This window comes from Meleagris gallopavo, chromosome 1, assembly GCF_905368555.1.
Source record: "Meleagris gallopavo chromosome 1, MGAL_WU_HG_1.1, whole genome shotgun sequence".
NCBI lineage: Eukaryota > Metazoa > Chordata > Aves > Galliformes > Phasianidae > Meleagris > Meleagris gallopavo.
In genome coordinates, this window is record NC_139404.1 from 83,547,249 (window position 1) to 83,794,885 (window position 247,637).

At 37.1% G+C, this 247,637-nt stretch overlaps 3 protein-coding genes across 34 annotated transcripts; 2 read left to right on the forward strand and 1 right to left on the reverse strand.

Annotated features, from left to right (window-relative positions):
- The first annotated feature begins 419 nt into the window (after positions 1–419).
- On the forward strand, positions 420–24,631 carry ADGRG7 (adhesion G protein-coupled receptor G7). 2 transcript variants are annotated; one of them, XR_014887023.1, is made up of 17 exons: positions 420–537; positions 3,540–3,647; positions 7,344–7,475; positions 8,336–8,445; positions 10,543–10,698; positions 11,381–11,472; positions 12,233–12,351; positions 12,436–12,549; positions 14,263–14,423; positions 16,123–16,272; positions 17,531–17,643; positions 19,316–19,665; positions 20,777–20,858; positions 21,813–21,974; positions 22,779–22,935; positions 23,973–24,099; positions 24,377–24,514. XR_014887023.1 is itself a non-coding variant. In XM_085238537.1 (16 exons), exons 1-16 carry the CDS (start codon positions 429–431, stop codon positions 24,599–24,601), a joined length of 2,340 nt encoding a protein of 779 aa, XP_085094663.1. In that variant the 5' UTR covers positions 420–428; the 3' UTR covers positions 24,602–24,631. The 2 variants fall into 2 exon arrangements, 1 of the variants encoding a protein (XP_085094663.1); XM_085238537.1 differs by lacking the exon at positions 23,973–24,099 and having other exon boundaries at positions 24,377–24,631.
- Positions 24,632–28,084: 3,453 nt separating this feature from the next.
- Positions 28,085–47,367, forward strand: TFG (trafficking from ER to golgi regulator). Of its 4 annotated transcripts, XM_085238715.1 has the most exons (10): positions 28,090–28,244; positions 29,351–29,401; positions 30,714–30,817; positions 34,522–34,730; positions 37,474–37,557; positions 38,682–38,828; positions 40,138–40,305; positions 42,442–42,585; positions 44,498–44,587; positions 46,604–47,367. In XM_085238715.1, the coding sequence occupies exons 4-10, from the start codon at positions 34,547–34,549 to the stop codon at positions 46,975–46,977; spliced, it is 1,191 nt and encodes a 396-aa protein (XP_085094841.1). In that variant the 5' UTR covers positions 28,090–28,244; positions 29,351–29,401; positions 30,714–30,817; positions 34,522–34,546; the 3' UTR covers positions 46,978–47,367. The 4 variants fall into 4 exon arrangements, with proteins under 4 accessions (XP_085094834.1, XP_085094855.1, XP_085094846.1 ...); XM_085238708.1 differs by lacking the exon at positions 29,351–29,401 and having other exon boundaries at positions 28,085–28,244; XM_085238729.1 differs by lacking the exon at positions 29,351–29,401 and having other exon boundaries at positions 28,085–28,244; positions 44,503–44,587.
- A 3,012-nt stretch (positions 47,368–50,379) lies between these two features.
- On the reverse strand, positions 50,380–181,543 carry ABI3BP (ABI family member 3 binding protein). Of its 28 annotated transcripts, none has more exons than XM_010720203.4 (55): positions 181,312–181,538; positions 157,380–157,559; positions 147,407–147,475; positions 145,641–145,773; positions 142,367–142,548; positions 139,126–139,187; positions 135,041–135,092; positions 133,895–133,957; positions 133,182–133,277; positions 130,183–130,260; positions 127,224–127,301; positions 125,868–125,942; positions 123,283–123,348; positions 122,728–122,802; positions 121,425–121,493; positions 120,093–120,167; positions 117,985–118,047; positions 117,314–117,379; positions 116,826–116,891; positions 112,334–112,408; positions 110,034–110,099; positions 109,544–109,606; positions 108,874–108,939; positions 108,386–108,451; positions 106,394–106,468; positions 105,455–105,529; positions 104,855–104,926; positions 103,596–103,661; positions 102,279–102,359; positions 99,685–99,732; positions 99,124–99,198; positions 97,810–97,884; positions 96,256–96,303; positions 95,350–95,424; positions 94,514–94,588; positions 93,352–93,426; positions 92,608–92,682; positions 90,705–90,779; positions 89,940–90,014; positions 89,423–89,494; positions 87,639–87,713; positions 87,098–87,172; positions 85,998–86,060; positions 85,572–85,646; positions 80,000–80,095; positions 78,710–78,820; positions 76,238–76,321; positions 75,506–75,574; positions 74,402–74,614; positions 69,908–70,019; positions 60,428–60,507; positions 58,806–58,835; positions 57,655–57,816; positions 53,763–53,876; positions 50,380–51,749 (listed from the first exon to the last, which is right to left on the reverse strand). In XM_010720203.4, the coding sequence occupies exons 1-55, from the start codon at positions 181,388–181,390 to the stop codon at positions 51,634–51,636; spliced, it is 4,575 nt and encodes a 1,524-aa protein (XP_010718505.2). In that variant the 5' UTR covers positions 181,391–181,538; the 3' UTR covers positions 50,380–51,633. The 28 variants fall into 28 exon arrangements, with proteins under 28 accessions (XP_010718505.2, XP_085094674.1, XP_010718540.2 ...); XM_085238548.1 differs by having other exon boundaries at positions 85,998–86,063; XM_010720238.4 differs by lacking the exon at positions 89,940–90,014 and having other exon boundaries at positions 85,998–86,063; positions 181,312–181,540.
- Between the last annotated feature and the right edge of the window lie 66,094 nt (positions 181,544–247,637).

Genomic DNA, 247,637 nt, shown 5'->3' on the forward strand with positions numbered 1-247,637 from the left:
CATGCCAGGCAGTGTCCTGGGACCTTGGGCAGGTCTGGTTTGGGGCCCAGAAACCCCGTTGATGTGTACTGGGGTGCTGTACTGGGAGGGAGGAGAGGTCCACGTGCCTGTGGCTGTGGGCCTGACACACACAGCAAATGGGCTTTGGCTTTGTTAGTACAAGCATAGCTGGGTACCTGCTCCAAGCAACAAGAATACTTGAGATATAATGCCTTGATGAGTGAGATATTTTGAAAAATGTTTGAAATAATTATGTGCTACTTCTCTACAAATATGTGTGTTTTTGTGTTTGTTTTTCTTTTTTCCTAAATGGAACTGAAAAGGTTAAAGTTCTAGTGGTAGGTATGTAACAGTTAATGGTTTATCCATCACGAGGTTATGGATGTATAATATAATTTTATAGCAGAGCAGACATTTGGCACCGCAACATGCCTTCACTCCACTGGGAGAGAGTGTTGCTTGGGACTGCTTGCTGTGCAGTGACTGTGACCCTCTGTTCCCTGTGCATTTGGCAGCTTGTCGTCAGGTTTCACAAAGGTAAGAAATACAGTTCTGCACCATTTGAGCTGTATCCAAGCTCTTTGTTTTCTTCTGCTTTTTCTGGAGTGCTTAAACACGATTACTATTAGCTTCATCCTTGGCTCCGGGCTTTTTAGGTGGAAATGTCTGTCTTCTTTAATTAATTCTCTAACATAGCTTTGAAGAATTGTCTTGAGTGTTTTTCACTCTTCTGGCAGAAATCTGATTTACTTTTCAAAAATAGAACCACATCTCTTTCTAGGCTGGTAAATCATGCTTCAAAGTGTTACTATCTAGCTTTACAAGATAAGGAACACCATATAAACAAAACGTGTTGTATAGCACCTGTCTATGACATTATTACAATTTGCGTTATAGAAAACTTTGTGGAAGGAATGTAGGAAACACTGATTTGCATATTCTATATCTGAAAATCAGGTCACTGTACTCTCTGAAAACAGTTCCTTGTACGAACTTGAAGCAGAAAATTTGCCAGGGTTTCCTTTCAGCAGAATACTTAATAAATTGATATGATACAAATTCATGCATGGACATATACAGAATTAAAGTTCATAGAAAGAATCACCTATTCCTTGCTGCTTGCTCAGCAAAAAGTCAGATGTAACTGGAAGCTGAGAGGAGGAACAGAGAAAAGTTTACATTGTCATTAGATTATGTTTGCTTCAGGTGATTTATCAGATGTTTGCAAGAAGGGAACACACCTAAACATACAAAATGACACAGATGTAAATATTAATTGCTTAACTTGTAAACTGCAGTTGCTTCAAGGATGGAGGATATCTTCACGTCCACATGATGCAGCACTTGCTGTGCATAGATGGAGTAGTGTTTCTTCTTTCTCCAAACTTTAAGTGCAAGTATCAGTCTTAGCAGTTCCCGGGATGTTTGGTTTAAGAACAAACAAGACAAAATAATAAGTTCTTGATGACATAGTATGATGCAACAATCTTAGTTTTTATTTAAATATATATACAGTCAAAATGAATGTGATTCTGAAATTATTAATTTCTTCAAAACTTAAGAGCGAAAGACAAATAAAAGGAATATGTTTTCTAAAACTTAAAATAAAAACAGAAGAACCCTATATTTTTAAGCCAATGCCACTATTATTTAGGTCTAAGAGTTTTACTGTGTGGAGGGTAGTTATGGAAGCTAGATCCTGACAGCCTTGTCGGCTGTAGAAATACCACCATCAGTGCTTCGGGCCCAAGACTGCCCTGCTTGATCACCTTCCCCTACTCTCCTGTAGGCAGCCCAGAATCTGATGCATTTGAGAGGCAGCACTCCTGCAGCTTTGTTTTTAGGGATTCTGTATACCATGTTTACTTCAGGCACAAGTTCACCAAACAAGACGGAGGCCTGGAGCTGTGCTACAGATTCCCAGGTATTTTGTGAGTTCCCAGGCCTAATGGGATCCCATTGTAAGACCTGCTGTTTCTCTGCTACGTTGCCCCAGAAAAGGGTAATGGAGCATGAACAGTTCAAACTCTACCCAATTTGCCCTCACAGAGCCCTTCTTTGCAAATGCTGAGGTGGGGTCATGAAGCTCTCAACTGCTGCATGAGTTTCCCTTCCTTTTTTGTAAAATTTCCGGTGGAGAAACCATGTATTTTGGACAACTGATGGCTGGTGGAGACATTACCTAGCTGCCACAGATGTTATTCCACTAGCATCATAGACATCTGGCTGAAACATAGCTGAGGCAGACTGAAATACAAATACCAAATAGCAGCAACATGAGCAAGAGTTGAGCAATGCTTGCCAAGAACTGAATTACCCCAGCCACGTGGCAGATCCTCTGTATTTTGCAATAATTTTCCAATTATGTGAATCCCATTAAAATGTAAGAAATTAAGCAGTCTTAGTGAGAACATGAGGAATATACAATAGCACATGTGTTCCTGACAGCACTGTTAACTTTTACATTTTCTGGCTTTATTCCCTTTGCCAGCATCTCAAAACACAGACACTAAAATGTCATATCCATTGGTAGGCCTCAGCTTCATCTTTCTTTATAATTTCGAGGAATAAAGTGCCCTCGGAGCACTATGTTCGCTGTGAATGTTACAGATGGACTCCAAACTCCACCCTCCACTTCTGGACTGAGTGAGGTAAACTGAGAGGAAGTCTTGGATCATGGGGAATTTCCCATGTCGTCAAGCCATCTCTCAAAGCTTGAGGTCCACCAATGACTTCTCTACTGCACTTTCTGTTGCAGAACGCTCCTTAGCCATTCAAGATTTACCAGTGTCTTTTTTTGAGAAACCTAATTTTTTTTCAGAGCTTGTTGAACACTACCAATATCATGGCATATGCAGAAGTTTCTGAGATCAGCAATTTCACTGCTATTGCATATATGCTGCTTTTTTTGTTTCCTGAAGCTGCAGCAGCCTGTGCAATGACTACTTCAGACAAAGCCCTCTATTCCTGCCAAAAGACAGAATGAAAATTGGCACCTGTCCTGGAGTGTGAATAGAAGCTGTGGCTGAGACCAGGGCATGGATTTTCATCTGTGTTATCCCATAGTTCCTGGCTTAAATCAGAATATCTCTCTGTGATTCTTGGATGTCTGATTATCCATCTGCTTGTCACCAGTTTGAGTCAGAGGAATCTGTGGTCCTCTTTTGCCCCCTTGTTCCTGTAAAATCCTGCAGAAGCAATTTGGGCTTTTCACATATTCAACAGCTTGAGCTTCTTGCAGACTGGAGGCCCATACTGCTCCTGCTCCTCTGGCAGCTCCACAGAAAAGTTTCTGCCTATGTCTTTGTGGGAATTCAGATTAATTTCTGAAAGCTTTGACTACACTTTCACAGCATTGTTACTGGGGATATGGACGAACTAGTGGCTGAGCCTGTGGATCACAGAATGAAATATTTTTTAGATGAAGATCCAAATTAATCAGCATCATATTTTTTTCTTCCCCTCATCAAATTATTCATATGCATGTATATTTTACATTTACTTATGTGTATCTACATCTTGATAATTTATTTACACAGAAACTACAGGACCTGTGGTACCTCCTTGCTTCTGCCTCAATGGTGGATTCTGCCAGGATGAAGCCTGTGTGTGCCCCAACGAGTGGGCTGGACAATTTTGTGATATAGGTCAGTACAAACAAGGCAGCACCAGCAAATGGTGCTATGTCTGTAGTTCCCTCTGCTTTGGGAGGCTGCTGACTCTTCTCCTATCTCCTCTGCCCTCCTCATCAGGGTCAGGCATGCAAGCAGTGATGTGGTTCATCTTGCTTGGTGAGGCTGTATATCTCACTCACTTCTGTCATACTTTTGAATGATTAATACATCTGGGGAAGATATTAGGGTTTTCAGCTGTCTGTGGTTTATTTCTAGCCAATTTGGCCTTTGTTTAAATTCCTCTGTTTGAACATCACAGTGACTTGAAAATCCGAGTCAGATCTCAGGGGCCAATATTCCTCTCTCTAGATTTGCTGGTTCCAAGAGGGCACTATTCAGCTCTGCACGACTGGGGGGACTGCAGCATCCTCAGTTCCTTCCACCATTGCCACAAGTTTTGGGTGAATCAGATTTCTGACACCTGGTGTAGCACTGCCTGGCTGCCTCCCATTTCAGGCTTCTCTGCCACAGCATGGCATTTCTGAGCTGGTGTAAATGGAGGAGGTGCTCCCAGATGATCACCAGGGCTGGTAAGACCACCCAGCACGCACTTTTGGAGTTAACAACCTGCACTATGGCCACTCTGACATGCAGATAGGCTGCCACATAGCTAGCTGTGCAGCTGTACCTTTGTCAAATGAACTCACTCTATTTTTCAGATGGATGCAGCAAGGTCTGCAGCTTATCCAGGAAAATATTCTTGGTGAGGATGCTAGGTAGATGGAAACTTCAGGTCTGCCGTACTGCTTCCTTGTGATGAACTGGGTAGAGCAGCCAGCAAACAATGACAGGTTGGATGGGTTCATGATGCATTGGAACATTTGAGCAAAATAGTTCAGAGAAATGGTCTGGAATTTCAGCACTGGAATCAAATTGTGATGTTAATTCTAATTTCCTATGTCCACTCCTATGGGTATTCTGTATTTGATTGTTTTACAATTTGTAAATTGTAAAAGTTTATAGTGCCCATCTGTCTGTTATTCTCCCTTCCTGACAAATTCAACTTGCCAATGAGCTGGTCAGTCCTTCCTAGCCACTCCCAACTATCCGTGACATTTGCCTCCTCTAACAACTGACAAAACAAAGATGTGTATAATATGTATTGGGAATCAAAAGATGAATGTAGGACATAATGGTGAGGGGTGGGGCCCAATGGAGCATCAAGAGTGTGGAAAAACAGCACAAAGGGTGTAAAGGAAGTTAAAAGGAGAAATGGTGGGGCTGGGTAGGTGATCATTTATTGCCAGAAAGAGAAAGCAGAGAACATGGGGCAAAAAAAATTTTGTAAACCAATTACATTTATCCTAATGGAAATATTCCTTTTGGTTCATGTTTCATTTCTTTCGTACATATCTTGGCTCTTTTTGTCACAGGTCATATCAAAGAGCCTGCTTTTCTTCCTACTTTGGTCATTTGTTTGCCCATTTTTGTATTTAGTTCTGGACCAACCTTACTTATAAATTCAGAATATTTGCAGTAATTTGAGATTTGCATCAGTGGGGAAAAAAATCACCAAATAGTTTTATTTCAGATGAACTCTTTCCTGTAATTCAAAGACTAAGTAGTGTAAGTACATATACAAACCAGCCAAAAACACATTCAGATCTGAATAGCTGAAATGACACAAGATAAATCTTAAATAGGTGTTCATCTATGAAAGTATATGCATTTATGCACGAATGTAGCAACCCATGCCTGAGTTTCATTGTCAGAAGGAAGACAGCATCACCACAAAAGTATTCAAATGCATTGGTATAGACAGGATTCATGCAAGAGCGCTGCAAGACCTAGCTAATGTCACTGTGGGGCTGCTGTCACGTGTGAAAAACCATGGCGAACAGGAGAGGCTACAGAAAACTGAAAAAAGACCAACATTACGACAATCCTTAAAGAAAGAGAACTCTGGAAGCCATAAGCTAGTCAGTTTCACCTCAGACCCTAGAAGATTCTGGACTACATTCTCTCGGAGTCTATTTTCATGCACGTGAAAAATGAGAATTATTAGGAATAGTCAGTATGATTTTACAAACGGCAATTCAAGCTTGAGCAACCTGACTGCCTTCTGTAGGAAATAGCTGATTTTGTAAACAACGGAGAGTGAGAGATGTAAGACATCTTGTGTTTAGCGAGGCCTCTGGTATTATCTCCCTCAGCATTCTCATTTGGTAAGTGATAATGTACAAGTTGGGTGAATGGACCATTTGCTGGGTTGAAATTAACTAAATGGCTGAGCTCAAAGTGCAGTATCAATGGCTTGACTGACATACAGGAAAATTAAGGCAACTTGCTGGTTGATTCTAGGGCCAGCTTTGCCCAGTATCTTCATAAACAATCTGAATAATGGCACAGAATGCCCTCTCAGCAAATCCATGATCAATATTTAATTTGCAGTGATGTGGAGGTATTGTTGACACACTTAATGGTAGGACCTCATAGAATCATAGAGTAATTAAGGTTAGAAAAAATCACTGAATCATCTAGTCCAGCCATCAACCTGTCAGCACCATATACCCCCTAACCATGTCCTCAGTGCCACATCTACCATTTTCTTGAAACCCTCCAGGGATGGTGACTCCACTTACCTGGGCAGCCTGTTCTAATAGCTCACCACTCCTTCTGAGAGGAAATTTTTTCTAATACCCAATGTGAGCCTCCCTTGGTGCAAATTAAGGCCGTCACAGTAGCCAGCAAAGGCAAATGCTGATCTCTGCACCTGGGACATGGGTATAGACAAGGAGAATGCTGGTTGAAGAAATGCAGAACCTATAGAAAATAAGATCCACAAAAAGTTATGTGACTTAACAAGGAAATGAGTGCCAGGACATGGAGAGGGGCTCCAAGCCCTCTCAGGACCATAAATATTCTTCTTTGCCTAATGCCTGCTAATGGGACACAATCACCTAAAATGTGGTCTCAATTAACAAAAGTTAGCAAGTACAAGATGCTGCAAATCCTAAGACCATGCTGTGGTATATTTTCAAGCACTTGCAACATTGCAAGGTCAATCTGCATTGTTATAGCAGTGTGGCATGAAATTAGGATACAATAGGCTGCCATACTAGATCAGGCCACATTCTACTATGTTCACCATCCTGCCTGTAGAAGCAGCCAATATGAAGTGTTTGGCAAAGGTGTGGGGTTTGGGGTGACATGAGGGCGCCTTCTTGAGCCACCACCTCCCATTGCAGCAACCATGTCTAAGACATCATGTTTCAGTCGCCAAAGACTGTCCCCATTAATTGTTGGAGTCTCATTCACAGTAAATTTGGATTTTTGTCCCCCCTCTGCCACGTTCTGTGGCATTAAGTTACAGATCTAATCAATGCCTAGATAGCAAGATTCTGAGAGTAAAGCTTTATCAACTTTTTCAAATATAGCAGGGCTGAGGCAGTGAAAATAGTGCAGGTAGTAAAAGTTATGGGCTTTTATGTCTTTGGTGACTTCAAGATCTCTTACAGCAGTTTGGTTTTAGGTAAGATTTATCTAACTGCTTTAACAGTCATTTATTTCCTTTAAGGCAAAAGATTCAATGAGTTTCTATTGTCTATGTATAACATTTTATACATGGACATAATATACATAATAAAATGTATAACATTTTATTTTTGAAAATTGCTCCATCTATTAAAAAGTTCAGAATATGTTGGTTTTTTTTTTCTTTCTGTACAGTTAACGTTTGTGAAGACAGCGTTTATGCAGTGAATGTTTCTGAAAATGTTATAAAAAACCTTACTTTTGAAAGGATTTTAGTGGGTAAATACAGCAGCTCCAAGGAGAAGTGTGAACCTACTACTGTGAATGGTATGTGTTTCCTTCACTTCTTTCACTTTCTTTCACTTCTCAAAGGCAAATGTAAGGTTTGTGAAAGATAGAAGCTCCTTAGAACAGAAGATCAGAGCTCTCTGCTTAAATCAGAGCTCAGGCAGCAGGAGCATAAAACTATCCACACAGTCTTCTGCCTCAAATGTAATTTATATGATACACATACAAATGCCTGTTCAGAACAGGCTGAGAGTCAGTTCATGTCACTGAAGAACAAGTGTTTGATAGAAGAATTATCTGTTTATAACTTACTACTTAACATTAGAATTCAGGACACTTTCCATGAACTGTGGTTGCATTTTGGTATCACTTAAATTAGGAAAAAAAGCAAGATTTGGGCTTCTCAGGGAAGAGATCTGGAAAGTACAGAGTACTCCAGTAGCATATACCAGCTTTCAAGACCTTTCAGAGGAGTACCTATTGCATGGGTCTCCACAAGACTTTTGTTGTTGTTGTTGTTGTTGTTGTTTGTGATATTTGGAGTATGTTTTTCAAGGTATGATAAACAGTTTCTCAGATGGTTTAGTGTTGATTTCTGTCTCTGGTTTAAAAGATGTGTTTCTATAGCTCTAGCATATTAATACCTATCTGAACCTGGCAAAAGTATTTTCGGCAATTCTGACAAATTTTTGTCTGAGTACAAAATGTGTTTGAAAAAGAATAATGATTGATGGACACTTGTAATCCCAAGAGATAAATGTTTTATATGCAAACAGTAAATAACACCAAATAGACAGTCACACCCACAGTACAATTTCAATTCCCAATGAAGTCATGTGAATCTAAGCAAACACTTCTGTACAAAATGCATATCTTAATTTTTTTTCACAAAATTACAGGTAACTCCTCAGTTGCAGTCCGGCTGTGTACCAGAAAGGGAATAATTCCAGTTTTAGAGACTCCCAGGATTCTGAATTGTAATGAAAGTCTGGATTCTCTAGCATTACAGGTAATCTTCAATTATATCTTAGCATGCTCTTTAAAGAGCAGCAGAGATTGCGCAGCATCATATTAAAAAAAATGCAATAGGTACTCGAGGCAGGAATTGTGTTTTTGTGTTACGTTTTTTAAAAGTTTACAGAAAGAAAAATGAACCATGAATGTATTTGCAGAAGAATTCTTGGGATATGTCTGTTTTGCAAATGGCATTTTTCCAATTGTGATTATTTAATTCTGCTTGTTTTTGCCTGAACACAGCATCCCATTTCATATTACCTAACCAGCCTGGAAGTTCCTCCCTCAGGTTCCCATTTCACAGCAAACACCTCAGTGTAGAAGCAATGCTGACCCAGGATATTGAACTAAGGAGAAACTGGAAGGGATTTCAAGAAGACCAGTGGGAGAGAACACAGTGGTGCTAACACTGTTAGGAAGGATTAAAAGCAAAGCCTCTCCATTCAATCCCATGATAAGTTGAGCATGGTCCCTCAATAACTCGATGAATGAGAAGCTGCTCCTGATAAAACCATAAACCCTTATGCTTTGCTTTAGGGCTTAGCTCTACCATACCCCAAAAACATAGGGCACTGAATACGATTATGCATGCTACAGACAGCAGCTGCTCCTCTTCAGCTTCTACTCTTCTATTCCCTATTACAAGTTCCAACTGAAAAAGGAAAAAGGAAAAGGAAAAAGAAAACCAGCTACAGTTCTAGGAGAGCTGATTATTCATTAGACTTTTTTTTTTGTTTGTTTGAATCCTTGAGACTAAGATAATTTCCCAGTGTATAACTTTCATTAAATGGATCACAAGTAAAATCTTTTCCGTAATAATATCACAGAATCATGGAATCATAGAACCATAGAACTGTAGGGGTTGGAAGGGATTTCTGGAGTTCAAGTCCAATGCCCTGCTAAAGCAGGTTCCCTACAGCAGGTCACACAAGAAAGCTTCTTGAATATCTACAGAGAAGGAGACTCCATAACCTCTCTGGGCAGCAACATATATGTATATTAATAGCAGCTGTTTATAGTACTAATAAGATACAGTTATGTATTTGGTTGCAAAAATAAAGTTGTTCTGCTGCTATCAGTGATTTTGAGTTTTGTTATGATGTTTTATGTTGTACTGCCATCTAGTGAATGGCACACTAGGAGTCCAAAGAGATGCGCTCTACAAGCCAGATTTAAAAGGGTTTTATTCCTGTCAGTGCAAATATTTACTATGAATATGAAGTGATTCTACAATTCAGAACAGTGGCATATGTGTTCTCAGTGTACATGGTGCACATCCTGATGTTATCAAATATCAATAGTAAGTCCCTGGTTAATTATAGATAAAGAACTCTTTCCTCTTTATGCAACACATTAACCTTTCTTTCCTACCTCTCTGAGCTGTAGAAACTCTTCAAATTTGCATGATTTAATTAAACTTGATTTTGATAGCTTAGTGGTTTAGAAAAGGGATGACTTGGTGCACTGTCAATCTCAATAACCTATGAAAAATATTCTTCTGATGATTAGCACACACCCTTAAATCTTATTGTCACCTAGCTATGTCTTCATGTAATGTACAGATAATGCCTTATTTTGTGTGTCTATGTTTGCATGCCTAAGATATTACAGATGTTTATGCCCTGCACATTAAAGTGACTAACTGATTCCATTCAGATCCATCCAGAGCTTCTAACAATTCTTGTTATTACCCCCAGCGCTGGAATATCTTTTCCTTTTCTATATTTATTCCAATTTGATGCCCTACAATATGCTGAAGTGAGGACTGTGTCCTCAATGCAGCTTACGAGTGCTGCGCTAAGACGCACTGCTATTCTGAATGACATTTCTTAGTTCTTCAGATGGCTTTTCAAAAAATCCAGTTCTGGTTATTCAAGGGATAGTGAAAGGCAGACAGGAGTTTGCAAACTCAGAAGCTCAAGGAGGCCTTATTACTGCCTGCAGCCATGTGCTAGGAAGAAGTGAAGAAAGACATAGTCAGACTCCTCTTTTTCTACATGTATAATTTGATTTTATGTAAGAATATTATGAAAATCTTGACTATTTTTTCCTTTTCTTATTTTCTTTCTGCTGAATGGCATTTCCCTGGCAGGTGGAAACTGCAGACACCAGCAATGTTTCAGCAATTGCAAGTAATACTCAGATCCTTACCTCTATTCCCAGTCGACTGACAACACAGGACATCTCTGCTGCTGTGAATATTGCAGTGCAGATTCTAAGAAAACCAAATGTTACAGAAGATTCTCAGGTGAGCATCAATAGGACAGAAAAAAGTTTTTTTATGGCTTATTTGGGATATGGATTCTCTCTCTCCTCTGTCAGCACAAAGAATTCTCTCCAGTGTGCTTCCAATTAACCTTATATAACATCACAACCAAATGCATCCATTTTGCCATTTAGTGATTCAGTGGCCCTGAATGCATTTTTGTGGATTCACTGCTGCTTCAGTTCCCAAAGCAGAATGTAAATTTGATTTTATCAGTTATATGGACTTGCCCATATCTGGAATTCCAGTACTAGCATCATTTGATGTTTAAATTCATCATTTAATCTTCCCTGGCTCTAAGCTTATATTCTCTCTAGTTACACCCTTTATTTTGTTTACTCCACAGCATATTATTTTCAAGAGATGTCTACTGCATTCTTACTTTGCTAGTGCACTATGTAGATTACATACATGCCGACCCCCCCAAGTTTCATGTTTTTATTGCTCTTTCTTTAAATGTTTTAATAAAGAATTCAAATGTTGAAAAAGTATTTATATTTATATGCATTAACTTTAGTATATATTTTATATGTGGCCCAAGATAATTCCTCTTCGTTCAGTATGATTCAGGCAAGTAAAAAAGTTGGACACTCACTATAGAGCAAGGGATTCTTTATTTTAACTGCTTTTGAACAGTACTTTTTTTTTTTTCTTCTTGACTCAGGCATCTGTGGCAGTTTTAACTACAGTAAGTCAGCTCTTGGATGCCAACAAAACAGAATTTGATGACAATAATCTTGTCAATGTTACAGCAAGGTAACCTCAGCCTTTGCCCTTTTTTATTAGACCTAGCAAACAGCATTTTCCCTTGTGTTTGAGAATGAAAATCATCATGAATGTACCAAAGCTTCTTCAGTGTTCAATTCCAGTGTAAAATTTGATTGGTTCAGTAAATTTACACCAACAATTTTGGCTGTTTTTTTCTGCTTTGGATAAAGAATGAGGACAGGGAATGAGAAGTGGGGACTTTTGGAATTTTCCAATTTGGTTTTTGGTTGTCATTAGCAGTTTTGGCAAATTGTTCAAGTTTCACAACTTGTAGTAACCTGTGGACAGATAGAGGTTTACATGGTGGACTAACCTACTAGCTGGTATTCTGCCACTTAAAAACATTTCCATTTTATTTCACTGCACTTCACAGAAGTCTGAAGTATTATTGCAATTCGTAGCACGTGGAAAGAGAAAGCTACCAACACTCTCTCCACAAAAGAGCAACTTCCTGCACTTGTTAGAAATTTCTGACTTACCTAACAAGCTGTTTCATACTTGACTGTATGACAGATTTCACATTGCCCCCATTCCCAGGTGCTTGTATGACTAAATCCTGCTTCTCCTGATGTTAGAAAGCAATGTTTCTGTTGGCTTCAAAAGTACAGAATTTCCCCCGTTCTTAGAGAGAACACGCACAGCCTCTCACTCTACCTGATGTGCCAGAGAATCAACTCAGAGAGGGAGCTGAGCCTATGGCTGCTTGTGACTAGAGGTGACTTTTTTCCCACTCATTCTTTTATTGCAGCCTCACAAAAACAATGGAAGAATTTTCTTTGATAAGCAATGTCACTCAGCCCAATGTTGCAGTCCAGTCTGTTCCACTGAAATTGAACTCCTCTACAGTTCTGTTTTTGGCACAGAGAGGTGAGCTTGGGCACGTTGTTGGATTTTCAAGCAGAAGGAGGTTTGTACCATAAATTCTGATGCAGATGTTGTTAATTTTTCTAGATACAACCCTGTCATATTTTCCATCAACAAAACTAGAAATACAGGAAAACGTCCCTGGGCTTACTAGTGAACTCAGTACTGAAGTCCAGATACTGCTCAATATTAAAAGTAACAGTAAGTTCTTTCACCTACTGAAACCTGAACCTGGTATCTTTTGAATGAATATTCCCTAAAAAAATGCTTTGGAAATAACTTTAAAAAAACTGAACCTAAACGTAAGCTTTTTCTAACAATGTTTTAATGTATGTTGGTACCATATATAATGGCACAAAAACACACGTGTCAAACGAGCTAGATGATCTTATTTATAGATTAATGCAGATGTATCTGTAATGGCCAGAAAGCTTTCCATGTTTGTTTTCTTTTTTTTTTCCCCCCATTTTTCTGTTCTTTAAAAATTCAGAACATAATGAATCTTTGACCAAATCTCTGTAGACATAAAGTTCAAAATCTAGTACATATATACCTTGTCTGAAAGTCATCAGCCATTTCAACTAAAATTATTACTACTGTCAGGTGTCAGCCAGTACATATCATTCTCACATCTGTGTGTCAAAGGCACACAGGATTTTTCCAGATGCCCATTATGTACACTCTGCAGTGCTTGTAAAGGTAGAGTTCCTCATTTTCCACTGAAGCTGGTGGCAAGGGTTAATGCTGAGTTAACCTGCAGTGGGAGTCTTTGGCAGATTATAGTCCCATCCTTCTTACCACCTGGCTGCTAGTTATAGGACAATTGTTTTCTGCATGTCCAATTTTGTTCCTTGTGGATGATTTGGCAGAACGCTGATTATGTACAGCTGCAACTATGTCGTGCTAAAACTTCAGGAGTTTCAGAATGGGTATCTGAAATCAGCAGGCTTGCTCTTAATCTCTGTTTAGTGACAGCAACATTAGACATCATAGCACAAGAGTATAATGAAGGTGAAATTTGCGAAACACTTAGACCTCAAATTGCTGAACGTCATTCATATACCAGCCCACAGGGAAATGAGTAATGCAGTCCTCTCATCTGACTTAGAAAAGAGTCAAGGAGATAAAAGTAGCCTCACATACACAGCAACGAGAATAAAACAAACATGGAAAAGCTCATTAACAGATCACCATCCATTCTGCTCACTGATGTAGACAATGATCCTGTGGAAAACCAGTGTGATCATGTAAAGTCTTTATCATAATGCCTGTAACACTTCTCTCAAGAGGGTTCAACTGATTTCACAGCTTATTTAAAAAAAAAAAAAATTATTCAGTATTAAATGCACAGTTGTGACATAGCTATAAAATCATGTTACTCTTTCATGATAAAAAAAATGTAGAAAACTAAGAATGAAATCAATTATATAAAACACAATTTTTACTTTCTTACTTCAGCAGAAATTAAAACTAGCAATTTAAATCAAAAGAAACAGAGTCCAAAAACTGGGTCCGAAGTGAGAAGAGCAGCCAATCTATTTTATTTTATGACTTCCTACCAGTTATAAATGTCCCTGTTGTTACTGTTTATTACGTAGTAATACAAAAAGCCTGGTCATTTTGAGTGTGTATATGTATCTGGATTTAGGATATTATCCTCATTGTCAATGTTTTTCCTCAGAAATGGCATTAGGAGAACTTATTTTCATACTCCACTGCAGCAAAAATTGAAGATGAATCTTTCGAGATTCATGGGAAAAGAAACTCTTCTCTACCTCTGAAATGGATTCTACCTAAATATCTTGACAAAAATCTGCTGTAAATACTGGATATATGAAGCAGCATAGAATAGGCTTCTTCTAAGGCACCAGCTTCTCTGATATCTGTATCTTCTTTGCTGTTTGCCTAGCGAAGGTTCTTCAAATGATGGCAGAGTTGGCTTTGTCCTTTATCAAAATGACAAACTCTTCCAGTCAAGGATTTATAGGAGTAACAATAATTTATCTAAACAAATTATTTCTGGCAATATTGATGGCGGAAGAGCCAGTGGTGTTGAAATAGCCTTCAATCCCAAGGTAAGCTTCTGTTTGAAATACCGTGTTCAGTTTGACCAGAGGCTGTCCTTATCCTACTATCTGTCTTCAATACTCAGAAAGACATATAAGTAGAAGTGTGTTGTTGTGTTTTTTTTTTTCTGTTTGTTTTGTGGGAGAGAGGATGTTGGTGGGTTTTCATTGCTGTTGTTGTTTTTTGTTGTTATGGCATACCACCTTTATTTGTGGCAATAAGTAGTTGAGAGAGTTTGTTGGATTCATATTTGGGGTTCCAGGTGGATGAAAACTTCATACAAGCCAGCAGCGTGCTCTTGCAGCCCAAAAGACCAACTGTATCCTGAGCTGCATCAAAAAAGAACTGGCCAGCAGGGAGAGCGAGGTGATTGTCCCCCTCTACTCCGCCCTTGTGAGTGGAGTCCAGAGTCCTGTTGAGTGGGTCCAGAGGAGGGCCGTGAAGATGATAAAAGGGTTCCTATGAGAAAGGTTAGGGAGTTGGGTTTGTTCTTATTGTAGAAGAGTGGCTCCAGGGGAGACCTCTTATCAGCTGTCCAGTACTTCTGAAGAGCTTATAAACATGAAGAAGACCGATTTTTTACATGAGTAGATAGTGATAAGACAAGGGGGGATGGCTTTAAATTAAAAGAGCAGAGATTCAGGTTAGATATTAGAAGGAAATTTTTTACTCAAAGGATGGTGAAGCATTGGCACAGGCCGCCTAGAGAAGCTGCGATGCCCCATCCCTGGAGGTGTTCAAGGCCATGTTGGATGGGACCCTGGGCAGCCTGATCTGGTGGGTGGCAGGGCTGCCCACAGCAGGTGGATTGGAACTAGATGATTAAGTTCCTTTTGCAGCCTGAGCCATTCTATGATTCTACGATTTCCTCCATAAGGAAATTATTCCAGATGTTACTGCATTTTTCCCAGAAATGCCTTAAATGAGTGCTCATTTCACACAGATGATGTATACTCATTTTTATCATGTTTTCTCCAGAAAACAATAGTTGGCTTCTTCTTAAGATATCTAAGTCATGTGACAAAGGTTTTAAGGCTTCAACACATGAGTACGAAAGATCAGTAATCACCACCATAGATTTATATTGTTAAGTCTTCTAGGAAACAAATGTCTGGTATGTGGAAAAATACTTTTTTCTTTCTCCTACATTTATGTCTCATTTAATTGCAAACAATGTGAATAAAGTTACTTTTAATACTTATTTGCACTTCAAGGTTTTTATTGCTTCTTAAAAACAGTTCAAATTGTAGTAACATGCTGAAGTGTTTTGTCTGAAAAATACAGCATGCAGGTTGATGTATGACTGTGAGCAAGCCATGTGCCGAGGGCAGGGGATGGTTTGCAGAATTTATAATATTTTTATTCCTTTTACAGTGTGGATTCAGCAGTTACCAGTTGGCAGTAATATAAAATTGTTAATATCTGAAAATTGTTGTTTGGCTCATGCAGACTGTCTTGGAATTTTACTTAGTGCTTTGTGGATATTTATCTGAATAATTCATAGAAATTTCATTGGCAATCTTGACTGAGAAAGGACATTCAGAGTTCAAAAAGCCAACTATTACTGATATCCTTTATAATTCTTGCTGGAAAGCCTGGAAATCTTTTAGTGCTGTCAGCTCTCTTTTCAAAAGATTGTCTGTACACTGGTGCATACCTGTTTGTGTTTCTTTGCCCATTTTTTCTTCTTGTAACCCCATTCCATAGTACAACACATCCGAACTTCAGCTGCGTGATCATGCCTGTGTCTTTTGGGACTATGCTATCAACGACTGGAGCACTGCAGGCTGTATGAAAGGAAGAGACCAATTCTTGAGATGCAAGTGCAATCACACTACTAATTTTGCTGTTTTGATGGTAGGGCATTAATTATTCCTGAATGGGCAGAGTCTGCTGTGGTAGTTCTTTTATCATTGTTCTTCAATTGTTCTCTGACTTACAAGGGCTTGGGTGCAGTGCCCTGGCTTGGAGGGTGCTGAGCTAGAAGGAACAGCAGCTGAAGATGAATCTATTTGTCTCTGATCTTTGGCAGAGGTGGCAAACTGGGACATACAGTCCCCAGGATGATGGAAGGCCAAAGGTATGGGTGCATCCTGGATTCCTCTGGCATAAAGCCTGGCTAAGTCCACCTGATTTTGCACCTAAGCTGCAAGGAAGTGGTGGCTCCCCTCATGCTGTGGTAGCCCCCAGCTCTGCACCTGAGCTGCTGCAGCTGACTGTTAAATGTCTGGAACCTAAGGTGGCCTGACACCAAAACAAAGTACCTTGGGATCTGCGTTAGCTGTGGTACTACCTTGTGCTGGGTACAGCTCAAAGCACTTGGCACTTTGCTTATATGTTAACAAGCAACAATTCATCTGTCAATATTAAACCTACTACCATTTATTTTTCTGTAATGCCCTCTTATACTTACAAGACTATTTGGGTATGACTGTCTCCATCATTCATTATTCTGCAAGTATTGGCTTCTGCTTCTCTGAACTCTCTGGGTAGCATCAGGTACTGGTGGTCACTCACTTTCTGAGTGTAAGGATTTCAGTTTCTCTTTACTTTGCCTTCACAGAAAAGCATTTCAATATTTATAATATTTACTTGTTTCCCTTTATATGCATGCCCTTATTTGCATAAAATGACTATATTATAAGAGAAGATTTCCATTCATTTACGCAAAGTTAACAGTATTTTCTATTTTTCTGACTACATTTACATTTTGCTCACTGCTTTATTGACACTATACCAAGGCTGATTTTGATTTAGAATTCCTCACATCTTCTCTTAGACCTTAACCTCAGAAGTCAAAATTCAGAATGCACATCAGTATGAAAAGTTAAAGCTATTCTTTTCAGTTTATGTTGATTTACATCTCTTTATGAATAATTCAATTGCTATTTTGCTGAACATCTGATTGGCTTTCTTAAATCTCCTTTTGCAGTTCTTCACAAGCTTCTCTTGTTCTGATGTCAGAAATAATTTTATGTGATCTGGAAGTTTTGGCAGTAGCTAGCAACAGTCATAGCTTTACTAAAACATTTTCATTTCTGTGTGCAAATAGAAACAAATTTTACAAAGAAAATGATATCTTTTTATCTTACAACTGATGCAAATTGTTTTCTAGGCCTTTCAGATCAAATATAAATACGCTAAGCCTTTGGAGTATATCTCTTACATTGGTGTTGGATTGTCCATTGCTGGTCTCACTACTACCATTTTGTTTCAAATATTCACTAGGTAAGCATGAAGATGCGAAACTGTATTTTATGCTACAGTATTTTGCTCTGTGTATAGTTTGAGGAAAAACAGAGACAGAATCCAGATTGGAACATATTGCAATATTATTGATCAGCAGACAGTATTAAAAAACAATCTAATTGTTTTGCAGAGCCTAGGAAGGTGTCTTACTGGTTGGTGAAGTTATGAGATGTCTATACACAAGAAGCTATGGCATGCCACCTAACTGTGGTGGATGGTTTGTTTTCTGTTTTTTCAATACAAATGTTCAACCTAGGAAGAATGGTAGGAGTGATACTACAGGGCAGCTCACCAGCTATAAGATAATAAAGCAGGACTGTGTGCTACTGAGGACCAACACAAAGGTTTATCCTTTCACTACGGTTTCCCATGATCGTGACTACAAATGTGATCCCTGTGTTATGTATTAGCATGACATTTGCTCAGTTTCCATGGGGATAGTGGTGGTCTGCTATTACTGCTGTGTAATAACAGTATGTTCCCTGCTTCTCTGATGTCTCAGTCACTATCTTGGTCAGTCATTTGTCAATACAGACCCTCACCTGTATTATTGCTACATTGATCCATGCCACACAATGAGGTATAGATCACATTTGTTCTCATTAATTACTTTCAAAATGTGAAATAATCTTTCATCACCAGTATTAGCCGCTTCTTATATTCCTGTATATCCCATGCCTGGCTACTGCACACAATGTCTGATCAGTTATCTTTCTTCTCACTAATATGAATATGCCTGTTGCATGGGTATCTTCATTTAGTGCTAGTCATTTCAGTCCACTCTTTTTTCTCTTTGATTTTTAGTGGTCATGTGGAAAAATATATATCACTCCTAAGGTTCTCTTCTTTCTATCCTATTTAAATATTTCTCTGCTTTCTGTTGCCTATTGTTTGATAGTTTATGTACACTGTTGTCTCATGTTTATAAAATGTCTGTTGGAAACAGATGATTTCAAAGCATCATGAGTATATAGCAATGCAGGTTATGTATGCTTCTTGTGTTACAGTTTATAATGAATTATTTCATTCAAATACAGTTATCACAGATTTTCTAGGTGGACATGTCTGGAACGAATGGTGTTATGTGATACCTCCTTAAGCAAGGAGCAAAGTCATGCCAACAGAGCTGTAGCTATTATAGATTAAGAACTCTCTCATCTTGCTTGAATGAATGTCAATTTGGAGAATTCCATCAATATCATATTTAAGATTTTAGGAATTTCCAGGCTCTGCTTTTTAAATGCATTTATTAGACAGAATGTGGAAGTGGAGTTCTATTACTGTTATTTACAAATACTAGTCTTATGCTATTTCACCTTTGAACACTGAAGAAAATGATCCTAAAAAGAGAAAAGTAAAAAAAATTAAATGTATTCCAAATAATTGTGGAATGGGCCCACTCCTAGAAGGTGCTGGGCCATCTCTGTTCTAGTTAAAATCAGACCAAACTGATGAATTAGATGAGTTGTCCAAGAGTAACTACAGTGTGGGATTCTGCAGACAAGTTACTGTGTTTTTTTTTTCTCTGTTAAGTCTTATGTGTTAAGGCACTCTACCTTGCTTTTAACGTCAACTTGAATGAAGAAGCGTTTTATGATCTTTCTTACTTTGCTTTCCTTTTTTTCCCCAAAAAATATATTCCTATAAATAGGAAAACACGAAAGTCGTCTATAACATGGATGTTAGTGAGTCTCTGTTCCTCCATGCTAATTTTTAACATCATCTTCATCTCTGGAATTGAAAACCAAAATGCCAGGAAAGACAGTAGTGATACCAGTGGAAATAACCAGCAATTCAGTACCAATACCATGCTCACATCTGATGTGGTAGATCCTCCTGCAGATGCCTGGTGCACGGTTGTGGCTGTCCTGCTGCACTACTTTTTGTTGGCAACATTTATGTGGACAGCACTCAATTCTGCACAACTGTACTTACTGCTGCTTAGAACCATGAAACCCTTTCCTGGACACTTCATTGTAACCATGTCAGCAATCGGATGGGGTAAGATTTAAAGTTTTAAATACTTCCAATTCTTAAGTATCAGTAAATAGTACAGTCAGAGAGAGGTGTAAAATAGCAGATCAGTAGTGAGAAACTGTAATCTCTGGTTTAGACAATACAGTTTAATAAATAATCCCCTGTCACAGTTTACTCAACTGCTATAAACTAAGCTCGTTTTCAGTGTCTTGATATAGCACTGAAAACAAGAGCTCATTCATCAGCACAGCAACCTACGTCTATTGTATGTAGGACAAATCTTTACAATAATCAAGGCATTCGACAATCAGTTTCTGTCAACTACAGGATTTTATTTTTTTTTCAGATACAGTGATTGCATATATAGACTTGAATTCTTCATTGAGCTCTCTCTGAGATGCCTCATGACCTCCACCAGAGCCTTGCATACATCCAAAAGCATGGGCTGACTTACATAATTTGTTATATATTATGTATTATTATTATGTAATAATATCATTAATATTATGAGATATATTAAATAATATTAATATTATGTATCAATATTATGTAATAATATTATGCATTAATAAGAGTGCATTCTTAAAAAAGTAATAGCAATTAGCAGCAACACTGCAGGCTGAAAGGAAACTATTTGGAGGACTGAAGAATGCAGTTAGATGCCCACGAGACAGAGTAAAAATAATACAGTGTACAAGACTACCTGCCATTTCCACATTGTGTATTCAGCATGTATGGTATGTTGTTTCTAATGGCATCTAACAAGCAGCTTAGAGCCTGATTTTTTTATTATTATTTTTTGCATTTGGGTGAAGGCAGAAACAATTTCTCTAAAACTTGTAGAATTTGGACTGCACATGCAAGTCAGAAAATGTTCAGTGAAAGCTGCCTGGCCACAAGTAACTGTTCTCCAGCATTAGGTTCTTCATTGTCTTGATACTATTTGCGCTTCTGAAAGAGCACAATTCTAACTCCTGCTTTTCAGACTTTGAGAGCACAGCCAATACTTGGCAGTCTGGAAGATCTATAGTAGGGCTGAAGGAGGGAGTAGGCATGAAGTTATTTATGTACAATGGAGATAAGGCACACCTATGCAACTGAACAGTAACAAGCCAGTGTCTCTCTTATTAATTAGGGGTCCCTGCTGTAGTAGTTGCAATAACACTTGGAGCTACTTATGGAGAAGGGAAAGCTTTAAACTACCGACAGGAAGAATTGTAAGTTTGTGTGTCATTACAATACTTGCTATTGTATACCTTATGTGGTGGCTTATTATTAATACCATTCCAGGTTTATTGTTAGTACATTATTTTGTATATTTAAGTGCCTCTACTAAAAAAAAAAAAAAGCAAAATTCTTCACTCAAACTTAACTTTCATTATAAGGAATTACAGCTTTTCCTCACTAAGAATGTGGGATGCTGGATTTACATCTGCCCTGAATCTCCTGCAAGATCTCCTGTGGCTTTAAATGGGAGTTGTAGACAGTTTTACAGAAACTGACGACCTTCATTTAAGTGCATGACTGCATTTCAGTACTTAAATGTAGTCCTTTGATTTATTTAAAATCTTTTTGGTGGGTATAACTATATGCCTTAATACTGTGTGTTTTTCATATCTGCATTCATCTGGATGCCAGCACCCCAGCTACAGACTTGCAGTGCTCCTTTCTGATAGTGTATGATACAGAGAAAACACTTATTTCAGAAATATAAACACCCTTCCACATGATTATATAAGGGTAGACAAAGCCATTGTATGATTCTATGATTCTGTGGTGGTCAAAGTAAATATGATTGAAGGGTAACCTCACCCTCCTGAATCTGCCCCTGCTTTTGTTTCAACCTTTGTCCATAAAGTTTTTCCTTTTGCTCTTCAGATTTATTATAATATTTACTCTAAACTTGTATATGGCAGACAGATACCTATTTGGTTAGCTACAAGTTGTAATATTTACCTCTGCAGTTTATTTGATAAATCACTGGCATTTCCCAAAGAAACGTGTCTGAAAGCCCTGTTGTCAGGAATGATCACCTTTCAGAGACAGGCTAGGGCTAGAAAGCCCTATGGGGTCCCTCGGGATGAAAAATAGTCAACTGTTTTGTTTTGTTTTGGTGTATTGAACAATGTGCCTAACAAATCTTTTGAAACTGCCTCTCTTTGTATTAAAAGTTGCTGGCTTGCAGCCCTGGATCAAAATCAGAATTTCAGCATGAATAAACCCATGTTCTGGTCCTTCCTTTTGCCAGTAGCATTCATACTCCTCTTTAACATTACCATCTTCATCAAGATCATTGTTTCTGTGATATGGAAGGAGAACAAGAATCTGACAAGGTGAGGTGGCATAGAATTCCTCAAGATCTTTCAGAATATATATTCCTCAATCTCTTATTAAGAGCTCAGACTTTCTTGTTACAAACTCAGATTTTTGAGAAAATGATTTATTTTAAATAAATGCACACTTAAAGCAGTTAGAGAATAATTTCCACTGCTGTAATGGGTCAGGATTTTCTCATTTACATAAATGAGCACATTGCAGGCTTCCCCCCTAACCACCACCACTTTGGTTTTGGTTGCCATGTTACTCAACTTGGCTTCAATGAAGGTTATGCTTTACTGTTTACTAATCTCAAAGAACTAACCTATTCAACAAAGCTTTGCACTTCATTACTTTTACATACAATTTTAATAGTTGGAGTAGACCGAAATACCATCTCTCTGACTCCTCATGGGCTTAAGAAAAAACTGAATATCCAAATTTCAATGGCAGCTAATTCTTATACTGAAAACTGGGAACATTAGGATTGAAGTTATTCTAAAAAGCTTATCATAGTTAACATACCAATTTCCAGTGTTTCATGCTGCCTTGGCAAACCTCACATTTTAATCAAATAAATATACAGCCACACTAGATATTCCAAAAACAGATTATTCATACAAGCTTGGGCAGATTTCTTTTCCTTGATTTTTTCCTGTATGATACCACAAACAAATGTATTAAGATATATGTTCTGAACTCAGCTGAGTAACAGATATTTGCAAATATAGCCCTTAGTAAGTAAAATAGAAAGTTTAAACTCAAAAAGAGATTAAATTATATGGAGAAGAATTTTTGTGTGTGTGTGTGTGTTTTTCTAGAAATAAAAAGGATTCGCTCATGAAAAAGATGACTGCCACTATCTCTATAGTAGTGGTGCTTGGAATCACCTGGACGATTGGCTACCTCATGCTAATAAGTCAAGAGGAAATGAATCTTTTTTTCAGCTATATGTTCTGCATTTTCAATGCTACACAGGTAAAGTACCTAGCAATTCTGAGACTAACAATTTAGACACTGGAAGAAAAAAAAAACAACAAACGTCTCTGATACATTTGTTGAATGAATGGTGGTAAAGTGAAGGACTTGGTGGAATGCAGATTCAGAATATTTTTCAGACAGGGGTGCTATCCTTCTGGTCTCCAAAGCAATTCAGAGTGAATATCAGGAAAAAACTTCCTTGTCAGCTGTGGAAAAGCATCCCAGGAAAGTAACTGGAGATTTACATCTTGAGAACTTTCACAGTGATTCTGAACAAAAGCCCATAGGAAAGCACCTGCTTTGTTTTCCCCCAGGAGTAACACAGACCTTAAAAATTCTTGGCTTTGTACTCATATAAGGCATGTTAAGTATATGAAATAGTGGATACTTCATTAATATATTAGTAAATATTTTCTGCAAAACAGCTAACTGCACACATGTGACAATTCCCACAATTCCTTCATCCCCAAATCTAAAATTGTTTACTGTCATCTTGATTTACTGAAAACTGAGTCCCTGTATACCAGCGGGGATCAGATCTGCAAACTGTCTCTGCAAAAAATTCTTGATATGATTATTACTATACTAATGGATACAGTGATTTTTTACATTTTTTACATGGGTAGATAGCAATAGGACAAGAGGAATGGTTTTAAACTAAAGGAAGGAAAGTTTAGATTAGATATCAAAGGGAAGTTTTTCACAGAGATGGTGGTGAGGTGCTGGAACAGGCTGCCCAAGAGAGGTTGTGAATGCCCCATCCCTGGAGGTGTTCCAGTCCAGGTTGGATGGGGCCGTGGGCAATGTGATCAAATACTTGGTCTAGTATTTGATAGATAGTATTCCCACTCACTGTGGCAGGTGAGTTGGAAATTGATGATCCTTCAGGTCTCTTCCAATCCAAAACATTCTATGACTCTATGATTACATGATTCTGTGATTTAAAACTGAAATCATGAACAGTCAGAATACAAATCTGTTTCAAAGAATTAGGGTTTTTGTTTGTTTCTTTGTTTTCCCTCCTTCCCCTTCAGGATTCTCTTGATCAATGCTTTTAATGAGAACTCAGAACAGAAATTTTGCAGTCCTCCTTTGCCTCCACATATGTCTGCTGAAAATGATGATAGGGTACACCGGACACATTTATTGCTTAAGAGTCAGGCAAGTCTATTCATTCTATTCATTAGAAGACATATTAACTAATTCACTACAACGTGCAAATGAGGTAACTATAGCTGCAATTTTATAGTAACACGAAATAATTGCCCCAGTTAAAGAAATACTTGTATTTCAAAGTATTAATATCATTGTTAATGGTTGCTGAAAACTATTTTGTAGATATTTTTTCAGGTTAAAAAATACTAACTAATCCCTTCTAGTTTTATCAATGAAACATTAATGGTGTGCTTTTGTGTTTGTTTTTTTTCTTTTTCCATAGGGACTTCAGATTTGTATTCTGTACACTTTCAGATCACCAATCGTCAAGAAAAAAGTTTCTGAAGTGTTTTCTGTGTTGAGAGTACCAGAGATACAAATTTATCTGCATTCAGAAATTTACCATGTTTCAAAATCACAGCCTGCAAAGCATTCCCAAGGAATTTTCAGATTATCTGAAATTTCTACAGAAAATATTTCATTGTCCACTCTTCCTAATGGCTGTTAGAAACCTATAAATATATTAAATATAATCCTACATTTTTATTTTTTTTTTCACGGCTTGCTTTATGTAGATCTCACCGGTATCCTGAATGACAAACATACTGTTCCAACTGCAGGTAGCTTGGAATACATTTTAAGACAAGAACAGTAGGAGTAAAAAGCAGAACTGCATGTGCGTGATTGTGCAGAGATAACACAATGGTACGTCTTGATACCACTCGCACTGCAGGCAACAGAGGAAGGTCTTTGAAAGGAAGTTATTATAGATTTGTGTTACAGTACAGACATACAGAAGTTGCTCTGTTTATGTCTTTTTCATTTCTCAGACCAGTTCAACGTGTTTACCTAGCCTATGTAACATAGCTCTTCTCTTCCTTTTGTAAGAACAATTTTAATTTAATAAGAGACCAGAAGGTAAAACAAATGCACAGCTCTTAGTGGTTCTGAATCCAAACTATATGTACTACCTCCATAAAATGTTGAGTTTACAACTGTCTTTACAGAAGAAAATCTGTATCTTAGAATATTTTAAAATTTTGCAACTAAAACTTCTTCAGTTTAAATACTAGTTAGACAAAATATTCTGTTTTCATATGAGAAAATAAAAATAATTAAAAAAAAAAAAAAAAGCCCTTGAAGAAACAAGCTAGGAAAGAAATTCTTTATAAATATATAACCTAGGTCCTATTCACATCACCCCCACCATTGCCTATGTTAGGACACCTATTCCCTTTTGGAAGTATACAAGTATTGCTAGATACCAGCTGGGGTACTTCAGCCAGCATTCAGCCACACTCTGGCTTTTGGCTGCACCTTTCTTTCTGCCTCTCTGTCCTTTGGTGTCAAGGGGAGCTTGGCAGAAGAACAAGCAGCTCTTCTCCCTTTGTGACCTTGAGCAAAGTTCTAAAGCCCACTTGTAGAGGGCTCTTGCCTAACAAACGGAAGTAAATATTCTGACACATCTCATTCTCTTCTGTGTGAAGAAAAAAAAGCCTGAGAAATGTAGGCAGTTAATTTTAAAAATCATTATTGCTTTTTTTAAATACATATGTATGCTTTGCTAGCTCTGTTTTGTTTTTTTTTTAAATGAACATCATGTTGAGTTTTTCATAACCTGCTTGAAGAAGCATGGCCAGCCTCCAAATTAATAAGCCTCCAAAACAGCCAGATATCAGATACAAGGCTGAAGTTCATCACCATTGCTCCAGAAAGTCAAAGGTCAGTAAAACTTATCTAGGAAAGGTAATCGATACTATTTTTTTCTTTCTTTTTTTTTTTTTTTTGGACTGGTTATGTATGTTTCAGGTTGCATATCATATACTTGTAAATTCAATTTGTAATACCTTCCTTTGCTGATTTCTTCAACTTTGTTAAAGAAAAAGTATTTTAGAAATTATAACGTGGTTTAGGAAGGATGATCTTAGATCATGCCGTCAAAAGCAGCTGGATATTGCGAAAGTGGCTCCTTCAAAGATTAATAGCACTTTCTTGTCTACGATTTTTTTTCCCCCACAAAAATTGTTCTCCAAATCCCATTTAATTTTGAACACAGAACTTCTAAAAAGCTTAATAAATACATTATTTTAATATTATTAAAAAAAAGCAAAAAAAAAAAAACCCACAGAAAACAAACATCAAAAAAAAACCAAACATGCACACACAAAAACTACAACTGAAGAATATATAATATTGGATTGACAAAATGTTGACTTTAAACTAACCACATCAAACATACTGTTTTGAATGTTTACAGATACTAGCAAAACACTTTAGAGCAAGTACTGAGGATGTCAGAACTAACAAAAAACATTTTCAGCATTAAAAATACTGAAAATGATAAATGTATTATTATTTTTTTTCTTATCCAGGGGATCTTAATTGCAGAATTGAAGCAAAGCAAAATTTAGACTTTTCAGGTTATATGCTTGATTCTTGTAGGCTCAATAGTTCGACTCTTATCTATTCACGTGGAACATATTAATCTTAATAATGTGGTGAACTTTGGTATTCTTTGTGGTATGTGTGCTTTAAGTTCAGGAAGTTTCTCCTTCTTAAAACAGGAAAAAAGCTCCTGTGTTATCAAAGGAATGTTTTGGAGGAGAATTGAATAGGACAAGGGGGAATGGTCTTAAAGTGAGACAGAGGAGGTTTAGGTTAGATATTAGTAGGAAGTTTTTCACACAGAGGGTGGTGACACGCTAGAACAGGTTGCCCAAGGAGGCTGTGGATGCCCCATCCCTGGAGGCATTCAAGGCCAGGCTGGATGTGGCTCTGGGCAGCCTGGTCTGGTGATTGGTGACCCTGCACATAGCAGGGAGGTTGAAACTAGATGATTTTTGTGGTCCTTTTCAACCCAGGCCATTCTATGATTCTATGAATTGTCTGGTATTGAAAATGACAGCTTGTATTTGTAATGGACAGAAAAGTCCTGTCTTCCAGGCCTCTCCTATGTTTTTAAAACTGAAGAGATCATACATACTTCTCTACACTGAAAATGGCCAAATTATTCCTATTTTCTCATACTTATCTACCAAGTCTCTTGTATCACTGCTTTATCTAGCTCTGTTGTATCTTTCTTTGCCACAAAGTGATCAGCAGTGATGGACCCCATTAACTTCAGATGCATTTTCCCAAGGGATCTTGTCAACTATATCCCTCAGCAGCCTCAAGTCTGTTCTCCCCACATCCATGGTTGAAGTTTCACTGGCAGTTTTCCTCCTGCCACCAAAGATTTGTAACTCAACTACTTCATGCTCACTGTGGCCAAGATGGCTATCAGTCACCCCTTTACGACAACAATTTCAGAGGAGAGGGAATGGCCTTAAGTTGAGCATGGGAAGTTCAGGTTGGATATTAGGAAAAATTTATTCTCAGAAAGAGTGGTGAGGCATTGGCACAGGCTGCCAGGGAGGTAGTAGAGTCACCATCCCTGGAGGTGTTCATGAGCTGTGCAGATGTGGCATTGAGGGACATGTTTAGTGGGCATGGTGGGGATGGTGGGGATGGGCTGATGGTTGGACAAGATGGTCTGAGAGGTCTTCTCCCACCTTACTGATTCTGAGTTATCTGTGGAGACACAGGCTCTCCATGGATGGTGGCTCTGTGCCACAAGCAGGGTGGCATTTCACAACTAATTTTCCATCCCAGCACTGCCATCCTACATGTGTCAAAGCCATTCTGCTCTGGCTGAACCACCATTTCCCATCATTATGGCTACAGTTGGACCTGCTCTTCATCTCAGAGGTCCGCAGCAGCTCTTAGAATCATAGAATGGCCTGGGTTGAAAAGGACCACAATGACCATGTAATTTCAACCCCCCTGCTATGTGCAGGGTCGCCAACCACCAAACCAGGCTGCCCAGAGCCACATGCAGCCTGCCGTTGAATGCCAGAGACCGAGCCACCTCAGCAGCACAGCCTCCTCCCCCTCCCCGCGTGGCGGCGGCCACAGCGACCAGCTCGGCGCATGCGCGCTGTGGCCCCGGGCGGCCCGGTGGCCGTAGTGCGCATGCGGACGCAGCGCGCAGGCCCGGCAGCGGCAGCGCTCCGGCCGCCCCTTCTCTCCCCTGCCACGTACGGGTGGCCGCGGTCGCGTTCGGACTCGGAACGCGTCTGGGCCTCCACCGGCGGGACCACGCGGGAGCCAGAGTAAGAGAGCGGGCTCACCCACTTCCTTTCCCCTCGTCGTCCCGGGGCCAGCCGCTGCGGGGCGGCGGCAGGGGCGTCGGGCCGGGGGGCTCCGGGGCTCCGCGGCCCCTGGCGGAGGGGCTGGGAGACCCCTCGCGTCCCCCCGGCCGCGCCTCTGGGAGGCTCCGACCCGCGCTTAGCCGCGGCGGCTGGCGGGCCTTCCGTCAGCGGGCGCCGCTGCTTTCTCCGGGCCTGCCTCGCTGCGGCTGGGGAGCGGTGATCCATCTAGCTGTGTCACGTTGTGGGGAGGGAAGCCGGAACGTTGTGCGATTCTGTGCAGGTTTCGGGTAGTTCTCTGCGACGGCTGCAAGCAGGTGCAGTGTTGGGAGTCTCCTTTCTCATACCCTGAGCCGAGCGGAGAACACTTGGGCAAAAAAAAAAAAAAAAAGAAAAAAAAGAAAAAAGTGCATTTTAGTGTTTTCCTGTTATCTTTTCTTATTCTTTGCTAGACGTGCAGTGTATTTCTGTGCGTACTGTCGGTGAGTAAGACAATGTAATCATGTAAGTATGTAGCAGCAGCAAGCACAGAGATACAAGTGATGCATTCCAAAGGCCACAGCTGCTCAGGTGTGTTCCCTGAAACGTGGCTGCAGAATGACTGATGAGGTTGTGTTCTTACCGTTGTCAGTTTTAAACTGCGCCTTAATACTAAAGAAGCCAAATCTGTGCCCCGCTGTGGTGTTTAAGCCGTGTGAGGTGCAAGCTAAGTGAACTTTTAGTCCACTTGTAGATGCATTTTCTGTATTTGTTCAGAGCATTAAATTGTACTTGGAGCTGCAGCAAGATCAGGGCAAGAGTAGCCCCATCTCTGCATGTTACTCATTTTACAAAGTGGGTGTGAAGAATCAGAAAAGCGATGTATTCTTGTTCACCTGCCTGGTGTGTCACCACAGCCTTACCATCTCCCTGTTAGCAGTGAGCCTAGCCTTTTGCAAAGGTGGATGTTTCATACTATGGAGGAGGGAGGGGAGCAGTCACCAGACTAAATGACTGGGGAAGGGCTTTGTCCATTCTCCTGGGCTTGTGCTGTGTGTCAGCCCTGTGCTCCTCGTGTCTGTTTGTTCCAGCTTTCCAAGCGAAGCAGGAAGAAGAGAGCTGGGAAGACCACTTTCATAGGGGTGAGAAGATCACACTTTTCCCCACTGTTTACCATCAAATTGTCTAAAACTCAAATCATGAGTGTTAGAGATTAACTATGTGTGTATGAGACAGAGGAAAGCATAGAGTGGAGTACCCTTAACATAGAATCATAGAATCACTCGGGTTGGAAAAGGCCTTAAAGATCATCAAGTCCAACCACAACCTAGCCATACTACCCTAATTCTAACAACTCGCCACTAAATCATGTCCCTGAGCACCACATCTAAATGGTTTTTAAACGCATTCAGAGATGGTGACTCAACCACCTCCCTGGAGAGCCTATTCTAGTGCTTAACAATCCTTTCTGTAAAGAAGTATTTCCTAATATCCAACCTAAACTTACCCTGGCGCAAGTTGAGGCCGTTTCCCCTCATCCTGTCACCTGTCACCAGTGAGAAGAGACCAGCCCCGCTCTCGCTGCAATCACCTTTCAAGTATTGGAAGAGAGCAATAAGGTCTCCCTTCAGCCTCCTCTTCCCCAAACTGAACAGCCCCAATTCCATATTCTCCAAGCCCTTCACAAGCCTTGTTGCCTGTTTTCGAACCTGAAACAGTTGGGAGGGAATTATGTTTTCATTGAGTTAGTTTGTATGCTAAATCACTGTCTTTTGGCTCTGATCGATGAGCATGTGTAATAAGAGATGCGCTGCATGAATGTCAGGGAGCTCACTGCACTCTTTTCAGTGGAAAAAAACAGGCTTTTAAGCTGGATTAGGAGCAGATAGTATTTTTAAGCACTATGTGTTTCTGACTGTAATGTAAAATTGCCCAGTTTGGTGGTTCTGCTTGTGGGAATGTAGCATTACTACCCTGTTATTGCTGGTAGGTAGTCTGTCCAGGTGCTGCCTGAAGGGCGCACCACTTAATGCTACAGAGGCTCCAGAAATGGATTTCTAGGTTTTTATAGTGCTAAATCAGTGTAAGTTTAACTTAGATTTAATTAATTAATAAAACTTCACCTGGGGTTTTAAGTTGGAGGCCATATAAATGAGCGTTTTAAGACCAGTGGGGAAGATCACTATCCTTATAAAAAAGGAACACGTTGCTCCTATGTGCAGTTAAAAATTTAGAAAAATGAACACTGTTCTTTCCTCAATTATGAAATTCAAACTCTTGTTCAATCTGTTGAACCTCAGACTGCACCATACTCAGAAGTGTAAACGTGATTGTTACATATGATAAAGTAGTGGATTTTTGTAACTGGGGACATTTGTTAAAATGTTTTAAAGTGGAAGTGTTTAAGGAAGTTTGACAGTAAGTAAAGCTTTTCTTATTTTTTTTCTGATGCAGCTTCCTGTTTTCTGCCACTGATAGTGCATGGCGGCTTATCCTAACTCTGTCCTGAAGTGAGGTGGGAAATTTGACCAATAACCAGCATCGATAAAACAGACAAGGTAATGTATTGCTAAATGCATGTTTAGTAAAAAACATGAAAGAAGACCTGTGTATGGGTGCTATTTAATTTTTTATGCTAATTTTGTTCTAAAAAGCCTTCTGCAAAGAAACCTTTTAAAACCAACTTCTGCTGAAACAAAGTAGAACTGAAACAGAGTTGTAGTCAAGACCTGTAAAATGTGTATAATGCATTAGCAGATATTAACACCATTACAAACTTTACCATTTCATCAGTGTCTCTGCAGCTACCTCGCTGTGTGAATAACAGGTCCCTTTTCTCTGCACTTAGACTGAATTTCTCTGTTTCCACCTCCTCTCATTCTTTTAAGAGAATGAGTTTTGTTCACTAGGTGCTTGTCTCTTTGCTCAGCACCACACAGCTGCTGTGGTGAGAGTGAGGAGAGAATCAGAACGGAAATTGTGAGGACTCGTGATTTGTGATAAAGATGTTCTGCTAGGTAAAACAAAAGCCACGCACACAGCCAAAGCAAAGCAAGAAATTAATTTGCTACTTCCTGCTTCATTAGCAGGCAAGTGTTCAGCCACTTCAAGGAAAGCAGGGCTCATCGCATGTAACAGTTAATTGGGAAGATGAACGCCATCATTCCAAATGTTCTCCCCTCCACCCCCTTCCCAGCTTTTCTCCTTTCTCTCAGCTTTTATTGCTGAGCACAACATCTGTTTTGGCCAGGTTGGGTCAGCTGTCCAGAGCAAACTACTAAAACATTGGTATGCTTTCAGTGTTATTCTCATCCTAAATCCAAAGCACAGCACTGTAGCAGCTACTAGGAAGAAAATTAACTATTGCAGCTGAAACCAGAACAGTATTTTCCCTTGATTCTATATCAACTATGTTGTGCTCTGGTTACATACTTGGCAATGTGACCCAGTTAATCAATACCACCTTTCCTGTATTTTAATATATATACACACACATCATTCCCTTAGTCTATGGGCCATCCATCTTAAATGTACTTTGTGTTCCTTTTGTCCATGACTTTAGGTTCTATCTGCCATAACAGTCTTTCAGGACAGGAGAGTGTATGCTTATCCAGCTCTATCACTGCTGCACTTTGCTCAGTTCCATCAAAATTTATGAATCTTGGTAACATCATATACAGTATTATGTAGCAAGTAACATCACAAATTTTGAATTATTATCTGTTCTCATTCAACATAAGATTCCCCTTTAGGTACACACCAAACATCTCCATCCTTCTGTATTAACCACTAAGTGCACTTTGGTCCTTGACCAAAAGCAGTCCTATGACTGGACTTCCCTTCGTCTGAGGGAGGGATAACCATGGCTGTCTGGCCCAGGATGGTTTTCATCCTAGTGCACTAGAAGGACTGTATTTCCTTATACAGTATGTGGGAGTTTTAACTGGGAAGGGCCAACTTGATTAGCAGATCCCTTTTGCTAAATGTGCCTCAGTGTTTGAATGTGCCAACACCCATTGCTGTTAATGCAGTTTTTAATAGCTCATTGTATTTCTTGATTTTCCTGGAGGCTGGTGCCAGCTGAGGGTGTGATACACCCACTCAGTGTCATGCTCTTTGGCTCAGGTGTCTATGAGATGGTTTTGGAAAGGAGTCCTGTTGTCTGACTCAGTTCCTTCTGGAGTACCGTGTTGCCACAAGACTTGCTTTTCGAGATCCAGGGTAGTGTTTTGGGCAGTGGCATGTGGCACATGGTATATTTCCAGATATCTAGTTGCTTCCACCATTGTAAGCACATGATGCTTGCTGTGGCTGCTTCAATCCTAGCAACCTGCTGATTGTTTTGGTTTTCTTCAAGTACAGGGGCATCTATGTGATGTGCTTTTACAACTATGTTCTCTACCTGAATAGCACTATCTTTCCACAGTGCAGCAGCCCAGATAGGTTTGCCTCTGTACTGCCAGCTGTTCTGCTTCCACAGCTGTAACCACCTACACAGGGTATTTGCCACCTTCCATGAGTCAGTATAGAAGTAGAGTACCAGCCACTTTTCTCACTTGGTAATATCTAAAGCTGGCTAGATGGTTTTCACTTCTGTAAATTAATTCAACCTCTTCAGCAGTTTCTGTGACCTGTTGCACAGGACTCCATATAGCTGCCTTCCACCTCTGATGCTTTCCCACACTAAGACATCAGTGAACAGGACATACTGCTTCTTGTGAGGCTTGTCGTCTTGTTTGTGTGGTTCCTTCTATAGTACCTCCTTTAACATGCATAATGGGTCTCAACAGTTTGAAGGCATTACAACCTCCATCCCGTGTCCTTTTTCACCAGGCCATAAGATTTAACATCGAAGTCAACTCATACCCTTTTCCTTGCTCCAGCCTGGGCTTGTCCAGTAGATAGAGGTCTACCTATTGTGTCATGGACATATCTATGGCCGAAGGTGTTTCAAGGTTTGCCTCTTCTGATGTGAGCTTTGTAATGGGCCAAAGCCTCTTCTGAGGTATACCTGCTGCAGTATGGACTTATCCATAGCTGTAGTTACTTTGAGATATACCTTCTGTGTCATGGCCTTTTCATTGGTCGTGGTCCCTTCAGACACCACTGTATCATGATCTTATCCACAGCCACAAATGCTTTGAAGTATTCTGGCATGGCTTTGTCTGCAGACACGGGCACTGCGAGGTATACTTAACACAGGCTTCTGCATGCCTTGAGGTGTGCTTGCTCCAGAGTGGACGTCTCCATTGCCATGGACATTTCAGAGCGCACATTCTCCTGTGCAGGCCGATGCAGAGGTCGCAGTTCCTCTGTCTTGAGTTTAGCCTGAAGTCGCAGCTTATCCAGTAGAGCAGCATGGGGACAACAGTGATGTCTTTGCAGTCTTCCAGCCCAGATTCATGACCATGGTTGTTTCCAGAATGTTCCGACACAGTAAAGCAAGATAATAAGGAGTAGACCAGATGTCAGAAGCAAAAGCAGCCATTAAGAAGTGCTGGACTCTGAAATACAGTTAGGCAAGTAATCCCTGTGAAAAAGCACAGGAGCCTGTCACTTCACAGAGTCACAGCACTTAGCAGTTAAACAGCTGTAGTATGTATAAATTTAGTCCAGTACACTCATCTGTTGTGGAACCCTTTGTTCCCCAGGTTGGATCCCAAAAAGATTGTTGTAATTTAACCATGAGAGGCTAAGTAGCACATAGCCACTTGCTTATCCTCCCCAGGTGGGATGGGGAAGAGAATCACAAATGTAAAAGTATGAAACCTCATAGGTTGTGATAAAGACAGATAAAGCCATGTGCAAAGCAAACAAGGAATTCATTTACTACCTCCCATCAGCAGCCAGATGGGTGTTCAGTAACCTAACGGCTAAGCTAACCTAATCGTAGGAGAGCTGAGCTCACCACATGTGAAGGTTTCTTGGGAAGACAAATGCCTTCCCTCCAAACACACCCCTTTCCTGAGTGCAACACCATGCAGTGTGGGACATACATCCCTTTGGCCAAGCTGGATCAGCTATCCTGCCTGTGTCCCCTCCAGCTACCTTTGCTTTGCCCCTGAGCTCAGAAAGCATATGATCTACTTCACTGTTTGAGAAACTGGTGCATTGTAGAATGTGTTTGAGAGAGGTTTTCTAGATGGTTCAAGAGCTTTTCTTTTTTAGAGCATGGAAAGCATCTGAACTGTCATCAGTCACATTGAAGTTGTTAGCAATTTAATTCTCTAAAGTATGTTTTTAATGTTTTTGTTGTTAATAGGTCTGGAGGTGACAAAGAATCCACCATGAATGGGCAGCTGGACTTAAGTGGGAAGCTGATCATAAAAGCTCAGCTTGGTGAAGACATTAGGAGAATTCCTATCCATAATGAGGATATCACCTATGATGAGTTAGTGTTAATGATGCAAAGAGTTTTTAGAGGAAAACTTCTGAGCAACGATGAAGTCACAATAAAATATAAAGATGAAGGTAAGGTTTAATTACTGCTGTTGCAGTGTAATGACTACTGTTGCTCTGATACCATTTATCCAGAAATTACACAGAACTTAAACTGTGCAACTCACCTTTACAAAGGTGTCCAAAATACTGTTGGCAAATTGTGGACGATTTCTCATAAAATGATTTGATTCAATCAATAGAATCTATCTTTTGTGGTTACGCTGTCTTACCATACTATTTCTGCCAGCGTTTTTGGAATATCAGCAATTTGAAAGTTCATTCTTCTGCTGATGCTGTTTCAGATTTCTCTGCTAGCTACCTATTGAACCTTTTTTTTTGTGTGGGAGGGTGGATTTGAAGGGTGAAAGTTGAATTAACACGCATGATTTAACACAGGCTCTCTTTAGACTTAAAAAATGATTTTTATGCAGTACTTTCACAATATGCAAGATGCATTGTTTGAGATTATGATGTGATTGTTGTGGTCTCGAGGGTTTTTTCATCTTAGAATGTCAGTGTGGAAGAGAGGGCGGAGGGGATGGTATTCCTGATGTGTAAATAGAAGTGCTGTGTTACTGCAGGTTCATTCTTTCTTAATAGCTTTAGCACTGTCTGTGGGACCTAAAATGTAAAGTAACTTCTGTTCATACATCTCTACTCTTGAATGACTCAGAGGCAGTTTTTCAGTTTTATAAAGGTTTGAGAGAGACTACTTCTCATAAAAAATGATATGCAATTATGAGCTTTTTTGGGGATCTTGGCCTGTGGTAGGAGAAAGCTGTGTGGATTTGCAGTAGTTTTGTTTCTCATCTTATCGCGTATTATTTTTCCTTTCTGGAATGGGAAAGGTAAAAGAAAGTGGGTGAATTCTTTCTCATGAGATTAGAGCATCTTGTCCCTTTTTTGTGTTCTTGCCTGTTCTTTAAGTATAATTCTCTGTTTTTATGTATGTCTCTGTCTTTTTTTTATATTTTGAAAAAATAACTGTGTGTAGTGGAGCGCTGTAATTGCAGTTTCATTCTTCAGTTGTCTGTAACAGCCTAGACACCTCCTACTGTTAATTTTAGCTTATTGTGTCTCAGAATATACTGCTTCTCCACTGTGATATGGAAATTGTTTGTTGCTGTAGATTGTGAGTGTCCAGCCTTTCAGCTTGCATGGGCCACACTGAGTGAAGAGGAATCATCTAGGGCTGCATATATGTAGGTTACTCTGAAAGTAATGCCTCCTATTGAATTCCATAGAAACCTAAGGGAAGATCTCCTTGAGAGCAGCCCTGCAGAGAAGGACTTGGGGGTCCGGGTGGACAAGAAACTGGACACGAGCCAGCAGTGCGTGCTTGCAGCCCAGAAAGCCAACTGTGTTCTGGATTGCATTAAAAAAGGGGTGGCCAGCAGGGATAGGGAGGTGATTGTCCCCCCCTACTTGGCTCTTCTGAGGCCCCATCTGCAGTACTGCGTCCAGTCCTGGGGCCCCCAATACAGGAAGGACGTGGAGCTCTTGGAGTGGGTCCAGAGGAAGGCCTCTAAGATGATCAGAGGGCTGGAGCACCTCTCCTATGAGGAAAGGTTGAGGGAACTGGGGGTTTGTTTAGCTTGGAGAAGAGAAGGCTCCGGGGAGACCTCATTGTGGCCTTCCAGTACTTGAAGGGAGCATATAAACAGGAGGGGAATGGCTGTTTACGAGGGGGGATAGTGATAGGACAAGGGGGAGTGGTCTTAAACTGAGACAGGGGAGGTTTAGGTTACATACCAGGAGGAAGTTTTTCACACAGAGGGTGGTGACACACTGGAACAGGTTGCCCAAGGAGGTTATGGATGCCCCATCCCTGGAGGCATTCAAGGCCAGGTTGGATGTGGCTCTGGTGGTTGGAGACCCTGCACATAGCAGGGGGGTTGAAACTACATGATCATTGTGCTCCTTTTCAACCCAGGCCATTCTATGATACGATTCTATGAAAAAGCACAATAATATTATTTGATAGAACAAATTCTCAGCTACAAAGCACTATTTTTCAACATAGTCACCACTATAAGCTATACTTTTTGTTTGAGAATGTTTGAGGGAAGAGTTAATAGAATGGGGTTCAGTTTGATTGCTGTATGAGGTCAGTGGTATTCTTCCCTTTGTTTTAGCTAGGCTAAAGTTGTTATTTAAGTTTGCTTCAATCATGAGAAAGATTGAAATATGTCCAGCTGCTTCAGAGTTCCTTACCCTCCAAACCTGGTGGAGCACTTGTCTCCATCTTGTAGGCCATTTTCTGAAGCCACTCATAATTCTGCCTTAACTTCTGTGCATAATTTTCATGCACACTGGTCCTGGCATTAAAATGGTATGTTTTTGTGTTTTGCAGAAGTTTAACTTGCTGCTTTCTTGTGATGATGCCTTTAAGAAATATTTTAGAGGACTCTATTTTTCTTGGAAAGAGTTCCTCATTCTGTAAATATTTCTTTTGACCCAACTTACTGCAATGCCTTTTAAATCAACAGTAAGTGTTTCTAATTGATTGTAGGTCAGGAAGCACAGAGCTAAGTCTTGCTTAGTAACCACAGAGCAAAACCTCTGGTTTTCACTTCTATGTCTTCAGTTTTCTCTTCATATACATATTGGGGTATGGTAAGTGATAATGTTGATTGGTAGCCTCTTTTCTAGTAGCTTTGGAATCAAATAGGGAATGTCATTATATAGAAATAAAGTAACACTTCGGCCCCTACATTAAGTTCAGTAGTGAATAGGCCTTGCTTTAATGTAACTTTTTAAATATTCTTTTCAGATGGAGATCTTATAACAATTTTTGATAGCTCAGATCTTTCCTTTGCAATTCAGTGCAGCAGGATACTCAAGCTGACGTTGTTTGGTAAGTGTCTAACATGGTTCATACCTTTTTTTAAATAACCTTTATTAAAATTCAGGCAGAGTGGTTTTAAACTGAGACAGGGGAGGTTTAGGTTAGATATTAGAAGGAAGGTTTACACACAGGGTGGTGACACACACTGCACAGATTGCTCAAGGAGGCTGTGGATGCCCCATCCCTGGAGGCATTCAAGGCCAGGCTGGATGTGGCTCTGGGCAGCCTGGTCTGGTGGTTGGTGACCCTGCACGTAGTAGGGGGGTTGAAACTAGATGATCATTTCAACCCAGGCCATTCTGTGATTCATTCTATTATTCTACGATTTTTGGTTTTTATCATGTTGGTAGAAATCAGTAAATTACAAACAATGGATTAATATGTGGCATCTGTTTTCTCTCTTGCTCTTTCACATGATATCTGAATTTGGAGAAACTGAATCTCAGTTTTTATAAGGTGGCTTACATTAACTGGCATACAAAAACAAAGGGTCAGTTGTTTTGCTGTAATGTTATTTTTCATGTTATCTTCCACTCCAGCCTTTGTGTAGGGGGGTTTTCTTCACAGGCATGTGAGAAACTTTGATGATAAACTTGCAGTGTTGCTAGGACACTATTAAAAATAACGTCAAATGCTTCTAGTATAATAGATTTTAACTTTTATCATTTTGCCTTTGATAAAATAATTCTCTATTTTCAGGTTGCTGTTGGTAATTTTGCACATACTTGCACAGAATAGCAGGCAGATTTTAATTGGAAAGCTGACCCTGTTCTCAAGGTGCAGGAGTGTTGTGTGTGCTGCCTTAGTTCTAAAGGCACAGTCTAATGATTTCCACAACCAGATATGGTGTTCGTATTGTTCAGGGTAGAGTCATGGAAATTGAGTAAGCAGTGCAGAAACTTGCTGCAAGATTTACTCTGGTTCTCAGTAGTGTCAGGCTAAAATGAGATTATATAAAGAAACAGTAAACTCTAGAGTGTGTTTAGGCTGTGTTTACTCACTGTGTGATACTCCAAACTTCACCAAGTAGGATGATTCTGAAGTTGGGAACGCTGAGTTGGTTTTCTTTCAATTTTAAACTGAATATCAATACGTTATTACAGTCGTAAATGTATGTAATTGCTGTTTTGCAGTTAATGGACAGCCGAGACCCCTAGAATCCAATCAGGTGAAATACCTGCGTCGAGAGCTGATAGAACTTCGCAATAAAGTCAATCGCTTACTGGACTGTTTAGAGCCACCCACTGAACCAGGGGTTTCCACCAACCTGCCTGAAAGTGGTAGGCAGCCTGGCAAAGACTTTTGGGTTTGGTTTGCTGAGATGCGTGCTGTTTAACAGAGTGAAAGATGAGGTCTCGAGTACTGGTTGTGATCATTCTTGATCTTTGCTCAATTTGTAACGTTTCAGCTATTTCAGAGGTAGAATCTATCTCAGTTTATTTGAAGTAAAGCAGTAAGTTAACTTAGAAATAACACCTCCAAGTATGATTTTTGTTGTCATGTGTGTAAACGCTGTAACTAATGCTTGTGAGTCAGGACAGCTTTTTGACAGGGCTTCCAGCTAAATTAATAGTATGTTGTTGCTGAAGAGGGAAGATCTTGCTCCCAGCTGAGCACTCCCACTGCTTACTTTGGGCTAGCTCTGGTGCTTATCTTGTCATGTTGCTAAGCAGGTTTGAGTCACTAGAACAGTGAAAGGCTAATTCAGCAAAAATTATATTCACTTCTTTTGCCAGGTTAGGAAATTGAATCCAGACATTTTGAGCTCAGACCAGCATCAGAGCTGTCTCAGGGTAAGCAGCACAAGGGTGCAGAATAGGGGTGGGAAAGGATTATGGGGGAGGGGGTGAAATGGGGGAGGAACTCATATTCTCCCAGTTTTGAGACAGTGATCTCCTAGCATAGAAGAATGGAATACAGAGTTCCAAGTAAAGTGGTAAACTAGCTGCTTCAGCCTTTCTCTTAAGAAACATTGCTTTTGTTACTTTAACAGGAAAACCTTCAAAAATCCATCCCCTGTTGTACAACATAAACAGTGACTAATTTTGGTGGAATACTGGGAATTTGGGCTATAAACTGTTTGGAAGGAGGTTAATGTGATGATCATAGAGTGCAAACAGCCACTTTAAACTCTACCTGCACTTGTTTGTTTCTCAGTGAAAATGGAGCCCCATGGGAGAAAAGGGGCTTCAGAGGGAATCAGTTCTGCAGGGATAATGAGCTTCATCCATCAACGTGGGGAGTGGAACTGGGGGAGGAGGGGAACAGAACAAGATCTACAGTTCATGAAACAATATAATAAATTGGAAGCTGTTCTATAAGTGTTCTTAATTTAGAATTCTCAGTTTGCAAATCATACCAGAACAATTTGTTGTAGCGGGAACCTTTGAACTTCAGACTGAAGAGATTTGATGCTCCAGTGTCAGTGCATCCTTCACTATGCAATGAGACCTCAGCTTTGTGGTTCATCATGTTTTCAGATACAGCACTGATTAATCACATTGTTCTAACATAAACCTTTCAGCAGGTTGTTTTTTGTTTTTTTTTTTGAGTTTTTGAGAATTCAAACCAGGGCATTTTGTTTTGTAGATGCTGTGGATGGTAGGGAAGAAAAGCCTGCTGCTGCTGACTCTAATGTTAAGCCATCCACTCAAGTTATAGCAGCAAGCATGTCTGCATTCGATCCACTAAAGAATCAGGATGAAATCAGCAAGAATGTCATGTCAGCATTTGGCTTGACAGATGATCAGGTGTCAGGTAAGAATACGTCTTATGAAAAAGAAAGCAAAGCCTGTTAATAAGTGATTACCTAACGGTTGATTTGCAACAGAGCATTTGTTTTTTAGATGTATTAAGTTGCATTCTGTATTGGCTATTTCTTTTCAGAATTCTAAAATGTGTGATGCATCAAGGTATTGTAAACAGGCTTGCTAAGTTCTGTGTACAAAGTGCCAAAATGTTGCTGTTGGTTGTAGCTTGATGTTGTAGCTTGGAGTCAAAAATAGTTCATTATTTTTTTGTTTTAACTAATTAAAGCTGGTACTAAAATAAGTAATGTACAGTAACTTAATCGGTAACTGCCAGTGATGGAAGAATGGGACCCACTGCTTGGCCTTAGGGATCGATCTTGTGGTTCAGCTTAGCTTCTCGGCTTGTGTTCTGCTCCTTGGGTCGGTCAGAATGGTTTGTATAACCCCATATTTTCTCTTTTGCATTTCAAAAGTAAACAGTGACAGCGTTTTTTAATCTTAACGGAAAGGAGTTGCTTACTTGTCAGAATGATGATTGCTCTTGGAGAACTGCATGGTTGTTAGTACCAGTATGACTAATAGGAGAATGCAAAAAGTTTAAATGCAGTTTATACTAAACTGAATACAGTCAGCTTAAGACAAGATAGCTGAAATTGTAAAAGGAATGCAGGATGTAACAGGGAGTGTGATGCAGAATACAGAGAAATGACTTTGCACAGGATTTTCTTGACTCTGACAAAATTTAATATGACATCGTTACCTGAAAAACCTACTATTAACAGGATTTGCCATGTTCACTTTAGACCAGTGTGGTCTTTATATGATTTCATATGGTCTTGAGCAATCTCTTCCTGCATGTAGTGTTTTGGGTATGTCACAGCATAGTTATTTCACACACTTGATAAAGATTTGATGATAATTGAAAATCTACAGTGAACTACTTCTGAGTGATCAACTGTTACATGAAACTGTGAACTACAGCTGGCTGAAAATATGAGCTGATTTTTAAAGGAGTGATTTCTGTTTGGGTACAAAGCTTCACTGTCAGTTAATGCTTTCATTGTAGCATCAGTGGTATTTTAAGATCTGTGTATCTCCATAATTCTTTTGATAGAGTGAACTTGCTATGCTTTGAATGCACAAAGGACTTCATAAAGGACCATTTAAGCAGGATATTGAGATATCACATTCCTACACGTGTAACTGCAGGATTGTTGCTTTAAAGCCAAAATCAGAAGTGGGCAGCTTCAATTCACTTTGCCCCTAGTAAGGGTAATGTGAAAATGCAATTATATGCTTGTTGCATGCATAAATACAATTATCTTACAGTAGTGCATTCGCAGAAAGTCTAATAATCTTGTTTAACTCTATGCATGTATTTGAAAGCAGCTTATCATACATTGTACTCATAAACCTAAGAGCTGGAAAGATTTGGGTTTAAGTCCCTTGCTTCTAACAAAGTATTTTGACTTTAACTGTAGTATGCCATGCTTGTTCACGTGCTTATTTCACACCTTCTCATTAACTTAAATAAAAACTGAATTCTCTGTCTCCACGCTTTTTTTGGGTACTGCTCAGTAGCTGGAATACTTTCACAGTTCTCCAAGCAAACAATTGCTTTCAGACTGACACCGGCCGTATCCTGTGTGGGTCTGCAAATCTAAGACATCCTGTAGAGGTGTTCTGTTCATATGCTGTGTGACTGCTGGTAAAACATTTCATTGCCCGGGCCCGTATGAGCCACAGCAAAACATGACAGCATTTGAATAATTTCCTGCAGCTTTGCACCTTCGTTCTGGGTGCAGAAGAATGAGGTACGTTAGGTGTGTGTTCTGTCCAAATGCAGCAAGCCTGTGGAGCATAAGTGCAGGGTGAGTGCCTGAAGCTGCAGAAACAGTGCTGTTATGGAGGGCCTTATCCACAAAGCGGAAGAGCATGAAATTTGAGTGACTTTGATTTGAGAGAGGTGGGAAATTTCCTCCCCCATATATTTTTAAAATAGACTTGAGATGTGCAAATATATACTTCCAAAGGTAAATCTACGGAAAACTGAAAGAACTATTTAAAACTTTGCAAGGGTGTGGGCTTGTTATTCAAACTCTGTCTTTATTTAGTTTAATGCATTTTGTTCTCTCTCCTCTAGGCCCACCCAGTGCTCCTGCAGAAGAACGATCGGGAACACCAGACAGCATCGCTTCCTCCTCTTCTGCAGCCCACCCCCCTGGCGTGCAGCCCCAGCAGGCGCCGTACCCGGGAGCACAGCCACAGACAGGTCAGCAGGTGGAAGGTGAGGAGTGCCTTCTCTGCTGTTTGACATGAGTGCTGCTGCCTGAATCCATGTGCTCTGTACCTACGGTTTCTAATTAGCAGGACCACAGTCAGTACGCAGCTACAAATTCCCACCAGGCAGAATGCTTTTTTCCTATGTGTCATTCAACATACGATCGGCAGGTGGAGCAGTAGCTCCATTTGAAAGGGTAGCGATGTAACTTGGGGAGTTTCAATATTCTGTTCATGTTTTCTAAGAGCACTGAGCTTTCAGACCTGCTTAGTTCTAGACACAGCTATGGCATGACTTGCTTTGTTGCTTGGACCTCCATACCAAATATGTTGTAAAGATATTTCTGTATTTTGATGCAGAAACAAGGTAAAACACTCAACTACTTTCTTTACTGATCTAATAGACAGGTATAAGAGACATTGGTGACAGTGACCACAGTGTCCACAGTCACTTGAAATCCCTTCCTGGTGGTTAGCAGTAACACTGTGACTGAGCAGAGTATTTGAGCGATCTATAGTTAGGTCTGTGCATGAAAGCTGTTGGTTGAAGTGGAACAGCTTGTTTTTGCTGCTTTCAGCCTGTTTTGCTTATTTCTCTTATACTATTTAAGGGATATAAATGAAAAAGAAGTCATCTTTGTGGCTTAAAGCTATAATAATGATTCAATGTTTGATATATATACAGTCTTTTAAAAGATTTTCTTAAAACCCAGGATTTTTAAAAATGGCATTGGGTATGATATTATTATTAGTTATTAGTTACTTTTCTTTGTGAAGATCATTAAATCTCTGTGCTGATACTACTGAGTGGCTTGCCTCCCCCGATCAAAAGTTTCAAGCATTCACCAGTTTGAATTTATTCAGCACAACAAAGAAGTGTGTTACGTGCTTTGCATTCTCCTCAGACCTTCTGCTCAGCACTCTTCATCTCATAACAGTTGTATACCAAATAAAGTTTTGAAGGGTTAGCGGGAATGTAAAACACTTTTGCTTTGAGCTGCAGTTAACACAGAGTTAAAAGGAAGAGAGGAGTCCTGCTGCAACGGCACGTATGGGGATGTGGGAGGACTTGGAGGAGAGCTCCCTTTACTGTCTTAGTGCAATTCAGACGATAAGGTTTGCAGTTCTATTTATATACAGCCTGCTGGTCTTTGCAGAATGACTGATGGTACAGTAACACTTCATAGTAGTGAAGTCTCTGAGTCTGCTCCAGTTCAGCTAAGCTTTGGTTTGGCAGATAATTAGTTTTGTTCTTTGTGCGTGTTATTCAAACGAGAAACAGCAGAAGCAGAAAACCTAAGCAGGGCCCATAGGTTAAGTCAAAACAAGTATTCTGCCTCTGCTTGCCAAGAAAATGAACAAAGTAAATTTAGGAAAAATCAGCATTGAATTAGAATACCCAACCTTAAGAATGTACAGTTTTATTTCAGTTTTAGGGGCTGTACCCCTGGGACTATTAAGAAAACCTGGCTTACAGCGAGTCAGATGTTAAGAGATGGAGGACTTGTCTAGAAAATGTGGTCAGAATAAATAATGTATCACTGCTACAGTACTTTGTACAGAAATAGTCTTTAAAAACTATTATAAACAGACAATCTGAGGACATGTTTAACTTCTGAAGTACTTTAACTTACAGCATAAGTTCTGGAGAAGTTAGCAAGCCATGTAAAGATTCCTGCTCTGTTACACAGCAGTGTAGTTCTAATTAAGGTATATAGCTCTTGGCATCCCCTGAAATAGCAGCCCCCACATCAAATTAGGACTATTTGTTCTGTCTTCAGAGTGGCACGGCTCAGAAACTAAAATCTGTGATTTGTACATGTTATTTCTGCAACTCAAACTGCTAGGATGTCGTGCATCTGATCTTTGTTACATAGCTCAGGTATCAGCTCCCAACCAACAGAGTTCTCTGTCCCCAGGCCAGATGTACCAGCAGTACCAGCAGCCGGGTTACCCTGCCCAGCAGCCACAGGCGCAGCCCCAGCAGCAGTACGGCGTGCAGTACCCAGGTAAGCAGCTCCTGCAAACTGTGGTGTGGCTGGGGGATGTCCAGCCCTCAGAGCTGTGGATCCTGAATGTGTGGGGCAGCTCAGGGTGCTGAGCATCTCAAACACCTGCGCTTCTGAGGGAAATGGGCACAATTAAAAAATGACCAGTTAGCAAATGCTGTCAGTGTGTGTTTCTACTAGAGTTGCACTTCTGGTATTTCATTTCTACCCACCTGTCAGAAGAATGCACTGGTAGCAAAGTAGGTGAAATAAAGCGTGAGCAGTCTTTAGGGTTGAGGTCTGCATCTTGGCATTCTAGCAAAGATGCCTCAACTTACAGATGCCTCAACTAAAGGAGCTACTGCTTTTGACAGGAGACCATGTTTAGTGCATTAGTGGTGTGTCTGCAAATATAAAACTCTAGGTTTTGTGTGTCTCCAAAATAAACTTGACTTCAGAATTTCTAGTTATTTGCTTCAGCAGAGGCTGGCATCTAATAATGGATAGCGTATGCTACAGTACAAAGATGGATGTACATCTCCAATTGCTTATGGCTTTTAGAAGAAGATAGAAAGCATTTGTCATGTCGGAGTTTAACCAAGATTGTTTAAAACAAGCAAAGACTTCCACACTGTTAAGTAACTCAGAAAACAGCCTGCATCACTGTTTTTTTTCCCCCCCAAATATATACAGGGGAAGTGCATGAGATTTGATGTAGATGAGAACAGTTGTGTGGCTTATGAAAAAATTCCCGTGTTTATCTTGGATAAGAATCCTAGAAAACTTGGAATGGAGGGTTTGTGCCTCATCCCTTGTTCCTGTGCTCTGTGTAGTTAGACATCCATGACAGACTGCCGCCAGTCTCGTTCCTTCTGCTGAAGTTAGGCTTAAAGAAGTTTCCATCTATGTGCTAATCATTTCCCACCATGATCTAAACTGTTATTTTACTGCAGAAGTTCCTGCAGTATCTATAGTGCAAAATGAGTTCTGCGTCCCCAGTTCTTAGAATATCTCCATTAAGAAGCCATTATCGCCAGAAGTTATATGGAGCTCCTCGTGTTTCCCAAAACCCATTTCACGATTAATCAGATTGGTCAGAAGCGGTCTCATTGTGAGGACCTTTTGACAGCTGCCATTGAAAAGTTTTACTTGGAAGTGGTTATTCATCTGCTTGTTGCTGTTGTGCCCATGAGGATTACCTCCCGAACCCCCATCCCACAGTGCAGGATGCGTTCCCACTCTGCCCAGTAGCTCTGCTAGACAAGAAGATTTGCTCATGGTAGTGAACACGCAGCCTTTCAAGGTTTGTTTCATGAGTAAATTTTAATTCCAGTTTCAAGGTGAGTTCAAAATATACTGCAGTACATTCTTCGATCCTTACTCTTTCTGTTCAGGGCTGTGCACTTTTAATAACTTGTGTGTCTGGTATTTAATGCTGACAGGATTCCAGTCAATGGAGAGGTTTCATTGCGAGTAGCTGCAGGTGTGTTTCGTGATGGATAAAAGTAGCTATTTCTTCATAAAGGGAACTAATGCTATTTTAAAGTCTTCAACAAGAGAAGTTCCTTTTGGAAGCTGGTTTTATGCAGAAACACCAAGTTGGGACATGTTTCAATGGGAGTTTTGTACTCAAGTATTTTGCTCTGCACAATTTCTGTTGAACTTAAGTCTGCTTTTAAAGAACTGAAAGCATCTACAATGTAACCAACACACTAACTTAAGTGCACTGAGCACTAACTGTCTTTTCATGACAGTTTGGTTTCGGGTTTTTTGGGGGAAAAAGGCTACATTTTGCCTTGTTTGTCAAGGAAGATTTTTTTACTTTTAACGTGCTGTGATGGTAAAATGCTGTTTGTCTGTCTTCTAAATTTCTTGTTGGCTGTGGGAATACCAGGCTGCGTTTACGTGACAGCAGGAAAACTCGCAGTTCTTTACGTTTGCTTGTCTGTGCTTATCGTGCTACTTCTGTCGTCACCGCGGTCACTGTGCATGTGCCCTCGGTGTCATGCCATGCCTTACCCATCTCTCCTCCCACAGCCGGCTACAGCCCGCAGCAGGCCGCCTCACAGCCGGCGCAGCAGTTCCCAGCCTACAGCCAGCAACCGGCCCCAGCCGCCGCCGCCTTCCCAGGGCAGGGCCAGGCCCAGCAGCTGCCGGCGCAGCAGCCGCAGCAGTACCCGGCGGGCAGCTTCCCCCCGCAGCCCTACACCACGCAGGCCTCGCAGCCGGCCCCGTACAGCGGCCCGCCCGGTGCCCAGGCAGCGCCCGGCACCTTCCAGCCGCGGCCCGGCTTCACCCCGCCGCCCGGCAGCACCATGACGCCACCACCCACTGGGCCCAACCCCTACGCCCGCACCCGGCCACCTTTTGGGCCCCAGGGCTACGCGCAGCCTGGGCCTGGCTACCGGTAAGGGCCGAATGCCTGGTGCTGGCTGCTGCGGCCTGACAGCCGTCCCCACTCAGATCTGGAGCTGTCCCGAGGCAGAAGAGTTGCTGTAAGTGTTCATTAGTTCTGCGGGGGGAGGGAAGGAGCGACCGAGCCGTTCATGCTTTGAATTGTATCCGCTTCCTAGTTTAATTTGGGGCTGGGGTGGTTTGGGAACACTACCTACGTGTCTGTCAAGTGATCGATTGACATCCTAGCTTGCCTCGTTTGAAGGATATTACAATGCTAGCTGGAAGTTTAGCCCACTAATAACATGATTTACTAAATTAGATTAAATTTTGGAGTAAAAACTAGATATGATGTATTATAAATTGTAATGCTCACATGGAAAGCTAATAAAAAAACCCTGAATCTATTATGTGCCTTGTCTTGATTTTAAAGTCTAGGTAGTGCAGAACAAGAAAACTACATAACAAGTGTGCATCGTGTTCAGTGTGCAGACAGAGAGCTGGGTAATGATAAGCGGTGCTCACGTTTGTGGGCACATGGGAATAGTTCTCCATTTACACACCTAATGCCAAGACATAGAATCACAGACTCATTTGAGTTGGAAGAGACCCTTAAAGGTCATCTGGTCTAACTCCCCTGTAATGAACAGGGATACCTACAGCTGGATCAGGTTGCTCGGAGTCCTGTTCAGCTTCATCTTGGAATCTCCAGGGACAGGGTATCCACCACAGCTCTGGGCAACCTGTGCCAGTGCCTCACTACCCTTACTGTAAAAAACTTCTTCCTTATATACACTCCAAATCTCCCTTCTTTCAATTTGAAACCATTAACCCTTGTGCTATTACAGCAAACTATGATAAAGAATCTGTCTCCTTCTTTCTTACAAGGCCGGCTCCCTTTTAGATACTGAAAGGCTGCTCTCAGGACACCTCAGAGCCTTCTCTTTGGGCTGCCCCAGCTTTCTCAGCCTGACCGTGTAGGAGAGGTGCTGGTTATCTCATATCACCTCCTTGTCTTCCATGTACCTTAGCATAGCTACCGGGATATTCCCCTGCACAGAGGTGAGGCTGACAGGTTGGTAGTTCCCTGAGTCATCCTTTCTACCTGTCTTAAAAATGGGTGCAACATTACCATTTTTCCATTTAGCAGGAACTTCACCTGACCACTGTGACTTTTCAGATATCATTGTGAGTGGATTGGTGACTGTGTCAGCCAATTCCCTTAGGACTCTGGGATGCATTTCATTGGTACCCATAAACTTACTGACATTCAGGTTCCTCAGGTGGTCACAAAACCAATCTTCGCTTACAGCGGGAAGGGGATTGCTTCCTGAGATCCCGCCTTCTAAACCATCTGCTTAAGGGCTGTGTGTAGAGCAGTTGCCAGTGAAGGCTGAGGCAAAATGATGAGTACTTCAGCCTTCTCGTTGTCTGTTATCACCAGCCTGCCTGTGTTGCTCGCTAGGATGGTTCACACTCCTGGACTTCCTTTTCCAGTTGATGTACCTACAGAAGCCTTTCTTTGTGCCCCTTGCCAAGTCCAGTTCCTTTTGGGCCTTGTCCTTCCTGACCCCATCCCTATACAGCTCAGCAGCACCTCTACTCTCAACCCAGAGTATCTGTGGATTGCCTGTACATTTCCTTCTTGCTGTCCAGTTTGACCAGCATGTCCTGGTTCAGCCATGCCATTCTCGTCTTCCTTTCATGACTTCTTGCACCTGGTGATGGAGAGCTCTTGTGCGCCAAGGACAACTTCTTTAAGGTTCTGCCAGTTCTGCTCTATGCCCTTGTCCTTGACAGATTCCCAGGGGGTTTGTTGACTAATTACCTGAAAAGCTGGAAGTTGGCTTTCTTAAAATTAAACTTCCTGATTTTACTCTTTGCCTGTCCAATATCCCTTAAGACTGTGAACTCCACCGTTTTATGGTCACTACAGCCCCTGCAGCCTTCAATCCTGATGTCACCAATCAGTTTACTCATGTTGGTGAGCAGCAGGTCCAGCATTGCATCCCCCCTGGTTGGGCTCAGGAGGTTATCCTCGATACATTCCAGGAGCATTGTGGATCACTCACAGCTCACTGTGCTACGTTCCCAGCAGAGGTCAGGGTGGTTGAAGTCTCCCAGCAGGGTGACAGCCTGAGAACAAGACGCCTCCTGTAGCTGGAGGAGGAAGGCTTCACCAACAGGCTGCACTTAATTAGGCATCCTTGTAGTGGACCCCCAAACCACAAGTCTCCCTTTGTTGCTTCTGTTTCTAACTGTCACCCACAGGCTTTCCACTTGCTTCTGGTCATTCTTAAGGGACAGCTCTTCACACTCTATTCCTCCCTTAACGTAGACAGTAGTGCTTTCTCCCCTCCTTCCTCACCAGTCCCTTGAGAGCAGCTTGTAGCCGTCATGGGAATCATCCCAATGGGTTTTGGTGACAGCAACTACGTCATGGTTTTCCAGTAGCACGGTGGCTTCCAACTCCTGTTGTTTATTTCCCAAGCTGTGTGTATTGGTGTAGAGACACTTCAGCTGGGCAGCTGGTCTTGTCATCTTCCTGGAGGATAAATCCTTCATTCCTTTGACGTATTTACCATTAGTCTTCCTACTACCTTCATCATCATAAGGTTTCAAGTGTGCAGCAGGGTTTGGACCCCCACTAGCACCTTGTCCCTCTAACTCAGCTGTGCTGTTCCACTCCTTGTTATCTTCCCTTTCAAACCCATTGTAAAGCTCTTGCAGCCACTAGGCAGCAGAAATGGTTTTGCACTGTCTGCTGTTGTTAATTATCAGGTAACTTTTCCCAAATATATCTATAGCTAATATATAAAATCTTAGAAATAACCCCTTAAATACTTTAACAAAGGGAGGGGGAGAACGGGTTCATTATTTAAAAGATGAAGCCAAATCCATTATTTTAATACAGAACTGTTAAAGGGGAACAACTTAACACAGGTCCTTTGCCACCCTGACAAATCTGAATGTGATCCCAGTGACTCAGTGCTGAGCCAAGAAAAAACAGATTGAAATCTGTAAAAGAATTCAATAAACCATATAAACAGCAAAGGGCAAAACATTCTCTTAGTTAATATTTTCCGTCTTATGGATTCTAGGAATACATAAAACAGAGGAGGGAATAAAGTCATGAAATGGAGCAGCACACTGCTTGAACTCTCATTAAGAAAAATTAGGAAATAAAGCAGGAGCTGAAAAAATTTCTACCTTCCACATCCCTAAGTGTCACTGCTCTCCTAATCAGGCACACATACATCAGGAAGCTGTGGAATGTCATTGCTGCTGCTTGCTCCTCAACCCTAACACATCAGGTGGTCACCCAACTATTCAACAGGGGCCTCTTCCACAGGACCCCCTTCTGCCACAGCTGTTGGCACGGAAACTAGCACTTGCATGTAAAACAATAGGAGAAACACTTGATTAAAAAATATTTTATTAGGAGTACAGTGTACCTGCAATGTACTTTAGAAGGCATTTTCTATAAATGACTATTTCTACTATATATATATCTGGGTGTCCTGTTCATATTTTTCAATACATTAGTAATGTAATGAATAACACCTTTAAAAAAAAAACTACATCTCTTTATTTAGTACATAAATGTTCAAGCAATACATCAAGTAGCTTTGGGAGAGGTTTTAATTGCCGTAAAGCAGTTTTAAAAGATCAGTCATCACTATTTCCCCTTTTTCCCCAATGAGCAATGTTTTAAAGCATTCCTTCTTAATAAACCAAATCTGACCGATGACGCCATCATGACTGCTTATTTTTCCTATTTCACTTATTGTCCCAAACCCTCCTGCAATGTACATACACCTCATTTCTGAACCCCTGTCTCTGAAAACAGCACTTTTATGGTACACCACAGCAACGGAGACCAGTTTCATGTTTCTCCACATACACGTGTACCTGCCTGCTTTCATTAGAGGAACACAAACCACTGCTTCACTACCCACTGCTGCACTTCTAACTTCACAGCCACGGGCTGACCATACTGGAGGTTTTGCTGGAGGTGAAACTTGCATTTGGAAACAAATATGGAAAAAAACACGTACTCTATCATTCAAAGATCCACACACAATAAAACTCAGTGTTTGGGCAAGAGTATGGGCTGTTCGTACGTGTAAGGAGAAAGCACTTCAAGTTTCCTGGTTATTAAAACCTATGGAGACTTTTCTATAATTTATGATGGGGGAAACATGGTAGATTTACCTGGGCAGATAGCTTATGGCACTTACGTTACAAGACCAGTGAATATTTAAAAAATAACACATACTGCATTCCATGACCAACTTTTACCATAACTGTGCCTTAAACATTTATTACAACATTGTGATAAATAATATACACACCGTATCTCTTAAAATACCTTAGAAACCATACCTCTAGAATAGGGAGCCAGCTTCCCTATACATTATCCTACACCGTGTCCCTAGCCTGTGTTTTTTTTTTTTTCAATCTAAAAACAAATTTGTAAAACTGGATAACTACATTAAGCAGCCTACGCTATTACACAATTAATGCAGTATTGGCATTAGACTTGCATAAATCTTACACGCCAGCAAACTTGTGTAAGTGACAGGCATACCATACATTCCCATCTTTGAGCTTGCTTGGGGCATTCGCAAGGGTGCTTGATGCTGGGTCTCTTCACCAGGTCCCCATCACATCTACCATTTCCCAGGAATTGATGTTCCACACTCATACCAGCGCACGTAGTTGATGTGAGTCTCCCCGCCTATTTTTCCAAACTTGACAGGTTCCTGACGAACTGCCCTGAAAAATCCTAGAACAGAGAATGGAGTTTGTTTGCAGTAAGCCATTAGAAAGTACCTTCTTCTGAGTTCTCCATGGAGCTTGCATATGATCCCATTAATGGCTAACAATACGCCACAGCCATCGTTCCTTTCCTGCATTTCATGTGAAACCATACCATTAACTCTGGTTTGAATTGTCTTGCCACAACCAGGGAGGAACAGAGCAGCAACGTATGCCTTCTCTTTCCTCTGTTCCTGTCATGTACTAGAAACACAAGTTGCAAGTTGGTCTTTCACTTCCTTTTTTGTTGGTGACTTGTATTTGTTTAGGTTTTCAAGCTAAAAATGAATGCAGCTTATGAATCCAGCCAGCTAAATCCAGTAGCTGGAAACAGATTGGCTTTACCTACCTCATGAGCTTATTTCACATTTATAAAATCTTCTTTAATAAGTGAATCTGATACAATTGAGAGGGCAGCTGTCCTGGCAATGCTGAACTGGACTCAGACAATTCCTTATTCCGACAAAACTCCTTTACAAGTGTGGAACACTGACTGGGGGAGAAGTAAAGCCTAACCCTAGCCCTAACCTATACCTACCACAATGCATTCATGCACTTCGGCGAGACGTTTTACAAACAAAGCACTAAATGCGTGAAGGTCTGGTCAGTACCATATTGAAAACTATTCTGACTTTTTTTCTCATCAAAATACTCCATTACTCATTCTGCACGCACACCTGTATCAATACAGACGATGTTCTTACAAGAGGGTGGAACGCTTTGCAGTGGTAATGCTGCAAACAAGCAAGGCGGAGGCTCAGCTGACAGAACTTGCTTACACTTGAGCCTGGGGAACATGAAAAAATAGGCAGGGCGGTCACGGCTGCCTGTAGGACATCCACACCCCGTCCCCTTAGACCAGACCAGCATTTTGGGCACCCACCTTGAATTAGTGTATTCAGAATTACTGCAGCATGAATTATATTTTCCAGTAATAACTTTTTAGTTTCTCATTAGCACTAAACAGAGCTGTTTGATGCTCAAGTGATGATTTATGACACTTAACATTAACCTTGCTAGTTTCAGCATAACACTTCATGCCGCTATGCAAACTGAAAATTGCAATTGCGTTTAAATATGCAATACCAAATGTGAATAACCTGTTGGAATGTTTTAAACAGGAGGGAGGCTGTTTACTACCTCACAGAACCTGAGCCATAATGGTCTTTATTAAGTAAGTCATGGCTCATCTTAGAATGATAGAATCACAGAACAACTTGGGTTGGAAGTGACCTTAAAGTCCACACAGTTCCAACCTCCCTGCTGTAGGCAGGGTTGCAACCCACCAGCTCAGGCTGCCCCATCCAGTCTGGCCTTGAATGCCTCCACGGATAGAGCACTCACAGCTTCTCAGGGCAGCCTGTGCCACGGCCTCACCACACTCGCAATGAAAAATTTCCCCATGACATCTAATCCATATCTCTACTCTTTTAGTTTAAAACCATTCCCCTTTGTCCTATCCAGGTAAAAAGTTGATTTCCCTCCTGCTGATAAGCTCCTTTTAAGTACTGGAAGGTCACAATGAGGCCTTCCTAAAGCATTCTCTTCCCCATACTGAACAAGCCCAGCTCCCTCACCTCTTGCAAGAGAGGTGCTCCAGCCCTCTGATCATCTTCTGGTCCTCCTCAGTACACACTCTAACAGCTCCACATCTTTCTTGTGCCTGGGGCCCCAGACCTGGATGCAGTACTCCAGCTGGGGCCTCGTGAGGACAGAGGAGTGAGGGACAATCCCCTCCCTTGCCATGCAGCCCAGAATACAGTTGGCCTGCTAAGCTGCAAGAGCACACTGCTGGCTCATGTAAAGTTTCTTAACCACAATTTTCATCGTCAGCAATTTCTCATCTCTTCTGCCTGCAGAACCGACAGCCCTTGTTCATTGCCCACCCTGGCAGTGGGCCCTCAATTTACTGGCAAGAAAAAGAAACAGACAAACAAGGGAACTGCCAAGGACTGTTGCAGTGACATTCTTAAGGAATTACCATCTTTGACTGGTAGATCGTCTTGCTGTCCTGTCCTTCCATCCAAGAACGAGTCTACAAATTGGCAGTGATCTTCTCCATGGCCCCTCTGGTCTCCTATGTTATAGAATTTTCCTGAAAGAAAATAAGCAGCAAAGTTGAAAATCAATGTCCAGTTTAGTGAAGGCTGAAGCCACCCACCAGAGATTGATACTCTTAGCTCTGTAGGGAAGCCAAGGCGAATGCAACCATTCTTTACCTCTCAGGATCTGCTGCTGTAATTAGAGCGTTAAGTGCGTAGTGCAAGCGTAGCACTCATGGCTGTTGACAGCAGCACCCCACTCTGCCAAAATCCATGCCTGGATGTATATTTCCCCTCCTTAACTTTCATACAGTAAGCAAAATCATGTTATTACCTAGAACCTCATTCTGATTGTATAAAAAAATGAGGTTAAGTTTTGCTAGCAATGTTAATAGAAGGCAGGTTTGGTTCCCTGTTGGGAAGTCCTGAGAATATTTAAAGAAGTCCTTATAGCCCACCTCATGACACATGCAAACCCTGTTCTAAAACTTTATAGCTTGTACGTGCAAGTGATATCCCTTAACTAATATATGACCCCGGTGTAGCAACTACTTATTCAGAACGTGAAATGGGCCCATATAGTTCCTTGCAGGGCTGTTTAACAGGACCCTTGACTGTGACTGAGCAGAAAATAAGATCATAAGTACCAAACAGTGTGTGCTGACATTACAGGCTGTCCTTAACCTGTTGAGGACTCCCAGTGAATGAGTTTTGACAGAGGTTTTTACTTATTGATATGATTTGCAAGAAGATTTGCAAAGTTCTGTTCAAAAGATGGAGGAAAACGTGTTGTCTTCACTTCCAAGGCCTAGACAGTTAACATCTTCAGATAAGATCAGCATTTTATCTGACCTTTCACAGTATTTTGTGACATGTCCAGCCCCAGGCTGTGACTTTGAAAGGAATGGTGACAATTAAGGCTCAGTGCTTGGGTATAAGCTAAACACAATGTCCAGTTGTTTATTAGATGTTGGGCCTCCTGTGGCCCTGAATCTGTGCCCACCTGGCTGTGTGACAGGTGGTGAGGTAGCTCATACTATTCCCTAAAGTTCAATTAATAAACTAGCAGCCTACCAATAAATTCACTCTTTCTTGTGTTTCTGTGGTCTGATCAATACTTTGCCAAAAAATTCTCACCTCCACTTGACGGTCTAGGTTTAGAAAATAATTTATTACTGTCTAGCTTTGGCTGCAAGCATATTTTTTTCCATGCAAGAATTGGTCAGTGGGAGTTCCTCTTGGTAAATTTTTGATCTGAAGTTGAGAACATTCAGGCTGCCCAAAACTGCATGGTTGTTTTTCTTGTTTTGCCTTTTCTTTCCATGGCTGTTGAACATCACACATAGAATTTATCTTTTTCTGCTGCCCAATAAATGCTTTCTTTTAGGTGGCCTGATTTTCTGGAATGCTTACTGTGACTGCTCTAGAGGACTGTTAAATGAGGTCAGCAGTAGATGCTGCTTTATAGAACAGTCCTGGCATGTGTAACGTGGATCAACTTTTCTTCACTAGGGACAGAATAAAGCAGATACCTTTTGGCTAACAAAAGAACAGTAACTTTCAGATACACACAGTCTTCTAGTCGACATCATAACCTATGCACAATTCAAACAACTGCCATACATCTCTCAAGAGCATTCAATCTTGGTGACTATCAAATTTGTACAGTCCAGTTCCTCAATAAATGAATACACTTAAACATTTTGCTAACAAAAGACTACTAGATTTGTCTTTCTCTTTTGGGAATAATAATTCTGGCATAATTGTTTTCTCAGAGCTCCCTTGTGATTCTCTTAAGAAAATTGAATACTATTTTTATTCTACACATTGTGATTTCTGCAACAGTAGAAGTAAAATTCATGCTAAAAACAAGCATGCAGAGGTTCAGTTTTTGGTAGCTTTATGCAATGGTGTGTCCACAATGCACCCAAATTTCAAGATCATTTTGCTGCTTGAACAGCAAAGCTTTGGGAGATACTTTCAGCATAATGTTGAATAAAGACCTTTTGCTCTTGGCATACTGCAGAGCTGCCAGTGCTAGCAGATACATTTCTGCTGGGCTTGGGTACACGACGGGGCAGGGCAGTAAAATGCAGGAGAACAGAGTTTGGCTTCAGACTGGAAATTATCCCTCTGTAATATGGAGGCCCACACCATGACAGCCTCACTTAGGAGATAGGTGGGAAAAAAATCACAGAACAGATTTCCTCCTACATACACATTTCAGATCCTTCAAATATTGTGACAAGAGGTCAGCACTGTTCATAAGAATTCAAGCGCAAGAACCAAGCTTAGCAAGTATAATGAATACAATGCGGCTGTCATGATCTTTCTCCAGCCAAGTTAAATCGCCATCCTTCCAGCAAGAACAAAACCAATCTAACAAAAATAGAAAAATGGGCTCCTGACATATTACACTTTTATTCTAAGAATCAAGTAGCTTTCATTGCAGTGTTAATTCTCTTGATTTAGAGCTACAGCATAGTCCTGCTAAATTAGCACTGCCATTTCTTCTACTGGCTGGTTGTGTGATACACTACGCCTCATTGCCAGCTTCTGTCATTTGATCACTGCTGGTTAGTGCAGTAACAGCTGAATGAAAGATACCTCTGTTCAAAACCATCTTTTTATTCAGATAATTGCCAATGTATTACTTATGCATGAGGTATTGTACTTAGTATTAATGACTGGGCTTTCCTTCTTTGTCTACTCATGGGGAAACAGTGATGGCAGCTTAATGTTACTTTGGCACAGGCTGTCTTATGGTCCCTGTTTCCCTTTTCACTCCCTGTTACCACACACAGAGACCACTGAGCCATGTGTTGCTGAGCTCAGAGAGGAGCAGTGTTGGGTTATGGAAGATAATTCAATCAGTCTATCCTAGTTAACTGAGTTCAACATGATGAACATACTGTCTGCCTAACTTACACTCTGAGACATTACCTATATATGGTTTTTTTACATTCTTTGTGCTCTGGATCCTATACTAAAGCCATAATAATGGAGACGTCAAGAAAAGATTCATACAGAAGGAAATCAGGAACTTTGAAAGGATTATAAGTTAAAATATCTCCAGATACACCTTTTGCAATCTCCATGAGATACAAAGTTCTGCTTAAATATCAATCAACTGAAAACCAACACTACAGACTTCTTCCCCAGCTCAGACACAGGACATGTCACTTGATTCAGGTCTTAACTACCTCATTTGCTAATGATTGTAGAACACTGAATAGAACCTGAGAAACTAAGGACAGGAAGCTGCTGTTAGTAATAAAGCATAACATAAGAAAAAGAAAGATGACAACAAGAGATCAAAAACAAAAATGGGCAATGTGAAAACAAAAATGTCAAAGCAGGTGAGAGAAATTTGAGTTGAAATAATGTACTTGTAAGTCCCATAGTAATAAAATAACAAGAAGTTTATGAAATGGAATGGGAATGAATGCGCTCTAACTCTAATCTAAAATTAAGCCCTGATCTTCTACTAAGAACTGTTCCAGGCTATGATTTAAACACAGATTTGGTGCCATTATAGCATAAGCTATTGACTGTCAGACATCTGTTATTTATCAGTTTTCTGTAAGATCCCTCAGGATACCAACAGGTTTTATAAATCAGATGATGATCGTGGAGAAGTAGCACTTGAGTCTGAAAACTCAGTATCAAACAATGACTACTGAGCACAAGCAGACTATTAATGATTAATCTGCCTAGGGACTACATTAATCATACTTAATTACACTTCAACAGTGCCCATCTTGTTAAGCCTCTTAGTTCTTCGTATTTTTGAAGAGTTTATAATGTGAACAACGCTGACTTATCTCTTACCTGTAAGTGAATCGCTGAGGTATATCTTGTATCTTAAAGAATTACACAGCTGCACACCTACAAACTTCTTATACCAGGTCCTTTTCACATATTGTTTCCCTTTGCATTCTGAGTAAGTGTCAGAATTGAATGGAATTTCAGTCCAGATAGCATCCTTTCCCACTGCACAAGAGGAATAAAGATACTAAGGTATGGCAGTTTATATAAAATCATATATAACAAATATATTCTAATAAATAGAAACCTTGATGGAGCAGAAAGCACTTTGAAATACACTAGCATCACCTGTCGCCTGCATTTTGAGCATGAAAGCTATGTCAGGGAAGCACTGAGTGCTCCACTATGATTGATGCAGTGAACTGCTTCTGCTTTCTGTGTCAGAGAAGCCAGTTGGGAGCTCTCACTTATTAGGGGAACAATGTTCTCCTGTTGCCAAAATGTTCATTTACAATGTATGTGATACAGTCATTGTTTCTATGTGGAATCAAGACAGGAAGGTCACCTTGCAGCAAAACATGTGTGATTAAAAAAATACATAAAAGTGTCATGAATCACGTGAAAATAAATGGTGTCAGTTTTGTCAAAGTGTTGTTCATTACAAATGCAAAAAGAGCTCAATTTGCATGAATGGGCCTCTGTTCTTCAAAAGCTCAGTCCACCTTCTGCTGAAGACAGCAAGTCTTTACAAGTGGTGTAAAGCGGAGGTGGAGCAGCCCTTCAGAAGCAGAAATTTTTTAAAAAACATAATGGCAGATAAATAGTATCCTCCAAGCTGTGTTCTGTTAAGTCACTTAAAAAGTGTGAAATAGCTTATTCATTTTGAAGAGTCTTTCCTTTGATTTAATGACAAAACTGAGAAAATATGAGGCCATCTTTGGCTCATCTGTGTACATTGGTTTGAAGCCATCCCAGCTGCCATGGGAGCATCACATCACACTGATTGCATTCTGCTCAGGTAAACAAGCAGCCTGGCATGCATTCCTGACAAGGAATATGGGTGGAAAGAATTAATTCAAGTGCAAAAGCTATTTGATTCCATAGCTCATTTAACTGGTACAGTACAGACCACCACCACCTCCATCCCCCTTAAAATTACACTATTTCTGAAAAAAATCCTGATCGCAAGACACAATAATTTATACAAGGCTTACTTGAAATAGGCTCACTCACTCTTGGGTCCGCTGTGGAAATAAAACAAACATTCAATCAGACATTGTAAAATTAACATTCCCATTATAACAATGGAAAAGCATTGTCAAGTGATTTTCTACTGTTGACATAGGCTGCATGTTGTGAAATAGAAAGTGTTTTGGAAGCAAAGTTCACTTTCATATTGAATTTAAAAAAGAAACGTCACTGTATGAAACTACAGCATCAATGTGCTTTTAAAAATTTTACTTATGGGACTCTGTGTTCAAAGCAGGTTCTAGTGAAAACAGAAATTTAAACCTGTAAAAGTCAATTCTACTGCACTTCTTTTTCTTTCTTTCCTTCTTTCCTTTCTTCCTTCTTTCTTTCTTTCTTTTTTTCTTTCTTTCTTTCTTTCTTCTTTTCTTTCTTTCTTTCTTTCTTTCTTTCTTTCTTTTTCTTTCTTTCTTTCTTTCTTTCTTTCTTTCTTTCTTTCTTTTAAATTTCAGTCTCTATACTTAAATAAAAGACAGAAACCACTTCTGTTACACTTGCCACTCAAGACTTGGCTATGAACTCCCAAAATGTGAGAAATGGATGTGTGCAATTAAGACAAAATAAAATGTAATGTAATGCTTCATTTGGCCAAGCTAAATAGGAGACAGAACATAAGCCTTGTCATTTGTGAAAACTGCACCTGGCATAAACATTAATTCAGTTTTGACAATCTAGGACTACAAGGAGTGTATTCATGTTTTAAATATGTGTGGCTTAGTCTGAACTCCTCCCTGCCTAATCCCTTGCTCAACTGAAACTCTCATCCATCAATGAGCATTAGACCAGGACCATTATGTTATTACACCTGGCTCAAAATACAGATTAAGCAAGTCCTTTCGAAGAGGTTGAACCCATTTTTTTATTTATATGGTCCTTAAATACTATCAAACAGAAACTACCTCTACACAAAAGAAGACAGCTAGTTTGTACAGAGTCATTTAATGTCTACTGGAGTTAGCCTTACTGGGAGTTGAAATACAGAAAGCAAGGCAATCTCTGATTCTCACCTTTGAGTCAGACAAGAGTTAAGCTTGAGAATGAGCCAGTGTTCAAAACAGATTTGTGTATACCTCTTCAGTGTTTTCACAAGAGAGTAAACAAGATGGAAGAAGACATACTGGGACACCAACTGTTCCAACTACTACTGCTTGATCATTTTTTCAGCCTTAAGATATCACTATTTATTACACAGCAGCATTTTGAACAGGTAGCAAGTTGTGTATAAACACAGTAGTCCAAAGAAAAACTTTATGTTCCCAATTAGAACATACTAATGAGTTTGATAAGTATAAAAATACAAAGAACACTGATCTTAAAAGACTGAACATTCTTTAAAGTTTGTTTCTTCACAGGAAACACCAGAAGATCTCTGTGTTCCTGCCTTTTTCTCTTCAGTACGACCATCATGCCCTCACCTTCTAGCCACTACTGAGTAGTAAAAAGCCAATCTGGAGATCAGAAAGAGCAAGATCAAACTCACAAAATGAAATGAAGTAAGAGAACCTTTCATATATCTCAAACAAATGGATTAAAGTTGGTTCACAAACATGGTTAATAAAATTACAGTCAAACCTTTGGAAGTCCGTACCTGATTCAGTATTGAAAGCCACAACATTGCTACTCGGACCTTCACCAAGGGGGTTTCTAGGTTTCACATGGAATTCGTAACTGGAGAATATAAAAAAAACATCTGAATTAAAATTTTGCAAACCAACCATTTTCTCAGATTCTGGAGCAAGCAAACTGCCAACATACACCTTGGTGCTATTCATTTCTTAGAGAGGAACCCAAGGGCGTTGTTTCTAGCTTAGAAAACACTGAAGTGTTCTTTGTCCTAACTGTTCAAAGCCTCTCTGAACATGTATTTTACCAACCCTTTCCATAATTCTTTGCACAAATATTATTAATGTTTGATTTAATGCACCACTGGCTTAAGTCTCCTCTTGCATGTGCAGTTTCAGTTCTGGCAAAAGGAGCAGTTTAAGTGAGGTCAGAAACAATCTGATAAGGAGAGATTGAGTAAAGCACACTTTGCTCATTTTTAATTCATAAGAACACAAATCCAATGCAATATCTCCCAGTCTCACCACCACCAACAGATGAGGCCATTGTTGAAATGCAAGGTGAGGATCCAGTCACTTAAATACATGTTAACAGCAAATATAGGAAATAATAGGAACATATTGTGCAATGTCATCTTATATTTTCACAGTATCACCTTGAAACACCAGTCTATACTGCAGTTATCTCGTGATTTCTCTTCCACATAGCTCTGCTGGGAACCAACCAAATGCTAATTCAGCAACTCAGCTGACATTCAGTGAGATGCTGTGGGTAAACAGTGATTCAAAGTTAGCCGCAAGACTAAAAATGGTGCACAGAAGACACCAGCCAGATGAGGCTGAAAAGAGGGTTACAAGAGTGGAGACTAGACATGGCTATGATCTTACCTCTCTGGGCTGCAGGCTGGCAGCACAGGGAATTTCTCACTGCTCAGCAGCAGCTCAGTTTTTCACCCAGTGCCTGTGCTTACCTCTAGGAGCTCTGTGCCAAAGAACTGTGATCAGAAGCGTGTCTACACCAGTCAAAAGCACCCTCCTCATGTCTCCCCCTTGACTTAGAAGCAATAATCTACACTGTGCATGTCAGTCAGTTACAAATATTTTTCATATGCTCTGGGTGCTTGTAGAGTGAACCTCTTTTAATATATAACATTTTTTTTATCAGCTAGAGAGATGCACAGGACACAATGTACTTAATAGACCAATGACCCTAATAAACTAAACACAGAGCAAAATGAGAATCCCAGAATTGGGATTGAGCTTATGGTATGATAGAGTTTACAGATCTGACTGTAAATTAAAGTCATGGTGTGTCTCCCTTCATAGAAAACCAAATGAAATCTGCCTTTTTGTGCACGAGATGGAAGATCTGAAAAGTTGGAGAGGGATTCATTATCAGGAATGTACTCATAGGAAAAGGGGTAATGGTTTTGAACTAAAAGAGGGTAGATCCTGATTAGACATTAGGAAGAAATTATTAGCTCAGAGGGTAGCGTGGCACTGGAAATAACAGCCCAGAAAAGTTGTGGATGCCTCATTCCTGGAAGTGCTAAAGGCCAGGTTGCATGGGGCTTTTGTCTGTCCAATCTAGTGGGAGACATCCCTGCCCATGGCAGAGGGATTGGAACTAGACAATTTTTAATGTCCCTTCCAAACTAAGCTATTCTAAGATTCTATGAATATAAAAATGTGTAAAAATGCTTACTTGCTGCAATCTTATGCATTTCAGCACAAGCTACAAGTCTGGGGAGAATTGCTTAGAGGTTCAAGAAAGTATGTAGGACAAAGTTAAGAAAGGCGAATAGGAAAGCTGTATAATGATTATCCCATGCCTACATCATAGTTAGATTTGATATTCATGAGAAACTGCAGCCTTTATTCCATCTTTATATCTGTGCACCCATGATGCCAAATATTCTGCTACCCAATATATGTAGCAATCTAGCTCTCTCACACCTCTAACCTCTTTAAGACTGATGTCTTACACATTTGGGAGAGGACTAGGCCTCCCAAATCCTTCCAAACTGCATAAGACAATAAAAGTCATTGTACAGATTAAATGGACTTGACTCAACAGTAATTACTGTGCAGAGCACATTTTTCCACCATAGGAAATCACTATTCCACATGGAACCTTGGCAGATGTAACTGTTCCTGCATTTTTCAAATCATGCAAAAGGAGAAGATGGAAGACTGCAGAACAGAGAATATCTGAAGAAAGGTTTTCATCATAATGCTGAGGACTGGAGGAGTCAAGTACAGTCCTGGGATATAAGGTCAACAGGTTGTGAGGTGCCTGTGGTTAAATAACAATCATGCAGGACTGTTTCAATGTACTGAGCTTTTCTTTCTCTGGAGAATGTGCCGGAATTGCTGTGTCACCACACATAACAAACAAAACTAGGTTAACAGCAGGAAACATTTCCTTAAGCAAATGATGCTTAGCTTGTTTGAGGAGTCTCTCTCTTAACCAGGCTAGGAGAAGGGCCAAGAGAAAAGCGAAGTGCTTACAAGTGACTGTGGCATCAACAGAAATTTAGTAAAATGTCAGTTTTGTGATAAATAGTACAAAAAAATCAAGGCTTTTTCCATTATTTTTTTTCCCCTGTTACCTTCATATTCCTATCCTAACAGCATTGCAGGTTTCACTGTAGTTCTCATCTTCTGACCCTTGCTGCTAACAAAAACTTATCTATATGCATCAGGAAATTTTTCTCTTCTATGTGGTTAGCACACTTTGGCTAAGTGCAATACCACCTAGATAATGATAATGACAAGAGCAGGTGGTATGGATATACTATAAACTTTCAAAAAGGTTCTGGTTTCCAGTTGGGATTATTTAGCCTAGAGAAGATAAAGCTCTGTGCAGACCTTACAATGGAGATCTTCCAATATTTAAAGGGGGAAAACTTGGGGAGGGATTTGTTATGAGATAGTGTAGTGACAGGACAAAGGGTTATGATTTAAATTCATTATTTAGATTGAGATTAATATTAAGAAGAAATTCTTAAACATGAGGATGGTGTGGCACTGAATCAGGTTGCCCAGAGAAGTGGTCATCCCTGGAAGTGTTCAAGGCCTTGTTGGATGGGGCTTTGGGCAAACCTGGTGAGTGGGAGGCATCTCTGCTCAGAGCAGGGGGGCTGGACCCAGATGATATATAGGATCCCTTCTAACCTAAAACATTCTATGATTCTACTGTTCAGTAGAGATATGAAGACTTACTTGGTATGGCCTTTGAGTAAATTAATTATGATATTCTCTTTTTTTAAACATGAAAAAAAAACCAAAAAAAACCAAAAACAGTATATCCTATATATATCCTACACATTTTATCTTTACTTCATGGTTTTGGTTTTCTCTCTCTCTCTTTTTTTTTTTTTTTTTTTGTGTTCTTATGTGTATTAATTTTTATTATTTTTTTTTGTTTTTTTTTTTCTGCATTTACATTTCCTGCTATTTATATTCCTCAAGAGACCTTATGGTTGGAAACATACTTTACCTAGGGATACAATCTAAATCAAAAGTCCAAAAAGACCCCTCCAAATGTACTTAAAAGGGAGAAAAGTATATTTGAAATTGTCAAACTACTAAACCAGGGAAAAGATCAGAACCTTTTCCCGTGGAATGCAAGCATCACAGTCTTTTTGTTTATTACTAATATTTTTTGGAATAAAATCTATCACCAATAGACTGAGGGGACACCCTCCCCCTTTTAATGACTATCTGAATTTCCCCAGGGTTACTCTGGCACATCTGTGACTAACACAGCAGAACTGCAGTCTTCATATTTTCCTTTATTACCTTCCAATTACTGCCAATACAAACATGCATGAGAACTTGTTTTCAACAATATTCAGACTCTTTTTTGAAAGCTTGTATAGTAATTAGTGCTGCAAAGTTTCCTGGACACTAGTGACATATTCTATGAACCTAGCTGCCCTTAAACAAACCACCAGAATGAAAGAGAAAATATACCCTTAATTTAAAAAAAAATATTTCAAGATAGGGCAAAGATAAACAGAAATGACATATTTTGTCAGGAGAACCAGCAGAAACAGGAAAGTAAAAATGAAACCAGATCAGATGATTTGGAGACTTAAAAAAATTAGATCAATTTTAAGCAGTTAGAAAACTATTTTAAAAAAAATAAAGGCAAAATTCCTTTGGAAATGAGAAAGTAAAACTGGAAGCAAAAAAAACCAAAAAAAAACCAAACCAAACCAAAGCAAAAAAAAACCACAAACCAAACAAACCAAACAAACCAAAACCCCAATGAAAACCCCAAAATCTGTTTTTAATATTTTAGATTAGGAAAGATGCATTAAAAAGTGAAGCTGATCTTAATGATGGAGAGAATGGAGATGAACACATCATTACTATGCATGAGGCAAAATGAAGGAATCAAAAATCATACTAAGCCCATTTCTATGTCAGGTCTCTCTAGGCGGATTACAAGCCAACATCTCAATTAAGGAAACGCTGAAAAAACTGAATAATTAGCTTACTTTGCTAGATGCTCACTTGGCATATCTTGCTTGACTATTATCATAGGAGAAATTGCTGCAGTACTTTCTTTGTTTAAGGGCAGTGTAAAACTAAGAACAGACAAAAAGCAGAAAGAATGGGCTTTTGGGTATGCCAGTGAAAATAAGAGTTCCAGTGAGGGCAGTCCTGTAAACAAACTCAAATATATGTGATCCGTATGACAAGTTAGATGGAGTGTCTCCTCAAAAGTCTGGTTGGAAAATAGACTGAAATTATTTTGACCAACATGATAAATCTTGTGGTTTGGCTTTGGATGTTTTCCAAGTAGAGTAGATGGTGCACTTCTCAAAAACCTGCTCTCAGCATGAAAACTGCGAACTTTCCATTTGGAGGACAAATATTAAGCTAACAACATAGTTCATACTAGAACATTCTTTTCTCTCTTTTTTCTTTGCTAAGAAATAAATGATATTTGCCTTAATATACAAAAATATGTCAGCCTGCATTAAAGAATATGAGCAAAGTTAAGATTAACAAGATCAGAAATCACTCGCATAAGAAGTAATCATACAATAATTCAGGTTGGAATGGAGGTCTGAAGGTCTATCTGATCCAGGCCTCTTTTCATTACAGAGCCAACTTAAAAGCTATATGAGATTGCTCAGAGGTTCACAAACAAGCTCACAGAATCTCACTGCTTGAATGAACTAGAAGAAAGGAGGATGAATGGTGTTGAGCTATTTTGCTTTGTTTAATGAAAAGAACTAATTGAAGAATAAAGATAGCAAAAGCTGCAGAAAATTTGGTGTGGTATGTGTGACAACAAACAGAGGGCTGACTGAAATGTGACCTGAATCTATTCTAAAATTCTTGAAAATAATGTGAAAAATAATAAAAGCTAACTTCAGTATAAAGTTGTATATGTGATTATTAACTCACAGGAGCACTTCTATAACAGAAATTCTTAAGTAGAAGACATTTTTAAAACAAGAGAAAGATTTCCTCTTTGAGCACAATTAGATGAAGTGATGAAGTGGGCCTGCAGGAAAGATGGTGAGAGACTTTTGATAATGGCAGGTAGTAACATGACAAGGATAAATGGTTTTAAACTGGAAGAGGGTAGATTTAGATTAGATATTAGGAAGAAATTCTTTACTGTGAGGGTAGTGAGAGACTGGAGCAGGTTGCCCAGTGAGGCTGTGGATGCCCCCTCCCTGGAAGCATTCAAGCCCAGGCTGGATGGGGCTTTGAGAACCTGGTCTACAGGGAGGTGTCCCTGCCTATAGCAGGGGGTTGGAACTAGATGATCTTAAAGGTCTCTTCTAACCCAAACCATTCTATGACTTTATGATTCCATGGTAACTCTCTGTGTAAGAATTATCCATAGTCGTTTAGCTTGCATAATGTACAACATGCTTTGAGATATTTCAGGTAAAAGCAAAATATTTGATGAAACTAAATAAAAATCTAGATCCAGAGTATTTGGAGCCAGATAACAGCTTAATGCCAGGAGGTGTAGCAGTTTCAAGAACTCTGACCAACCAAATAATGTAAATCACAATTAATACTTTCCAGGTTGCTAAGATGAACAGCATCTTTCTAAGATGTGATAGTGAAATACCTCAAGCATTGTGCTTGGCAAATCTCCAGGTGAAAAAGACATACTTGTCCTATAAGGAAAACTCTTTAAATAAATGCAATTGCCAGGCATGCTTTACTAAAAGAGAATGGAATAGATATAATGTCCCCTTTTTTCTGGAAAAAGGTGCAGGAATCTTAATGCTCCAAGGAAATCAAACTGCACGGGAGTTTGTAGAAGTCTTTTTTTTAACAAGCATTTGTGTGGGAAGCAAATGACTGTGCCTCAAATTTATTTAAAGGGTATATGTCCTCACATTCTGACAGATTTTTAATTTCTACTCTCAAGTCCAGATGTGTTGTGATCAAGTCACCAAGAAGGAATAAGGTTGGCATACATGTTATAAGACGAACAGGAAATATGACAAACTGCCAGAAACTTAATTTATGTAGAGTAGCCCTCCTAAGTTGCTTTTTGTCTATGAAGATTCATTTTCACTTCCATATTAAGATGGTATGAATGTCTAAAAAACAAGTAGCTGATAACTGCACTGCTAATGAGAACTCCATTTCTCTTATGGTAAAACTATTTTTTCTGGATCTAGTCACTTTTCAGGTAAATGGCCATTATAATAATCCTCCTTTTCAGAGAAACTTGTATCCTGTTTAACTTCCACGTTTATAGTTACTGACAGCTGCAACCACACAAGCAATTTTTCAAGAGAGACTGACAGTCTCTCATTGCAACTGTCTTCCTAACACAGTCCAAATTTCTTAAATACTCCAAGTCTGGCCATTATCTCCTCATCTGTAAAAGCTGTCTTCCTCAAGAGGGGTGCCTGGCTTACTGCAGAGCTTTCCAGAGGTGTAGCAGTATGATCTACTTGAAAGAAGAATGCAAAAGAAAAAAAGGAACAGCATGATCTGTCAGGCACAGATACACTCATTTTTTCACAGCTGCCTGCTCTGTCCCCTTTGCACTGATGATTTGTTCATGTTGCTTCGCTCCTCCTGGATATGGGCAATTAATTCTTTAGCTTCTGGCGAGGCATTAGCATATCCTATCTGTTTTACCTCAACAGGACAAGGGGGGCTGCAGACCGTCTTTGTTGTGTAAAGCTCCTCAAGACTAAACATCTGGAGAATTACAGGCTTGAACTGTAATTCTGCTGCCATAGGAAGTTTCTGGTTAAAATTTACTTACAGAGACTGAGATTCAATATTCACAGTCATTCTTATTCCTTTTGGCAATTCTCAATTTAGATCTGCCCAGATTGGATCAATCTTGAACTTTCCTCAGCTCTGGAGGCACTGAATCTTCAGAGCAGCATATGGGATTCACACAGCATCACTGATGGCTTCAGGAAAGTTGGAAAAACTAGAATCTCAAATTCAGCTCGTCAGCTTCTCCAAAGTGTTTCAGGGCCAAGAGGTTCTTTCCTAGCTAATTCACTTTCTGCTACTGAGCATCTCTTTCCATATACTTGCTAGTAGTTTTGTAAATGTTGGTCCTTTGCAAGACGGATTTCTTTTTCTCCTCCAAGTTTCTTTTCCAGCTCCACCTCTTCTACAGCTCTTTCTTTTAAAGCTAGTTATGGAAAAATCCACTTCCTGGATTTAATGTATTACTTGATGAAATTGCAGACATTTCAGGGACTCTGTTAATTACTTTATACAGCTGTGTTTCGCTGTGTGTCTCTCCCTTCTATTTTCAGTCACCTTTACCCACCAGGCCATTTACATAATCAGTGAGCAATCAGCTCCTGACAGATAGGAAACCTTTGTTGTGGACATATGTTTTTCTTCGCAACACTGACACTACATGATGCCAGTCATCTTCAATGACTTTCTTACTTTTTCTGAAATGAATGTGCCAACAAGCCTGGATTCAAACTGCAACAGTAATAACTTCTTGTCCTTTTGAGTCTTCAAAATTAGGGAACACACATTTTGAAATTGGAATTTAATCAAACTGAACTGCACTGAGGACTTCACCTCCTTGAAATCCTGTGGGACTGAAGGGACATGCAGTACTGCAATTCACATAAAATATTTTCAATTTCAGATGATGGCTTCCTGAATCCAGAAATACTTGCTGCCTTTCGCTTTTGAGAGTGGGAGTGGGGATTATAGCTGTCACCTCATCAGAGTGAAGGTACCCCTTTTTATCCTAAGGCATCATCTGCCAGTTGGTGCTGATCTCATATTAAGCTTGTTTTAACAAAATCCACACTACAAAAGACAGCTGGTCTCCATGGTCTCTGCTCTGCTCTTGCTCCCCAAGCCCCAAGTCTTCTCGTAGGTACTGACAGAATTGTTCCAAATTAAAGTTAAACAAACCAGCTTATCTATTTCCCACAGTTCCTGTCCTCCTTATCACCTTTCCAAGAGTTCTAGCCTGCCTCCATCTTGCATCCTTTCTGAAAAAATAAAAAAACAAAACAGTTGTCTAAAGATGGTTTTCAAGAATGCAACTGCCTCATTCCAAAGCAGGGATTAAAATAGAAGTGAAAGCACAAACAGCAGTGCCCACTGTCTTTCTTCAGCTACTAGTCCAGAGATCTTTTGCTTTGCTGTCTCATCTCAGCCTCCTCAGTTGATGAAATGGAGGAAACTGAGGCTTGGTCTTCAGCACCAGTTGTATTGCTAACATAGATGACAGAACAACATACTGGCATTCACCCTTTCACAAGCAGTGTGACTTTAGGAAATGATAGAATACTTTCCCTTAGGAAATAACAGAGATAATCGTGATTATCAGCATTCTAACCATTTTTTGAGTTTGTTTCTCAGCAAAGTTTTGTTATTGTTGTTTTTTAATTAATTAATTTATTGTTTAGTTTTGCTTAGCCTTTCTTTTCCACTTCCTTTCCTCTTCACTTTCTGCAACAGCTCCTTATTCCTCCTGGAAGCTGCCAGTCACAAGTAGGTGAGCTAAAACCAGTGTGCCAGATTAATCCATGTCGCCTAAAAGTTAAACTACGTGATGGGTTCTGCACAGAATTTTGCGCTATATTACAAATTTAATAATAGTAAGAGAAAAGGAGAATTTATTTGTGATGGGAAAATATGATTACCATAGTCACGGTATTACAGGAAAAAACACTTGTCATTCACTAACTTTACAGTGAAATAAATGAACAACAGAAACACAGGACACTGCTTTTTTCCCCCTCTCCCCAGACCATTCATGTTTTATTGGAAATTTCCTAAACGTTCCTCAGATGTGTCTTATCTGTTAAAAGAAAGCAATATACGAGCATACCTTTTCCTCTCAGAGAAGGATTAAAATCTATTTGCTCTAATACATTATATATATATGTATTATTTGAAGCAACTGTTCTTATATTTATACATGCAATACATTTTCATTTGAAGTAGCACTTAGCTGACAGTCTAGATTAGTTGAATTAACTTAGAAAATATTCTTATTTAATTACCTTGTGTCAGGTTTTAGGTTTTCCACAGTAGAATGAGTTTGATTTGTAGTGATAATTGACTTCTCCTTTTCACCATCAGTCGCTCCATTTTCAGTTGACACAACCTCATACTCTGCAAAATTACAGTAAAGAGAAATTTGCTTAAGTAGTAGCTCTAGCTTGAGTGTCTTTATTGCTCTCTCTTTTCTCATCTTTTTCTCATCTTCCACTGTCTAAAAGGCTGCATAGATGTTTCATCTGAACAAGTCTGGGCATCACTATTCTAAAACAGTAGAAAAACTCCTGAAGAGTCCCAATTACACATTGATGAGTGTCTAGTCCCTCATCTTTTCTCATAATTTAGTTGAGGGACAGAGGGTATTCAACATCTCACCTCTGCCCAAAGGCACGCTACTGACAGAATTCTGAACAGAAAGAAGTTTAAATATCCTTTTGTCTGAATAAAGAAGAATCAAAAATGGAATTACAGTTTCTAAATGCTTAAACCTTGATGAAGCTAAGTTTTTAAGATTTCCACACTAATTTTGGTTGTGCACTTAGGGAATATGTCATTTTAGAATTAAATAATTTTGTTTAAATTTATTTCTGTGTTTATATTACTTATAGAGGCTCATTACTTTCTTTTTCTCTCACTGGCATGTACCACCAAGAAGAAGTCATGCTCTGAGTAGGGAAGTAACACCAGGTGTTTGGGAAGAAGATAACCCTTCAGCAAACCATAGCTAAGTCCAAGACACAGTCTCTCTTTATATATATCCCCTGACATGATTCTCAACAGCCTCTTCTAATGAAAACATGGAGCATATTGCTGATTTTCCTCTCTGTTAAGAAATTCACAGCTTCTCAGGATCTTACTTTCTCTTCCTAAAAACTGTCTGTAATCCCAAGTTCAGCTTTGCTAATTGTAAGCTAACACAGCAGAACATTTTCAAAGAACATGTGTAATTTAGATCCATAGCACGGTGGAATAAAGCATGTATTATACTGCGAAAATGAACACTAGAACTACCTATGAACCCTACAAAGCGACTTCTTTCCCTGTTTTTTTTCCTCTCATGACACTATTAGTTTTTAAGTAAATATTAGCAAGCTGTAGGGCTTTTTTTTTTTCTTCTTAATTTCTCCATACAAGTATATCCATTTGTTGTCAACATGGAAAGATAAAACATTACCTGCAATGAAATTCAGTGTTGAAAAGGAATAAAATTCTCGCAAGTGTTGCTGGACTTTCAGACTCTCTGTCTCTCATAGTTGTGTATGAAAATGAACGTATGCCCAAATACAGAAATGAATTGATCTAATTTTGACTGTGAATATGCAGCTCTGTCTTTCTTTGCACTCTTCTTGCAAAAAGCAGGCATTGAAAACACTGCAGTAAGTTATTTAATGGTGATACAATTAAGTTGGAGTGCAAAGCATCCCTAAAAAATTGGTGTACTAAAATTCCAAGCTTCTATGCCAGTCATTCAGTCCTGGTAATTACATATATACATGCACATGTGGATTTTAAATCACTTGCCATAATAGTTTCAAAAGGGTCTTTTTATATCATATCTTAAAACAGTTTCAGTTATTTGGAGCATATGTAGATAAAGTTAAACTTTAAAGTATGTTTAAGAGTATGTAAGAATATCAGCATGAAGCAAAGTATTACTGCTGATATTGAAGATTTCAAACTTTCTATGCTCAAAAGTGCTCCTCTAGAAGACACCCCTGAAGAGCAGAAAACCACTGCCTGTTAAAAACAAAATCAGAGACCTGCAGAAATGGATAGCTCAAATGCAAAAAACCATGTGATTTGAACTTTTAACTCATTCAAGTTGGAAAATACAACATAAAACAATGTGTGCATAGGCATGTGCTTGCATGCACACACACAAAGAATTACTGGAATGCATTCAGCACCTGGTTGTTACTACATATTGACAATGAACCTCAGTGGATTAGAAAATATGCTGCTCTACATCACACAGGCAACACAACCAGACTAGCAGACCACCAGCAAAAATGTCTTGGTCCCTGACATTTGCAGCCTTTATGAAAACAACAAGGTAAGCTTGATCACTGTTTTGGTATTATTTGTCAGACCTTTCCACTACTGAAGTACAGTTTTGTTTTTAGTAATAACCAAAATGATGAAAACCCTCATGCAATACCTTAGCTAAAGGTCAACCAGAGCAATTCTTTCTTAAAAAAGGCTTAAAAAATTACACCACTGTTTCCACAGTTCTATCTGAAAAAAAAAAGTTTGACGCGCAAATCAGAACATTGAGAAAACATGCATAAAAATACAAAAATAAAAAGAGATGACAGAAAATTTGATTTGTTTGTCTAAACAAGTAATATTGTATTTGTGCCAACATGAAATAATCACCTTTTTGAGAAAATGGGATTCATTGCCTTCTCCTGAATTCAGAAAATATCTTTGGATGAGTCAATAATGGAGTTTTTTTTTTGAAGTTAAAATGAAAGAGACAAACTCAGTGGGAGTATTTGTAAACCACAGAGTTCAAACATTATGTGTTACACATAGTGAATTTAAAAAGAATCGAAATTTACGATTCTAACATTACGGGAATGTTGTTACTTCTAGAAATTAAGCTACCTAAAATGAAAACTAAAGTTTATCTCAATGAAACAAAATGAATCCTATTTGTATGTTCTGCAGAAAGTTTTAATCTCCATTCTCAGAAGAGAGAGGATTATGCCTGGTGTCTCAGAGAAGTCTTCCAGAAGAATCTCAAAGAAAGTTAATTTTTACAAACAGTGATTACAGCAAGCACTTCCACCTAAAGACTTACAAAGTATAGTGTGTATTGCTTGCTCTGTTTTCACTGCAAATGTGAAAAAGAAAGGAAATAAGACTGTATTTAAATGACAACCAGGCCTTGCTTTCATCACTACATGATGCATGTTGACATTTTTCCCTGCTATAATGTAAATATTTTTATATTTCTGTAATTGAACTAGTAGTGCTGCAGTGGGTATGACACGTTCAAGAAAAACAGCAGGCCTGCTTCCAAGAAAGCATGCAGACTAAGTGAATATCTGATCTAATCAAACTAAGGTTAGGTATGTAGAAAGGCCTCTAGATATCAACAAAAACAACAGAGCAAAACAAAAAGAGGCACTGCAGTACTGCTTAGAATGGGGACTGTTCACAGAGCCTCTCCTCAGCCTCATACTTAGGCTACGAATAGGTTCACGCTTCTTTTTTTACCAGCACAAAACAGCAAGTTAGGTAACCATTCCTAACTCTTGTTGATACTTTATACTAGCCTATAGACATTTTTTTCCCCTTTTCATTCATCAGGAGAGGCAACTTTTTTCCTGTTTCTCAGAAGAGAAGATGCAGCTTAATTTTTGTTTTGTGTGTCTCATTCAATTTGCATTTATTATTTCCCAAACTGTGGAAAGAGCAAGAAAGAATGGAGGCTGAACCTAGTAATCATTTCTAGAGGAGCAAGAAAGGATTAATTTGGGAAAGAGAATTTATGACAGTCATTATTATACCTCTGCACTCAAATCTGTCATGACAGGCATATAGAGCAACATCTGAAAACATCCCACTTATATTCTAAAGTGAATGGCTAATGATCAAGTCTTGCTCTCCAGACTTCCTACTTTTAACTATTCTATTCTCTTAACTATTCTATTCTATAAGGCAACACAGTCAAATCTGTTTGGCCATAGTAGTGGTGTACCAGTGATACTGCAAATCAAAATTTTCTTTTATGTCAGAGGTGAAAATGAAAGTCATTTTCTGACAGTACAGAGGAACCATAAATTCCTCTCAAGTGTTCAAATCTGGTCAGCTTGTGTTGATATATGGAAGATGATTATATGGAAGAATTACGAGTGGTCTCCTTACATGTTTACCTGTCTAGGTACTCATTAATGCCTGCCTCACAAAGTGTTTACTCTCAATACAATAACTTTCTTTTACAAATGAGAAAAAATAAACAGATGGTTTTAAACAGAGAGAACTTGGTGATCTTATGGTGGATACTGCAGATAATATGTGGCAGAGTTCTGCTGACCTACTAGAATGATGTAAGCATTCTGGCTTACATTTCTGGTTCGCTGATTCACTAATCAAAAACATTCTTAAGGCACAAAAGATGTCTATATTGTGTGTATCTAACTTAATAATAAAGAGTACTGTTACATTGCTAGAACTTCGTGATTTGTTCTTATCAGAAAGGTTGTAGATTTTTTGCTTATCTACAGTAAGCAGAAATGTTAGAAATGAAGGGAATATACAGTCATATTTCTTAAGTATCTTTTTGTGTCATCACAGACTCCAGTGATATAGCTGAGAAAATCTTGTTCTAATCTATTAGCATTTTCTTACACATAATTGACAGACAGTAGCATGACACAAAAGCTCCTCCCTAATCACAGTATTTTCTTAAATTGCATAAAACCACTGTCAAAGTAAAAATAAGCTAGAAATACTGTAATCTGATAAAATAGATGAAAAATCAAACCAACCAGTAACAGTATCATTGTCTGGTTTTTCCCAGTCCAATATGACGAAAGTTGGACAGCCCTCAACAGTCACAACTGTTAGGTTGGTTGGAGGATTCTGTGGAGGACGAGTAGGTTCTTCTTTGATGCCAGCCTCTTCTTGAGGGAAATGTTCAAGAGAGCTTGTGATAGAGCAAGGCACATCATCATCTTTCTTCATATACTTGACATGGGGTGCTAAAAGCAATAAGAAAAGGTTGTTATTCAGTAAAGAGTACAAACAATGATGTTTTAATAAATCAATGCAATTCCACCCAGTATGCAACTTCCAGTTTAGGGACGATAGCAAAAATATGCACAAGTCAAAATCAGCCACAAGAAGTTTAAGAATTAAAAACTATATATTCAATACTCTCTCTAAGCTGCTCTGACTTATTTATTTATTTATTTATTAAATTTTCTTATTTATTTGGTTGCTTTAGATATGGAATCTGCGCTCTCTTCCCATGGTCACTGCTGATGAAAAGTTACTTTGCAGGCACTAGTGAGTAATACACATTGTTAAGCAATTTGAAATAATTAAATTTTGTTGTGAAAATTGTTGTACTCTTTCTACAGTAAAGTGACACCACAATTTCATTTGCAACTTTTGAGTGCTATGATAATATAAAGACGTAATGCCCATTAGTCCATCAGCAAGAGTAATGTTTAGTTGAGAGTAATTCAGTCATTAACTTGCAGCTTCTAGAAAATGCCAGAATCTCAAACAGTTTCAGTAATACAGGATCAAACCTTGGAGAAAACCTGAGGCAAATGTCTTGCATTCTGCATGAAAATTTGGAAAAGAAAATTACTGAAATTTATAATTAAAACCTCATTAGCTCTAAAACTCAAATTTGCTAGTCTGCAAAATATGAGGCTGTAGTATAGAAGAAAACAGAATAGATGTAAAATGTAGCCAAGAACAGGCTGGTGATCCTGACTCTCCATAGAGCCCTTTCTTCTGACTGAGATGGAAAAGAATCAAATGAAGTTCTGGCCCTCAAATAATCAAACAAGATAATTTTGATTAAAGACAGTTTCCATATATTTCCTCAAATTGAAATAACATAGCTTTTAAAATCCTACCTAGGTACCTTGGTTTGCCTGAAGAATCTGTTTCTGATGTAGGGCTTGAACTGAAGACAGTTGCATCAACTGTAAGGAGACACAGTTATGACTCAGTTTGCAATAAATATTAAGTTTCAATGTTAGAACTCTAGAATTTCACAGTTCTTCTGGCATTTTAAATCATTCCTGGAAGTGTTCCTCCACTTGTAGCTTACTCCTACGTGATTTTATAAAAGATTAATTCACAACAGATCATTATGTTTATTCTATTGCATTCTTTTTTTTTTTGATCTAGATAGTAACATATTGATCTTAGGTAGTAGGATACCACAACCACCTTGAGTGCTTGCCAGTGTCAAGTTAACAATTTTAATTTACATCCTATACAAAATGAAATGTTCAGTAAAAGAAGTGTCTTATTTACTTCTCTCACAGACTAAAAGTAGACACTGAATAGTACTGAAGTCCTGCTTAGCATGTATTGATTTCTACCAAGATAGAAGGGTCATCATGTTCTCCTTTACAAAGATGTATATTAGAAGATACCAATACGAATTCAGCCAAGTTACAGAAGTCAAAGTGGCAAAACAGAAATCAGAATCATCCCAGATAGAGTACTTCTCATATTAAATATATAATGGATCAGTGTATTCAAGAAAAAGGAAACAAGAAAAAAAGAGGAAACCTACATGCATTTTAGAAAACAAACAAACAAACAAAAGAGTCCAGAACAATCTGTGTTATACTCACCATAATACTCTGGAGTTGCAAAAGCTGTTGGTGTCTTATATGGCACTCCTGTCTTCACTGGCATTGTTGGTCCAGCTGGTTTAGCTACGGTGACAGAAGGAGGAGCTTATGGCAAAAAGGCATTCACTATTCAGAAAATCAAAAAGCTATTTCATTCTCAACAGAATTCTGATTTCTGATGACTACTTCATAAAATATGTGGGTATATACTTTCATTAAAACTATTCGCCTCAAAACTTACTCAATAGCTTCCAGTTGGATTTAAGAAAAGTCTGAGTTGTCCATATTGTCAATATAACTTATACTTGAAATCTAGTAATAAAATTCTTTGCTATTTGGAGACTGTCTTTAAGAACTTCAGTTAGCTAGAACATGACCTGGCTATAAAGCACTGGTAGAAGTCATAAAATAACCAACATTAACATTCTGTTTCTTGAATAAAAGAACACATTTATTTACAAGACAAAAGAGCTAAGTCAATAACTGATATTCAGAAACCTACCAGACAATTGTGACTATGAAATCTCACCTCCAAAAATCCACAAACTACATAATGTAGTCACCTTCACTGGCAGTATGACACATAACATGGAGAATGAAGGCAGAATTTTGATGAATTAAGTTAAAAAAATGGAACTAGTATAAAAGCGGACAGTGGAAATTTTAGATTCTTACTTCTCACTTCAGTCCAGTTCCACAAATGCTTTGGAACTTTTTTTTTTTTTTTTTTTTTTTTTTTTTTTTTTACATAGCTAAGAGACTTTTAATATCTGCATATAGACTTTCTCATAACATTCATCTAGTGGACGAGTAAGAAAGATACAAGTAAGGAATTAATCACAGCATTAAAAAGAAAGAGAAACAGAACAAAATTATGACAGGGAAAATCCAAGAGGAACATTGAAGCAAAATTTTTCTGTTATGATGTGGAACAACCTCTCTAGAGAACTGAAAGAAACTTATACGATGTTTCAAACTAAGCTGAATAAACACTATGAAACAGAGAAAAAGGAAAATCTACTCCTGGCCTCACAAGGAAGGTCCAGGTCATCTAACCAATTTATTCTTTCTTGAATGTCTAGGAAGACATGACAACAGATGACTACTCCATAACCTGGCCACTAAGTATGGAAAAAAATGGTGGAATTCCAAAATGCTGTTAGATGAATTAGAGATTTAATGGAGAAAATAATAATAGATCCCATTACAAGCAAATGAAAATGCATCAAGGCAAATTTTTTTGCATGCTACATGTTAAGACTGACAAGGTCTCATGTTCTGTTTTAGCTATTAGAAAACACCACCAATCAACAGGAAGTGCAGACATAACATTTCTTAGCTCTGCTGTTATGCAGATACACAGCTTGTTTCAACCATCTTTGAGATCTTTACTTCTAAATTGCTGCACAAAATATTAAAGATTTATTTAGGTCCTGCCACCATGAAGATCTACTACTGGGGTAAGCTTTCTCACAATGATGCCCGCAGAGATGGATCAGCTTAGATTTTGTAGACGAGCAAAGGACATAGAAGTCAAAAGAGTCTTCCTTAACAGACCCAAACAGAAAGGCGGTCTTTGCTTTCAAGAAAATGGAGAAAAAAATTCACAACTTTCTTGCCTTAGTAGCACACAAATCCCCCAAGCAAAATAAAACAAAACAAATAAAATGAAATGATTAATAAAGCAGAATCGAGACCTTCATATTTCCAGTGAAGTAAAAAGAGTAATATGAAGAGGGGAGTATTACTTATGATGCTAAGCAGAGTGAGATGAACTAACATTAACCTTTGGATTCTAATTTCAAATTTCTCTGCATTTCTCTGCAGAGAAAACATACAGAATGATACTGAGTATTAGCTTCAGGATAAAACTAAAATAAAACAGGAAATGTAAAAGATTCTGTGTGCTCTAACAATGATACTGAGAAGCAAGAACACTGTTACACATAAATGAAGCTAAACTCATCGTACATGTAATAACTTCTATTCTTCTACCTCCCAGATAAGTTAGTTTTGGCTGCTTGTTAGCTCAAGTTATATGCAGTGGTTAATGCATGTGCCAGATACACAGGACAGAATTTTTCATAAATTATCAGCTGTGGGTATGTATTGAAGCATAATATCTGATATCTCCCATCTGATACATACATTAAATAACTGCAAATGCTATTAGTAGACATGAAATGTTTTTACAGTTGATCTATTTAAAGGATGACTTGTATTATGCTCATTTGATGCTGGTTAGCTCTCACCTCCCTTACTGTGGACGAGTTACATAAAAGGTTAAATATATCTGTATCTATACAGAAATAATTTGTATATTCAGACAAAAGACACAAGGCTCTTTAAGAAAACTGGTTTTTATAGATATCACATTTAATTTCAGAAAGAATTTATGCTATCAAATTTTCCTGTACACAGATAGTGAGTTAAGTAACACATAAAATGTTCATGCTGAAAAGGTTGAGATACCTGGAATGCCTGGTTTACCCGTCACAGTGTTTGGAGGCAGAGGCTTTCTTCGCATTGGTGTCGGCTTGACAGGAGGTATAGGAGGATGCTGAGGTCTAGGTGATGTAGCTCCTGAATGACATAATAGGACATTGTCATTAATTATTTAACCTCCAAGTCAATAAAATCAGAAAATACAATAGAATACAATAGGAGTCATATTCTGACATCTGAAATACTGTTTCACGTTTGATTTAGTAGCAAAAGCAAAGACACGAAGCATGAAAATAAACACAGTTGTATTTTCAGCCTTGAATTCTTTATAAAGTGTGTGTTACGGTATCTTACAAGCTTACAGTGATAAAATAAAGATCCTCAGGGATTTTGTACAAATACTTTGAAAGTTCATTTTATGTGTAGTTAGTCTCATTTCTGTCAACCATTCTTTTTTTTGGCAGCCAATGGGATACTTCTTCCCACAGTAAACAGTATCTGAGTGTAGTTGGAAACTTCTTCAGTACCCTAACTCACAGAATTCATTACTTCTGTACTTTCTAACTGATAAAACCAGTCCCCCTCAGATTGAAGTGTAAGATGTAGCAAAAGTGAATTATTATTAGAGTTATGTTATCCAATACTACTTTAATGTAAAAAAATGAAAAAATCTCTGTATGGATTGACATGTGTAAAGACTGGTATTCTGCTAGAAATGTCTGAAGCAACCAGGTAGGCTGAAGCAACCAAATTCTGATAACTGACCTATAACATTATTGCATATCTTCAGTTGAAATGTTTTGAATGTTTTGAAAATACGATTGTCTCTCTTTCAAGAGAGTTAAAACGGATAAGACTGGTAGAACACATGTAAAGAAACTTCAGCTAATTCACTCCACCTTGGTATTTTGCAACATCCCTCACATTCTAATTTTCCTAACTATCCTAATATCCAACAAAGCCTTCTTATCAGTGGGAATGTAATTTGATTAGCTGTTCTCCCTTGCTATCTAGAGCATATAGGAATGAAAATAATCAGTGCTTACAGTACTGTGCCTGTTTGACCAAATGGGTATAATAAACAGTGGTGATGGTAATTTATAGTTGCAAACATGTGCCACAGAATAAGAAGAGACCACAAAATATTCTTATTTTTATCTCTTACAACCATCCTGAAGTAAGAAGTATATGCATGAATGATGATGATGAAGAATTACTTTCTCTTCTTAGTGGAGGTGTTTTTATGTAAGAAAGATAATGTCTTGATTTTTCATAGCTATTAGAAATCTCCTTATCATTTTTTTAAATTAATCTTACCAGAGAATGGCTTCTCCCAGGTGTCAATATATTCCAAAGGTTTTTTTACATCCATGCCGATATGTCTGGCAATATCCTCAGGTGTATATATGTCATCTGTGAAGAGAAAGGGAATGAATTATTTTCTACAGGGCAGCACTGACTTGTACAACAGTTCTACATTACTGTATGTTACAGTACTGTATTTGTACTGTATGTTCAAACTCTAGCCAACATGAAGTGCAAAACTGATATTTTTAGTGATACCTTTGTTAAATCTATTTTATTTTTCTATTCAAGTAAGTAGAAAGTAGTCTTGATCTAGAGAGTCTACACTTTAATTTTAAGTATTCATTGATGAAGTTATATTTAGAAATAGAGAATAAGATTAAGGGAAAACTGATGATGTAAACCAAAATTATAAGTGGAAAGATTTCAGATTTTCAGCACACAGAACAAAATGTCTGTTGATTCTTATAAATGATGAAATTCTTCTTTTCCTCAAAAATAATGTCTTTGGTTGTCGTCTATATTGAATAACTAGAGGAATTCAGAAAAAAACATAATCTGTATTTGGAGTACTGGACGCAAAGTGTCTGTAAAATTCATTTTATATACAGAAGAATGTCCTACTTAAAAGGAATATTAACACTTTAAAAATATAAATAAATTAAATGACATTAAAAAGATCAGTGCAACTTCTCCTAGTACAGATCAACTCTTTCACATGCTGACATTCATAGGATAACCTTCCTTATAAGTGTATTTACTTCATGAAAATCTCTTAATATGGTAGACTGAGAAGACACATTGTGATCATCACGTTTGTGAAAAATTCACACTTTCTCATGACATGAGAGAACACCTTGAAATCTAAAAGGAAAATAAATGAGAGCTTAATGATCAAATTGGATAGCCTATTTCCATATGATCTAAACATTTCAACAAAGGTTTTCATATTTTTATAATCCAATATTCAACTTGTTACTGGACTACACTAGTATTTCAACTTATGAAGAACCTATTTTTTAAAATATATTTTACTGTTTCACTATTCATGCTAAGTATGTCTTAGAAATCCACAGTAAAAATAGAATTGGATGGAAAGTGTGCACTCTAAAAATATGACTGAGTCTTAGTATTCCTCACAGAGTAAAGTAGCAGTATGGAAACATGAAGTGATTCACTACAGGTTAAAATAATGAGACTTGAAGTTAGTTGTATCAAGATGTGGGTCTTCTGGTCCCTGTGACTGAAAATCTTAAATGTATCGTATGATATTGATATAATTGCAATTTGTCTTCAGGTAACTAAAGTGGTTAATTAATTAGGTCTTCAGGTACACAAAGCATCAGAGCACTAATGGATGTTTCATCTGAATGGCATTTGAGGAAGATGTATGAGAACATCAGTGTTAGCTTTAAAAAGAAAAAGAAGTCTTATACAACATAGGCATCAGACAAAGTATACCAGCTTCTTGACTTCACCCCACAACAAACGCTTCAACAAAATGTATCATTACATTGCCTAATCTCACAAAATCACCCAAGTACCCAAGTATCTATTACAAGTCCAACTTAGTTCTGCACCTGTGTCTTCAGAAAGCCTGCCTCTATTCTTTACTATACAATTGGGAATCACAATCTGTTCTGAGTTGTATCAGCTAGCAACAAAAAAAATATTGTAAATGTTCCAGATGGTAGAAGAAACATTTTGTTCAGAGCCATGCAGTATCATTAGGTTTGTAAAACAGAAATGAAAAATAAGTGACAACATGCTCCTTTTGACAAAAATCTCAATTTGAGTATTTTAATGCTCTTCAAAATCACTTAAGTTTGTCTTTTCCACACAAAATACCTGCAATGTCATACAGCTTTCTGTATTTATCATAGCACTTGTGTTAAGCAAGCTACGTTAGCTGCCATAGTATAAGCATTTCAACATTCATCCAAACTTGTAATAGAATTGAGATTAATTTTGTTAGATAAATGTGTATCCATGTTTCTTTAGGTTACAATTTTTTTATTATTATTATTCTTTTTAAGTATGCATGGGGTCTGAAACACCTTAAAACTAACCAATGCATCTTGAAAAGCAGGAATGCCATTAGAAGGGAAGAAGTAGAAAAGGTGCTGTTGATAAAAAATTAGATCATATACAATTGTAGAATTATTAAGGTTGGAAAAGTCCTCTAAATCATCTAGTCCAACTGTCTACCTACCACCAATGCTGCCCGCTAAACCATATTCCCCAGTACTGCATCTACACGTTACTCCTTAATATTTGAATTCCTGTAGAACTTTGCTATACACTCGCAGTTTCAAAAATAAAAAATAAGGAGAGCATAAAGTTGCTGTCTGTTCTAATGAGAACCAACTGTCTCTCAGAAGGGAGTCTAAATGTTGGTGAAACTTTGCTGAATTTTGTCCAGAAGCTTTTAAAGATAAAACCAGATAATACTTGGGTAAGGCATATTACATACATGGAAACAAATACAACAATCCATGTCTTTAAAACTAAATTGTAGAGAATTGATTTAAAATGGCTTAAAACATGGCAGAAAAATAAAAAGGAATGCTAGTCAAGAAGGTGCTGCCCCTGCTCCTTTCCCACAGTCATGTTAACTAGCTGGCATAACAGCTACCTATACAGCTAGCCAGGAGAATTAAAAGCCTGCCAGGAAACCAACCACAGTCCCACGCACTTTTGCTGGAAAGAACAAACTCCACAGCATATCATCTGGGCCCTGAAGCTGCCAAGCACACTTTGCATGGAGTGAAACATCTTTGCATTGATACTAATGTGTATGCTCAGGAAGAAGACCTGGAGCACATTCAGCAGTGATGCCTGCTCAGTATGGAAGTAAAATGTGCAAACTGGTCATAAAACAACAGAGTAACAAATGTATTCTTCAGAAAAAGAAAATAATGATATAATGTTTAGATGTAAGCTTGAAAACTTACTGTTTCTTACAGGCTGGTTAAGGATTCTGATCACCTTATACCAGAGGTTAAAGAATTCTTTTCAGCTAACTACAGAAAATAACATACTGTTTTCATAGTGGAAGAAATATACTTCTCTACTCTCAAAAATAATCAAAACATTTGTATTATAATTTCTCTAAGACATCATCTACTGAAAGAAAAATAAAACTCTTTTTTCTTAGTTGGTAAGATTTAGGTCTCAAAGTTAGTCAAATTCTCTTTTTTAAGTCTTTTCAACGGATTGAAAAGATCATTTGCAACACATAATTACATATTTCTTGGGAGGGTTGCAGAAGATTTCTTTGTAATTGATTTCCTGAACACTTTGTTGTACAAAATGCTTTTTCTAAGCATGGATAACCTTACAGGCTCAGATATTGCATTTGCCACAATACTGTGATGTACTTGCACTACAGAAAGTTTGGGGATTTTACTTATTGATCATCAAGGGGAGAATATAGTAGAGAATGAAAAGAATTTGCTAAAAGTTGCAGCCCTCTGTGGTCATGTCATGATTGTGAAAAATTCATTGGTGATCTCTCTGCACTTTTGAGAAGAAAGACGTATGTCATAAGAAGGTATCAGTGAGTTGCTATGCCAATAGGACTAGATGTACAAATAAAAAGTTGAGAATATATGTCCACTCTTAGCACTTTGGACATCCCGTTTAACTTAAAGGGCTCACTTGACAAGATGCAAAATCTAGCTAACAGACCTCCTCATGATGTCTCCACTTAGAGGAAAAGACTTAAATAGCTGAGGAATGGAAACTTGCAAAATCATAATTTTTCAGAACTTTAAAAGAAGGTATCAGTTTCCTTGTGAATACTCAGCCTTCACAACAAGGTAATATAGCCTTGTGAGGATTTCTGACATCATCTATGACAGTGGAAGTAGTTCTTGATGGCAAGTGGCCCTACTGTAAAGACATAGAAATAAAGACTAGTGGGTACTCCAGATGAAGCATTTAAGATAAAAATTGCTTAAAGTAATACTATAGTAATGACCTAAAATAGCAGTAAGCACAATAAGCTACACTTAAAATAGTTTACATATCTGTTATTATGTTAACACTTCCGGTTTACCTAGGATGCTTTTTTTTTTTTTTTAATTATTTTTTCTACTTAATCTAAAAATGTTACTACCAGGGGTACTGCTATATGGAAGAATGAAAATTTTTCACATACTATCTAACATAACTCTGTATTCATACATAATTTCATAATATGATTTCAAAGACACCTATTACTGGAAACCTGCATGCATTCTGCCTGTTTTGGTAATCAGATGTTTGAAAGTTCACTTATAAGCAGACTGTCCAACTCGAATAGCAAAACATTTTGATCCATGTTACTACCATCAATCATAATGTCTCTGATGTTCTGGAATCAGATGGGCTCATTTTATTTCCCAGAAGGAATATGGTAGGTCAAAGAACACATACCTCCAACGAAGACATCTACTCTACATTTAATAGAAAAGAGTATATCATGTTCAAGCTATCTTAAATTTAATTTAAATAGAAGACCGTCTCTTCTGAGTAAGAATATGGTTGACTTCTCAAAACAATCTACAAGAATGGCTAGCCCATGTCACTCTAAGGTCAACAACAAGTAATAAGTTCTCAAAGATACTTTGGAAATTCAAGATAAGAGAAAAATTAGAAAGGCAAAAAAGGTATGGGTAAATTAGATAGTATGCTACTCAGATTATCCTAACTTAGCTAGCACAAGGTAATATTATGGGACAGCAGTACAGGTGATAGCGGATGAAGAGCCAAAACTTTGCATGGAATATGTTTAATATTTATGTATTTTTCTTTTAATTGATATTATTTATTACTTAAACCCTGTGTAATTGATGAAGAATCATGAAAATCTGTATTTAATTAATAAATGTCCATGGTAAAAACAAATATTAATAATGACATATTAAATTAATGCTTGGCAAAACTAAAAAAAAGAACGTAGGTACCATCTTTAGTATGAATGAATACTGACAATGTTTTTTTGATTGAATGGAAAAATCAAGTAAAATTAAAATTTGAAAATATTTTCTCCCCTTACTAAAACAGTATTTTTAATAAGACTTTGTGATTAATGATGGATGGTAACTGTAGGATTGTGTAATGATGTGTAAAGAGATAGTTCTCAGTCTCTTCTAACACTCATCAACTAAGAGCTTCCTTGGTGTTGGAAGTATTCAAAATCCTGAATAATGAGTTGGTCCTATGCAATCACATCACTTGCAAAACAAGCAAGATGCTTGGCTTTAAGGCTTTCTTAACCGCTCTTCTGACTTAAATAATCTGGTAACTATTTGACACAACATTTTCCAGTAATTATTCTGGACCTATCATCTGGAAAACATCAATACAAAGTAGGCATATAATAATCTATCTGTAAGTCTACTCTTATCTTTTACAATATAATCTCACAGTGGCACTCAAGAACAGTACAGAATTATTAAAGTCAGAAATTATATTGTACTGTACTCTAAGGAATTAACTTCAAATCAAATGTAATGAAGTATTTTGCAGGGTTCAAGATTATTTCAGTAATTATTTAAGTAACATTCCTAATACGTTTAAAAAAAATATATAGCTCTACCTGTTGTTGGCACAATCCACTTTGGCAAGCCAGGTGCTTTTGTTCTAGCTGGTGCTACTGTGGTTTTACTCAGAGCTGAGAAGAAGTTAAAACAAACAAACAAATCAAAAACAAACAAAAAAAAAAAACAGTAAGAAAAAGAAGGAAAAAAAAAAAGTTTCATAAGAAGAAAACAAAGTCAAACAGACTTATTTGTGATGGCAACAATTCCATATTAGAGAAGAATAAGTAACAGTTGCTGTGCTGGTATGTATGATTTCTTTTTCTACATTTGAAAGGCTTTGCCTGCAAACTGGTTAATTGGAAGAAAAATCTGCCTTTTTCCCAGCAATATGTAAAATTCCTCTAAGAACAGGTGAACATCATTCATTAAATAATCATTTTTTTTCTCCTTCCCATTAAAAAAAAAGAATAAATAATTATTACCAGGTCTGGCTTGTGATTTATCAGATGGCCTTGGTCTTAAAGAAGTGAGACGTGTTTTATGTCCTGCTAAAAAGAAATAAAGTTCAGTTTAAATACTATGTGTAAAAGCAACATCAATAACACAGAGTAATTTGAAACAAAAAAATGGTCCATGCACCAATGTGATATAGCAAAATGGACAAATGAGAATTCTATGAGTTCCGTTCCAAAATGCACGCTGAAAATGCTAGTTTCTTTAGTGGTCAGATTACTCCATCATGCAGTCTGACCAGTTACATTCATGTTTAGGTTTAGGAAAAGATATAAAATATTTACAGCCAGTTACCCAACTGTATATGGATACAGAGTTAGCTCTGCAAGGTATCCATGGCCTTAAGACATTAATTAGGTTCTGTAAAAAACAAACAAACAAAAAACCTCAAAATAAAACACCAAACTGAATCTCCTCAAATCTAATATCCAGATCAAAACAAGAAATATTGAAATATTCCTGTGAAGACAAATGAAAGCATTCAATGCAGACATTATACAGAGCTGTAGAACATAGCATCATCATCAAGGTTAAAATTACAAGCCTTCAACCTTTTCCTACTGGCACCTTTCACTTGTCTGTTAGTTTCAACATTTTAGTTATTACAGTATGTATGAGAATCTCACTGAAAGCTAAAAACGTAAGCAGTTGTCACTGTCATTTCATGCCAAATAATGGACCTGAGTAACTTTGAGGTAAATGTATTTTACATAAATACAGCTAGCTATTTGATATTTGAGCCTAAAAACCATTCTATCAACATCACTTACTCTAGCTTCTTTGAAGTGTCTGAGAAAACATTTCTTGTGGAAAGAATGTATTACTCATTTTTGACAGTTATAGTTGGGAAATTTTTCAAAAATTTAGATCTAGCATTTTGAAAAAGAAAAATGTGGAGATCAGTTACATTTGTGTTTGCAAAACTCTTGAATGGAGGATTAGACACACAAAATTAATAGACTTAAAAGCATTTAGGGGTAACAAGAATAAGACACTAAATCTTAAATCATATTGATTTTACTTAACAGCTATAGGTACTCAATGCAACACAGAAAATCATAAGAATTACCTGTATACAACCATGGAATTTCAGTTGTGAGAGCAGTTTTGGGTTTGGGTGAAATCTGATACGTTTCATTGGGAACTGAAATAGGAGATTTCATTGCTTATCAAATGCAAATTATTTCTTTTAAACATCAAATCACCACAGGTAAAAGAGAAATTTAAACTGAGTGCAGACCATAAACAAAAAAGTCAGTGGTAGAAACCAGTGATAGAAATCAGAGTTTCATGCAAAGACTAAAAGACTGGGAAGATATACACAATTAATAAATCAAAAGACAGTAGAAAAGATGAACAGCTAATGTCTTTTTATATGACTCCTCATGTATGAGAATTTCTATAAGGAATATCAACCAAATGTCAGGAAAGTTCCTGGAAATTTAAAAACATCAATATTTTGTACATGCACTGGAGTAAGACTAACAAATGAACAAGGCAAAGATATATTTAAGATATTTCTGTTGATTAAAGTGCAAGTTTAGTCATATAGAAAAGCAGAGAAAGGAAAGTTATAAACAAAAAATAATCTGACGTAATATTTTCATTACCCAAAGTCATTTTGGACCCATCAACAACATGAACTGTTATAAGGTTAATTGATCCCAGGTGTGTTGTCTTTGGAGCTATGAGAAATAAAACATTGCTCTGTGAGAAATGAAATCAATGATGTTGGATTTACTTACGAATCTTTCATCTTAAGTGTGTTTCATGAAAATTTATCTACACGTCTGCTTAAGACAATTTTTAATGACAGGAAATAGGCATGTGCTCTGATTAGCCTGGACGTATTTTCATGCTGACAGCCAGACACTGCAAGTGTTCTGTTGGGCCTTCAGCTTCACAGCAGACATCCTAATGATGGACACTAACTTGTGCTTTCCTAACATATTTATCTTTAAGGCATTCTTTTCTGGTGAAAAGATGGTGACACACTGGAACAGGTTGCCCAAGGAGGTTGTGGATGCCCCATCCCTAGAGGCATTCAAGGCCAGGCTGGATGTGGCTCTGGGCAGCCTGGTCTGGTGGTTGGCAACCCTGCACATTGCAGGGGGTTGAAACTACATGATCATTGTGCTCCTTTTCAATCCAGGCCGTTCTATGATTCTATGATATGATTCTATGATCCTGACTCAGATATGACAAAATTTTGTCAGCAATATCTAAATTACTGGATGAAAAGGAGAGACTTGAAGGCAGAAACACCCTATATGAATTTTTGCTTCTTTCAGAAATAACGTTAGAGTACGAAAGCTGGAAAATAACCTACTTATTAGTATAAAGAGTGATGACCAAATAGTGCCACTTGTTTTTATCAACTTTTATCATAATAGTAGCCTTTATTTTGTGTAAAGGTCAGTAAAGTGAACTAAATTTTAGAAGGAAAAAATATAACCACTTAAGCTGTGTTTTCTAAAATTCTTTTATTAAACCAAACTATGCAGTGGTGCCAAAAGATGATAGTTGTTAAATACTATACGATTGGAAATAGGTTCAATTAAGACTTAGAATCTAGCTTGTTTACTTACTGAGAGTCTTTCAAAATAATTGTTTAGAAAATAAGTCTTTTCGCTGGACTGTTATATTTGATTTTCACAACAAAATATATGCACTGTTCTTTTAATTAATGGTGCTTAAATTGTTTCTAGCTACATAAGAACTCTGAGGAAAAAAAGGGGGAATGATAAAACTGTTCATCAACTTACTTACCTAAAAAAAGGTATTACTAGTTGGAGACAGTTGAGAATTACAGATTAAGAAAAATTAAGTTTTATGATCATGCTGTCACTCCTTCCCTTATTTTCTTTCTGTGTTGTAACTGTTCTACCAAGTTATTTTTATAGAAATAGTGCACACAAAGAGTGATGTTGATATACCATATATGTTTCATTATAATTTCGGATCTCTAAACTTATTGTAATTACTGCAATGATCAGAAGACAGTACTTATACTCTTATCACCTATCTTCAACTAAGATTCTGTAGCCTGAGTTTCAAAAGCACTTGCAAAAATAAAGCACATTAATTTTCCTTAAAAAACTTCCCAAAAAACTTAGTGAAGCCAGCTACAGTAGTATACTGTCATTCAAATTTATCAAGTTCCTCATATTTTAAATGTTAAAATAAACCTTTAGAAAATAGTGTCCCAAGTATTTTATGCAATTTGGGGGCATTATTTTTGATGTAATCCATTCATGTACTACTAGCTGAACAATGATGCTAATTTCTCTCTAAATATTGTGCATATCATATCACTGTAGTAAGGAATTGCAGCAAAAATTATAATTAAGATAGTACAGCAGTAACACTTTCAAAGTTAAAAACTTTTAATTACCAGGTTTACTCTGTGGTACTTCTGTCTCAACAGATGATTTAGGTTTGAAAGGAAGGAGCGTTTCTTTTGGAGCTGATAGAAAGGAAAAATATTATTACTGTATTCTTTAGGAGTCACAATTCAACACCATATTTTGCCCACCAAAAATACACGCCTCAAATGCCTGAAAAAAAGACAGTAACAATTCCATGGTTTCCTGGAACCTGAAACAAGATGCCTATTCAAAAGCCAGAAAAAATCTGGATTTGAGCTGTAGGGTGTGTTGAATCAATGGCGAAAATTCTTGCTCTAAAAAAATAAATAAATTAGACCATGGAATTTAATTGAGCAATTGATAAAGGCTTCTGACTAGGATAGAAGTGAGACTCATCTGTATCAAGAAATGTGTATGCATAAGCAGAATGAAGGACAGTGGCATGATGTTACATAAAATAACACACAAGAGCACGTTCTCTAGAAATTTCTCAATTCAAAAATTGTAAATATCTGCAACTTAAGATTAAGGAAATTTATTTACCCATTGTTGCCCTTGACTGCTCAGTGGTGGTGGAAGTTTTTGTGATAATTGGTTGTGGGGTTGTTTGATGTACTGCTGTTAAGGGAGAAAACGTGGAGATGCTTAAAATATTAAAAATATTTAAATATTTTTTGTATCTAAATATTAAAATATTAAACTGTAATGGAAATAAATTAAATTTTCACTATCTTCAAAATTTGAAAAACATTCCAAACTATAACAAATATCTTAAAAATCAACTGTTTGCAGTATCTTTCTATTAAGTTCTCCTGTACATTGATTTTTTAACAAAAACAGGAAGAGACAAGGGCTACCTTACTATTTTGTGAGTACTTCATTTCAGTGTAACACATCCGTTGCTGAATGTATAAGCACATTTCAAAGGAGTAATATAGAATTTTATGGTGGAAAAATGTGTTTACAAAGAGCCTCTCTAATTGTTAGAGAAAACTGTGTATTCAAGCCAGTGAAATTTGTCAGCACTCCAATTACTACATTTCAGTCGTCACTTGCTGAGTGTAATAGAAAGCAGGAAAAATGTTTCCAATGCTAGACTATAGATACTAATATTATTTTCAGTGTAGCTTGGACTTGTAGTTTTGACATTTTGAATTGACTGACTTAAAGGGAATGCATTTGTTTAAGCACAAAAACAGGTATGAATATTTTTGATTAAAAAAAAAAGCACAAAAATTCAGGCTAGGGGAAAAGAATGGTTAAATAAAAACAATATCAACAACAAAATTACAAGAATAACTTCATTACCAGGTCTGGTGTGTGGCACTCTTGGTTTTTCGGATGTTTTTGGTTTGGTATGAATGAATTGTTTTTCAGTTGCAGCTGAAATTAAAAAACAAAAAACAAAAAACACCCCAAACAATAAATCAAATATTTTAAACAAACAAACAGGCAAACAAAAAAAAAAAAAACAAAAAGAAAGAAACAAACAAACAAAAAAACCCCACCATGAAACAAACCAAAAAACTCCACTATTTTCAGAGTGCATAAGGAACATCATAGAACACAATGAAGTGTAAGTGTAAAGCTGAAAATCTATCTGTTGGAATTTCTGCAAAGAAATGAAACGGCCACTCATACAAACAGACTTCCCAATAATTAAATGTGTATTTGTTACTTTGGATATATCAGTGAAGAATACGGTCACATCAGCATTCAGTAAATGAATAGGACAAAAAAACACAGTAGTGTACTTCTTTCCCTGTGTGATGTATCCTCGGGAGTATCTGAGGATAGTACCTATTTTTTATTGGCCCTTTGTGTCAAACTGGATTTGTAAATTAACTTCCTTGTTTTCACCTGATTGCTCTCTACAGCTTCCCAAAGAGGGGAAGTGGAGATGGAGGCATCTTTTGTCCTTAGTATCCAGTGTGGGAATGGCTCAAAGTTGCACGAGAGGAGTTCGGATCAGATTTAAGGAAAATGTCCTTGCTGAGAAGGTAGTCAGACTCTGGAACAAGCTTCTTGGAGGAGGGTGATTGATGCCTCCTGTCTGTCCATGCTTATTAGGCATTTGGATAAAATACCCTTAATAATACATGCTCAAACTTTTTGTTAGCCCTGAAGCAACGGGGAGTTGGAGTCAATAATCTGTATAGATCCCTTCCAACAGGAACTTTTCTATTCCAATAATTCTTGTCATTGAATGATCACTTAATTCAAAAGGTATTTTAGCACTTACAGCCGACATTTGAAAGTCTATGATCCACAGCAATGTGAGAGGTCCTCAGAAAAAAAATCTGTCTTTACATTCTTCACACGTATTCTGCATATAAAGACTGTATCACGTTTCCCCAGATGTGTATAAAAAAGCACATAAACTTTATAAAAATATGTAAAGATATCAAATGAACACTAATCTAAGTATCAATGTATAGGGGGAATATATATTAAAATTTGAACGTGATGAAAAGAATTTTTGAATTCCTTTTCATCAAAGGGGAAAATCTCAAAGATTATTGAATGGCTGTTAGTACTTCAATAATGATGCCACTTCACTCTCAGAAAATCTTGGTCAACATCTTCTCTGAAAGTGGGGATACAGAACTCATTATTAGCAACAATTACTGAAGCAATACTCATACTGCCCAATCCTGCTTTGATGAATTCACCCTTATTTAGTCCACATCTGACAAGTAAGAAAAAATAATCATGAGGGCAATGCATTAATATATTAAATATATATGTATTAAGTATATTTAAGAAAGTTTTCCCAACAGAGATGACTAAAAGGTAAAAGAGAAGATGGTTTTAAGAACTGGTGTTTGACTTGTCACATAGTCACATAGCTGGTACATTTTGGTGCAGGTTGTGCTCTAGTTGACACAAAATTTTCTTGCCGTTTTCTCTGTAAAATTAGATAATGAGGAGTAAAGGAGAGCAGTATTTTAGGATAACAGCATCATACCTCAGATGCAGAAAATTCAGGAATCATTGTCCTTTAAATAAAGCCCCCTTTTACAGAAGAATATGTAACAACTGAAGGAATTATATCCTCCTGATTGGAATAGCTAGAAGATGAGGAAAAGAACCTTCAAAAGCAAATTTTAAATTAGTTTATGTGTTACTGCCGCTATCAATACCAAAGCACAACCATTTATCCAGAAAAAAAATGGAAAACAGAGTAATTATTTATGAAATACACAATTACCCAGTGTTGGTTTTATTCTTTCAGGCATTTGAGGAATCATATCAGAATCAGGTTCACGGAAGGATGGAATGATTCCTGTTGGAAACAATTTGGACAAATGCTCAGAATAATGAAGATACTTTCCCTTCCCCCCTCTACCTCCTTAAAAGCAACTTTCAGTAGTATGCTATATACAGCAGGAAAGGTGATTTTTACAACAGTAAGTGACATATTCTCCCAGAGATTTTTGGTTATGAAGAGTTCCATTTTTGTTTTTGTTTTGCAACCCTCCAGTTAAAGCAGTGATTATCTTACACAAGTTAGCCAGATTTATGATGAAAAATGTCCTAAATGGAGTAAAACAGAAGGGAAGTCTTAGCCTCATCTGGATGAAAATGCTTATATATAAAGGGAAAGCACTGCAACAGCCCCAAAAGGCTTCTGTCATACGAGCTTAAAATACATGATGCAAATAACTGAAATGTTGCTGAGATGCAAGCTGTTAATAACATTGTATCATTCTTTACAATATATGGGTCATTACTATTTCTTCTGGTAATGTCCACATAATACCAATTAAAAAAAAAATCAACCCTGGAACTGTTGTTGTTTCCAACAGTGGTATGAGATAACCACAGTACTGCAGATGTTTCTTAAGCTAGAATAGTACAAAGCAGCAAATGTACTGCTGAGAACACCAGCACCCTTCCCAAAAGCCAGTGTTCAGTTATTGACCATAGCTTGATAAAAGGGAAGATAATTTACCAGGCTTGCGTTGTGCAGCATCTGGAATGGGAGCTGGTTTAGGTTTAAAGGAAGTTCGTTGTGTTTCTTTAGGAGCTGAAAGAAAAGACCAGTTTTAAAGGTGTGTGCTCTTTAGAAATCAATACCTGCAAGGAAAAACAAGATCTTTGCATGAGTGATTGAAAAATTTGGAAATGAGACATGCTGAAACTTAAGGGGAAAAAGACAACCATGAATGAAAATATGCATGGAAAAGTGATCAAGTAAGAAAAATCTCATCTGGAGCCAAGGAAAAAAATCTGTAAAGGACACAGACAGCCATAGCTGAGATGTTTCCATTTGTATTGCAAAGCTGACAACTGCGATAGCCACAGAATGAAACTGCAATGTGTGGAAGAGTGAGAGAATATTTTTGTGAAGACAATACAGCTAGGAATCTTTGAATACCTGGAACAGAATAGTATTATGCAAACAAATAAAAAATAAAAACAAATACTGTAAAAAAACAGAATAATAATTTGTAATCTTTGGTCAATGAACAACAAGAGAAAAAAAAATAATAGTGAACAGTCCAAAGTTGCCTATTTATCATTGGTTGCTCATCTGTAAATGTAATATGTGCCAGTAATTCGTAAAAACAAGAACGTACACGAAGTTAACAGAAACTACAATTAAAAGGGTGAAATACTCCCTTTAATCAATTTATTTTTAAATTGGAACAAATAATAGTGAATATACACTCCCTATAAAGGAAGTTTCAACTGATATCTTCAGAACCATTATATGTTAAAGAGGAGATTTGGTAGTTCACTGACATATAAATCCCTACCGGGTATATTTTTAAGGATCTAATTCCATTACAAGGACACACCTGATCAGAAAAGAAGTTTGGGGAGATTTCTTCCAAGAACACTCTTAACATGGTTGTATGTTGTTTAACCTTCTATACAAATTATTCATCAATGACAACTGTCATGTGATTGAAAGCATATGCAACTCATCAAAACTGAATAATTAAATATGTAAATCAGCTCTTTCTTTCTTTAAACATGTATTTAATGCTCATTAGAAAATCTATATATTTGCAGTATTAAGAGATGTTAATTGACACTTGACACATTGAGAAAAGACAACCCAAAGAAAATCTGAACATTTAAGTACAACAAAACATTTATCTATTTACCAGGTTTTGTGTGTGGTAAATCTGGACTTGGTGATGTTCTGGGCTTGGAAGTGACTCGTCGACTTTCTTTTGGACCTGTGAAGATGAGCTAAGTTTTGAACACAATAATGAAGATATAATTATGAATCATAAGTCTATCTGATATTCCTTACAGGACATTAATTTTCTGCAAAAAAAAAATTTTGAGGAAGTATTTTTTCCATTTGCTAGTAACCATAGAAACCTCTTGACAACGAAGTAAATGTTAGTGCTGAGATTACAGACAAAGTGACTGTTACAGTGCACTGTTGGATTAACCCTCCTCTCATCCCAGTTATCTCAAACAGATCTTTCCACAGAGTAAACTGTTGTAGTTCTAAGTTTTCCTAGCTGCACTTGAAGTGTTTCATATTCCAAAAATCTGTTGCTTGCTTAGATCAATCTTACATCAAGCAGTCAAAGTAGAAACATGGAAAATTGCCACTAACTTTCAAATGGACAGAGATATCCCCAAAGTGAATATTGGGGAACAAGAAAGTACTGTAATTTTGCTCTTGTAAATGAGAAAATACAAGTACTTCTTTCATATCTTAAGGAAACTGAGACCCAAGTTTTCCAACTTCCAGGGGCTTTATATAAGAGTGTCTAACCCTCACACACCAACCCTCATACAAATTACTGATACACACAGATATCTGTCTTGCTTTATGACAGCTTTATAGCAACACTTCATTACAAAAGTAAAACACACCCTATTCAATAAAGATTTATATATTTTCAAATAATTCATATATTTTGTCAATTTTCAAACTGCAAAAACTTTCATATGCTAAAATGCAAAATACTGAGAAGCTTACTTGCTCTGGTTGGAGGAACACGTGGACTGGGAGATGTTTTGGGTTTGGAAGGCCCATAACGTGTCTCTCTAGGAACTGAAAGAAACTGGGTTACACCATGTTAACATTTTCAGAGGCATCATTGTTCACTGCAATCCATAGCAGTTAGTACAAATACAGCAAAGATTTGAACCAATGATACTTGTACGGAAACAATGTAAAAGAGGTGGAGGGGTTTGTTTTGGAAGAAAATCATGCTGTAGAGAAGATACTTCTCTGTGACATTAAGAAAGCATGTGACAGAATTATTGTTTCTATTTAGAAGGTAAACTACTGAATAGAAGTTTCAAATACAAAGACACCACTGTGCTGTAATGAAATTGTACCAGAATAATTCTCAGTACCACATTCAAGCAAATAAAAATGCCTTAGCCAATTGGCTCTGCTTCATATATCCCAAAGATCACTGAAGTGATTTTGTTTTGACAGTGGAATTGATAATTAAGAGAAACAGAATTATTTTTTAGAATTCTGTGAATGACTGAATTTATAAAATCTGGAGGAGATGGAGAGGAAAGAAAGAAAACTGACAGCAGGCAGCTTTGCTCACTCAATTCATGTGACTAACTAGAACAGTGTCACCTTTACAGTATAACTGTGTAAGTTAGGATCCTGTTCTGAACTGTCCTCAGCCTTTTTAAATGCCAAAGGAAATTACCCTATCCTATGTGCTTAAAAACTTGATCGGCATGAGGATCCTTCTAGAATGCTTTGAAGAAAAAATGAAAAGAGGTAGAGAATCTTGACTGTTGAATTATTAAATCTATTATTAAATTAATTTATTAAAATTATTTGCAGGTATACTTACAATGATCTGTGTTGTAAAAGAAAAACAACGTGAGTATACAAATAAGAATGTATCATTACCTGACGTTGACTTTGGTTTTTCAGTTCTAAATGTAATTGGTTCCAGGGCTGCATTAGAAACCGACAAAATAACTCTTAGTAAGAACAGTCAAAACATGGCAGGCAGCACCTCCACAATGATCATATCATCCCTCCTACGGCTAGTGAGAGATGGCCTCTCCTCCTTGAAACTCAACACACAACAATATTATGCAACTCAAAAATTGCCTTCAGAGCGATAGCTCTAATACAGATCTGAGCTCTGAATATAAATCTGTAAATTTTGTAATAAGCCACAAAGAAATTGTGGGTGGTGTTCCGTCTTAAACTTAGCACACTTTTCTTGCTTATTTTTATTTTTTAATTCAAACAATAGGTGCAGACTTAACAGGGCTAAAAGGAATCTTAGTCCTCATCATTCTGTCCATTTTCCCAGCAGCACCACCTAATGCTGTGAATACCTTGGATACTTGCACTAGTTCTGGCTGGGAGGGAGTTTATTTTCTTCATAGCAGTCCCTGAGGTGCACTGTTTTAAATTTGTGACCAAGCCAGTGTTAATAACAAACCAATGCTTTAGCAGATCCTGAAAAAGAACTTGTACAGTGTCAAAGACTTCTCTGTTTTTCACGGTCCCCAGACAAGTTGGCTGAGGTTAGGCAACAGGCTGGGAGGGGACACAGCTTTGCCAGTTGAACCAAATTGACCAAAGGACTGTTTCATGTCATCTAATGTCACAGTCAGCAATAAAATTGGTGGGTAGTTTTTTCAAAGGAGCCACTGCTTGTGGGCTTGCTAGGTGTTGGTCTTCTGGCAGTAGTTTGTGATTGAGTGTGTTTGCATCTCTTGTTTTTCTCTTTTTTCTCTCATTTTTTACATTTTATCTTGAATCACAGTTTTGTTCATTCTGTTTGTTTGTTTTTTTTTTTTTCTGGCTCTCTCCTCAAACCTGCAGGAGGTCAGAGTGGTGAGCTGGTGGATACATAGCTAATGGGCAAGGTCAACTCACTACAGTACTTCCTGCAATTTCTAGCATGAGTTGTTTAACTTTCTTCCTCCACCCTTGATTAGGCCATGGTCATATATTACTTTATATCAAACTGTGTGAGCAACATTTTGAAAAATATTGTACATTTTTAAGTGCACAGACAAACTAAAGCCTCTGCAAAAGTAACTGAAAAGAATAAAAGAATGTGCTTAGGAAAGAAAATACATGAATACAGTTTGAGAAATACAGAAAAAAACCACTTCCTCTTTGCAATGACACTTTCTTTTTCATCTATCTCCAAACCAATCCAAATTCAAACCGAGAAGAGCTATTTTCACCGAAGACTGCAAAGAAAATGCCTGATGTTTCAGCAACTTAAAATGTAAGAAAGAACTAGGATAGAAAATTTAAACTTACAAGGTTGCTTACAGGTTCCACTTCTTATGATGTATGATACTGGATTTTATGCTTCAAGGAATGCACCAACATACACACTCAAGGGATAAATATGGATCTGAAATTCCACTGATCACAGTAGAATTTGTAAGATACACATACCAGGATAAAATAAAGAAAGAATGTACTTACCAGGCTTGGTCTGTGGCACCTCTGAGCTTGGTGATATCCTAGGTCTGGAAGGAATACGATGTGATTCTTTTGGAACTGGAATAAAAAGAAATGCAACTTTTAATATCTTCCTGACAGAAGACTGTCAGAAGGCGTAACATTTCCAACAACAAACAAATAAACAAACAAGAAACCAACAACTCACAAAACCAACAAGGAAACCCTGAACACATGCCTTTGGAATCTGGATACAAAAAAAGCTTATACAAATAATGAAGAAGTATGAATGCCTGGTACACAAAGAAATTCTGCTGGTGGGGAACCTCTGTAATAGAATCAAGAGAAGCAAGGCCAGGATGGATGTCTGGCTTGGAGACTGGCAGAAAAGATGAAGTATGTGACACAAACTAAGTATAATGAAACACAATCAAAGTAAAATTGTGGTGCTGCCATTCACTATACAGAACATATTTGTGAGGAAAACCAAACAAGATGAATATGAATTGTTAGTGTAAAATCACAAACACAAAAAAATCACCTTACATAAGGACGAAATTTAATAGAAAAAATCATGACAGTGGAATACAATGAAGATGTACCTGTGATGCTAGACATCTACTGAGTATTTGTTCTAACCATGCAAAGCAGTGTGGCTTAGTACTGTACCACTCAAGTAGCCACAATATGTATTCTAAATGTGATGATCACTTTAGGTAGAACTGTTACATATTGTTGGTTTTGGTTGATCAGTTCTAAATGTTACAGATTCCAGGACTGTATCAAGAAAAACAAAACATGAAACTGTTCTGAAAATTTAAGAGAATAACCCCACTTACAGTTAGTATTATTTCTATAGTAATGTACTGCCTCATACAAAAACTGTTATATTAAATGAAGTCACTGAGAAAATAAGCAGTGAAAGAGGAAACTCTTCTTTGGTGTGAGCTTAGTTCTCCAACTAGCTGTAGTGAGATATCCAAATATCTATCATTAACTTATTAAGAAAACAGCTTTTTAAGGATAGAAAATTCTCTCCTTTGTGTAGTATTTCAAGTGCTGTTTATATACAAAACTGGAATTGGAGAACACTTGTTTGCTTTCTGGATGCTGTTAAAAAACACTACTGCATATTGTGCTATCACACACTTTAGCTCTATGGCATGAATTTAAAAATAAAATTGTTACTATTTCTGAAAATTGCAAACATACCACTGAATAGACAGCACAACAGAATCTGATTATGATTTAATTTGTTCAAATAAATAAGTAGTTGCACAGAAATACATTTCAATCTAATATATGCTGTGTTAGAAATAATCACACAAAGCAGTTTACCATCTTCAGCCTGTGGAATATGAGGTTTGGGTGAAGGTTTAGGTTTAGAAGGAATACGAGGAATCTCCTTTGGAGCTGGAAGAGAAAAGGTGGGTAACAAGTTGGTTAATACACTGAGCGATCAGCATCTGATATCGAGTTGAACACACAAACACAGAATGCTCACACCTGCAACAGAGAATTCTCTTTATAGGAAACAGCAAAGAAAATCTGATAATAATACGCATGTGTTTATAACAGCCTAAGCAAGAGAAAAGAATTTTGGTCATTACAGAAGCCCAGATTTTTATTTTTTAAATGAAAAGCTGAGACTGACACAGACGAGCATAATTAAGACAAAGGTCATTCAAAGCTGCAAGACTGTTTTTCTCAAAAAGTAGGCATTCCAATTGTGAAGCGAGCAATATGACCAACAGACATGGATACCAAACAAGAAATACCTAGAAGAAAAATGAAGTTTAATGAATCAATCTTAAAGCATAAGATGATTAACTTCGGTGCCACTTTCTGTGACAAAAAAAGACCCCAAAAACTACAGGCTAGCCAAAGAAGTACCATTACCTATCGTTGACCTTGGTGGTTCAACTCTAAGTGTAATAGATTCCACCACTGCAACAGAAATATTGTGACAAGTTAAGTATGGAAAGTATTGCAAAAAATGTAAAATTACTGCACCGATAAGTGTAAAAGCAGCTGCTGATACAACACCACAGTAATGCCTACCTTCAAATCAACTTTTTTTCAACTATGGACAATTAAGCTTTTTAATAATACAGGATCAATTAAAGAAATAGTGCACAAACTCGTTGACAATAGAAAGAATGTAATAGAAACCAGGAAACCCTAGAAAAGCACTGGAACATGGTTTTGAGTACTGGGAAAAAAATGGTTTGTAAAAATCAGTATTTTAGCTGAAAGTAAGTGGTATCCCATAAAAGATACACATTCATCAATGAATAAATGAAATTTAGAAAACAACCTTTAGTCATTTAAATGAATAAGCAGAGAAAATTGGAGCAGTGGGTTTAATATGAGATATTACTGGATATGGGTAAAACAAGCAGAGGGTTTATCCCTTGACAAAAGGGATAAACAAAGAGTTGGATGCTCTTCTACAGTAGTTTTTAAAAATCCATTAATAGATACACAATTCACATTTGATGTAAATTTTTCTAGGTAAAAAGAAAAGGTAGAGTTGGAAGATGATGTTTCTCAGAAGGAGGATGAAAAGGGAGTAAGACTGGAGAAAATTTAATGCTCTTCATTTTCTCTAACCTTTCTGAAAGCATCTAAATAAAACTCCCAGGCAGTGCAATAGGACTATGGCATGTTACCCTCAATATTATTAAACTGTTTACCAGGTTACTGGGTTGTAAGCAGTGAGCAGCCCAGTAACCTGAAACTTAGGACAGAAAATAATATGACAGACATGCACCAAGTTTTTAGAAAAAAATTAATACTCAGAGAAGGCATAGTTCTCTGGTGTGACTATATTTCAGAAGTCACCTAACCAAAAACCATGTAATCTCCATCCATTACATATTTTATGCCTCAAATCATCATTTCTGAATATCATCGTTTGTCTCGTCAGAACAAGCCAAAGTAACAAATACCTTCTCACAGAAGGATAGTGACAGGCTTAATTATGATCATAGAACAATAGAATCATATAGGTTGTAAAAAAAACCCTCCAATATCATGTCCAGCCGTCAATCTGGCCTACCAAATTGCATCACTGATCTATGTCCCTTAGTGCCATGTCCACTTGTCTCTTAAATACCTCCAGGTACGGGGAATTCACCGCAACCCTGAGCTGCCCCTACCAAAGCTTGGCCACCCTTTCCATGAAGACATTCTTTCTGATATCCAATCTAAACCTCTCCTGATGCAATTTCCTCTCACTCATCACCCGAGAAAATGGACTGGCACTTTCCTTGTTGCAATTTCCTTTCAGATAACTGTAGAGAGTAGAGATCTACCCTTAGTCTTCTCCAAAATAAACACTAGTGAATTAAGAGTAGTGTTTCTTAGGATTCTATCTGGATTGATCAATTTGATCACTAACAAAGAAGTGACAGACAAGAAGCATATGTACAAATACAGAACCATGCTGCCTTCTCTGTAGTGATATAGTAGCTCAGAGCAATCAATACTGATGTAGATACATTAATATACCGGGTTTATGTTGGTGGCACAAAGGTGTAAAACAATTTTATTCAACATTTTCCAAAGGAGTTTTTCCTCTGTCATTTCAAGAAAAGATGTCTATGTTCAGATATACATAGACATCTATGGCAGAGATGAAATTAATGATTCTAGTATTACAATACTGAATTTCTACACTAAAAATGTTGTAGCAGGTATAACCACAACGAAAAAATAAGTATGCATATTAATTTGAGAAACCTTCAAGACATAAATATAATTTATTTAACAAGTTTCACAAGGAATTATTAGGTCTGAAGAGAGTAATTCTTTTTATGAGCAAAAATAACAGGGATTAATGGAATCTGGAAAAAAAATAAATACTACCGACTAAGATCTTCTATGATTATGTAACATATTCTCACAACACACTTTTTGAACTTCAGTATAAACCATGCAAAACTATTCACTTATTCTTCAGCCTCTGGGCAGGCCAGGTACCTTCTGGTTTTATTTGCCACCATAAAATATGCCTTCATATTTAAATTCTAGAACAGCATTTCATTCCTATTTCCACAGTTTCAGATAAGTCCATGTATAAGTTAATGAACCAAAAGAAATCCTACAGTTCTAAGTAAAATGCTACATCCATCAGCAATGAAAGAGAATGTGCATCTTCTAGATTTGGTGTCAAACCAAGTCAGAAAACTTTTCATTTTGAAATGAAAAACAGCAAAACAATTTGTTTCCACAAGGCCATGCAGATTGGTGATTTGAAATACAAGACTAAAGTTTAAAGTCTCTTGACTTTGCTTCAATTTTTTTGTTGTTGAATAATAAAAAAAAAAAAAAAAAAAACAAACAACTCCTCAAAGAGCACAGCTTCCCTCACTGCCTATTTTTTTCTGAGTCTAAGGTGCTGAACTTCACACAAAATGAATTTAAACTGAAGTATATAAAACTATTTAAATGATAAGGTACAGTAAACGTTTGGTATGGAAACTAGTTACCAGGTTTAATTTGTGGCTTTCTGGGTCTGTCAGGTGGTCTAGGTTTAGATGCAGAAGGTGTGAGTTTTGCTTCTTTGGGAGCTGAAAAAAATATTCTGGATTATAAGATTATTCTTTCTACTGTGTCACATATGAATCACATTTTCCAAGCCAGAAATGAAGCAATAAATGGCAACTGGAGCAAAAGCAAATAACAAAATCTAATTTGCTAAGAAGGTTTCACAAAATCCTCCCCTAAAATCTGCTTGTTCATCATTGCAAAAGTCAGTAAGTATGCTGAAGAGATGCAATTACAGCTTATAATCACATCAAAATATTTCCCTCATTAAAACATCAAGTTTTTTTTTGTAAGATAGGTAGGAGGAAAAATAATTCATCCACTTGGTCAATTTTAAATAATCAAAACATAAACATAAACAAAATCTGCAAAAATAGTCTCAATTTTCAACACTAATGAAATCACTGGAAGGGAGCAGGAGAAGAAAGAATTCAGTGATACAAAAGAAAGTTGCTGCGCAACTGTATTCATTGCATTCTGTTAACAAAATAGAAACAATTTCATCTAAATGGAAAAAAAATAAAATAAGAAGCAAACAGAAATCTGGAAGTGTTCTTTTCCCTGAAGTTCTGTGAGCTGAAAGAATAGTTAGCTCATGACCGTTAATCTGACATCAAATAAAGCTTAAGGTGGGTATCAGGTACTATAGTAAGTAATTAAATTCAGTTTTATGAAGGAGTGCAATGAGCCTCCTTTCAAAGAAGTTTCCAAATGCTTCAGGGTAGTAGACAAACTAGAAAAGCATATGGTACAGGAAGAACAGACTAGAGTAAGAAATGTGAAGTGACTGAGAAGTGTTTCTGATGCCAAACCAACATTCACAAAGGATTCATAAAAGAGCAGTAGAATAAACAGATCTACATAGTGCCACAGAAATCATTCATTGAGATTTCTAGGATTAACAGTCATAACGCTGACCTTTTACTTAGTCTTTCAGTAATGATTCTAAGGAATTTCTAATGATTTTCTGAGGGTAAAATGTGTTGCTGCTCTAGTAGCAACACTCCCAACAAAATGGAAGATATTCTGCTCTCCAAAAACGTTACTGTACTATAGAACTAGTAAGGTCACAAAAAACCTCAAGTTACTTTTTGTCTTAAGTTCTGAAAAACATACTTCAGGATGATTATTTCCTAACATTTTCTTCTCTAAAGGAAATGGATTATAAACAAATGAATCTATGAGATGAAGTAATTGAGTTCAAGCTGTGACTTGGGCTGCAGAGAAGATTGACCAACAGCTGCGTAAGTATGTATTACCTAAGGTTGCTTTTTGTTGTTCAACAGTCTGAGAAGTTTTAGGCTCTGGAAGTGGGGGTTTTGGAGCTAGAAAACAAAAAAAAAGTCAAGTGAAATTGAACAGATCAAAAATGTTATAATTCCAATAGCTGACTTTTTTAAAAAAATTATTTTAATAGACCTGATAAGCATGCATGAGTCCTGATCTTATGTATAACATCCTACGCTCCTTTTAGTTTGGTTTCCTATGAAACTACACCCTGTATGCTTATGGTTTTGTGTAATAATCTGCTTTTGAGGCTCCTTTCCCATACTTGTGCTGGGGTGGTCAGGGTATTTTTAACCCATTGCTTGCTTGAATAAAAAAACATTACTTTAAAAGCTATGGGAGAAAAGTAAGGAAGAACAGATGAAGGCTGTGACTGAAGAAAAGATCTTGTTCCATAAAATATACCAGAAAATCTATACGGAAGAAGCAACTTCTAAATGCCAAAATCTTGCTGAAAATCTTAAGTCAGAACTAGAAGTTAAGGCATGCAAAGGCAACTCCTGCCTTTTAGTGTTTTGCCTGTTTTTGTACAAGAACAGAGACACTGTAAAGCTCTAGTACTGCACACCATAGTATTTATTGGCCCAGTACCTGAAATACTCAAGAAGGAAAGCTCATATCCCTTAACCCCAAATCAGAAGAAAATGACTACAGGGATATATATTTTTTTCAAATAGCAGAAATGGAAAAAGGATACCACACTATAATAATGCCCCTATGGCCAAAGAATGATCTTCTCACACATATATAAACATTTCCCCTTCTATTTTGAGGTAGCTCTCCTACTTCCCTTGAAGTTACAGTTCCTTTCAGTGAGTTCCTTGAGGAAGATCTTAACAATCACATGAGAAGTACTTTAGTCCAAGTCAACAAACTGTTGTAATTAGCAAAGATGTAATCTTTGCTATATGTCTGCATGGAAGTGGGAGATGGCAATTGGCAAAAGAGATAACAGAATAGTAGAAGTTTTTTCCCCACCATTCATTTAAATTACATTACAAAACCAGAGGCCATATTTATATTTCTGTCACTGGACCCATCAGTAACAAACTGATGAGCTTAACCCTCATTTCTTTTGTTACGCAACATCAAATGATTAATTTCAGAATGATTAATTACACAAGATGTTCGTGTACTGCATAGCTTCTGTCCATTTTAGGAAGTCTGGCTGAAATATTTTTAGCTAACATGCTTCTGTATATCAACTTATAATAATGGTGTGCACAGTTACCAGTTACCACATGCTGTACTTCTGGGATAGCAGACGGTTTCAGTTTAGGAGTAAGTGGTATTTCTTTAGGAGCTGAAAGAAAGAGCTCAGTTTGCAACCACAGTTTAACAAGAGTTTCTCACAACAAACAGCACATGCCACAAATTTACACTGAAAAAAAGATAACTCAGCATTGAATATCAAAGCCATCTGATGAAATTAGAGTTTGAAGTGCAGAATGGAAATGATATTTAAATACTAGAAATGTATGTCTTCAAATCAACTGAAATTTCTCTATGAAAGCTCTGCAGATCAGAGAGAAAGACAGAACATGCGTATGCGTGATGGAAAAAGATAAAACTTACTGAGAAAAGGATGATGGACTTTTTCATGCAAGTTACTGAGAGGCAACTTTTACTGCTCCATGGACAGTAAAACTGCTCTGAACTATGTCCCCATACAGAAATATATCAGAAGGAATCAGTCTAATGGCAATGGCAGAACAAGACTATAACCAGGAAAAACAATAATTTTATGCATGTGAAATGATACGCTGGAAGAAATGCGTTCATATGCGATGAATGGGCTCAAAAATTTTTCACTGGGTGAAAACAACATTACCTAATGTTACCCTTGGCCATTGAAAAGGACGAGAAGTTTTAGGTGTGAAAGATTCCAGAATGGATTCACTTGTTGCTGTTGGAAGAAATGGTGACAGTCATAAGACAGTAAAGAGCTAATGGAAGAAACTGTTGCTTCTTAAGCAAAACCAAATTTGTTTTTATAAGAGTAACATAAACATTTCACTAATGCTTGGACATTTTTTATCAGTTTATCGGTTCAGTACATATTAGAGAGAAATTCAGTCTTTTGAACTTCACAAAGCTTCAGTGACTATAAATCATTGTATTAGTGACATGCAGAAATTCTGGATGTTCTTTTCTTTCTGCCTTTACTGCAGCTGGTATGGGTCTTAATCACTGTCAAGTAAGATTTTGAAGTTGAGCATTTGCACATTTTGAGTTTTGGTCCAATACATAAGGAAGATGTATGATGTAAATTGTAGCAATTTACTGAAGAGGACATGTTGAACAATCAATCAGTCAAGACATTTGAACTATACAGAATTGGACTTGAGAGCTGACAACTGATCCAACTATGATTTCAGTCCAAAAGCACTAAGTGTCCATGACTGTTACCCAATTTCATGTCATTAAAAAGACACTCTCCTTAATATTCTCAGCAAGACGTCAGCAGTAGAAGACAGCCTATAGCATACATCACAGTATTTATATCAGCTGTACTGGACAATAAAAACTGTTTTCTCATAAATTTGGCATATTTTTCAAAATACTGAAGGCACATCAGGAGACTATGAATTGCCATAAGTATCCTAAGTGTGAGAAAGCAACAATGTCAACAACTAAACAGCAATCTAAACTAAAATTTTCAACTGTCAGAGGTCTAATCCAAATGACGACTAGTAGTACAGTCATTTCAGTGAGTTTTAGATCGTGGTCTGAGCTCTGATTAATAAGAATTAGACAGTGTTTCTTGTACCTGGTTCAGTATCAGCTATTTCAGTCATACTAGGTGTCAGAGCGCTTGAAAGAACAGGCTGAATATCACTGAAAGCTATTAAAACAAACAAACAAGGTAATATTACGTATAGTTATTTTTTCTATATGTAGATTTTTCTCTTTTACCTAGTTTGCAATGCAGATGTCCACCCACAGCAAGCATTCCTTACCTTGAAAATGGAGCAGTCTTGATTTAAAGTGGGAACTGAAGTTAGTAGATAAAGTGACAACTGAGGTGGCAGCAAACCAAAGCTATTATTATCTTATGCAGCATGGTCAACATGACTGAATGCAACTCAGAAAATATAGTTATTTTTTTTTCTAACAAATGAGCTGTAAGCACAAAGCACGCACACACACACACACACACACACAAAAAGATAAACATAAAATAATAAAAATTAAATAGGACTTAATTTGAGTGCCTTGTTTTCTATCAAGATTCTCTCAGTGAGCTTTAATTCTCTATAATCTGTGTACATACTCTGTGTACATACACAAGCACTGGGACAAACATACAAAATAAATTTGAAAAAATAACTAAACTATAAGAAAGAGACAATATAATGACATAAAAAATAGTGGAGAAGATATGAATATGCATCTATCAGAGAATATAATAAAGATGCTCTAAGGTACCTAATAAACTTGAAAGAAAAATGTAATATTATTATTAAGCTTTAGGCATTTTTAATTATTTGCTTATTAGTCAAGATTATTTTATCTAAGTCTATCTAAAAGCTCTTCATAGCATTTAACACAGTGAAAAGAAAGACCAGAAACAAGATGAGGTGAGTTTCTCAGTTGCAAGCATGAGCCTCTTGGTAGTAGGCATGAAAAAAAAGATTTCTACACTACCAAAAAAACCCCAACCATTTCAGGATTAACTTCTAACCTTTAAGAGTGAGAAAAAAAAAAAAAAAAAAAAAAAAAAAAAAGAGCCAGAATATCTAGAAACCTACTATTAGTGTGCAATGTACTGGTGCAGAAATTTTAATGTTCCATACTCTATCAACCTGTATACGTCTTCAAATCGGAATCTGCTTATAAAATACTTAATAACCCCATGGGACAGGATACTGCCAGGTCACATGCCCAGATCTCTAACCTTGACAATACGATAGAATCTGCCAGCACAAGCTATTCCCACACTGTCACCAAGTGTCACAGCCAACGCCTTCAACAAACACCAATTTTCACTTACGGCAGTTTCACCTCCACATGGATGTGCCACTCAAAGTAGGCTCAAGAAAAATAAGTTCCCTAAAAGCACAACAACATCTGGGGAAAAAAATTTCATTTTGCACCATTACCAGACTGGCAAGAACCATGAACAGACAAGGCCAGCGTCACCATCAGGTCTCTCAAAAGCCTGAAGGCACACATGCTGTGCTTCACCAAAAGGTGAGAAGAGGCAGCATGTTTCAAGTCCTAGTGAGACACTCAACAGCGGCAGGAAAGCAGAGCATTCCTTTCCAGGAGGTGACAGCATCTCTGCATGCACAGCCGACAGCTGACCACCTGGAAAGTCAATGGTGAAGAACCTGACAGCTGCACCCTTGGAAAAGGAAACACCAAAGGACAGCAGAACTGCACTTCTGGATGCACGCAGAAGGAATTGGTTTCTGAGCAGCGATGTCGCATTTGGGTGCAGCTCAACAGGGAAGGTTGTTCCCAGGATGAAAGGGAACAGTGAAATGGGACCAAAGGCAAGGAACAATAATACACCCTCTGAAGAAGCTGTCATTCGGTCCCCACAGATAGAGCTGGCAAGCAATGGATAAAGCATGAGTTCAAACAGTGCAACTGCTTAACGAGAGTGTGGCGGGTGTTTCTGCAAGCCAAGCCTCACCAACAGATCTTCAGACTCTCCAAGAAAGATGAGAATGATGCTGGGTGTGTTGGGCATGAAGTGTAAATGGGAGCGAGAGAAGCAAGAGAAAAGAGAAAAAGAAGGATGTTTGCTAGTTACCAGTCACAGTTTGTTGGGTCGTCAGGGAGGAAGGAGTGGTGGATTTCAGCCTTGGTCTCCGGGTAGCTAAGATCAAACACAGAAATCACCTTCTCAGAAACCAGCTCCTCACACTGGCTGTAGTCACATGAGTGATATCAAGATGCAGCTATACACAGGCAGATCTAGCCCGGCTCAAAGCAGGCTTCCATTACACACATTACAGCATTACTTCCCCCCACATGACTCGACCCTATCGTCCAAAGGGTACACGTATGCCCAAGAGAACAGAGTAAAGCTAAGAATGCATGAGGCCTGTAGGGTAGGCAACCTCCCAGAAGGGATCAGAAAGATCATAAATGGAGCAATGTCTAGGCAAGAGTCATAAGAGACCCACAGCATCACAGGTCCCCTTTTCGGGACATTAAGCATCTGAACGGGCTCATGTCTGTAGAAAAAAAAGCACTGCACAAATACTCAGAGCAGGAAGGGAACTGCAGGTTATTTACCCTTCATAGTCCTTGTGGCTTTCGGTGAAGCAGTTGAGGTGAAGTCCGGGCCCCTTCTCTGGGTTGCTACAATCAGACGGGGAAATGATCTTGAGATACCTACACAGTCTTCCCCAAACAGGCACATAGAAGGCCTCACCGTTCCCCGTTACACCTGAGAATCCCAGTTCTCCCTTTGCGTTAATCTCTAAGCCAATGAGTAACACGCCTCCTCATCCAACTAGAACTCAAGCGCTCAAGCTACTGAAACAAACAAGGAAAAAGAATAACTGGTGTCCCGAAAGGAAGTTCTGGGACACCTATCCCATGTCGTTAGCAACACCTGTGAAGTAGTAAAGGTATGCTTCTGCCATATTGGAAAACTGCACTCTAGAAAGAAGTTTCAGAACAACAACAACCAAAAAACAAACAAACAAACAAACAAAAAAACCATGGAGAGACACATAGAGAAGGAAGGCATGGCGTGACGGATTCTTTTTGCCAAATGTCCCCGCAGAAAAATGGTTTCCAGGTGATGGGAAAAGTATGGGTTTAAACAACAGAATCATGTAGCTAGCGTTTCTGCAAGACAGGGTACAATAATAAATCTTGGCGTTGCTCAAAGCAGATGAAAATGATGTGAAGTGATGGAAGGGGAAAAGAAAAATCAAAAAGCAAAAATCGTATTTACCCTCCACTCTTCCTTGGATTGCAACATATGGAGAAGTAGGCTTCAGCTTTGGCCTCTCAGTAGCTAAGATCAAACCAGAGAACTGCCTTCAGATTCTAGGGATGAGCAATTTTCTTCAAAGCAGTGCCAGTATGGAGTTTTCAGTATATGAAGGGCATATTACATTCTGCTATTTTACATTAACAGGCGCACTCATTACAGTATTATTTCACTTTTAAATCAGGGTAGCCCTACTGTGTTAATACAGATTGGAAACAGTTAACATTCTAGTGAACTAGGCATATCTAGCAGAAGGTTACTTAGAAGAACTGAGAAGCTTAACAATATATTTGTCTCCTTTTTATTATAAATAAAGGACTGGCCAAATCACTGACACAATTGGCAGTGCCATAAGCATTAAGGATGAGAAGTTTTGCAAAAAATTAAAATTATGTTCTTCATATTTATCTTTTGTGAAAAGGATAGATATTTTAATGGAATCTGTATTTACCCATCACAGTTCTTGTAGTTTCCAGAGAAGGAAAAGAGGTTGAATCCAGGTCTGATCTTGGGAAAGCTAAGGTCAGAGATGGAAATTGTCTTGAAATGCTAAATTATTCCTTTACACATAGGAATACATCATTTTAATCACAGTCAAATAAACCGGCATTTTATTTGTGTGTTTTTTTTCCCCTAATATTGTTTTCTACTGTCAAATAAATAATCAAACTATAAACTAAGATTTCATCAATTAATACGTAGCCAGAATTTCAAATTTCTGCCTGCATCAAATACAGTGTCATGTTTTGGAAATTACCAGTATTTAATATTTACAATAAATTATACTTCTTTATTCCCAATCACTCTTACAAATCTCAACATTGTGTCTAATAAACTGTATGTCTGAGAATAAAAAAGAAAAAAAAATAATTAGGTTACTTAGGTCTTAATGAGATTACTTCAAATACAAACAACTGTATATGCTAACTGTTATAATCTCAAATCATTACTATCATAGTTAATCACATTTTAAACTCTCCTTGAAATTGGAGACTTCACAGAGAAATGTTCATGTTTTATTAAAATGATGAATGTCAGACTAGGCCAGACATGATTTTATCCACTTTCGTAGACATTTTAAGCGCTGGAAACCTACCTACCATCTGGTTTAGAAAAAAACACGGTGCAATTTTCTTTATAGACAAACGTACAAAATAAAAGAGTGGAACTTGGATGTGTTACTCAGTCAATATATAAACAATGACTGCTTAAACTTTCTGCTTAGGAAGTATAGCATAAGTTATTGCTCAGTATGAAAGTCATGGTAAGTGATGAATATTAATATCTTCAAAGAATAAGTGCATAAAACTTAAGTGATCTTCAATTCTTGATTGTAAAAATTCTTGATCAGTTTAAATCTACAACCTTTGCTATTAGCTTGTAATTATAGGCAACTGAACAGCTGCTAAAAGTTTCCTAAAAAATGCACATTTAGTCCACATACAAGAGAGTTCTGGCAACAGTGTGAAATGGACTTTGGAAGGGATTGTCATTACTGAAAGGAAATGAAAATTTTTTCATATAGATACACTAAAACAAGCAGAAACTCAAGCACTGATACAATTGCATTTGTTCCAATTTGTTCTGCAAGATATTCATAAGCTTTAATTTATTTTCTGAAAAAGGTAGAAAAGGAATTCTAAGGAATAAGTCCTGGCAAGGAAGAACAGGAAAAATACCTGTACTTCAGATCAATTATTGTAGATTAATAAGAGTAAGTTACTTAACCAGTTTAATTTTATTGGAATGTGGTATAACAGATTTTAAGAGAGTTTGACAACACCATATCCACCACAGAAGTGACAGCTTGATATCAAGCTGTTACACATACTTTTTTAAATTACAGTGCTATGCAGTTGCTCAAAAAGTTGTACTCAAGCAATGCAACAATTTGATAAGTATGTTTTAATTTCTGTTAGCTTTAGGCCTATGCTATCTCACTTACTAGCAGTAAAGCAAAATGTCTAGCTTAGATCAGTGCTTTGAAGATATTTGAATGAAAGAATTTAAGGATCTGTTCTCCACTCTATGGAACTCTGCACATTTATTCATCTCCATGTGAAATGGATAATTGCACGAACTTATTTAGGGTACCTTTTCTTATATTTTCAGGTCAGTATCATCATCAGTAAAGACTCATTTGCTTCATTTCATGCTGTATTGTACTATCAATGTATTGCAGATTTAGTAACACTTTTATCAAACAAAGAATACTGGATTAAGGGAACAGGTTACATTGGCCAAAACTTACTAAACATGTAAACAGTTTACATTAATCTAGCTGACACAAACAACATGCATGATGCTATGTTGCTCAAATCACTGTCAGCTTGCTATTGATCCTATTATTTCTACAGGACTTAATCAACCCTTTCAACCATTATAACAGTTTTGATAATTGATTTTGACATAATTTATATTAACTTACACTATAACACACTTGCAGTATTGCATATGAAAAAGAGAATGCTACTGTATGTAACAAGACATGCCAAAGCCTATTATCATCAAGCACAACAATGCAGACTTGTAAATATAGTTCAAATGTAGACCAAAGCAATATACTTATTATTTTGCAGCATCATACGAAATTTCCTAAGTTAGGCTGCTATCTAACAGAGAACAAATTAAATATATGGTTCTGCAGTTATTCTAATTCATGTTAACTTATAATATACCAGAAGTACGATAAAGTACCTCTCATAATTTCTATTTAAAAATCTATTTAAAAATCATACGTTCAAGTATTACCAGGTACAGATGACAGCATTTCTTGGATGGTAGATGTTTCATATATTGGAGAAACAGGCTGCTTGCCATCAAACGCTGAAAGAAAATCTAGAATTAAAATGACTTCAGAGGACTTCAGAGCAGTTGTTGAGCAGTTCTAGACAACACTGATGTGATCAAGCAAGGTACCAGCAGCCTTAAAGATAGCTGTGAAATAAAGTGCTACACAAATAATGAAGCTAGCATGAAATAAAGTAGCATCAGTTCAGCATCTCATGCTTGGTGGAATACTTCTGAATGGACTTGAGAAAGTATTCTCTGCAATAAAATTGACTGCACTGAAATGGATGAGTTGGGGGAAAAAAAAATAGCATCACATCAAGTAGCCTTCAAAGCAATGTGTTTGAATCTAGTATTGTTCACGTGATGAAAAGGGATAGAGAAGTTAACAGAATTACATAGTATTTACATATCACATGCTCTCTGGTTTCCATGGAGAGAAGAGATGTGAATCTCAGGACTGGTCCCCTGGGTAGCTAAGATCAAATATGAAAACAATCTTGAAAACTTAAGTGAGGTTAGTCTTCAAATGAAGAAGTCCTTGGCCTCATGTCAGCAAAGCCAAAAGTCCGCATTTCCTTAAGGCTTCTTGTATACACATTATTAAGCAGTATTTGTGCTAGCCTACTCTGTTCTTTGTATTTATTTATTTATTTTTATACAGAGTGTCTAATTTTGATGCACTTACTACAAAGCCAGCTGTTTGCATATGATTTTAAAATTTCACATTAGGAATTAGGCATAAAATGATGAATCACGGCTAAATTCCACCTAAAAACATCATTTCAAGCACACAAGTTGGAAATCCTACACAACTGGCCCAGTGAAAAACCTGTAAACATCCTCTAGGCAAAGAGGTGGAGTAAATACAAGAACTATTTTTGTTTGTACACCAAAGCAGACACAATATGCACATTAAATCCTGTTAGCCTGCATTTTTAAATGCATTCCAGCTTCACTGCCCAATACAAGCATGTAATATCAACCTAAAATAGCATCACAGAATCAAAAACATCCAGCATAACTGGGGGCAGTAGAGACATCCAGTATGTCAGATTTTGTAAAAAAAAAAAAAATCTGACAAATCAAATAGTGATTAAAGAAGAAAAGGGACTATATCACCATTACCAACTGTTGTTTGCAACAAATGTGATATTATGGAATTTGGATGAACAAATATTTCCAATTCAGCACTATTAACAACTACAGAGGAAAAACACAAATAAATCTGAGATATGTCTGCATGTTGATGCCTTTTTCATTCAAGCAAACTAAGCAACCAGAATTCACTCTATCTTCACTTATTTGCTGCATCCTCCAGACTTTTATTCACTTTTGCTGGTATCTTCTGTACCACTCTAATGGGTATACGCCATGATTTTTTGAAGCACAGAAATGTACTTGTCTACTTGTACCTCGTAGTTTGTTGTTCTACTGTGAAAATTTTTCTAGCGTTTCTCTTTTTGGCACAGTCACATTTTTGATTAACAGAAATGAAAAGATCCTTTCCTGAATAATTGTGGTTTGCCATCATGCAATTATACAATTGATTAGTACTGCATATGGCAAATCATTGTCATTGAGGAAACATATCCTCCCCTCCCATGTCTCCCAACTTGGTGTCATTTACCAGCCAAACAATTATTGATTCCATTTTGTCAGCTGTATCATTAAGAAAATAATTGACTAATATTGGGCTTAGGTCTTTCTCCCATGAAATACACTTAAACATATCTTTCTTATTTGACAACCATTTAAAACCACTATCATTCCACATGATTGTTTTCTCTATGTTCATCTACACTATGCAGCCTGGTTTGTGAAAATTTTTCTGTGAAACAACATAATGAAATCTAGTGCTGTTCTATAAAATTAATTTCGTTTCTTGTCTACATCATTAGGTCCACTACAACTTTCCCTAGTAGAAAGCTGTATTGATTTGTCTTTAATATTCTCTTTATAAAGTAATGGAATAGTAAAACATGAATACAGTTTTTTATAAAATGTCTACCTAAGTTTTCAAGACATATAATCAAATAAGGCTGATGGCACTTTGAGGTTACTATTTTTTTCAGATGTTTGAAATCTTGAGAAAGTGGACTACATTTCATCATAAGCTGAAAAGAGGATATAGGCGTGGAGTGAGGTAAGCTCACAAAACTAGACAGTTTTACATTGCCTGACTAGCAGTGAGCAGTTCATGATGATGTAGAAAGCAGGCTAGACAGCAGATAGTCTTCAGAATAGTTAAGGTATGACACATTTTTTTAATAAAAGGACTTGGGTCATACAACTATATAGTTGCCATGTGATTAAAAATTTTATCCTACAATTTCTCTTCTCATTTCTAAAATCTATATAATCAGAGCAGTATCTTAAAAAATTTAAAGAAATTGTTGGCAAATATATGACTGTATACATTTGTAACAATGGTATGGGAAGTTAACAGAAGTTGATATAAAAGATTTAATAAAAAGCTTGCTGCAGAAATTTGGCCAGTAAGCTTAAGTAAGTCTCTGACTGATGCCAAAGTAACGTAAATAATTATTGAATCTATCTTATTTAGCCAGCATTGTCCCTGCATTTGTCATGAAGGGCAAAAGAAAAAATTCTGTAGTTGGTTTCTGGATAGCTAACATCAAATGAGAAAGGACACTGAAGCAAGTTTTTCTAGAAGACAAGATATCAAAGGTAGGATTACCCTTCTTGCTGATGGTTAAATTCATAACCAAGCCAGGTATTGTATTTTCACCCAGCTGCCATAAAGATAATTTAATATAAATACTAAAAAAGATCATTCTTTGGTGGAAAATGGCTTAAGAACATATTTAAATTGTTGTGACTACATTTTAATGAAAAAATAGATGAAAAAAATGAGATTATAATCTCGTTTTCTGTAGGAAATATTACGCAGCCAGCATGAAAGAAGCATGGACAGACTAATTCTATGCATAGCGGTATATGAAAAACTGAAAAGTAGGTGCTCCTGTTGCTAGGAAAACTCATGACCTCTTCAAGTTAAATAACAAGTAACAAGAAACCTAAACTGTCTGATTCTTTACACTGACGGACAATGCTGTGGTAGTTCTGACAAAACACACCACAGAGAGCAATAAAGCCACACCTGATTAGATGTTGAAATTTTTCCATCTAATGAAGATAGCTTTATGTGACTGAAATGACCTTGGATAGAATACAGTTCTCAACTTGAAAAGGAAATAAAAACATTGCATTAATGCAGAGGCAGGATAACTGACAGTGCCACCCATGGAGTATTAACACAGCTGCATCATGTTTGTGTTCAGTATGAGTTCTGTAACACATAAAAACGAAGGCTTTTCTAAATTTACTGATGACAAGAAACTAAAAGAACACTGATATATAAAAAGGAGAAAATAATGTAAAAAAAAGATCTAGGCAGTATCACAAGGCAGAGAAACAAATACTGTCAGCAGAGACAAACATATACATTTTACGATTTCAAATACCTTTATCTTACACTCAATTTCAAATTTCTAGGATTCACACACTGCTTACAAAATGCTTCATTACACTGTGGGTCAAGAATACTGCCAGGTCACATGCCCACCTGACAATACTATAGAATCTACCACCACAAGCTATTCCCACACTGTCACCAAGTGTCACAGCCAACGCCTTCAACAAACACCAATTTTCACTTACGGCAGTTTCACCTCCACATGGATGTGCCACTCAAAGTAGGCTCAAGAAAAATAAGTTCCCTAAAAGCACAACAACATCTGGGGAAAAAAATTTCATTTTGCACCATTACCAGACTGGCAAGAACCATGAACAGACAAGGCCAGCGTCACCATCAGGTCTCTCAAAAGCCTGAAGGCACACATGCTGTGCTTCACCAAAAGGTGAGAAGAGGCAGCATGTTTCAAGTCCTAGTGCGAACCTCAACAGCGGCAGGAAAGCAGAGCATTCCTTTCCAGGAGGTGACAGCATCTCTGCATGCACAGCCGACAGCTGACCACCTGGAAAGTCAATGGTGAAGAACCTGACAGCTGCACTCTTGGAAAAGGAAACACCAAAGGACAGCAGAACTGCACTTCTGGATGCACGTAGAAGGAATTGGTTTCTGAGCAGCAATGTCGCATTTGGGTGCAGCTCAACAGGGAAGGTTTGTTCCCAGGATGAAAGGGAACAGTGAAATGGGACCGAAGGCAAGGAACAATAATACACCCTCTGAAGAAGCTGTCATTCGGTCCCCACAGATAGAGCTGGCAAGCAATGGATAAAGCATGAGTTCAAACAGTGCAACTGCTTAACGAGAGTGTGGCGGGTGTTTCTGCAAGCCAAGCCTCACCAACAGATCTTCAGACTCTCCAAGAAAGATGAGAATGATGCTGGGTGTGTTGGGCATGAAGTGTAAATGGGAGCGAGAGAAGCAAGAGAAAAGAGAAAAAGAAGGATGTTTGCTAGTTACCAATCACAGTTTGTTGGGTCGTCAGGGAGGAAGGAGTGGTGGATTTCAGCCTTGGTCTCCGGGTAGCTAAGATCAAACACAGAAATCACCTTCTCAGAAACCAGCTCCTCACACTGGCTGTAGTCACATGAGTGATATCAAGATGCAGCTATACACAGGCAGACCTAGCCCGGCTCAAAGCAGGCTTCCATTACGCACATTACAGCATTACTTCCCCCCACATGACACGACCCTATCGTCCAAAGGGTACACGTATGCCCAAGAGAACAGAGTAAAGCTAAGAATGCATGAGGCCTGTAGGGTAGGCAACCTCCCAGAAGGGATCAGAAAGATCATAAATGGAGCAATGTCTAGGCAAGAGTCATAAGAGACCCACAGCATCACAGGTCCCCTTTTCGGGACATTAAGCATCTGAACGGGCTCATGTCTGTAGAAAAAAAAGCACTGCACAAATACTCAGAGCAGGAAGGGAACTGCAGGTTATTTACCCTTCATAGTCCTTGTGGCTTTCGGTGAAGCAGTTGAGGTGAAGTCCGGGCCCCTTCTCTGGGTTGCTACAATCAGACGGGGAAATGATCTTGAGATACCTACACAGTCTTCCCCAAACAGGCACATAGAAGGCCTCACCGTTCCCCGTTACACCTGAGAATCCCAGTTCTCCCTTTGCGTTAATCTCTAAGCCAATGAGTAACACGCCTCCTCATCCAACTAGAACTCAAGCGCTCAAGCTACTGAAACAAACAAGGAAAAAGAATAACTGGTGTCCCGAAAGGAAGTTCTGGGACACCTATCCCATGTCGTTAGCAACACCTGTGAAGTAGTAAAGGTATGCTTCTGCCATATTGGAAAACTGCACTCTAGAAAGAAGTTTCAGAACAACAACAACCAAAAAACAAACAAACAAACAAACAAAAAAACGCATGGAGAGACACACAGAGAAGGAAGGCATGGCGTGACGGATTCTTTTTGCCAAATGTCCCCGCAGAAAAATGGTTTCCAGGTGATGGGAAAAGTATGGGTTTAAACAACAGAATCACGTAGCTAGCGTTTCTGCAAGACAGGGTACAATAATAAATCTTGGCGTTGCTCAAAGCAGATGAAAATGATGTGAAGTGATGGAAGGGGAAAAGAAAAATCAAAAAGCAAAAATCGTATTTACCCTCCACTCTTCCTTGGATTGCAACATATGGAGAAGTAGGCTTCAGCTTTGGCCTCTCAGTAGCTAAGATCAAACCAGAGAACTGCCTTCAGATTCTAGGGATGAGCAATTTTCTTCAAAGCAGTGCCAGTATGGAGTTTTCAGTATATGAAGGGCATATTACATTCTGCTATTTTACATTAACAGGCGCACTCATTACAGTATTATTTCACTTTTAAATCAGGGTAGCCCTACTGTGTTAATACAGATTGGAAACAGTTAACATTTTAGTGAACTAGGCATATCTAGCAGAAAACAGACTTGTAGGGGCTGAGAAGCTTAACAATATATTTGTCTCCTTTTTACTATAAATAAAGGACTGGCCGAATCACTGACACAATTAATATTACCTACTTGAAATCAGATCATACTTTTCTCTAGAATCTTCCAAAGTCTTAATTCTGCTGTTCAATAACCTTAAGCTCCGAGCTCTATTAATGCTTCCTCAATGTCTCAGCAGAGAGATGCCAGCAAACAAGTGATCAATGGCCATTTTTCTGTAGAGTTCTATGGACATTTTTCATCCACCTGTAATTGTATGGGCTGTCATCTGACAGCTCACTGAAGAAAAATTGACTTAAGTAAACTGAATTGCTTGTACTGTAACTCTCCTTCTAATTTTGGAAAGAGAAAATACATAAAAATATGTAATGCGGTAGAAAATCTAGTCTCTGTGTATTGCACCTCTTTGCTACATTGTTGGCCTTATTCGATTTCTAAGATAGGTAAGACTGTTGTCAAGCCTGCAGAAACCTGAAGAAATTGCTGGTAATAATGACTTCTCTGGGACATTTAGACATTCCTAGGCCTTAGGAATTGAAAAATTGAATTCAGGTCCCTTCTGCATAAAATTCTAGCAATGTTCAATGAGCCACTAATCAAATCAGTAAATGTTTTTTTTCCCATGGTTTTAAACCTTTTGGGATATTAAGAGTAGCTAAAGCTTTTTCTACCAATGGACAAGTATGTTGCAATATACAAAAGGAGTAGATTTGACATGCCAAAATGTATTTAACCATTTGAATTAACAGACATGGTTATAAAATCCTTTACAGAAAAATGGAGGACACAGTCTTGCTACTTGTTTAAAAACATTTTAAAAATTTACTTTTATATCACTTTAATATTCCACTATGAATTCCTGAAAAATTCCAGCAGATACAACAGATCTCAAAACACTCCCAGTTACATGGGAAAGTGTGCATTCCTCAGTTAAAATGGCAAAGCAGAATCAACCCTCTAACAAAACATTGCTATGACTTTTGAAAGACTGCCTAGAAGTCAGGAGAAGTACATTGAAGAGTGATATCATTATCAGCTGAGATTGGAAGCATTTCTGGCATGCCAGATGTTTTGGATCTTGAAGGAGGAGGCTTACTTTCATCTAAATCTGAAAAGGTAATTGTCTGTTAATAGGTTTATTTACCTCAGAGCTACTACATATAGGACATGACTCAGCAGACAAAATTTACAATGCTAAAATAAAAGCAGGAAGAAATCTGCTTGCAAGCTAGCCAGGAATGAGAATGTCTCATGAACTGTTGGTTCGTGAGCATGCCAGTGCAGAAAAATATCACTTATTCATTTTAGCAAGAATTCTTATTATTGTTTAAGAGTCTTAAAACATGTATTAAGGTTTGCAGGTGGTAAGATAACACCTTTTGATCCAGAAGGCAGACAGTGTGCCAGCTAATATAAAGCCAATCAAAATAACCTTTTCAAGGAAATATTACACAGGAACGTATGTTAAGCCCCTCATTACCTTCTACAGTTAAGTGCTCTTAGCATAGGGAAAAAAAAGCAACATTGAGAAAAGCAGGCCCACAGCTGGCAACCTCAATAATGAAAAAACCAAAATCAACCAATTATACCCATCCCAAGGACTCTATCCCCCATCTATAAAGATGAATGACAAGTGCAGATGCGAATCTGGTTAACTGCAGCAATAAATGGTATGAATTACTGGGACAGTGACAACTAAAGCAAGGGAAATGTTCCAAAAACAGCAGTAAGGATAAAAATGGAAAGTAAGACATTAAAACTAAAGCAAGTCAACTTATCAATTTTACCCAGTGCTGTTTCTAATAAAGGCGGTTCTGTGGTAATTACAGGCATGGTTATCTCCAAATCAGCAGTAAATCCAGCTGCAGGGAAAAAATGCAAATGCATCTGAGAAAGAGTTGCATGTAAATAAATTAAGGGGGTAGAAATGAAGAAAAGAGAGGAATTTCAACTTCCACTGCTTTGTAGAAGTCGAAATGTGTTGTTTTTTTTGTTTTGTTTTGTTTTTAAATGTACCTTGTTTTAGTCTGAGTATTTTAAATACCTTAACAATATGGCTGAATGCATTTTCTTATTTTATTATATGTGAGAATATCTACAGAGGAGCTGAAAATCTATCTATCTATCTATAAATCTATGTGTAGCTTTGCCTTAAATAGCATCTGAAAAAAAATGGGCCCACAATTTATACCAGATCTTTCCATGAAGGTAAGAAATCTTCATAAACTCTGGGAAAATAACTGTAGGAGATAAAAGTTTCTCTACTCCACTTCATTAAGCCACTTATCGCTATGCAGTTTCTCAAATTTTGTTCAACTCAACTTGTGCGCTCCTGCTCCTTATAAAATAATTAACTAATTTGATTTAAAATCATTACCTGGGATGAGGAGGCTTTATAATATTTTGCACGAAGTCTGAACTTCTAAAAACTGTACTGCAGTGCCAGAATCCAGTTTATTATACAGCAAAGAACTTAAACTACAGCTTTATTACTGTAAATTTGCAGCAATGAACTGCTTCCTTTCCCCTTACTTCCTTCTATCTCTTTCTCATTGCTTTCACTTCTCATGCATATACATGCTCATGTTCAAACAAAGCCTAAAAATACCAAGCATCATCACATACCAAAAGCTCCAGGAAAGTAAAACAATCCATCCCTACAGCTTTAGTCCACAGTATAGCTAAATTAGAAAGGTCTGGACTGAAATGTGTATTTGCTGTTTTTAAGTCAACATACAGGAAAAATCACAGCAAAATTTGTACTGGAAAATGTACACTGACAGAAAAAAAGTGACAAAGAAAACAGATTTATCATCAGAAAGTATATCTTGACAGTAACAATCTTCCACTTTGCAAAATTTACATCTTCTCTTAATGAATTTATTAGATCAATACTGCCCTATTCAGCTGTGTGCTAGTTGCAGTCTTGCTTTTCATCTGGGTTGTGTTTGGCCCCAGGAAATATGACACTGTTATGACACTGAAGAACTAACACATACTGCAACATCCAATGCAGGCAATATAGAATAATTGTCTGAAACCACTAATGGTAGTAAACTTTCAGCACAAAAAATACATAAAAAAGATTATGCTTCTAAAATAATATTACTGTAATTTACCAGCATCTGTCATTTCTGAAGCTGTAAAAGTATGAGGAGTAGAAGTAATATGAAGAAAGCCATGGGAAACTGGAAAATAAAAACACAAATCATGTTGCATTATTTTAAAATCACAAGAACCATCTGCAGCAGCACCATCTTTTATGAGCTGAAGAAACTTTTAGCTAGTATTTAACACAGTAAGTCCTCCAAAAGATAGACTTAAATGTATTATAATCAATTGTGACTTAAAAGCAATCATATTTATTTCCAAAATTGTTATTATTAATGCACAGATGTATAATGCTACTGATGACCAAACTGTCATCAGAATCACACAAGAAGTTCTGAGCTTATATGGAGAAGAAGAAAGAGGACAAATTACGAATAAAAATTAGAAGATTGGTACTGTATGGAATCTTTGTCTAGAATTTCAAGGATCAAGCAGGAGGATGTCCTGGTGCTGAAACTGGAGAAGGAGAAAGAAAAGATGACAAAGCAAGAAGGAAACATAGGAACTGTCTTTTGTCAGGCATGTGAATGGCTGACATTTCCAGGTGATCTTCCGTTTTGTAATGGATTTCATCCAAAAACATATGCATCTGGCATTACACTGTTGGCATGTTAGTGAAGTGAAATCTTTCCAGCTGACTCTTTATACATTTGTTTCTTTTGGATAACTGGCAGCGGCCCCACATAAAAAAAATCTTACTCTTACACCCAAATTTCCTCATCTTTAAAATAGGGGTAGTATATTTGGAGATATTTTCCATACATCAAGTAGCCAATTTACTCAGAGTATAGTGAGATCCTGACACAGGCTGCCCAGAGAAGCTGTGGATACTCCATCCCTGGAACCATTTAAAGCCAGGCTGGATGGGGCCCTGGGCAACCTGAGCTGCTAGGTGGCAGCCCTGCCCAGGGCAGGGGCTTGGAGCTAGATGATCTTTATGGTCCTTTCCAACCCAAGGCATTCTATAATTCAATGAACGTCTCAGTTTTCAGTAACATGTTTTTATAGTTCCAGTTTTGAGATCTGGGTGTTTAGGAATTGGCACGTCTATATTCATATATGAAGGCTAAAGGAAGGCTTATGCTTTCAAAATAACCAATCAAATAAACAACAAAACTCATCCACAAACCAGTAGTTCAATTACAATTTCATATAAAAGTTCATAAAGAAACCTGTAATTCAGTATAGCACTTCCATATCTGTAGTTATTCTTCATTATGTCAAACTGAACAAACTGTTTAATGAGAGGCAGTATGTCCTCTCTGAAAATTCCTAACTGTCAAGAGAATTAATCTGATGAGAAATCATTACCAGGTTTTGTGGGTTGGACTTCTGTGGTACCAGATGTTTTGGATCTTGACGAAATAGGCTGCGTTTCATCAAAAGCTGAAAAAAGAATCTGAGCTTAAACTGCTGAGACCTGTGACTTAATGAGTTAGCATAAGACAGTTTTGTGAAGGCTATGAAATTCCAGATGATGACAATGCAAAGCATTACAGACAAAAAGTGAGGTGTAAGACAACTGTGTAATGACAACAGGAGATGATGGCTCACAATACAGTCTTCAGACCTTGCAATTAGAGTTCCACATGCACAAAAGAATGAAATTTTACCTTGTTAAATTTTGTAGATATGAGATGCAGCTTTACAATAAGAAGTGAGGAAAGAATAAGATTTGACAACATTGTCTTTACGTGGTCAGTTTTTAAGCCAGTAACAAATGTCTTTTTCAGATGATTACACAGACAAAAGCAGCTTGATGTGAATGTTGGTAGCCAAGATTCTAACGCAGATCTTAAAATTACCATTTGCAGATCTAATTGATATAAATATAATGGAAAAGTATGGAAATAATCCACAGATTACCTATCTCCATCTCTGTGGTATCTGCTGAAGGTAGAGATACAGATTTCAAGGTTGGACTCTGAGTAGCTAAGAGCAAACATGAAAAAAAATAAGATATGCAGGCAAATAGTCGCCTTGTAAATGGCATGAAAATTAATTTTATCTGTAAGTATTAAGTTCTTATTTAGATTGAATTTTTGTTCTCACAGTTGTTTTTTACTGTATGCAAACTTTGGCATAAATCCAATCAGGTTTTTATACAACCCAAACAAACACACTTGAGGTAGCATTTGCAAGTGTGTATCAACTAGTTCCTATTATATTACACAGAACTATTTCAAAGAAAGGTGTAATTGGAAATGATGAAAGAAGTAAGAAAGATGAAGTCAGTGAAATAACCATGAAAGGGAGAAAACAGGATCTTTAATTTGTTGGATTAATGAATAGTACTACAAGACCTTAACGTTATTTCACTTAGAAGTATAGGTGATTTCAAGAGAGCTTGTGTGCTTTAATGGAAACAAGGAATCAAGTTGGAATTGGGTATTCTTACCTAAAGGCTAACATGAGTGAGCTTCCATCGTGTGAGTTTTATGGTAAGAAATAAGAAACAGATCCTTTTAAACCATGTGTACAAGTCCCTAATAACACTTCTTTCCCATTAAAAAAAAAGCTGCAATTGTCACTAATGCTTACTTAGGTTATAATGTGTATGAAAGAAAAAAATTCCATCCACATTTTTAATTGCTCCTTAACAGTACGATTTTTTTTAAAAGTAGCTACACCAAGATTTTAAAGCTAATCTCTGAGATTGAGAAAAATATTCAAATAAAAAGGTATAGGGCTCAGTCTAAATGCAGACAATATGAATTTATGACCAAAAAAGGACAGACTTTTGTTTCATATATTGAATCTGCTTTCTCATTTACCTTTAACAAACAGATCACATTAATAAATATTATTCCTGGTTACTATGTACTGATTTCGATAGAGCAGAAAACAATACAAACAAGCCTTATGATTCACAACTTTGGCCAACAAAAGCTTCCTTTGATACTTTTACATATAGTAAGAGCTATGAGAGATCTCCCAAAGGCATCAGAAGAGTGGGGCTATGTTAACAAAGCTATCTTTTCAGAAATGTTTGAATTCAAAATACACTGACCACACAGAATTTTTATAAAATAGTGGGAGATGTCTCCCTTTGGTACAATCTCGATAGAAAAATAAAGGAAAACGTCTTCTGAGGAACTATGACAGAATACAGGTCATGCACTTTAGCTTCAATAACTACATTTTCTTTTTTTTTCCCCAGATTTCATGACCTGAGTTGATCACAACATGCTGAGGCACAGTGCAGAGAAATTTCCTGCAAATGACTCCTGCAGTCACTCTCACAGAGTACCGCTGAGTTCAGCACTGACTTCACTGGGAGCACAGATGCTCCACATGATCCAATGTCAGCGTCCAACCTCACATAATTAAATCTCATGTTTTGCTACGTGGTAGAAATGGAAGACATCAGAACTTGAATTTAACTCGTATTTTGGTTCAACTGTTATCATTTTGCCTCTACTACTGACAGAAACATAGGATTAGATTATTTTCTAGTAAGCAAAAATATTTTCTATCCATTATAATCTTCAGGCTTTAAACAACTACACTTCTGTTGAACTTGTTTGTAAAATGCTCAAGGGACTTTTTACTTTTAATGCTACCTCTAACTACATTTAACCAAACTTACTTCAATACAGTGAAAATAAATACGAATCTCTATCCCCTCAAGCATATTTGGAAAAGAGCTGTCAAATATTGCAACAAATCAACAGCAAATTCTCAAGATCATTCAAATTGTACTGCTTGGTTCAAATAAGCACTTCAAGAAATTACAAGCTCTTCCGGGAAATGATTTTAAAATTTGGCAGTACATTAAGTACATTGTCTAATTAAATCAGCACCATTACATGATAAATTCTCATGCAAAGCTTAGTAAAATACACTGACTCTAGGTCACTTCTGTTAACTAATGAAAAGAAAATCACAATTTGTAATGGCATGGGTGTAACTGTGCAGCCCTGCAATATGGCACTGCCACTGTTAGTAGCAGGCTATAAGCTTTATACTGAGTTCAGGACTAAGACTAGTCAGGTTTGCTCTACCCAAACTCTCCCTGACCTGCCTACAGCTTTGTTTTAATTTCCTAAGCTGTGACAACTTCTCCAATTGGTTAGGTGACCGTATCTTTTTTTTTTTTCTTTTGATTATCTTTGAGCGATACTATGATGTAAGTATTTGTTCAGTTGTTGATTTATATTTCAACGAGGCATAAGTTGCCATCATCATACCATAAATAAAAGTTATAAAAGGTAGCTCATATATCCTTTCATTCTTTAAGAAGCATGAATTCAGAGCAACCTGTCACTATAATAAAACAAAAATAGACTAAGAATGAAAGATGTGACCTGCAAATTTTGGGAAAAAACTAATGGGTGCAATAATTTACATACAAAATATTATTGCAGTTGAAGTGTTAAAAACAAATTAAAAAAAATAGGTAATTCAGATAATTTTAGAAGTTTGCTCAAATTTACAAACAAAATAATTACCAAGTTCTGTCAATGGACTTTTTGGAGCATCAAAGATTCTGGTTCCAGAAGGAAGTGGATGTATTTCATTAGAAGCTATGATAAAAGAAATAATCAAGGCTTTATTTAATACAAGATATTGCAAGATGAAGTATGGGACTATATTTTGACTTCTAAAGCATTCTGGAAACCAACATTGTTTAGCAATAACAACAATAAAGAATTCCATCCTGGGGAAAAAACGAAACAACATATGCAATTTTGCCACTTAAAAAGATGTGTGGGATCTGAATAAAATCATCATTTCCCACAATCATAATATTAAGAACCACCAACTAGAGGAAGCCAGTAATAAAAATCCATTTGTAATTATGATCACCTAGTTTGAAATTAAGCAGTGACGCACCTTGATTCACTTTCATATCTCCATCTTAAAAGGCATTTAGAAAACAGGCAAAGTTAAATATGGTTAAATGTGATTAAATGTAAGTTTGAAAGCGAGATTGATGTTTTAACTTCAGTATGTTCTGGAGACCTGCTTGCAACTGTAACAGACAAAAGAGAGGATGACATTATCATGAATCAATAGGAATACGTAAAAACAACATTATTGAGAAGAACTGGCAGTCCTCTTCATGTGGAACATCTGTATTTCTGTGCTGGAAAAAGCTCACTCTTCTCCTTTAACACTCATCGTCCTGTATTTATGCCATTTTTGATTTAGAAAATCTAATCCAAATTAAATATGTGTATACATATATAGCCAGAAGTTTGTATTCATAATTTTGCACAGTTTTGGGATTAACATTGGAGAACTTCGAATTCTGAATGCCAGAAGAAACATAAGAAATCTTTCAAGTAATGAGAGATCTCAAAAAACAAAAAAAAACCACCCAAACATTACAGCTCTTTTTTTTTCTTTCTCCAAATCAAACACAAATACATGTCATATGCAATAAAAAAATATTCCTTTTACATCACTGTCGTTGTTATCTAAATGAATCTGTTGTCAAAGGAAAATTATTGAGTTTGCAAGTTTCATTCTATCACTAAAATCATTTTACCGGTGGAATTTTTATCTGATCTGAGTTACTGAGATCACATACAGAGAAAGCAATATTTTGAAAAACAAGATTGAATCACCCAGTCAAAACTGCTAGCAATAATCATGCATAACAGACACAGCTCAGTCAGTGCTGGATCCATTCTGCTTTACATTTCATCTGTGAGATGCTGGAAGCACAAAGGGAACAAAAAATTTTAATTAGGACTTCCTTTGATGCTGCTCAGTAGAAGGAATGTAGTAGAAAATTCATCTGAAAATGAAAAAAATACATTTACTGTATATAGAAGGTAAAAAGCAGCAAAATTAGTTACCCAATATGTTTTGAGTTTGCAATTCGGGCTTAGGCGTTGATTTAAATTCCTTAGGTCCATGTTTTTTCTCAGCCTGAGCTAGAAAAAAAGAAGCTTTATTTAATTTTGAATCTCTCCATGCATTTCTGTTCATCTACTGTCCAAAGCCCACTGCTTTTTTAACCACGATTCTATGTCTGCTGATTAGTATTTTTTTGCAGCAGCAGCTTAATTTCATTATAATTCATTTTTATCTTCACTTGTGAATTCAATAAGTATTGGGTTAATTTTGTGACAGTTTTACATAAGCAAAAAAAAAAAAAAAGTCAAAAAGACTTAGAAACTCAAACAGTACTTCTGCTACGGGCTCCAAAGTTTCATTCATAGAACATAGAATAACAGAATTGTTACATCACACAATGTATTTACAAATATTTTCACTGCCATTCTGGATTATTTAATCATTCTAATGCAAAAATTATCAGAAAAAAAAGAATAAAGATTCCCCTGTAATACATTAGCCCTTCATTTTATCCAGTGATAGCAATATAACAGTCTTTTCACTTTTACTCTTTCTTCTACTTCTACACCTTTGCAGTAAAGCATGGGTAGCTAATCAAACAGCCATTCATTGTACCTATACTGAATTGCTAACTATATTTTAATAAACTAGTGCATAATTATACTCCCTATTTTGCATAACATTTAATTCTTAAGGTATGTAAGCCAATATCACTTCTTTCTTCCATCTTGTCAGAGGTCTTTTAGTTCACCCATGAGAGACCTTGAAAAATAATAGCAGCAACAAACAAACCCCAACAAATTCCTCAGAAGTGCTTCAAAAGCAAACATTTCTTAATGCTTAAATGTAACCATGAGAAAAAAGCAAATACAGATATTTAGACATCAATATGAATTCTTTTTTAAGAAGTCGTTTGGTTTCCACTCACATGAAGCATGACCCTTGACAACCAAGTTAATTGATCATGTCTAAAACTGGGATAAAAGAAATGAGGCTCTCCTCTTTTTCACACAGATTTTTGTAGAAATGAAGCAATTTTGTAAAAAGAGATAAAGGACACAGAAACTTTAGGCCTCGAGGTTTAAAATACTTCCGACTTTTCCCAGGAATTAGGTGAAGTAGGTTTAATAATTTCCTGGGATGGTTCAGTGGTAGCTGCAAAGTAAATGGTTAACAAAACCAAGCAAATATAGTTAGTTTGCTATTACAGCATGGAATAGAGCTAGAATCCATTTAGGTAGCATTTCTCTTGACTCTTTCATTCCTGATCCTCTCTTCCTCCCCAGTCTGAATTTGCATATTGTGATGGAAGCACAGTTCGCACTTTTTCTGATATCTCATGTGAGCACATGGGGAAGCCTTCAGAGGCTAGAAGGAGGAAGAACTTGAAAAGGACAGCAACACAGAAATTGCTCCTACTAAAATTAGCCCTAGCTTGGATTCACAGGTGGTCCATTTCAATTCAAGTCTGTTCTCTATTTCACAAATCTACTCTGATATATCTCTGGTACAGCCCCTTACGAAAAGAAATAACCTTCTGTTTTGTTTTTTGTTTTTTTTTTTTTTTTCTTCTGAATTAGTTCTTCCATGTCCTAGGCAAATGCACTGATATTTCTAACCGTTGGTCAGCTACAATTTCCCTGCCAAGTTAAGAAAATGTTCACACTTGATTCAACTCAGAGAATTTAAAAGTCTGTGAAAAAAATTAAAAAACATTATAAAGTAGTATTCTTTCTAGAATATAATATTCCTAAGTGGAAAATATGAAGCAACAAAGAGCTTACTAACTAGTCTTTCTGTGAAAGTGCACGCCAAGGGAGGGGAGGCCTGAAATTAAGAAAACGGTGGGATTTTTGTCTGACAAACACACACAAAATAGTTACTGACCCACACAGAACAGAACACACCCTTTGGCAAAGGCTTACAGTAATGTAAGAGTGGCCCAGCTCATGGAGCCTTTCAGGTAGTTCTGCTTGCTGAAACTCTCTAAACACCTTTATTCCCTTCTTGAATGACAGAGATCACATAATTCCTCTTAAATAAACATTCTGATGCCTCTTCTGGCACTTTTTAAATGTTTCACAGCAAATAATTACTATGTCTTACTTTAAAAAAAAAAAAAAATCCAGTGTGATTTTCAAATTGGTAAATCCAAACAAAATATAATCAAATAGATCCTAATCCTAAATCAAAATGTGTCTACATGTTATTCTGTCTCTCAAATGCAGCCCTTGCAAAAGGCTGGTGCTCAGACCTCTCACTTCGGTTGCTTGCGCAAGTCTGGCTTAAATGCATAACTATAAAGGTTATTTTTGCATGGACAACATGTAAACATAGATTTTACTCAGAGAACTTCTGTTTTCTTTCAAAGGATTTGCTCTCACTTCACTGTTTCCTACTGTCATTTTCCCCTTTAAACTGAAATATCATAATCACAATGAATATGTTCTTCGATGTAAGTAAGCGTGAAACTCCTGAAAACTCTAATATTAGAACTTGGTGCTATGATCAACAAAGCATAAACAAAAGAAATAGTCACCAAAGGTAAGGAGATACGGAAGCAAAACCACAGAAAAAGCAAGAAACAGTAGATTAAAAAGATTCTGTTTCAGTAAAAAACAACAGTATTATAGCAATATGAATATGTGTAATTGTTTGTTTTGGCATTTTTTCACAATTTCGAGATATCCAGCAGTCCACAAATATACAATTCTAATATATAAATATCTACTAACCTAACGATTGGAGTACTTGAACCTTTGCTCCAAAATTAATCAGAATTTTATCTACATTTTATTCTATGTATCACTCACAACTACTAACTCAGCTTCATTATACTTCTGTCTTCCAACTACTGCATTTAGCTGCAGAGTAAGCAATGTAAAAATGAATTTAATTTCAGTTTATATCTTTGGCAAAGATATTCGGTAGAGTTTCTGAAAATAGAACACTTATTACCTGGGAGAGACTGAGGCGAGATTTCTTGAACTTCTGGTGTTTTGGATTCAGCAGGCCATACTTGAGTTTCATTCTTACCTAAAGGGACAAAGACATTAGAGAGTTACAGCAAAGCTGCATCTGCTCTTTTCCACTACAGATTTATTTCTGTCTCACTTCAGTTTGCCAAAGTAAACCAACATGGATAAATGTGGAAAGCTGAATACCTTTAGGAATCAATAAAATTCCACTACAATGAATACAAGCATTTGCCTAAAGATGTTAAACACACGTGCATTTGTAATATTGTTTTATTCCTAAAAGATACTTTGAAAATAGGATTTACAGCATAAATTTAATGCTTTCTGAGTCATTACTTTCACAGTGCAAAATAGTTTTGCCTAACATTTCAACATTAAAATAGTTAAATACTTTTCAAAATTCAAAGATGTAATATAGACCTAAGGATTTTATAAGAACAGTCAAATAAATTTTCAAATATTACAGTGACAGATGTGTGCTTGTGTTCCCTTACCTTATTTCTGTCAAGTATAGCGGTTGGACAAAATCCTTTAATTTCAACAGATATACATACATAAAAATACTGAATCTTGGGGACATTCATTTTGAAAAGAATAATATCTGTGTTTTTCTATTTTCACTGCGGAAGAAGGAAATTCATTTCGTGGGTGAGATATTTTCTGTTTTTCTGGGCTACTATTCTTTAAAAAAACTGGTAGATTTTTGAAAAAGTAAATAGAAAAAATTGGGAATTCAATAAACACGGTATTCCAGAATGCAGTTTTGACTTTTCTAAATATTACAGAATTATAATGGTGGCAATATGTCAGAAAATCATACTTAGTCAAAACTTCACCCACAAAAAAAAGCTTTAATGCATTTTACTATAGGCATACATTGTTTACAGGCATGAGTGAAGGATATCCGTACTTGGCCAGTATGTCTTTTTCTCAATTACTTTATAAATTTAAATTATATTAAATAAATGCTAGCAAGAACTTTCCTCTTTTACACTTTGAAATCCAGTATTCCCCTGTGTGTAAGTACATCCATGCACTTGATGTTCTCTGGTAAGGAACACATGGTAAATGGAAAATAAAACATCACTTGTTTACCCTAGTTATTTTCACAAAGGTGTGCAATCTACCATGAACAGTGGCTCCAAACTGACATCACACAAGCTGTTTTAAACAGACTAGAGCATCTAAATTTAGAAGTTCTATGCTTTCCCAACTGAGGAGGTTAGACACTTCCAGGACAACTGAAACTACCTTTATATTTTTCTTCCTCCCTTCCTCCCTTTTTCTTTTTCCTTTCCTTTTCCTCTTTCCTTTTCTTTTTCTTTTCCTTTTTCTTTTTCTTTTTCTTTTTCTTTTTCTTTTTCTTTTTCTTTTTCTTTTTCTTTTCTTTTTCTTTTTCCTTTTTTCCTTTTCCTTTTTCCTTTTCTTTTTCTTTTTCTTTTCTTTTTCTTTCTTTCTTTTTCTTTTTCTTTTCTTTTCTTTTTCTTTTCTTTTTTTCTTTTTCTTTTTCTTTTTCTTTTTCTTTTTCTTTTTCTTTTCTTTTTTCTTTTTCTTTTTCTTTTTCTTTTTCTTTTCTTTTTCTTTTTCTTTTCTTTTCTTTTTCTTTTTCTTTTTCTTTTTCTTTTTCTTTTTCTTTTCTTTTTCTTTTCTTTTTCTTTTTCTTTTTCTTTTTCTTTTTCTTTTTCTTTTTCTTTTTCTTTTTCTTTTTCTCTTTTCCACAGTCACATACTGCTACTTTTATTGCGCACCTACTGAACCCCTACTTAGTGAACCTTTAAGTCCTGCATACAGGTCATTGATGAACTGGCCCCAAGATTGGGAAAAACTCACTTGTGGCTGCCAGCCTACTGTAATCCCATTTACTTTGATCATTTGAGCCTGACTCGTCATCCAGTTCTTCACGCATCGCATTATGTCTTTGTCTAGCTATGCTGATCATTTTGTATAGAAGTATACTGTGAGAACAGTACTGAAAGCTTTGCTGAAATCCAAGTAATTCAGCTTCAGTTCAAACACATTCTTACTCAAACACATTCACATTTTACTGTGCTGTGTCTCTTTACCCTTACATGCACCCAACATCTGAACAAAAACAAGCAGTGTTATTTTCTCACTGCAAAGCAAGCCAGTCTGAGAATGTATCATGGTCAGTAATGAAGCAAGAGAATAAAATAAACAAATTAGAAATATGAAAAGAAGAAAATCTAACCTAGTTGTTAAGAATTAAAATTAAGTACTAAGACCAGAAAAGCCAAAAATTATCAGCTCCAGAGTTCTTCTCAAGAGATTTCTGTAAGATGGACCAGAGGCATTGTTAACATTAAAAAAATAGCGGAAATTCCCATGAGTGCACCATTCACAGACAATACGTTAGTTTCTGAATCTTAACCAAAAACTTCAAGAAGTCTATTTCAGAGTGAGTTGGAGCCTGCAGGTTCCAGTCATATTCACCAAATACACAAAACTTGTACTGAAATGTTCTGCTTTGTGACAATTTTTTTTCCCCGTGGATTTTGTTACAGAATCTCTCCATGAAACAATTGTTCACATTTACTCATATGAGAATTCATACAATAAAAATTCATTGAAAGCTTTTTATTAGAAAAGGACATAAGCCTACCATATTTCAAGATAAACAGTAAAAGACAGTATCTATGGAAAAATAAAAGTTAAAATGTAAAACAATACAAAAATTCTAAGGATTATAAACATAGCTTTGGATTCCCATCTTTTCTTTTCTTTAGATCATTTCTTCATTTCTTTGAATGGCTTTGAAATATCTTAAAAACCTGATCAGATGTTTTAAAATAGGTGATTCCAATGAACTCTAAGAATTCCAATCAAAATATGACATAAAGAAATAAAAAAAAAAAGGTTAAATAGCGAAAAAAGGGCTTTTCTCTTGTATACACAATCTCATACCACCTAAACTACTGGTACTGCTCATGAACAATAACAGCTTTGTTCATTACTGCTTACCCAGTTTTTTTCTGGATACTTGAGATATGTCATCTATTGACAGAGGAGGAAGAAGTTTTTGCTGAGTTTCATTGAGACCTGGAACAATAAGATGCACTACAAAGAAAGATGAAAGAGCCATTAGTTCAAGAAAAAAAAAGAACAATACACAGGCTACCCTACAGAACCAGTGGGTGTGTAGCCTGAGTGTCTGAAAAATGGGTTAGTTCTGTTCTGTAACTGTTACTCCCCACTGGAGCAACGAGTGCAATTTTCCCATTTTAGTACTCAATATAGTAGCACAATTTCACTATTAATTCAAATGGCAAACAATTAAATTCTAAGGCATATAACCCTTGAGTACTGTAGTATCACTGATATATGAACATACTATCTAGTGGGACAAAGAAGACTCAACAACAAATGTGTGGTTAATGACTACCTGTTTGACTCACGTTTGTCCATTGAAACTCATACAAAACAAACTTAAGCTAAAGTTACATAGTTTTAAAGTGGTTCCATAGTTAAAAAATTAAACACCTTCCCAAAGGCAGAAATAAACTAGTCATGAGGTGCAGTGAGCCTCTCTCATCTCTTACAGACAGTTCTACATTTACATTATATATATAAATATAAGGAAAGAACTCTCAGAATCAAGAAAATTTTAAGTATTTACACAGACTAATTTTTAGTCACGGAGGAGGGAAAATTAAAAACAAAAATCTTTTTGTCACCTAGAATTGCTCCTGGCAGAGAAGAACTATCTGAAGTTTTTGACTGTGTCCGATTCTGAATAACTGTGGAGACAAAACAAATATGCTAGCAAATCATTTGAAAAAAACTGAAACAGGAAACAAAGACACGCCTGTGACAAATCTCAGCATTCTGAAAACCTTCTCTCAGTTTAATAATAAGAGATGAGGACACTATCTTTGTCTTTTCTGTATTTGCGTTGTTTAAAAGTCCCTTAAAGGTGCATCTCTTCCCTAGCATGTCAGTTTGATATCTTTGATACAAACACATTATATGCTTATTTTAATATACATCCACCTCCAGCCCATCTCATTATGCTACCATTCACATGTCTTCAGAAAAGATGTATGATGGAAAAAGCAGATATGAAGTAAGCATCAGTACAGTCATATTTTATAGGTAATTCCTGTAATTTACCCTCATATCACCTCCCATTTTTTCTCCTGTTCTTGAACTGTGAACTGCTTTAGAAGACTTTTTTTTGTTACTTAAAATGATTCATTATTCAATTTCTGATGGCAAATTTTAATCTGCAGTTCATTTTCCACAGCTATCTTCAAGTAGTTAATTTTCAAAAATTCCACTACCATGATAACTCTCACTACTATAGTTGCTACTAAGAAACAGGAATTTCTAAAGGGACATACATGTATGCTTGCTGTAGATGTCTCACCCCAATGACTGGGGAGGGGAGGAGAAAGGAGGTTAAAACAGTGATATAACTGAAAATATCTGCAATGCAGGCATAAAAAATTTGGTAACAGGAATCTTATCCATACTGTTGCATTTCCAGCTGAAATATTGAGCTGAGAGACCAAAATATCTGGACAATTCAATTCAGACAGAAAAGAATGGATAGTAGCAGAAGAAAAAAAAAATACCAGCATCTATTCATTCACTCAAGTAAGGCATTGTTCATAATGAAAATTAGTAACTCATTTTATTAACGAATAGGCATGAGTTGATAGTATTTGTAATTTGAGGATATAGTTGTTTCTAAACTTCTATCTCTTCTAAAAGGAAATATTCATGACATTTACAACATAATCACACCTTTTCTACTGCTATTCATTTAAAGGACACTTGTAGAATATTTAAAAAGAATTCTAAAAAATACACAAAATTACCTTGTTTGATTATTGTAACAGGTACCAACTTCTTATTATCTCTTAGCGTAAACTGGAAGAAAGGGAAAAAAATCCTTGGGATAACTGCCATAATAGTAATTGAACTTTCTTGGTAACCAAAATAGAGGGCTCTGATCCAAAACCACGCCTGCCCCACATTGACACTGGATATGGCTCTGGCTGCTCTTACTAAAGGCTACGCTATTGCTTCAGTTCCCAAGGGCTAACATGGAATATAACATTTTTATCTCCTTTTTCCAGCTTAAGATGTTTTGCTTCATAAAAACACAGTATTTGACAACTTAGGAAATCCCAATCTTTTTTTCTTTTAAAAATCTCTTGAGCATTCACTAGGGAGTAGACCAGAAAGCTAAGAAAAACTGACATTTAGTTGCAATAAAACATCAGAAATACGTGCAATTACAAATTTGGTTTCAGGATAATTTTATACTCTCAGGAATAGTATTTTTCAGCACAAACTATTCTAGAACCAGTTGTACTCAGCATTTTTGTGTGTGTATTCCACTTAAAATAAAATTAAGTCAAGAGCTGTTTTATTTAGTGAAACTGTTTACAAAGACAAATTGGCAAGCCACTTGTGTTCTCAGAGTTTTTACACTAAATAGTTGCACTTTTCTCCTCATTTGTCTTTTACTCAGATATTTTTGCTTAAGTGCAAAACTTTTTCAACATTTTGATACTATGAAAATAAGAAGCACATGAATGAACCCTGCATTTTAAAAATAAATTAAAAAACTGATCTGCAAGATTATAAGTAAGTATGCTCTACCACATGTCATAGGATCAACTTTTGAGAGCATGCTAATACAATGAAGAAAGGGGAAAAGGGATATTGTAAAGCCAGCAATATGAAAATGCTAAGTATGTTAAAAGTGGACCTTTTTCAGCTGTACCTGATTAACAAATAAAAAAATAAATCAGAAAAAAAAATACCTCTCTGCGTTAAATTACACCACTTAAAGTCAGCGTCAGTTAAAGTTTGTTTAGCACTTCATAGTAGCTGGTCTACTTCATGTGAGAACGCTTGCATGAAAATTTAGCATTTGATGACAGATTTATTTACTTGAGGATATGCATTTTTGCTGTCTTCTAAACATTTAAATCACTATAAACCACTGGTTGAGAAGCTTTGAATACAAACTAAAAGCTTAGGAACCTGGAAGAAGCCAGATCTTAAGAAATAAGAAATAAGAAATAATTTCTCAGGAAAATGGACAGTGGCTGCTTATTCTATGAAAGCCATTACTTTCTGCTACCTGAAAACAAGTTTGCATTGGTATGAACATGGTCTGGTATTAAGTGTCATTTTCAGCCATTGTCCTTAACAAAGGATATGAAATCATTTTCTTTCTTGTCACTCAGTATTTTTCCTTTAATACATATTAATAAGACTAACCTTTCTTATTTGCCTCCTAGTGAAAAACTGTTTCAGGTGAGCTTTTGAAGTAACCCTGCAACTTATGTGACTCACAAGTGGGAATAAATGCATATTTAGGAAGCAGCTGTCCATTTTACTATATTTCTCATCAGGAGCCTTAATAATAAAATAAAGAGCTCTTGTAATCCTAGGAAACACTAACACGCCTCCAGTGTTGGACTTGTAATCATAATTATTACCAGTCCTTTTAAAAATATAGGATTCTTTCATTGACAAAAGCATATTTTCTTTGTTGAATAATAATGAATGATTGTAATGTCAGCAATATTAAAATGCTATACATTATACACGCATTAAGATAAATTCAAAAACTAGCCTCTCAGATGAGGAAAAATAGCTGACATGAAATCCATGTTCTGCAGCTACTGTACATTAACTTTAATCTACATCAATCTTAAACTGCTGCTGTTGAAATCTAATACTTTGTTGTCAATCTCAATCTTCTTAGTCTCTGAAAGGGTCTCATACACATATTTCTATGTCTAGTAAAATTTTCTACTTAAGCAAACCATTTCAGAAACATCAAGATATCATCTAGTAATTGTACTCTTAATTGTATTTTCCAGACGGGGAACATAAAGTCCATTAGGTGCCATTAGTTCCTAACATAGTGGCAACTCAGTGAATGAAGGATGACAAATAATGTACTAATTAATTTCAGAGGAAAATTAGATTTCTAAGCTATGCTATAAATCAAACATTTTAAGTTCAGATGGCACACCTATGACATATTGCAGTTCTTCAACATTCTGCCAAATAGCATATGGCAACATGACTTTTAGAGGTACTTATTCTTTTTTTCTTATACTCCAGTAACCAAAAAAGCTATAAGCAATTAAAACACATTTAAAAGAGACTCTTCAAGCACCACAGTTGGCCTTGAGTGGATAACCTTTGGAAGAACACTTTTTCAAATGATAGAAGATGGTAGCTATGCTTTTTGACTGAAAAACTCAAGAAGGAGTTCATTTTTCAGTGTGACATTATGAAACTTCAGGGACCTCATCAGACAGAAAGTAAAGAAATTTCTTCTGTTTTCTTTCCACCCTACCACCTCTCACTGTTTATGAAGAGAAAAACAATGACCCCTTAAGGTCTCTTTTTCCCCCTCCCTTTCTGGTTGTAGCTTACGCAGCCCCAGGAGCTTAGTCAAACTTTGTGGATGAACCTGCCAAAAGAAACACAAGCTGATATTTGACTGATGTTGAAAATGGAGAATGACTAGATGGATTGGTAATGCTGCCTTAATAAACAGCCTTAAAAACGTCTCAGTGCAGAGAAGAAATAGAACCATGCTCAAACAATTCATTTGTGTCTTTGGAGCAAAACAAGGCGTAAATAAATCTTGGCCTAAATAACAGTTATTTTGGCTTTGCACTGATGATGTGATTGCGTCACTGAGAAATACTCCACCTAATGCTGTGGATACTGAACTAATAACAATAATTCAAGAGTTGGACAACATCAGCTTAGTTTTACGACTTAGTTTTTTGTACCACTAAGTGAGAGTGGTAAGTGAATTTTTGGAATAATGTCTGGAATGTTTTCATGATATTTATGTGGAGCTTGATAAAGCCGTACCAGTCTTGATCTGAGCTTTGTGAAGCTGACTAAAAAGACAAGATGTTGGCTCTAGTTTTGCTTTCATGCTTAAGTTGTGCAAATATTTGGAAAACTGTTTTAGCTCACTTTCTCAGGACTTCTCTTTCATAAATAGAATATCTGCTCCCACAGCTGTGTCCTAACAAGGTTAGGGTCCTGACACGCAGGAATAAAGGAACATAGCTTTCATACCAGATACCAGAATGTATTACCTGGCCTTAGGCTGTCACATGCATCTTTAATAAAGTATTACAGGGCCAATGGGAAAAACAGCACAGTTGATTTAATCAACAACATAATGAGATGAGCACTTTCTTGAATATGTATTCAACTGGCTTCACATCATTGACAGATAAAACATCTTCTCTTGAATGAGAGACATGACTGTTAATGCAAGTGCTGGATGAGAAAAAACTAAGGAAATGAATAACATCGGTTTGATGAAACAGTTAAAAATTCTACCTTCCCACTTGCAAGGATTTAGTGAGCTGCATACTCTTCTCGATAAAGAAACTAAATTGCCCTTTTCAGCTTTCACTGGTTCTGTAAATGCTTGCCTCATATACAAGAGAGATCAATTAATTCCGTGAGTAGACTAATGATTTCAGTATACAGAAGATTCTTCTATGAAGTAACAGCACTAACTTATCACAAAATGAATAATTTGCAAGTACAATGTTGACTATAGAAAATTCTTGGATCAGCACAAATATCACAGATGAACAAATTTGTCTGCTACAAAGGGGAAAGCAAATTTCAATGTTAAGAATCTATGTACTGAAAAAACTCTTTTTGTTAAACCAGTATCAGTAGCTCTAATCAACTCAGCTACCATTCTTAACAATTTTATCAGTCCACACTTCTAAACATTTCTACACACAGTTACCAACTTTGAGATTTAACAGGTTTTTCATATTGACATTTGTGTCCATAAGCTCTTTCTCATTTTACTGTAATAGAGAAGCAAAAATTTGACAATTCAAAGTACAAAACTAATATAAAAAATAATACTATTTTTGCTTACCTGTGACTGGGTACTAGGTACCAATTTGTACATATTCTGGAGTTGTCCATTTACTTTTTTATCTGATTTGACAGAAAGAAAAAATAAATACACACTATAATTTTTGTATTCTCCAAGGAAATCAAATCAAGTTTTATCTGGATTTTTCAATAGCTGGGAAATTAATTTAAAGGGTGAAAAAATTTCAAATGTACGAAAATATACCATGTAACTCTTTTGTTCACGCTTGTTTTTCCTGATTTTTTTTATTAATTAATTAATCTACAAAGCCTCTTCTTCACATTTTGACAAGGAGAAAATGTTTTAGTTGTACCACAGAAGTAAGAAAGACTGAATGGTCTTTGGGGGCTTTTTATGGGGAAGACAGATTTTTAAATAACCAACACCACCAATAAGCAAGGAAGAGACTTGAAAGAGGAAGAATTTCTGCATACAGTCTGTCAGTCTGGTACTCATGGTTTGAAGTAGCATACTGTAAACTCTTCAGTAGTTTGTACTTCAAATGTATCCATCCAAAAGAAATATATGTTCAGCTCCAGCAGTATAGAGCAAATATATAACTTCTCTTTGGATATGACATGTTTTCCTTTGTCTCAATATGTGATCAAAATAACTCATGGGTTGGAATCTCTAAACTTTTTCACTTTGGCTTTTTTCTCTTCTTAGAATTAGAAGCTTCTTGTGATGAAAATGAAAATATACAAGAAAAAAAGAGTCTCTTTTCCTCATCTTTTATATCCTAATACAATGCTTCAAAATTTGTCTACATATTTTGCCTTTGCATTGTTCTGTTCCCTTTGAGTCAACAGATCAATAAACAAAAATCAAGGTAATATCATGCATCTTCACAAATCCATCCAAAATGAATAAGCGATAGAAAAAATAACAGAAAAATTAGTTAAGAGACATTTAAGTAGACATGCTATCATGCAGAATCTTTCAAAGTGCTTAATATTTGTCAGGAACAGGATCTACTGCTGGCATGAAGACAAATATTTCACAATGATTTCATGACAAAATCATGTTAAGATGGTCAGAAATAATCAACTTTCATCTCTTTTGGTAAATTTTTGTTCAATAAATGTTGAACATTTGCCATGCCTTTTATGTCTTTCTCAAATCATGAATCAGAAAAAAGATTATCTTCCCAAACCCTCTCAACATGTTTAAGATAAAAGAAAAGTTTGGACTGCAGATTCAACAAATTCAGGAACACGCAGCAGTAATACCAATTTATAATAATTAATATATTCTTTAGTGAGGAAAGAATATTTATGGTGAAGGAGATGTTCCTGAATATTTGAAAAGACTTTGAGTGGCTGCAAGGCAGTCTACGATAAATCAGAAAAAGTGGCAATTTGTGCTCATTGGTAAACTTCTATATAGACAGACGGTAGTAAATTTAGAATGTTCACTCTATGTACTGTTCAAAATTTCTCCATCTGCCTACTATGAACTGACAATATGAAGGGCTTGAATCTGAAATATGCAGCCAGCTATCTGATTAGAACATTAACATTTGCTGAAATCAAGTACCTCAGATGTGTAACAGAATAGTGCTTGTATCAATAAACCAGAGTGTAGTCATCCAGGATAAGAGCAGGCCCTCCGTATTTAGATGCTGCAGAAGCACCCACTGACTACACTCCAGAAAAAAAAATCTCACCTACAAAGTATACAAATTCTTATGAGATCATATCTTTCAACTCAACTCAGTGTGCCTCCCTAACTGACAAGAATGATTCTTCCAGGATGTTAAAAAATGCAACATCCATAAGAAACCAGAGTTAGAAAAACTTTCAGTATAAACAGCAAATTTAGTGATAGCAATGTACATATTTTAATCATAGTCTTGAACACAGTACTAAACTATAAGCACTACACACTCTTTATTCCCTGTTAAATGTTCAAATATATTTCAGCACCTGTTCTATAAATTCCTTGGCAAAACAGCCATTTATTAAGCCTTCTTCAATGCTGTGAAGCGGAGTAATTTGAGGTGGGTATGGGAAAAGAGTATTCTCCATATTAAGTTCATGGTATAATGATGGCATTGTTCTGGACTCCCAGAATGACTCTACAGGCACTGGGCAGGTACCTTAAAGTTAGAGCTTTCTAATGTATGCTGAAGGCCAGGTAAGTTTTTGAGTATAATGTATGTAGAATTTTGCAGTGCTACCAGCCACCCATGGCTCTGCTCCCTTATCCTCATTATGTTGAGTTAAATAATTTTCCTGCAACTTGAAACTGAGGTCAAAATAAAATTTCAGATGGAAATCTCACATGAATAAGGTTCTATTATGAGAATTTCCGTTCTTCCTGTCTCAGGGAAACTAGAAATACTGAGCTTAGGAGTTTGAAGCATCTTCTGACAAACATCATGCTCAGAAATGTCTTTAATTAAATGCCTGAGGAAAACTCAGATTGGAAAAAGTATGTTAAATCTTTTTTGAGATGACAGACTTCCTCTCTGTCCTTCTTTGAAAGGAGGAAGACTCAGCTGCTGCATAGTTCTTCCATTGACAGCAGTGATTCTTTGAACAGTAGATGGTTTTTTGGTGGCTAATTGATGTTACTTTGCCTGCACTTTCCTAGGACTTTGTATAAAAGAAATTAAAATATAACTGTGTGAACATCCAAAAGTGCCATATCCTGTCTCCATGAACACCCAAACAAAAGCACACTTTAGAACGTAAGTTTCCTATGAACACTATTTATGTAATTCCTTGACTGAAAATTAACTTTGAATTGAACTTTTCTGAAGAGTCGTAAGGGGCCCATTTTGATGTATGTTGGCTAGGACAAGCTCTTTCTAGCTTTTCACCAGCTTAAATTTGTAAGCACAAGACTCAAACAAGAATAATACTTTCCATCAAATCGGATTAGTAAAGATCTTACTACTCTAGGCTCAGAGAAAAAGCTTGAAATCCAGTCAGATGTATAAATACGTGGACAACGCTTGGTGCGTACCTACCTAAACTGTTACACTTCTACCAAACTGCAACAGGTCCTCTATCATTCACAATTAAATGAGAACATCCTTCAAATAAGTACATAACAGTTTTTCAAAAGCAAAAAAATTTCTGCTTTCACCAATTCCTAAAAGAATTTATTACGGGCATGCAGGTGGCATTAAAACAATGAAAAACTGATCAGTAGTTTACTTTAAGTTCTATCACAACATAGGAAAAAAATGCTGTCAAAACTATTATCTATTAGATAATTACTAGAAAACACTTACTAGACAAAACTGTCTTATGATTGAAAGTCTTGCTCCAGACGCTATCCTCCATGTTGTCCTTAACTCCAAATTCATAAAGTGTGTTTGGCTTCAGATTGTCCACCACTGTTTCTGTAACTGGGCAAAGCTGAAAAACCCATTTCTTCTCTTTATCCTTTTCTCTGTAGCGAACAGTGTAGAACCTGCTCAACAAAAACAAGTTTTTCTTCAGAAAGAAACTGTCTGCAATCTTTTGTGTTATGAATTACTAAAATGACTTATATTAACTATTGCTTTTGTTCTTTTAGGTCCCTTAGAGTTATCAAATATCTGAAAAGCGAGCAAACAAACAAAATGTGAGCCTCATCGTTTCCCAGGTACATACATATTCCTCCTCACATAGGACCCAACATCACTAGTAGTATATACAGAGCAAAAATGTGTCTCATTAGTCGTGAACATCCACATGTTATGCTGAGCAGAAGCCACAAGCTTATTTTACAAGTAGTTTCTGCAATTCTGATGTATGCTGGAACAAGTCAATTGAACGACTTATGACTGTATTCATTAGTGAGCCTCAACAAATTTCTTAGAAACTTCTGCATCTCTCTGTGGTAAGGTGTTCCCCCTAAAACTAGTCCAAAAATATTCACAAGGGGAAAAAAAAGTAATAGTTGACATTTACATAATACAGTTCTCATCCAGTGTTCTTGTAATATATTGCCCACCCTTTGAACAAGAAAGTAAACCAAGACATTACTTTCTGCAGTTACAGTCAGTGTGATGAATACTAATGGATTATAACATTAAAAAACATGTCTACCAATATTGCTCAATTATATCAAGCAGCACCACCCTGAAAAAGTATGACTGTAATACTAGCCAGAATAAAACAATACAATGTAAGTACTGAGTTATGGCACAAGCACCCTACAGCTTGCTAGTATCCTTTTCAATATACAGACTGTATCACTGCCAAATTAGAGTGCAGTTTTCTGTGGTTTTGTTTTTTTGTTTTGTTGTTTTTAATATCAGAGATGTTTAGTAATTCTTTAATCCAAGTATTACTGAAATTTGTTACACGTACTGTAAAACATCCATCTTACACTGAAAAAGGATGAATTCCATCCAGCTGTTTTTTTGGTGGTGGCTTCTGGAGAAGAAAATTAAGACCAAAAAATAAATGGAAATTCAAAACCCTGCTATGAGCCTGAGAATAACTCAGAAACAAAAAGAATAGGAATCTGAGTTGTAAGGTACAAAACAGATATTCTGTGGAAAATATAAGGTGGTAAAAGAAAGGACCTTAACAAAACAATCAAAAACATTTTTAATACACTGAAAAATGTATCAAGTTTTAATGTCCAGATTAAAATTACTTAATATGCCAATAAAACATGTAAATGCATAAACTTCCTTTTGCCAAATTTACAGATGTGCACTCCAAGAGAAGAGTATACATGAAAGGTGACTGCAGAGCACAGGGAAATCCCTACTCCATTATTAAAACACAAACTATGACAAGACAATGGCCAATCATGGAAAATACTATCAGAAACAACAACTGATTTTGCTACATGTTTTAGGAAAGGGGCAATTCTTCTGGATTTCTTGAAACACAAACAAAACATTAACTCTGACCACTCCATCATGACACTAATTATGTTGAAGGCTCAGTCTTCCAGAGTCAGGCCAGAAAAGGCAACAATCTTTCTCCTGCAGCATGATAATGCCAGGCAACAGATTACTTCAAAGATCATGGAGCACACAAGGCAATCTTAGCTGGACTCTTCTGTATAGTCTGAATACGGTGCCCTTCTTCCCTTCCCCATTATCCTAAGTCATAATAATGTCCGTCCTCCCCTTCCCCATCTCCCTAATTAAGATCTGTAATAAACTGGTCGGACCAACATTTGAACTGTTGTTTCTTAATCTCATGCTGGGTATATAATATTAAAAGAACCTCATCTCCCTCTTATAAATCGGAGCAAGATAGTCAGCCAGCCACTACAAAGATATAAAGGATCTTTTGCCCTCTGCCACCAGACAGAAGGAGGGGACCTAAGCAAGTTTCTTCTCAGAGCAGCAAGCAAACCCATTTCCTGCATGTTTCACCCACACAAATGCCCTTATACATCAGGTTCTGGAACTTGAAAGTAGGCAAATGATAGTGTAGATAAAAGTCCATCTAGGCTGGAGGAGTCATCTAGGGCTAGTCAGCCTGACCCCCATATCACAGCCACGTCAGAACTCAAAAAGTGTTTGTACAACGCTCTCAAACATAGGGGATTGGATTTGTGGTCATCCTGTGTGGAGTCAGGAGTTGGACTTAATGATATGTCCTTTCCAACTCAGGATATTCTTTGATTCCATGATTGCAATAGAGAAAAAGATGATGCTGATGCTTGCAAACTGGATGTAGATACATTCTTAATGTGCACAATTTTTTTTTTTTTTTTTTTTGGTTTTACACTGCTGAGTTGTATGGAGCTTAACAGGGAGTAAATGAAGATCAAAATACTCTTTTGTCATAAAAGGAAGAATACAAAAAGAATACTAAAATCATAGGGAAAACATAAAAGCAAGAGTACTTGCAAATACATGTTATCAACTGCTAAAAGTTTTCAAAAATGTAAGAGTGCTCTTATCTTTGAAGCTAACTAGCCTTGTGATTTTCTTAACACTCCCACTTTGGAAGACTTCCTGAGCTCCATGTCTACTGTACATTCATTAAAAAATGACAACAAAACAAATATTGTAATATAAGAGAACTTCTACTTAAAATAGAAAATTAATGAAAGCTGTACTCTAATAGAAATATCAGTAAAGAAGGGAAGTGATAAGACAAAACATAGAAAGTAAAAATCAGATAGTATTAAAACAAGGTCCCATTCTCTTATTAAAGCGCAACAAAAGCCATATTTTACTTCTATTGAGCCAACTTTAAATCAACATATTTCCTGTCATTGAACAACGTTTCTTCCAATTTATTCAAATGCAAACAAAGGTAGAGCCAAGACCACTGCTGAAGAGCAATAAAGGATCTATGGTGAAACTGAGATCTGTACTTCAACACATATGCACCTGACTAAATTTGCTATCAAGACAGGTAAAGGCTTGCTAAGCACTAACTTAAGTAAAGAAGAAAACTTACTTCACACTCAGAATTAATGCAGTGTTTTAATTTACACTGTCATTTTTCTTCAGCTACGCTGGTTAACAACCTGCACAGCTTCAAAGTTGAAATGTTACATTAAAACATTATCACTGCAAAAGCTGTTTTCTGTTATTTTACCTGTCGCTAGCACAGTTACTTGTTGCTGTCCAGTCATGCTGAGGGTTGACTAGGATGCCCCAAGAGAGGAACACAGAAGTTGGGGTGAGAGTGCCAACTACCAGCTGCAGAGGCTTTTGATTCTTGTTCCGACCTAGATAAGAAACATATAATTCCAATTATAAGTTAGTTTCTCTTGCATTATGTAGGGGAAAGATTTTGCAGTTGGATAGTCAAATAAATGAAGACCTCTTCTGAATTTCAAGGGGTCAACTGTTCTCAGCTTTTCTAAAATATTGTCTAAAAATGGGGTTGGAGAGTGTCTCTTATCTGTTTGTTGGCTTCCCAAGCCAAATATCTGAAAGAAAGAGACTGCTCCTTTTCCGAAGTGAGCTGAGCATGAATAGAGTAAAAAAGTGCAGTATGAAGTTTGCAGAAAGGAAGGGAAGATACATGTAGAAACCACAGAAACAGAAATTGGGAGAGTGCTTTAAATAAACAGGTATTGGACACACAGTCAAGCTGCAGAAGCAACAGAAAGAGCGGTTTTATTAGGTCCTCCCTGAACTTACACAAAATGTATTTCAACCTTGGAAGATACTGGGATTTTTCACTTCCAGACTTGTAGATTCATGGTAAATAAAAAAGAAATAACACATCGTACTATTATTTTGTTGGCAGGAAAGATTAATTTACAGAACTTTATAACAGTTTTGTCTTATTGCAGGTTTTCTTTATGTCTCGTTTTTGAGACTATGAAAACTTTAATGTTTATTTTTGTATGATTAGTATATACATAATTCAGATTATTTGAAGTTCCTCTTTCTGTATGACAGATGGCAGGATTCCTACTAACACAACAGGTGTGTCCACAGATAATTTATAGTGTAAACAGCACTTTCCATCAAGAGTGGAAATAAGACCAACAAAAATTCCGTTGTTTTGAATTGTAGGTAGATTTGAATTGGTGTCTGTATCTGGGACATTTTTGGGTTTTAGCCACATACTAAATTCAAAATACTTATATTTTGGGTGATACTTAGATTAAATTTGCTCTGAATGAAGAAGCACAACTATCCTTCATATGGAAAGATAACTTTATTTACATGATGTTTAAAAGCTTTTAAATACTTTCAGAAGTAAGATTTTCCAACAAATAGTTGGAAATGAAGAAATGATCTAGAGCAAATATTTTGGACCTAACATTTATGGACTACAAGCCCAATGACAACCTTAGTTCTTTAGTTCCTTAGTTGTATGAAAGAGGACGAATGAAAGGAAATTCATATATTCTTTGTATCATTTTTTCATACTTGAAATATCTAATTTACCTATAACTCCTCAAAATATACACATGACCACAAGTTCCCTAAAAGTTTAAGCCACTGAAACAGATCTGATTTCTTTTCATACCTTTTGATCCCTAATATCTCTTCACTTAACAAGCTCAATGAAAATCTGATCTGTACTTTCAACCAATGTATGCAGGTGCATTTAAACTTCTTGGTGTATTACAGAAAAAAATTCAGTTAATTTTCAGTTGTCGTAGAACTTTTTACAAGGATTGTCTTCAGGTATTGTACAACCATCATGTCTGTAACTCCACATTCATGACTAATTACTATCTGGGAAATACTGGTCTGCATTTCGCCTTCCCACATATGGAGTTCATGCATCTCAGTAAGTCACTTACAGTTACAGATACATTTCCAGAGAAATCTAGTAAAAACAGGATATTATCTTCCTCAAAACTACTTGATGAAAGAGATTCCGTGGTGCTCAAATACCTGAACAAGATTTCTTGTTATTTGAAACACGTGCTGGTCTCACTGAAACCAAATACCGTGGCTCTGCATCTGTAAATGAAGAAAGAAGTAGTATAGATTTAACATTTATTTGAGATGGGGATTAACCTATAATTTATTAAGAAAAAGTCCAATATTCAGTGAAGATTTGATATCCAATTTTAAGGGTCTTTAGGAACATTTTCTTCAAGGTTTACTCAAAAATCATTCAGAAACATTCTAGCCACCACGAAGAATAACACATCACACATCCCTGCATAAAAGATTTTGCCATTCTTTTTTACCAAGAGTTAACAAATATGTGAACTTGACAATGTAATATTTCAAGCTGGCTGTTATTTGGAAAGCAAAGGATAAGGAAAGCTCAGATGAAAAGGAAAAAGCTTGAGAGCTCCTTAGGCAGTTCCCATCTGCACAGTACTTTCAGCTTTCCCTATCTAAAAGCCAAACACATGAGCAACCAAGATGACCTACTGAACAGTGTAATTATATACATAAAAGACTCTTAAGATTATTTTATCAGAACAAAGAAATTCTGCTAGGATACTGTATCCTATTTCTTAAATATACTTGCACACTAAGTGAACGCAATAACTTGTGGGGAAAGGTTGTTTTTCTACTGCTCTCATCACTTCTGTATAACCAAATCCCCGTAGTAGCTGCTGATGCTGCCACAGGAGGAGGACTTTCTCAGCATCAGATCTTTCTGAGGCTGATGGTTCAGATATTGTCAAACACCTTTTCTACTAGTGCTTAGCTACAAAACAATCCCTTTCAAAATTGCCTCCATCATTAACTAGTAGCAAATTTTTCCTGTGATGTCAAAATAGTGTCAACATTTTGTTGCATTATGCATCATATTTTGTTTTTAACCTTTTAGAACCATTTAACGTCATGTTTTCTACTATTAATAACTTCTTTTAAAAGTTATATATTGTTTCTGATTGCACATGTTAATTTTCCTATTTTAAGCAGTTTATGAGTAAAGAGTTGGCATACTGTAAAAGAGCAAGCAAAGTATGTCCTCCATCTAGCACACTATACTTCCTTAGATTAATATTAAATTATTCAAGATTTGCATGGCTGTTTGGTTGCAGGGAACAACAATGTCTGACAAATTTCATGAAGTATTCACATCACTCAGAGTCCTGTTTTATAGATATTTTACTGAAGACTTACTGTGAGATGTACCTGTTAAATGCTTGGACAGTTTTGGATGCTCTCAATGAACATAATAACATCTAAGATCAAGAGACTAAATTTGTACAAAACTAACAAAGGGCTGAGTCTAACTGACAATTCAGGGTAGTTACAGTAAAAATAATGTTGCATGCAAAAGGAGAGCTATAGTTAAATGATTTCCTTATTATGTAAGTTCATATCAGAGGAAAGAGAGAAATCACATCTTCCATACCTTCTGACATTCATATTCATTACAATTTTAAAACCTGTGCTTTGTTTCACAGGAAAAGAAACACTGCAAAATATTTTTTAAAGCTTTACCTGAAAAAATCTGTCTCCATTCTAACTCCAGATTAAACTTCTTTGCACCACTTCCCATAAAATGTTAGTCTGCTTTATTGCAAAAACACTACCAGAACAGATCACATTACATACCCGTAAAAGACACAAAACCCTGCCAAAGATAAGAATTTTCATATTTGTATTCAATTTTACCAGAATGACCTAAGTTTCCTTTAATGTACAGCAGGACTTCAGCCACTCTGAATGATGCATGCATAGTCACTGGGCGTCAGTTGTGAAACTGTTTGGAAATCTTTTGGAAATATTTCATATAAAATGAAGTAAACCAACTTTTACACAAACTCTGACACATTAGAGAGACATCTGATCAGTTTGGATGACATGAAGACACATGGCAAAAACTAACTTGACTGATACTATGCGTATGTCTCTGGATACCCATGCTACACATGTACTTTAATTACTGTTTTTTCAATGGGTTTCAGTTGCACCCCAAATACATATAACGCAAGCATTGAAAGCAACTGCTCAAAACAGTGTGGATGAAAGACTGCGTTTAAGAAAAAAACAAAAGAAAGAGAGTAACCCTAAAGTGCAATCATCCCTTCAAATAAAAACAAACAAACAAAAAACAAAACAAAACAAAAACCAAAAAATAACAACAAAAAAACCCCAACATATTTTAATATTTATAGCAGCATACAATTCTGCTAGAATCTATACAATTACTTAGAAACTTAGTGTGCTGAGACCTGAAACTAGAAATAAGTGACACTTTAAACTATTCTTAAATATTATGTTAGTTTATATTTTAAAATAAATTTTAAAAATTATTTTAAAATAAAACAAAACCAACAAAACTTAAAGTAATATTTCCTCATGCTATGCATTCATGACTATTTGGGAGAACATTATAATTCTCACAAAGTGCTGAACAACACGACTATGAGGACTGGTCCAAAAGTAATATCTCCTATTTTACGACATTGGCACACAACATCAGAGGTGGATGCTGGTGCTATGGCTGTAGAGGGTGAATCTTCCCACCAATATTCCCCCACATTTTGTTGCCATGTGACAGGTAGCAGCAGAGGGGCAAGATGTCAAAATGGTATCTGACGTGTTAGTGAAAATAAAGCAGAGGTGTGTCATTGAATTCCTCCATGCAGAAAAAATGGCACACATTGACATTCATGACGCTGAATCTTGATGGAGATCAAACACTGGATGTGAGCACAGTGAGTCAGTGGATGTTGTGTTTCAGCAGTGGTGACAGTGACGTGAAGATAAGCCATGCTCTGGATGGCCAGGTACAGCTGCCATATCCATGAAATGTAGAGTGTCTCGGTCAGCACATCCACATGAATTTATGGGTTATGACCAGGGAACAGTATACAGAGCTGAATATTGGCTTTAATGCATTGCAAATGATGGTGGCAACCTTGGAATATTGCAAAGCTTTCACCATGTGTGTTCCAGGAATTCTCACATAGGAACAGAAATAACACTGTATACAAGTTTGCCAGGACCTATTGAACCAATACAAAGCTGAAGGTGACAAGTTCCTGGATCACTTCATTAGCAGTGAAGAGATGTGGTGTCATCACTGTGAGCCAGAGTCAAAACAGCAGTCCACAGAGTGGCAAGATGTGAATTCTCAATTGAAGAAAACATTTAACATGCAGCTCTCAATGGATATAGTGATGTGCACTGTCTCTGGGGTTTGGAAAAGGACGATCTTTCCAGATTTTTTGCTTGCAACATCATAACACTGGGTGCCAGATCATTTTAAAGACCGTGGAATACATTGCCAATCTTGACCAAACTGTCCAACCACAGTGTAGTCCGGATTTGGTGCCTTCTGAATTCCATCTGTTCAGACCAATGAAAGATTGGTGGTGTGGGCAACATATTCATAACAACAACACTGCGATAGCAGCTGTGAAAGAGTGGGTTCGCCTCCATTGGTGCAGATATTTATGAGCACATCATGCTGGCTCTTGTTCATTGCTGGCAAAAAAAGCTAATGGTAGTGATCAAACACAAAATAGTGTTTTGTAGCTGAAAATTCCCTCTATCAAATAGTGTTATTGTGCTCTTTGTAGCTGTTGTAGTTTCCAAGAAAATAAATAGGAGGCATTACTTTCAGAGTAACCTACATACAATATCATTAGTTCTGACCAACATTTTGAAACCTCACAAATTACAAAAGCCATTCTTCAAAATTTGTTTAATTATATATCCAGTATACAGTAAATACATGTGTGGTCTTGTAAGAGTTCAAAATATTTTAAGTGATTAATCTTTTCAGAACTACATGAACTTGAACAAGTTCAGTTCGAAATGTATTTACAAATTCAATACCAAAATCTTCCAGGTTCCTTGCACTTAATGTCTTCTTGATGAGCTGATACTAAAAGACGAACATTAGAGATCTGCTTGTTAGAACCTGTTAAGTGCCCATTATTAAGGTTGGAGTGACAAACACCATGGTTAACAGATTGTTTCAGCTGGCACGCAACTGTTTCTGTACAAATCCCTTGAAACTGCAAATCGAAAGTCCAAATAGTGACAGACTGAAGTTTTCATTAGGAAAATGACCAGTTGTGCCAGATGATTGCTAATCAACAAATCCAAGCTTAATTCTTAGTATTATAGTTTTTTATTTTTTTAATTATTATTATTATTTTAATTTTTTGGTTTTGATAATTCATTTGGGTGGCTCCAGTATGTCATCAGTATTGCTCTTTCAAGTTTAAATACTCACAGCTGAATAAAGCAGTGCCAGTTTGGAGCAAAACGCTACACTCAGACAGTCACGTACACTCAAAAAAATAACCTCTGAAGTAGGAGGGTATCCTACTCATGGACTAGAAGCACCAAGATTTATAAAACACTAGGAATTCTATCTATGGCATTCAATACATACAGAACGTACCTGCATATACATTCAATACATATTCTTAAATCTATGTCATTTCATTTAAGCACCACAGCTATTACACTCAATGAACCATCACCAGGTAAACAAAATACTTCTCTGAACAACTCCATTAACTCAGTATTTTTTTCATTCAAACAGCCTGAAAGACTCACGTGCACACTACACCTACCATTCTGTCTACAATTTACTACAGAAGAAACATTTCAAAGACTGCTAAGTTCATAGAATTAAATCAGTACTTTCACAACATTATACAAGGAAAAAGCAACTGTTTGACTAAGATTCTGTGATATTTGTGATAAAAAACTATTAAATAAAATTTATTACCCACTTGAACAGCCTGGAGAGACAACCAGCCTTGAGGAATATAATGAAAACGCATGTCACTAATCCAAACTAATATAACAATTCTATACACTGTATATTCTACATACTATTCTTTCTAATCAGTGACAGGTACTGAATTAATGTTTACTTACTTTAAGCTATCTACTGATCTAGCATACATCCCTGAATTACACTTTTTAAAATGTGTTCAAGGAGATATTAGAATTCTTCCCTTTTTGTATGCACATTTGCTATAAAACGGAACTGCCAGCACATTCTCCTCATCAGTACACAGTCTGCTTCAAGTAAAGGAAAGGCTAAACAAAGTGGTCCAACTGTTTCTTAGAATACATTTTGTTCAGATTTTAGCTAATTGCTGTCCATTCTTACCAAATTTCATTGTCTCCATCCAATTTTTGGGGTTCCTCCAGCAGTAACATTCAGGAAGACTGACTTTATTATCTTCCTAATCAAGTTAGATTAAACTAGTGCAAAAATCTCAAGGAAATATTCTTTGTGAGTTGTGAAGACTGAGAAGATTTAGATGAAAGTCTGAATAAAGCTCAGAATATTTGGATGGGTCTTTTCACCTTGCTTATTAGTCTATTTGAATTTAAATTCTGATATCTTTTGATACCATCCATTTAGCTTTCTTGACCAACAATAATGTCATTTACTACCATGTAAGCTTGTGAGTATCATCAGCACCAAAGAAAACACATCCTGCACACTGATACTTCTTCATACTAACCTTTAATGCTACCTCACCATTGTCATTTACACTTCAAGTTAATTCAAATTGAGCTGTCTAGCAATGCATAAAGCTGCTCAAGAGTTTATTGGCAGCATGAGCTCTTTAAAAGCTCAGGAAATCAAACAGAACTCTTCTTTTCTACGTGCTGTCTGCAGGCAATTCCTGATTCATGGATGATATTACACAATTGCTGGCTCAGTTATCAGTTTAAATGCAGTGTAGTTTAATGGGATGAAGTTCAGTGAGTCCAAGTGCCAGGTCCTGCATTTCAGCCACAACAACCCCAGGCAATGCTACAGTCTTGGGGCAGAGCGATTGGAAGACTGTGCAAAGGAAATGGATGTGGGGATGTTAGTCGACGCTTGGCTAAATATGAGCCAGCAGTATGCCCATGTGGCCAACAAGACCAATGGCATCCTGGCTCATATCAGAAATAGTACAGTCAGCAGGAGCAGGGATGTGATCGTCCCTCTTGAATACTGTGTTCAGTTTTGGATCCCTCACTACAAGAAAGACATCGAGGCCATGAGCCTCAGAGAAGAACAACAACACTGGTGAGGAGTCTGGAACACAGATCCTATGGGGAGCGGCTGAGGGAGCCGGGATTGTTCAGTCTGGAAAAGAGGCTCAGGGCAAATCTTATCGCCCTCTGCAACTCCATGAAAAGAAGTTGTGACAAGGTGGGAATCAGCCTCCTCTCCCAGTTAACTAGTGATAGAACTGGAGGTAGTGGCCTCAAGTTGCACCAGGGGAGGTTCAGGTTGGATATTAGGAAAAACTTCTCTGAAAGAGTGATCAGTTGTTGGAATGGGTTGCTCAGGGAAGTGATTGAGCTATCATCCCTCAAGGTGTTTAAGAAAGCTTGTAGATGTGGGGCTAAGGAATATGGTTAATGGGCAACATTGGTGGCAGGTGGATGGTCAGACTAGATGATCTTGGATGTCTTTTGCAACCTTAATCATTCTATGATTCTATGCAAAAGGAAAGAAAAAACAAACAAAAAACTATTTTAAGAATCACTCCAAGGAGGAGCTGAATATTTTAGTAGATGAACTGAAAGTGGATGTCACGCTTTCTACAAAGCCATGTGATTTTCCTGGAAGTAAATCCTAAGAAAGATCATATTCTCATTTATTCACTTCAAAATACATAAGTATACATCTGTGAGCTCATAAAATCATAAAATTAAATCTTACTGATTTTGTGTTTAATGTTAACAGAATCACCAACGTTGGAAAAGATCTCCAAGATTATCTGGTTCAACATCCACTTAGCACCAATATTTCCCCTTTAAACCATGTTCCTTGACAATTTTAATACTATCAAATCAAGATTCACTTCTCTATAGACAGAGGAAATCCATTCTCCCAGATCTAGTCATGCTCTCATGAAACGATATTCTAAACTAATATTCCCTATCCTGCTGGGGAAACATACCTTCTGGTTACCACCAAATGCCCTTGAGTATCCAATTCTAATCTTTACTTTTCAGCAACTAAACCAATTTAAAGTTGTAGTCAGCTTCAGTCTCTAAAGCTGTCAGGAAAGGTCTTCTCTTTCTATGAACTACTAAAACTGGCAAGTGAGAAAAAACCTTAAATTGTGCTAGTCTTGGTCTAAACAGACCACAACATCTTTTCACATTTGGAATTCACTCCTTCCATACTGTTCAGAAAGAGCTGTAACCAACCACTTTTCCGTGTGCCCTGTAAATTCTATCTGTTTTCTGTAAAAGTGGGATAAGATGAAGCATGAGAGGACTGAGAGAATTGTTGGAATGAATGTGAATACCCTTTTATAAGCCTAACTCGTTTTGCTGTGGGGAAAAATGTTTGGAACATAGCCTTTGCAAAGTGCACAGTGCCATCTGAATGACTAGAATATCTAAAAAATAGAATAGAAAATATCTGTGGGGTGAAATTTAAAAAAAGAAACAAACACCAACAACCAAACAAAACGAACATCACTAACAAAAATCATTGTTTTAATATGAAGATAGAATACCAGGCCAATTTCATCACTTGAGATGTGCCAGAAGCACAAGAAGTAACCAAAGATTTTTCAACAATACGGCCTAGGAGTTATTGTACCTTTGGAAAGTGTCTTGAGAATTTTAATACTGCCCCTCTACAATATCTTGTTTTTTCCAGCATCCATATAAAGCAATGTCTGATCTCTGAGTGACAGAATTAAACCTATCCACAGTTCCTAAAACTAAGAACCATCCTGGAGTAAATTCAGCATCCAGTCCCTGAAATTATGGGAGGTGCTAGCGGTCACCAATGTCTTCTCTTTAACTCTGTTGCATGACATTCTAAAACAGAGCCAAAAGCACAACATATGTTTCTTCTTTTAGCTCAAGTTCTATATTCATACAGTAGCATAGCCAATGCTGCTGTTTAATGTTGTGTTTAGGATTAATGCAATGGGAAATATGTTGTGTTCTCTGCTTCCAAATTCCCATGAACAAATATAGTAAGCACGTAATGTAACACTGAAACTTGTAACTAAAAGCAATATTTTTAACAAATGTACTGTTAATTGCTTTAAGCAAATGTTTGTAACTTAAAATATATACCTATTACTGTTAGCATCTTTTATTCCTTTCCTTTCCTCTCAAAGATGACATTTTCTTCAAGTTGGAAATGCTAGTCCTTATAGCAGTACTAACAGATTGCATTTTTAGCTATTAGATATTTAGAACTTATAATCAGGTTTACTGTAACTAGAAAACTTACTGACAACTTTTATTAGCATGAGTGAATTATATTTTGATGTTAATATCCTTTAAAATAATTTAGACAGTATTACTCATCACTTGTGCCTTTCTCTAAAATTGTGCTGGATTATCCAGATACTCTAAAGAAAATGTTTTAGTTTCAATAGAGGGGGTATATATAATGGTGTTTCTCATCTTCAAGATTTCTCATTACTTCAAGATTTTGCTTGCTTAACTGTAGGCTTTAATGAATATGCATGCAGCTAGCCACTCCGTTGGACTGCAGAACCAAATAAAGTTGTCTACAGTTCCTGTCACTAGATGTTAGTATGAAAGCTACCAAGAACCAATATGTTCCAGGTGACATTCAGCTTTATGTTTTCATATGGTTTCACAGATCATTAGGTAGTAACACTGGTATTAAATGGAGGGAAGGGCAAACTATCTACATGTGACTACATTCAGGGCTTTTTCCTCTTTCCACGGATCTCAAAGTATGTGCAAAATAGTAACTCCCACTATTCCTGTAATACAGCTATGCAGGTATTATTCATGCCCACCTCTACAAAGAAGCCAGTACATCATTTTTACTGAACTGTTTTGAAAGTTGCACATGGCAACATTAGATTCATACAGCTTAAGTGATGTTTATGAACTCAAACACTGTATTGGTGATAAAAGTACAGAAAGATCACAGAAATATCAACTCACGAAAAGGAAGAAGTCAATCATTTTCAGAGAAATCTAATGAAGGTTCTTAATTATCCTATGTCTAACATCTTATTTATCACCTTTCTTATTTTATAATTCTCAGCCTGGAACACACATCTAGAATCGCCTTGATTTACTGCATTAAAAACAATGCAACTGTTACTCCTATGTTTATGCATGCTTTCTCTACTCTCTTTTACACAAAGGCCACTGACATTGCAATGATGAGGGTAATACAAGACTCTGGATTCATTTCATTGATGGGAAGATTAAAGAAAGCAATAGGAAAATTCTCAGACACTGGACAGATTTTGTATAATGTAAAATTCTAATAAATCAATGTTTTATAAGAAAATTGTAACTGATCCAGTTCTCCTGTTTTGCTATTCTATCGATACTGACAATCCAGGGTTAAAAAGACAGCCTAATTTACTCTTTGTTTCCTATTCCAATCAACAAGATACAAGATTTCCAATGCATTTTAATCTCTTCCATACAACTCATAGAGTTCTATTTGTAACATCTGACACAGAACGTAAAGGTTATTCTGCAACATGTGCAACTAGAACGTGCCCCTTCAAGAAAATGCATCATTTTGTTATAAACATTTCCAGTAAAGTGAATCAACCACACAATACTTAAAATTGTTTTATTTCTGCTTCTTTGCTACGATAAAAACATAAGCATCTCCCTTATACATAACTGCAGATTTAGGCAAATCGTCTCATATCATCTGTAATGCAGTCAATAGAGTACATTCTCTTAGAATTAAAAATTCCCACAAGTGAAAATCCTCAAATATAAATAACAAGCTCTTCCAAACAACAAGAACTTATTTTTTCTCCTTAAAGAAACACTGTGATCTGAAATTCTTCCCAAGCTAACCTTAAACACACAAAAAAAGCCCAAACAGCACCCCAGTAAGATCACAAATTAAGAAACCCAAAGATTCATAATATCATTGGTCTATTTCCATACGATGACAACAGTAGCATGGAAAGGAATAATACTTTACCAAGTTCATTTATGTAGGTGCTTCCATCCGAAGGTAAAGGAATGTACTGATTAGAGAAGAAGCTGCTTCCATAACCCAGGACAAAACCTTGAAGTTTGGTGTTTTGGCTTGGTCGAATATACCTCATGCAAACAGTGTCATCTGTTGCGTTGATCTGAACTTTCAGACTCTGTCTTTTCACTACAGAAAGAGAAAAAATTAAGAGAAGAACAAAATATATTATCTTGTAATTATGTATTTAGTAACAGAATATGACATTATAGCAACATAAGACCATTCAGTTTGTTAGATGCAAACAAACAAACAACTTATTTTGTTTGAAGGTAGATTCTCATGGCAACTCAGTGTATTTCAGAAAGCAAGCTGTTACATATAACTCTGGTTTCTAACATGCCTACTTTTTTCCCTTCATCAGTTTAATAATATCATTAGCAGCTTCTTCTACAATTGTAGAAGAGTATGTGAAGTAATCAGAAAAAATGTAAACATATTTTCCTTTAAATATAGGAGTTATAGCAGTAATTTAGGATCCAGAGATAACAAAATGGCAAGTCAGGAGATCATTCTCTTTTGTTAGCAAAAATAAATAAATAAAAAATAATAAAAAAATAAATAAAATAAAATAAAATAAAATAAAAATAAAAATAAATTGTAAGGATGCTATAGCACTAAGACATATTACAAAATTAGAGGATTAATGGTAACTACGTCTGAATAAAAACGCTACAGCAGTTAGTTATTTATTTTCAGTTGTGTTCAGAAGGAAATGTAATTTTCTAGTTGGAATTAAACTAGAACACCTAGACTAATACATACACATTACTCAGAATTTCCAAGAAACATTTTAAAACACTGAATGTTTGTAATGTTTATAAAAATTTCATAAAGTTGTTTTACTTCAGGAGCTAAAACCTAAAGAAAAACAATGAGAGATGTATGATTTGTCATTACATAACAGGGTAGAACAATAACTTCTTTCTCTCTCCTGACATATCCCTCCTCCTTTCTTTCTTCTTTCCAGAGATAAATGCAGACTGATATTCAAAATTTCTTCAGACAAGTACATACTGGTTCTCAGCAATCACTCTACTACTCTTCCTCTGGTGAAAGTACAATGACTGGAGTTACTGAGAGGCCACAGTCCCCATTTTCTGAAAATGATTTAGTAGTAGTGATGAGTATGCAGTTATCTGAAAAGACCTAGACCAAACTCTTCATGCCCCTTTCCTTTATACAAAGGATACAAGTAAAGTGGATGGAAAACATTTGCCTCCAATTAAACCCTTTGTCTGAAGAGCAATCAAATAAACGCACTCAGGAAACAAAGAGTCAGGAAGCCATCCCAATTCTACAAAGGCTACTTTGCCATATCCCAGGAAATGACAGTAGTTTGAGACAACTCAACTCTTTGCCATTATCAGTGATAAGGCACCATTCTGGGGGAAAGGGTGGTGGTTCCTTCCTCATTTGGGAAACAACTTCTTTTATCTTTTATCTTCTTTTACAAAACTATTGTATATTTAAAATGAAAATAAGATAGTTTTTTAAAAAGTCTTCTTTTTTTTTTTGTGGCTGATTAAAATTTTTAATACAGAAGTCTATTTATCTCATATTTGAATCAAATACTATAACATTTCCTTCCTTTTTAGACACAAATGTTTAACAAAGACTATCCTTTCATATATGCTTCCCTCTCTGCGGTAAGATACTATAAAACGGAATTTAGGTGAATACTTAATTTTAATAAATGTAATTTGCTATCAATCAGAGGGCAATAATCCTAAACATTGATGCCATGTAGCATACTTTACTAAGTATCATAATGATGTATATTAGATGACTTGGAAGTCTGTTGATGTTCCTTCCTGGTTTTTGTTGTTTGGAACCTTGTTGGTGTCCAAAGTTGCATGTCCCCAGTAGCTTCATATGGTGATCACAGAATCATAGAATCACCAAGGTTGAAAACGACTTACAAGATCATCCAGACCAACTGTCCAGCTAACACCATTAAGTTCTCATTAACCATGTTCCTCAACACAATGTCTAAACGTTCCTTAAACACCTCCAGGGTTGGTGACTCCACCAAATCCCTGGGCAGCCTATTCCAGCACCTGACCACTCTTTCAGAGAAGTAGTATTTCCTAACATGAATTACAACCTGAATTTCCCATGGTGTAACTTGAGGCCATTTCTTCTAGTCCTATCGGTAGTTATATGAGAAAAGAGGCCAACCCCCAGCTCACTACAACCTCCCTTCTGGTAGTCCTAGAGAGCAATAAGGTCTCCCTGAGCCTCTGCTCTTCCAGACTAAACGATTCCAGCTCCCTCAGCTGCTCCTCATAAGACTTGTGCTCCAGACCCCTCAGCAGCTTAGTCGCCCTTTTTTGGACACACTCCAGGACCTTAATGCCTTTTTTTGTAGTGAGGAGCCCAAAACTGAACACAGTACTCAAGGTGTGGCCTCAACAGAGCTGAGTACAGAGGAATTATCCCTTCCTTGCTCTTAGTTGGTTGCACTACTTCTGATACAATCCAAAATGCCATTGGTCTTGTTAGCCACATGGACACACTGCTGGCTCGTGTTCAGCTGAGGGTGGACAAACACCTCCAGATCCATTTCATCTACACAGTCTTCCAGCCTCTCTGCTTCAAGCCTGTAGCGTTGCCCAGGGTTTTCTGGCCAAAGTACAGGACCCAGCACTTTGTCTTGTTGAACTTCATCCCACTGGCCTCAGCCCAGTTATCCAGGTGTGCTTAACTTACTGAGGGTGTGCTCAGTCACCTCATCCAGGTCATCGATAAAGATACTGAACAGGACAGCCCCCAATATCAACTGCTTGGGAACACCACTCATGACTGGTTGCCAGCTAGATATAATACCCAGCTGTCCAGCCAGTTCTTTACTCAGAAAAGAGTGTACCTGTTCAAGCCACAGGCTGCCTGCTTTTTCTGTGGGAGACAGTGTCAAAGGCTTTGCTGAAATCTAGGTAGATTCTGTCAACAGAGTCAGAGTTGACAGTATTTAGGGAAAATCTTTCTTCCCATCTTCTTGGTGATGGTGATTTAGTTATGATCCTTGGTAGTTAGTTATCCTTGATATATGCCCTAATGGCTAACTATCTTCTGTTCCTTCTGTAAGTTTCTGGTTACTACTTTATTCCCCTTGCTGAAAGGGCTGTCTACAAGGTCACGTTTCTCCCACTTTCTTCCTTTGCTCTCAGATCCAAAGGGCAGCACAGGAGAAGGCAAATTCTTTAGCTGTATCTATTTGAAGGAAAATGGCTGTGCTAAACCAGTGACACAAGTACCGCACTTCAGATGACTATACTGAATTCCCTTCAACAAACTCTGGTAGCTACCAGAGGCTGACTAGTTGTTGGATGTGCACAGATGGAAGTAGTGCAACCACAGCCAGTGCTGACAAGTTTTGCTATCAGATGTCAGAACAGTACAGAACTACAAACTGAAAATTTCGGAAGAAATCCATGGTAATTTGTATGTTACTATACAAACAACTTCTACATGATGTTTTTCTCTTTTCTTCCTCTTTCTCTTTGCTGATGCATAGCATAAAGTTACTTTACAGATCAAAATAAAAAAGGAGGAAAAGCAAGAAATCTGATTGTTAATTTAAAGCAATTTCTTGTATTCCATCATACTGATCTTGAATCCTATTTTACAAAATCATTTAACAGCCCAAGTTGGAAGGGATCTTGAAAATCCTAATTTTTTTTGCTACCTGAATATTAGTCAACTCATATTAAATGACTCAAAGAGGGTCAGTGACCTACTTAGTCATTGGGTGGACCAGGGAACCTGCCAAGAAGCAGACCAGCCCTCATGTCTGCTGACAGCTTAGTCCTCTAATATCTTTCCAGAAGTTCTTACACTGTTCCAACTCTTCAATTTTGTGCCCACCTGTGTGCAATCTACTTAGAATCATGCTCTAAGAATACAAACACAGCAGACCACAAAGAAACCTTTTGTGAGGAATGCCCATTTAGTCACTTGTGATCAGTGAATTGCTGAGAGATTTGCACAGAGGCCATACAGCCAGCAGAGGGCTGGCTACAGGCATAATTGGCTTGACAGCAACCAGCTAGGTGAATGGGGATTATTCTTGCAAGCACATTAGCAGAACAGGTTTCAATTGTGCTGATCTTAAGGTACTTTAAACAAGTAACAGAAGTATTCTTGCTCTGAGTAATATCTCCATCTTGGCCACCACTCAGGTAAACAATCATGCTGTGGTAGGAATGAATTTGATTTTGAGAAAATACCCTTGATACATCCTGATATTAGAATACCTTCCTAACTTCCTCTCCCGCCTCGTCTCCCTGGTGAAAGAGTAGAATGTTAAACCAGATTCTCTCAAATTCCAGCACAAAGAGATTTTAAAAACATCTTGCAAACAGAAAAGAACACTTTCAGGCACAGAGCAAAGCAAGGTTGAATTTTTCTGACTTATATTCTGTTGTGACTGTTTTTGGCATGCATTATTGAAACTCTGGTGTTAAGTATTTGAATTTGTGGAGTAATTCAGCTTCAGGCCAACACTAAGTGGAAGATTCTGAGATCCACAGCTACATCTGAAATAGTCTTTCTCTTGCGGCTCACCAACAAAAATTCCACACTGATCTGCAAGTATTCTTTTCAACAAAATTCTATTGGTGGCCAAAAGCAATAAGACAAACAGCAAACAGCATAACTGAAGTAAAAGCACAACATTAACTACATCAAACCTCAAACACCTTGCACTGTTAGAGAGAACTACGTGAAAGGATGTTTCGCCTAAAAGAGGAATGACTCTTGAGACAGCCCAGTGAAAACTGCTATATCATAAGGAAACCAATCACTGGTAACTCTTCAAAAGGAAGAAAATAACTACAGATTGTTGGAAGAATCCAGCCAGGAGTACCAACAGTTTGGATAGATGGGTAAAAAAATAAAAGCAGTCATGAGTAGGCAGCAGGAGCTTATTTAATGCCTTTAAAATGCAAGAACAGCTAATGAAGATAATATATGAAATATTTAGCTGGACATTATTTGGATTTAGATTTAATGCCAATTATATGAAGTATTATCTTTTTCTCATATCTTTAATTAATAATGGAGTAACAGGGAAGGGGGAAGAATTCAGAAGCGCTGGTATCACATCATGCTCTTAGCAGATGGTTCTAACTTACAGCTCATATTTAGCTACAGGAAAAACAGAAAGCTCTAATTTTCAATTTCTACTTTCACAGCAAATGTCCAGACAAAGCCCTTTGGATATTATAGCATCCCATTAAGATATCTCAGTTGCGAAGTAGTTTGTAAAGGTAAAATAGTAACAGATTATTATTAGAAACAGATTTTAGTAATTCCACTGCTGCTTAAAAGCTGGTGAGAAGTTAGGAGATGAACACAGAACTGCATCACTGGGCTAGTTGCATTAAAATGGTATTTGTTGGTATTTGCTTAGTAATTCAGTGTTGGGGACAACAGTTTTTCCAACATATAAAAGCAATTAAAACTATCTAAGAGTTTTTTTCCACTCAAAAATTTGGTTTCAGCAACACAGAACTGAATACTTCAGAATTCTGTGTCCCATGAATACATTGCATCTTTACAGTACTGTTGGTAACAATAGCTGTGCAGTTAGCACAAAGCTAGCTAGTTTGATTTTCATCTGTTTCAATAAATGTGAGAGAAATCAGGTGATGAGGTGACTGGAATTTGAATTAACTGCCTCTTTTCTGTTTCTATCCCAAACAAAAATTGTACCTCGGCCACATCGAATAAACTGCTTTCAGCTGAAGAGCATTCTATTTCTCTCTCCAGCTTAAGAAGATACATCAACATCTGGCTGAAAATTCGTTGATTAAATAACTTAATTCATTAAGTAACTAACACATTCAGAAGTTAACCTAATGTGCCTATACAGTAACAAGCTTGAAGAATGAAGTACAAATGGAAATAGTAACTATTCTGTATTTTGAAATAATGTTATCTGGCGCATATATTTTGAGCCGTCTATTCACCTGCTTCACTAGCAAAAACAGTGGTGGGACAAGACAAGTGGTGAACTGAATGTGTTTGTGGCTTCTTGTGGACATATGCAATCTTGTTTTGCATTTTTATCTGCAGAGCTAAAAGCCATGAACTCTGCCCTACAAAAGGGTGAATACAGCTGTACTGTATTACAGCAAATTTGGCTTAATCATCAGAATTCCTTTTGCCTTACATTGAAGCTGTTTATTTTTCTCTATTTCAAAGATTTTAGAGAGCATGAATGAAAGACCTAGCGCTGCCTCCCCAAGTGCTAGATAAATGAAGCATGCCATAAGAAAATATATTAGCACCATCTATTTGTGAGAACCACCTCACTTATTACTTCCAAATTATTCACATTGCTTTTATTTTCCAAATCTGGTGCCATATGTACCACCAGCCAAGATCATAATGATAATCTAACAGCATGCAGCTTTTATTTTTGCTATTTTTTTTGTTTTTTTTTTTCTTTGGCTCCCAAACATGGAGAAATATTGGTTGTTTGGCTCAAAATCAAACATAGCTTAAAAAGGGAAAAGTTTAAAAATAGATATATTTCTTTGCAGTAGAATTAACAAGAGGCACTCCTAAGCCACAACCACAGAATGCTGTAATAACTTAGGATGGAAAGGACTTCAGCACCCCCTGCTCAAAGCAGACCTAATCAGATCAGGTTACCCAAGGCTATATCCAGCTGAGTCTTGAAGACCTCTAAGGACATAGTTTCCAAAATGTTTCTGGGCAACCTGCTCCAGTATTTACCACTTTTGCAGTAAGAATAATAGTAATAAATAAATCCTAATGTCTAGGTGGGATTTCCCATGTTCCAGCTTGTGCCCATTGCCTCCTGTCATACTGCTGTGCAAAGACAGTCTCGGTTTTTCTTTACGTCCTCTAGCCTCTAGTAGTTGTTGTACAACATTAAATCATCTTTCCCCTCACAGATTATATACAACATCATTGCTTCCAGAGACAAAATCCAAATTAATGATGAAAATGGGTGCCATATGGACCCTTAAAAAGAGTAGGAAATAATTTCTTGTTAAAAGCATAGTACATGGTTTTGTCTTTGCAAATTAAGTTCCCCAATGAAATGATGTTATTATATCAACACTGTACACTAGCTTAGCAGTACTTCAGAAAAAATATGAGTCAACACTCAGTACTTTAACTTTTCAAAACACACGTATGCAAATTTATTTGCAAAAGCAACCCAGCTCATGTGCTTTCAACTTTGGCTTGTAAGATCTCTCTGTTCAGGCAGATAAGAAAACAGATGAACAAAAGCAATGCTATTCTTACCTAAAAGCTACATTTATTGCACAAAGATGTACTGGGACATTTTGAGAGATGAGTCATGAAGAAGTTTCAACACTACAATTCTTGTTGAAGTCCTAACATTGTGTCAGTTTCTCCAGTCCCCAGTCAATTGGCTCTGTTCATTTCAGTGACATTCTGCTGGTTCAAGAAATAAATTGTGGAACAATTCTCACTTCCTTTTGAAATGCTACTTTTTTTGCTCACAGTGGCACAGTTTAATACAGAAATGACAGACATTTCCTATTTTAACTATGGTACTTAAAAGTAGGATAAATAAATCTTGTTATTTTAAGTATTATTATTATGGCTAATTTCTTTATTGGTAACTAAAAACTAGCAATCAATTCAGGTTTTTAAGTTGTGAAGGTGCAATAATTTATAAATAGGGAGAATGCAATTCAAAGCAAAACAAAACAAAAACCAACAATAAACAACAGCAACAAAAAGTCTTCTCTGAAGAAGGTTCCAGACAAATTCTGTCTAACTAGCTCTTGATATCTGGCAAATGGGGAGCTAAGAAGTTTCTGAAAAGGTAAGTGCTAAAGAGGAAGCCAGCTTTGATTAGTCAATAGAAAATACAGAATTGTAATTAAGTTTGTCTAGGAAATGTAGTAGAATAGGCTATAGCAAGATAACTTCAAATAGAAAAAAATATATATTCTAATATCACACTCCATTCTGCATTTTCTAGCTTCTCTTGTTGCTGAAACAATTTTTTCAGCTAGTACAACCACAGTACAAATGGTTGGTCCTTGTACTTATTCTCAGAAATTGCATTTAACGAGGAAGAAAGCATTCAGATTGGTTTTAAATATCTCCAGAGAAGGAGAATCTACAAGCTCTCTGGGCAGCATCTTCCAGAGCTCTATCACCCATACAGTAAAGAAGTTCATCCTTATGTTGCATGGAACTTCCTTATGTTCCAACTTCTGACCATTGCTCCCCTTGTTCTGTCACTGGGCACCCCTGATCAGAGCCGGGCCCCATTCACTTGACTCTCACCTACTACATCTACTCCCTAGATGTATCCAGACTTAAATCACAAAAGCGACTAAAAGCTGCAGACTTGTCAAGGAATGTGAACTTACATTCAGAGAGGGATACAGAGATCTAGAGTAGTACTTTCTGCTCCAGAATAAATTATGTTTCTTGAGGACAGTAACTCATTAGCTGCCTCAGACTTCCACTGGAAGAGATGTACTGTGAGGACCTAGTGTCAGCTCCAACACTCTCAGTGCCCTTTCTCATGTCAAATTACTGCGACTTCTTCTTTCAGTTAGAATATGTGTTTAGTTATGATAATGTTAATCTAAAACATGCGCTTTTTAACAGTGCAGAAGTAAAGGCAGGACTGTCAGCAATTTGAAGGTTAAATTTTTATAAATGTCATTTCTATAATCTGTTTTTGGGTCAATCATGCATTTCTTCAAATTTCCATTTCCATTATTTCACCGTCTCCTTACACATTTTAGTTTAAAGGCTCTTACACATTTTAGTTTAACATTAAATTTTATTGGACTAAGAACAGTAACTATCCTTGTTTTCAAGGTACAAAGCTGAAAAAAATCTGGATTTAAATTTGGGATCCCATGCCAGGGGCCCAGCCCCAGTGCTTTCACCCTGCAGCCCATTTCCCCTTATTTGTGAAAATCACATTGTAAATAAAACTTAAAAAAAAAAAAAGCACAAACATTTGTTTGAGAATAATCAAGTGTGTGCAGATCTGGTGGAAACAGAAATAAACTTCTGAAAAATTCATTAAACAGAGGCCTGACAACCTGTCTCTGACTTGTATGATACTGCTCAAACCTGGTCTAGTATTAAATGTTGGTGGCCCTGCCTGTGGCGAGAGATTGGAGATTCATGATCCTTGAGGTCCCTTCCAACCCAGGCCATTCTGCGCGATTCTGTAATTTTTCTCAATCTGTAAACTTATTTCTGCTCGAAGGTAAACTGTGTCTGCTAAACATTTAGCTTAAATAAAATTAATCATTGGACAATTTAACAGTTAAGGACAGAACAAAGCCTATCTACCGCTTTTAGTGGATAGCTCTCCCAGAACGTCCTTTATGTTGAACCATTTTCAACAGGCATTATTTAGAATCAGTAGCATAAAGACCACAAAAGATCTTTAGTTATCCGTGGAAAAACAAACAAAACAAAATCTTCCACCTTTTTAATGAACCTCAAATCCTTATTTCAATTTGGATTCAATTTCAGGCACAAACTGGAACACAGGAAGTTCCATCTGAACATGAGAAAGTACTACTTTACTGTGAGAGTGACAGAGCACTGGAACGGGCTGTCCAGAGAGGTGGTGGAGTTTCCTTCTCTGGAGATATTCAACATCTTCCTGGATGCCCACCTGTGTGACCTGCTGTAGAGCACCTACTTCAGCAAGGGAGTTGGACTGGATGATATCCAGAGGTCCCTTCCAACCGCTACAATTCTGTGATTCCAGATCACTTATTCATATTGGGATAGAGCTTGATTTGGACTTCATAATATGATCTCCAGAGTACTGTTCCTCTGACTTTATTCTCAGAACTAGATGTTTGTTGTTGTTTTTTCCATACTGGCCTGGTGTGTCTTTTTCTGGGCTGATGCAACTCCACCTAGACAGAGCTGACGAGACAGTGCCTGCATCTTGCCCAAAAAAGCTGGTCTTTCCCATCTTGGCTCCTCTCCTGTCCAGGAAAATGGGTCCAAGGCATCTCCACCCAGGCTAGGCTATGAAGAAAACTGCATCTTTGCCAAAGAACCCGACAGATTCTGCATAAACTCAACAAGAAATGCAGAAGACTGTTGGGAGGAAGGAAAGGCTCCCAGCTGTTCTAGATCTAACTCCTTTTTAAGCCTCCAAGAACACTAGCTAATGTAAATTCTAAAAATATATCCATTTTTTGGATATGACTGCATATAAAGTAGTTATTTAGAGCCAGTCGGATAAATAAAAACATGGGCTTTCTATAACAACTCCTTCATAGGGAAAGCTCAGCATGATATTATGAGCTTAAGTAGGTGAGGGATTCAAATACTATTGGTCTCACCCTGCCATAAATTAGAAACAAAATGATAATAACAAGCATATAAAAAACTGTGGACCTTAGTGAAGCAGACTCCTTAACACCTGCTCCTTGGTGGGATGTGCTTAGCACTACCACTGGCATCACCTATTCACTGGCAGGCAGTGTTTACCATTACTATTCCCTTAATCCACTCTTCATCTAAAAACAAACAAACAAACAAACAAACAAAAAAAAAACTCAATGCATTTTTGAAGAATAAAAACCCAAGGCTTAATGAAAACTTAATGAAAAGTATTTGAAGCTGCGACTGCATTTTCTTCTAGGAAAAGAGTGAAAAGATGATATCCCACTTTGCAACCCATGTTGTTATTCATTAGTAAATGTACTGTTAATCTGCTATGTGGATTGACATAAAAATCATAGAATCACTCAGGTCACAAAAGACCTTAAAGATCATCAAGTCCAACCACAACCTAACCATGCTACCCTAACACTAACAACCCACCTCTAAATCATGTCCCTGAGCACCACATCCAAACGGTTTTTAAACACATCCAGGGATGGTGACTCAACCACCTCTCTCGGGAGCCTATTCCAGTGCTTAACCACCCTTTCTGTAAAGAAGTGTTTCCTGATATCCAACCTAAACTTACCCTGGCACAACTTGAGGCCATTTCCCCTTGTCCCCTGTCACCAGTGAGAAGAGACCAGCCCCACTCTCACTGTAAGCACCTTTCAGATATTGGAAGAGAGCAATAACGTCTCCCTTCAGCCTCCTTTTCCCCAGACTAAACAGCCCCAGTTCCTTCAGTCACTCCTCGTAGGATGTACTCTCCAAGCCCTTCACAAGCCTTGTTGCCCTTCTTTGGACCTGCTCCAGCACCTCAGTGTCCTTTCTGTACTGAAGTGCCCAAAACTGAACACAGTACTTGAGGTGAGGCCTCACCAGTGCAGAGTACAGAGGCAGGATGACTTCCCTAGTCCTGCTCAGCACACCATTCCTGATACAAGGCAGGATGCCACTGGCCTTCTTGGCCACCTGGGCACACACTGCTGGCTCATATTCAGCTGATTGTCCATCAGCACGCCAATCAGATACATGTGCTCAGATTGCAGTGAGGTTCCCACAGTGCAGCATTTGTTTTGAAATCTATTTCTTAGGTGTGATTACTGTGTATATCACAATACTTTTTTTTTTTTTTTTTTTAGTATGCACCTTTTAGGTTGATTTGCAGTGTGTTTATTCATTTGGGGATCTCTTAAAACACTTATGAAGCAATGGAGAAGAATTTTAAAAGGTATGTGAAATAACTGATAGGAAGTGTCTTTTCTATTGGCTTCTCATAGCTTTTTTTCATAGCTTAATTTTATCTCCTCATGCATCAGATTTTATTTTTTTTTTTAAGGGGCAAGAGGCTTAAAGTTAGAGGTTTTCAGACAGCTAGCAATGTTTGCAAACTATTCTAACAAAGTAAATTTAACAACAGTACATATTGTTAACACTCAAGACAAACTCAACTATGAGTCTCAGGATTGCTAACAAGGTATGCTTCCCAATTTTAAATCTGAAAACTTGCTAAGCAATCCTTTTATGCAGTGGTCTTTACTGGTCATCATGTCTAAGTGATCTCTTATCACTGATTAGGCAGTGCACAAAAACCCTTTTTAAACAGAGCACTGTAGTATGAATCTAGTATGACATTCTAAGTATGAACCTCAACTTGCACCAGGGGAAGTTCAGGTTGGAAGTTAAGAAATACTTCTCCAAGAGAGTGGTCAGGCTCTGGAATGGGCCGTCCAGGGAGGTGGTGGAGTCACCGTCCCTGGAGGTATACAAGAAACATTTAGATGTTGTACCGAGAGACATGGTTTGGTGAGAACTAGTGGTGATTGGTGGACATTTGGACTGCATGACCTTAGAGATCTTTTCCAACCTTGGTGATTCTGTGATTCTATGAGTCGACTTTACAAGATCCAGAAGTCAAAGACTAGAGTATATGACCCATGAAAAAAAGCCTGAGTAGCTTATTTCCTATCTCTCACATATAGATGTTGAAAATCCAGTAAAACATTATCTTCAGTAAATAGATAAGACTATTTACTGATAAAAAGAGAAGCACCAGGGAGAGGCAAGATCCCTCTTTCATGTAAGAACAGAAAAATGTCACACAACAATTGCTTGAGGAATAGCAGAAAAGAGCATCCAAGAGTTCAGCCTAAACTCAAGTACCTGAAACATATGGAACAAATGGTCAGATCTCAGCACATAGAGAACAAGGAGGAGATTCAGAAGAGCCAGCACAAATTTACCACGGCCAGATTGTGTCTGACCAATCCTGCTATCTTCTGTAATGTTATTACTGGCTTTGTGTGCAAGGTAGAAGTAGTGCATGTCATTTTCTTTGACTTAGCAAAGTTTTAGACACAACCTCCACAAGCATCATTGCAGCCAAACCGAAGAAGGGAAGGGTGCAAGGGTAGAATGTAAAGTGGATGGAAAACCGTGCTCAAAGACTAGTAGCCAGTGGTTAAAAGTCCAAAGCCCTCCCTTGATATTCTTTCTGGTTCTCCAGCAATTTCCACAGCAGTACCTAAATTAATTTCAGTGGATGAGAATGGTTTTTGATTTGTATACATTTAGCACAGAATTTGGGGTGGGCAAATAAAATAAGATGGGTTGCACATAACGATTGCTGCACTTCTGACAAATCTATGCATTCAGAAGGTTTGTTCCTCTGTTCAGTTTTAATATGCCAGTAAATACTCTTTTGCCTACCTCTTGAGAAACACAATCCAGTCAGTAGCCTTTGTCACAAGTTCTTAAAAGAACAAATAAAAGGTATCTAAAATCAGATATACATCAGCAGAAACAAGTTTTTCATTATAAAGTGATGTAATTATCTATTTCTATTAGAAACAGATAGAAAGAGAAAAGTACGATTTATCTGTTACATTGAAATTGTGTATCTACAGACCAGATCCATGGCAGCACAAGACATTTAACAATCCTTAAATATATGCAATTTTATAAAAAATATCCTTTCTACTTTAGTACTGTTTAATGGGACTTATTTTCTATTTATAAATTGCTCATTATGGTGTGCAAAGCTGAAATAAGCCTCTCTACAATTGCATGTAGCAAATGATGAAAACTGAAAGGTATCATACATTCTCAGAAGTCATAATGGCTTTTAAATTCCAACATTGCAATCATCACATGATCATGCTAAGCATCTGAATTCTCTGCTTGAATTCTCATAGTATGCAAGATACGCAGGACTTCAAATAATGAAAATATTAATAGCTTTGGATATGTAGTTGGCAATGGCATTTGCAATATTCTGTGTTTTAACATCGTAGTAAGTTCTCTATTTTTCAGAGGCAGGCAGCTGACAAAGCAATTAAATATCTGAAGCATGCGTCGTAAGTGTAGGTTTTGCTGTACATCAGATGCTAAACTCCAAAAGAGTTATAAAACTTTATCAGTTACCAAAAGCAATAATCAAATATTAAATGCTAGTAATGCTTTGAGGCCTGTAATCTGTTCTTCTCAATTCTATGAGCAAAGCTTTTAAAATTTATTTCCTTTTAATTGAGAAACTTCTAGACACATACATAATAGTAATAATGCACATGCTCAGAATTTCCAACAGAGCAGTGATAATAAAGTTAATAAAATGTTTTCACTTCTGCTCTGTGTCTCCAAATCAAACACTCTCACACATCATAGACACTAGCTGAATACAGCTAAGTCCTATAAGGACTGATTCCAAATGCATACTGTTTTTTCCAGATGGAAAATGTATCTCATCTTGCACCACTAGATGAGATGAATCTCAAGACTGATCATCTGAATTCTTGTTAAAAAAACAAAACACACAAAAAAACCCCCACACCAACAAATTAAGAAAGATCACAGGCAATTCTCTTCTACAGTTATGCATTCTGAGTTTGCAATGACAGGAAGGCTTCTGCAGCTCAAGAAAATGTTTCCAGAAAGAAGCACAGACTTTCTCTATGTTTTTGAGTGTAAGGACAGAAATCATTAATAAGAAAAATATTTATGATTTTTGGGGCAGAATATGGGCATATACATATATGCTCAGAACCATCAGCTGGGGAATTTGTGTACTATCGACTTTACATTTTTACTTGTATTTTACTCAGAAATGCATCCAATTGTTTGTGGCAAATTTATGCTATGTAGAAATTTATGTCTCTTTCATCACTGATCTTGAAACTCAGTGCAGAATAGATTACATTAATTCTCAAGAAATGTTCTCTTATTTAAGAGCTTATAAAATACATACATACTGTTTCATGACTTTACAGTGCAGAGGTTTTAAAATACAAGATGATCTATCCCACGACACTTTAGCTTGACTTCTGACAAATAGTTTAAACTCACGAAAGCAAATTTAAAAAAAAAGAACATAAAAACACCCACAAACCTAAAAAAAAGCCAGGCTGTAGGAAAAAAAAAAACAACAAACAAAAACAAATAAAGCAAGAAATATTCACAGTCCCTGAGATTTCTAAACTGAAACTGAGCATAACTAATAGCATCTATTTCCTCTGATTGAGCTTCTATAGTTTCTCCTCAGCCTTAACACTACGAATAACCTTTCCTGCCCTTTAAGTAACTACACTAATAGCATATGATGCTCATCACAAATTTCTGTAAGTATTTCCAAGTGAGAAGGGAGTACAATATCCATTATGTTATTTAGAAGCTTTGATCTCTAAGAACTCTTGCACTAACAACGTAATAGTGTTTTTTACCAACTGCTTTTTCAGCTGGAACTAAGCGGTACAGAAAGACTGATAAAAGCCTAGAAGATTAAAACAAATAGTTTTTATTGCAATATATTTACCAAAAGTGGCCTAGACAAGCCAGAAGAAATGCTGAAGGGAACACAGAATCTCAGGGGTTGGAAAGTACCTCAAGACATCTTTGAGTCCAACCCCCCTGCTAAAGCACAGTACAATAGGTCACACAGGTAGGCATCCAGACAGGTCTTCTCCACAGAATGAGACTCCAACACCTCTCTTGGCAACCTATTCCAGTGCTCTGTCACCTTTATCATAAAGAAGTTCTGCATGTTTGTATGGAGCTTCCTATGTTCAAGTTTTAGGCCATTACTCCTTGTCCTATCACTATGCACCACCGAAAAGAGCCTGGCCTCATCCATATGCCTCCCATATCCCTTTAGATATTTATAAACATTAATCAGGTTCTCTCCTTTAGTCTTCTTATCCAGAGGCTGAACAGACCTGGGTTACTCAGCCTTTCCCCATATGGAGGTGCTCCAGGCTTTTATCATCCTTGTCTCCCTTTGCTGGACTTCTTCCAGGAGATCCCTGTCTTTTTTGAACTGGGGAGCCCAGAACTGGACACAGTATTAGAAATGTGGCCTCATGATGGCAGAGTAGAAGGAAAGGATTACCTCCCTCAACCTGCTGACCATGCTCTTTTTAATGCATCCCAGGATACCATTGGCCTTCTTGGCCACAAGGGCACACTGCTGGCTCCTTGCCAGTAGGCTGCCCATCATCTACCTAAGACAGTTCTTAATCACCCTAAGAGAATACATGCTTCCTATACACAAATGAAGCCAATTCTCTAACCGTATAACACGCATGCGCAAGCATACACTGCTCTATAACTAAAGTACAGTGCCACTTAATCCACCCACCTCAGTGTTTGCGCGAGGCAGAGATAATGGAACTCAGCCAAATTTTCCTGGTCAAATAATAGTTTTCTTCCTTTTTTTGCATCCCACCACTCAAATTCTTATTAATTTTCAGACTATTGCACCCCTGCCTTTTATTTTCAGCATATGTTTGGACACGTTGTGCAGACACACTGAGATTTAAAAAGAAAACTGATAAGCAATATAGCCTGAAGTCTCACATTTTTTTCATTGTGCATCTTTCTTGTTCATGTACAAGCTTGAACTGTGGTAATGACAGAATCATTTCAAAGAAAAACAACATTTCAGTTTTACATATAACTTTACATATTCATTGTTGAACAAAGAATAACTCTGTGTGTTCTAAAATGTTTACAGAGTTATGCATCAAAGATAGAAAAATTAATGTGAATAATAAATGTAGAGTAGTGGCAAGGAGCTGACAAAAGGAGATTTTTTTTCCCCTCTGTTCAAGCTCAAAAATAACGTTATCCCACACACACTTCAGTACTCTAAAATTGGCCAAGCTCCCAAAGCATTAATTATGTAGATTCATACCAAGCACTCTGTGGCCATTTATAGATTTATGAACTGATGCCACAACTGGTTTTAAAGGGAGAGAATACTACAGCTTCTAACTGCTTCTCTGAATTATGCTTTTCCTGACCCAATTTCAAGAATAATATGAAACACTAGGAGTACACAAAAGCAGAAGTAACACTACAGATTCCCTCGCACTTTGAGAATCCACTTTGCCATTAGGTCTCTGGCTTGAATGAGGCCCTGCATGTCCAGTTCTTGCATATCTAGCACCTCCAGTAGCTAGCGTCCCAACTCTTTACCTGTGTTTTTTTCCAGTAACTCTGAAATAGTGAAGATTCTGAGTTGGCATTCCTACTGTAACCATCCTTATGTAACCTAGCTTGCATATCCTCTAATTTTGGTTACATCACTTTGGTTAGGCAATGAGCACAAAAACACTGATTTCTGGCGGCCAAAGTATGATCGCAACTTCATCAACAGTAGAAATTCAGCTGATGGTTCAAAAGCTTGACCTGTTGTTACTTTGCCGCATCTCACACTGATTTGCTCAAGTGGGAAGGCTTAGGGTTGATCTGGTCAAAGCGTAATGACATGATCAGTATGTTTTGAGGGACTGGTCTGGTCTTTGCCTACACAAAGGCTTGATTCTTGCCAGGAGTCATTTTTATGAACGCTGTCCTCAAAACAAACTAAGATAGATAATAATTTCCTAAAGCATACTCATAGAACATACATCTAGCCTATTTAACAGAATACCTAGTTTCTAAGCAATTACATTTGAACTAGGGTGTGCCAGGCAAGCTTGGGTAGCATCTGATCTGCTTCTGGCTGCCCTCCTTCACTACAGACTGGACTCTTTTCCTTACAGTATCCTGTTTAGAGCTACTGCCTTTTCAGAATACATATATCTGTCTTTCTTCATAGAAAGTGTAAAAAGACCCTGTTGCAGTCTATGCCAGGGAGCATCTCAGACCACCTCCTACAAAAAGACAAAGTTTGTAACATTCCACACCAGCAGATGTATTCAGTTCACCACCCCTTTCAAGTCTGCACTTGAATTTCCCCAAGGAAAAGAAATCCACTAGGACCTGCACAAACAGTTCTGACTGGCAGGTTACAGCTAGCCATTTGTTCCCCCTGGAGCAGACAGCTTTCTGTTTCCATATGCAATGTGTAGAACACACCTGGTAAGACCCAGGCTCCAAAGCATCAGACCCAGGGACTGTCCATAGCACCAGCTCTCAACAGATATGCAGACTGACGTGTGCATCCACTGTATCCACAGATGGGTCTGGCCAAACAGCAGCAGTATCTTCTAGCTTATAGACCCTCTTCAAGTGAGTCAAATAGATTGCATTATTCAAATGGTTAGATACAAAAGATGGCACGAAAAGTACACTGAAAAATAATAGTCTGAACGAGATACATGGGAATTCAAAAATCGAAGTAAAAAAGTGGAGGGTTGTACCGATCACCCAGCACTGAGATCATTTTAGAGGCTTTCAAATGTTCTGGAATTTAATCCTGGCAGAACCCACCCACATCTGTCACTGTCACATCACTGCCAGAGCCAGCATAAAAATGGAAATCTGGTATTACAGATTATCTTTGGACTTGGAAGTCTGACACTCAGCACCAAGTTTTGATATATTTTCATGCAATCTTAGAACAGAACTGTCTTTATGATAAGCTATCTTTGATTGAATGAACAGCTACAATGCTAGAATTCTTAAGGGTTGTTTTCACATTCAATAAAGGAGGAGACAAATTTGCCATGACATCTGTACTGACTGAAAACCCTAGTTATTTAGTTACACCAGATAAAGAATTCCTTTGGGATTTCTCAAATGATTTTATTGTCATGATGCATCATTAAACAAAACAGACCTACTTCACACAAACCTGTGAGTTCCTTATGAGTACATGCATCACTAGAAAGAAAATTTGGCAATCAAATTGATTCCACCATTTCTTATAGTGTAGTAGGGACTCTGAAACCTCGGTTCAGCAGGTTGTGACTTGGAGAATAAAGAGATGCAGTGGAATTTAAGCTTGCTTATCATTGCACATCATTATCCCTTTAAATAGAATACTACCACTCATTTTAAAAATAACCAAAGATCAAAACATTTGGCATTTCTCTTTCCAGACATTAAAATAAATAAAAGAAAATCAGTTGCTTTGTCCAAACAGATTCTTTTTCATTACAGTATACTTTCTGAAGGCTGAAGCATTGTGTATTTTGAAAAACAATCCCCACAATGTTTTGTAAACTGTGGGGAAAGAAACATATGAGAAGCACGTCTTTTCACTCTTCTTGAAATATTTTGACACAACATCTTCCTTATATGTTCAAATAAACACATTTCAATCTTTTTCCTACGTTACATTTTCTGTTCTTCTACCCTACAGCTACCAGAGGGGTGCTGTTTAGTTGCATGTGGCACAAAAGTTTAAAGATTAACTTGGCTGTTGTAGTACAGTGACTACGATGCATTGTAATAACTCAACGTTGTTTTAACTGCTTAACACCAGTAAGTAAAAACATATGCTGTTCAATCTCTGGTTAGGAAGAAGTATTACATAACATAGCACAGGCAACAAATTTAGCAGTAAATTAAATTAGCCCATTCCTTTCACAAATGTCAATGGTAAGTTTGGAATTGTAGTGTAAATACAGCGTTCTCGCAAAGGGATATCAGTTATACTTTCCATAACCACTAGCTAAGATTTGTTTTTATCTGCAATAGTTTCTAACATTTCTGTATACTTACCAAACAAAAAGATAACACAAAACTATTATTTTATCCACTTATCCCCACGGATGACAACTGCAGAAAAAAAGAAAGTTTTGGATCTGGTTTTCTCTGTGTAGGTCTGGAAGTCAGGATTTTTCACATGGTCCCGTGAGGCATCTCAAGTATATTCCTTTCCTCTTTAGAAGGCAGCAACAAGGAAAGAGGTGAATTAAGGTTTCCCTAGTGTTTCCTGGAAAGCAGAACAGGACAGGCCTGACTCCTGGAAAGTGGAAGAAGGATGAGCCTGAATTCCAGTCTACCTGATGACTAATTCAAATAGTAGGAAAGCCACAGAGGTCAGAAACACAGCAAAAGAAATAAATGAACAAGATTTCTTTTTTGAAAAAGTTTTAAAGTTAGAAGTTTATAGAAAGGGATCAACTCCAAATTCTTTTCAGCTCTAACAAAGGAAAACAGGACATGAAGATATACAAAAACTATCAGAAACAGATTATAGTGAAAAAGCGCAGTTCTATGCACATCTGTGTTGTAACTGGAAAGTCAACTGACGAAGTCAAAACCATGAAATGCTATTTTACCAAACACTAAGAACTTGTTCCACCACTGTTGCCTTAAACAACATCTGTATTGGGTCCAGCTGGAATGATACCAGTGAAACACAGTTTACAAGGCAGTACAGTCTTGTGGATTATGTCCTGTAACTTGTTTATTCTCGATTCTGTGGCTTTGCTTTTTTTCATCTCCCTCTCAAATTCAGGATGCTCTTCTTACTAATTCATCCTCTAAAGGTAAGGCTTTTTTTTTTGCATCAGTTCCTGTCTAGAAAGGCCACACTGTCTTCATCAGGGATGGAACATTAATGTTTCATGGAATCATAAAAATCAGAGAAAGTATGACAAATAATAACTCTGACACCTATGCACCACAACTGTTTCCTCCTATGAATCATTCACATCAGTAAAATATTCCGAGTATAACAGTGCTGAAGTGAAGCATTACACATTGGATAGCACTGGCTTAGTGGAAAAAAGAAGATATAACATCAAGTAAAAAATGCCCAAGTCTCTTTTCTTTCTGATGAAACAAAAAACTCTGGAAGCTAGGTATAGCTGAAGGAGCAGTGGCTCAAATACTTGACAAAAGAAGGTTCCTAAAGTACCAGCATTTCCTACTCTGAGGTTTTGTGACTCCACACATAGATAGCACTTGCGTGGACTACAGAACTTTTTCAGCAACTGAAAAACAAACATAATAGTAAAGAAGGTATTGCTTTTATGGCAAAACATAATTCCAAACAACTTTTTCTTTTCAATTAAACCTGTACTTACACCTGCAAAATCTTACAATAGCCAAGAGTCTGAACTGTGACACATTCTTATAACCAACTCATCATTTGTTCTTTGGTACAATAAATGTGATGAAGAATTACCAGACAAATAATGTTCATCTGTACTGAGGCCACTATAACATCAACAGAAATACACATAGGCCTGTTTTCTAAGTAAACAAAACTATAGAACATATAGAAGCATCATAAAGTTTCTGTAGGACATTGTGGCACTCACCCACAGCTGCACCAAGTGCAGGAAGGGAGGCTGCACAGCACAGAGCAGAGTGCAACAACCCTTCTACACAGTTGGCCGTGGTGGAGCTGATGTACACCAAGTACAGTTGGCCCCTAGGGCTACCAGGGCATGCTGCTGGATCACACTCAACTTGACAACAGCCAGAGCCCCCAGTTTCCTTTCTATAAGGTTTTTCTTCAGCCTCACATCCCCTGTTTGTGCACGGATCCGGGGTTGCCCAGTGCAGAACCCAGTGCCCAGGTGCAGAATCCAGCACTTGCTCTTGTTGACTTTCATGTGATTGGTGATTGCCCAGCCCTCTGAGTCAAAGTAGTTAAAATAATTTATTGGTAAAGAATATTTGAGAACAGCAACAACACTTCCTTTGTCATTCTACACAAATCAAGGTGAAAGCTTGATGAAAGCTAAAACACATATATTTGGTGTGATGAACCACACGTGTTCTAGCCTCCTGAACAGCACATCCACACAAAACTTCTGCAATAGTTCTGAAAGTCAATGACATCTGAAGGATGTATTGGCACTGTTCCTTTGCAGCTGTGGGAGGCAAGATGTTCTTTCCACCTTCTATCATGAAAAGGAAATCCCAGTCCACAAGACCAGCGATCTCCTGGAGAGGTGAATTGAGCACATGAATTCCAAAGCAATATTAAGAATGAAAAGAGAACTTGTTCATGAGCCTGTACATAATTACAAAGCAAAGAACTAGATTATTCTCCCTCAAGTTATCAAGTTGACTCCACTGGTCCCTGTGGAGCCTCAGTTAAGTAGCTTGTGACTTGAAGAGGAAAGGAGCTCAGTGGATTTTACAGAATACTACCACTCATTCTAACTACGTAAAGATCAAAATATACTCTTCGATTAGGAAAACATTCTCTATGTTCTGCCAAACAGAAGAGTGTTGTAGATAAAGACAGTTCTTTGCACATTTACAGACAACAGGTAAGTACTAACATAGTTGTTATTTTTCAACAGTCTAGTATAAATATTAATCTGTGATGCAGTTGAAAAAAAAAATAGGCTGATATTTTAACACTGCAATGGGAGAACCTTTAGAATCATAGAATCATAAAGTCGTTTGAGTTGGAAGAAACCCTTAAAGGTTGTCTAGTCCAACTCCCTTGCAATGAACAGGGATACCTACAGCTAGACCAAGTTGCTCAGAGCCCCTCAAGCCTTGCCTTCAATGTCCTCGAGGATGTGCCATGCACCACCTTTTTGGGCACTCTGTGGCAGTACCTCACCACCCTTTGAAGAACTATTGACATGAAATGAAGTTTCCACCTGCAGCTGTATGCATTTGGCAAGCAGAGCTTCACTTCTGCAATATTATTTTAGGACGGTAAAAAAAAAATTGTATCCCAGAATTAATCTTCCTCTGACTGCAGAGGATCAGTAGCTTTGTCTGAAATTCACAGTTACAGTAAATTTAAAGCAATCATTCTATGTTAGTGAGCAGAATATCAAGTGAAACTGTTTAAAATGACAAATACCAGAAATTTTTCTTCCTTCAGAACTGACAATACATAGAAGGTTCCTCTCTGCCCAGTGCAATTCTCTGCTATGAGAACTGCTACAATAGTTTACTTATAGAAGGCTTTCTGGATAAAGCTCATGTCTTGCAGTCCATCAACATGATTGAGAAGAGTATTATCAACTGCTCATAGTTCATTATTCCACATGAACAGTATGCAGAAAACTCCACATTGACTTCAGAGGATGAGTTTAAAAAGAAGTAGTAACTTTCAAAAGAGCACCACAAGAAAAAAAAAAAGAAGAAAAAACCTAAAAAAATAAAGGATGGGAGGGGCAGGAGCTTGAAAATCATAGAATCATAGAATGACCTGGGTTGAAAAGACCATGATGATCATCTAGTCTCAACCCCCCTGCTACGTGCAGGGTTGCCAGCCCTAGACCAGGCTGCCCATAGCCACATCCAGCCTCTCTTCTCCCCAGTCACCTCTCTTCTTCCCCAGATTTTTAGGTACCCCACCAGTGAATCAGAATCTCATAGGAAGCCCTAAAAGTGCTGATTTCTTACTGAATATTGTCATAAGGAACTAAACCACACCTTCCTTTTTTAACTGTTCCTGGTTGCAGCATATTGCAGATGTAAAATCCATTACAAAGCACAGTGCACTCAGGCAAGCACATCTACAAAGCAAAAGCAATACGTGCAGTACAGAAACAGTTGTGAAAGTGCTGCTTAATGCCAAAGTACTACAAAGTGCTTTACGATCTAGATACAAAAATATTTCATTTTATGCTAAGACTGTTCTTTCTGCTAGTTTCTACTAGTAATAAATACTAGTAAAAAGAGAACATTATATAGATTACATTAGCAAAGAAGATAAAGGATTCCTACCATCTAAGTAAAACTATTGTGCCTTCAGACTCCAGGAGAGAGGAATAGTTAAATATTCTCAAAGGTGTGGGGGAATGTATTTTTCTTGTGGAAAGAACAGTTTGAAATGTAATTGTTTTTAATAATCATGTTATTCTGTCTCAAAATGCATGCAATCTGATCTATAAAAGTAATTTCCTATCCAAATGTTAATGGTAGATAGAAATAGAAAGCATAAAAGTTATTTCAAGACAGAGCTGAAATCATCTGCCAGCAGCTTTCTTAAGTCACATTTTCTTTAAGATCCTACACCAGAAACATTCACAATGCTGTTCAAATCATGATAAATAGAGTTATACTGTTTCACGGTACTTGTCATAGAGTCACAAGATAAAATAAAAACATTTCTAATTGTTTTATTCAGGAGTTCTAAAGTAACTCTCTGGTGCTTGGACCTTGGATCCTGTTGGCTGATCTTCTTTTACCTTTTTAGTTATCTCAATCTTTCCAATCTTGTTGAAAGCAAATTTCCATGGAGAACACAGGCATTAGAAACAAACAAACAAAAAACCCCACAGCAGAAGAAAAACAAATGAAACCCCAGAAAGTTGTCATAGTTACTTGCCTCTGGGCAATTTCTGAGCACTTCCCAGGTTTACTGCAATATATCCACAGAAAAGGAGAAGGACCAATCTTGGCATCATGGTTACAAACCCAAGCTCGCACCGTGAATGATTCTGACAGATATCACACCAAAGTACTGCAGCTGCATTTAAGGGAACGGTTCTCTCTGTGACAAGAGGCAGCAACACTTTGACACAAGCGTAGTTCACACAGTGGGAGGAGACAGGATGACATCATTCACTCCCACTGGAAAAGGAGAATTAGCTGTGGAAAAAAAAAAAAAAAAAGGATTATCAGGCTCCCCCTACGATCATCATGTGCCTTTTTTTTTTTTTTTCACAGGGTCCTTCCACCTCATAGGATAGACTCTTGACTGATCACTTAAATTTCACACAAATAAAATCAGATCCTTCAAAACCTCTATTAACTGAAAACTGTTCCGTGAAATATTTTCACTGCTTTATCCAAGAAAACTGGACTTATTCTGCAAAATTAGCATTCACGCTGCTTCGACATCTGCTCTTCTATTGAACTCAACATTTCTGCAATCTCAAGATTTTGCTTAGGATTTCTAGACTTGGCTTTCCTTCATGCAAAATTAATACCACTTACGCTTGACTTGACATTATAAATAGGCAAGATAAATATTTATTCAGTGAAAGATTTGTGTTTTCAAAACTAAACACTTTTTTTTTTTTATACATGATTTTGTCACTTTAAAAGCAATTTATATTTTCCGCTTTGTACAAGGCTGTTGAGTCACTGGGAACAACACTCAGTAAAAGCAAAAAGGCAATGCATCTTCCAGAGGTCAGACCCTATCATTAACTGTATAATTGTAAATGTAAAAGAAATACCATTAATTAATTTCACTAAAATATATTTCACTCCACAATGAGCCAACTAAGCATAATATTTGGTCCTTCCCATAACTAAGAGGGTGGAAAGAAAAGGGTGGAGCAAAATAAAAAGATTACAAATGAATAAGAATTCGGTCTCTATATAAGAAAAAGCAGAGCCAAAGAAGTTACGCTTAATAAACTAAACAGTGATCTCTCTCTCTGCTCCTTGTCATTGCTCCTCCTCACCAAAAACACAAGAAAATATTTTTCTGATTTACTAATTCAAATCTGGGAATAGTTGAAAGTCAACATTATAGGCAGACCCCTGTGGAAATTTCCATACATCATTAATACAAGGGTCTTTGTGAGGATATGGACTCTGAAGGTGGGTTGTTTTATATGAGTGCTAAGAATAGATAAATGCAGCAGCTACAATTTGGATGAGATGTAAAGATATTAAAAAGTAAAAGGGGTTGGATAGGAGTGCCCAAAAACACTGACCACACCTGGTGGCCAAAGTGTTCCAAGTGACAGAAAGCACAGAAAGCTGGATACACACAGCAAATTTGTTGTTGTTCTTTTTTCCTTTTTTTTTTTCCTTAAAGTCTTTTTAAAGAAAAGTTCCATGAAGCATATTCTGTTTCTTCCATTTCAAAATTAAGAAGAAAACCGATCGTTTGACGGAGTAGTTTCTTAAGAGAAGGGATGGGAAAATTAATTCTGGATCACACATGGCTATCTTTTTAGTACTGCAAAGTGGACTCTATTGGCTTGTCTTATGGCCAACTAACTCTCCTTTTAAAGATCACGGAACACCTTTCAATAAAGTATACAAAGGCCAGTTTCAATTCAGGAAAATCTCAGTGAAACATACTGTCTATTTGGCTATCTAACAACACAGATTTTATTCCATTTTACAGAGATAAATAAATTCCCATTCCTGCTATCATAACCATTTGTTTCCTTGCTGCCAGTTCCACCTTTCCTCTTCCTTTTATGCACTATCCAAAAAATTTTTCTTTGTTTGGTGTGCCAAATACTCAACCTTCCCCTTGAAAGTCTGGCAGACCCCAGGTCTCTTCCCATCTGATCATTCCTGTAGATAACAGCTCAGGTCAGCCCAGATTTAAAGAACTATATCACAATGCATTTCCTTCCATCTTATCAAGTATGTGTTTCATCAAGGCAATTACACATTGATAAGTAGGTACAAGAATTAATTTATGTCAAACATACTCTGAGAGTCCAAACTCAGTAGTACAACATTCTCTTTTTCCAGTGTGCTCCCTCCATCTGTATTATCCATGCAATAAGTGATTTTGTACACTACTTTTCTTGCAGGACTGGCCTTTTGTAGGAAACTTCTGTTGCACGAAACAAATAGAAAAAAACACACCTATTTTTGCTTTCCTCTTTCCTAAATCTTTCTGCAGTTCACTGAATGCTGCCTGCTACAGTGAAAGAACAACCACAGGAACAGAATGAGTTCCTGGGTTCATGTATTGCATTTCTCTTCTTGTTGGAGAGCTGCTCCACAATCTGCATTTAAACAGAGGCAGTGTCTGGTTTCATTTCACAGAAATAAAATTTGTACACCACACTTCACAACAGAAATTATCTAACACAGAAGTTCCTCAGGATTCTCTCATCCACACAACCCTGGAATTAAATTACCCATTTTTGACTCCTACAATCACATCAGGAGAGGATTAAATGCAGGAGGCTCAGTTCATGATAGTTTTGTGCTGATAAACCTTAGCAAAAAGGCAAGAAAAATGAGGTAAGAACAGTTATGAAGTCTCAAACAGATCACATTTGTTCAGGAAAAGTAATGTATAAGGCAAAAGATTTGGCCCCCTAACAGCTCCTCCTCTTCAGCACCACATTAATGGTTAAGTAACAAAGACAAATACTCAAACGTTTACTTGCTTACCTCAGCTTTCATTGGGTCTCTCTGGGGCAGATCTCAAAAACAGAGATTCCAACAAGATGGTATCACTGCTAGTCTGGGAGCAGAACAGAGCTTTTCGAGTTCTATTTTAATAGTTCCCAGACCAGCGATTATAGTAAAAACAAGACTAAAGGAAGGAAAAAAGAAAGGTGGGGGAACAGGGGCTGGGGAGAGCAGGAGATGGGATTTTACATTTTATTTCCAAATACAAATATTCCTTTGTTGAAATTTGGGCTCGGTTCTGTTTCATCTATCAGTCCTGATTATTTTGACAAGCCAAAGCCAAGGTGACTCAACTCCTTACTTTTCTAATCTAAAACAGGGCAAATGTGTAAAACAACCTTAAAAAATGAAATCCTCTCTTCCTTCTGTAAAGCACAGTAATAGAGCATTGAGCTCACTAGGCGTAAAAACGTACTTTTAGCACACTTGACCACCTTCATCACAATAAGGTGTGCGTATAGTGTATCCTTCACCATTGTTGTCAACTGAGAAATGCCTTTGTCATACAATATGCTATATAAATGTTAATTATAATTATCATTTTCTTGCACGACTCAATTATTGGTCTTCTTTTCTTGCAAATGTCACAGGGCCTACAGAAAAAGAAAGACACCAAAGAGCATTCTTACAGAGGTGTTGCACGAAAGGAAAAAGAAAATGATTTCTCTTCTGAGAGGATGCAATTAGCTTTTCTTCCTCATCCTTCTTTTCTTACTACCAGGCGCAAATTTTTGAACTCTCATGTTAACGTGAGTACTTCGTAGCTTGCTAATCTGTTGGTCAAAAGTGAGGTGAGATGTACTCCTATTTGACAGCATATATATGACAGTGTCAGTGGATTATTGCATCCTCATCCCAAACTGAGTTTCATATCTCAAAATTAGTGAGATCAGAGACAAAGTGGAATGGAGGAAAAGTAGTCAAAAGGCATGAGCAGAATGAGAGCAGGGCTCTCGTGACCATTTGTTCTATGGTTTATCAAATGTTCCAGCACTCACTCATTTGACACTTGTAATCTCAGACAGTGACTCATCTTTACTAGCAGGCTGTGTGTTTCTCCAAAGTTCTGCATGACATGGAGTGTGGTAATAAAGGCATTTTTTATTTTCTCAATGAGTTTATTATTTTATCTTGATGCACTCTTCATTCAGTGTAATCCCAGATTTTCAACTCCACCTTGGTCTCAGTATTTTTGCATTATTTTACTTGGGCTTTGTCTTTTATTAATTATTTCTTAGTATTCCAAAATTCTGTAATCTCCTGTGATTTTGTGTGTTTTCTGTCATGTTATATATTGTGTTGCCACCTTTTAAAGGAGCATGTTGACCTGCTGTGTTGTCAGATCTCACTGCTGGCTCCAGTGCATCTTGCTATCCACCAAGATCCCCAGATCCTTTCTAGCAGAGCTCTTCCACAACCAGTCAGACCAGCCTATGCCATTGCAAGATTTGGCAGCTGAGCTTGCTGAATTTTCTAAGTTTCCTGTTGGCCCATTTCTCTAGTATGTCTAGATTGCTCTGAAAGAGAGCACTGCCCTCAAGAGTATTACCATGTTGTCCCAGTTTTGTGTCCCTTGAAAATTTGACAAGAGTCCTGTTATCTCCTCCAGGTCACTGACAAAAAAAGTTATTGGACAGGTCTTAAGACGTGGTACTCCCCATTTTACCGGCATTCAGATAGAGCATAGTCCATCAACCAAAGCTTTCTGATGTCAATCATCCAACTACTCACCCAACTAGCTGATCACACTTTGTATGAACTGAAAATATACAGAAGCATATTCTGTAAAACACATTCTATCTGTGCTATAACATGCGTTTTGAAACACTACTGAGAAGACAGCTTCTTTGAACAAGTACTCAATACATATAAATAAATACTTATCTACAGGGCTCCTTCTGTGAAGTCTTCCTCATTGCCGATACATCTTAACAGAAATAAACTGCCTAACCTTATACAACACCTGTGGCAAAACCCAGCCTGTCCTTTTGAGCGCTGTATAATTACTGGGTACTGAAAGACATCGCTGTCTGAAGAAAGCTACTTTCATATCTTCTACCATCAACACATTTGCGCCACTTGAGACAGTTAATACAAATGCAGCCTTTCCATTAATGGAATGTCTACTCTGCAACAGTTGTCCCAAATGTGTCCTGTCCATATCTCTTCTTCCATCATATCTTTAAATGCTTTAAATATTTATTTTTTGCATAAACAGCATCTGTCTATGCTAAAATGCAGGCAAAAGCAAAGAGCAAAAGACATAAAGGCATGCAACAATAACAAGCTCCTCCAACACAATAACTGCATGAATCAAAATGGATCTCATTAACATACATTTTCTTGGAATTAGACTGAATTTAGGATAGCCTAAGTAATTCTGGATTACAACTGAATGACTCAAGCTTAGAAATCTCAGTATCATAACTCTAATGATTGGAAAAGACCTTTGGAGCTCATCAAGTTCAACCTCCCTGCTAAAGCAAGTTCCCTACAGCAGGCCACACAGAAAATCATCCTTGTGGGTTTTGATCTCCAGAGAAAGGAGATAGGTCAATTTTAGACAGTTTGCATTGGAAGATATGGTTCATCATCCATGCTGTACAGAGCCTGTCTCTCAATATCTCATTACAACCTTCCACCACAAAATTCAGCCTTGCCTGTCCTCTTGAAGCCTCTCTCTGCAATATGTTCCAATTTGTGAAGATAACTTAAAATCACAATCTGGATTAGTGAATTCAGCTATGAAGTCTGCAGTCCATTATTACAGGGTAGGCTAGAATATGAATGTTGATGCCAATGGCTGTTTACTTGATAAGATATATCTGTCTTTAGCATAGATTGGCAGGAGCATCTGCTTCTGAAGATAGCATTGAAACACAAATGACTGATTGCTTTGATGCTTACCAAGTTATACCATACTGGGTTTGTAAAGGAATATGAACACAATATCACATCACATATTTCTGGTACGGATTTAGTTATCTCAGATTTAGTTATCACTCCAGTACAAACTTCTGTACTGGACATAACGATATCCCTTTCTCATTGCTCAGCCATATCCTGATCAAGTACTTTAAACTTCCTTCTCTAACTCACCATAGAGAGACATAACATGTTTCCTTCTTTCTCAACTTGGCCACATGTTTTCTGTGCCCTAGGCTTGTTCTCTGGATTCTTTTTTAGCAGCTCTTACCGAAAGACTGCAACTCACACTGTCACCCCTAACACTCTGATCCTCTATATTAGCAATGCCACTTCTCGACGCCAGAGGGCACGCCTGAGATAACTTTCAGGCAGCACAGAGTCAGCGTTTGTCGAACCTCAAACAGCCTCTCATCAACAGTGACTAATTCTACAAAAAGTCTTCGGAGAGAGGAAGGGAGCAGGTGGATGAAGTATCTGGTCCTGGGACACAGCATTTTCTTCAAGGACAACAAATGCAACTGTGGTTTAAAACTTTGGAATGACTGACATCTATCTGCCAGTTTTTAGACCAAGTTGCCAGCCAGCACACCTCTGCAGAGTGCACTGAAGATCTCGGAGCTAGCTAAGGACAGAATGGAGGCAAAGAGTGAACCTCTCTTCAGTTCATAGATATTCTTCCTTGTACCAGAAAGAAGGCAATGGAAGTGAACTGTACAAGGCCATTGCCTGCACTTGTAGTCTCTCCATAGCTCTCTGTTGAAATTATGACAGCACACAAAAACATCAGAGTGCAATTCAAAACTGACATACATTTTGCATCACTACAGATGGGGACCTAAAATAAACGTGACTCAGTACAGTGCCTGGCCCATTCCAGGGACAGCAGGTGCAGTGCAGACGTATGCTGTGCAGATTTCTCTCCCCCCTCCCTTTCCCTGCATCAATCATTGCAACATTCCAACAGAAAGCCAGGGGAAACCCTGGAAATAACTAGAGCAAGTAATAAAAGCAAAACATTGTTAACAGCCATGAAGATCAGTGAAGAAGTCTCACAATGAGATGGAGAAAGAGAACGGGATTTTTAGATTTATTAAAGGATGCTATTTTCTTGGCGTAAAGAAATTATTTCTTTGGCGAGGATGCAGAGAGATGATGAATGTACGCAAAGGCAGAAGGGAAATAATTCATGTTTGTTCCCCTCTCTTTATGAGTCACTTCGGCCTAAAAACATCTTCCAGAAACTTTTAGACTGAATTTGGCTATATTAGGCTACAGTGAACATCACCAGGCTTATCTGTTTCAGAGCATTGTGAATAACTTAGAAATGTGGTTGCCAGTCATTACTACGGATAGAATTTATCCATTTAGAATACCCTATAAAACATACACTTCATTTTAAGCTGAAAAGGCAGCTAGCTGCGTAGATCCAAACTCTAAGAGTTTTATCTTAGAATACTGATTGCACAGAAGTGGAATTCTGAACTGTTTACTCATTTAAAATCTTATAATACCATTTTCTAATAAATCTGGATTCTGTTTTGTGAACAGTAGCATGTAGAATGTCTTGAACCTGCTTGTGCCTGAAAAACCATCAAGGAACATTGACAGGAAGTTTTCAAGATCTTTTCACTCCGTGGAAGCAGAGAACTGCTACAGAGACATGGACACAACCTGGAATACAGCCAGGTGTAACTGTACTTTTGGAAAATTTCTTCCCATGTATTGTTTCTTTTTTAATGAGCTGATAGTACTATTTATCTAATAGGATCAGCATCTGCATTTCTTTTATGCAAACAGAAGTAAATGCACAGAACTATTCACACAAACCCATAGCTCATTTCAATACGTCTTCCCACAAAAATAATATTTTTCTGTCTCCAGGTGAGAATAGCTGACAGGATATAGATTACAGTGCTGTTAAGGAGCACAATGTGTCTGATGACCCTCAACTATGAATTCCTCTGTTTAGTCGTAAGATAACACTGCTAGTTCAATAACAGTACTCTGCCTGCATCAGTCACAAAAGGAAAGGACATTTTTCAAGAGAGAAAAGATGACTTTTTCTAAGTGGTTCCTCTGCAGACCAGGTTAACTGGAACTCTGAGCAAGTATATTACTGTGTTGACACCTGTCTACCATTGCTATCAGTTCACAACAGAAATGTATGCAGAGGATTTGAGCTACTCTCAAATTAAGAACAATTTGAAACACTATAAAAACAAGTCTTCTGGATAGTACTCCTAAATGCCAGGATGCAAAAAGCCACAAAATAACTACATATGTTGTTAGTCCCCAGCAAGAAAATGGGACATTTGGACAACTTTGGAGATGCCCAATTCTTCTCCAAATGGGAAATGTATTATGAATAAAGTTACATTGATTAGAATAAAGTTACAATGATTAATATATTTTAAAAATGAGGTTTTCCTTTATTTATTTTTGTTAAGTAAGGTCAGCATCTGCTACACCAAAGATAGAGCAGAAGTAGCCCTCATGGATGTGAACTACTTGTTCAGAACATACACACAAAACATTGGCATGCCAACCCATCAGTATGTTGATTTTCAAATTTCTTCTCATAATTAACATTAAGAGAAACACACAGCCAATTCCAATATTTGTTCCATTCTTTCCTTTCCATGTTATAAAGAGCTTGCTCTATCTTCTCCAGTCAACTGGAAAAAACTCTTTTACATAAAAGCTGCTAGCAAAGAAATTGCTCATTTCACTTGCACATCAAGTAGTAATGGTCTCAAAACATCTGTAAACCTACTTTCACAATTAAGAAAGTGAGAACCTAAAGAGATTTAGAAGCTATATTCTTAGCAGTTTAAAGATCTTAAGTTTTAAGATAGTAAGATCATGGATTGAAATACTCATCATTTAGGACAATTCTTACATGTATAGAAAGTGTCACTGATATAGCTATGAAACTGGAAACATGTTTTGTACCTTATAACCTGTTGCTGTCTGTGCAATATAGCCTACTCTGAGTCTAGCATAAGCTGAGGTGTTAAAACCTCAGAAGAAAAGAATATTACTTGGTAAGACTATAAAGTCAGAAAAGACTGGAAACTACACATGTACACACATATCTTTCGTAACAAGCCTTTAATCTAACAGTGCTCTGACCTGTCATCTGTCACCTGTCCTGAAAACTTACCTTCAGTTTATTAAAAAATACTCAAGGAAGTTAAGAAATAAATCCAAAATGTCAGTTGTATCATTAAATGACCTGGGATTGGTACAAACATGGAGTGAATCCTTAACACAGTGGTTTCATTCAAGCTGTTGGCTCAGACAGTGAATCAGTGACAGGGGAACGTGTACTGCAAGTGCAGAGTGTTCCCAAAAAAAGGGGAAAACAGCAGAAAGACAAGAAGGCAGCCTCTTTGATACTGTCAGTGCATGCAGAAACCAAAACTAGCTGGGTTTTTGGTCCGACATCTCTGTGGAGTTCCCCCTCTCCCCCCATTCTCTTTCTATAAAAGAACTGAAAAAAAATCAAACATGACATGGACTTGAAATCTGCAGAAATTCCTCAGGCATTGGTTATGTACTTTCCACAGATGTTAGCTGTTTTCAAATGGAAATTACAGTGTCAGACTTTATTTTCTCAGAAAAACAGTTATAAACTCTTTTGATCAGAAGAACTTTAGCTCAGTTTCACATGAGTCAGGTTGAACAGTTTCTAGATGGCCCTCTGGGAACAGCATTTGGATGTGAAAAGACAAAAGCTCTTCAAGCAGCATGACGGTAGAAAAACTGGAGGTATCTTCCATAAGATGAAAGTGGGGGAAGGGAATGGTGGGAAGAAATGAATGAGGACTACAGGGATTTTCCAAAAGAGCATTGAGAAAGCAGCCAATAAACTGACATGCATACAACATTGCTTATTTCCCAAATAGTATTTAGTCTCTAAGGTACAAGAAGGGTTTTTCTAGCTTTCAAAACAACTAACAAAGCTGCCAGCTGTTACTCAATGCATCATCAGGCAGAAAAAGGGGTGTGTGCATGTGTGTGTGAAGAGACAGAGATGGGGAATGCTTTTATCTTCTACAGTTATGACAAATGCAGTGATCAGAAATAAAATAAAAACTACAGACCTGTATCCCACAGTTAACCCCTGCAGAGTACGGTACAGTTGGACAAAGAAAAATCAATTAAAAAAACAGGAAAAATTACCACAAGATCACAGAACAATTTTCCTCAAAGAAGAATATAAATGCAGAGGAGGCAGTGGATATCTATTTTTTGCCTCCTTTAATGTTATAAATTTATTTCTCAACTAACCGTAAGATAAATCTTACTGAAAAAAATTATTTTTCAGATAATCTTAAAAGCTATAAATAAACCATTTATCCTCTAAAACTTCTCTATATGAAAATCTATTTTAACACATATAAAAACAGGAGTGTACAGGTAAAGGTCTCATACCTTCCCTCAAAGTGCATTCCCAGCAAAAAAATGAAGAAACTGATGGTCCATGAATTTAGAGTAGTGAGGGAAAACTAAAAATTGGAAGAAAAAAAAAAAAAAGCAGCAACAGAAATTGATCCTGGCAAACATTAGCTGATCTTATTATTCTCCTCCTACAAAAATGTGTCATTCTATGCAAGACCACAGGAACAAGTGCTGAATAGGAAAAGCCCATAAGAACAGCATTTCTTGTAACCCTCAGCTGATCCCAAAGTCCTATATCAAACATCTTACTTAAAAATCCTTTAAAGTCAAGAGAACAAGATAAATCTTCACATAATTCTCAGCAAATTTCATGACTGTGAGATGGACTTTTTTTCTATTTTGATTCATTTATGGAAAACCAAGAGTGAAGCACACTGTCATTTAGTGGTATTTAATGCCAATATTATTTTCCACACCTGGATTCTGCTTTTGTGTATCAGTTTGCCTCAGAGCAGAATTTAGAGTACATCTCCAATAAAAAAAAGCCAAATGATGATCATTACACTTAAATATTTTCATTGTAAACACATGTATGACTTCAGATTTTTAATTAGTCCTAATTAGTTCAATTATACTGTACAAACACAATTGACAGATGCTCCAGCAAACAGTTTACAGGCTGATAGCCTCAACTGGCTGTCTCCTCCAGTTCTGTGTGGTGGACCAGCAAAGAGGAAGTAAAATAACTAAGGAAATATTTTTTGAGCAGCCTGTAGCTCTGGAGGGAGAAATTTATTCTGTTACCTCTTTTAAAAGAGCCAGAAAAAGAAACAGGAACATCCTTTTTTCTCCAAAAAAGCAAATCAATCAACAAAGTACGTCATCAATGATGAGCACTTCATATGATAAATAAATATGATAAATGAAATTAATTTTAGTATCCACAGAGTTAAGCAATCATCTTTGATTTCTCATTTGTTTTCTATTTCCTTACCTAAAAGTACAGTAAGAGCTCCATTTGATTGCCAGCTTTTGTACTGATTTCTGTATTTAGATCATTCGTTTCATGCTTTCTCTATTCTAATGACATTATGGCAAAAGCATCGTTGTCCGGTTGTGAAAATTGTTGCATTCCTCTTTTAGTACTGTGATGAAGAGATTAAATACGTGTTCTGGATTTCTGTAAAATAATGGTTAAAATAATCAAATTAAACATTTTCAAGCATCAGTCTTGCATGTTGCCAAAGGTCAAACTGCAGTTTGTTGCCAAACTGCAGTAAAGACTTCCCTGTTTTAGAACATAACGTTTCTTCCCATCTGCCTTCATCCAACAAACAACTATCAAGATGCACGCAATTCTTGCTTTGAAATGAATAAAGTTTTTGCAAAGTAACTCTTCTCCTTATACCTCACTCAGTTTCATATCTGTCTCTCATAAAACATTGGACACATACATAATGCAATAAGACATTCAAGGCCAGATGATGAAAATACACTAGCAGCAGCCTGCCATAGGCATTGATTTTTAAGTCTGAAGCAAGTTTCAACTATGACTTAATGGAATTTGAATATTGGCAATGCATTTGGCTTTTAACACTCTTGCTTTATCACAAAACTCAATACACAGTTTTCACTTTAAAGTCCCTGTAGTTCATTGTTTAATATTTCATAAATATTAGTTCTAAAAAATTCAGTCCCACAAGATAGGGCCTTCTGTCTTTCCAGGAAATTTTAACAAATATATCTGGATATTGTTCAGTGTTCACTTCAAAATTAAGAGGTGGTTACTTCAACAGCACGCTGCAATTATGTCTTAAAAGCTAGCTATATGGTCTTAAGCAGGACAAAAACAAAACAGAATTTCTGAAGAGTCCCAGTTTTGTGACAGGTTTCTTACAAACTTTGTGTCATGGTCATATGTCATGATCATGTTTCATGCTCAAGTTGAGGTTGGAGAGGACCCCCTGAGACCTCGTTCTCCAAGCTTTTTTTGTGAGCAAGAACAGATTGCCCAAGAGTGTGTCCTGACACTTTTTGGATACTTACAGATGTGAAGACCCTATATTTGCACAAGTCTCACAAAAATCTCTAGAGTTAGAACATCAGAATAGGGGCACAAGGATCATGGAAGAGGAAACTCACCCCAGAGATCAATATTGCTTATCTATATTAACTAAGATGTTACTTCTATTAACTCCGAGTAATATCCTTTTTGACACTCAAGGGAGGATTCAGCTACTCTAGTTAATACTCTGGATGATCTGGTGCCCAAGAAGAAGGCAGGAACAGATTGTCTCAAGTGCTGTCTAACCACACATGCAGTTTTAGGGAGATTTGATCAGTCACAGGCTGCTGACTACCTGCCAGAATAACGCATAAGCTCATACTTATGTGTACATATCCTCTACCAAGGGTCAAAGCTCATGATCTAGTCAAGCAGTAACAACACCTCCCAGCTGATGTACATATTTCAGAGGTAACTGATAACCCTTCTCTTTCTGGACAGGGATATCAAAGGGAAAGTAGAAGACGAGCACAAGTGGTCCCAACTTAATCTATAGACTGTTCCCACATGTAAGTTCATGATCCTGTTTTCACTGGTGCAGAGCTTCATTGCAGTCCTACTGAACACAGATACAAAATCCGGCATGCAAGGGAAATATCAGAACAGTTGCACACTTGTGGATCAAATGCCATGAACAAACACAGTCTAAAGGAAACTAGAAGCAGTGCTCCTCAACTTCCAGAGACTCTACTCTTCAGTGTAAATAAAAAAAAAAAAAAAAGAAAATAAAGGCTATCATTTGAGATTCAAACAGTAACTAGATAGGATCCTCCCCTTAAAGAGCTTTTGTTAAAGGCAATTGAAAAAGGAATAAATAAAAATAATTAGTGTGACTTTGGTGTCCAGACAAGAAATGTCACACCTGAGCTGTATCATTGCCTTTTCCAGGTTTTTACTGAAAATTGAAAGCAGTCTACAATGTGCAGAAGGTAAGACAACATGACACAAAAGCATTTTGTTTTCTCAGGGACAATATGATTCAGTAGTCAGAAACTTGGAACTGCACAGAAAGACTAGCAGCTGTTCTAGGAAAGAAAAAGATATGAACAGCTAACACCTCAGCAAATTCAGACTGGGACCTGAAGCTCTCTGAAGAATTCTGAAATCTTGAAGCCTTCTGTTTCTGTATTAAACTATTCAAAAAAAAAAAAAAAGTAAGACTAACACAATCTCATTATTTCTTATCTGGCAATATGCTACTAAAATAAGGAACGCTTGTGATCAAAACTCAAAACATCAGTTTCTCAAGAGCTCAAATTACATGATATTATCTTTGCAGATAACAAAATAATCTATAAAGGATGCAGTTTCCACTGCCTCTTTTGAAGACAAGAGCCTTTGTAATTGTCAACACTAAGTTATGCCAGAAAATCTGCTTCAAAGACCTATTTAGTAAGCACTGATGTACGTACTTTAATTACGCTATCCATGACATTTCAGAATTCCTTTAATTCTCAGTGACAGTGAACCATATCATAAGCATTAATACCAGAGATTTTAATTTGTACATAATCAAGTCAAAAGCAAGTAGAATAAAATGTTCTCATGGAAGTTCTTCAGTGTTTGAGGCCCTTAATTATGTTCCACTCTGCAGCTGGAGGTAAATAATCTGTGTGTGCATTATGCGTTATGGCAGGTCAGTTATGTTGGTCTAACTAAATCCTTTACATTTAAGTAGTACTAAAAGCTGGTAACAAATATTGCTAGTCCTGTTCTGCTGACGCTGCACAATAAGCTGCCCCAAGTGCTCCTCAGAATGTCATGCCAATTAATTCCTCTACCAGAATATGCAAATGACAGTTGAAAGATATTGCATAGTTTATATACAAAGCTAGACTGGAGAAATGACAGAAATAGAATTTTAGCATCTGTCTGAGATGACAGTGCATGGAACATAGTTTCAGATTGATCAGAAACTGAGATGAGTCCTGGAATGAAACAAGCTTGTATAAGTGACAGATTTCACACGAACCTTCAGAAGAACTGGGCTGGAAATATATTTAAATTAGAAAGGTCACAAACGACATTTTAAATCAAAGAAAACAAGAAAACTGATGAAAACCATGGCATAAACTGTCAATGCCAATAAGCAACAATAAATCGTACATCTACATGCAAAGTGCAAACAAACATATTTTAATGAAAAGCACAGCTTCTATCTATACTGCCTGGCAAAAGAAAGCTGCATTCATAAACAAAGAAAAATGTAAAAAAAATCCAAACAAAAAAAAAACCTTGGATCATGCCTAAGTGAACAGGAAAACCAAACAGATGAAAACACAAAAATGTAACAGATTTCACTGTAAAAAGAAAACATAACACAGGGGGAAAGGCCAAAACCGAGTTTGAAGATCAGCTACCAAATGGAAACAGAACTTGGAATAAATCTTTCTTCAAATATATCAGGATTAGGAAGTCTGCCAATGACTATGTAGGATCAACTGATAATTGAGATAAAAGGAATATTTAGAGAGACTACAGACCTTTGCAGCAAAGCTACAAGACTTCTTAGTATTGTTTTTCACTGAAGACTCCCCCCCAAAAAATCCCATTTATTAGGGACTCATTAAAAAGAAAAAATGACAAAATGGGCAGTAACAAATCAGCAAAACCAGACTATTTTCCATCTAAGATTTCTGAAATGACTTAAGGATGAAAAGGCTGAATGTTAATCATTATACATAGCCAAAATTGCCTTGATAGTTGATAACCTGATTAGAAAAGGCAACCTTGTGTTTAATAAATTAATCAGAATGGGATAATTGCAGGCCTGCAGGATTCTTTAGAAAAAAGATGAACTGTAATAATGTATGGACAGTGCACTTCTGTGATCTCTCCCTAGGTCTTTGAAGAAGCTAACTTGTGGATAACAGTGATGTGGTCTAAGTGTACTCCCAGCAGTCTTTCACTAACTGCTTCATCAGATCTGTTAAGGAACCTGAATAAACATGGAGTAAAACAGCAAGTCCTTGAAGAAATATAGTGACAAGTATCGATGAGGAGCATTTGTAGTCCTCTTTCTGCACAGCTCCATCTTTCCTAGATGACTCTGAAGCAGACAAATCTGAAAGGAAAGGCAAGGACAAAAAAGCTGTGTAACAGTGAGGGGCTCAGTGTCAGAGGCAATGCTTGACTTCAAAAGACAGCGAGGCAATTTTTCTCCTAAGAATTAACATAATTGATCACATCTATACATGAGACAGAAGAAATCAATGTATTTTAAATAAACTGGGACAATACATACACCATGGAATATAGAGGAGCAGAAGAATATGAACCAGTAACTGAAAGAAATGATGGCTTTTGAGAACAGATGGTTGCACTGAAAGATCTCAGCTGCTTCATTTATGGGTCCAAATTGCTAAGATCTTTTGAACTTGAACAAGTAAAAGATTACTGATGAGAGCACTTCACAAGACCACATCTAGTTCTGGAAGTTCAGTTAAAGAAAAAAGAACTATTGCAAGCCCTAGTCTACTACTAGGAACAAGAAGCTGGTCAGGATCCCTGGCTAACCTAGAGCACCTTATGTTCTTCACATTCTTTTCATCCAAGTGAAAAACTAGCTCCTTAGCACACATATGAGCCTGGTAAGTTCATAGCAATATCTTTTCAGCAATAAAAGACATAATACCAGTAAATGTCATTAACGTCACCATGAATTTCCAGCTATTTTCATCAGTGACCGGTATGTTAAAAAAGGCTTGTTTCCATTTCATTATCAGTTTTAATTAATAAAGCTATTTTTATATAGCTTTAGTTTAGCAGAGGCATTAGAGTCTTTTCTCACTTCAACATCTGCTCATTTTCACGTAATCCAGCTTTTCTCAGAATAACAAATAATTCCATTAATAAGCTATAACTGCAGGTGGAAAAATCACACTACAGGTAAACGGACAAATTCTCTCTTGAAGAAACTCCAGCTATACTACATTCTCCCTTCAACACTGATTTTTCTTTCTAGTTTAAACATGACCTAAATACTTGAAATAGAATCACACTGCGAACAGGATTATTTTTATTAATCTTAAATGGTTGGTAACAAAGGTTAAAAATCTCATGAAGTACAATAGCCATGAATTCCATCTGACAATAAAATCACTAGCAGACATAATATCTTGATTATGTCTGATATAAGACAAGAAAACTCTAGAAAACTAACATATTTAAGCAGAATAATCCACAATTCTGATACTTTTTTTTTTATAAGATTAATTTTGCACACATAGCTCTATGCAGTCTATGCTTCCCCTATCAATCTCCGCTAGTCTATTGTGAAATACCAGATCCTACATTATGGTTACATCTTTAGGCAAAGCATCTCAAAGAGCACCATCTATAAACTTTCCCTTTTGAATATGTCATTCTTGTGACTAGCAGAATCAAATATGAGGGTGGCGAAAGGTTTATACATCCCCAAGGATAGACTCAATTCAGCTTTTCAAGCTTTCTTAGCCTTAGTCAGCAGGCTCCTGCAATAAATCCACACACCCACCAATTACATGTAGTAATTCTCAAGGGAACAACAGAAGGGAAAAGGAAAAAAATGAAATAAAATGTATCAGCCAGTGAGCATTTGACTCATGGCTAGGTTGACACAATGTATTTTACAAGATTCCAGTACTAGCTGCATCATGTTATTCTTTAGCATGCAGCATAGCACAGTTAGTGACAAATACAGAGATTCTAAGAGAAAAACATTTCTCAGACAAACAGACAGTAGATAGGGATTTATCACAAAGTCTAAAACAGCTGAATTGCTATTTTCTTAAAGTCAAGAACCAGTAGTAAAAAACAACAGCCTTAACCTATCATAATCAAACCCTACTTTTCCTCTAGGAATCCTGCATCTTTAAATGTACAGGATAATTTGTGCTCTCTGAAAAGGGAAGTTGAATAGCAACTGGTGAGAAAACAGAATGCCTGACAATGAATTTTGAAAAGCCCAAGAGACAGGAAATTATACAGAGTAGGAAAAGAAGTCTATAAGAGTACAAAAAAAAACTATTTTTGATCTGTTGGCATAAACACTAGTTACTTTTAATGTTAATTTTCAAGAAATATTTGAATAAAAAAGTGGATGTGAGAAACACAGGGGAGCTTTAGTACATCCATATGCTGTAACCTGACAGTTTGATCTAATAAAGATTTGCCTTCCCTTGAAAATGGAGACAGACCATGGATAGAAAGAACATAGAAAGGTGTTTCTCAGCTATATATCCTTATATCCTTTTAATGTAAGGAAATAGTTGTTGTAAGGCTGTTAATCAAGTTTAATTATCATCTTAAAACAATTTTATTAAAACAAAATGCAGTTAATAAGGTATTGAGATTGAGCTTACCCTATCTTTGGCTACAGAATCATAGAATCATAGAATCACTCAGGTCACAAAAGACCTTAAAGATCATCAAGTCCAACCACAACCTAACCATAGTACCTTAACTCTAACAACCCACCTCTAAATCATGTCCCTGAGCACCACATCCAAATGGTTTTTAAACACATCCAGAGATGGTGACTCAACCACCTCTCTCGGGAGCCTATTCCAGTGCTTAACAACCCTTTCTGTAAAGAAGTGTTTCCTGATATCCAACCTAAACTTACCCTGGCACAACTTGAGGCCATTTCCCCTCATCCTGTCACCTGTCACCAGTGAGAAGAGACCAGCCCCACTCTCACTGTAAGCACCTTTCAGATATTGGAAGAGAGCAATAACATCTCCCCTCAGTCTCCTTTTCCCCAGACTAAACAGCCCCAGTTCCTTCAGTCTCTCCTCATAGGGCATACTTTCTAAGCCCTTCACAAGCCTTGTTGCCCTTCTTTGGACCTGCTCCAGCACCTTAATGTCCTTTCTGTACCCAAAACTGAACACAGTACTCAAGGTGAGGCCTCACCAGTGCCAAGTACAGAGGCAGGAAAACTTCCCTAGTCCTGCTCAGCACAACATTCCTGATACAAGGCAGGATGCCATTGGCCTTCTTGGCCACCTGGGCACCTGCTGGCTCATATTCAGCTGACTGTCCATCTGTACACCAAGGTCCCTTTCCATCAGGCAGCTTTCCAGCCACTCCTCCCCAAGCCTGTAGTGTTGCCTGAGGTGGTTATGATCAAAATGCAGGACCAGATGCTTGGCTCTATTGTAACTCATACAGTTTACCTTGGCCCATCAATCCAGTCTATCCAGGATCCTCTGTAGTGCCTTTCTTCTCTCAGGCAGATCAACACTCCCTCCCAACTTGATGTCATCTGCAAACTTACTGAGGGTGCACTCAATCCCCTTGTCAAGATCATTAATAAAAATGTTAAATAGAAGTGGGGGACACTACTTGTGACCAGCTGCCAACTGGATTTAACTCTGTTCACCACAACTCTTTGGGTCCAGCCGTCCAACCAGTGTTTCACCCAGCTGAGCATACGCCCATCCAAACCACAGGCAGCCAGCATCTCCACGAGAATGTTGTGGGGAACAGTGTCAAAGGCTGTACTGAAGTCCAGGTAAACCACATTGACAGCCCTACCTTCATCCAGTAAGCACGTCACCTTGTCATAGAATGAAATCATGTTTGTCAGACAGGATCTACCATTCATAAACCCATGCTGACTAGGCCTGATCTGCTGGTTGACCTTTAATTGGTCCACAATTTCTCCCAGGATTATCTGTTCCGTAACCTTCCCTGACAGAGAGGTGAGAGTGATAAGTCTGTAGCTACTAGGATCACCTTTCCAGCCCTTTTCAAAGATGGGTGTCACAGTCTCCAGTCCACTGGGACATTCCCAGTTAGCCAGGACTGCCAAAGAATGATGGAGAATGGCTTGGCAAACATCTGCCAACTCCCTCAGCACTCTAGGATGCAACTCATCTGATCTTGGGATTTGTCAATTGAACTGTATTTTACATTTATTTTTACAAAAAAGTTGAAAAGAAAGATAGCAAGTTCTAATTCCTTCCTAGAAAGCATAGGACACAGAGTTTACTGTATATTTTCTATAAAATCTCTGCAGTGCCAGAAGTTTTCCTTTTATCCAGTTGTACGAGTGAGAACCTGTCCTGTAAAATGCTGTGGTAGGCACATTAGCATAACGTCATTTCTTTGAGGCATAGTATTAACAAGTGTTTCAGAATTCTGTAATTGATCTTCAGTGCATTTTACATTAGAAAATTTCACCAATCCTACACGGAAACTATTCAGTGAGACTGCAAGTAAATACCACTGTCTTAGTTGTGATCTTAGATGACTAAACCACAAGTTTTTATATATTCATTTCATTACATTTGCTCATTTTTATTAGCTTAGGCTAAAGTCATTTGCATTGCAACACTAAAAGCCAGGGAATTTCAGCTTACAGGAAATGATTCTGGTAATTCTATTTCTCATGAACATACTTGCAGCTAACCATCAGGTTTTAATTTGTTTGCACAGTCCTTTATCTTGTAGATTACTCATGCACAATGCCACATAATACGAAAGATTCAGAATTATTGTCATCAAATGACAGAGTTGCCAAAAACAATGCAATTCACTCTAGAGTTCATCCATATATTCCTGAATTGGTAAACCAAGGGGCAGCAGAAATGAAATTCAATGAATTTCACAGAGAAAAGGTGTTTGTACATGTTGTCTCAAAGGACTCACTAGCATCTGCACTGCCAAAAAGCCTAAAACTTAGGGATTGAAAAAATCCTTAAGTGGTGACTGAGACAGATTTCTTTCCCCCTAGAAGATGCCTCTGACGCTCCTTTCAGTTTGCACCTAAACCAAACCTGGTGAAAACCAGTGGAAGAACAGTGCATAAAGTTCCTAAGAGATGCAACAAAAATAATTTTGTAGTCAGAAAGCCTGGCCACTCTGCTTTCCTTGAAAGTGTAGGCCCTTCATTGATACACCGCAAAGCTCGAATATCAAAGTGATCCTCATTGCAGACAGAAATTTTGCTGAACCTTGACAGTAAAGCAGAAGACATCTGTTGACATCACTGTAAAGTTACCTGAATGCCCCATCCCCAGATCTTTGTTTAGCCTAGCATCAAACTCATTTTCTTGACAGTAAATAAGACATTATGCTCAAGCAGTCAACGCAGATGCAACCTAAAAATACTATCCACTGTCAGACAAAAAGATAAGATGGAAAAGGTTATGCAATAGTGAAGAAACAAACATCTCAAAAATTCACATCTGAATAACATTTCAACAGTTTCACATACATTAAAAGATATTTTGCTTTTGGTCAAGTCTATTGAAAGCTGAACTCTGAATTGCTCAAGAAAAGGATTAGAAGGAACTAGGCTTTGGAAGGCCCACATTTCACTGACACTTTGGGAACTGGAATTCTGATTGTTACAGGACATTAGCTGATACAGAGATATGCACAGAGAACAACATACTGGCAAATCAACAAAGATTGAGAAAATTACCTTAAATAACGAAGGTCACTGTGGCAAGCATTTCTGTCTTCAAACTTGGGCTACTTCAAGGTGAGCATGGATATAAAATAATATTGGTTCTTTCAAAATTTTCTTTTAGGGCTGCTAGCTGCAAAAATTTTAGGGAAAAAATAGCACACACACAAAACTGTGAGATACAGAGCCAAAATCTTCAGATAACATAAAAAGATGTTTTTTTTCATGTTTAATAACCCTCTATGACAAATTTGGGAAATCTGTGTTTTGACAGAATAAATTTAAGGAAAAATTATTAAATTTATCTGTCTTCTGTAAATCTGCTTTACTTGGAGATCAGTCTTTTTCCTCTGGGACAGCCCACACAGTTTAGGCATTTGTTGGTTTCTATTTTATGATGACTTAAGTTGCAAAAGCCCAGCAAATCCAAGGTTCTCATACTTCTGAAGACGTAGGGCAAAAATGAAACAGCTTGTAATAAATTCAGAGTTATTCCCATCTCTAAATCTTTTTATGAGGGAAGTGATATTTTGCTTTGGGAAACTTGCTAGTGTGGCTTGCCTAAATAGAGAGGGAGTAATATTAGAAAAAAATACATTAGAAGTCCACAACTGTATATAAAATGAATTCAAAACATCACAATACTTGTCCTGCCAGTTACACAGGTGGTTCCAGTTGCGAAAAATCAGTATCATTTCCATGCTGTAGAGTGTCCTAGAGTCTACTGGATTCAGCTGTTTTGGGAGAAAGCTACATATCTGAACCAACCTACTCAACATTTTTACAAATTAAAGCATCTGCAGGAACAGTCCGAACACCCAAAATGAAGTGGGAAGTTCTAGAACTAGCCCCACTATCCTGCCAAATCAGAATGTTCAGGGAGAAGTTAAACTGTGGGAGTTCATATCTGCCAAAAGATTTGGTCACCATTTTATTATGCACATTTCACATGCTTAACCAGAAAGCTACAAACACTAGTTGGGAGAGTCTATGACATATATGCAACAATGATGATATTTAAAAATATAAAATTAACATAATTTACTCATGCATAAAATGCATATAAGTATAGTGACAACCACTTTTTTTTTTTTTTAAGAGTGGTTTCCCTTCAGTTTTACGTTCACATCAACAGCGTTTCTCCCCCTTTGCCTTGTCTCAGAGGTTCTAACAGTTTTATCTGCAGTAATCTTATGTAATAAGCTACATAAACAAAGCAACACTTTGGCGATAAGGATATTGTTTGAACTCTTAACTAATTTGAATTATTCATGCTAATTGTATCCAACCACACATCTCTGCTTTCATTAAGTACATATTGCAGCAACTGAGCTTTTTCCCCATCACCACTGCAGCCACTGGCACGGCCCACAAATCCACACTGCAGTGTGCCCAAAGAATTTTCATGCTGTTCAGTACTGTTAGCAGCGAGCCACAAATCTCCTTTAATATTTCCTGACAATGCCCACAGCTTCAGCCCTCAAGTAAGAAGGGTCAATTGCTAGAGTAATCCCACCATTCAGAGACTCACTGACAACATAATTCCATTGCTATACTACTTCCACATGGGGAAGGAAAGAAGCTTTTGGCAGAGATCAAGTACTTTCCAGAGTAAAAGTTTCATCATTTAGTTCTCTTCTTTCAATTCTAGGCAGGGTTACCAAGCCTGCTATGCTTGGACAAGTGCCTGGTGTTTTACTCAGCCCAAGGCAAGCAGGAGGTGCTTCAACACACATCCAGATCCACTTGTGATACCATAGCGATAGTTGATTTTCTGCATAAAGCACAACTGCCTACTTCTGCAGTTGATTGTTTGAGATTTTTCTACTTAACTGAACCTTTGTCTTCCTCCAGGAGGCCAGCTAGAGGAGAAAATACGAAATTCTTTTTTTCTACTGTGGCTGAAACGCACAGTATTTGGCATAACTGCACTTGCAAAAAAAATCCTGATCTGAACATAGCTTTTACTGGCAAAAGAATACTAGTTAATGTCACATTTTGCTGAATTAGGCTGAGAAGTTTTTCAATGATTTATACTTTTTCCATTGCAACAAGGCTTCAGCAGTCCAACAATTTTCCTAACCTTACTGTCCTTTAAATAAATATGCCCTTCAGTAAAAGAAAACAAGCCTGAAGTCAGGCCCAGATCCAGCATAACATTTACACCATTTAAAGTCACTTCCTTAAAAGAAATGTCAGGACTGAGTAAGTCCACATTTAACAGACAGTGCCTATAATATCTCCATTTATGTTTTCAACCTCTCCATTCCAATTATTTTATGTTAGGAGATACAGAAATGACTTCCTTACATAATTTAAATATTTCCACTTTATACATCTTTATTTTCATATACATCCTGAATATATTTAATGGATGAGAGTCACACAGTTCCAAAAGAATCCAACCTCTCCCAGTATATATTTTCAAGGAAAAACCACAGGCGCAAAACTGTCAATAGATATTTTTTGCCTTTCAGCTGAATGGTAATGAGTGCTGAAAGCATCCAGAATGCACACAAATACCTTGCATTTTTGTCTGACTTGGTACTGTCTAGGACTTCAACCAGTACTTTATAAGAAAAAAAGGAAAAAAAAATACAAGCAGTTTAATTTAAGACTACTTCTTTCTACAAAGGAGGGACAATGAAGGTAAGGGCAGCCAGGACTCCTATTACAATCCGATATAGAGAGGACTCTTTAAAGCAACTAAAGATACCCACTTCTAACTTTTGAGTACTCTGTACATCTATAAACTTCTGCATGTACATAAGCTAGTAAGATTTAAACTTACAGCAGGGAAAAGCAATTGACAGCTGTGCAACTGGTTACAGTTTGCTAGACAAAATCTCTAACTGTTCCATGAACTATGATGAAATCTTCTAGCCATAAAGCAATAAAGTGCAATTCTGAATGAAAAATCATAAGCAATATTACGTGTCAATTCTGAACATTTATTTGAATTAATTCATCTACCTAGTTGTCAAGATCCTAAGAGTATACAGGGCAAATATGAAACACGCTTCCTTCATAGGCTCCTATATGCATGGTACTCCAAGAGGAAACTAAAATTTTAAGGAATAAATTGAAACTGCAATGCAGTTTATGGGTCATGGCATAATAGATTTGGGAATAAAAATCTCTGCTGCTCACAGAGCAGCTGATAGTGATTTGAGGTAAGCCAGGTGTTCCTTGATTAATTCAAAGTTACCAAAACAGAAAAAATGTTAGCCTAATCAATGGCAGAAATCTGTGGTGAGGGCAAACACAGCAGAAATCTGACAATGTTGAATTTATATCCTCAGAACACCCTGTGCTGGTAAAGGGGGTTTTGAATACCCTCTTCCCAGCCTGCTGTTGTGAAAAAACAGGTTGGTGATGGAGAATTTGCCAATTCCAAGCAATTCCTTTATTCAAGCCATAGACCTATTTCCTTACTATCATTAATTAAAAATCATGGACATGCAGAATCATAGAAGTTGGAAGGGACCTCTGGAGATCATCTAGTCCAACACCCTGCTAAAGCAGGTTCCCTACAGTAGGCTACACAGGAAAGCACAGTTGGGTTTTGAATATCTCCAGAGAAGGAGACTCCATCACCTCCCTGGGCAGCCTGTGCCAGTGCTCAGTCACCCTCAAAATAAAAATATTCTCCCCCATGTTCAGATGGAAATTCCTGTGTTTCAGTTTGTGCCCTTTGTTCTATTGCTGCGCAGCACTGAAAAGAGCTTGGCCCCACATACTTGTTTCCCACGCTTTAGATATTCCCTCTCAGTCTTATCCAGGATGAACAGTCCCAGGTCTCTTAGGCTTTCCTCATAGGGGGATGGCTCCAAGCCCCTCATATCTTCGTGGCTCTCAACTGGACACTCTCCAGAAATATTTCTTGAACCAAGGAGCCTCAAACTGGACACAGTACTCCAGATATGGCCTCCTCTGCACTGATGAGAAGGTGAGGATCACTCTCCCGACCTGCTGGCCACACTCTTTTTTATGTACCCCAGGATACCATTGGTCTTCTTGGCCACAAGGGCATGCTATTGGCTCATGGCCAATCTGTTGTCCATCATAACATCCAGGTCCTTTTCTGCAGAACTGCTCTCCAGTGAGTCAGTCCCTAACCTGTACTGACATATATGGTTGTTCTTCGCTAGCTGTAGAACCCTACATTTATTCCTGTTGAACTTCATCAGGTTCCTCTCCACCCAACACACCAGTCTGTGTGACTGTGTCAGTACAAACAAACAAAAAAAAAACATAGCTCTTAATCAATCTCTAAACAGGTACTGAAGAAATGCTTCTGAAATTCAGAAGTATGGCCTCCGCCCTACCTACTTAGCAGGCAAGGAGCAGACACGTCACTACCAAAATATAGTTTGATACACATTGATAAATTTTTTGGTACTAACTTCTTGGACTTCATTTCTTCATCAAACCACAGGTACACAGTGCACCAACTCTTCTAAAACCAACTTGAAAATATTTTGAGAAATATCATTGACATTTTAGTTTAAATCTGATCACATGAAGCCAGATAACAACTCAGTTGTCTCTTCTGGCCAACCTCTGTGCTAACTCTGTGGTCATCGCTGTCCAGCTCGCCTTACCCTGGTTCACATTCACTATAGTGTGCAATCTGAACTATTGCTACAAATGAAAATATCACGAGTTCCCAGAGGCATGTGCAGTGTGCCTCAGGCCACACACTTACTGACATAGTACACTGTGTTCAAAGGCTTCCAGCTTCCTCAAACACCACTTCCCTTCAGAGCATGCCAAAGTGCTGATTCCCAAAAAGGCACCACCCACTTGAACTTTTAAACTGTTTTTAAAAAGAGCATATTTACTAATAATTTTTTGTCTGACTTAAACCGGGTTGCAAGACTTATGACAGAAGAGAGTTACACTAACTGGATTAGAAATTTAAATATAAGGTGAAGCTGAAGTCTGTTAATATCAAACAAAAATATTGAATACATCAACACCTATTTTTATCTATTTAGAGAATTTTTATTTGCAGAAGTCTACCCACCTTTTTCCCCAACTTAAACATCCAGGTATTTGATGTCTTTTCAAGGAGGCTAAGGAAACTAGAACCATCCTTCTGCTAAAAAAAGTAAATGTGGTGGGGGAACAAATAATGGTATTTCTTCTAGTGGAAGGAAGTAATTAACCTTTTGCTTACTGTACTTCATCTTGTGCTGCTAATACACGCATGAATAAGTTTGGAAAATAAAGAGAGCAATGCAACAAGTCTTGATGACTTAATTATGCAAATCAGAAAAAATTAGGATTGAATGAGTAATCAAGATTAGCAAACAATATCATTAGCAAAGAATTTCAGAGCATAATGAATCAACCCTTATTGATTCTTAATACCACATTCCCATCTCATAAGAAACAGCAGAACTGAGAAGGTAAAGAAAAAAATCAATTTCATTTAAGGTATAAATTGAATTCTACATTACAAATGCTTGAAAACTAAGACCTTTCATCCCAGAAAACTGACGCTGGATGCTAAAACACTAAAGATAGATAAATCACCAGTGGAAAGTAGTAAGTGAATAGGAAGCAGCTGTCTTATCTGCCCAAGCAGAAGGCTAGGAAGTATTCAATGAAACTAACGACAGAAAATGAACTAAGTGTTTGAGAATATAAGCAAAAAGAGTGGTGTTGTTTTCACATAAGGCACTTTGTCTTCCAGGGGTTGGAGTAATAAGCCAGCTCAAAGAAAGCTGGAGGTAGTCTGAGAGTGTATCATTTAAATAAGAAAAATCACAGAATTACCATTTCAAGCAACAGAAATATTGATGATTCTAATGTAATTTTCATTAGAGCACTTTAAAATATTAATAATATTTCTATGAAATATACACATGCATAGTTTTGAGTTATTCCTTCTTTTCTGAAGTTAAATTAATCTATGCCATCCTTCCCTAAAAGTAGTTTCAGTATTAACAAACATTAACTGAAAGATAAATTTTCAGATATTTCTGAAAAAATCCGGATAAAGGTTATAGCATTATACACAAAGCAATGGATAGTATAAAGCAGCTTTAATAAATGAAATCAGTGCTTTCTATAGGAAATTCACAGAAAAGCAGTAATGAAGTTCTAAGTAGAATACAGAACCTACTGTGACTTTCATGTAAATGTCTTAGAGAAGGAAAGCACAAACACAGCAAAGTAAACTTTTTTTAATCACAAAATGGGAAAGCAAACCATTATGTAACAAGGAAATCAAACTGTCCTAATAACAAATGAGCACAATACTCATTTGTTGAGTATGAATACAATATGCCTGTTACAAATGGAAGAGAGTTTTCAGAAAATACATCAAAATTTCTTACTTATGTGCACCAACAAGAACTTGAGGCTAGTGTCAAAAACCCTTGCCAAAAGGAGATCACAAATGGAAGTAATTTTGAATTGAATAGATTATGAGCTCATCAAAAATATTTCACTTGAGAATTGTAGTTTAACTCATTCTAGACTCATGAAGTTGCATTTGAAGACTTTCATCTATTTAACTGAGAGAAGAGTAAAAGCTCAAGAGACACCACCCACTAACTTACACTTCCCATCCAAGGGAAAGTAATTCTAGGGAAAAACACTCAACCATTATAGAACTATTACTTAGCAGATTTCATTTACATAACTTTAGATTGATTGAACTATCAAGGATGAATCAATTTGGTATGTAAATGCTTTTTGTATGCTAAGTATTTTTTATAAACTATATCTTACATTTTTATAGCCTATTCATTTCAAAATAACCATTCTTAAAAGAAATTCATAGATGGACAGTCTCCTTCAAAAAGTTTTAAATTGCATCTCTCCCAACCAACACACAGGTTCCCTGCACAATTCAATCTTTTGAACTTGCATTACAAATGGGAAAACTACCAACATCTATCTGGTTGCATTTTAGTGCTACAGAAACTGCTGCTTTGGACTCATCAATCTGTGTAATTTTCATATAGTGTTTTGTAGCTGAGAATTTGCTCTATCTGATAGTGTTATCGCATTCTTTGTATCTGTTAATGCTTCCATGGAAATAAATAGAAGGCATTGCTTTCAGATCAATCTATGTACCTGTACAGCCAGAGTAGAGGCTTATTACAGTTCTGAAAACAAAAGCTTGCTAAGCAGGATTCAATCGATATTAGCTTGCTTTACAAGTAAAAAGACACATAATGGATGTAGTATAACTGTATCAGTCATGGCTTCTGTATTTCTACTCACGCTCTAGGCCTAATTAGTACACCTGAGAGCTATGAATGTGGTACTGGGTATTACATATTGTAGAATCCCTGTGGCACCCTGTACATTTATGAAATATCTGGAAGAACCCAAAGAACAGGAAACGCTATTAACCTTATGAGCTTACTCCATCTCAGAAAGACCATGTTAATTGTTTTGCCTAATCTGAAAATTAAATCCAATCAAGTTAATCTCTAATGATGCAAAAGATAAGTTTAAGGGAAAAAGAATCTCAAGCAGATAGGACAAAAATAAAAAAGTAACAGAAAAGCACCTTAAAAAAAAGTGCTGGGGGGACAGCAGAGAAATTTTAACTGTTAGAAAAAAAAAATTGGTTTCAACACCCATGAACTGGAGACATGTGAAAGGACAGAGCAGCCTTTCCAGCTGATGCAATCACAGGAAGATGTCTCCACGCATAGCCCTGTCTATGCACATATAAAGAGTGATAGAAAGAGAATAGCAAAACAATGGGAAACGCTGCAATTGAACAGACAACAACACTTCCAAAGATGTCAGATGCAAATCCTGGCCAGAGATCAAGTAAACCTCAAGCAAGTAAACCTCAGACAGTACAAACAAGGACCGACCTGAGAACAACTGCTCATCTACCTGCCTTTGCCACTTGCCAGCCTCCAAAATCTCCCCAAAACACATTCATACACTCAGAACTAATGAAAACATTTTAGCCACTTCAAAGTGTTTTCTCCTTTACTATTAAAAAACTAAACAATAAATGCAGTTCCAGAGGACACTCTCCAACAGACTAATGGACAGAGACATGTACTCTACAATAGCTAGGACCTCCTGGAGTAAACCTATTTTGTCATTGTTCAATAGTAACAAACATTTTCTCCACTTCATTCTAATAGGCATTTCTTCAACTCACACATCTGTTTTAGCAACAGTACAGCTATACAAGAGCTCATTTAAAGGATAATTTCCAGACTACTAGCAAATCTCTTCACCAAATACAGCAAAAATTCTAGCTACAAACTTCTAAGAAGCAATATCTTAAAACGTGGAAAAGAGGAAAAGAGTACTACTGGGTAACACTGATGCACTCAAAACACAGAAGTTATTTTGCCTCAGAGACTTAGTAATGTAGATAGACCACATGGTTAATCAGTGGAAAAGACTGTCCAAAAAGGACAAGCTATAACTGAAATTTGTAATTACAGGAAAACAAACAAACAAACAAACAAAAACACTAGCCTCAAGAAAAACAGGTAGTGATAAAAATGAGGATCCCAAAAGTTTCAGAGTGAAACAAAACAAATGTGAAATTCAACATCAAAGTTATGATTATCTACTCTTTGAATCAAATATCAAGAACACATCTATCCACTGCTCTTTTTAAATATGAGAGAAATATTTTACTTCCGCAAACAGCAAATTAGCTCAGTAGGAATTCCCTGGGAATCAAAACATAAGAAAACATATAGCATAAGTAAACAAAGCACTTATTTGCCCAACAACACAAAAAAATCAGTTTTACAAAGTAAACATTTTATCTCTAGTATCATTCTTCCAACAATAACAACAACAAAATATGGGCCTCATCTTTCAATTGGGAAAGGGATTCTAATTTGAATATTTATGCTAAGAGGTTTCTTAGAGGTTTCTTTATACGTTATGGTAACCACATCTCACACTGAAATTATATAAAAAATCTTCATATTAGAAATGAAATAGCATCCTGAATATGACTACAAATTTACATATAATCTCCTGAATGTCTAATCCCCAAACCCACATTTTTCTAATGCCAAAAGTATTCTCCATTTCTAAAAGAACACTTTAATCAGAAAAAAATGATCAAGCAATAAAAAGCCTGGCACAAATTCTAAAAATACATTCACATAGAAGATGTGGTTTCTTCTTTTTTTGGAACTGAATTGTATCACAGTTTTTTAAAGATTGTTTGATTCTTGAAGTAACCCTCAAAAATTATTCCAGAATTTGATTTGTTTCAGTAAATTTGAAAAACAAAAGAACATTAAACTGACAAGAAAAATAGGGCTGTCAATGATTCGCTATCCTCAAATGTATCGTTCTTTAATTCACTGAACCAAGAATGTGCAAAGGCTATGTCCTTTTATTTCACCAACACATGTCTCTGGAGTGTCATTGCATGCCAATGTTGGGAACTCAGCTCACTTATAATTTAAACTCATTTATTATAGACAGTAATTATTTCATTTCCTGCACAGGGTCATGCATACCAGCTATATAGTTCTTCTACAAGTAATTAGCTAGCTATAGTCAAAGTCTATATACTTTATGTCTATTTATATCAAAGGTTTCCCCTATCTCATCAGAGGGATGGAAGACCTGATTTGATTCATGTAACCCTGTATGAAAATAAGAACTGGAACATTTAAACTTTAATAAAAAAGGAGAGATAGAAAGAGAGAAGATAGCAGTCCAGACGAATACAGTTTAAAACAATGAAAAACCTGTGCCAAAATATACTTTCCAGAGCAGTTTTTGTTTGCCAATAAAATTAAAGTGAATCACCATTTCCACATATATTCCATTTCAAGTTAGGATTAAAATAATTGTTCAAATGTAGATTTTGTGGAGTTTGATCCTCTTGATGGCAGATATAAACAATAAACTGTGAACAGAACTGATGCAAAGAGACCTCACACAGGCTCCAGCAGACACTTTCAGACATAAACTGACATTTGCACGGTGCATATATGTTAAATGCTGTTGCAGATCTGGATGGGATTTCACTATTCCAAAGTACAATAAAGCAAATATTGTAGTAGGTGGAAACTCATCAGATGTAATACAATCACTGTGGAGATTAGTTGAGTCCACTCTTTAATTTAGAGCTATTAATTGTATACAAATTTCTGTATTCTCCGTATTCTCTATGTCTGTTAATCACACTTCCTTTTTTTCCTCATTAAAATAGATATAATTATCAATATATAAATTACTTGTTGCTTAAACTATTTTAACATTGTCTTTAAAACAGTGTACGAGTGTTTGTACATAAACAACACATAATCCATTTTTTACATGCTGAGGGGGAAAAATAAAGAACTGTTTTCAATAGGACAGTGTGTAAAAAACTGCAAGTTAAAGCCATTAAGTTTTTAAAGTATCAAGATGTTTTGACTAATGCTGGCATCGTATTAGACCATATCCAGAACAGCCCTATCTGAGGAGTAACTTGCTGCTACAGAGACAGCTTAGGAAGGAGCAAGTCATGAGAGAAGCAGAGGGAAAGGAAGCTTGCCATTAGCCAGTGAGCCAACAAGTCTCAACACTCAGACATTACGCTTTGGGCTGATTTCTTGCCTTTCTTGATGGCTGCAAGTTGTTCCTTCAGGACTTTTTTTCTATCAGTTCAGTGTGTCAAGAGAACAAAGTTTAGAGCAGCAAGAAAGCCATGAAGCCTTGGAACTTAGAGTGCCTCTCAAAAGAAATAAGATTTCTATGTTATTCAGTGACTGCTTTTAGAGTGATATGGTTATGCAGTTTTAAACTCAGAAACAGAGCTTAAAATTAAAGGAGAGCAGTTATTAAAAGAATAACTACTTCATTAGTTCAATCAACTCTCAAACTGTCCATGGAAACAAAGGCATTGTCCAAAAATAGAAGAAGATGGCCTATGTGCATAAATCCCTCTGCCAACAAATCTGTCTCCAACTCATAGCGATCCAACTCCAACCTCTAAAATATAGGGTATGTTACAATGACCATGTCTGGGTTGGGTTTTTTTCGGTGTTAACATTGATCATTTTCTTCGCCTCAGTAGGGCTCAGATTCTGCTATTCATATATTATGGCTGAAGATATTTACAGTACAGCTATGGTTCAATGCCTAAGGCCTCTTGAGGCGGAGAGAAGCATTCCAAAGTACACCCTCAAAAGCACAAAAGAAAATAACATAGAGACTATAAAAAGCGGCAACTTTTCTCAAAGTTCAATTTTATGAGTTAAACCCAGCCAATGGCATTAGCTCTTAACAGAATGAGGCAAAAAATGTTTCTACTTCCTCTCTCTTTTCTTTTTCTTTTATACTTCTCAACCCCGGATGGAAGTCATTAACAAAATAAACTTTCTTAAGCTGCAGCTTTGTCAGCATCTTGCTCAGATAACAATAATATACTGCTCAAATCTGCTTTAGCGACTGTTTTGTTTGGTCAAAAGGGAATCCAAACATGGACATCACTTATATTTATGTAAAATTTAACTATCAATTATTAAAAAATAAAGATCACAAAAATCTGTGTACCTTCTTATTGTAGATTATGTTTTGTCCCAGGCATCACACAACATCTTTAGGTGAAAGGCAGCAACAGCTTGGTTTTTTAATGTCCAAATTCCTTTTTACGTGAGGCAGGAGCTGGTAAATTCAGCTAGAGTGGATTAAAACCAGAAGGGTACCAATGTGCAAGAATTCTCAGAAGGAATACAAAGCTCAGCAAAAGAGTGAAGAAGAATCTTAAGATAATTTGGCTTTTTTACTATCTTCCCCATCAACAACTGAGGCACGCCAAAGATATTAATCATCTGTACTATATTTGTATAAAAATGACTGCCCAGGGAACAGATGTTCTCTGTTTTGGCACAATCCTTCTCATTTGAATTAGCCACTCTCTGTCAACAGATAAGCTGAAAAAGTTGTTAGAACAGCATAGAAGCAAGCATGACCCTTAGATGTTTCTCATCTCTCCCATTATTAATTTTTACACTTAGCGTTTTGCAATTTCAAGGACAAAAAAAAAAAAAAAAAAAAAAAGAAATCCTTGCCAAATTAACTGGCAAGATTTTTTTTTTCATTAGATGACAAAGGTAGCTTTAACACCTTTACAGAGTAGAGTCTTCTAAATATCTTTACAAAAGCAAATCTAAATCAAAACTCTAACTATTAGTCACTAGAACTACAAAAATTGGCCCCATTGTCATCCTGTGACAGCATGTCAGTACATCAAAGATTCAGCACACCATAAGTGTGCCAGTAAGTAGCATTTCTGTTCAAACCCTTCTTTCAGGCACTGCTTACCACTGAAGGATTGTGGAAGCATGACTTTGGCACTGAAAATCATTTAAGGTGGCCAGAGAGATCTCGCTATGCCACTGTATAATCTTCTTGAAGAAAGCATGTTACATCATCTTAAGTGTAGCAACAGCTGCATTTGCACAGTTGTTTCTGCGTTACTTCAGTTTAATGAAGCAAGACGACAGAAAAAGTAAAATCACGCTCAAGTTTTCAAAGACTTCCAACAGTTGAATCAGTGCTGCTGGATCAACCTCAAAGCAGAATGCCAAATGTAGAAAGTGTCCTAGACAGCACTTAAAATATTGTAACATTACCCTTACAAAACCCCTCTGTGAGACATGTTAGATCAACTTGTGAATTTTAGAGCCATTTTAGAACCATTATAAAATGCTTTCAGCTCTTTAAAAGAATCTATTGTAATATTGTCCAGAGTAATGGTCAGGGAAGGCATTCTGGCAACTCTGTGGTTGTTTTCAAACCTTTGTAACTGCCTCCCCTGACCTTATCATGTTGCTATAATAAACATAAGTGATCATCTTTCATATTTCACCCAATAAAATACACCACTATTCATTCCAAAACATCACAGATTAGTTTTCAGCAAATGTACTCTGCAATGATATCTAGCATTCTCAAATGTCTGCTGCCTTATTCATCAAGAATTACAGCATCCTATGCCATGCCAGTCTCAGATATCAATATATTTATGTTTAAATATAAGGGCTATGTGTGAGGTTTCTCTTGTACCTCCTTGCTGGCATTTTTAATGGCAGCTAGAGTACTACAGTAAAGAAAAGCAGGAATGTGTCTAAGAGTGGCTCAGTATATAACTTTATAATTCATTGCAGAGGTGTGAGGGGAAAAAAAATGTTGTAAAATTCTTACAGTCATAGAGAAAACACAGTAATTTATCACTCTGTGTGGTGATTTTATGCCTTAACATCACTAGCAGCTTAAAATGTTATTGAATGGAAGCCACATCTGCTTCTCCTATGTGTCACTAAATGACATAAACATGCTGGATTTCCAAGGGACACAGTAGTAATTCTGAGGTCAACCGAAAGCAAAAACTTTCTAGTATGTTTTAAATACCAAAAAGGCCTCTAAACTCAGACTTTACTCTGATTTGGACATTTCTGCACACACAATATGTACAACATGATTTTTGTTGGTTATACATACATGCATATACATATGCAACTAGTGCAACAGGGCTAGCAAGAGATATTCAATCAACAGGTCTAATAATCACCTCTGAGTCCAGGCTTCTGTGTGTCTTCCGAAATATATTTACATAAAAGTCAGTTTATGGTAAATTATTTGTTTCATTTTTCAGTATCCAAACAGAACAGTTACTTAAATAATAAAGAGATACAGGACAAAGATATAGAAGAATCATCAAGAAATTTACATCAGATGTCTCACAAATGAGAAGATAGCTTGACTGGCTAGTGTCTAGCTAGTTTTCCAGGCTCCCTTCTAATGAGATAGCATCCTCAGCTATCTCTCTTGAAGCAGTTCTGAACTCGACAGTTCCCTAAAGAAGGACCAAGTAAGTAATAAAGTAGTCTTTGTCTCACTCTCAGAGATCCTCCTGCTACTTTATACACCTTCTTGTGACTTAGTTTACTATGAGAAAAGGGCTTAGAGTGTTCTAATGTTAATAACATTAACCTTACTAAAAATATACTAAATGTAAAATTCATGCTCTGATTTTTGGGCTGAAAAATATTAGAATAAAGAAGTAAGTTCCATTACCACAGTTCAGCAGAAACACATGAAAGAATAAGCAAAAACATCCAAGGGAGAGGCTAGCTATAACAGTATTCCTCCACTCCCTCTCCAAAATCTCTTTTCCCACTTTGGTAGAGATAGTAATGAACACACACTCATAGGTCCTCCTTAGGACCTCCTTCACAGGACATACATGGAAGAGGCCATGTGGCTGTGACTAAACAATTGCTCTTCTTAATGTATAAAACCTGCATTCATAATAACCTCTCCAACTGCATGTCAGACACATGTCCTTACGGATAAGAAAGCGATTGAAAAAAAAAAGTTGAAAATAAGCATAATAATACAATTATTCATAAACAGTGAAGAACAAACACTTTTAAATTTATGCTGCTTAAACTTCAGATATGCCAAGAGCTCCATCTCTTCATAAAACTTTGTATACAAATATAAATCCCATACTGCTAGTACTTACAGCTTCAACTAAAATTCAGAATGACATGGAATCAAAATGGTCTACAGACAGATTTTTAAATTTTGTTACAAATTTATGTTGATGATAGTGGATTAAGCTAATCAGCCTGCCCAAAATTACACATGACAAGATCTATACTTGGTCTTCACCTGAGCAGTATTAAATAGGTTATTGATTTGTAATACAAATGAGGGGAAGATAAAAGATAAAACATGTGAAAGCATTACCAACCACTGCCATCCGTGACAAAGGCAATGGAATGAGCACATATACATTATTCTTCCTTTTCATGTACAAAACCTGTACTATTGGTTTTGTCTTTCAGTTTACCGCCATGCTAATTATCGTAGTACCAGAACTTCTATTACTGTAAAAGGAGGATATAAAATCTGCCAGTTTTAGCCCAAATGAGTCAACTCCAGTTACATAAACTGGACTCAAACTATGTAAGCCTGTAACACTTAATATATTCCCTTCTTTGAGATATAGTGACTGAATATCTCAACAACAAAGCTAACATAGTAACTATAAAGTGAAGTTCCACTTATGCTGCTTCATAACCTTTTTCTTCATCATTGACATCATCTGCTCCAGATGAATCAAGACCAATCAAACTAAGCTAGGATGTAAAAAATGGGGTAACGGTTGCACATTCAGTCTTTCAGATGAAGCAAGTGAGCACTCTCATCCATTCTAAAAAGCCAGCATGTCTTTCAGCAAACAATTCAGAGAGTACTGCTTTTGCCTCTCAACTCCATGCACAACATATTCAGGCCCAGTGAATTTAAACAGAATACATCTCAGTGTAGGCACCTGTATCTATTATGTAAACTTACAGAAAATATTACTTCACTGTCTACTGAATTGCAAACCATAGCAATTTTCAAGAATTCTTTGTAGATAACAAGTAAGAGCTGTGTACATTTCACTAGGGTAGTTTGCTTTAAATCTTCACCTTTGAAAATGAAAATCTTATTCTTGAAGGCATATAGTCAATCACTTCACAGGAGGACATTTTACTAGTTCACAATGAAGAAAGTAAATGTTGTCAGTGGGAGAGGAAGAACAAAGTTTGAAATAAGCATGGTAGTGAGGCATACACGCACACACAAAAGAGCTGCAAAGTGCCACACAAGACAGTAACTTGAGAAAAAGAGCAATCAAATCTGGCTATTAAGAAACAACAATAGTTCTCCAGTGTCTCCTGTTAACAGGAAAACAAGATCAGCCCTACTTCACATTTCATATGCCCACATTTCATATCCCCATATAAAAATAAATAAATAAATAAATAAATAAATAAATAAATAAATAAATAAATAAATAAGCAAGCATAAGTTACTGCCAACTAAGAAATGAATTTATCCTGCACTTAATGAAAATTATTTTACTTGACAAAATTCCCTGGAGCAACAAGCACAAATTCAGAGAAACTCTCTAGAGGCTAGAGATGCTAAGTGCTAAGACTAATTTTACAAACAATTCAGTTTCTTTCTACCATTTAAATCCTCAGTTTTATGACATTGTTACTAGCAAGAAATTTGCTAGGACATGAGTAGATTGGAAGAACACATCAGGTTAGATGAGTTTTGCCTGGATTCAACTGAAGCACAAATATGCACAGAACATTAAATTTAACAAGATCCCATTAGGAATCGACAAGATCACCATCAGGAGACCAGTACTACAAACAGAGAATTAATTTAGTTTTAATCACATTAGAACCTTTATTATTCCACAGTTTATCCATAGGAATGCCTTGTGTCCTCCTCACTGAGAAAATACAGATTTAGTAGGGACTTCATCAATCTTCAGATGGAAAAATTTGCTAGAAAACTAGCTGAAGAAATTACAAGAATCAGTATACCTCTTACATTTAGAACTAGCCCCAAACAGTTAATGATCTTAAAGCAGTCCTTACTTTCCCATTACTACACTTCCTCTACCTGCAAAGGACTCTTGCTATTACATTACAGTATTCATTTCAACTTAACATATAAAAATAGTTTCAACTCCTTGGCAATGACAATTCATGCCATATTTCTATTAAAATACAATGGGAAAATATCATTGATTTTGGATCTAAATCTGTTTTTTCAGACAGAAAGGTTTAATTCCACCTAGTAGTATTTGAAACATCAATACTTTCATTTCAAACCACAGTACATAAATTCCAGATATTTTTTCTCTTACAGGATCATTACTTGTTATGATTTAGGATGTATATTAAAGCTATTCCAGTCATACTTCCTATTTTTGACTTCCATATTTCACCCACTTGTATTATATACAGCCTGTGCTGTAGGGATTTTCCTCATTTTTTTTCTTTTTTCCTTTTCTTTCCTTTTCTTTCCTTTCCTTTTCTTTTCTTTTCTTTTCTTTTCTTTTCTTTTCTTTTCTTTTCTTTCTTTCCTTTCTTTTCTTTTCCTTTCCTTTCTTTTCTTTTCTTTCTTTCCTTTCCTTTCCTTTCCTTTCCTTTCCTTTCCTTTTCTCTTTTCTTTCCTTCTCTTCTTTCTCTTTCCTTTTTCCTCTTCTCTTCTCTTCTTTCTCTTTTCTTCTTTCTCTTTCTTCTTTCCTTTCTCTTCTCTTCCTCTTCTCTTCTCTTCTCTTCTCTTCTCTTCTCTTCTCTTCTCTTCTCTTCTCTTCTCTTCTCTTCTCTTCTCTTCTCTTCTCTTCTCTTCTCTTCTCTTCTCTTCTCTTCTCTTCTCTTCTCTTCTCTTCTTTTCTTTTCTTTTCTTTTCTTTTCTTTTCTTTTCTTTTCTTTTCTTTTCTTCTTTTCTTTTCTTTTCTTTTCTTTTCTTTTCTTTTCTTTTCTTTTCTTTTCTTTTCTTTTCTCTTCTTTTTCTTTGTTTTCTTTTTTTTCTTCTCTTTTCTTTTCGTGGAGTGAGAAATACGAGGGTTGCCCCAAAAGTAACACCACCTACATTACTATGTTGGCCTACAATGTCAGAGGTGGATGTTGTTGATATGGCAGTAGAGGCAGAACCTTTCCAAACAGTATTCTCTTACACTTTGCTGCCGTGTGACAGGTGGCAGCAGAGGGGCAGTCTGACAAAACGGAAGTGTGTATGAAGCAAAGGTATGTAACTGAATTCTTCCATGTGAAAAAAAGTGGCACCCATTGACATTCGTTGACATTTACTGAATACTGATGAGACCAAACAGTGGATGTGAGCACAGTAAGGCGGTGGGTGGTGCGTGTCAGCAGTAGCAACAGCAGGAAATAAATAGGAGGCATTACTTTTGGAGTTACCTACGTACGTTACCCACATAAAGATGGCTAAAGATTTTAGAATGTAATGAATATCATAGTTGCCTGAAACAAAGTGAAAAGAAGAAAATAAAGATTTAAAATAGCATTTTACTAAAACTGAGAAGTTTCATGTAACAAACATATTCACAAAACTTGAAACCAGGCTTCTAACATATAATGAATATTCTTACGACCACTGTGCATACTAATATTGAGTATGTGCATTTCATTTTTATATCCCTATTTTCAATAAGAAAACTTTCTATTTGTCTTTGCCACCTAAAAACTAACTTTGGCAAGGATTCAGCTAAAAAAAAAAAAAAAAAAAAAAAAAAAAAAGAACATATGAAACCCCCTATTCAGCAACACCTGGCTCCTCAGAATGCTTTCACATCTGCTTCTCACCAACTTTACCAGTTCAGAATTTTTGTTGGCACATCCGGGTAAGTTACAATGTAAGGAAGCACAAATTACTCACTTTCTTTCCTTCTTACTCACAAGCTCCTGTGGCATCCCAGATATATTCCACATTCCTCCATGTAAACTGCCCAGAAAGCAGCAGAACTACAACTGCTATCTGACAGTACTTCTGAAGAAACACCACAGCTCTGAATATCTGAAACATGTAATTCATACCTGAGACTGTTAAAATAGTTCAGTTACTGCCAGTGTGAATATATCATGGTATTTAAGAACAGTTATTTCACTAATCTCTAAGCAGAATGTTTTCATATTCAGAAATAGCCATTCCCCTTTTCCATGTTTTATTTTTCTTATTCACACACTCCACATAAGGACTTTTGTATCTGAGATATTAGAGGCTACTTCCACTTCCAAAATCTATTCCTGTCTTTGTAGGAAGGTACTATTTCATATCAGGTTCTGGAAGTGGGAAGAGAGAGGAATAAAACAAAATAAAGTGATTAAATGAATAAACATTCATGAAAACATTCATGAAAGTTCAACACTTCCCTTTGAACTTGGGAGGAATAGCACTAGCTCTAAATTCCTTATATCAATTTAAAAGAAAAGAATTAAAGGCACTATTCTTTTAGGAAGCCAGGCAATGTGAAAGTGAGGCCATTTCTCTCCCAGAATGCTATCTTGTTCTCCTTACTCTAACGTGGGAATGGCCCAGAAGAGAACTCATGTTATATTCATGACAAAGACACTGTCATACTACTTCTTTGTAGGTAAAACAGAAGAAAGGCGCATCTTCTTTGCCTAACTCTATCTGCCATTCTCCTTGTTTCCAAACAAAAGTTCCTTTCAAGGACAGTGAAAATGGTGGGATATTATTTTGAATTTGTGAGCAGTGAAGAATGGGAGAGTCCATAGATTCAGAAAGACAATTTTTCAAGCTTTTCTTCACTAATACTAACTACACTATAAAATTCTATTCCACTTCTTTCTCTCGCACCAGCCATATGGTCTTTTTTTAGTAGGTACTATATAACTACTGAGCTCCATTAAAATGTCAAAAGCATTAGAAGACTGATAATGGACAGAGGCCTGGCACGCTAGACTCTTCCCAAACTGGAATTCTTGTCTTTGTATAGAAAATTCTGTTCTGTGGGTGAGAAGAGTTTTAACATACAAAATGTAAAGTTATTTACAGGAGGCTTTCAGAAGAGCGATCCACTGTACTTACAAGCTCTAGTTCACAAACATGATTTCTGGAATATTACTTACTTGTCCTGGCAATATTTCACCTTTTGTAAAGGTGTCTACTAGTCAACCTACACCTCATGCCATTAGATATGATCCTGAGCAAACTAACTCAAAGAAACAGCTGTACTTTCAACTACTTTGAAAAAAATTATCAGATAGATTCACTATGGTCACTTGCAATTATAAGCAAAAGAGTCAAGGGGCAGCACTGGTACAATTTCAGAGTATAAATGGTAGCAGTAAGTGGTATTAACAAAAAACATCAGCCATTCAGATGAAGCCATTTGTCACTTGGAAGCAACTGGCAGAAAAGTGTATTTCTCACAGATTTTGTAGCTGGTTTAGGTTATATTTTTGCCAATAAACAGGAAAACAAATCTGGGGAAGTCTATCCATCATTTTTTGCAACTTTTAATAACAGTAAAGTACATGAACTGACATCTTTCTGGAATCAAAAAGGTATTAAAGTGTACTATATCTTTTTCCTAATAAATTGCTGAAATACACTTTGAAATAAAAAATGGAAGTTATCACTCTTTTCTGGTAATTAGATGGAATTAATCAAACAGTTTGGAAACCTCTCAGATTTTTATCTACGATTAGTGATGTTAGTAACATTTGGTCTCTATGACCCAAAGCTAAAAGCTATCAATGCACAAGAGTTGAACCAGCACTTCTATCAGTACAACACGGAAATGACAGACAAATGCAGAAGTACACAATATTTAAAAGGTCCAATCAGTAATTAATTTCTTAAAACCTAGTTTTCTAATCTGTGTTTAATGTCTTAACTGACCAAAATAAAACATATTTATGGTGTTTGTTTAAAACATTCTTATAAAATATTTTAAAGGCAGAGTCTTAAGTATTTAGTCTATTTACAAAGACCATCAAGCTATAAACAAATTAACATCTGTACCCAGTGGGACTTCTACAGTAGTTGATAGTCTAAGCCTGTGTTTATAAGAAATTTAAGATAAACAAAACATAAGGTTTTTTGTAGGAAGTACATCTTAACATCAATTTAGGACTTTATTTGTTATGTTTGTTCTAACATTGTCCTGAAAACAATATGAATAACTACTGGAAATACAGGGCAATCTAGATGTAATTGCATGAGTCCAAGTTTGCATATTAATTAATTAATTATTTTGAGTAAATATTTCATTTAAATGGAGCTGATTTATAGAATTACAGAATGTACTCCACAGCTTCCGTCAGGGCGGTCAACTTTACTAGATACACGATGCAATTAAACAATGAGATCATCTCAGTCTCATGGACTGCATGCTTTTCACATGAAAAAATGACATCCCTAGTCACAAAAAAAAACATATAGAGGAACCTAGAGGAAAAAAAATATCTTTTTATTAACAAAAGTGCTATGTACTCCATAGGAAACTATCAGAAACATATAATCCCAATAGGATGGGGAAGAGAATCAAAATAAACAAAGTAGAACTTGTGGGTTGAGATAAATCTATTTACTAAGATAAATATGACAAATATATATATAGGAATGTAGAGAAGAAGATCACTTGATTTACAAACAATTGCTCACCATCCCCTGACCAATACCCATCTAGCTCCCAAGCAGCAGAAGAGAGCAATGAACTTCTACCCCCTTCAAAACTCTGCATGATGTCATATGGTATAGAAGTTTGTCTAGTTTAAGTTAGTGTCCTAATTCTGTTCCCTCCCAGCTCATTGGACCCTTCACTGAGAGTGGTGTTGGCTTTGTACAACAGTGCTTAGCAGCAACAGTAAGCACTGGTGTGTTATTAATGCTGTTTTTCTCCTAGAGCTAAAACATAACATCGGACACCCTGAAGAAAACAATTCTCTGCCAGCTGAAACTAAGACAATACTACTCATAAATGTAAAATCAAAAACCCACATAAAAATAGGAAAAACAAAACAATAAAATGTATTTGAACTAAGGGTAAGTGAACAGTGAAATATAGTCCTAAAAAAAACCCAAATTGATAAGATGCTCTGCTTCAGCAAAAAAAAAACCAACTCAAATATCCTGTAAAGAAGGAGATATAAAACTAGTTACAGATATTATATTACAGATTATTCGTTATCAAGATTGGCTGAAGTATCTGTTGGCATACCCTAACAGGCAGAGAATACGTGGTTTTAAGTTCGGTATTTTTATTGATTTATCAATGGCATTTCTCTCATCACAAAAAGCAAACATTCAAATTTTCAGTACTCCTTGCAAAAACTGCAGGCAAATAGAAAAGAACAGCACATTCTGCTTTTCTATTTCCTTCCCCAGCCAGAACAGCAAAAGCTGTTCTCTTAGAATCAAAATCTCTCTCACCTTTCACACCAAAGTCTTTGAATTCTTTTAAGCTCTGTCACACATCCATTTTATACTTTTGCTGTTGTTTTTTCTGAGATTCATCTCATGGTCCAGGAAACATCTGTCTTGGATCCTCACAATATAAGAAGATCAAATTTTGTATTTACAGTTCTGTTGTAGTTATTTCCAGTCAACTAAGAGGTCAAAGAAATAAAGACTTCTATCCTGAAATAATGTACTAAAATAGTAATAACAGAGATCTTTCACAGATACTGCCACTCCTGCATGTAATCGTTAATAAATGTAATTCTCATAAGACAGAATAGGAACCTGAGGCAAAGACATGTTAAATCAGAACCCCAAAGATGCACTATAGTCTATGCCATGAGTACCAAAACACAAAAACACAGTTCACTTGGGAAAGGAAAGGAATGGAGAAAAAAACTTTGTGTTAATAGCATTATATCCACTGTGTTTGTGAAGAAATAACGTTGTTGCAACATACATAAGGAAAGTCAGTTAAGACTCAGTACTCTACTGTGACTACAGGCTTTGAAGTAATTTATCTGTAATACAGAAATGTAAGCCAGGTCACTTGGAAGTGGTATGAGGCAGGCTGGATACTTACTGTAGTGTAAGAACACTACAAGATCATATACATCTCTATGAGCAACTTTCTTTTAAAATCAACATACAAACTCAGAGAAAAGCAAGGCTCCCAGTAAATCTTCAGCAAACACAGAAAATCCACTATGTTCCTTATCATAAGCAGTCAATCAGTTTTCTAACCAGATTAAACTCTGTTGCAGCAGCCTCTTTGGAGAATGCAGCTCTGCACTACTGTTCTTCTGATCACTCTCTCTAATTCACTGTATTTGCAGTTTGAAAAATCAAATTCCAGTATTTTCCAGTGACCATCACATTACTAGACAGGTCACTGCACCTAGAATTCATGGACGACACTCTGTTTTCTTCATTTTGCTGAATGAGATTTCTGTAGGTCCAGTAAAATCTCATGCAGACACAAAAATGGAGCTCATCAGACAAGTTATAAGCTCCTTCCACACGATTTTGACATCGCTTTGTCCATGACTAATGCAGAAAACACTCTCAGTCCCTGAAGCAACAAAGTAATTTTTCAGACTTTAAGATTAAAATGCACTCTGCTGTACATAGAAAACATAGTTTGGAAAATAAAAAACAGATGAGTTTCCTTTCTGGAATGCATCAAAAAACTGCCTTCATAAAATATAATCTGAAATACTCTTATACCAACGTAAGACATCACATAATTATGCTACAGCATAACTAAAGTTATGGCAGTGCTGATAAGTGTGACACAACACTACCATGGGAAAAAAAAGAAAATTTAAATAATGCTCACCAGGACTGTTTCAACATTGTACCCAATTGAAATAATAACAAAATCTTTTTCACATATACATAATCCTCTTGCCAAAATCAGTGACCGTTAATACAAAAGCCAACTTCGGGATGTAATAGTATCAAAGAAAGTATCACAGTTTAAGCCATATCCTGAAACTACTATTAGTAGATACTTCCTATTCTGTGTTGATCCAAATCGGCTCCACTAATAGCAAAGATATGTTTGGGGATCTTCTCTGTCTCACACACAAAGCCACACTAAATAATAGCACGAAAAAGCCACCATGGTTGTGCTGTAACTTCACTAACATTTAGCAACTTTTGACAGCTGTTGCCTAACTGCAGTGTATAACATTGGATAAACCTATGTGGCTTATTAAAACCAAACTAGGAGAGCTGGGTGTCTGAGAGATTTCTTCTCCCTACAAATTCTCTTTATAATTAACTATGGAAAGTCAGTCTACATTTCTGAGTTAAGCCTTCTGCCAATTTCTGATATTTCCATGAAAGAAAAGAAACACTTTTACTGTGCTCTGTAATTTATCATTTTCTCTCCACAAAATCCAAACCCTCTCTGCTAAACGTTAGTTATTCCTTTCATCCCAAAATGACAAAAAACTTATTAAATTTCATATCATTGTAGAACACAGATCCTCAATGCTTTCCTTCCCCTAAACTCAGTCTTTAATGTGAAGAGGCACTTGCAAAATGTATTTTATCCATATTAACAAGCAACTCAGTCACTGTTTCTGGTCATTTTGATGCGGTCAGTAACTTTTACTTCTGAGCTGGAGATGCTCTTTTCAACCAGATGCAGTTCAGATAATTCTATTTTAACTCATACCACAACTCCGCTCATATTCCAGCTATCAGATTATTTGTGAAAACTATTTTCATGTATTCACAGAGCAGGATTATTTTTTCCTCTATTTAGCCTCCAGACTCCAATGGTGATACAAGATTGGACTGTTCCATAAGCAGCACTCCATTCCAAACTTTCTATTAGCTTTGCGCTACTTAGAGATTTATAACTTTTTGAAAACAGATTGAAGACCTCATAGAATCATATAATCATTAAGGAAAAGACCACCCATATCAATTCTTTTAATGGTCTTTACATTTTTAATTATAAAATTCTGAACAGAAATTTTTCTCTTAAGGGATTTTACCATAGATAGAGCCAAATGTAGGCTCTGACTACTTCACCACTTCTCCTTCCTCCATAAAAATACATTGGTATCCCATTGACCCTTATTTGAAATAGCATTTCTAGCATAAAACAAATAATTCAAACATTTCCTATGTTTTGTTATGGCAATACACGTGAATGCCACAATGGCCAAACTTATGGACACTCTCACACTACCTGAGTCAAAGCCCCTGATGAGGCATTATTCAGCTCTACATATGATGCCCAAATACATGCATTTGGCTTCTATCTTCAGTGAAATTAAAGAATACACAAAGTAATCCACACAGTAGCCTTCAGACATCTCATTTGTCTCAAGATGTTTCTAACTGTGACATAACTGCTGTATGTTATGTATGATACAAACTACTAATCATATTTGGAAGAGAAGTTGTTCTTTTGAATTCCTAAACACACTGTTCTTTACGAAGTTGAATGTATTGTTGTACTCAGTGTTTAGAGAGTCTGACTTCAGTATTATGCAGGTCATGACATGCACCTCAGCTATTTTTAAATATTTCTTTACTCTAGACCTATAAATTGTAAGAGTAATCAGAATTTTGTAAAGTAATAGGATCTACTACACAAAATACAGTGAGTTAAGAACATTGCTCTTCATGATGTGTTTTATTCCTGTTCAAATTATTTAAAATATCATATTTAGTCTAAAAAAGATGGATAAATGCTGGCATGCTACAACATATATTTTCACATAACATATATTTAAAAGGAATATTAAACTTGTTTTTCTTCTGGCAGCTTCTATGAAGGGAAAATTGTCTTTTCAACTAAATGTTATGATAATTCACAATATATATAGTAATTTAAAATAGGTTTCTGTAATGAAAATTAAGGTCATATGGAAGTAATCAAAATTTTATTTGGATACTGTAGAAGTAAGGTGAAAGACTTGTGGTGTTCTGTAGGAATTCTTCCTCCTCCATTTAAAAGCTCCACTGGAAGTGTTTAAATATAGTTTCACATAATTACCACTGAGAAGGAAATTCTATTCAGTGTCCCTTGTGGTATGGACTCTGCCAAAAGAACTCCAGGCAAGGATCAATAAAGATTTTCTAGAAACAGCTTGGTATTTCCATGCCCTTAGAGTACTGTACCAGCAATTTATTAAAAAATGATTGCCGTATCCAGTATGAAGTCATGAATTTCCTGGATTTATGTCACTACTTTATTATTTCGTAATAAGATGCTACACTTTGACCCAAAAAGAGGAATGCACATGAAAGTTGCCATGCCGAGATTAGCACTTCACTCAGGAAAAAGTCCAGCCAGAATTCTTGAAAGTCAGCCATACTTCCCAAGAAGTTAAGTAGAAGTGCATTTTTGCTTTTAAATTCAAAACACTTTTTTCTGTTTTGCTTTTTAATATTGCTACCTTACCTGAGCTGTGAAACACTTGAACTCTTGAACATGCCTTTTCTTTAATGCGTCTATTCCTACTACATACATTCCTGACTAGCAAACCAATGTGTGGGGTCTTATAAAAGCAGAACTACCCTTTGCTCTTGCATGTGTTGAGTGAAATATTGATAATACATTTTTTTGAAACCCCAAGCTCTTAAGATGCAAAGTTAATAACCCTTCTGCCTATAGCACAACAATTACAATTAGCTTAGTTTTGCTTAATATACATAATTTTTGCCCATTGAGAAGCACTGGATGTCATTGTTATAGACATTCTTTAGAATAGAAGAAATACTGCATTATTTGGCAGATGCATATATTTTTCAAAAGGAGTAAGAATTTATTATATTTACTACAAAATTATGATGTCATTGCAACTTTAAATTGGATTTTGTGAAATATTGGGGAAAAAAAACCTTACTGGGAGTCTCTAAATCTATCTATATTGCCCTAATGTTAATACTTAGGCTGGTAGTAGAAAGAAATACATGAATTTGCAAATTGCAGATGATTTGTAGTGAATGAAATACATTTCAGGGTATAATGGCTAATGAAAGTCATATTTTTCCTTTGTTATGAGTGAAATATATAATTTTGTTTGATTATTATAAATTTTTTCATCTGTGAACTAAAACTACATGCAAACAACATGAGAGATTGAAGAGGTCACTATTTAAATTTCAAATGTAATAAAGCAATAAATAATTTTGAATATTTCCTGATTTCTTTAAGTTTCAGTTTCCCTGTAAACTTGCAATACAAACTCACACAAAATGGTAGAATCTTTAATTTATAATCAAGTTGGAAGTTTATGAAGGATTATGCCAGTTCTCTTGAGCTGAGGCTGCATAATATCTCAGGCAATAGCATATATGGCATCATATAAATATAAACGACATCACAGCAAATATTATCTTAAGTATTCTTATTCTTTGCATACTTGGTATTAGTATTCTGCTCAGGAGAGACACTAACAAACTTGGTACAATCAGTTGTGCGTTTTTTTTCCCCAGCTTCAGAGTTGCTTATATATTGAGTGTGCTTTTACATTTCGAACTTTCTTCAATAAAATATTTTTGCTGATTAAATATGACTGCTTTAATTAAAGGTTTGGAATGGGCTGGTCTGACTTTTTAGCAAAGATGGAAAATGCTATCTGTAGGACCAACTTGTAATTTTGCTTCTTTTAGGATCCTCTTAATACTCTTACTTAAAGACAAGAAAACATCTAATTGATCATACTTCAGAGTACAGGGCTTACAGCTGGATATACCGCTTTATACCAGGACTTCTTTTTTGCAGAAATATTTAATAGTTGAATATTAGCTTATCTCAATTTTTTAAAAGCCATATGCAAATATTGCAACTGAAAAAAAAAAATCAAACAACTGCATTCAGAATGAAAGTAACCAACTATATTGTCCTATAATCCATTAAAATATTTTTTTATACACTCATGCCTGCTTTTAATGCTTGTACTGTAATGGCAACTTCCAAGAACCTTCTTTAACATATTAGTTGCCATGCAGTTCTTTCATACGTAGATTTTTCACTTGGTCACTGTGTTTAGTTTGAGAGAAGAAATCAGAAGAGAAATTATACCACTCTCTCAACCAGTACTGTTATAAAATAGCTATCTTGTTTTGGGAATAAGGAGAAAGTAAGAGCTTTCCAAAACTAACATATGCAGTGTGCAAAGCCAATTTTCATTTTCAAGTAACTGAGCGTATTGCAGAAGATTCCAAGCTAATATGTCTCAAACCACATTTAAATTGTTATAACAGAGGAGATGGTAACTGTAAATAAACTGATTGGAAGGCACTGTTCAGATAGAAAGTATAAAAATTAGAATTCTGAATCAAATCCCAGTGAAAAGACATAGGCCTCAAGCTAAACACTCGTCAGACAGGTATGAATCTACAGAGATTGTGTATAAATTTTAATTCCTACTCAGAATTCTTAGACTTCTGAAGCTGAAGCTCAGAAGAAAACAGAAGTACTTGTGTTCCTCTCCTACAGCCTTACTCTTGTTTGCTTCAGTAGACCCAATCAAGTTTTTCAGAGATTTTAGCCATCTCGAGAGCTTTTGCAGGGTTCCTCTACATCGTGGTACTATAACATTGATTCTGCAACTTCAGATCAAACATCTGCTTTAAAAAAAAACTGATACAGTGATTGGAACAGTGGTGAGACACAAATGAGGATGCAAAGAATGAGAAATCACTGAACCTGGGACAAAATAGTTTGAGAAAGAAATTTATGACAGGAAGAAGTAAGAAATGTGGAGTGAAAAAAAAAAGTGATGATGGATGTACTTGCATAGTATTTTTTAACCTCAAAAATACTCAAATGAAATGCAAAAGCAGGAAATAAAACCTTAAAAAAAAAAATTAATGGTCTGAATATATGTAACATAAACTACTTTCTGCAAATAAAATTCTATATACAGCACAGCTGAACAGCAAAGCAGGCAAATTAAAGACATGTGCCCTATTTGTCAGAACAACACCAGACAGCTTCAGCAGCTCAGGGAGGCCCAACTCCTACTGCTTAAAAGCGCACAGCTTATAAAACAGCACTTCCAGTATATGACCTTAAGTACTTTAAAAAAAAAAAAAAAAAAGTGCATGAAAGCAATACTACTGTTTATATTAAAAGTAGTAACTACTTCTCAATATCCACTTAACGTGAGTTTTTTTCCCTGCATTCTTCAAAGATGGTTTCAATCTGTCACAAACTTTTTCCCCAGCCTCTCTTGACAACAATATTCTTGAAAATATCTTTTCTATCTAAGGGCCATCATACATCGCACACAGAGAGAATATGCTTGCTGAGAGGGAATAAAAATGGAAAGGGAGAAACTAAAGAAAATGACTGTTGTGCTGTGAACTGGGCGTTAATGGAGGTTGTATTGGAAAACTACCCAGTTTTTATGCGAAAGGAAGAGAGTGACACAATGAGGAATGACACTTGGCTTTTGAATCCTCAACTTTTGCCCCTTGTGCTTCAGTAGCATGTCCTATCCTGATACGTTCTGCCAGCCTCAGCCCTTTAGAGAGGTTTCAGGTGAATTCCTTGTCCTGGTCCAGGTGTGAGAAAGATCTCCTTGCTAATACTGGTAGTATGCCGTAAACTCATGATAGGAACTTGGCAAGCACTCTTAGTGGGAACTGGGTTATCTCCTTTCCTCCTATTAGGAGGAAGTTTTTCACACAGTTTTTCCTCCTATTTGGAGGAAGTTTTTCACACAGAGTGGTGACACACTGGAACAGGTAGCACAAGGAGGCTGTGGATGCCCTATCCCTGGAGGCATTCAAGGCCAGGCTGGATGTGACAGTGGTTGGTGACCCTGCACATAGCAGGGGGCTTGAAACTCGATGATCATTGTGGTCCTTTTCAACCCAGGCCATTCTATGATTCTATGATTCCATGATTCCATGGTTCTATGATTTCTTATTATGTCCTGACAGTGTGCTGTCAAAAAAATTAGAAATGTCATTCTTTGGATTGCAATTCCATGACAGTTCTGTGATTTAAAAGCATCTTTAAGTTTATTGTGATTTACTTTTTGTAAGCAGTTGTAACATATTGGTTTTCCAAATGCAAACTACCATGTGAACTACAACTTAGAAATTTTTCAGTCTGCATGACTGGCAACCAGTAGAAAAATGCTGAATTAGTACAGTGACTTTGTTCAAGAAAATGTCTGTTTAACTGTCTAATTCACCATAACTGAAATGTACCATTGTATGTTTTGTTGCAGTTTTTTTGTTTTTTTTTTTTAACGGTGTCTTTAATTCACCTCTGTCCTCTATCAGTGTGTTTATATGTAGTAGTATTGCCCTCTGCAAGAGTCAGTCAAGATTGCTCACATGTTTATGGTTAGCTGTCCCATAGGAGGCTATAAATACTCGGCCTAATAAGTAATAAATATTTTGAGGCCGCTTGTGGAAGTACTTTGGTTCTGATTTCAACAGTGAATTGCAAAATGCAATTGACAGTGATAATGTTTGTTTATGAGAAGATAGTTTAGAGAAGATCAATCTGATTCCCTCTACTCAAACCTCCAGTGAATAAATTGGAGGTCTTGTTGCATATACACACCAAATATATTGCAAATACTTGAGGCAAAACATTTTGAGCAATACTTTTATCTTTTCTGACTCTTAAAGACTGTCTTTAAATAAGTGCTTAGCATAATTCAAATGGCTAAGTATTTATTGAAAATAAAAATGAAATACTGAGTATTTGTATATAATGGTGCTATCCTAGTTCATAAAGGAACTAAAAGCATAAGTTGCATTTACTTGATCCAGCAGAAATCCATTCCAAAATGGTTTAACAATCAACAGCTTATGTAAACCTGAGCTTAGTTAAAACAGAAGAACAGAAGAAGGAAGAAAAGATTTGGCCATGTACATATCTGGAAAACCATCTTGCACTAAACCTTACTGTTTTGGACAAAGCCAGTAAATGAACATCCCATCTGGTGTAGTTTTAAAGAAAAGTAAGTTCTGTCTTTTCTGAGCAGCTGTCCTGTTGTGCTCAGTGGCAGGCACAAAAGGAAAGGAAGCAAACAAATGCAGTGCTGGCAGGAATTTTGGAAGAGGTAATGGAGATTCCAACATCTGCAGGATTTATTGAATCCACTGAGAATTGGTATGCTGTGCTTGTGCTGTCCTTCGGTATTCTCTACCACAGCCCTTCGTGTTTGTTTGCCCTGACAAGCTGTTCACAGGAAGATGGCTGAGTATGATCTGATGAGTAGAAATGGTAGAAATTACTTTGCCTAGGAGGAAGTAGGATGGTGGTAGATTTGGAAGACTAAGAATTTATCTTAGATGTACTTTAAGCTTTCCTCACTGTCTGTGAAAGCCATCATAATCTGGGTATTTAAATGGTTGATTTAAGCCACTGAAATTTATACTGAGTCCTCAATTTGTACACCCATTCTGAACATACTATTGAGTTTAAGTGTAATTTCAAAGACCAGTAGCCAGTTCTTGTGAGAGCCCTCGCTGTTTGCATTTCTACTATTGTATTAAGGAAGGTTGACTTTATCTGATGATAGTATCATTGTTATATGATTAAGGATCTGAAAGACTGTCAGAAACACTGTCAAGCATCTGAAAGATGCTCTGAAATTTTTGTTCTAGCAATCACTGCCACCTGTGAATAATTTATCTTCATGTGTTAGATCTGCTCCTGAACAGAACTTTTAATTCTGTGAACTTCCATCTTCATTTGAGTGTGACACTTGTGGTGGTGGCAGCCTCAGGCATGTTACTGTTATTTTACTCTCCTACTGTGAGTCTGCTTGGAATTTCAGACTGTGGACAGATAACCTAATTCATTTGTTCTGTATTGGCTGAAGAGTTAGATTTGTCCATAGTGAGTTAGATACATCTGACTAGTCATTCAGATCTGGTGGATTTGAGAGGAAACAGAGTGGGAGTCTAATAATGAGGAGCTGGGGGCAGTTATTCTCACTGCATCTCAGCCAAAAGAAAGTTGTCAATACAACACATTTGAGATGTGGAAGGGTCAGCATCACCTTCTGTTTTTCTTGGTCAAACATTATTCAAACACCAAGTAATTCATTAAATGTATTTTATTTTACATTAATAGATAAGATTAAAGGGTGGTTCAGTCACTCCTTATGACAACTAAATGCTTTTTCCAAGTTACAGAACCTGGGCTATCCAGTGGTGAATTCCAACCACTTTGCCATGTTCTACTTAACTTGCTCTTGCCTTGCTGATTAGATTGGTGATGATTCTTATGAAGCTTTCAAATTGCAGGCGCACAGTACTGTCGGTGACACTGTCAGCAGTCCTTCACACAAGACCAGCGATACATGCAGTTTCTAACAGCATATTTCAAATACAGTGAAAGATACAAAACCTATTCCAGATGCATCATGTAGAACCATCAAAGGACAATTTAATCCTTAGAAATAAATGTGTGATATCATGACAAATAATTCTGTCTTCATTACCTATTTCTCCTATGTACTTCAGATTTATCTCCTAGCAATGGGTTTGATTTTGTAGATAAAATTATTTACTGCTTTTCCCCTGAAATCTGTTTTATCCTCTAAGAGACTGCATTTCATTCCTTATTTGACATTCTTGTCCAGGAATGTAAAGAGTAACCCAAGGGTGCAACATACAGATCTGTGATTGTGAGCAAGTGTTTAAAATTTTTATTTGGCTATTAGCAGCTGTTAGTTTGCCTACAAGAGAGCTTTAGATGCCGGTAATATTTTTATTTTTGGCCCTGGCTAGCTATAACTGTAGGATTCTCCCTGGTAGCATGCTAATATGCTTCTTCTGCCTTAACACTATGTCTATTCCAGAAAGGCAAGCTCTACAACTAACTCACATTCCAATTTTGTTAAATTAAGGTTCTAATAGGCTACTTTGGGCCTAAGCAGGTAGTAAGGTTTGGAAACTCAAATGTCATTGTTAATGGTGCAAGGAAGCTGTTTGGTTCAGCATTTCACGTAACTGTAACCAACTATAATCAATCTGCCTTTAATCTTTCATTGCTTCAACATGAATATGCATATATTATTATGTATTATGTGAAATGATCAAAGTCACGCAGAGGTGAGTAGGACAACTATTTGAAACAGAATCTCTAGATTGGATTAGAGAATAGATGCACTTAAGCTGAGAAGAAGTTAATTATTTTGTCTCTTAATAAGGTCTGCTCTAAACTTTCTGGCAGTTCATGGTAATAAAAAGCTTAGAAAAATCATAAGTCTGCTTACAGGATCAATGTCTTCCCAGAAATACTGTAGGATCTTGGCACAAGGATGTTGCAAGTTGTTAGATAAACTAAGCAGGACTGATCTTGAATGAAAAAAAAAAAAAACGTTTCTGGCTAAACATAGCAAGGACCAAACCAGTCAGAATGTATAAACTGGGTCATCCTAATTCTGATGATCTTTTGTTTATCTTCCTGCTTACTAAAAGCATTTTTATGGAAATAATTATTGACAGAAAAGGTTATTCTTGCAAAAGTGTTGGCTGCCTGGAACTTTGGTCTGGAAAGCCAGCTGATGCTCTCAAGTTTTTTTCAGTATTTATATTAGTAGTTATAAGACTTCCATATCTAGCAAGAGAAAAAAAAAAAAGTTCAGTGTAGACTTTGCAACATGATTTCAATGAAATGTTTCTACTTATTAAGCTAACAACTGCCTAGGAAATTAATCTGAAATTTCCTTTGAGACAAACTTAAGAATGTGTATAATATTGTGATTTATTTCTATGTAGGCTTAATTTTAAACTATTTCAAGCCTGAAGTTAGGTACATATACTGTTGCTCAGATAATTACATGTTTGGGGAGTTGGTTGGTCAGTGTGTTGATTTGTTGATTTGGTTTAAACAAGTTTTCAGGGAACTGGATCCAATGCTTTCAGTCAATAAAGGCAGAAAGAGCAGAGTATGAAAAAGGCAGAAGGGCAGGGAGACTGAAACTGTTCAGAAATCACAGCTAGTGATAAAACAGCAGAAATGTTTATGCTGAGTACATGCACTTCAGATTTTGTACTGTGTTATTTTTTTCTTAGGCAGAGGACTTGCTTGCAGAAAGGGTATCTTTGTAGAATACCTGACAATAGATACAAGTGCGAATGACTGTTCTGCAGTTACACAGATTGTTGCAAGTTCAGCTAGCATTGTGGCACCACTCAGGTTGCCAGGTTTCCATTTTACACAACAATCAATATGAATTTTATAAGTTAATACCTATGTCAACTCAGTATGTCTGAATCTGTTGCCACCTTACTTCAGGATCTTATTGTGAAACTTGAAAACTTCTTTTTCTGCCAGATTGTGAATAAGTCTTTGGCTGTTGTGTATTTTGGGAGGGTTTTCATGATGTTCAGAAGTGCTGTCTCCTTATTTCTGTACTGCTTTCAGGGAATTATCAGCTCTTTATAAAATAGGGCAGCTGAAGTATGAACTTGCAGCAGCGATGCACACATTTCTTTTAAATGACTTTCTTACCCCCATTAGGTCATTGACTTGTTAGCCCAGATGCACTTGTAGCATAACTTACCTTGCATCTCAGTTGTAGTTTGCAGTTTTACTTAGCATGCATGGTACCCAGGTACTTGATAAGAAATTAAGCTTTAAATAAATATTTTACATGTGTTTATACACTCAAATACAAAGCCCTCATATTATGGAACACTAGAACCAGAATCTGAACAAAAATGCTGACATGCTTCAGTCAAATGATGCCCATTTTGTTACCAACAACATTCAAAGATTACATCCAGACATAGAATTGCACAAAAGACTGAATGTATTATTCTGGATCCCCAGCACAGAGAACATTGCATTCTGTCTTATTTCTCTAGGCTGGCTGAGATCTGTTAACTGTTAAGGCATTTTACTAAATCCCCCATGATGAAGAATCTTGATTGTGACTAAGTGAAACAAAACCTCAATATTAGAGTGGTGCTATTGGAAGCCTTTGCAAAGGCCATCTGTTTACATTCTTAGCTAAAATATAACCATGGAAAAGCTGTTTGCAAACCAAAATGTCCTCAGGAGGATGCTTAAGCATCTGAAATATCTTGAGTTGGCCTGGAATGGATTCCAGCCAACGGACCTGTTGGTTCCAGTTCCATGGAGAGGTAACAGAGAGGTAAATATATGGCTGTGCACAGAAATGATGCTGATTAGGCTAAGAGAAAAAAATGCTGAAATCTACAGATACCAAAGGAATTTTGAGGTGAGTTCAGTACAACTTTATCCAAAATCAGAAGCCTTCCTTTATTTGTCTCATAAGAGAAAAACGAATTAATCTGATAACTATCTGTTCAAAAGGAATTACGTAAACTCTATTGCTGTTCTATACAAAGTCTCAGTATTAACTGTTTTAACTTACACCTATATCTGAAGTTCATATTATAGCTTTCTTCACCCGTTCTTCTGAATGTTTCTGTAGAACAGACTTAATGGTGTCTTAATTAACTTTAGAGCTCAGTGCAACTGCCTTCATGGGTTGTGTCACAGATTTGCAAACAGAGCTGTTTCATTTAGTGAGTTCTTACTGAAAGTAGTGGGCATGTGGTGGGCACTTACTGTTGTTTGATAAGCTCCAGTTGCAGATTTCTTTTCATGATTTTAAGAAACGAGATTAAAAACATCCTAGCTTGACCGTCAAGGTCTCCTGCTGTAATTTTAGGGCTGACAGTTTTAAAAATATATATCCACTTGTAAACCGATCTAGTAAAAAAGCTATTAAGCTGGGAAGAGTAATGTATTCCAGGACATTGCTCCAACTATCTCAGCAAAACTCTCTCAGTGTTTTACTTGGTGAAGAAGAAGCAAGAAATAGCAGATGGGTTGCAGATGGGTTGCCAAACGTTCCCATGTGATGGCAGCTCTGACTAATATCAGTCCTTATTATCTTCATAAAGCACCCAATTGTCCTCACAGACAATTAATTGTTTCACTGGCAACTGTAGACATTTAATTATGTATTCATATGCTTTGGAGGTCATAGAACAAGCAAGTGGAAACTTTGAGAAATGGAAAGAGGACTGTACAGAGGGACTGTATTTCAGTATGGAGATCACTTCTTCACGGTGATTGTGCAGCAAGTGGTGGAGCTTCATTACAGAGACTAATGATCAGTCAGATACAGCCCCATTAGATCAAGTCCAATGGCAGCAAAGTGAAAGACAATAATACTGCCAGTCATGCTAGGGGGTGAATTAAAAAGCATCTTTGGAGGGTCCCATCACATTCCTCCCAGGTGGTTGGTTTTGTTAGCACTCACTTTAGCACTATGGTCGCAAGCTGTTTAAAAGGCAGTGTTCCTCAGAGGACTCATAGTAAGCCAAGGGCAACTGCTGTTGGCAATAGACTCTCAAGCAGCTCAGCAAGCAGCTGTGATCTCACTCTCCAAAAAGGCTACGGCTGTTGTGTGAAGGCAGTCTCTTCCTAGATTTGACAGGGTTATGAAGAGTCTTACAGATGGAGGATAAATTACAGCCTGAGATTTCTTGTGGCCAGAGACAACCTAAGCAAAAAACAAGCTTTTTTTTGAGAATTACCTGCAGTACAACAGGAAGGCAAATGTGTATTTCTTCTGGTGGACTGAAATACCAAAATCTTAATTCACTTACCTCTGTGGTTTAGTACTTTAGTGGTAGATTCTTTAGTAGGATCTGTATAAATGTGCAAATCAAAGATGAAATTCTGAAGACTTCTTAAGAACCTTTGTTTCCATGCGGAGATTCAAGACTTCACTCTTAGAGACAATTTCCCTGAAATGTATGTGATGAGGTTAGCTGACTGTGCAATGGGCTGATAACAATTTAAAGCAGGCCATTCCTTAATTTTACTTTCCAATCTAGTGAGTGTTTGCTCACTACCTCAAAGGAAGTGGAAAGCGAAAGTGGAAATTGCCCTCAAAGAAAGTGGAAAATAAATTAAGTCAACAGAGATAGGCTTTTCAGCATGCCTGTGACACTTGCTACTATGTCTGTATGGAGTTTGCAGGACCAGCAGTAATATAGAGTTATGATTCTTCTAAGTAGTTTTTGTGAGTAAGAAAAGAATGGGCACTACTTCCTTCTGTTAACCCATTCTTTCTGTAGGGTACTAACCTGCTATGAGATGCAAATATTACATCTTTCTTACTTTCTCCCCATCTGTTTCGAATAACTAAGTGCTGTCCTAGATGAATTACAGTGTGTAACACTGCGTGGTGTGCAGTATGAAGCTTTAAAAGATACAAGGAAGGCCATGAAGGCTCATTGTAAGTCAATCTGTGGACATCTGTGAAATATATTTATATTATATTTTGATTTTGAAGAGAAAAATAGCTGTAGAAACATGAATGTGTTAAGACATACACCTCTTCAGATATTTTTATTTTATATTCGTTTTGCCCAATGTAATGAAAGGGTTTCTTTTTATGACTCAGTAGATTATTTCAGTATCCCCTCCCAACAAGGAGTTGTTTGTATTTCCATAAAGAATTTTAGGTCTTCACTGGAATAGAACCATGACTGCCTTTTGATAAAACGACCATGGGTTGGGTGTTTTTTTACCCTAAATTTAAAATTATTAACTTGCTAAACAGATTGTGATCCATAATGTTTTAGTCTCATAAACTCCTATTTACAGTAATGATACTTGAGTTGTTTTCTTTAAAAAAAAAAAAAAAAAGAATTAAAGGCCTGTTCTAGCTCTTTCTGTGGTACTTCTGTGATTTGTTCATGACTCACACGTCCCCAGTTACAACATTACTTTTTCTTGTGAATTGTTTTCTACAGATAAACTGATTTCTTGTATTTCATGCATATATTTGTTCCTGTTACCATCTGTTTTTGTAGGTGTTTATTTGTAATTTTGGAGTGTCTATTCTTAAATGGTACCGTTACTGTGAGATGTTAAAGGAAGAAAAGCCTGAAGGGTTAAGTTAGCATTACACTTGGAATGGGATATATCTTCCGTTTTTTTAACAAAGGAAAAAAATATGCTGTAAGTTCATATTACTGCAGTTTAAAATAAAAATAAAAATGAAAAAAAATGAAGAAAATACTTAAACTGCTTTTGATGGAAAATTGGGTTTCCCAGATTAAAAAAAAGGTTGGACAGAGTGATTATTATTTTGTTTTTGCCTTAAAAACTTAAAACTTAAAACTTGCCAGAAGAAAAAAAGAGCTTGTTTTGAAAGGGTTTGATCCAATGGCCTTTTGACAATGGACTGTGTAGTGTAAAATGACTGTGCTTTCTGCTTTATAGATTTTTACGCATGATATCTCATCCCCTTATTTCCTACTGGATTCTTTTGCTCGTTTTTTAGGAGATTTGGGGCAGGGTGATGTGCAGGAGTTAGCTATAATTTTTTTTTGTTTTTGTTTTTATCAAAGAAGGTGATGAACAGAATTACAGCATTATTTACAGTTTTTCTGCAGTAACTTCATGTCTGATCTCTGCTAGTTTTTCACAACGCATTTTATACCCAAACAAGCTACTATGGCAACTCTTCTATCGCTGGAACTGGTATTCATTGCCAGGTTTGACACCTGGATATTTTTTGTTTCTATACTCCCTCCTGAATCTTCATAGACATAATCTGCAAGTCTTCCTTTTGAGAGCTGTGCATCTTTTGAGATTCTGCTGTCAGTCACGGTCTTTCTCTGCTTCTCTTTCCTTAGTCTTTTAGCAAGAATTAGCCCTTTATGTTTTCCTTTATCATGTTTTCGTAAAAACAATTTGAGTTCTTTTAATGTCTTCCAGTATCTGGTTATCAAAAGTTTACCTTTGAGAGAATATGCAGAACTGATGAACCTTCTTCAAGATAGCAAATCTCTTCTCACTTAAATAGAAATACTGGCTTGCATGCCATGTTTGGGTAGGAAAATGAATATGGAACATCCTACTATGAGTTAAGTATTTCTGAGCATTGAAGCTGTCTACATGAGCTATATCAGCCTGTCATGCCGCAATTTGTTTTCTGTCTTCTTAAACACTTGCTATTACTGGTTTTGACTGCTTGTTCCAATCTGTTGTTTTCCATTAATTCTGCTGAAACAACTCTCAAAAAGTTTATCATGATGTTATCCAAGTTACAATTATTCTAGCTCTATCTTTCGCCTTTGATACTGTCAGCATAGTGTTTTCAACTTGTCACATTAATTCTCCTGATTCATTAATTCTCTTGATTTTATCTGATGGCAAGTCATGAGTTTACCTTTCTTCCAAAGATCTTCCAAAGATCTTCCAAAGTCATTTTCACTATTGAAATTTTACCATTACTTTGCTAGCTTCTCATGAATGATTTGCAGAAACATTCATAAAAACAGAAGTCTTTCATTCACTGCCTCTCTTTGTTGTGTAGAATATGTCATTCGGCCTGTCGCTCACTTTCATATTCCAGGTGTTTTCCTTAGTGAAAACCTTTCCCTAGAACCTCACATCTGCATGAAATCTGAAAATTACCTTATTTCTTTTGGTCTTCACAGCTGGCTACCTGAAACCGAACTGTGTGGTCTGCAGAAATGTGTTATAGAATCTCACTGCTTGTGATTGCTCTTTTATTTGTCGGAGGGCAGTATTTATCTAATTACTATCTAATTACTTTGAATTGAAAGGTGAAACCATTTTCTAATTTACTTTCAAACACTGTGAATTCATTCTTTTACAATATGCCCTTCCTAATTCAGCTATGATTTTCTCTAGGTTTTCCTTATCTTGTCTTATTTATTAGAACATCCATTCTCAGACTATACAAGTGGACAATCTTTTCATGCTTGTATTCATGTAAAATGTGGCTTTGAAAATAATTCCTGGCTCATGTTTGAACCCATCACCTTTTTATTGGTGTCTCAATGCCTCTCCATTTGTTCCTGTTTTTTTTAGCCCTTCCTAAGATGGTTCTTTCATTTCATTTATTTTAAATGTCTTTTAGTCCTTTGGGTGGTAAAATAGTGATACAAACATGAACGTATTCCTACTGTGGAAAGCACACTAGAGGCTTCATGATATTTCAACTACTATATAGTAAAGCTTTTTAAAAGGTAGACTGAGCTTAGGTCAAACTGTGGTTTTGGGGAAGAGGGAGGGAAACACAGAGAAGTAGTTAGGCAGCACCGATCAGCATGATCTCAGCATATGAGTTGTCTGACTCGAGGTGCCAAACACCTTCTATGTTGTTGTCATTGTTTGTGGACTGGATGATTTGGGTTCATCAGACAGGTTTTAGGTGGATGCTTGGTTAAAATTTTGGACATCTTTGTGATGTGTAAGTATGTGTTTAGTTGTTGCAAAGGTGATCAATGCACATACATCAGCAAAAATTTCCTAGCTGTAACTTTCATTTTCAAATTGAGAGCTGGCTTAAGAATTCCAGTAAGCTTTAATGCAAAGCATGAACTTGATCTGGAATTACTTTGTTATACATCTGAACTGGATTGGCCACGATTCTTCACTGGAACAGCAAGCTAACAGATGTTATCCCTTGTGTAATTTCCAAAGACAGCCACAGTGTTTGACACTTTCAAATAATAAAAACAAAACAGATCACGCTAAGATATTAGCCATCTTAAAATTGAGTGTAACACAGCTATATAGATGGAGGATTTCCTTTAAGTCTGCTCGTAGAAACTGATGGAAGTTATTACAGCAATAAATCACTTTGGGGACAATATTCATGTTTGTTTTTGCAGAATTATAGACTAACATATTAGAACGTTATTTTCATGAGTCATCCCTCTTTATCAGGAACAAATAATTGAAGTTTATTCTTATTTTGTATAGTAGCTGCCTTACACTTGTACAGCTGTGAATGTACTTCTGAAGATAGCTTTTTCTTTTCTTCTGACATAATGATTCTGTATAGAACTCAAAGCAACTGGGGATCTCTGTGTTTACATGTGGAGATTAGATTTTGCCATACTTTATTATTAGGTCCAAATTTTACTGAAATATTTCTGAGATTTGATCTCAGAAATGTGAGGTTTATTTTGTCTTCTAATTTTCTGGTGCTGGCCACTGCCAGCTGAGATTCCAGATAAAATAGACCATTTTTATATTTCTTTGACCACACTTGGTGTGGTATGTCAACCAGAAAATAATTTGGCTTCCAAAATACTATTCTAGTTTAGAAAAGAAACTGATCCTGTTCAGAGCAGACAGGATTATTTTTTTTTTTCTAAAACACCAGCGAAGGTTTAAATATAGTTTTTGTTTTGGTTGGCTGCATCACTTATTAAGCCCTAACAGTTCTTTCCCAGAGCCATCATCTCAAGAATTTTAATGCAAACTAAATTCAAGTTTTGTAGTTCTCATTTTTGTTTCCTATCTACAAGGAAGAGAATGATTTAAATAATGAGATCAGAAATAGCTGTCTTGCACTGCTTCCCATTGTGGGGCAAGCAATCTGGAATTCATTTCATATAAAGCATGATGATTGGTGAGAATTGCATTTGAACAGAATAAATCATGCAGTGGGCTTATTATTTTGGACTATTGGAAGAGTTGGACTTGAGATTTCTCTGCAGTTACTTTCTTAACATCTGTAGGAGAGGGGAAAGAGAGAAGTACATCCAAATGGCATGCCTAAGAGAGGAATGTAAATTATCCTTTCTGTTTATTTGCCTTTAAAGCCCGTCTGCTAAACTGCTTAGTATTCAGATACCACTGTGATAGGTGCATTATAAATAATATATTATCTTTTTAAAGTTTTAGTCTAAATAGATTGTGTCCTCGATTGCCCTTTCCAAAGTTGTACATATGCTATTATTATATGAGAAGAATAAAAGAAAAAATTAACTAAAGAGATTTGGAAAGTTGTTGACTTTGTCAATTTTTAATGAAAAAGCCTTACTAAACATAAAACTCTCCCCATTCCTTCTGAGCAAGTGATGTAGAAAACACTAAATTCAGAGGAAGAGCCTGGCTGTTCCTATAAAATAGGTGGAAATTTTCCAGTTCATACTATACAGATATCTTCTGCATCTTGCCAGGCTAAATATTCTGCACTGGGAAAGGTTTATGGTGGTTAACAGAGGATGAGTTTATCCCTAACAGGTGAATCTGGTTTGATGTCAGCACAGAATACTCAGTACACTGAATAAACTTAGTTGTGCCATTTTAACAAGCTATAGCATCTTCAGATTAGCAAGACATAGCTGCTCACTGACCCTGCCTAAGTTGCACTGCTATTCTTGTTTTTCCAGTTTTGGAGTAGAGAGAATACTTTTTGTCCATAAATCTTACACTATTCTGAAAACTGATGATAAATATAGTAATGCTGAGCTGGTGTCATGGCCAACATAGAAAAGCTAGACATGAAATGAGGAGAAAAACAATATTACTGAAAGAGCCGAATTCCTCAGTCTTCTAACTCCTTGATACAGGAAACAAATTATAACTCTGAGACTACTTGTGTCCTATTTGGGAGTGCAGGATAGTCCTCTGGCAACTTACCCCAATGGCAGTTCATGTGAACGTGAATAATTGATTAAGGGTGTGGGTTTTTCTACATAGTGGATGTTTTGTAGACAAGATGGCTAGTTCTTGGTACTGAATGTTTTTCTGCCTGACTTACATCTTGTCAACATACACAAGCAACAAGTTAGTTTCACTTCATTACAGTTTGAAGGGGGATAGACCTCTCCTCACACCACCACTGATGCAGTTACACAGCAACAAGTTGTGTCCTACAGCTTATGTTCTCAAAGAAAGAGAAAAAAGCAGTGTAAGCAGGGAGGCAATCAGTCCCTGAAGTAACTTTAGCTGCATTCTCAGTAAGAATAGTAACTTTGGCCAGAACCTAGTGTGCTTCTCAGTAGCCAGCACAGGTTGTGAAGAGTGAGGAGGGAATATGCAATAGCTGGAGTTAGGCGAGGGAGTGCATTTATTGTAGAGAGGAGTGGCACGTTACTTAGTAAGCTGTCCTGATTTGTCAAAGATATGAAGTAATCTCTGGCTAGTAATTCGGACAATCAGACCACTTCTCTGTGAGGATATCTGTGTCTCAGAAGGACTGTGTTGGCAATTGTTTTGTCGTGGAGGGTGTATTGGATTTACATGGCAAAGTCTTGGTAGCAGCAGGACTGCAGGAGTGGCCTCTGGAGGAAGGCCCAGCAGCTGCCCCATGTCAGACCAGAACAAGCTCCAGCTGCTCTAACAGGGATCCACTGCTGCCAGAGCTGAGCCATGAGCACGCTGGGTGTGTTCCTGGGAGAGCAGATTGAAGTAAGAGACTGCAGCCCAGGAGAGGCCCACAGAGGAGCAGGCTGTCCCCCTGCAGCCCACGGGCATCACACAGGGCACATCTTCACGTGCAGCCATGGAAGAGCCCGCAGTACAGCAATGTATGGGGCATGGAGGAGGCCAATGCCCATGGAGAGTCCCTGCAGGAGCAGACTTAGTTGCTGCAGCCTGCAGAAGTTGCTTCCCACAGGAACCCATGTGGAGCAGTGCCTGAAGGGTGGGCTCTGCGATACGCAGCCATGTTGGAGGAGTACATGAAGAGCTGCAGACTGTGGGAAGCTCACATAAAATCAGTTTAGGAAGAGCAGCATCCCATGGGTGGGACCTATGGAGAACAGGGACAGAGAGTGGCCATGAAGAAGTGGTAAAGCACTATGGGCTGACCATAGCCTCCATTCCCTTGTGCCGCTCAGGGAAGGAGGTAGAAGAGAGTGGCGTGTGGGTGAGAGGGGGAAGATGTTCTGAGTTTGCTTTTAGTTCTCACTGCTCTAGTCTTTTATCAGTAGATAATAAATTATAGTAATTTCCCTTATGCTGAGTGACTTTTGCCCATGGTGGTAAGTGGTGAAAGATCTCCCTGTCCTTTTCTCAACCCACATGTCGTCTTTTTTCATCATATATTCTTTCCCTGTCTTACAAAGAAGAGAGAGAGAGAAAGAGCAGCGTGGCAGTGCTGAGCTACCTATTGGTGTTAAACCACAACACAGGGAGAGTAGTGTACCTCTCAGTTCAGTTCCTCAATCCAGGAAAAAAAATAAACTCTAGTTTTGTTGTTAACTCCTTATCACTTAATGGACTTTCTGCTCTACACTTGACCATTCTGAAAAAGGAACTAGTCTTGTAAAATCTGGAAAATACTATTTAGCCTATTGCCATGGACAATTCTCAGTTTTGTTTTCTTGTTGTTTTTTGGAGGGATGAAGAGTGGGGTGAAGTTTGAAGAAAGAAAAAGATTTTTAAAACTCTTAGACCTGAAACAGACATCCTGTGTAAAACTGAGAAAGTGAGGACTGAAGACTAAGCTGATGGTGTGTTCAAAGCAAGATACTATTACTGATAAAAGATACAAGCTGACAACAGTTTTCAGTGCAGTTACCATGTTAGTTAAAACTTTGCACACCTGTGGAAAGTATGAGGTGTTGGTAATACAGATTAATGAAACGAAATGTTACACAATCCCCAGCAACTCCTTACTCTTAGCTGTTGAGCAGCTAATGGGATGGAAGTGTGTTTACATCTGAAGCTGAACTGTATGCATGCTAGTGGGTTGATGTTTTCCATAGAGAACAGAATGTCGGCCAAATTCTAGCAACCTGCCAGCATGCTAGACAGATGCCTGGCTTTACTTAGCTCTCAAACAGCATTGCTCATGTTTTAGGTATCTAAGCCTCTAAATTCTGATCAACTACAGGTGCCCTAGGCAATTAATTGCAGTTTATATAGAGGTTATGTTTCATTCTAATAGCCATCTTATAAAAATTCAACTGGAGTTTATCATAACGTGCAACATAATAGCAGGAGATGATGTGCTGCAATCCATATTCCCTTCAGTCCACCAGCATGAGTACAGCTCAACTGATACATATATTGGCTATCTAGAAAACCTTTACCTATATATATTATATATTCTTTTTTCTTTTCTTTTCTTTTCTTTTTTACTTTATAATTGCATTTTGTTTGTCTTGTGTTCTTGGACAGTCCTTTTCATACCAGAACTGTAAAGTAAGGGGTCATTTGCATGGTGTTTAGCAGGCAGACACAAATGCTGTGTCTTGAGCCAGATGGATGCTGGCCAGCTCTGAGAGGAAGCCATGCAGTGCAGGGATGAACCTCAGCTAGCAGATTCACTGTGAAGCAGGTTATAGGATCTCAGGCCATACAAGCGTGTTAGCTTGATCATAGAATCATAGAATTGCTCAGGTTGAAAAAGACCTTCAAGATCATCAAGTCCAACCACAACCTAACCACACTACCCTAACAACTCTCCGCTAAATCATGTCCCTGAGCACCACATCCAAATGGTTTTTAAACACATCCAGAGATGGTGACTTAACCACCTCCCTGGGGAGCCTATTCCAGTGCTTAACCACCCTTTCTGTAAAGAAGTGTTTCCTGATATCTAATCTAAACTTCCTCTGGTGCAACTTGAGGCCATTTCCCCTTGTCCTGTCACCTGTTACCAGTGAGAAGAGACCAACCCCGCTCTCGCTGCAATCACCTTTCAGGTATTGGAAAAGAGCAATAAGGTCTCCCCTTAGCCTCCTCTTCCCTAGACTAAACAGCCCCAGTTCCTTCAGTCATTCCTCATACAGCATCTGCTCCAAGCCCTTTACCAGCCTTGTTGCCCTTCTTTGGACCTGCTCCAGCACATCAGTGTCCTTTCTGTATTGAGATACTCAGTGATCTAAATCTTCCTTATTTTAGTTTGAAACCATCTCCCCTTGTCCTTTCACAGCAGACCCTGCTAAATAGTGTGTTTCCTTCTTTCTTTCTTACAGCTCCCCTTTAGAAAATGAAAAGACTCTGCCATGTCTCCCCAGAGCCTTCTCCTCTCCAGTCTCAACAGCCCCACCTCTCAGTCTGTCCTCACAGGGGAACTGTTCCATGCTTTGGATCATTTCTGTGATCCATCCCGTGGATGCACTCCAATAGGTCCATGTCTCTCCTGCACTGAGGACTCCAAATCTGAACACAGTACTACAGGTGAGGTCTCATCAGCAGAAAGCAGAGGGGCAGGTTCACCTCCCTCAACCTGCTGACCATGCTTCTTTTGATGCAGCCCAGGATACGTTGGCTTTCTGGGCTGTGAGGGCACATTTCTGGCTCATGTCCAGCTTGCCATCTCTCATTACCCCTAAGACCTTTCCAGTAGGGCTGTGCTATATCCTTACATCTCCCTGCTTGTATTCATTGGGAGTTGCCATAACCTCATGACCTATATCCACTGCTCAAGCCTGTCTAGGTCACTCTGGAAGGCAACCTGTCCCTTGGGTATGTCAGCTGCACCTCACAGCTTGGTATCATCCACAGTCTTGCTGATAATGCACCCAATCTCACTGCTGACTTAACTATGAACATTTTAAATAGCAGCAGTCCCAGCACTGACCCCTAAGGGACATCACTTGTCACTGATCTCCATACGCAACTTGATGTGCTTGCTGCACACATAGAGAAAAACAAATGGAACTCTATCCCAGATACAGAGAAACAGAGGTTAAATAACAGTGATATAAAAGTACTGAGGCTTGGAAGGACAAA

What these genes read in the sequence shown, in the direction of transcription:
- TFG (XM_085238729.1), top strand. Translation starts at nt 34,547, where the DNA reads ATGAATGGGCAGCTGGACTTAAGTGGGAAGCTGATCATAAAAGCTCAG. An exon ending in ACTCAAGCTGACGTTGTTTG is followed by an intron (nt 37,558 to 38,681) that starts GTAAGTGTCTAA and finishes GCTGTTTTGCAG; the next exon opens with TTAATGGACAGCCGAGACCC. An exon ending in GACAGGTCAGCAGGTGGAAG is followed by an intron (nt 42,586 to 44,502) that starts GTGAGGAGTGCC and finishes TCCCCAGGCCAG; the next exon opens with ATGTACCAGCAGTACCAGCA.
- ADGRG7 (XM_085238537.1), top strand. Translation starts at nt 429, where the DNA reads ATGCCTTCACTCCACTGGGAGAGAGTGTTGCTTGGGACTGCTTGCTGT. An exon ending in CTAATTTTGCTGTTTTGATG is followed by an intron (nt 16,273 to 17,530) that starts GTAGGGCATTAA and finishes ATTGTTTTCTAG; the next exon opens with GCCTTTCAGATCAAATATAA. An exon ending in CATGTCAGCAATCGGATGGG is followed by an intron (nt 19,666 to 20,776) that starts GTAAGATTTAAA and finishes CTTATTAATTAG; the next exon opens with GGGTCCCTGCTGTAGTAGTT.
- ABI3BP (XM_085238548.1), bottom strand. Translation starts at nt 181,390, where the DNA reads ATGATGCCAAGATTGGTCCTTCTCCTTTTCTGTGGATATATTGCAGTA. An exon ending in TACCTAGTACCCAGTCACAG is followed by an intron (nt 135,093 to 139,125) that starts GTAAGCAAAAAT and finishes CCTTTCTTCCAG; the next exon opens with TTTACGCTAAGAGATAATAA. An exon ending in AAAACCAAAGTCAACGTCAG is followed by an intron (nt 95,425 to 96,255) that starts GTAATGATACAT and finishes AGTTTCTTTCAG; the next exon opens with TTCCTAGAGAGACACGTTAT.